This window comes from Hydra viridissima, unplaced genomic scaffold, assembly GCF_058129835.1.
Source record: "Hydra viridissima isolate aposymbiotic clone 2 unplaced genomic scaffold, HvirCarnegie_v1 scaffold_9, whole genome shotgun sequence".
NCBI classification, from domain to species: Eukaryota; Metazoa; Cnidaria; class Hydrozoa; order Anthoathecata; family Hydridae; genus Hydra; species Hydra viridissima.
In genome coordinates this window covers 4,372,980-4,658,608 of record NW_028324308.1, presented here as the reverse complement: position 1 = coordinate 4,658,608, position 285,629 = coordinate 4,372,980, and the positions used below count along the sequence as shown (strand labels likewise).

The 285,629-nt window shown below is 29.8% G+C and overlaps 22 protein-coding genes, 3 long non-coding RNA genes and 4 pseudogenes across 61 annotated transcripts in view; 11 read left to right on the top strand and 18 right to left on the bottom strand.

Annotated features, from left to right (window-relative positions):
* The window catches only part of LOC145185314 (uncharacterized), a 3,388-nt gene extending 1,782 nt beyond the window's left edge, over positions 1-1,606 (bottom strand). Inside the window, exons 1-4 of one of the 4 annotated variants that reach the window (XM_090098793.1) lie at positions 1,439-1,606; positions 803-1,010; positions 473-689; positions 137-363 (exon numbers count right to left, since the gene is read on the bottom strand). In XM_090098793.1, the coding sequence (XP_089954919.1) occupies positions 137-363; positions 473-644 (399 nt within the window). In that variant the 5' untranslated portion in view covers positions 645-689; positions 803-1,010; positions 1,439-1,606. Of the gene's footprint in view, positions 1-136; positions 364-472; positions 772-802; positions 1,011-1,438 lie in introns of those variants that run through there. The other 3 variants (XM_090098791.1, XM_090098792.1, XM_090098790.1) reach the window with 3 other exon arrangements.
* Positions 1,607-18,380: 16,774 nt separating this feature from the next.
* LOC149883664 (uncharacterized) lies at positions 18,381-21,451 on the bottom strand. The gene is made up of 3 exons (XR_016455945.1): positions 20,800-21,451; positions 20,378-20,603; positions 18,381-18,626 (listed from the first exon to the last, which is right to left on the bottom strand). It is a non-coding gene; the product is annotated as an uncharacterized LOC149883664 (long non-coding RNA).
* A 5,503-nt stretch (positions 21,452-26,954) lies between these two features.
* On the bottom strand, positions 26,955-28,982 carry LOC145185848 (protein phosphatase 1 regulatory subunit 3B-like). Its single transcript, XM_080061883.2, has one exon. The coding sequence runs from the start codon at positions 28,980-28,982 to the stop codon at positions 28,044-28,046; it is 939 nt and encodes a 312-aa protein (XP_079918009.2). The 3' UTR covers positions 26,955-28,043.
* A 354-nt stretch (positions 28,983-29,336) lies between these two features.
* On the bottom strand, positions 29,337-57,576 carry LOC145185847 (fumarylacetoacetase-like). Its single transcript, XM_090098788.1, has 15 exons — positions 57,342-57,576; positions 56,869-56,976; positions 56,450-56,536; positions 55,599-55,633; positions 53,502-53,551; positions 50,226-50,316; positions 49,576-49,673; positions 49,298-49,347; positions 45,093-45,146; positions 44,599-44,644; positions 43,584-43,714; positions 41,965-42,040; positions 41,726-41,772; positions 30,207-30,308; positions 29,337-29,878 (listed from the first exon to the last, which is right to left on the bottom strand). The coding sequence occupies exons 1-15, from the start codon at positions 57,420-57,422 to the stop codon at positions 29,684-29,686; spliced, it is 1,251 nt and encodes a 416-aa protein (XP_089954914.1). The 5' UTR covers positions 57,423-57,576; the 3' UTR covers positions 29,337-29,683.
* Positions 57,577-74,741: 17,165 nt separating this feature from the next.
* On the top strand, positions 74,742-76,924 carry LOC149883663 (uncharacterized). 2 transcript variants are annotated; one of them, XM_090098784.1, is made up of 4 exons: positions 74,742-75,438; positions 75,513-75,945; positions 76,022-76,316; positions 76,424-76,924. In XM_090098784.1, the coding sequence occupies exons 1-4, from the start codon at positions 74,806-74,808 to the stop codon at positions 76,857-76,859; spliced, it is 1,797 nt and encodes a 598-aa protein (XP_089954910.1). In that variant the 5' UTR covers positions 74,742-74,805; the 3' UTR covers positions 76,860-76,924. The 2 variants fall into 2 exon arrangements, with proteins under 2 accessions (XP_089954910.1, XP_089954909.1); XM_090098783.1 differs by having other exon boundaries at positions 76,406-76,921.
* A 223-nt stretch (positions 76,925-77,147) lies between these two features.
* Positions 77,148-77,849, bottom strand: LOC149883662 (zinc finger BED domain-containing protein 4-like; annotated as a pseudogene).
* A 1,809-nt stretch (positions 77,850-79,658) lies between these two features.
* LOC145185084 (small ribosomal subunit protein mS22-like) lies at positions 79,659-86,345 on the top strand. Of its 2 annotated transcripts, none has more exons than XM_090098804.1 (7): positions 79,659-80,027; positions 82,552-82,722; positions 82,933-83,079; positions 83,377-83,460; positions 84,537-84,682; positions 84,785-84,869; positions 84,942-86,345. In XM_090098804.1, exons 1-7 carry the CDS (start codon positions 79,719-79,721, stop codon positions 85,023-85,025), a joined length of 1,026 nt encoding a protein of 341 aa, XP_089954930.1. In that variant the 5' UTR covers positions 79,659-79,718; the 3' UTR covers positions 85,026-86,345. The 2 variants fall into 2 exon arrangements, with proteins under 2 accessions (XP_089954930.1, XP_089954931.1); XM_090098805.1 differs by having other exon boundaries at positions 79,936-80,074.
* Positions 86,346-86,399: 54 nt separating this feature from the next.
* Positions 86,400-94,716, top strand: LOC145185076 (uncharacterized). The gene is made up of 14 exons (XM_090098779.1): positions 86,400-86,823; positions 89,575-89,631; positions 89,968-90,138; positions 90,229-90,370; positions 90,513-90,613; positions 90,693-90,892; positions 91,263-91,377; positions 91,521-91,660; positions 91,853-92,014; positions 92,144-92,296; positions 93,194-93,307; positions 93,413-93,469; positions 93,576-93,753; positions 93,933-94,716. The coding sequence occupies exons 1-14, from the start codon at positions 86,697-86,699 to the stop codon at positions 94,067-94,069; spliced, it is 1,854 nt and encodes a 617-aa protein (XP_089954905.1). The 5' UTR covers positions 86,400-86,696; the 3' UTR covers positions 94,070-94,716.
* Positions 94,717-96,679: 1,963 nt separating this feature from the next.
* On the bottom strand, positions 96,680-102,712 carry LOC145185696 (synaptotagmin-like protein 4). 5 transcript variants are annotated; one of them, XM_090098807.1, is made up of 6 exons: positions 102,487-102,712; positions 102,238-102,383; positions 98,625-98,753; positions 97,705-97,956; positions 97,514-97,623; positions 96,680-97,415 (listed from the first exon to the last, which is right to left on the bottom strand). In XM_090098807.1, the coding sequence occupies exons 3-6, from the start codon at positions 98,741-98,743 to the stop codon at positions 97,018-97,020; spliced, it is 879 nt and encodes a 292-aa protein (XP_089954933.1). In that variant the 5' UTR covers positions 98,744-98,753; positions 102,238-102,383; positions 102,487-102,712; the 3' UTR covers positions 96,680-97,017. The 5 variants fall into 5 exon arrangements, with proteins under 5 accessions (XP_089954933.1, XP_089954932.1, XP_079917808.2 ...); XM_090098806.1 differs by having other exon boundaries at positions 102,238-102,712; XM_080061682.2 differs by lacking the exons at positions 102,238-102,383; positions 102,487-102,712 and adding an exon at positions 99,420-99,804.
* A 4,038-nt stretch (positions 102,713-106,750) lies between these two features.
* LOC145185304 (ubiquitin carboxyl-terminal hydrolase 5-like) lies at positions 106,751-123,465 on the top strand. Of its 10 annotated transcripts, none has more exons than XM_090098768.1 (21): positions 106,751-107,618; positions 107,880-107,993; positions 108,399-108,518; positions 109,345-109,402; positions 110,472-110,506; positions 110,754-110,849; positions 111,482-111,624; positions 117,927-118,018; positions 119,807-119,994; positions 120,150-120,289; positions 120,371-120,569; positions 120,754-120,909; positions 121,015-121,120; positions 121,279-121,459; positions 121,589-121,677; positions 121,775-121,879; positions 122,027-122,125; positions 122,364-122,542; positions 122,761-122,884; positions 123,040-123,124; positions 123,203-123,465. In XM_090098768.1, exons 2-21 carry the CDS (start codon positions 107,886-107,888, stop codon positions 123,297-123,299), a joined length of 2,400 nt encoding a protein of 799 aa, XP_089954894.1. In that variant the 5' UTR covers positions 106,751-107,618; positions 107,880-107,885; the 3' UTR covers positions 123,300-123,465. The 10 variants fall into 10 exon arrangements, with proteins under 10 accessions (XP_089954894.1, XP_089954897.1, XP_089954891.1 ...); XM_090098771.1 differs by having other exon boundaries at positions 107,185-107,618; positions 107,818-107,993; positions 110,758-110,849; XM_090098765.1 differs by having other exon boundaries at positions 107,185-107,618; positions 107,818-107,993.
* On the top strand, positions 113,050-115,969 carry LOC149883661 (uncharacterized; annotated as a pseudogene). The gene is made up of 2 exons (XR_016455936.1): positions 113,050-113,724; positions 113,826-115,969. The product of XR_016455936.1 is annotated as an uncharacterized LOC149883661 (transcript).
* Positions 123,466-127,476: 4,011 nt separating the features above from the next.
* Positions 127,477-140,024, top strand: LOC145185127 (uncharacterized). Of its 4 annotated transcripts, XM_090098764.1 has the most exons (10): positions 127,477-127,618; positions 128,438-128,645; positions 129,824-129,882; positions 130,651-130,805; positions 131,104-131,279; positions 133,875-133,940; positions 136,222-136,440; positions 136,830-136,995; positions 137,095-137,481; positions 137,657-140,024. In XM_090098764.1, exons 4-10 carry the CDS (start codon positions 130,658-130,660, stop codon positions 139,930-139,932), a joined length of 3,438 nt encoding a protein of 1,145 aa, XP_089954890.1. In that variant the 5' UTR covers positions 127,477-127,618; positions 128,438-128,645; positions 129,824-129,882; positions 130,651-130,657; the 3' UTR covers positions 139,933-140,024. The 4 variants fall into 4 exon arrangements, with proteins under 4 accessions (XP_089954890.1, XP_089954888.1, XP_089954887.1 ...); XM_090098762.1 differs by lacking the exon at positions 129,824-129,882; XM_090098761.1 differs by lacking the exons at positions 128,438-128,645; positions 129,824-129,882.
* A 3,396-nt stretch (positions 140,025-143,420) lies between these two features.
* LOC149883660 (uncharacterized) lies at positions 143,421-144,593 on the bottom strand. The gene is made up of 3 exons (XR_016455946.1): positions 144,546-144,593; positions 143,946-144,418; positions 143,421-143,751 (listed from the first exon to the last, which is right to left on the bottom strand). It is a non-coding gene; the product is annotated as an uncharacterized LOC149883660 (long non-coding RNA).
* A 3,640-nt stretch (positions 144,594-148,233) lies between these two features.
* On the bottom strand, positions 148,234-159,901 carry LOC145185073 (uncharacterized). Of its 3 annotated transcripts, XM_090098758.1 has the most exons (24): positions 159,704-159,901; positions 159,019-159,418; positions 157,278-157,509; positions 156,740-157,053; positions 156,577-156,623; positions 156,257-156,362; positions 155,865-155,993; positions 155,542-155,718; positions 155,022-155,377; positions 154,841-154,919; positions 154,538-154,716; positions 152,599-152,671; positions 152,201-152,442; positions 151,643-151,871; positions 151,503-151,559; positions 151,269-151,364; positions 151,074-151,144; positions 150,794-150,953; positions 150,530-150,700; positions 150,157-150,335; positions 149,720-150,057; positions 149,351-149,574; positions 148,864-149,164; positions 148,234-148,506 (listed from the first exon to the last, which is right to left on the bottom strand). In XM_090098758.1, exons 2-24 carry the CDS (start codon positions 159,307-159,309, stop codon positions 148,451-148,453), a joined length of 4,107 nt encoding a protein of 1,368 aa, XP_089954884.1. In that variant the 5' UTR covers positions 159,310-159,418; positions 159,704-159,901; the 3' UTR covers positions 148,234-148,450. The 3 variants fall into 3 exon arrangements, with proteins under 3 accessions (XP_089954884.1, XP_089954886.1, XP_089954885.1); XM_090098760.1 differs by lacking the exons at positions 159,019-159,418; positions 159,704-159,901 and adding an exon at positions 157,969-158,082; XM_090098759.1 differs by lacking the exons at positions 159,019-159,418; positions 159,704-159,901 and adding an exon at positions 157,773-157,942.
* Positions 159,902-166,581: 6,680 nt separating this feature from the next.
* LOC149883659 (uncharacterized) lies at positions 166,582-167,842 on the bottom strand. Its single transcript, XM_090098778.1, has one exon. The coding sequence runs from the start codon at positions 167,840-167,842 to the stop codon at positions 166,841-166,843; it is 1,002 nt and encodes a 333-aa protein (XP_089954904.1). The 3' UTR covers positions 166,582-166,840.
* Positions 167,843-167,854: 12 nt separating this feature from the next.
* LOC149883658 (uncharacterized) lies at positions 167,855-170,086 on the bottom strand (annotated as a pseudogene). Its single transcript, XR_016455934.1, has 2 exons — positions 168,972-170,086; positions 167,855-168,854 (listed from the first exon to the last, which is right to left on the bottom strand). The product of XR_016455934.1 is annotated as an uncharacterized LOC149883658 (transcript).
* Positions 170,087-171,402: 1,316 nt separating this feature from the next.
* On the top strand, positions 171,403-183,805 carry LOC145185280 (copine-3-like). 3 transcript variants are annotated; one of them, XM_090097015.1, is made up of 17 exons: positions 171,403-171,654; positions 171,841-172,013; positions 172,158-172,337; positions 172,428-172,496; positions 172,604-172,678; positions 172,757-172,840; positions 173,449-173,538; positions 174,285-174,380; positions 177,631-177,717; positions 178,014-178,073; positions 178,643-178,776; positions 179,592-179,646; positions 180,873-180,924; positions 181,001-181,140; positions 181,559-181,722; positions 183,352-183,424; positions 183,517-183,805. In XM_090097015.1, the coding sequence occupies exons 2-17, from the start codon at positions 171,867-171,869 to the stop codon at positions 183,697-183,699; spliced, it is 1,689 nt and encodes a 562-aa protein (XP_089953141.1). In that variant the 5' UTR covers positions 171,403-171,654; positions 171,841-171,866; the 3' UTR covers positions 183,700-183,805. The 3 variants fall into 3 exon arrangements, 2 of the variants coding, with proteins under 2 accessions (XP_089953141.1, XP_089953140.1); XR_016455368.1 differs by lacking the exon at positions 179,592-179,646 and having other exon boundaries at positions 171,407-171,654; XM_090097014.1 differs by lacking the exon at positions 171,403-171,654 and having other exon boundaries at positions 171,694-172,013.
* LOC145185311 (copine-2-like) lies at positions 183,517-192,939 on the top strand. 3 transcript variants are annotated; one of them, XM_090097017.1, is made up of 17 exons: positions 183,517-183,723; positions 184,574-184,768; positions 184,943-185,122; positions 185,341-185,409; positions 185,594-185,671; positions 186,596-186,679; positions 187,227-187,316; positions 187,573-187,662; positions 187,914-188,000; positions 188,256-188,315; positions 188,996-189,129; positions 189,200-189,254; positions 189,723-189,774; positions 189,990-190,129; positions 190,261-190,424; positions 192,020-192,092; positions 192,461-192,939. In XM_090097017.1, the coding sequence occupies exons 2-17, from the start codon at positions 184,625-184,627 to the stop codon at positions 192,587-192,589; spliced, it is 1,629 nt and encodes a 542-aa protein (XP_089953143.1). In that variant the 5' UTR covers positions 183,517-183,723; positions 184,574-184,624; the 3' UTR covers positions 192,590-192,939. The 3 variants fall into 3 exon arrangements, with proteins under 3 accessions (XP_089953143.1, XP_089953142.1, XP_089953144.1); XM_090097016.1 differs by lacking the exon at positions 183,517-183,723 and having other exon boundaries at positions 184,313-184,768; XM_090097018.1 differs by lacking the exon at positions 183,517-183,723 and having other exon boundaries at positions 184,568-184,768; positions 185,341-185,424.
* A 789-nt stretch (positions 192,940-193,728) lies between these two features.
* On the bottom strand, positions 193,729-199,316 carry LOC149883657 (uncharacterized). Its single transcript, XM_090097020.1, has 5 exons — positions 198,292-199,316; positions 198,035-198,103; positions 197,738-197,792; positions 194,157-194,193; positions 193,729-194,003 (listed from the first exon to the last, which is right to left on the bottom strand). Exons 1-5 carry the CDS (start codon positions 198,511-198,513, stop codon positions 193,916-193,918), a joined length of 471 nt encoding a protein of 156 aa, XP_089953146.1. The 5' UTR covers positions 198,514-199,316; the 3' UTR covers positions 193,729-193,915.
* On the bottom strand, positions 199,306-201,394 carry LOC145185695 (uncharacterized). Of its 2 annotated transcripts, XM_090097019.1 has the most exons (3): positions 201,300-201,394; positions 200,696-200,990; positions 199,306-200,460 (listed from the first exon to the last, which is right to left on the bottom strand). In XM_090097019.1, exons 2-3 carry the CDS (start codon positions 200,959-200,961, stop codon positions 200,034-200,036), a joined length of 693 nt encoding a protein of 230 aa, XP_089953145.1. In that variant the 5' UTR covers positions 200,962-200,990; positions 201,300-201,394; the 3' UTR covers positions 199,306-200,033. The 2 variants fall into 2 exon arrangements, with proteins under 2 accessions (XP_089953145.1, XP_079917807.2); XM_080061681.2 differs by lacking the exon at positions 201,300-201,394 and having other exon boundaries at positions 200,696-201,083.
* A 2,426-nt stretch (positions 201,395-203,820) lies between these two features.
* On the bottom strand, positions 203,821-205,700 carry LOC145186019 (uncharacterized). The gene is made up of 3 exons (XM_080062064.2): positions 205,128-205,700; positions 204,724-204,761; positions 203,821-204,631 (listed from the first exon to the last, which is right to left on the bottom strand). Exons 1-3 carry the CDS (start codon positions 205,406-205,408, stop codon positions 203,994-203,996), a joined length of 957 nt encoding a protein of 318 aa, XP_079918190.2. The 5' UTR covers positions 205,409-205,700; the 3' UTR covers positions 203,821-203,993.
* Positions 205,701-224,412: 18,712 nt separating this feature from the next.
* On the top strand, positions 224,413-232,727 carry LOC145185758 (uncharacterized). 2 transcript variants are annotated; one of them, XM_080061760.2, is made up of 5 exons: positions 224,413-224,678; positions 225,370-225,797; positions 226,456-230,454; positions 230,633-230,844; positions 231,005-232,727. In XM_080061760.2, exons 1-5 carry the CDS (start codon positions 224,674-224,676, stop codon positions 232,256-232,258), a joined length of 5,898 nt encoding a protein of 1,965 aa, XP_079917886.2. In that variant the 5' UTR covers positions 224,413-224,673; the 3' UTR covers positions 232,259-232,727. The 2 variants fall into 2 exon arrangements, with proteins under 2 accessions (XP_079917886.2, XP_079917887.2); XM_080061761.2 differs by having other exon boundaries at positions 224,418-224,678; positions 226,774-230,454.
* Positions 232,728-238,576: 5,849 nt separating this feature from the next.
* LOC145186204 (nucleolar protein 58-like) lies at positions 238,577-242,856 on the bottom strand. The gene is made up of 14 exons (XM_090096887.1): positions 242,400-242,856; positions 242,134-242,210; positions 241,987-242,039; positions 241,743-241,867; positions 241,313-241,400; positions 240,882-241,130; positions 240,426-240,698; positions 240,158-240,230; positions 239,884-239,974; positions 239,663-239,797; positions 239,442-239,500; positions 239,100-239,188; positions 238,968-239,020; positions 238,577-238,832 (listed from the first exon to the last, which is right to left on the bottom strand). Exons 1-14 carry the CDS (start codon positions 242,442-242,444, stop codon positions 238,758-238,760), a joined length of 1,485 nt encoding a protein of 494 aa, XP_089953013.1. The 5' UTR covers positions 242,445-242,856; the 3' UTR covers positions 238,577-238,757.
* A 201-nt stretch (positions 242,857-243,057) lies between these two features.
* LOC145185958 (RNA cytosine-C(5)-methyltransferase NSUN2-like) lies at positions 243,058-246,166 on the bottom strand. The gene is made up of 2 exons (XM_090096886.1): positions 245,940-246,166; positions 243,058-245,210 (listed from the first exon to the last, which is right to left on the bottom strand). Exons 1-2 carry the CDS (start codon positions 246,036-246,038, stop codon positions 243,186-243,188), a joined length of 2,124 nt encoding a protein of 707 aa, XP_089953012.1. The 5' UTR covers positions 246,039-246,166; the 3' UTR covers positions 243,058-243,185.
* A 1,232-nt stretch (positions 246,167-247,398) lies between these two features.
* Positions 247,399-250,747, top strand: LOC145188257 (uncharacterized; annotated as a pseudogene). Its single transcript, XR_016455933.1, has 3 exons — positions 247,399-248,177; positions 248,315-250,198; positions 250,412-250,747. The product of XR_016455933.1 is annotated as an uncharacterized LOC145188257 (transcript).
* A 3,825-nt stretch (positions 250,748-254,572) lies between these two features.
* LOC145197347 (protein DDI1 homolog 2-like) lies at positions 254,573-260,091 on the bottom strand. The gene is made up of 6 exons (XM_080073856.2): positions 259,594-260,091; positions 259,296-259,491; positions 258,831-259,007; positions 258,474-258,577; positions 255,799-255,991; positions 254,573-255,026 (listed from the first exon to the last, which is right to left on the bottom strand). The coding sequence occupies exons 1-6, from the start codon at positions 259,893-259,895 to the stop codon at positions 254,820-254,822; spliced, it is 1,179 nt and encodes a 392-aa protein (XP_079929982.2). The 5' UTR covers positions 259,896-260,091; the 3' UTR covers positions 254,573-254,819.
* Positions 260,092-260,131: 40 nt separating this feature from the next.
* Positions 260,132-261,576, bottom strand: LOC145197346 (uncharacterized). The gene has a single exon (XM_080073855.2). It carries the CDS (start codon positions 261,574-261,576, stop codon positions 260,269-260,271), a length of 1,308 nt encoding a protein of 435 aa, XP_079929981.2. The 3' UTR covers positions 260,132-260,268.
* Positions 261,577-264,922: 3,346 nt separating this feature from the next.
* Positions 264,923-278,926, top strand: LOC145185074 (5'-3' exoribonuclease 1-like). Of its 2 annotated transcripts, none has more exons than XM_090096767.1 (25): positions 264,923-265,055; positions 266,274-266,405; positions 266,625-266,725; positions 266,899-266,996; positions 267,490-267,599; positions 267,687-267,797; positions 268,365-268,532; positions 268,642-268,810; positions 269,420-269,487; positions 269,876-269,956; positions 270,391-270,593; positions 270,789-270,878; positions 271,003-271,159; positions 271,282-271,401; positions 271,781-272,164; positions 272,365-272,551; positions 272,667-272,842; positions 272,979-273,092; positions 273,330-273,593; positions 273,817-273,986; positions 275,296-275,431; positions 275,723-275,903; positions 278,048-278,135; positions 278,448-278,575; positions 278,687-278,926. In XM_090096767.1, exons 1-25 carry the CDS (start codon positions 264,981-264,983, stop codon positions 278,869-278,871), a joined length of 3,696 nt encoding a protein of 1,231 aa, XP_089952893.1. In that variant the 5' UTR covers positions 264,923-264,980; the 3' UTR covers positions 278,872-278,926. The 2 variants fall into 2 exon arrangements, with proteins under 2 accessions (XP_089952893.1, XP_089952894.1); XM_090096768.1 differs by having other exon boundaries at positions 264,927-265,055; positions 269,876-270,022.
* Positions 278,927-282,575: 3,649 nt separating this feature from the next.
* On the bottom strand, positions 282,576-284,889 carry LOC149883656 (uncharacterized). 4 transcript variants are annotated; one of them, XR_016455277.1, is made up of 3 exons: positions 283,179-284,889; positions 283,005-283,073; positions 282,576-282,914 (listed from the first exon to the last, which is right to left on the bottom strand). It is a non-coding gene; the product is annotated as an uncharacterized LOC149883656 (long non-coding RNA). The 4 variants fall into 4 exon arrangements; XR_016455279.1 differs by having other exon boundaries at positions 283,231-284,889; XR_016455278.1 differs by having other exon boundaries at positions 282,579-282,911; positions 283,231-284,879.
* Between the last annotated feature and the right edge of the window lie 740 nt (positions 284,890-285,629).

Genomic DNA, 285,629 nt, shown 5'->3' with positions numbered 1-285,629 from the left:
ATAAAAAAACATGATGTTGAAGTATTTATTTACTCATAAATATTTATCTATTTGAATTAAAGAAAATTCTCCTCGCAAAAGCAAAAAATTAGTTTAAAAGAAAAAAAAATTCCAGACAAAAAAAGATTTTAATTACTTGCAACATAAAGGTTTTTTTCATAGGGATGCAGTCATCATTTATTGCTCCTAACTTTCCCGTAGTTGAACATAATTCTCCAGATTTTAGCATACCATCGTTGTCCATGTCTCTAGGGATACCGAAGTAAGCTACTTCGTTCATTCTGTCAGTAAGTTCTCTGTAAACATACAACCCTTGTATCCAACAAGTTTCGGACACAAAACCTCCGTCAATCGAGTTTACGCCTTAGATGAGAAAGAACAAAAACAAAAAAGATTTTAAACATCGTTTATATTCTGATATGTTACAGACGTGGTATATATATGTAATATTTAATTTTAAATTTTGCGCTACCTGGAACTATGCATTTTATAGAATCTTTATACCAACTAATGCTCATGATGATACAACAAGCAAGCATGATTTTGACCAAAAAAATTCTATTGAACTGGTCAGAATAGCAATCACTCCGTTCTTTTATCTTGACTTTGAAAAGTCCCTTCATATCCGTAGCTATCATCGCCATCTTGAGTTGTTTTTTTTAACAAACCTCTTTTTGTATTTTAAAGTTCTTAACAAAAATAAATAATGGTTAAAACTGATGCAGTATAAAATATTGAGAGAATAAGATGTATTTTAAATCGCTCATGCGACAGCAATAACACCGATAAAGAAAAGAGACACCTAGAATTAATTTAACAGCAAATATTTTGATATTTTCTTCTGACACGTGTTCAATTAAAAACAAAGGATAAGTAGCTTATCGCGCACGTAAAATCTCCCAATTTAATCTTATAATATACGCTTTCCTAGTGACTTAACGACAAATCGTCATAGAGAATCGTAACACTCGTTACCAGGACTAAGGCTTGCGGTCCACGAACTTTTCTTGCTAAACCAAATGGAAGTGCTATTACAAATTCATTCGAAATATATTATAAAATTATTAAGAAAGTTTAAGTTATATAAAAATTTGTTTAATCATCTGATTTACAACTCTCTAAGGAATATTATTTAAAATCAACCTAAAACAAATATTTATATTCCATTGCATAAGTTATGTTATAACAAAAATAATTAGATCAAAAGATTTGTAATATATGATTAAGTAAAGATACATTTTACATTTTATAAAATTGCTTTTCTGTTTTATTGCGACTAAAACTTTTAAATAAAATAAAAATAATATATTGGATGCTTCTGCATCTTAGTTTTGATATAAAACGTAATTATTTGGTGATGCAAGTGATTTCATGTAAAAGATTTAGAGCGAACAAGATGAGTTTTTAGTATTATATCGATATAAAATTAAAAAGTTACCTTTAAAAATTTTTCTTATCTAAAAGTTAACATTTATTGGTATTTATTTTAAGTAAACACCAATAAAAGCAACCGATGAACTCATCGTAGCTTCAACGAGGATAAATATATTTAATCGTTCCCTTTGACTGGATGCGCTCAGACTGAATCCGCTTAAGATTGAAAAAAAAAACAAAACTTTTCAAACAAGTTTAAAACTTGTTTTTCTTTTGATAGCGTGATTTATAACTTGACATATATTTTAAAATGTATTAGTAAGGATACGAAGTATTAGTTTCTCATGACCTTGGTTGCTAAGTGACAGCCAATAGCCAAAAAGATTTTGTTTGCATGTAAAACTTTTTGTTTACTGACATTCATACATTTCTTACTTACGTGCTGGAATAGCGACTTCTCTTTAGAATTCTTACTCGACCGGAAAAATTATAAAATGCTATTTAAAATAGTATTAAAAATATAAAAAATTTAACTTTTTTTTATTGGAGATGCAATTTGATTACGATTTTTAATGGTTGTTTAATTTCCTTTTTTTTTTGGAAAAAATTAAACAAAGTTTTTTTTATTAGAAATTCATTAAAAAAAAAATTAGCACCTATTCGGAATATTTAGGTTGATCAACACTAACTGTTCTTAAATTCTAATAAAAATAATAAACTCGATTTAAATAAACGCGTTACATTTAACGGTTTCCCCCCCCCCCCCTCCCCCCCGACCTAAAATGTTTCGGTCGAATGATTGTCAAATTGTATATTCATGTTTTTATATAAACATGCTAGTTTATAATTACATGTAGTTTTAAAGTATAAAGAAAATTATAATCATGAAGATGCGTAGATGTTTGAAAAAATGGGTTGATTTAGTGAAAAAGAATCCATATATTGTGTTAATAATGTTCGATGGGAAATGTAGCACTCAACTGTAAAAAACTATATATTTTTTATGTAATTTAATGCATTTTCATTACTTTTTTAGTTGCATTACGAGAATGAAAAGAAATCAGAAGTTTGAACTTCTTTCAATACAGTTTCATCCCATTTGAGATAATAAGCATTTTCAAAAATTTCAAAAACATTGTTTTAAAAGAATTTGGTAGGAATTGGCGTTTAGAATTGGGTAGAATAGGTGCTAAATTAGTTTGATTATGCTTTTAAGTGTCAACGAAATACGCTTTGAATTAGTTTGTTAAGCACGAGTCAAATCGCAATAATAATTGCGCTGTTACCATCATCATTCTTACTATTTGTCGGTCGCGGTTTCACGTCTTTCGTTTGTCGGGCTCTAATGAGATTTTGTTTGTCGGTAAGACTGTGAGGTCATTGAAGGTTTTTTCTTGAGTGATCGACAAGACCGTCAGAATATTTAGGTTGATCAACACTAACTAACTGTTCTTAAATTCTAATAAAAGTAATAAACTCGATTCAATCCTTTTTAAACATGTGAGCCATGTGAGTCATTGAGCTAAATTTTTTGAGTTTTTGGACATTTTTAGTTTTTAGAGTTCAGTACAGCATCTGAAATATTTGACGTAACATGAAACCTATAAGTCAGGGTTTTTTAATAATTATTTTTAAGTGGTGCTTTTTGTTTGTAGCCTCAGATGTTTGCTTTGTTCCTCTTTTGAAAAATATTTAGCTAGTCAATAATACACTTTGAAATCAATTTAAAAATTGAGTGTAATTAGAATGTGAATTTTTATTATTGTTTTGGATTCCTTTCATTTGTTTATTTTTTTTTCTTCTTAAATTTATGGTCTTTTATTTATTTTCATTATGATCTTTTATTTTCATTTAGGTGTTGGTGAGTTTGAAAATAAGTTATTGGTTCGCTCTTCGTAGTCTTTTAAATAAATTGAGTAACTTAGAGCTGAATTCTCGCTTCTATTTGTTGTTTTTATTTATTGGTTGGTTTTCAGCTTTTACCCAACGGTGAGCTGGAAGTTAAAATTCCGAATGAATATTCTTCATGCATCTATGTGGTAAACCTCTCAATCTCTGCCTAAACTGCTGCAGAGGGTAGGAGAATTCCCCCTTATTAAAAAGGAAGAGGATTGGATGTGGGTGTCTGGAAAGAAGCAAAAGAAAAAAAAGTTTACAAATGCAATTTTTAGGATGACGTAGTCATAAACCATTTCGTATAATTTTTTTAACTTAAGACATTATTTTGTTCACTTTTTGAGCTTAAGTTAAGAGGCTGCAATATTTTCTTTTTTTTTTTTTTTTTTTTTTTTTTTTTTTTTTTTTGATAGATTTTATTTGGTCTTCAATTTTCTGAAATTAATTCTCCTTATTGAAGCTGTTCTTTTTTAAAAAAAAAAAGATTAATTTTATTTCTAATTTGATTTTTCTTTTTCTATTCTAATGCTTAATTTAAGAATTAAAGTTGTTTGGGTTGGTACTACTCCTGTTAAGAAAGATATTTTTAGAACGTTCTAAAGGTGGGTTTGGGGGTCATTTTTAAAGAGATGGACATAAGATTAAACGTGAAAGAAGTACATATAAAAATATCAAGTGTTTCACCCATTAGTGTTTCTTGATCTAAAGATAAACCAATATTTAATGGGTACATGTTAACTACTTTTTTAAGTTTGTTGTTGGATTTTGATTTTGTACAGTGAATGTATATGTAGATATCTTGAGATTTTTGTTTTTATCACATTATTCTTTAGGTTGTTGTTTATGGAAAATTTTATTTTTCATTTCATCTTAGCTTAACTTAAGCTTTTAAAATTGTCTTTCTTCGTAAATATTTTGTATTCTGCACATGTACCCTCTCTGTTCTGGGTATGTGAAGGAAGAGGGGGGAGAGGGAGGGAAAGGTATTTGATGATTGTTAGGACTATATTTAGGAGAGTAAAGAGAGTATTTTTTCCTATTACACAAGTAGGTGGGTGTCTGAGTAGAAGGAGATATGATAAGAAAATTGGTGGAGAGGGTGGCAATATTTCATTTGTTTAATGTACCAGCACTTAACTTTATTGCCTATTTAGATAATATTCTGCAATTTTTTTCTATTACTATACTTTACTATTTTCTACTTTTGCCTATTTTAAAAAGTGGTAAGGGGTCATTTTCTTAAAATTTTAGACGAGGAGGAAAACATTTTTAGATGAAAGAAGAGTATTTACACGAGAATACATCATGATAAAGTAGTGTGATTTGAACACGAGTTTATTGTATTCATCGTCTATAGTTGCTTGATTAAATAAAGCGTTATCGAATGAGTCGATATTCCACGGGTACCCTTACGAAAAAATCCCCATCCAAAAATTATTCGCTTATCGTGTTCACCTTTCGACACTTAAAAGATTATTCGCTTATCGTGTTCACCTTTCGACACTTAAAAGATTATTCGCTTATCGTGTTCACCTTTTGACACTTAAAAGATTATACCTTATATTTCTCTTGGTCCTTTTTTTTTTTGGTTGTGGAATAATTAAAGTTCCAAAAGAACCGCAATTACCATATAAGTTACAAGAAAGTAAGAATTTATCATGAGTATGTTAGGTTACTTTTGATAACTGCAGCAGGCTGCAAGAGTAGCTTCTCGGCCTAATGACTAAGATCAAGTGCAGCGAGCTGGCTAGGCTGGTGTGTTTGTATTTAACTGATACTTTTCTTTTTATTATTATTATTATTTTTTCGCCCATTCCTCAAAGGGGAGGCAAACTCAGGGTCGACGTGCTACTGGATCTTCCCTGGAGAGGTTTGGGCAGTCTGCAAGGCAGTTGCTGGAGGACTTAAAACACTACAATACCTCAAGAGTATATGAACAGGGCGTAATGTACAAACTTGATTTCATCGCTTCATACCTAATACCAGAGTATTCCAGCTTCATACCAGAGCATACGACATTGTATTTTCTTGACTTTTACAGTGGAAAACGCTTCTGTTCGCTCAACTAAAATTCACTTTGAAAAACGAGGCGTTGAATTGAACGAGAGTGTTGAGATAAATGAGTGTTAAAGTGGCACCTAAACGAAACGGGGGAAAGAATTCAAGGCACTTTAATACTCTGTGTTTTCTTTTGGCTTTAAACAATTCTTAAAACACAGCAATAAATTAGACTATAGTCTATATGTGGGCTCTCCATTTAATTACATGAGTCAAGGGCTTTAAAAACCAATGAGTACCCAATTTAAAAGAATAATTCCCTGGAAAGAGATTTTCGACTTGGAATTGAAAATAATATTAATCCCGCTTTACAAAGAATAAGGATGTGCAAGTAAATAAAGGTTGAATAGCATTATTTCTATTACACAGTTTCTTGCATCCCAATCATTAGCAATGCGAGGTACAATCGAAAGGACTAATGACCAACACCTCTTCAAGTTTTGAAACTGTTGGAATTATTGGCAAAATTTGATCAAACAGCCGCAGACCACTTAAAAAGCTATTTAAGTCACGGTATTTAAAATGAGATATACAAGATTTCAAAAGAAATTAAACTCCATACAGTTTACCAGATAAAAGTAAATATTATTCAATAATGTAGATTGCACATCTGATCAAAACCGTGAAACAAAATCAAACAATGTAGGATATATAGTACAGGGTTCAATTAGGAAAAAGATGCTTATGATGGCATGGGGCTTATAATGGTATATTAATCATATTTCCTAATGTATTAGTTTTGGTGCCCATGTTATTAAACCTACACGTGTATATATACAGGTGAAAATAAATCCCTTTTGCAAAAATAATCTTTTTGAAGTTAAAAGACATAAATTTTAGAATGTCGTGTTGTAGTTTTAATGCCCTTTTATATTTTGGATAACGAATTTATCATATATCATACAGAAAGAAAATTTTCATGCATTTCATCTGCAGATTTCGTACATTTATTAGAATACTTGTTTAATTTTATGCTTAGAATAATGAAGACACAGTTTTTTTAGATAAAAATGGAGACATTGATGACACATTGATGAACTCCCCATGATGACACATTGATGAATTGCCCATATTGGCATAGAGATTCATCATTGGAGCCATCATAGGAGTTAATCATTGCAAAAAATTAAACGGGCGTATGCAGCACTTTTTTTTTTCAAAAAGTCTGGAGAAAAAGTGCTTTTACACACAGCATGTATGTATGTATGTATGTATGTATGTATGTATGTATGTATGTATGTATGTATGTATGTATGTATGTATGTATGTATGTATGTATGTATGTATGTATGTATGTATGTATGTATGTATGTATGTATGTATGTATGTATGTATGTATGTATGTATGTATGTATGTATGTATGTATGTATGTATGTATGTATGTATGTATGTATGTATGTATGTATGTATGTATGTATGTATGTATGTATGTATGTATGTATGTATGTATGTATGTATGTATGTATGTATGTATGTATGTATGTATGTATGTATGTATGCATGTTTTGGTTTTCGTGCACAGTGTATACACTGTGTCCAACCAATTGATGTTGGACTTTTCGGCCTATTCATTCGGTTCATACATTGCTGATATAACATCCAGTTAGAGTTGTTAGATTTTCAAGTAGCTGGTCTTTAAAACAATACATCTAAAAAGTACTAGATCCGCTAATGCTGTGAATGCTTTTACAAAAACTGGAATCCAAATATTTTTGTGAATTAGCAGAAGGAAACGATGAGCAAGCTGAATACAAAAATTTGAAAATTATACATTATACAATACATTCGGAAATAAGCTCTTTCATATCAGAAGCTTCCATCTTGATTGAATCTTCTGTTTCAACGCAAAGGCTAAGTTCTAGTTTACAAAAGTTGTCTATCGTACCTTTAACAATTCCCAAAATAGAATTAAATTGAGAACAAAAACATAGAAAAACTGGACCCCCTGAATGCTTCACCAAACGTCTAAGAACTTAAAAGGTAAATGGAAAAGATAACAAGAAAAAGGAAATTTGTTAGAAAAGCAAAAAGAAAGATGATAGTTGAAGAAAAATACTGTGGAGAGCACTGTAGAGAGCACTGTGGAGAGCAAAACAATTTTAAAGCTGAAACATTTGTGATAAACTTTATTTGCTACCTTGTTTTTAAAAAACATGGATTTAGCGTCAAAAATGAAGATCTAGATATTTTTGTTTATAGAAGATTGAAGATAGAAGGTGAAAAAAAAAGATTTATAGACCATAAACTTATTTTTAACTTTTTAAATGATATGTTGTTAATCATAGTAAAAATTATAATAATGAAAATAATAATAATTCCGAAGATCGCTATTATTATTTTGCATACTAGAGGGAATACAATCATTTCAAAAAAAGTTATTTAAAAAGCTTTCAAGTAATGACTCTTCGAAATGTTTAAGTTAAGTATGCCATCATTGGCACCTTTCCCCTAGTGGTAAATTTGAAATCAGAAAATATTTTATTGGATTTGTTGCAGTCTTAAGCACATCTGGAGATAGGTTACCAAATAAAATTCTTAAATACCAACCATATTCCCATTGAAGATGGATATAATAATGACGTCAATATGAAAGGGAAAAAAAGTCCTATCTCAAAGAAGAATAATGGAAATTATTCCGCGATTTACGTTTATTTTACGTTCTTGTCACTTAAATCAGTTCTTAACGATGTATTCTCTGCCTCGGGGGAAGTGTAAAACCTTTTTATCAATATTCAAAAAATATTACTTTTAATGTCAGAGGTTTTCGCCAGAAGAAATTTTAGCGTAACTGTGAAATTTAGCAAATTTATTTAAATTTAATAGATAGATCCACAAAATACGCCAATAATTTCTGGCAATAAAGTACGTCAATCAACGATTGATTATATATGCATACTGATGGTATTGAAATTTGTGAAGAAATAATAAATTTGGCTAAGACTATCAGCATTTAAATAAAATTATAATAAAAAATTCAATTACGTATATAGTGTGTAAATAATAATGGATTAGGTTATAAAATTTCAAAAACGATTTGGAAACCTATGATTACATTAAAGTGGTATAAAAATAAATTACTTCTTTCGCTGTTTAAAATTTGTAATATTTTACTTACAAAGCTATTTACGAAATTTTGTTTAAATTTACTTAAATGAAAACACGAAATAAAAAAGTTCTATTGTTTTGATAGTTTAAAATTTGTTATCGTGATCAACTAAAACTTCTGTGGTTTACAACTACACAAGAAAAGATAATGGCTTGTGCAATTTCAAAAAACACTAAGTTCTTAATTTAGATGTTCCGATAACAATAACTAATTTAAAATATGAAATTACTTCCTGAATTTCATATTTTATTTGTTTTCATGGGAAAATGGATTTTCCTCAAAGCTTAGATTTCCTAACCACGCATTTCTTGAATAAGTTCTACGTCATTTGGATTCGTTGGGAAAAGTCAAGACTGCAAGTTTTTTACGGTCTTTTAAAAAAATACCGGATTTAAAGACTTTCAATACTCCAAGCTCTTCAATGTGGGAAAATTTTTCAAAATTTCTCTTTCTCTCTAACTCTCTCTCTCTAACTCTCTCTCTCTCTCTCTCTCTCTCTCCCTCTCTCTCTCTCTCTCTCTCTCCCTTTCTAAAAACATCTCAATCACTTTTCCTTGTAATGTAAAGACACCCAAGGCAAACTGATTTTAGATTCAGATTCAGATTTGTCGCTTCCATTATACTTTAGATGTTCTGTCACAAAGGAATTGTCAGTGAATATTGCTAGAGCTTTTTCGGCCATGAGAAGTTCAAAAATTCGATTAGGGTCCAGAATCCAGTCCTTGTTATTTTGATCTATATTGATATTCTTAAAATCTAGTTTCTCAAACTCTATTTACTTAGTGTAATTTAAAAAAAAACGCTTTTACTTGTCGCTAAAGAATTGAAATTATTTAATTGCAAATTTTTTTTACTTACTGAATTGTTTGTTTGTGTTTTTTTTTGGAAAGTCCTAAACATTTTTAGAGATTGGAGAAAAAAGAGGTGTTCCTATTGAAACTCAATTCAGAGTTGTAAGTCTTGAAATTACTCCTTTGATTGGTTGCTTTTAGAAAAAAGTTGAAAGCTTTGGATTTTTTCGTTTTATTGCAGCTCTTGTTGTCAGTTTTTCTTGTTGATATATTTTTTGAATCCATGCTTATTTTTAAGGTCGCACATTCAATATAAGAACTGCAAGTAACTGTTATTCCGTTGTTAAGGTGCAATGTTCAAGCATCTGACATTTTTTGTCCAAAAGCAAACGAACTGTTGCTTTCCTCAATGTGTAAAATTATAAACAAAATCTACACAAAGCCAAACAAATCAGTTTAAAGAGGACGCTTGAAGGTCACTTAAAATATATAAATTTACTTTCAAATACTATTAATACAATCTATAGGGTGTGGTTATTGGTTTTTAAAAATATCAGTTTATCTTTTTATAAGTTTGGAAAAAAATTGGAAAACGTACGGTTCGTCCCACTCCATACGTAGGGTAAAAAAAGTTATACAAAACTTCATAATATTTGATAATAAAAAATTTTCTTAAGAGTATAAACATACATAAATGTATAATTTAACCTAAAAATAGTTTGAGGGAGTAGAAACTTATATTTAATAAACTATATTTTAAACATTTTAAAATTTACGTTTTTTAAAGTTATCAAATTTAAAAACGTAAATTTTTAAAAGACAACCCAAGCTTAAAAATTTTTTTTAGGAACAAAATACATAATTAGACCCTTACCCCAGCACAAAGAAAATATGCTCCCTGTTCACATGATACACAGTCACAGTCCATCAATCGAAGTTGAACTCATCACAACACAGACACTTTTTATTTTTGTTGGTTTTTTACGAAGACTTTTTCTTGGTTTTGCATTTTTATTTTTATCAAATTATAAAAAACGTTTTAATTTTCGGTTTGCTGCACTTATGTTTGCTGCTAATGCTCATTTTTGTACGGTGATTCTGTGAAAATTGATGCTTTTTTATCTCCTACATAAACATGAAACAATTTTACTATTTAAAAAAATAGATAAATACATACCATGTTTTTATAGATTCCTTTCTTTCAACCTGGATACAAACAAATCTCCACCAGCTTTTGGAAGATTTAAATCTCTAAGTAGATCTTATCTGATTATCTGATATTTCCATGTTGACTTGATCTAAAGTTGGTAGAAATGGAATAGCCATATGTTCATCATGCGATACCAGTTCAATTGATGATGGTATGATAAGATAATTTTTTTGCTTAGTGTAATTATTATACCCAGTTTTTTTGCTACTGTAAATATATAATAAATTACTAAAAAGAAAAGAAAATTACCTTTGTTTTAGCTTTAACTAAATTTTCAGTTTCTGACAAATTTTTTACTCTTCTTTCAAGATAATTTGAGGACCAAAAGATCAGCATTTCTGAGGTCATCTTTTGTATTGTAATATGGTAGTATTACAAATTCAAAAAATCTTTAGACCATGAATGATAATTAGTTTTTCTTTTTTTAATGCCTAACCAGTTTAGATGTTACATGCCTCTACTTTACCCAGGTATCCAAGGTAATTCAAGTAAAACTAGAACAAAAATTGCTGACTTTCATACCCTCTTTCAAATTTGGTACAATTTCTAATTACAATAATAAAAGAGAAAATTTTAAACCATATTGGCTTCATAAGGGCGGCAACTTAGAATTATTTAGCTTCATTAAAAATGGAGTATTTTTTCATATTTTAATTTTTATTTATTAAAGTTATGCATTTTAAAGTTGTTATAACAAAATGTTTACTTAACATGTCATATTGTGGAAAATTATATATTTTCCACAATATGACACGTTATACACGAGATAATAATGTAGACAATCATTATTTTTTATGGTAGCATCAATACTGGCAACAAAATTTTCACCTGGAACCCAGAGAATACTAATCAAGTATTAGTCGTTGATAAGAAATGCTTAGGTAAGGGGGCAGATTTAAACCTCCCTGTCAGTCTCTCTGTCTGCCTCGCAAAGCATCTGGTAGTGGTTATCATTTTTGCATAAAATGAAGACTAAAACTCTGATTTTTAATACTTCAGCTTTTTGTTTTCTAATATTATCCGATGAGATGGACCTGCCAGTAAAATCTTTACTTTCTGACGCTTACCCATAATCATTGAAAAGCTGACATAAACTGGTGAAAACTTTTCGTTCGTTCCTGGTTTTATTTTTCAACTGAAAAATGGTTTTTTCAGCACTTTTTTTAGTAGCACATGTTTCATAAGTAAAAACAAAATTTTCGCAGTTTGATTTCTACAAAGGCAAATAAATGAAGGTCACAGGAAAACTCACAACATATTTTAAAAATTTTCAAATTACAGTTGGTCTCGAACTCTCAGGGAACCGGATAAAAAATTCGGGTTATCAAGAGTTCCATATATCGAGAAAGGCATCCGCTAAAAACACTTCATTTTTTATCTGATTAAAACTAATTTCTACCAGGCTACAAACTTCAGAAAAAATATATAACCCTGGGTTGCTTCAAATAATCTATTCTTGGACTGCACAAGGATTTAATTCTCGCAAACGGTCAAGCTCTTTTGTCAAAGATTTGAATGGATTATTATCAGCTTCTAGTTTGATTTGCTGATAACAGATTTTTTAAAACAACCATGACAGTCTCCTTTGACACAGCATTCCAAGAAGAAACAAGATTTTTGATTACTTGAAGGATAGAAACTTTCTTGATACCTTGATACATAGACGCAAAATGTTTCGACAGTAATGAGCTTTAAAACTTCTTATTACGCCTTTTCACATCAGCAGAAAAGCCAGGTGTGGTGTTGGAGAAACAACAAGTTGATGTTGCTTAGCTCTTCAATGAGCGGACCAAACTCAGTATTGATGTCAAAAGATTAGTTTCATTCGGTGGGGCGCTCATACCAATTGTCAGTGAGGCACTTTCGCCAAAGATGGTTTTAAAGCTGGTGCCATTCCTAAAAATAACAACAGAAAAATCGAAACTTGACTTGAATGAAACGTTGGAAAATCAACATTTTAGTGGTCACTAATCTTTTCAAAAAAAGAGTCGTGAAAAAGATAAGTCTGAGTTACGACAGTTGCTTTTTGAAATTGATTAAGTATCCCTAGAGAGCACAGGTGTTCAAATATTATTTGGATGTTTGATAGGACGTATGTTGATCGGACGTCTGTGTTTGTTAACAATATGAAATTTGTCTAAAAACACTAACGCAACACATGATACCAAAAAAAATTGTTCAATTAACAATTTGGAACACTAAAGTATTTGAAGAATTTACCTAATAACTTCACAAAAGATCTTTATAACTTCACAAAAGATCTTTATAACTTCACAAAAGATCTTTATAACTTCACAAAAGATCTTTATAACTTCACAAAAGATCTTTATAACTTCACAAAAGATCTTTATAACTTCACAAAAGATCTTTATAACTTCACAAATGATCTTGGCTTCAAAAAGGTATCATAACAAGTTCAGCGATGTTAAAGTGTTTACAAAAATGAAAAAATGGGATAATAAAAATATATATTTAAAAAATAAAATGGTATCAAGTAGAAATTTCATAAATCATAGTATTTTATTTTAAAATACAAAGTTAATAATGCCTCTCGGTGACAAAGTAACATTCTGCCGAACTTAAGAGGCGGAAGCCGTTAGTAACCGACTCCTAAAGCTTTTTTTTGCCAGAAGATATTTTGGTGGCAAGATGATTTGGACGATGCCTCCTGTGCCTTCTGTCTCCCAGCTAGTGACGGCTGCTAAAATGAAGGCGAAATTTTTCCCTTCCGCTGCCAGAAGAAATGAAGACAAAGCACGAAACTTTCATTTCAAAAAAAATGATTTCAACATTTGTTTTTAAATTGACAGGCAATTTAATGACTAATTAGGTGTAAGTATTGAAAATTTAAGATCGAAACTGCGTTTTGTATAATTTATTGCAAAACTTTGACTGTTTTAAAAAAACTATGATTTTATCAGTGGTTTATTTTTTCTAAACCTATCAAATAAATAAAAGGTTTCATTTTCAAAAAAATAAATATAAAAAATTGGAAACTTTACTTAAGTTCCACAGATGAAAAAATCATTTCGACGAAAATTTTCAATATGTAATTAAACTGTCAGTTTTTGATGGGATCAAAGTTTGAAATTTTTATCCGTCATATAAAAACTTAAACTTTTTGACCATAACATTTAATTCTTAATTTTGATCATTAGCTATTGATAAAAAATGTGGAAAAACGCAACACCTTATTATATAACACTGCACAACAGATTTTTAAAAAAGTCTTGCTTCCTGAAAAACTTTAGGTGATTGTGACAGGTACCTATAGGGTATGCACAAATATAGTTTTTGGTTTTACTGCATCACGTAGGAACTCTAAGAAATAGACATTTATATGTTTACCTATTTAATCACGTTTATGTTTCGCATGAGCCATTACGTTCAACAGAATTAAAAATATTTTGCTCCTGATTCTCTTCTGTATTCAACTTCTGGTGCATCACGTTACAGTGTCCAACAGTAGTCAGCAAGCATTGACGGATTCCAGTTGCCCTGGTATTGTTTCTCCATTGTAGCAATGTCCTGGTGAAACCGCTCACTGTGTTCGGCACTGACAGCACCGAGATTCACGGGGAAGAAGTCCAAGTGCGAGTGAAGGAATGAACCTTGAGTGACATGTTGCACTTCATTTTCTGGATAAGTTTGTCTACGACTTCAACGCAGTTTGGCGCTCTGTAATTGCCCAGGAAATTGTCAACAAAGTCTTTAAAGGCTTTGCAGGCATTTTTTTCCTGGCCAACTAACAGCTCTTCAAACCGCTTGTCACTCATAACATGTCTGATCTGTGGACCAACAAAAATGCATTCTTTGATCTTCACATCACTTATTCTTGGAAACATCTGTCTTAAATAGCGAAAACCTTCACCTTCTTTGTTCAGTGCTTTCACAAAATTCTTCATGAGTCCAAGCTTTATGTGTAGAGGAGGCAAAAATATCTTTGCTGGCTCGACAAGTGGTTCGTGTGCAACATTTTTTTGTCCTGGAAATAACTTTTTGTGGAGTGGCCAGCTCTGTCGACAATAATGTGACTCTTTGGCCCGGCTGTCCCATTCACAGATGAAACAACAGTACTTGGTATAGCCAAGCTGCAGTCCCAGTAGCAGAGCAACGACTTTCAGATCTCCACAGATATTCCAGTTGTAACTGCTATTCTTGACGTGCTTGAGCAACAGTTCCATATTCTCATATGTTTCTTTCATGTGTATCGCGTAGCCAACAGGTACTGACGGATAAACGTTGCCATTGTGTAGCAGAACAGCTTTCAGGCTTAGCATTGACGAATCAATGAAGAGACGCCACTCTTCTGGATTGTGATCACAACCCAAGGCCGAGAACAATCCTTCAATGTTACAACAGAAACAGAGACTGTCGACTTGAGCAAAAAATTTGGTAATATAATGGTGCCGGCTTCTGAACATAAAAATTTTCGTACCTGGTGACAGCAGACACCATCCCTGCAGCCTGGAACCCAGCAACTCGGCTTTTACTTTTGACAGACCCAAATCTCTAACCAAAACGTTAAATTCTGACTGTGTTGTTAGATATGGATCACCTGATGAGCAAGGTTCAAAATCTGGATCAATGTCACTTTCAGTAACCTGCACTGGAGTTTCTTCATCTGGTTCATCTAAAGTCAAATCCTCTGGTGGTTTCGAAATTGGGAGACTGTCGTCATCTGGCACAGGTCTCATTGCTGAAGGCAAATTAGGATATTCAATTGACTCCTTGTTTTTGGAAGAGAAACCAGATATATTTGTCAAACAAAATTAACAGTCCATCAAATGGTCTTTTTGTTCTCCCCAGATCATCGGTACAGCAAACGGTATACTCTTACGAGTGTCTCTGAGCCAGGCTCTTAGATTTACACCGCATGTTGTGCAACAAATGTGAGGCGCCCATTCCTTGTCTTGGTCACCAACTTTGCAGCAAAAACACAGATGATAAGCTTTCTTCACAAGAGCAGTTATAGAACGTCTCTTAGACGCAAGTGTATATTTGCCACAGATATATCAGAATGTATCGCGGCTGTTACAACATTGACAAGACATATCGCCAGACAGCAAAACGGCTATAGCATTAAATTTACTTACTCTTATATTGATACAGACACTGTACTTTACTATAGTGATGCACACACACACTAGCTGCACAAACTGTTGCTGATGAGTAACTAACTGGAGTGAGATGTTTGGATATAAATTTAAGCAAAAACTTAGATAAAATTTAAGATTTCTCTTAAAAGGTACGTGATACGTAAATTTTGATGTGATATTTGTGATCAGCAACCAAAAATCTTTAAGAAACACCTAACAGTGTTCAAGAAGCAAAAAATGTGTTGTGCGGTGAAATCATTAAAAAATTTATGAAAATTAATTTGTTTTAATGTCGGCTCGTGAACTTATGGGACTCTTTCTGGGAGCATATATTCTAAATTTTTGCTTTCACCGACCAGGGGCATGTCATGAGGCTAGATTTCTTGCTGATGAATTTACATTCTAATCTTATAGATGACCCAAGACATCCACAGCATAATAAATAAACAAAAAAAGCATAAAATGAAGGAAGCCAGCACTTTATCTGTTATGTGCCCAGATTCCTAAAAAGCTTTTTTGATGTAAATGCTCCAGCAAATGATCTCTTGGCTATTAAAATTTCCTATGCTATAAGGAAGTACAGAACTGGAAAATGTATTTAATAGAAAAGCCATTTGATTTTCAAATAGTTTGATGTTTGCAAGAAAAGGCATTGAAAGTTGGGTTAGTGATGAAAATCTTTCTACTAACACTCATTTCCAAGATTTCATCAAAATACTGAGAAACTTTACAGTGGTAAACGATGGAGTGGAACGGAACATAAAGTTAATCCAAGTCATTTTTAATGTCACAAGAGATGAAGATCACCCTCAAAAAGTGCTTATTGTATCACGGAAGAACCGAAAAGTTTTTTCAATAACCAAATAAGAGTTAATAAATGTTAAGCTTATATATTGTTATAAGGTTATTATAAGACATGTGCCAGAAAAAAGGATAATTATTCAACTATTTTTTTTCGATATTGAATGTTACATATATTTTGAAAGTACGTATATTAATATTCTTAAATTTCACTTAAGTTTGTGAAGTTGTGTACATAAGAACGCACGCACTTTGCGTTTAAAACTCAACATCAGCTTTTGCACGGTCTTCGGCTGGACTTTCTTGCAAGCTCTAATCCATTTATTTTTGAAGTTTTGATGTTTTAGCTTCTTTTACATTGAACCTCAGTTTTTCTTTGACAATTGCCCAATATCTTTCGATAGGAAGTAATTTGGGATAACTGGGTGGGTTGGAGTGTTTTTCATCGTAATCTACTTTACGTTCTCTAAGTCAGTTTAAAGTTGTCCCAGAGTAGTGACATGATGCTGAATCGGGCCCAAACAACGGATTACCCGTATGAGATCTTAAAAACGCCAAAGAATGCTTCTTGAGGCATTCTTTGATGTATATTTCGGTGTTAATTGCTCCCGTAGCCACAAAATAAGAGCTTCTTTCACCACATTCACAAATTGCTTGCCAAACAAAGAATTTTTTAGCGAACTTTTGCATTCTAAATCATTTATATTTGGAATTAAGTTTTTTGCGATTAGTTGCTGAATAACATTGGTGTCCCGGAAGAGATCGGAAATATGCAGCACAATATGTTTTATCATCAATAATTAAACAAGATTTTTTAGCACATTTTTTTAAAGAGCAGTTTTGAACAACGAATTGGAAGACTTTCTTGCTTTTCTTTACAACGAGGAACTTTTTTTCTTATTATAAGATTTATAGCCACAATTTCCCTTTACTCTTTGTATAGTGGAAGCATTTGTCTTAGATTATTCGCTAAAGTTCGAACAGAAATCTCCAATTCCTGTCATAGGAATCGTTCACTTTTTTAACAAGATCTCGTCGAAGAAAACCTTTTTTTCTTCCACTTCCTGATTTCTTTTTGATTTTACCAGTGTCTTCAAATCATTTCTCAACGCTCTGCACTATTCTCAAAACAATCTGCAGTTCTTTAGAAATTGTTTTGTTTGATACACCAGGATTTTCAACGAGAAAATCCAAAATTTTTTCTCGCTTCTTATCTTGATTTGATGATATTTCAATTAAAATTAAATGTAAAGATAAATTTTAAAATCAAAAAATTCTTCTTAAATTTTTAAAATTTTTTTACAGTTGGCTATGAGTTCACAGACACTAAAGGGGTGAGAGTGCAGAAGGGTAGGGGCAGGGCAGGGTAGAGGGAGGGCAGGGCTGGGCAGGGGTAGCTTAGGGGAAAGGGAAGAGGAGGGAGTGGGGCATCCGTGCTTAATTAAATTTTTTTTTGGGGGGAGGGGGTTGTCCATTGTGGAGACCCAGTGGAGATTTGACGTCCTAAGACGTCCAAAGAGGAACAAATTTGGTCCGGGCTTCTGTGACCTAATTAGATGTTCACGGTGGTCCAAGTCAGTCGAATTTCGTCTTGATTTCTAATTCGGTCGTCTATTGACGTCCAAATAAAATTCTTTGGATATTTCTTTTTAACACGCTTGCGCGAACTATTAACCTACATTGTTTTTTTGTCATTGAGTTAAATGATGATAAATATATATTAATTAGAAATCTAACTCACGCTTCCGCAGTGAAGCAAATTTTTTGCTACCCTAGGTTTGTTTTGGCAGCCTGAAATGACGCAATGATAAATCAAAGCAAAGCAAAAATGACTAATTGTCAGTTTAACTAAAGCAGCTACCAGCTTTGAAAACTTAAAAAACTTGCTTCACTTTCTCTTACAGAATTTTTTTAACTAACTTTTTTATTTTCTCTAGATTAGACGGATTAAAGGTGTTGGTGGTTCAACGCCACGTAGCATAGTTAAAAACGTGTTCGACTACATAATGACATAAAAGGGAAAACGGAAGTTTGTATCCACAACGTTATACAAATGTTTAAAAAGTAAGTTCGTTTATATACCAAATTATGTTGAAAGGTTTCTACAGAGTGTTGCTATGAAGAATAAAAAAGTATAATAAAATTTAAGTATGTATATAATTATATAAATATTTAAATAAAAAATAGTTCTATATTTTGCTTGTTTTAAAAGCAGTTATTTCAGAAAAAAATGATTTTGACGTAGGCAATATCGAGACACTCGTAGACGACTTGATAAATCGAGCAGTGCCTAAATTGAAAAAAGAAGAAATTAAATAGTATAAAAGCTCTTCTTTTTTTTTTTTTTTTTTTTTTGTTATAGCATTTATATTATCTAATCTGTATATAAACTAGTAAATATATTTTTAACTTCAAAAAAGTAATTATTCCTAGATTTTAGTGATATTAATGCCCGAATACAACGACCATAAGTTTAATTTGGACGTCCGCCAGATTTCGTAATTCGTCCTAAAAGTGTCTAAAAAGGACGTCCGTGAACGTTTAATATGGACGGACGAAAAATGTTTCATTCAGACGTCCAAGAGACGTCCTAAATAGACGTCCTTGGGTCCAATATGGACGTTCACTGAACATCATTGGACGTCCAAATGCCTACTAGAGAGGTAGAGGAGAGCATATGACTTTAGCTCTGTTCATTTTCTATGAGAAGTTGTTAAGCTCAATATAAACCTAAAAATGAAAATAAATGTCAAAAGTCAAAAGTTACATCAATCAAAAATTACTTCTATCAAAAGTTACATCTATCAAAAGTTACATCTATCACTTCAAATCATCTCACAAGCCTAAAATTAATAATTTTTAGAACTCTAGGACCTTGAGAATGGGATTAGCTTCTCAGCCTAATTTTATTTTAGTTGATACTCTGAACACCCTATATCGCATGCCGAGTAAAAAATGACGTAATACCTGTCAAATACTAATCCAATGAATGGGTATTCGCGTCACAAAGTCCATCAAGCATAAGAGTAAAAAAGTAATTCAACCAAATAAATAAGTGCTTTCTTTTATTTATTAAATTCATTTATCTACAATCACCCACTTGAGAGATATTTATCAATTCAAAAAGTTTTCGAAAAGTGGGGAGCAAGAAAAAAAAAAGAAATAGATATTATCCTAAATAATTATTATGCGAAGAAAGTTCCAAAGTTCAAATTGAAAAGATTTTTCGAAAAAGTTCATAATATCATTTTTCATTAAGAATGAGCCAGTAATCAAAAAACCTTGTATATAATCAGCTTTGGATGATAAGGAAAACATCATTGGATTAAAAGCTGTTTTGATTAGTAGCTGAAATGGGTTTTCTATAGGAGGGGGAACAACAAAATTCTTAAAGTGCTACGAAAAAAAGACCTTCTCCCTAAAACTTAATCAGTTGAATTTATATATATATATATATATATATATATATATATATATATATATATATATATATATATATGATTAATAAAGGACTTCTTCAGCTAAGAGTGCTCTAGGATAGCCCACTGACAAGAGCAACTACATTGAAAACACAGCGAAGGATAATAACTTTGTTGATACTTAAAGTTTCATACCGGCAATCATCAGCAAAAATACATGTTGAATAAATCTTTACAAAAGAAAACGTTAAAGTTGGAGTATCATAGGAAATGTTAACCTTACTAACCAACCACCAGAAGATGCCCCTGAAATAAAAAAAATGAAATTGCCACCTATGGGGGCGCAAATTTACTAAAAAAACTTTATTGGTACTTAAAGTTTCATAACAGGGTACCACCAATCATCAGCCAAAAAATTTTGTTAAGGTTCATTACTAGTTTCATGACCTAGTATTCCTCTACCAACATGTTTCCAATCATCAAATCCTTTCTCAAAAGTTTATCTTAATCAGTAGCAACAGGATTAACCATTGTCTTTTTACTAGTTCACTATAATTTGAAAAAAATTTCTCTTACGTATCTGGTTAAAAAAAATTTGTCTTACGTATCTCTTTAAACCTACCTTTCTGATACATGACGATTTTCTGATACATGATGCCAGGAGGCATATTTTTAGATAGAGCTTTCTTTGAGAAATCATCAATTAAATCAGGATTTTTTTGCCATTTTGAAGGATCACTATGAAATTACACCTTGACTCTCTGGTGTAATAATGTAAGAGTCGTTGTTTGTAGCAGATAGGTCACATCCACTGTCTTTATCATGTTGCACTTTTATACTTTGACTTCCTAGTGTAACATTGGAAAATAAATTTACTCACAATTAATTTTGAAGTTGAATCTTTATAAAATAAATCTTCCTTAGTTATATTTTGTTTACTAACATTCATTTCTAACTATATCAATATTTATAACTAAATATTTACATCAAATTAAATAACACTTTATAGTTACATAAGTGTTAGTTATAAATTATAGGCTATACCTGCATCAGACGTGGATACTTAAAATTTTCTTTCCCCTTCAAGGATCCTCAGACTTCCTTTACTTATTGAGACTTCTTCTTATCTCAATATAATACCGAGTTCCACAAAAGAACCTCATTTTAAACAAACGGCCGAACCACTCCAAACATAGCAACACATTTGGCTTTGATGGAGATTTTGAAGTATTTTTGAACAACTTTTTTTATAATTTTTCCGTATCAATTTTTTCATCAGAAAAAAAAAACAAATATGTTTGTCAAATTTCTATTTTTTTTATTCAAATTCACATTTTTCTTTTGCCATGAAATCAATATAAATTAGTAGAAAAACAAAGATTATAATTTTATTTTTCCTTTTTTAGATTTTTTTAGTTTCAATATGGGGTAACACCGATTGATCTTAAAATATAACTGGATATATCCATAACAGGATATATACGCTATAGCGTATACCGCATATTTTTTGAAGCCAGTTTTTGCCTCTCAAGATGGCGGCGGAATTAACGAACGGCCATATGAAAATTAAGAAGTTGATAACAATGAAGTTTTATTTCTTATGTTCATATATTGATAAATATATAAGTTTAAACAAAAATCTAATTTTTTGATTGAACATAAAATTTTTTTTTCTCAAAAATAACGGAATATTATGTATTTACATAAATTTCAAATACAAATATGTTTTTTTGTTTAACAAAAAATATTCTTAAAATAACTCGTTGTATACTGACTTTTTTGTTGTTCGTTTTTTGTTATAAATATGATAAAATAAAATACCATTTCTCAGTAAAACTAAGGATAAATTTTAATTTTAGTTTGTTTAAATTTAGTGTGTGTAATTGTAGTGAAGAAAAAGTGCTGATGATTGCTAACCAACTTGACTATGTTGTCAAGTTGGTTAGCAATTGTCATTTTAGTCCAAAGAAACATAGTTATTAGGTCTAAAGTAGTAATTGCTTGTACAGAGATCTCAAATAATTAGCATTTCTTATATAATTTATGTACCTTTTAATTCTCAACTGCCCATAGTTCTGTGTGTTAGAAGGTTAATAACACAACTCCATGGTAGGCAGCTGAGGACTGGCAAACTAGGAGTGATTATGAAATTTAAGAGATATTTATTAGTATTTACAAATACAAACTTAAATGTATCATACACTTTTTGATAACCAACATATTGTATGTTATTAAAAAATCCCCTTAACAATTTTTAAAGTAGTTTTGAACAACAAGTCAAAAACAAAAGACTCAATTATTGAGAGCTATTATTATTACAAAGTTAGTTATATATTAACATTACAAAGAATGAAATATAATATATTAAGTTTTATTGAAAAAAATATATATATTCATTAACTAAATAAATAGTATATCCATTAACTAAAATATAATGCATTATAATTAATGGATATATTATTTAATAAGAATATTAAATATAGAATATAATAAACTTATATTCTATATTTAATATTCTCATTAAATAATATACCCATTAATTACATTCATGTGCTAAATAATCCTAGAAGGAACCTCTGAGTTGTGTGTACTCACAGCACTCAGCTAATAGTTCATGCAGCATCCACATATCTAGTATCTTGCTACAAAAATAGAAAATATAAAATTTATCAAAGTTGTAGTTAGACACCATTGCCGCTTACCATAAAGTTATGTTATCAAACTCACTACATTGGGTAGCTAAAAATTAAAAGGTACATAAATTATACATAAATATTACTTTTAATCGTAAATTGCACTTAAAAATTATATCGAGTATTTTGAACTTTAACATTTAAATATATTATATCATTGTCTGATTTTTTTAAAATCATTTCATTTCTTTCAATTTTTAAAAATTTGTTTCATGGTCCAGTTTTTCCAACATAAATAACTCTAATTATTTTCTTTTGTATTTCTGTAAAACCTTATAAAATGTTCATCGGTCGCCGCTAAGAGCACTGATCGCCGCCATCTTGAGAGGCCAATTTTGGCTTCAATTTTTTTAAAAAAAAAAATAGAGCACTTTATCCAGTTATATTTTAAGATCAGTGGGTAAGATCACTAAAACCACATGTTGTTTCTTTAAGCTCATAAACCTTTGAGAAAGTCGATGATACTTGATGTCATACAACGTAAATGATTGTCGTATAATTTTTTGTTGTTGATGAGTTAGTCAAAAAAAAAAAAAAAAAAGTTTAACCATAGATATTTTAATGACGTTAATCAAGTTTTCTTTACGACGATACCAAAAATAAGTTCAAATTGAAAATATCCACTCAAACAATAGTTCGAAATTAGTTGGAAAATAAACTGACGAGAGTTACCGTTAGTGTAAAAAAGATTCTTCCCTACCGCGTCTAAAAACTCCTTCAATCTTCTCTCCTCCTTCATACTTTTAAAGTGTTTCCGCCGATCCTCGCAAAAAGAGTAACGAATGATTTTTACCCCAAAATACTAAACCTCTTTTTGGAAGCAGTAACACATCATCAAACAAACAAAAAATAAAAAAAATCTCAAGTATTGCAAAACCTGTTGTATCAAGCCATGGTTTTTGAAAAAATATCCATGTGACTTGTGAAATGAGGTTATGCGTTGCTTACTTGATAAAGACTTATGGTTGCATATACACAGTACAAAAAACTAAATACAATCTAGTCTAATACAACTAAGTCCCCATTGAGTAAAAACAGCAACTTTTTTCCACCTTTTCTTGTATAAAACACTCAATCTTTATCAATTCCACTTATTTCAAACTGACACTTTTTATCAAGTGTTTCCAAGATTTTGATGGAGCCATTAAAAAGATAGTGAAACTTTAATACAAATTTCTTTTGCTTCAAAAGACGTAGTAACTTTATAAATATTAAATAAAGGCATATAATTTACATAATTCTTAAAACGATCTTATCCATTTGTTAAAATATTGCCATTTTTTGAAATTTTATAAAAAGAATTTATTTTAGATAATAGTCATTTTTTACGTTTGGGTGAAAAAGTGACGTTTGATGTGGCGTTCATTTTTATATTGTATGTCATATCTATGTATATAAATGCATATATCATATATCATGTCATCATGTATCATGTACCATCATATATCATGTATCATGTATGTATATCATTTATGTATGTCATATCAATCCTGATGTTAAAGCAAGTTAATTCATATTTTTATTACGTCTTTTTTTTTTTTATTATTGCATTCTTCTTAATTTCAAAGCAAATAAAAGCAACGAGACGAAAGTTTAATGTTTCTTTTTTCCCAGGTTGTCCATAAAAAATGATCGATCTTTTTTTTTCTCTAAAAAATAATTGATCTCTTATTCAGCGTCTTTGATAGCGATTTTCAGTAAAATTCCTCTGCTTTAAAATGGAAGTTGTTCAAAAATAGTGAGATTTATACTTTTTGTAAAGAAAGTTTTATGCAAAATCAGATTTTTGAGGTGTCTTTATTCAAAGATTTTCCCTGAAAAAAGATGTAAGCTCAAGATGACGTTGAACAAATCTAAAATGTTTTTACAAACAGAGCGATGCAAATGAAGGATGCAATTAATGATCATTTCACACAAAGTTGTTTTATTATTTAAATATTCAAATGGTTTTTTGGTTTGGTTCAGTAAAATAACTGCTACTTAAGTAAAGTTTGTTAAATAAAATTCATTTAACAAATGCTGTTTGTTCTGCAAATGAAGCAATAATTTTGGAAAGATTTCGGAAAAATATCACATCTTATCTTGAGCATTCACAGTTCATTAAACCGTTCTAGTGTAGTATCTATTTTTTGCATTTATTATCATTAATTTTTGATTAAAGCTTTTTTAAGGCTATCTTAAGGGCCTAAGTCAATCTGTTGGTGGCAAACATTACCAGTTTATCACCAACAGAGTAAAAACGACTTGCAACTACCTGTTTGTGCTATAATTAACCATTGTTAGCTGCACTGAATTATGATGCGCTTTACACTAAGAAAAAAAGTTCCTCTTATTTCACTTTTAATATAATAATAGCCAGTTTTATTATCAACATTAACTATATCAATTCGTAACGTTCATTATTATCCTGATTTCACTAGAATAAATTGAAGCATATTTATATTAATTTATTATAAGTATTTATTATTTATAATTAAAAAAATTGAGCCAAATAGTTTTAGAATCATTCACTTTTTACAGTACTTTTTACTTTGCGGCATTAAATCATGCGTACAAATCATGCGTGCAAAAACTTACGTTTTTAAAGCTAGCGTTTAAATTTCGTGTAATGAATTACTTACCAAAAGCAAGAATTCATTTTAAATCTAATGAAGTTCTGAAGTTAACTTTATGTTGATTACTTCTTCAATCAAATTATTGACATTTACTCTGACAAAATGTCATTAAACTTAAAAAATATTTAACGCTTTTTTAAAAACTTAGACAAGTAATGCAACTTAAAAGTATTCAAAACACGGGTATGGAATCAAACTTAGCGTTCAAGGTTTTAGAGTTGCATGACGGTAGTTTGTACTTTTTTCTCTTCTTGAAACAAAACACGACCACACTGCCGAAAAATACTTCAGTTAGGTTTTAGTAGTTTTTTTTTTTTTTTTTTTTTACCAATTATAGCGTTTTTTTCGCTATCCTTACAAAACGTCTTTACCAAAAGTAAAATCCAACTCAAGGTTTTGGTTTAACGAAAAAATTCGTGAAGCAATAAATACGATCATTTCCCCAAAAACTTCGTGAAATAATAAATACGATCGGTGTTCACGGCTACTGTCGTAACCACGAACTTTCTCGATTTTAGGTATTCATTAAAATTATCGCGTCCCAGGCTTCAGTAACTAGTCTGTCAACTTTGTGAAATGACGTCACTGCAAAAGCATTTTAAAAAAATGTAATTTTTCAAAATGTAAACAAGCGTATACATTCAAGAAAAATTTAAATGATTTATGCCACACCACATTTATTTACTATGCTTAATTAATTATATATTTATATTTATTATTAAAAGTTTTTTACACCCTGGTTTTTAAAAATAATTTTAAAAATGATAACGACGCTGATTGTTTTTTTTGCAAAGCTCGGAATAGAGAAAAAGTGTTTTTTAGTTCGACAAACATGATTATCAACTTAACCAAAGCTAACATTTTTGGGAAGCTGTTAGATTGCTACTACATCCTCCTAAATAGGAAGAATTAGAGTCTTTTGATTTTTGAGGAACTGGAATCTTTTACTGAGTGTCCAAAAACTGCCAAAGGAATTTGAACTACTTGTTTTTTTTTTGTGAGTTAGCCGGCTGTGTATGTTATATGAACTATGTAAGTTATGCAAACTACATAATACAATAAACTTCTACAACACCATTCTCTCTCCGCTCCAACCCCCTCCCCCATTTCCTTTTTATCTCTAGCATTTTTCGAGAAGACGCAAAAACAAAACAAAAAACCGAAGATTTCTGCTGATGCTTTTTTATAATTGTGTTTTACTTATTGACAGTATTGTTGACAACCTGATCAATATAGTCTTTTACTGACTAATTAGACAAAAATCTATTGTTAAAATAAAAAAAACTGTATGGTTTTTGTTTGCGGAATAAGGAAAGAGCTTTAGACATTTTAGCCGTAAAAACCATACTAAACAGAATTATGATAATACACTACCGGTAGTTTAGTAACTTAAAATTTAAATCTTGACAAATTTACAAGGGCTTTTGGCTTAAATCTTCGTAGTTTTCTTCTTGTTATGAATTAGAAGAAAAAAAAAAAAAAACGGAAAATAACTCACGCAAAACATCTTTAATAAAATTTTTCAGTCCCTTTCATTACTATCGCACTCTTTTGCTTAAATAATCTAGCCTTTAGACTAATTAATAGTTGCTATTTTCGTGCATTTCAAAGAAAATTTGTCACGTAACGAGTATCTATTTGTAAATTTAAAACTCTAATCTCAGTTTCTTTAAATTTAAAACTTGCTTTGTTCCTTTTATCAGAAATTTAGAGAGCAGATTTATATTTCCATACGCAGACGATTTTACTAAGAAAGAAAAAGAACGATTAAATGAACTAGTCAGGGAGGTTGGCTTCATATTTGGTTGAACCATGTGTTCGCTGAGTTTATTTCTTGTAAATTATCCCGACGGTGATAATTTTAAACGAGTAAAATTCGTTCATTCAATAATTTGTTTTTATTTGGAATTTTTTCACTTTTTTTCTTTTCTTTGAAGAAATCCTGATCCAGTTCCTGTTTAAGAGCTCTTTTTCTTACATTTACTAATAGTATTAACATTGAATATAACAATAGCAATATTTAAGTATTCTGTACCTTAGAACCAAACCATCTAAATTAAAAAACCAGAACAACGAAAAAAAAAAAACTTTTAATATACTGACTTAATATGGAAAGATACTGTGAAATGAAGATTAACACATTAATTTATGTAAGAGGTTTTGTTATGAGATACGGAATTTCCAGCGTGGCAAGTAACTGCATTTACTTTAAAATTACTACTTAGAAAAATTAGTAAGATATCCACTTCATTCTGTACTTGGCAGGTTAAAATAAACAAATGTTTGTGAGGAGTTTCACATTTCCTATTTACACACTAAACAAGTTATCTAGTAAAACTGTTTTATTGACTCAAAACGTCCGAATTTAAAACATAAACCTTGAGCCTAGTTCATTTCTATTCACCACATTCCAACGTGGATTTTTGTTCATTCAAATCAACAAAAAATCTTTGAGTTTTTGAAAGAAAATAAACCAATTTTTTGTCAACTAGCTTTTTTTATTTAAAGAAATTTGAAAAATTGTTTGTTTTTGTTGTTTTTTTTGATAAATTTTAAAAAGTTTATAACTAATAGTACAAATTAGCATTAAATTAATTACATTCTAATGATAATATATGGCACCGTCACTTGTTTAAAACCATTTATAAACCCTTTATATAAGTTTTTCAAAAGCTTAACCTGAGAGTCTACTCAACAAGAGCAGCAATTTATGAAAAATATCTCTGAAAATAAAAATAAGTAGTCAAATCTTAGAGATTGGTATTTACAACGAGGTAGCAAAAATGTGTAAACAACAAAAAAAACAGTTCTACAAAAAAACATCCAACAATTGAATACCTTGCATAGAATGCGGAAATTTAGATTTTCGTGAAGTTAATAACGAAAATCCAAAAAATAATAAACTTACAAAACCTTTAAGCAAAAGAATTTTTTTTAAAAAAAGTTACATACTATGTCATAGGCAACGATGAAACACATTTTACTCATATTTTATATCCCTAATTCGATAGTTTAATCCATTATTATTGTCCCAGTATTCCCTATTTGCCACTTTATAACTTATTGCAAATATTAAGTCTTGGAAACCTGGGGGTAAACACACTGAGAACATAAATCTGTCAGTTTTTCCGTCACTAGATTTGGGGACGTAAGTTGCTTCAATATCATTGAAACTCTGCCATTTATTTAATGTATATCTAATAAATATTTCTTTATGGTAGTCAATATTCTTTGTAATGATTATGCCAGTAACTGTTCTTTCTCGTACAAAACACTTTTCTAACGCCACGTTATTTTTATTTACGAGCTCAAAAACGTCTTCTTTTTGACAAGGGTCCACGAAGCATGGGGCAATCTCTACCGCCACTTTCTTAAAACATCCGTTATTGTTGAAGCTATCGACTGATGACCGTATTGATGGCAACATTGAAGAAGAGTTTTGAAAAGAAAACCTTTGCGTGCTTTCGTCATCTGACAAGCCGCAATCGTCAAGACGTTCCCAACTTGGAATATAACTCCTCACTTCAAATAAGTTCAAGTTGTTATCGTCAGCAAACGAAACATTTTTATTGCCAGCAATAGGTAGTGTATCTTTTGAGGTTAACTCGGCAGTCACCACCTCACCAGCATTCGTGCAACTGATTGATCTTTTTAATATACCGCGGGAAGGAGTAGCTAAATATTTGTCAGAGTAAGATTGCGAAATGCAAACACCAATACTTGTTGACAAATTTTCAACTGATCGTGCCATGCTTTCGAAACTGGCATACTTCTTATCAATTTGAACTGTAGAATTCACCCAACGGTTTCTTGATAAAAGATTTGATAAATTTGTACCCATATGATTATTAATGCCGTTACAAAATTGATTTGAATGCACTAATAAATCGTCTACTTCAAGATTGCCATTGTACTTCATTATTGAATATATTTATATGGAACTTTTAAGGAGTTAATCCTGATGCAAAACTGTTGGAATCTTACTACCCAAATAAAATTTTGTCCGAAAAGATATCCGAGAAGTCTATTTACAGTGACGCAAATGCAATACAAGCAGATTAATGAAGAACAACCAGAAATAAGAATGATTTTATAAACGCTAACAAAAAAACTACGCACATTCACAAAACGCAAGCTTTTTAAATTGTTTTCGAAAATTTTTTATTTATATTTTATAATCAATTTCCCACCCGGGGGTTTGAAATATTCCCAAATAACAAACTTATGCAGCAATGACGTAATTCCGGATATTTTAAAGAAGGCAGAGAGGGAGTGTAGTTGGTTGTTTTGACCGAAAATTGTTATTTTGAATATAAAAATTGAATTTCCTTACATGGCTAATAAATAATAATAACATTACAAAAAAGAGAGAAAAAAAAAAAAAATACAGTAAAGAATTTATAAATCAAAAAAAATTTCAAAACTAAAAAAAAATACATCACATAAATTCAACTTCTCATCAACATTTAATCAGACAACTTCAAACTAGAAGAACTGTTCGCATGAACGACTTTAAAGCATGCTCTCAAAACAATATTCGCATGAACGACTGCAGAGCATCTTATGGCGATATTTACAAAACAAAGAGAAAATTGAAAAAAGATTTCAAACCAAATTAATTTAAAAAGAATAAGCAGGCGTAATTGTTCCAACGCAGTCACCGAAACCAACTCGGTAGCCATCGCCCTGGGCATAACCAGTCATAATAACACAGTCACCATCTTTTAAAAACTTACGAACATGACCGTTGCCGAGAGGAACATCTCGACTACCTTTCCAAGATAGCTCGAGCAAACTTCCAAATGACGATTGAACCTATTTTAAAAAAATTGAACTAATTTTTAAAAAAAAAAATCAATAAAAAGAAATCCTGCAAACTAAAACGAAACTTGTCACTTTGCTGCAGGTGGGTTAAAACTTTTATGAGTTTTAATTTGACAAATATATTTTTGAGGGAATTCTAAATTTTAACAACACTGGAAAATTATTCTTTTCTTATTAGCGTAAATATGTAAATATTTGGTTGGTTAACCGTAGAAAATGGTTAACAATTATCGAGGGCTGGGTTAGCTGTAAAAAAAAAAAAAATGTTCGATAGATCTCACACGAACTTAGTTATTGTTCAATACCGTAAACCACTTACTGAGCCGCTGATTGTTCCAGACCCCATTAAATCACCGGGTTGAATATTGCAACCAGTAACAGTGTGATGAGCCAATTGCTGCTTCGGTGTCCAATACATATGCTAAATTAGAAAACATAATATATGCATTTTTATGTACCAGTTCAAGACAGGAATCAGAGAGGCAATTATAATTATTGCTGCAAGATACTGCTAATACAATTTTAGCATTTTATTGCTTTTTGTTGATAGAAATTAATTACCTAAATGGTTTTCGGGGGTAAGATATAAGCTAAAAATACTGAAGAAAAAAATTGTTTAAACAATGACCTAATAGATTTTTCATTAGTAGGTATTTTAAAAGCTGTATTATTCCTTTTTTGGACACAAGTAAGGCTGGAATTTACAAACACGAATATTACAAATGTTTATTTTCACAAACATCAGTATTATGCAGAGAATAAAAAAAGCGTAAGTTATTTAATTGAGAAATCGTGCTAAGTAGCACGTTTATTACAAATTATTTTCAGTTTCATTTCGCCAGCCTTACACTTACTTTTTTTTAAGCCTTAAGTATTTACTTTGACAGTGTTGAAATAAACCTCAAGTGAGGCAAGAATAAAGACTATGACAATAACCATCAAACACGCTAACATATGTACAAAGATTACGAAAAATTCCAAAAGAACAAACTAATACACGTGTTCGAAGCGAATAATCGCTGGACTGCAAAAAATAATTCTCATGAATATTAATGTTTTTTTAAAAAACAAACCGCGCAAGTGTTTTACAAATGAAACCTCTTGAGAATCAAATTCGGAGTAAAGAATCGTTAATAATTTATTCGTTAGAATTATTGATCTTAGTAATGATGCCGGGGGTAAAATTACCGCAAGCTGAACTGAATAGACGTTCATAATAACTGAATGAAATAAATTTAAACGCAAAAACAACAACTTTGTTCTTTCTGTTTTAACTTATTTTAGGAAAAGATAGTTTACAAAATGGTATAATGCTTTAGTAACTCTAAGAAAGGTGATACAAATGTGTCTTCACCGTTTTATTACTGTGGGATCAGTTCGAAAGAGATCATGTGTTACCCCCAGGTGTTAACCAGACTACCTAACGGAGATGAATTTACAGCGGCGTTATTATTAACAATAGAATAACGACCTCAACGTAACTAAACCGTTTACCTCAATTTTTTGTAGTTGAAAAGAAAGAAGAGCCTCACTTTTCCACTACTGAAGAAAGACAATGAAACGCTAAAGCAAAAAGTGTGGAAAATCGCAACTATGTCAACAAAGCACTATTTTAATTATAATTGCAATTAAAGAGTAACGCTTGGCAAGCTTTAAGGTGGACGAAAATTAGACGACAGGAACAAGAGATCTGTGGAATTCAATCGCATTTATATCAACAAAACATCTTTGAGAACAATTTATCTTAAAACGTTACCAAAGCGAGGTCTATCACATAATTGGGTTTTTGAGACAACATCAGTCTTGATTTTATCAGTGAAATTTAATGACAATCAAATTGTACTAGTTTTTTATACCGCAAAATTTACCGCAAAATTTTGCTTACGCTTAAAAGTAAATGAAAGTTTAATTATTTTCAATCATAAAGTTACGAATAAATAACATTAAATTTTCGGCGCTTAAAATAATTTTTTTTTTTTTTTTTTTTCATTCTTAGCGCCAGGTCCATTACCCCCAAGGTCCACACACTACCCCCAAGGCCCCAGTTGGGATGTAATTAAAACTTTTAATGCTATTTTTTTTTTTTAAATCTCAGCAACAAGAAAAGAAATTAAAACAATAGTCTATTAAACTATAGTGATTTATTGCCTTCTTCATTAGTTTAGTTTCTCTACTGATTTTAATTAACAATAGCTTTCATTTATTCTTTTATTTTACATTTTCTTTGAAACATCTGGATTAAAATTTATGATTTGTTTTTCTAAGTTATTTTTTTTGTTCCATTATAAGAATTCCTTTATTTACCTCGCCATCCCCAATACTGATAATAATTTTTTGCTAAATTCCAGCTAACTCAGATAACATTAACATCGACTTTAAACAATTCTTTAAACCTCTTTTTTTACGTTTCTACAAACTTAGAAAGTTTTTTAAAAAAGTTAGTTGAAATAAAGTTCTACATAAAAAAAGTATAAGGGCCCCAAAAGAAATTAAAGTTGATAATGATAGTTACTGGCGAACCTTAGTTTATGGAAAACTAAAATTATGTTTGTCATCGAATGGAAAAAATAAGAACATCGCAAAAAAAAAAAAAAAAAAAAAAAAAAAAAACCTTCAAAAAGTATTTACATTGATTTATCATCAATTAATGTTGTTCTTATTTGATTTGGTATTTATTATGGATAGGAAAGGATTTATAGATTTATTGCTAAAATCTAAGTAGTTAACCAATTAGAAAAGGAATTCCTATAGTAATCATAATATTTAAAAAAAAACGTGCGATTTTTCACGTTTCACGGTGCAAATTTTCTGACGTCACTGTTGGTATGGTAAAATAAAATTAAAAAGAGCGAGAAAAAAAAAAAAAAAGAAAAGAAAATAACCTTCAGATTACCGACGCCAGTTATCCAAAGTAATGTCAAATCTGCGTTTGTTAGTTAAATAATAATAACAAATCCGTACGATTTTTGATTAATGTAAAAATAAGTGTGAACCTAGAATGTTCTTCAGGGGCGGAGGAGGAGAAAACCAAAAATGCAGCTTTTGGCATAAATTAGAATGAACCAGACAAGCAACCCTTTCTGTCGGCGTTTCTCCAGCTACTATCATTAAAACGTGTTTTCGAATATACTTTCAAGAGGTTTAGCTAGTAAAACCTTTTTGAAGTACGTTTAGCATCTATTACGTGAAATATGAAATTACTAACACTGGACGCAAGCTACCGAGGGATCTTCGCGTCTGCTCAGAAAACGCGATAAGTTTTACAGGGTTTAGAAGCGTTGTCTGAAAAATACATTACTTTTTAATCAATAAATGTAAATGCAATACTTTCTCTGCAATATAGATGATTTGAAATAAATTCTGGTTGATAGAATCAGTTGTTGATGAAGGCTCACTAGCTCAACTTGCTACTTAACTTTAAAACCAAGTAATGCTATACCTTTCTTTAGTAAATTTCATTTGTATTTCATTCGGCTAGCTAAACAAACACTTCCCTCTTCAATCCTTTTTCAAATCATAATATATATCAAAACTCCTTAAACTAAACTAGAAAATTCTGCAATGAGCAAGCCCTAACTTAAGCTAACAAAGCTGAAAGAATTGCTGAAGAAAATGTACAGAAAGAATGCAAATAACACCTTGAAAGCATACAACACTTATACTTCAAAATTAGTTAACAGAATGGATAACAACCCTTCTGGAAGTATTTATAACTTTATCTACTTTGTAGATGAAACTAACTAAAATCGATTTTTCTAACCGAACAACATGATCTATGGACATTGCGATAAACGTTTTATTCATTTTGACACATGCATCCCCATATCATCTAAAAAACCTCTAGAAAGCATGAATTAGATTGCATTTACATGATTTTAAACTAAATGCAAGTTTTATGTAATATTTGTTGGCAATCGTCAAGATGTTTTACACCAAGTAGTGACACCAAAAGAGAATTTTTAGAGAGCTATTTTTTATGTGTAAAACGTTGGTTGGTTAACTAAATTAATAGTTCCCAACTACGATGTCGAATATGCAGAGCAACCATTGCGTTTCTGAAGCCTCGATGAGTTAAACAGGATTTAAGGATTAAGTCTAAAAAATCGGCCACATTTACGTCAGATCATTTTGAGATCAATATTTGTATATACAATATTTAAGTAGAACATGGAGAGCATGCAAAGCGTCATAATTGTAACCTCGATATCAAATGTTTAGTTCGTAACGTCAAGTTACACCGTCTAATATTGTTTGTTCCGACAAAGACTGTTATTCGCGAGTATGCCATTAACTCGCAATTTAACTTTTAAATGAAATTACGTTTTTTTACATTTGTACAATTAGTAGTGTGAAAATAAATAGTTGAGTGAAAACAACGTGACACCTTTCTTTAAGTATTCAGCTAGCTAAACAAACACTCCCAATAAACACCCTCACTCCTTTTTTCGATCATCATACACACCTAAATTCTTAAATTACAAAACGCGAATAACGTCCATTCACACTTAAAACAACGTTATAAATTCATTGAAAAGAAATCTCTAGGGATTATTCAAAATTTTTTTTATTTTTTACCAGGATGGACAACTATCCTTTGAGATTTGTCGCTTTTATTTCCTTCATTTAAGATTCAAGGCTGATGTTTTTTTTTATATAAGGAAGGGAAAATCTTAGAGCTTTGTGGTGAATCCTTTGTTAAATTTTGCATTTTGCTATCCGAAAAATCCTTGAGCTATTATCTCCATTTCTTAATAAAAGCTACTACTGAATCTTGAAGCATAAATAGGTTCAGTGTGATAGCTTTGTTTAATTCATGTTTTTCTGTAGAATAACAAATTTTTCTATGAAACATGTAAAACATTTTGAGACAAATGAAAAAAACTACGTTTTTAGAAATAATGCAAAAAAAAAAATGCAAGCAAAAAATTATTAAATCAATACCTTAGTAAATTGAAATAAACCTAAAAAAAATGCTAACGTTTATCTTTTTACAAAGTAAAGTAAAAATTATAGTGACATCTATTATGTAATTATATCTATTTAGAACAGAGAATACCTATTTTTTACAACCACACACGAACTCAAACTTAGAAGTCATTAAGATACTATTTTAAAAATATTTAGATGATGAATAGGCTACCCTTTTTTAATAAACTGTTTTCTATGATCCAAAATTGATCAACAATAACCACGGCTAAGCCTTTATTTTTATTAACAGATATTAAACTGCTGTATAATTGGTGATAAGTTTCTAAAAGAATTCGATTAGGAATTCTGATCAACCATCTATCATAGAGAATTCCAGGCCCTTAAGGTTTGTTTTTAAGACTTCCTTGTCACCACTATGGTCTTCAGATCTCTCCACAAAATTTTGAGTGGATTAAAACCCTGACTTTGGCTTGTCTTCTTCAAAAAATATATATAGTTTTCTGAAAACTTTTTGCTTTTTCGAAGGTCCACTGCGTCCCTAGGCAGAAAAATTCTGCAGATTGTCAAATATTTGACGTTATAATAGTTTTTTTTCTTTACAATTACAAGGTAGCTGGATCTATTAGCTGAAAATGCTTCTCGTTCTCATCCACCATGCCTGGGATTAAATACTAGCAAACGAGAATCATAGCACAAACTACTCAAATTTTGCTTTGTCAGACCGAAGGGTTGACCAAAATACCTACTTAGCCCTTTTAAATTTTCAAGCGTAAAGCTTTTTAAGCTTTTTAACAAAGTTTTGCACTGCAAACATTCGTACTTAAGAAGATTTTGAAGTACCTTTGTCGCTTGTTTTGAAGATGCGGATCTTCTTGATTTTAATACATTCATTTTTTATGCCACTTTCTTCCGTTTTATTCAATTGCCATTTCCTGACCGCGCATATACTTATTCTTTTTGTCTCTGAATTGCCTTCTTAATGTTGATTATTTCCTTACATCACTTTTGAAATGTTTATTACATGCGTATAGAGAAGAATGCAATTTTAAAATAAAAATTACATATAGAGAAAAATCTATAATATTTTATGCAATTTTTAATTTTTCCCAGGCTGAACCAATATCAACTTTCACAGCTAACATGGATTTCAAATTAGTCTTTACAGGGTCTTTTTCCACATTTTAAACACTGCTTTTTCTCTACTTAACGCTAAATGAATAATCTAGACATGTGTAAGCAAACAAAAAACGATAACACTAAAGGATTTTTAAAATATGACTAATATTTTAACATTTTAAGGTGAGGGAACCAAAATGAAAACTATTTCATAACAGAAAAATCAGTATTAAATTACATACTTTCTAGATTTTAAATCAATTACTATATTAGGATCTGTTGATTTTTCTACTTTTTGTTTGATTACGTTCAGGGGGTAAATTAACATAAATTTAAAAGATCGTGAGAAAAGGAAAAAATTGTTGTACTAGACATGTCAAAGAGTAATAAATACCCTAAATCCAAATTAAATATAAAATACCAAAAATATTTTGTAATAAATTTTTTTTTTTTCCCCCATAAAAATACTAATTTTTGTAAATATTTATTTCCGATGCTTTACAAAATTTTTTACTAAATTACGAACCAGAATGATCCATAAGGTCCGTAAAAAATTAAGACATTCCAAATTTTCATTTAAAGAACACATGAAAATTCAATTAAAATTTTGTAACTGTTTTGCAGGTAGCTTTCAATGAATCCATAGAAAAATTGTCTCAAAAATCGGCAAGAAATAATTACGTTGATTATCAATATCAGTTTACCCGCGGTTGGCGGTTAAACTGTTTTGACGAAAAGTGTGTACTTCTAAGATTCGAAGGAGCGTGAGTGACAACTTTGTGTTTGGGAGACGGGATGAGAAAGTGAATGCGGTGATTAGATTTAGGACATGGAACACTAGAGGATGTAACAGAGAGGATGTTTTAAAATGGCTGCTAAACAATAGCTTCCGTGATCAGCGGTTTAAGAACCGATTTAGTCTTTCTTTGCGAATAATTTTTAAAATTATCAAACAAATACAAAAACAATATCTGTTATAAAAAACAAAACTTTGCTGATTTCTTCATGTTCATCTAAAAGATCATAGTTTAAATGCTTTAAGTTGTCAAGGGAAAGTTATCAGGGGGTTTTGTATTACTATTTTTCGTTCATCTTTACTGATTAAATATTCAACTTACTTTGCATTTTAAAATTGCATCTTGTATAGAATTTTTCGCTCTGATGCCATGCTTGCCTTTTTATTCAAAAAAAACTTTTTAAGCCTTCTTGATGCATATCAAAAGAGCAGAATTTCGAACGATATTTTATTTTAATTTCAAATTGGGGCAATCCGTAGCCGAGATAGCTGGAAAAATTAACCAGGTGTGAGAACCTAATAGTGTTGGAGAAAGCAGCGTGCAATAGTGATTTAACAAACTTTTTTCAAGAGGTTTCAGGGTTGTAGATGCACCCCGTAGCGGTCGACCTACAGCAATCCAGGACAACGATTTAAAAACCCTGGTGGAAGCTGCTCCACCCTAAATTATTCATGGGCATGCGAAAGAACTAGGCATCTGTCAAATTGCTGTCGCAGATGATTTAAAACGAATTGGAAAAGTGAAAAGGCTTGAAAAGTAAGTGCCTCACAATTTGAACGATCAGCAGAAAATGTCATGTTTAGAGGTTTGTTCTTCTTTGCTTTTGCGAAACCAAAGCGACTCATTTTTGGATAGAGTCGTCACATGTAACAAAAAGGGGATTCTCTATGACAACGAAAAACGTTCGGGACAGTGGTTAGACTTTGACGAGCCTCCCAGAAACTTTCCAAAGACGAAAACCCACCAAAGAAAGACTGGTTGTAATGTGGTGTGATCACTATAAATTTTGGGAAGTAAGCAAAACCATTACAGCAGAGTATTACTGTGAGGAAATCGACAAAATGTAACTAAATTTGCGTCAGCAGCAGCCGGCACTGGTTAACAGACGTGATCCTATCCTACTGCACAACAACGCCCGCCCGCAAGCTTCGTAAATCACAATCCGAATACTGAATGACTTGCAGAACGAAGTCTTGCCTTAACCACCACACTGCCCAGATCCTGCGCCAACCATCACCTTGTCAAGTACTACAATAACTTTCTCGTCGGTAGAATCTTCGCCAATCAGGACCAGGCAAAAGTGGCTTTCATGAACTTTATCGAATTCTGAGCACTAAATTTTTTCACTAACATGTACAGTGGAATCGAGGGGCACAGTGAATAAGAAGCATTTTCAAGATTAAGATGTTGTTTTTCATGATAATTTCATCATTTTATGTACTCAAATATAAGCAACCTTTATTTATAGTCGTTTGCCCATAAACTTTGATTACCAGTTTTTTGAAGTTATTAATTTTTGTTTTTAGTCAGCAAAAGAAAGTTTTCTTACCTTCCTTTTGTTTATATATTGATATTAGGGTTGAAATAATTTAATTAATAACTTAAAAAGTTGAAGTTTACTATTCGGATTATTGATATTTATACTTTCTTTTAGTAGTTTAGCTTTTCCTTTACAAACACTTTTGTCCCAAGAAATAAACTTGAATTTAATTTGTTATGGGTGGGGCAGAGTGAAACGGGATACAGTGAATCAACTGTGCCCCATTAATGATCTTTAGATTAAATCCATGCATTTTAAACAAACTACATGAAAACGAAATTATTGGTGCTAAGATAATGGGTGATGCGGAAGTTATCGGACAAAATAAAAACAAACTACTATTATATTTTTTTTAAATAAATCATTTATCTTTTAATAAAAATATATTATTTTTTATATGAAAAAACACCACCATCTGCAATTGATCTCAATTTTGCTCTGACGCCTTTCATATGCGACTGTAAAAAGTTTAAATCAATTTCTTGTAGTTTTAGTTTAATGCGATCAATCAAAACTTGCTCTGTTGAAGCTTGCCAACCTCCCTCGTAAACCTTCTGTGCCAAATGTCCCCAAAAATTTTCAATTGGTCGTGCTTGAGGCACATTTGGGGGATTGGATTCTTTATCAACGTAATAGACATATTGGTCCATCCAATTTAGAGAATCTTTAGAATAATGAGAACTTGCTAAATCTGGCCAAAATAAATAGTTAAAGTCTCCATGATACTTGTGAATAAATGGAAGAAGTCGTTTTTCTAAACATTCATTAATATAGATTGATGAATTGATCGCTACAGCCTTGGAAGTGCGAAACAATGGCTCGGACATACCACGGTCAGATATGGCTATCCACATTAACAATTTTTTTGGAAATTTCTCTTTTCCTATAAAACGAACACTTTCTGGGGATGTCTTTTTGTTGTTTGTGTAGTATCCAGAATTTCCAGGCATGTTGTCCCCTGCAAAACAAAAGTATTTTTCGTCATCGATGACTAGAAGCGATTTTGTGTTATAGAGTTGGTTAACTAGTTTCCTGCTTCTTTTCTTTGCCTTTATTTGTTGTTCTATAGTGTATTTTGGAGTCTTTTCACGTTTTCTATATTTAATATTCATTTTTTTTAACTGACGACCAATTGTCGATTGATTTACACCGAATTTAATACCTATTTTTCTCTGACTGACCCCTTTTCGATTGTTGACAAGTCTCGTTAATTCGGCTTTCTTTTCTCTAGTCCAGGATGTCGGACGACCAGGGTGCTTTCTATCAGAAAACGATTGAACAGTTTCAAGTCTTTTTAGGTTATCATATATTGTACTTCGAGCAAATCCTTCCTTTTCAAAATGATTTACGGTTTTTTTTTTTTTATATATTAGGTTTATTTACAAAAAACATTTTTAGTCGCTTTTGAAAAGATTCTCGTTCAGCTGCATTTAACCTCATTTTAAATAATTGTGTTTCAAATAATAAAGTTTATATTGTATAGAACGTTCATGCCTACGCATAAAACCACAAAAACTAATTATTATGCTCAAATAATGAAATTAGGATTTGTCCAATAACTTCCGCATCACCCGTTATGAGATGTTTTATTTTTATTATTTGAATAATTTTTAAATATATGAATAAAACAGATAAAAATGTATTTGGAGATCTTTCTTTAACCAGAAGCAACCTATTTGTCACGTACAACAAGTTTTGATAAAACAAATGTTGTAGAATTTTTTAAAAATCTGAATTGTTTTTTTCTGTACTGTACAATAACTTTTCTCATCTGGATGTAGATGAGACAGATTAATGTACAGTACAGAAAGTAAGGAATATAAAAGTCATTGCCGGTAAAAAAGATATGCAAGTAGGAAAAATTGCTTCAGCAGAGAAGAGTATTCTGGTTACAGTGCTTGCTACGGCAAATGCTGTGGGAAATGCAATTCTTCCATTCATGGTGTTTACTATTATGCATTTAAAAGACTAAATGGTACACTGTGCTCCACCTGGAACAGTCGGCACAGCTCATGTGTCAGGTTGGAAGATAGTATTTATTTATGAAACACTGTATTAAATCAACAAAATGTTGAAATGAGCAACCGGTCTCATTAATTTAGGACAACCACGAGACACCTATTGAGACGATTAATCTAGCAAAAGAAAAAGGGGTTGTCATGTTGACACCTCACTACAGCTACAAGATATAATCTTTAGACAGAACTGTCTATGGACCATTTAAATCCTTTTAAAATCATGCTGTAAATCCTTTTATGGTGAACAATCCAAGTAAATTCCATAACAATTAGACATTTCAAGCTTGGTTGGTATTGCGTTCCCTTTAGCATTTACTCCTAAAAATATAGTGTCAGGATTTCGATTTACAGGGATTTTTCCGTTCAATCCAATGATTTTAAGCGTTTAAGGCTTTTTAGCTCTTATGCTACTGATCGACCAATAGAACAATGAAATGCTGATTTCAAAATTCAAAATGTATAGATTCTATCATATCAGGAATATGAACTTTCAAGTTTCAATTTCAAAGAATTCATAATGCCAGGATCTTCAACCTCAGAAATATCTCCTGAAGAAATAACCCCCTTTCCATAAGCACCGCCAAGAAAAAACAGAGGTGGAAGAAAAAAAAGGAAAGACATTAATTTTAAGAGAACGTAGAAAAACATAAATTCACAAAGAAATATAAGACTGAGTAGAATTGCAAAAAACGATTGCAGCTAAAAATCTAATGAGGTAGCTGATGCAACTTTATTAGTTCGTAACTTAACAGCTAGTAAAATAGATGGCACCAATGGTCTCACAAACGAGACCAAGTTTCAAAAGCAAAACAAATTTATTTCCAGTTTTAGTTAAACTTACTACTAAAAAAATCTAGTTTTTTATGTTGGTAAAATTATTAGCCTTAAGCACAGTGAAGATATAGATAAGAATTTTTTTGAGAAAGCTTTCATTTTTCTTTATTCTTCCCACAGTTGATCATATTTCTGAAGTCTCACTTGAAGATATTCTTGGAAAATTACCGAACCACTACTTCGATTTTATACTAATCTAGTTACCAAAATTATGCCAAAAACATAGTATACAGTGTCTTTACTCCCTCAGCCTCAAAATTTTTTTTGCTCCACGCCTATTCACTATTATTAACTCATAGTTGTCATTATTGACTGTATTGCAGGTAGTGATTTACCTTAAACCTTTCTGTGAGTCGTTAGATAAAATAAACATTTTGGTTTAATTGATTTCTTATCATGAAGGACATCTCAATCCTTTCACCTTTAAAAAGATAAAATACATATTTTAACTTTTACTCAATTTTAAAAAATAAAGAAATCCGATCTACTGTGTTCCAACTTCCCCTAAGTTCGGGTGAGTGGGGGAGGGGAGGGGGGAAAGGGGTAAAATTTTTTAACTATTTTTTTAAAAAAAAAACTCAGCTTGATGCTGATATAAGATTACCTTAAAATTTGATTGGCATACTATACCAGGTTCAGATGTCTCCTCACCTTAAAATAAAATTATTTTAAAAAGGTGACCACGAATTTCAAAGAAAAAAATAGTAAAAAAAAAAGCAACAAAAGAACAACATTTAAGAGATAAAAAAAATATATCATCACCTTCCTAATTTAATATTATAAAAAATATATCATCACCTTCCTAATTTAATATTATAAAAAAAAAAAAAAAAAAAAAAAAACCTTTTATATAAACTTCAAGCTCGATATTGAAACGGAACGGATCACTGTGACGCAGATAGGGCATTGGTTCAGGATCCTTAACAAAAATCAAATAATATTAAAAGCTCCTTACAAGTTTAAGTTATATACGAAAATGGTTTTTTAAAAAATATTTGTTTAGTACATGTTTCTGATTTCACGATAATAGTAAGAATATCAAGCAGCTAAAAGTGAAGATGATAGAGAAAAAGAAAATCTCGACATTTTAACAAATAATCTATGGTTAAAATGGAAACCCCGTTTTTTTTTTCAAAACCCATTTTAAAAAAAGGGAAAAGTTTCAATGAAGGTAAAATGTAACAGGTTCTTTTTATTGTAAAACTTAGTAGTCAAGAATCAACAATGATCTTTGTAAGTTTTAAACAAGATTTTTTAAAAGCTGTTTTGAAAAAAAATAGAAAAAATATCAACTATTCATAAAATAACTACCAAAATTAGAAACAAGAGAAATGTTGTAGTGCTTTAAATTACTTAAATGTAAAGCAGCTACATCCCAACTCTTTTAGAAACGTAAAGCAGCAGGGTTGCCACCGTTATTAAAGAACAAAATTCCCTGATTTTCCCTGATTTTTTCGCTAAAATCTTGCTGTTTTCTCCCTGATTTTTCGCTAAAATTTTGCTTATCTCCCACTGATATTTCCAGTATTCAAACACCCAAACTTAACTTCCAAACCAAAATTCTCTATTAACCCCAGAGCATTTTTATTTCTAAAAAAACTATAATCCCCCAATGAGTAATGAACCAATCAATTTGTTTGAAAATTAAAATAAATAATCAAATACTTCAATCAACACATGAAATAGTTCTTTGAAAAAAATATAAAAACTACAGTAGAATCCCATCAGCTTGAACTCTGAAGGGGTGTGTATACATATATGTGTGTATATATATACATATATATACATACATACATACATACATACATACATACATACATACATACATACATACATACATACATACATACATACATACATAAATACATATATATATATATATATATATATATATATATATATATATATATATATATATATATATATATATATATATATATATATATATATATATATATATATATATATGTAAACGCAATGTGATTAATTTTCTTTAAAAATGTTAAACATTAATCCTGGTACGCTGGAAAAGGAAAATTTTTATTTCAAAACATTAAAGAAAAATTAAAAGTTCCCTGATTTTCCCTGATTTTTTCCAAAATCATCTATTTCCCCCTGATTTTCCCTGATTGTATCTAAATTTCCCTGAGTTTCCCTGATATGGTTGCAACCCTAAGCAGGTATATCCCAACTCTTTTAGAAACTTAAAGGAGCTACATCCCAACTCTCTCAGAAAAAAAAACCTTGAAGCTCATTTTCACAAACCTGGTTTTTCAAAATATTGAAGATTTTGAATCCAAATCAATAAATCCAAATATATTAGTTTATATCTTGTTACTATCATTTAATCTTATACTTTTTAACTTTATGTTAAAATGATTTTCTTTGTTTAACATTTTCCTGAAGAAATAGCAATTAATATTTTCCAGAAGAAATACCTGCTTATTTTCAAAAAGAAATACCTGTTTAACATTCTCCAGAAGAAATGGAGTGAGAGCATCAACAGTAACAACCCATGGTGAAATAGTAGTAGCAAAGTTTTTAGCTGTAAATGGACCAAGTGGTATATACTCCCATTTTTGAATATCACGAGCTATAAAAAAGATAAATAAAGTTGAATAAAACATCCCATGAAAAAAACTTTTTTTTTTCAAAAGCGTGTCTTTAGAATGGCATTTGGAGTTAAAACTCCCAAACAAAGATATTCAAATGTGTCATTATCTTAAAACATATTGAAGGGTATATTTAGAATCTTTATTTCACCATGATATTTGCAACGATTACTGTTCCTTGCTTCATAATCCAAAATTTCTTTAACTGTTTAACTACATTTAGCATTATTATAGTTAATAATCAAAAATTAATCTTACAAAAAGTTTTTAAAAGTTTGGGAATTTCAAGTGTTTTGTTAAAATTATTTTTTTTGAAAGTAAAACTGTTTAAATAAGTTTTACTTACATTTAAAATAAAATTCAATTAAGTTAAATATTTTACGGTAAAATTAAAATTTTTTTTAAAGTTAACAATATATCATAAATTATATTATAAATGGGTATTAAGTTTTCCCTTTTTCTAGAGAATATTTACTGACATGATGGTAAGCAAATTTGAGTCAATTTATCAGTAAATCAGTAAAACGATTACAGTCTGTAATCCTACATGTTTTATAGGTAGAATTCTTGTAGAATCCTACTAGAATTAAAAACTACATAATGTAAAAGATTATGATTATGTGATGTAAAAGATCATGCGTATTTATAAAATGACAATTAATTTTATCATGCAATCAAGACAACATAGACATTTTCTGCATTAAAAAAAAGGCTAAGTAATATATTATGCCAAAATGTTAAAGTTGCCAATAGTGGGTTTTAACTTATGAATTCAAAAAATCTTTGTCTTATGAGAATAAGCTAACAAGAGATCAATTAATCTGTAAATAAATTTGATGGTAAGTCAAACAAAATTGAAACTTACCACTCCAATCATTCATAACTACAAACCCAAATATGTGATCGTGAGCCTGTAGAAAATAAAGAAATACTTAACGAGTACCACTCCACTAAAGTCAAAAATTTTATGACATTTTTTTTCTTTTCAGTTTATGTAGAAAATCACAAACAATTATTGAAAAAAATAGTAATAAGTCAGCTCCATAAATATTTACAAACACCTTTAAGACATGATTTCATTTAAAAATTAAAAAATAAAATCCTTATGCAAAGTCTCTAAAGATTTGCTTGATTACTTAAATTCATACCCTAAAGTTAAACTTTGAAACTGTAATCAACTACTGTTTTAGAATATTTTTTTTTTTTTTTTTTATGGTAACTTTATGACTCAAAATTCTTTTTTGGGTCTAAAGTAGAAAAAAAGAGATCTCCTAAAAACAAATTGAGAAGCGCAGAAATACACAAAGACTAACAAAGCACATTTAAAAAAGTCTATATCAGAATGCAATTTAAGTATACATTTTCTGCTGTTATTGGCTCGCCAAGATTGTTCCCAGGTCCACAAAAAAATGCCTAAAGTATAAGAAAACATTTATAGCGAATTAACTACATCAATTATAACAATTATAGCATTTAATTATTAGAAGAGGTAGGAGGCAGTTGATGTCAAGTTGAAAACTGTAATTAAATATTTTTATAAGTAACCAGAGACTAGAATATGAATAAACTCTTGGAAATATAAATATACCACTTGAAATATGAGTGTTAAATGCTGTAGATGAATCCACATTATGATTGGTTAACATCAGCAATAAGTTTGATGTTTGTATATGTAAGAGCACTAACCCCAGCTTTTGGATTAAATATTTGATAACTTAAATTGTTTTAATGTATGATTAAATATGGATACTACATAAAAAGTGGTTTCAATTATTTCCTACATTACCAAACAGATAAAACTGCCAGAAGAATTGCAAGAGTTTTGATAGTCCGACTTGAAATATTATGCTATTGCCTTCTACTGAAGAACATTTTGCAATCTTTGTTAAAGTCTGAAGAAATAGATATATAGGAATAGATAAGAAATAGATAAATGATATAAAATCAATAGCAATCTTTTGAAAACAGAAAGTTCATCAAAGAGAAGGTCAACAACAAGATTAATAAGATCATAAACATCAACTTTGATACTCCTAACGGTTTGAGCTTAGAGATCATTGTTTTCATGAGGCGTTGTTTTCATGATTTTCAAGTAAAATAAGAAAACTCATGATTTAACTGAATCATAAGCAAAATCTACAGAAAAGTTTTACAGATCTTTCATCCCATTCACGAAATATTATACTTGTTTCTGAAGTTTTGAATCATAAAAACAGTTTTATGTTTATGCTATTTTTAATCAATATGATTACTTGGTTTTTTACCATTTATGTATTTGGAAATTAAAATTCTGTTCGTTAGCTATTGTAATGTGGCCTTAGCTTAGAAATCTTTTTTAATTATGTAATTATGTAATTTACATTTCTATCATAAAATAAAGGTAGCTTTTAATGTAACATTGTTTTATTTGGTGAAATATTTCAGTTTTAACTCTTTTGTTTGCAAAAAAAAAAAAAAAAAAGCTTGGCATAAATATTTTTATGAGTGTTACGAAATGAGTCTCTAAAACTTACACTCAAAACAATTCTGCATCAGGTAATATAATGTTATCATGTAATATAAAGTATGAAAAAAAAGCAAATACACTTGACATAACTTTCAATTTTTTGAAATAAAATTAACAGTTAATATTGATTTTTGAAGTATTTATACAAATATTTAGTTACTTTATAAGTAATAAAAAAAAGCAGTATTCATTTTAAACTTTTTAAAAAATGATGTAAATATCTAAATTTTTATGGAAAACTTACCTAAAATAGATGTGCAAAAAAATAAATAAACACACAAAATGAAAACTGTATATATTAACAATAATTATGAATTTATTTTTATAAATTTATTAATAAAAATTTATTAATTTTATGCATGAAATTTCTGTCACAAAACAAACCTGAATTGAATTGATTCAATTACTTGACAACACCTTTCAATAGGAATGGTGTACCAAGCTTGTTGCACTGAAATCCACAGTTTAGTTTTATTGCTCAGTTTTGCATTTCTTATTTTGTCTTCAACTTGTTTCCATAAATTTTCAATCAGATTCATCCTGGAGATTGCGCAGGTCATGAAAAAACACTGATATTATTTGTCTAGAGCCAAACTCATGTGGCTTGGATCAATATCATGCTGAAAAGTCCACAGCAATGACATATTCCACTCTGCGTAAGGCAACATAATATTTTTTAATGTCAATGTAAACATTCTTAGTTATTATCAGAAAAATGGGAACTAAGTCATGCCATACCATGAAAGATAAACCCCAAACAATTTTCTGCCTCCATTTTTTATGGTCTTTTTAGTGCATAATGTGTTGAAAGCTTGAATTTTAAAATGTCTGATAAATCTTTTTCCATCATTATCAAATAACATAAACTTGCTTTCATTACTAAACAAATTATTTTTCCACTTTTTAAACCCTACATCTCCAACTTAACTTAAATGGTCTCTAGCAAACTTTACAAAACCTTACAAATGTTTTTTTCTTAACAATCGTACTTTGCGAGGTGAAAAACTAAATCTTGCTCCACTAATCATTTTTGTATTGTGCATTGTGACACATTTGTTCCAGTTTCCACTAAAATTTGGGATGTTGAGACAAAATAGTTTAACTTAGCTTGACGTAAAATTTGTCTATCCATTTGTTCAGATGTTTTTCTTGGTCAGCCTCTTTTCTCTTCTTTATCTTGATATTTAACAGCATTTTGTACCAGTCCCAATGAACACTGAATTGTATTTGCTACTTCCAAATAATGTTTCCAAATAATGGTTAAAATATGGTCCAAACATACTTATTCTTCAAAAATTATGTAACAAATAAAATGAATTTTAAAATTCATGTTGAATAATTATTTTTTTACTTAAAATTTAAATTTGTGCAAATTTTTTATGCATGATATGTATTTTTTTAATTTCAAATAGATTTTTCATATAATTTAAAATATTTGTATGACTTAGAATTATTTGGAAAAAAATATTGTATTTTTCAATTGCTTATGAAGTAATTAATTACTTGTATAAAAATTTCAAAAATTGATATGAACATAATTTTATTCATATTTTATTTGTTTTTTTGCACTTAACTGTTTATAATAATTCTTTACACCAATATTATATGAGCTATATTAAATGTAGTTATTTAAAGAAAACCAGTCACTCTTAAATGAGTTGGCCAATCATCATAAACTTTGTTTCAAGATGATTTGGTGAATACCATCATTATGCTAAATCCTATATTCTGAAAAAAGCTGTAATTCAACCTACCTTGTGTTAATTGATAATATAATAACAATATATATCAGCTTTTATTTTGTCTAGATAGAACCTCCAGAGATATGACTGTCAATTGGGGTAAAATACTTCACTCACTTTTTAATGTTTATAAAATAGTTCAACTCCCATACCATGACAGCAACCATTGACTTAAATCATAATTTTGTGATAGAAAATTGCCCTATCAATCTGCCTTCAATGAACAGGTCCATTTCTTGAAATCACCTTGTCAACATGTAACAGATATCCATATGATATATAGTTAGCATTGCTCAAATAAGTTGCCCATAATTGGATATTAAGAATATGCATTTTTTTAAATAATTGAACTTGAGGAATGTCAGAGGATAAAGATCTTAACTAATAACTACAAGGTACAATAAAACGTTGGACTGATTCAAATTACTTTGAAGTTTAAAGAGTTTTATGAAAATCAGAAACGTCATGCATACTTAAGTTATATATATATATGAGCTAACTGATGTGATACTTGAGCTTTTTACATGAGCTTACTTATGTGATACTTGAGTATCTTATGTGAGCATCTAGCTAAACAATAAGGATCAACAAAAACTAAGAAAGAAATGGAGAACAAACTTTACAACAAAATGTTTTTAGTGATGATTGCAGTGCTGCTAGCATTTCTGTAAACTTATCTACAGCCAAATTCACACTTAATCAGTCAAACAATAGATCAGGATTATAAAGAAACCTGACATTTTTATTACATAAAAAAATAATCTAATAAAGTTGAATGTTGAAGCTATATCAACAAATTCTATGGTTCTAAATGCTTTGAGAAAAAAGCTTTGAAAACAAAAAAACTGTTCATGAAAAAAAAAAAACATTTCTGTACTTACTTATAGCCTATAACAAGGCCACAAAGAAAAAATGAGTGAGTATGTAACCATTCTTACGCTTCGGTTTTTAAGTTGAACAAAATTACAACTTGATTAATAAACTTTATATCTTGAAGAGTCAATAAAATCTAGCATGTTCTATGAGTATTACTGTCTAAGAGTTAAGTCAATCATAAAAAATTCAGAGGAGGGTGTTCATATGTAAGAGAATCAGAGGAGGTTTTAAATGTAAGAGATTAAGATGAGGGTGTTGTTCACATGTAAAAAATTCAGAGGGGCCATTCACATGTAAAAGATTCAGGGGGTGTGTTGATTTTAAAAACTAAATTTTGTGCTCTACCCCCTACCAATAGCTAAATAGATTAGGAATATGAATTTTAAAATATAAAAATTAAAACATTAAACAAAACAAAAAATGATTTAAAAGAACTTCACCATTTCCAGCTCAAAGTCCAAAATCTTACAAGGTCCAAAAACTGGATTAACTAAAATATAGCAGAATTTATATATCTTACATATACATATACATGACTAGCAGAAGGATGACTTGTTAAAATATTAGTAATTCAAGACATCCTGCAACATTCTATATACATATATGCTTCATACAACAGCACTGTCAGTTTTTGCAGCACTAGATCCAAGATCTTAGGACTTAGCCTACTAAGAAATAATATTTACTATTTCTTTACTGGAATTGTTAATGAACCTACTTTCATCAGGACTTGATTGACCACATGGCCTTCTAATAGGAGTACCAGATATAACAACTGAAGATGCTCTACCATGATAACCAACAGGCAAGTGTAGCCTAAAAAGTAATGCATTTATGTTTCTTAAATAAGCACTATTTATGACCTGATTAATGTTAACTTTAATAACTAATTTAATAGTAAAACATAATTTAATACTATTACACCCAAAATTTGTGCTATTTTTAGACAGTGACATACTTTTCAGTTAGAACAGAAAAGCCAACAAAATTTGTAATTGAAAGATTTAAACCATACTTTCTGGAAACATCTGTCAAAATGTATTTAGAAAATCAGCAACCAAAACTTGTTCTTAAACTGAATGCTTTTCAGTCAAAATAAGTTCTACCTTCATCAATCATTCCTTCATTTTGTCTGAATGCATCAATTTCAACTATTTTTCTAGAATTTGCCCTGAAGCTTTATAAGGCAAGAGAATAGTTTTTTGCATTCGTCAAAAGTAAAACTTAGCAACAATATTTGGTATGCTGAGCTTCTAAATTTTTTAAAAAAAGTTCTGCAAAAGAATTTTTGTTTTAAGTCTTGAAGAAAATTATTATCATAAATAATGTTTCAACTTAAGTTTCTTTTTTAAAAAAAAATCGTTTTACCAGTTTGGCATTAGAGCATTTTCTTTTCCTCTAAACATGGTGCCCACATTTGTTGCATGGTCTCGAGAAGAATAAAAATCTGTGTAGTCACCTGAAATTAACTTAAAAGAGTGATTAAAAAGAAAAAGAAAATGTTTAAATTTTACACTAGCAATGTTTGGCATTAAATTGCTAGTGTTTTATCATGGTTTGTAAATGATGACAATTGTTCATTTTATCATTAAATATTTATCTGCAGTAAGTAATTTTATATTGTAATTTTTATTTATGTAATAAGAGTTACCAACATACTGATAATCTTATTGGAGCTACAAATAAGTTTTTAAGGATTTACAAAAGATAACCTAACTATCATTATCTTGCATCAGACCATCTTTTAACTATATTCACGGTGAAGTATCATCATTTCCAGCTAAAAATCATTATGTGTCATGTCACTGAAGAGTAAACTACATACTTCTTTGTGCTCTTTTTATTTTGTCTAACATTTACTTTTATCGCGTAAATGCAAAATCTTATTCCATTCTCGTGATACGGCTTAAAATTCCGTTTAAAACTTGGATCCCATTCCAATAATCTAAACATTACTATTTGTTTTGCATTTATCTTTTAGTTTACCACAAAAATAAATCTTAATAATAATTCTACATTAAAGTTACAACAATTGGTCTATTTTAACGCATTTTCGTTTGATTGGAAGACTAAACTAGATAGACTTAACAAGTAACAGAGGAAACAAATGTATTTTACATAAAAGACTGGGAATGCATATTAAAAAAAATCCTATTCAATATGTGAACACATCAAGAAGATATGCAATAAGCAATGACTTTAACTCTCAGTCTAAACACGGTACACATCTTCCTGATGTACTTTGGCAGTATTTTGTTCCACTCTCTAGTGATGGAAACGTCCAGGGCCTCAATACTGTTGTGAGGCCTACTGCAGGCCTTACCCTTGACATATGTGCAGATGTTGAAAATAAAAGCAATAAGATTTGGAAATATACTTGGGCCAGAAACCTGGGATGTTGTCTGCCAGCCATTTCTATGTCTTCCATGACATGTGTTGAAATGCTTGTTTTAACATTTCTTGCTTTTCCTCTGCCAGGTTTTTTATCAATGCGGCCTTATTTTTTATAACAATCAATAATTATATGAACTGTTGATCTGGCCATTTCCAATTTAAAGGCAACATCTTTGGACATGAGGCCATTAAAGTAAATCTTAACTGCCTGGTTTTTTTTAAGGAAATATGGTCCAAATATTTTTCCAAGTAATTATTTAAATCTTAGATTTTTAATATTTTTAAGAAGTGGTGCCAAATAAATTTATTAAATTTAAAGCCACATAGAATAATTTGATGAAAAGTACAACTGATGGATATTGATTGCTGTGTGAAGCACATGGGGAGCATGCCCCTTCAATAAAAACGAGTTATGGTTCTGGCACTTTAAAAGTTGCAATTTTGACACTAGTGACAAAAAATGTGATGGGAGGCCAGTAAAATTTGAAAATGCTGAGCTGGAGACATTATAAGACAAAGATTTTTTTTAAACTTAAAAGGAGCTTGCTGAAACCTTGAGAGTGACTCAAAAAGTAATTTTAAACCATCTCAAGGCCATGGGTATGGTGTAAAAACAAAGAAAATAAGTTTCATACAAACTCAACCCAACAAATATTGAATGAATTTTTTTTCCTGTGCTAACAAAAAAAAAATTTTGCTTTAAAGGCAAAGTTGGAAGAGTTTTTTGCATCAAATTGTGACAGAAGACAAAAATTGAATCCATTTAACAAATAAAACACGGAAAACTGTGGGGTAATCAGAACATGCACCAACAATCGCTTAACCAAATATTCATGGAAAAAAGCTAATACTGTGCATCTAGTGGGATTAGCTTAGAGTGATCTACTACGAGCTAGCCTAACAAAACCATTACTGGGGAATATTACTAACAGCAATTGATGAAATTGAGCCCCCCAATATGCCAAAAGACATTACAGAGAATCTTTTGGCACAAAAACACTCAGTTTCAAGTTGAAAAATTCATTGAGGACAGTCATCAAGACACTTCAATGGGATTTATACCCACCTGCCATATTCAATTTTCACTTTTTCTAGTTGGCCTGACCAAGTAGAAGCCAATAATTGGGTCAATTATTTGAGCATATCAAAAGAGGAGAAATATTTTCAACATGGAATCGGCATCCTGCCTGAAAAACGATGAAAAGTTGTAGCTAAAAATAAACAATACTTTAAATAAGTAGCATTGCACCTATTCCTCTGAATAAAGCTTCATAGTTACAAAAAACATCAAAACTTAATTGAACCCCCATTATTTTAGCAATATGTATCATACATTTAACAGTTGTTTAAAGTATATTAGTTAACTGAAATATCAAAATGATGCAAAAATAAATTGAAGTTGCAAAAAGAATTTTTTGAAGCAAGATCTAAGTCTTTATCTCCTCTAAATTTAACTATAGAAAGATAACAAAAACTGCGCATATATCCCAATATATGTGTTTCCTTTACATATATTCATGTATAATTTTTTAAATCTGTAATTACTGAACTTTAGTTTGCTCTTTACTTAATGAAATTAGGTAACTCACTAATAATTTAGATGCTCACTAATAGAAAAAGATACGCTTTAAACATATAAAAGATAAGCTTAATGCTTAAAGAGTAAAATCATTTATTAAATTAACTTTTTTTAATAACTCTCAACAGAAAGTTCAATTATAAAGAACAGTTTAAACAAGTTCACTTTTTAATCTTGATAGGAATGTGATACATTCAAGCATTTTTACCTGGAGATTCCAGACACTCCAATCAAGTATTTGGTAATAACTCCTGAACTGCATCTTTTGATTAGAGTTGTAGCTACTAAGAAAGTCTATATTGATTTTTAGCCAGAATTTAAAAAAAAAAAAAAAGTTCTACTGAAAGTGAAAGAAATTACAATTTGTGTATCTTAATAGAAAGCAATCTTATTTGTAATAGATTATATTTTTACATTTCCACATTACAAGACATTTTCCTAATTTGACCAGTTTGTATACTTTTTACCTTTCTTTGCTCCCTTGATTGGAAAGCGTTAGAAAGAAGGATACAAATATCTTAAACAAACAAGTAGGAGAGTGCAAATGCATGCCCATCATGTATCTTCAAGACTCTAATTTGGAGTTTCATTAGGGCTGTATTTATTTCACAATATGATTATAATAACAAACAGGGAATAAGATAAAAATATCAAATAAATATCGGACTTACCAATTTTAGCTGGAAGATGCATTACAACTTCACTTTGAGGAATTAATGCACTACAATTTAAATAGTTAATGCTGAGTTTACAATTTAACCAAAATTTATTACCTAAGACAATATCTGTATTTTCCTCTTATTTCATAGCTTTTCTTCATTTTAGATGAAAATATTTAAACCAAGTTTAGCAAAACAATTTTTTTTAGAACTTTTATAAAAATATAGTATATTCAAGTACTGTCTTTCCAGAATCATGTTATTAAATTATGAAGATGACATAAGCATTTGCTTATGAAAATAATTTCACTTCATAATTGAAACACAATGAAAATTCACAATGTAAAAAGATGGATATATGAGTACAGAGTGTTCAAAAAGTAACGCAAAATTTTAACATATGCTAACAAAAAGAAAAAATAATCAAATTACAGTAAATTTTATTTCAAAGACAAAACTTCATTGGGAATATTTTTTGAAGTTTATAATAGATGTTCAAAATGGACTCCCAAATTGTTGATGCCTGTAGCTGTTTTTTCTTGTAAAATGTTTGCTACCGCTTGCTCAATGCAAATAACTAATTCTTCTTTGGACCATATAATGCAGTTTTTTGTGATTATTTTGCCATTGATGTAGAAGTGACATTCATCAGTCCACAATAGAGTCCATAAGCTCTTTGTTTTGAAGCAGCCAATTAGCAAAATGGAGTCAAAATGGTAAGTCTGTTGTTTTCAACTCCTATAGCATGGTGAACTTGTAAGAAAACATTTAAAGCTTTTAGCAGAGGATATGATAAATGGATGTTTTGGGGGATTTAATTTTACCTGTAATTTGTTGAATAGAGCAGTAGCATGTTTCCAAAGCAATATGTAGTGAGTCCGTCACAACTGGTGTTTGTTCTTTCTGTTCAATTTCAAACACTGCCAGTTTCTTCAAACTTATTAACTAATCTTTTGATGCTGTGTGTGGTGAATGAGTCTTTTATTAAACCATACGCTTGTTTGAACTTTCGCAGTGCTACTGTTGCACTTTCACCCTCACTTCCATATTAGTATTTAATGATGAAAAATCTGTCTTCCATAGAAATATTGTTCATGACTGTATTCTCAAAAATAACAATCTACAACATAATATTCCTTCCTTATATATGTTTAAAAAAAGAACATTCTAGAAATATTCTTATTGGGTAATTAGTAACAGACAAATAAAACTGTGCGTTAGAGCTGTGCGAGATTAGGTTTTTTAACTTTGATCGAGTTTGATCAAGATTGCAAAAATTTCGATCGAGTTCGAGTTTGAATTCAAGATTATTATCATACTGAGGAACAACGTATTTCATAAGTGTCTGAAAACTATGTTCTTCTACAAAATTGTACAGCAGGTAATCGGGAGTCAACATTCACCCAATAGCTTGAATTATTTCTTTAGATTTTTCATGATCAGATTTCCATGCTGTTTTCTTTGCCCACAGATCTGTGACACCAACTGACAGTTGTTTTCCAGATATTTCCTTCCTTTTTCATTCTTTTTCCTTCTTGTGTCTCTTTATCACTTTTATTATTCCTTCTTATGATAATTTCTTAAGTTAGTAAATAAGCCAGTTGTAGAGTTAGTAGGAAGATATTTTTTGACCGCATTTTCCAATTTTACAAAAACCAAAAATAGTATCGTTAATTTTACTCCTATCAAAATAATTCCAAATAACACTCCTTATTCTCTCATCCTCCATTTTCAACCATTTTAACAATATTTTGCTAGCACTTTACAACAAGTGTTTAAATATCGAATCAAGGTTTGAAATTCGAATCATATTAGATTAACTAAACACTTTCGATTCCAGTTCGATTATTGAATAAACTCGAACTCGAGACTTTGAGTTTTGCACACCTCTACTGTGCGTTACTTATCGAACACCCTGTAAAACAACATCTTTACTTTCCAGTAACAAAAATCATGTTATAAACATTTTCTCTTATAGAATGAGGTAACTTTTATATAATCATCCATTAATATTATGCTCTTCAGCATTACTTTCAATATCAAGGATTTTAATCATTAATCTATTTCTCTAATACTTAAGATAAAAGCAAGAAAAAAAAAAACACTTACACATCTCTTAGCGCATGATCATTTTGAAAAACAGTCTAAGTATAAGTAACCATAATTAAACAAAAAATTCAATACAAGTTTTCAGCAGTAAACTAAAATATTCTTTTTTAATACAAAAGTACCCTAAGTCTAAAATCAAAGTAAAAGCAGCTTAAGGTTTGTGCAATACAGTCTATTTGGGTTTTAACTATTTTTAGAGAGAGCTTGAAACTATTTAGGTTTTAATCACTCATAGTGAGAGCTGAGTTTTCTTTATAAGTTAGTAGCTGCAAGAGACTAATTATTGCCTTTTGAAATACAATAAAAAGAAAAAAACTACTACCTTGCAGTTGCTAACTTTGAAAAAAAAAAAAACAAACTGAATAGTATTTACAACTATTCCATCGCAAACTTTAAAAGAGAAGGAATGTTAATGTATTTTTCAAAAACAATCAAAAACTTGAAATCTCTTTATGAAAGGATTGTTGCACTTTTAAATTGGAACTTTCAATATATTTCATCATGTTGGTTTTTAGAAATCAATCATTATTGGATTAACTTTTGCTTTATTAAGTAGCTGATGAAATTTAGGTGACAAATATACAGCTAAAATCTTTGTGGTTTTGTGAATGAACTTGCTTATTTACATTCTTGCTAAATTATTACATTTTTCATATGCAGAATGATTTTTCATTTATCATGATCTCATATTGATATACCACTTAAACAACTTTTGGAGATATTGTATAGGGAGCCAATGGTTTTTTAAAAATATATTTAATATTTAAAAAGAACATTATGATTAAAAATACAATTGCGGATAAACAAACAAAATTAAAAACAAATAAATTAAAAATGATTGTTAAACTTACTTCATCTTTAGAAAGAATTTTTTGTAATGTAACCCGAGCTTCTTTCCATGCTGCCCTCCCAAGAGACATAAATGCATTTAAAGAAGTCTAAAAGAACATGTAACATATGTTAGGTATGTTCTTATTAATGTATGTAGAAACACAAATCAATCAGTCCTGTTATTACTTCCACACTGGCTATGAAACTATGTGGTAATTTTTGAGAAACTAGCACATTCCTTAGATAAAGAAAACAAATATTCTATATTACAAAATTATTGAGAAGTTAAAACAAAATAAAAGACTTTTAATATATTAACTACTATATTAAAGCATAAAAATGCTTAATGGTTCATTGGAATTTTAAACGAGTGCTATAAAAGTTTTAGAAAATTGTGCATATTTCATCTTATTGACTATACTGATATACATATTTTTACCTGTTCAAATACATCTTGCTTATCTTTGAGCTCTGGACCATCAAAAAAATGTTTTACTTTGTGTAAATCTAAAACCTGATCACCAATTGCTACACCAATTCTCGGATGCTATAGATGAGAAAAAATAATTTTATAAGTATTAATTTGTTGGCAGAGTTACCATTCCTGTAAAAATTTTATTTAATAAAAATGTAAACAAACATGTTAGATATAACATCTTGATTATCAGCTAAAACTCGTTTGGTATATGTGATTTTGCATAAACTCATTTATACTTTAATGAAACTACATACCAAGATATTTATTATGTTATACAATTTATAGCGTCAAATACCCAAGGGGAGATTATTATTCGGTTACTTAATTAGTGATCGAAGATAAGAAAAAAAAAACTAGCAACTAATTTTAACAAATTGGTTTAAACTTAAAATAAAATATGCAATTACGCCGAAGAGGCAAACTATCAAAAATACCGTTCCGTTTGTAGAAAAGACTCCAAATGGAAGATTTTGAATAGGAAAATGGCTATCTTTGTCAACAGGAATAAAGGACATTTTTTAAAATCAAAATGTTTTAAAATATTTTAACTTTTTAAGTTAAGTTTCCTTTACTTTCCACCAAACGGATTTAGAAATCCACGTGAGCTTTTCGGATTAAATTCTAGGGGATTCTCCAAAATTTCTCGGGACTTCCTTTTTCACAACATACCACAAAGCGCCGTTTTTGTAAATACTGTTTTAATGGTTTGATAACATTTTGGGTGGAATGCAAGAACCGAACTTGAGTCAAGTTCGACTTGAAATCTCAAGTTCGACTTTGTCAAGTCAGACTTGAAAAATTGACTTGAGCGAATGCGTAAACGAGACTTGAAAATTTCAAGCTCGTGCTTGAGAAAGTCGAACTTGAAAAATAGTCGAGGCGTTGAATTTAGGCGTTTATCGGAAAATGCACTTCGCAACCAATAGCGGTAATGGATTTTTTTTACGGGAAAAACCTTTTACTGAAACAAATTCCGTGTAATGATATTTGTATAATATACGATTAAATAAAAAGTTAATAACAGTAAAAAAAAAAAAGTTCTTGCTATGTATTTTTCATCAGAAAAATAAATTCATCTTGGCACTTTCAGTTCCAAATCCTAAGTTGTTGGTAAACAACGGTTGGTCATATGTACCACTTAAGTGATCAAGACAATTTCTCTTGATTTCTCCATTTTAACAGATTCCATTTGAATTAAAATACATGCAAATGTTCTAGAAAATGCAGAATCTTATTTTGACGCTTTTTGGGGATGATACTATACTACAATGTATTTTTATTTATCTTTTTACTAATACTTTAATGAAAATAATGGTTTTTTTTAAAAATACTGAGAAAATTACTTTAAACAAAATTAGTTTTCTCAATACTAATACTACATAATACTATGTGTGTGTGTGTATATATATATATACATATATATATATATATATATATATATATATATATATATATATATATATATATATATATATATATATATATATATATATATATATATATATATATACCTACACATATATATACCATTTATATATGTAAGTATACCATTTACATATGTAAGTCAATAGAGATCACATATGGAGACAGGTCTTCTGAAATTATTGGGCCACTTATAGAAACAGAAAAGAAAACTTTTAAAAACCATTGATAGCATCTTGCTCATTAACACATGAAAAAGAACAAAGTTTAACGTTAAACAAAAATCTCTTAATAAAAAAAAATACAAAAAAGCAATATAATGAAATTCATGATCTTGATAAAGAACTAATGCAAAAACAAATAGAAATAGATGATATAAAAAAAAAACTCTCTCCAGAAAAAGCAACAATACAAACAAAACTTTGTGAAAATTTTCACAGTTAAAATTTTCACAAAGTTTTAAAAAAGCAACACAACAGAATTATTCTATGTGAGGATTATTTTTTTCTAACAATATCAGATCCAAATTGCTTTTGGAATGTTTTAATTTATCACTTTATTTTTTAGTGAAATTGTTTTTTTCATATATAATACTATTTTGAAATATAAAATGTAATTCTTTTGAAATAATATGTAGTATAAATATTTGAAAGTAATGTTTTTGTTATTAGACCCTTTATCCATTATCAGACACAAATTTTTTTTAAAAAAAATAAGTCTGAAATTTGACTTTTGCTTTGTTTCTGCAAAAATATCTTTAGTGAATGCTTTAGCACCACATTCTTCATTGCTATTTTGTATTTCATTGCCTCCACAATAATCATTTTGTAGAAGGGCAATGTTGTGAAGCACAAAACAGGATATTATTATAGCTATGGAATTTTGCAGTTTTGTTCCTAAGGGAATGTTAAGACAAGGGTATTGTTTTTTTTTGATATACCAAAACAATATTCAACAACAACATTCAACATGTGTGTACTTCTCAAGTTGTAATTGTATCTGATTTCATTTTCATTTTTGGGTTAGAAAAATGAAAATGAAATCAGATATGTGTCATTAAATATTGTTTATAAGGATAGCCAGAATCACCTGAAACATGAACAACATTCAAAAAAAAATCCCTTTTTGTTTCGGTAAAAAAAGGGATTTTTTGAATTTGGTAAAATCTAAATAATGGTTGATAAATATAAATATTTTCTTCATCTAAGAAAAGTTTGAAGTTTGTATGAAATAGCAAAATCAGATATCCATGAAAACTTATAATCACTTTTGCTGAATTATCAAAGAATCAGCTTCTGTTGGAAACTTTATGTACTGATATCTTTTGTTAGCCATTTGAATTGAAATGTTCTAAACCACTGGACAAACAGTTGAGTTTCAGCTCTTCCAAATCTCCTGTTATTCTATAAGAGAGTTTATTTATTGTTACTTAAGTATATTATCATTTGTTGGTATAAAATGTTGTTATTTAAAAACGTAATGTAAAATCTACAATAAGAAGGTGCCATTTTCTGATACCATTTCTTGAATATCTACTCACTTGGAATGAACCAGTAGCATAAAACCGAAATGCAATAGCCAGTTGTTGTACAGTTGAAAGAGGGCACCCTCGATTGTTAACATTGTTGTTAATAATGTCATTAGCTAATATTAAAAAGGTTTTTATTGGAAAATCTGTAGCACCTTTTAAATTCTATACCGTGGTAAACTTCTAAAGGATTAGCTCTGTCAATAATAAACCTTGGTATGTGACTTGGCTTATTTTTTTTTCTTCTTCTTCTAAAATTCAGCTCATACCGATTCATTTTTGAACATTTAAAAAAAAGTTTTTTTAATACTTCATGTAATTGTAACTACTTCTCATGAACTCTCTTTTACTCCTTTTACACGTATCACCTCTTTGTATAACTGCAACTATTTATTACTAAATGGAATTTAATTTTATACTGTATCACAAAAATGTGCCTTAATCAACAGCCTTTTATAATGCTAGGATGTTCGACATTTCAAAAAGCTAATAAACATTTCTAATGGCATCAAAATATGACATGTTGAATCATTACATACGAGTTACAGGATGTTTTAAAAGACACACGTTTTCGCAACGTTAATATTCAGTTTTCTGTAATGAATTCATTTAGGGTGGAATGCAAGAACCGAACTTGAGTCAAGTTCGACTTGAAATCTCAAGTTCGACTTTGTCAAGTCAGACTTGAAAAATTGACTTGAGCGAATGCGTAAACGAGACTTGAAAATTTCAAGTTCGTGCTTGAGAAAGTCGAACTTGAAAAATAGTCGAGGCGTTGAATTTAGGGCGTTTATCGGAAAATGCACTTCGCAACCAATAGCGGTAATGGATTTTTTTTACGGGAAAAACCTTTTACTGAAACAAATTCCGTGTAATGATATTTGTATAGTATACGATTAAATAAAAAGTTTATAACAGTAAAAAAAAAAAAGTTCTTGCTATGTATTTTTCATCAGAAAAACAAATTCATCTTGGCACTTTCAGTTCCAAATCCTAAGTTGTTGGTAAACAACGGTTGGTCATATGTACCACTTAAGTGATCAAGACAATTTCTCTTGATTTCTCCATTTTAACAGATTCCATTTGAATTAAAATACATGGAAATGTTCTAGAAAATGCAGAATCTTATTTTGACGCTTTTTGGGGATGATACTATACTACAATGTATTTTTATTTATCTTTTTACTAATACTTTAATGAAAATAATGGTTTTTTTTTTAAAAATACTGAGAAAATTACTTTAAACAAAATTAGTTTTCTCAATACTAATACTACATAATACTATGTATGTGTGTGTGTGTGTGTATATATATATATATATATATATATATATATATATATATATATATATATATATACCTACACATATATATACCATTAACATATGTAAGTATACCATTTACATATGTAAGTCAATAGAGATCACATATGGAGACAGGTCTTCTGAAATTATTGGGCCACTTATAGAAACAGAAAAGAAAACTTTTAAAAACCATTGATAGCATCTTGCTCATTAACACATGAAAAAGAACAAAGTTTAGCGTTAAACAAAAATCTCTTAATAAAAAAAAAATACAAAAAAGCAATATAATGAAATTCATGATCTTGATAAAGAACTAATGCAAAAACAAATAGAAATAGATGATATAAAAAAAAACTCTCTCCAGAAAAAGCAACAATACAAACAAAACTTTGTGAAAATTTTCACAGTTAAAATTTTCACAAAGTTTTAAAAAAGCAACACAACAGAATTATTCTATGTGAGGATTATTATTTTCTAACAATATCAGATCCAAATTGTTTTTGGAATGTTTGAATTTATCACTTTATTTTTTATTGAAATTGTTTTTTTCATATATAATACTATTTTGAAATATAAAATGTAATTCTTTTGAAATAATATGTAGTATAAATATTTGAAAGTAATGTTTTTGTTATTAGACCCTTTATCCATTATCAGACACAAATTTTTTTTTAAAAAAATAAGTCTGAAATTTGACTTTTGCTTTGTTTCTGCAAAAATATCTTTAGTGAATGCTTTAGCACCACATTCTTCATTGCTATTTTGTATTTCATTGCCTCCACAATAATCATTTTGTAGAAGGGCAATGTTGTGAAGCACAAAACAGGATATTATTATAGCTATGGAATTTTGCAGTTTTGTTCCTAAGGGAATGTTAAGACAAGGGTATTGTTTTTTTTTGATATACCAAAACAATATTCAACAACAACATTCAACATGGGTGTACTTCTCATGTTGTAATTGTATCTGATTTCATTTTCATTTTTGGGTTAGAAAAAGTTGTCATTAAATATTGTTTATAAGGATAGCCAGAATCACCTGAAACATGAACATGTTGGCGAGCTTCTAAAACTTGTTTAATAGCTGAGTTAGCAAAAACAAATGAATCCTGAACAATTCCAGGCCATTGAACACAAGCAGATAAAATTTCATATGAAGCACCTGCAATGACCTGGCAATTCAAAAAAAAAATCCCTTTTTGTTTCGATAAATTTCTGCGCTTTCTCCACAAGGAATTATTATAGGAATATGTGTTCATTAATTGCTTCTATACATCCTGGGAATCCTTGAATTTGGTAAAATCTAAATAATGGTTGATAAATATAAATATTTTCTTTATCTAAGAAAAGTTTGAAGTTTGTATGAAATAGCAAAATCAGATATCCATGAAAACTTATAAGCACTTTTGCTAAATTATCAAAAAATCAGCTTCTGTTGGAAACTTTATGTACTGATATCTTTTGTTAGCCATTTGAATTGAAATGTTCTAAACCACTGGACAAACAGTTGAGTTTCAGCTCTTCCAAATCTCCTATTATTCTCTAAAAGAGTTTATTTATTGTTATAATCATTTGTTGGTATAAAATGTTGTTATTTAAAAACGTAATGTAAAATCTACAATAAGAAGGTGCCATTTTCTGATACCGTTTCTTGAATATCTACTCACTTGGAATGACCCAGTAGCATAAAACCGAAATGCAATAGCCAGTTGTTGTACAGTTGAAAGAGGGCACCCTCGATTGTTAACATTGTTGTTAATAATGTCATTAGCTAATATTAAAAAGGTTTTTATTGGAAAATCTGTAGCACCTTTTAAATTCTATACCGTGGTAAACTTCTAAAGGATTAGCTCTGTCAATAATAAACCTTGGTATGTGACTTGGCTTATTTTTTCTTCTTCTTCTTCTAAAATTCAGCTCATATCGATTCATTTTTAAACATTTAAAAAAAAGTTCTTTTAATACTTCATGTAATTGTAACTACTTCTCATGAACTCTCTTTTACTCCTTTTACACGTATCACCTCTTTGTATAACTGCAACTATTTATTACTAAATGGAATTTACTTTTATACTGTATCACAAAAATGTGCCTTAATCAACAGCCTTTTATAATGCTAGGATGTTCGACATTTCAAAAAGCTAATAAACATTTCTAATGGCATCAAAATATGACATGTTGAATCATTACATACGAGTTACAGGATGTTTTAAAAGACACACGTTTTCGCAATGTTAATATTCAGTTTTCTGTAATGAATTCATTTAAAAATATACTTTCACAATGTAACCTTCTAAATTAATTAGGTCAATATGCCCAAGTAACTACTTTTGCTTGTTAAAAACTCATTTTCATACTTGCAAAGGTTGTAATAAGTTATATAGTAATAGTAAAGTTTTGTTACGCATCAGCAAAATGATAATGGCGGTCTGTTTTTTTTTTTCAAGTTTGGTTTCAAGATTGGTCTGGAGCAGACTTGAAAAAATGACTTGAAAATTCAAAAATTCTCGTTTTTCAAGTCTGACTTCAGTTCAAGTTCGCTTCTTGCATTCCGTTCAAGTCAGACTTGAGATTTGAAGGGTGGAATGCAAGAACCGAACTTGAGTCAAGTTCGACTTGAAATCTCAAGTTCGACTTTGTCAAGTCAGACTTGAAAAATTGACTTGAGCGAATGCGTAAACGAGACTTGAAAATTTCAAGTTCGTGCTTGAGAAAGTCGAACTTGAAAAATAGTCGAGGCGTTGAATTTAGGGCGTTTATCGGAAAATGCACTTCGCAACCAATAGCGGTAATGGATTTTTTTTACGGGAAAAACCTTTTACTGAAACAAATTCCGTGTAATGATATTTGTATAGTATACGATTAAATAAAAAGTTTATAACAGTAAAAAAAAAAAAGTTCTTGCTATGTATTTTTCATCAGAAAAACAAATTCATCTTGGCACTTTCAGTTCCAAATCCTAAGTTGTTGGTAAACAACGGTTGGTCATATGTACCACTTAAGTGATCAAGACAATTTCTCTTGATTTCTCCATTTTAACAGATTCCATTTGAATTAAAATACATGGAAATGTTCTAGAAAATGCAGAATCTTATTTTGACGCTTTTTGGGGATGATACTATACTACAATGTATTTTTATTTATCTTTTTACTAATACTTTAATGAAAATAATGGTTTTTTTTTTAAAAATACTGAGAAAATTACTTTAAACAAAATTAGTTTTCTCAATACTAATACTACATAATACTATGTATGTGTGTGTGTGTGTGTATATATATATATATATATATATATATATATATATATATATATATATATATATATATATATATATATATATATATATATATATATATACCTACACATATATATACCATTAACATATGTAAGTATACCATTTACATATGTAAGTCAATAGAGATCACATATGGAGACAGGTCTTCTGAAATTATTGGGCCACTTATAGAAACAGAAAAGAAAACTTTTAAAAACCATTGATAGCATCTTGCTCATTAACACATGAAAAAGAACAAAGTTTAGCGTTAAACAAAAATCTCTTAATAAAAAAAAAATACAAAAAAGCAATATAATGAAATTCATGATCTTGATAAAGAACTAATGCAAAAACAAATAGAAATAGATGATATAAAAAAAAACTCTCTCCAGAAAAAGCAACAATACAAACAAAACTTTGTGAAAATTTTCACAGTTAAAATTTTCACAAAGTTTTAAAAAAGCAACACAACAGAATTATTCTATGTGAGGATTATTATTTTCTAACAATATCAGATCCAAATTGTTTTTGGAATGTTTGAATTTATCACTTTATTTTTTATTGAAATTGTTTTTTTCATATATAATACTATTTTGAAATATAAAATGTAATTCTTTTGAAATAATATGTAGTATAAATATTTGAAAGTAATGTTTTTGTTATTAGACCCTTTATCCATTATCAGACACAAATTTTTTTTTAAAAAAATAAGTCTGAAATTTGACTTTTGCTTTGTTTCTGCAAAAATATCTTTAGTGAATGCTTTAGCACCACATTCTTCATTGCTATTTTGTATTTCATTGCCTCCACAATAATCATTTTGTAGAAGGGCAATGTTGTGAAGCACAAAACAGGATATTATTATAGCTATGGAATTTTGCAGTTTTGTTCCTAAGGGAATGTTAAGACAAGGGTATTGTTTTTTTTTGATATACCAAAACAATATTCAACAACAACATTCAACATGGGTGTACTTCTCATGTTGTAATTGTATCTGATTTCATTTTCATTTTTGGGTTAGAAAAAGTTGTCATTAAATATTGTTTATAAGGATAGCCAGAATCACCTGAAACATGAACATGTTGGCGAGCTTCTAAAACTTGTTTAATAGCTGAGTTAGCAAAAACAAATGAATCCTGAACAATTCCAGGCCATTGAACACAAGCAGATAAAATTTCATATGAAGCACCTGCAATGACCTGGCAATTCAAAAAAAAAATCCCTTTTTGTTTCGATAAATTTCTGCGCTTTCTCCACAAGGAATTATTATAGGAATATGTGTTCATTAATTGCTTCTATACATCCTGGGAATCCTTGAATTTGGTAAAATCTAAATAATGGTTGATAAATATAAATATTTTCTTTATCTAAGAAAAGTTTGAAGTTTGTATGAAATAGCAAAATCAGATATCCATGAAAACTTATAAGCACTTTTGCTAAATTATCAAAAAATCAGCTTCTGTTGGAAACTTTATGTACTGATATCTTTTGTTAGCCATTTGAATTGAAATGTTCTAAACCACTGGACAAACAGTTGAGTTTCAGCTCTTCCAAATCTCCTATTATTCTCTAAAAGAGTTTATTTATTGTTATAATCATTTGTTGGTATAAAATGTTGTTATTTAAAAACGTAATGTAAAATCTACAATAAGAAGGTGCCATTTTCTGATACCGTTTCTTGAATATCTACTCACTTGGAATGACCCAGTAGCATAAAACCGAAATGCAATAGCCAGTTGTTGTACAGTTGAAAGAGGGCACCCTCGATTGTTAACATTGTTGTTAATAATGTCATTAGCTAATATTAAAAAGGTTTTTATTGGAAAATCTGTAGCACCTTTTAAATTCTATACCGTGGTAAACTTCTAAAGGATTAGCTCTGTCAATAATAAACCTTGGTATGTGACTTGGCTTATTTTTTCTTCTTCTTCTTCTAAAATTCAGCTCATATCGATTCATTTTTAAACATTTAAAAAAAAGTTCTTTTAATACTTCATGTAATTGTAACTACTTCTCATGAACTCTCTTTTACTCCTTTTACACGTATCACCTCTTTGTATAACTGCAACTATTTATTACTAAATGGAATTTACTTTTATACTGTATCACAAAAATGTGCCTTAATCAACAGCCTTTTATAATGCTAGGATGTTCGACATTTCAAAAAGCTAATAAACATTTCTAATGGCATCAAAATATGACATGTTGAATCATTACATACGAGTTACAGGATGTTTTAAAAGACACACGTTTTCGCAATGTTAATATTCAGTTTTCTGTAATGAATTCATTTAAAAATATACTTTCACAATGTAACCTTCTAAATTAATTAGGTCAATATGCCCAAGTAACTACTTTTGCTTGTTAAAAACTCATTTTCATACTTGCAAAGGTTGTAATAAGTTATATAGTAATAGTAAAGTTTTGTTACGCATCAGCAAAATGATAATGGCGGTCTGTTTTTTTTTTTCAAGTTTGGTTTCAAGATTGGTCTGGAGCAGACTTGAAAAAATGACTTGAAAATTCAAAAATTCTCGTTTTTCAAGTCTGACTTCAGTTCAAGTTCGCTTCTTGCATTCCGTTCAAGTCAGACTTGAGATTTGAAGGGTGGAATGCAAGAACCGAACTTGAGTCAAGTTCGACTTGAAATCTCAAGTTCGACTTTGTCAAGTCAGACTTGAAAAATTGACTTGAGCGAATGCGTAAACGAGACTTGAAAATTTCAAGTTCGTGCTTGAGAAAGTCGAACTTGAAAAATAGTCGAGGCGTTGAATTTAGGGCGTTTATCGGAAAATGCACTTCGCAACCAATAGCGGTAATGGATTTTTTTTACGGGAAAAACCTTTTACTGAAACAAATTCCGTGTAATGATATTTGTATAGTATACGATTAAATAAAAAGTTTATAACAGTAAAAAAAAAAAAGTTCTTGCTATGTATTTTTCATCAGAAAAACAAATTCATCTTGGCACTTTCAGTTCCAAATCCTAAGTTGTTGGTAAACAACGGTTGGTCATATGTACCACTTAAGTGATCAAGACAATTTCTCTTGATTTCTCCATTTTAACAGATTCCATTTGAATTAAAATACATGGAAATGTTCTAGAAAATGCAGAATCTTATTTTGACGCTTTTTGGGGATGATACTATACTACAATGTATTTTTATTTATCTTTTTACTAATACTTTAATGAAAATAATGGTTTTTTTTTTAAAAATACTGAGAAAATTACTTTAAACAAAATTAGTTTTCTCAATACTAATACTACATAATACTATGTATGTGTGTGTGTGTGTGTATATATATATATATATATATATATATATATATATATATATATATATATATATATATATATATATATATATATATATATATACCTACACATATATATACCATTAACATATGTAAGTATACCATTTACATATGTAAGTCAATAGAGATCACATATGGAGACAGGTCTTCTGAAATTATTGGGCCACTTATAGAAACAGAAAAGAAAACTTTTAAAAACCATTGATAGCATCTTGCTCATTAACACATGAAAAAGAACAAAGTTTAGCGTTAAACAAAAATCTCTTAATAAAAAAAAAATACAAAAAAGCAATATAATGAAATTCATGATCTTGATAAAGAACTAATGCAAAAACAAATAGAAATAGATGATATAAAAAAAAACTCTCTCCAGAAAAAGCAACAATACAAACAAAACTTTGTGAAAATTTTCACAGTTAAAATTTTCACAAAGTTTTAAAAAAGCAACACAACAGAATTATTCTATGTGAGGATTATTATTTTCTAACAATATCAGATCCAAATTGTTTTTGGAATGTTTGAATTTATCACTTTATTTTTTATTGAAATTGTTTTTTTCATATATAATACTATTTTGAAATATAAAATGTAATTCTTTTGAAATAATATGTAGTATAAATATTTGAAAGTAATGTTTTTGTTATTAGACCCTTTATCCATTATCAGACACAAATTTTTTTTTAAAAAAATAAGTCTGAAATTTGACTTTTGCTTTGTTTCTGCAAAAATATCTTTAGTGAATGCTTTAGCACCACATTCTTCATTGCTATTTTGTATTTCATTGCCTCCACAATAATCATTTTGTAGAAGGGCAATGTTGTGAAGCACAAAACAGGATATTATTATAGCTATGGAATTTTGCAGTTTTGTTCCTAAGGGAATGTTAAGACAAGGGTATTGTTTTTTTTTGATATACCAAAACAATATTCAACAACAACATTCAACATGGGTGTACTTCTCATGTTGTAATTGTATCTGATTTCATTTTCATTTTTGGGTTAGAAAAAGTTGTCATTAAATATTGTTTATAAGGATAGCCAGAATCACCTGAAACATGAACATGTTGGCGAGCTTCTAAAACTTGTTTAATAGCTGAGTTAGCAAAAACAAATGAATCCTGAACAATTCCAGGCCATTGAACACAAGCAGATAAAATTTCATATGAAGCACCTGCAATGACCTGGCAATTCAAAAAAAAAATCCCTTTTTGTTTCGATAAATTTCTGCGCTTTCTCCACAAGGAATTATTATAGGAATATGTGTTCATTAATTGCTTCTATACATCCTGGGAATCCTTGAATTTGGTAAAATCTAAATAATGGTTGATAAATATAAATATTTTCTTTATCTAAGAAAAGTTTGAAGTTTGTATGAAATAGCAAAATCAGATATCCATGAAAACTTATAAGCACTTTTGCTAAATTATCAAAAAATCAGCTTCTGTTGGAAACTTTATGTACTGATATCTTTTGTTAGCCATTTGAATTGAAATGTTCTAAACCACTGGACAAACAGTTGAGTTTCAGCTCTTCCAAATCTCCTATTATTCTCTAAAAGAGTTTATTTATTGTTATAATCATTTGTTGGTATAAAATGTTGTTATTTAAAAACGTAATGTAAAATCTACAATAAGAAGGTGCCATTTTCTGATACCGTTTCTTGAATATCTACTCACTTGGAATGACCCAGTAGCATAAAACCGAAATGCAATAGCCAGTTGTTGTACAGTTGAAAGAGGGCACCCTCGATTGTTAACATTGTTGTTAATAATGTCATTAGCTAATATTAAAAAGGTTTTTATTGGAAAATCTGTAGCACCTTTTAAATTCTATACCGTGGTAAACTTCTAAAGGATTAGCTCTGTCAATAATAAACCTTGGTATGTGACTTGGCTTATTTTTTCTTCTTCTTCTTCTAAAATTCAGCTCATATCGATTCATTTTTAAACATTTAAAAAAAAGTTCTTTTAATACTTCATGTAATTGTAACTACTTCTCATGAACTCTCTTTTACTCCTTTTACACGTATCACCTCTTTGTATAACTGCAACTATTTATTACTAAATGGAATTTACTTTTATACTGTATCACAAAAATGTGCCTTAATCAACAGCCTTTTATAATGCTAGGATGTTCGACATTTCAAAAAGCTAATAAACATTTCTAATGGCATCAAAATATGACATGTTGAATCATTACATACGAGTTACAGGATGTTTTAAAAGACACACGTTTTCGCAATGTTAATATTCAGTTTTCTGTAATGAATTCATTTAAAAATATACTTTCACAATGTAACCTTCTAAATTAATTAGGTCAATATGCCCAAGTAACTACTTTTGCTTGTTAAAAACTCATTTTCATACTTGCAAAGGTTGTAATAAGTTATATAGTAATAGTAAAGTTTTGTTACGCATCAGCAAAATGATAATGGCGGTCTGTTTTTTTTTTTCAAGTTTGGTTTCAAGATTGGTCTGGAGCAGACTTGAAAAAATGACTTGAAAATTCAAAAATTCTCGTTTTTCAAGTCTGACTTCAGTTCAAGTTCGCTTCTTGCATTCCGTTCAAGTCAGACTTGAGATTTGAAGTCTGACTTGAAATTTCAAGTTGGGTTCTTGCATTCGGAAGGAATTTTTGCTCTCTCAAGTCTGGTTTGAAGTCAGACTTGAAAAAGGTCTATTTTTAGCGGTTTTCAAGTCTGACTTGAGTTGAAGTTCGCTTTGTGCATTCGCTCAAGTCGCACTTTAGGTTTGAAGTTCGACTTCAAATTTGAAGTTCGGTTCTTGCATTCCACCCTTAAAAATATACTTTCACAATGTAACCTTCTAAATTAATTAGGTCAATATGCCCAAGTAACTACTTTTGCTTGTTAAAGACTCATTTTCATACTTGCAAAGGTTGTAATAAGTTATATAGTAATAGTAAAGTTTTGTTACGCATCAGCAAAATGATAATGGCGGTCTGTTTTTTTTTTCAAGTTTGGTTTCAAGATTGGTCTGGAGCAGACTTGAAAAAATGACTTGAAAATTCAAAAATTCTCGTTTTTCAAGTCTGACTTCAGTTCAAGTTCGCTTCTTGCATTCCGTTCAAGTCAGACTTGAGATTTGAAGTCTGACTTGAAATTTCAAGTCGGGTTCTTGCATTCGGAAGGAATTTTTGCTCTCTCAAGTCTGGTTTGAAGTCAGACTTGAAAACGGTCTATTTTTAGCGGTTTTCAAGTCTGACTTGAGTTGAAGTTCGCTTTGTGCATTCGCTCAAGTCGCGCTTAAGGTTTGAAGTTCGACTTCAAATTTGAAGTTCGGTTCTTGCATTCCACCCTTTATTTCGGAACCGTCCTGATTATTTTAAGGAAATAGTTAGTTTAGATAAATAAACAGTAAATACTTAAATAAAAACCTCATATCATTACTTAAGCTTATGATACTAAAAGAAGTAAGCTAACAAATTTTTTCTTTCGTTATCTTAAAAGGTTTTTCGTATTTCGACAACAATTCTAAGCCAATCTTTAAAAAGTTATAAAAACGATCTTTTGTAGTACATTATAGTATATAATGTTCCATATATTATGCTATAGTATATTCCAGCAAAAAAAAAAAGAATTTGTTGCTAACAACATCTAGACTATAATTACGTTTTCCCCTATTATAGTGAGTACAGTATAAAAATATTATTTACAAAATTTTAATAACTTTTCTAGAACCAATGTAAAGCCCCTAAAGACAAGCCCCAGTTTCCTATTTAAAACAATTTCCTATTTAAAACAATTTTTTAGTTAAATCTCACAATTTTAGTCTCATTTATGCTACCATTTCGAAATTAAATCAAAGAAATAGGTCCAAAAGGAAATTATGCTGCATAATATATGCTAAAATATCATGTTAAGCCATGCTAGTTCTGCATTTTTTAGTTGAAAGTTAGATAAACTGAAATTGAAATTAATTAATCATTTTTTGTTTCATTACTCAAGAACCTTTTTTTTTCCCAAAACTAGGATAGTGCTGCTTGTGGTTTTCAACGTCTTGCTTATTGCGTACTTCTCTGCGGTATTATTTACAATCTGATGAATGAATTTTTCAGCTTCTTAGTTTCCTGGTTGCTCGATCCAATGCTGAATTGGTTTCGCAAGTCAACCTTGTAAGAAAAAAACTCGAAATTTCGAGTTCGAGTTTATTCAATTATCAAACTCGAATCGAATGTGTTTAGTTAATCGAATATATTTCGATTTTCGAACCTTAGTTTAATTATTAGAAAATCTGTCTGCAAAGAAAACACCATGGGCATATTTAAAAGATTTGACATTAGGATAAGTATCCTTTGTTAATGATGATACAAGTTTTGAATAATGAATGTGCAATAAGTTTAGTTTACCTAACTCTAAACCCGACATTATCTGAGTGATACTTGTTATTTTGTTCTACACTTACTACAGCACAGTTATGATTTGAATGATTTTTTTTCTTTTTAATGAGCATTTCAAGTAAATTTCTACTTTTACAGGTTTTGTGCGTAGTGAATCATTTGAATGTTCTTGTTTAACTCATTCAACTCTGTTAGTGAAAACTCAGTACTGATCTTTCATTTATGTCATAATAATTAAACGAATTGAATGTAAAATTACACTAGTTAGTCTAAAGATAAATAGATGTGAATACTAAACGCAACTTACAAAGTTGTCAGTTACATAAAACGCCGATGAATAAAATCATTAAATTAATCTCGAACTCGATCTCAATCGAAATTTTTGCCCCTCTCGATCGAGCTCGATTGAAGATAAAAACTCAAAACTCACACAACTCTACATATTATTCTGTATTTATAAATAAATAAGTCTGTTTTTATAATTTTCATTTATATTAAAAATTTTGATATCACTTAAAATAAATTCTTTTGAATCAACTGAACGTGTTTTGTTGTAATAATTAGTTTCTCTTAAACAATGCACGATTGTTCAAGTGTTTTAGTAAAAGTGTTCTAAAATGGATAAAAGGAAGAAGGAGTACACAGAAGCAGAAAGCGCGAGAGTGCTTGTTTATTCTAAGGAAAGATTCTCTAAAGTAATGATTTCCGAAAGAATGAAAATATCACTTGGTTGCTTGCAAAATACATTGAAGCGCTTTTAAAATACCAGGTCACACGCAGTAAAACAAGATCTGAAAGGCCAAAAAATGTATCAATCAGGCAAGATAGGCAAAAACGGATGTCTTTATCTAATTGAAGACTGATAGCAGAGAAAGTTTGATTGGAGTATAACAAGCAAAATGAAATTCCCAACATCCGCATTAAAAAACCGTTTACGACAGTTTGGCTTGCACAGCCGTATAGCTGCCAGAAAACCACTTTTAAGACTAAAAAAATTAAAAACGAATAATTTAGGCAAAAAAGTAAGATTATTTAGCAGTGGAGCAATGTGAAAATGCACTTTGGATTAGTGATGTGCGAAACCAAGATTTTAAGTTCGAAACGATTCGAAACGAAACTAAGCCACTTTCGTTCGAATTCAAATCGAGTCAAATAAAAAAACTATAGAGTCAAAGTGAATGAAATCAAATAAGAATAGTATCATACAATACAATTACAATATGTAATAATTCAAGTTAAAAAAAATCAAGTCAAGTGCTTTCAATGCAGTGCATAGAATAAAGACTAGGACTAGTATTACATTTACAGTTATAGTTTAACAGATAATACAATACAAATAAAAGTATAATTCTATAATGAATGCAAATGTAATACAGTTATGTAAAGTAGTAGTACATGCATAGGCAATGGTTCCAGAGAGCCTGAGACCTTAATCTACAGTGTACTGTACTAGCTGTGGCTGGCAGTCTGGTTTCGGTACGCTACTGCTATCTGCTTTACTACAAATTTTCGTGAATAAAAGTTAGCTCAGCCACATGCTCAGAGAGCAGATTACATCGCCTTCTTAAAACAATGTTACCAGACGTCAAGTACAATTTTTCCGAATTTTACAGAGGTTGCTGGAATAGCCAATAATATTCTTGAGAATTTCGGCAGACAGTGATAATTAACTTGCCACCAATCAAGTACATTGGCTTTCTTTCCAATAGGAGGTTCAATCATATACACTTTGACCTCACTCCATGCTTACAACAGCATCCTATTCGCAGTTGCTATTTGTAATTATAGCGTTACTTGTGAATAATTGTGTGCGTAAAAGATGTCATTATAGCGTTACTTGTGAATAGTTATGTGCGTAAAGGATATGTCATTATAGCGTTACTTGTAAATAATTGTATGTGTGAAAAGATGTGTGAATGCCTTATAGCATTACTTGTAAATAATTGTATTTGTGAAAAGATATGTGTGAATGCCTAGGGAATGCCTACTTGTAAATAATTGTATGTGTGAAAAGATATGTGTGAATACCTAGGGAATTAACTTGTATATAAATTGTGTTGAATTTTACAAAGATACATCGGCGTTTACGCACAACTAAAAAACGATCTTTTTTATGCGAAACTACACTATTGTAAGCATGCAGTTGAAGTCAACCCATAAACCTCTTGGCTTGCAGGCTGCAGGTGATGTCCGACCATGACCTGAACCAGGACCTGAACCAGGACCAGCACTTCCAAAAGCAGGAGCGGTAGCACCAGCACTAGAAGATGTTCCTACAAAGTATTATGTAATAAAAATAGCTGTAAAACTAAAATAGCAAACAGAAATGAAAACCTATGCATTATTGTTTTATTATTCATCTGTAATTAAATTAAAACACAATGCAGTATTAGGGTGATTCTATTTTTTAGTTTGTCATGCAAACCTTTTCTAAAACATGAATAATTGTATTCTAAGAGCAACTAAATAAAAAATAGTTAAAAATTTGAAAATTTTACTAGGTCAAAAAAAAAAGTTACTTTATGGAAATAAGACAAAATACTTAGGCAAAAAAATTGATAATTTGTATGATATTTTTTTAATTAGCTGAAGTTAATAGTGAATATAATATAAAACTAGTTTAACAATTATTGGTGGATTAGAAATAAAATAACTGTATTCCATTTTCTATTTTAGTTATAATTATATTTACCTAAATATGTCCCACATAAGTGCTAAAGGAGCATTAAAGAGAAAAGCAAACAACTTAACACCACCGTGTTCAAAGGAATCTCGGGAACTGCTTGCTTCAGCAGCGCCTTATGGATTACGGACTAAATCCTTAGCCAATTTCAAGACTATTCCAGAAGTCCGCCACATTCTTGGCTACTATCACCATCTAGCTGACACACGCCCCGCACCACCATCAAGAGCTGTTATGCAAATAATAGCAAAAGATTTGGAGCAGCTCTGGAGTGTGAAATTTAGCATGCCCTCAGTATCCAGAGCTGGCATCACAAAAAAATTGAATGAAGTTGTGAATGCTTATAAATTAAGTTTGAAGAGAAAATCGAATATGGATTTTTTTATGCCATTTGATATCCTTAATAAAAATATAAAGCTGAAGAGGGAAGAGCAGATCTTCTATAATCATCAAATGGATGATAGAAAGAGCTGTGTATTAACCAGCCAAACAGTTGTTGAGCATCCTGCTAACAGGCAGTTGATACCAAAAAACATGGATCTTGATTATGTAGAGCAACTGTACACAGAGTCAAGCTCTGAAAATGATAATAACGTTGATGATTTTCAGCCTTTGTTTGAACGACCCAAACGGAAGTTTAAATCAAAGGTGAGTAATAATAATTTTTGGAAATAAAAAAAGTTTTTTTATTAAATTTATATTAATTTTACTTTTGGTTTAAGGCGATGCCAATTGCCATTATGTGCGCAGAAGCTGGTATCTCAACCCACAAAGGAGTTAGTGTAACTCGCTCATTAAGTTATTTCCATAGTGACATTCCAACTCCAAATCAATCGGCTATTTTCAAAGCTGGTAAAAGGTTGCAAGTCACAACTCTACTTAAACTTAAAGAAGCTTTGTCTGTTCAATTATCCTTTATATTACACTTTGATGGAAAAGGTGTGGCACCATATGATTATGGGATTAAAAAAGTGGAACGCATGGTCATTGCCCTTCAGTCTGATGGACCAATATTTTGGTACATTGGCCTCAAAACATTACATACTAGCGGAACTTCTGAAAATCTAGCCGCTATGATAACGGAAACATTGTTAGAGTATAATGTTGTGCATAAAATATCCCTTATAATTTGTGACACCTGCTCTGTCAATACAGGTTAGTAAAATTAAAATTATTTATTTTTAAATAATAAAAAAAATCCAATTAAATAAGTTATTCCATTTTACTTCAGGTGGATCTTATGATGGTTCTGGTGGAGTAGTAGGGATTTTAAGATCTAAGCTATTTAACAGGCCTGTTCCTTATTATGGATGCAATGCTCACATTTTGGACCTTGTTTTGAAAAAAATGGTAATTTTCCACTTGCCAACACCATCAAAATCGCCTACTCTAACTGACTTTAAGTTCATTCAAAAACTAAAAAATAAGTATCCGCAATTGAAAGAATCATACAATATCCTGCATAAAACACCTCATCCTCCTCCTACTGTAAAAACCTGGAGAGATGATTATAAGCTATTGGCTAGGTTTGTTTTATTAAAAATTATTATTTTCAATATCAATGATTTGTATATGTGATGAATGCGTTGATCCATTTTATTGTTTATTTTTCCAGGTTATGTATTGCATTTAGGCACTATTTGGACACCAATATTTTACCCAAACTGCAGCTACCAACGAAATTACCAAGTTCTCACTCAGCAAGGTGGAACAGCAGAGCAATATATGTCTTGTTAGGCTACTTTCTACTTCCTGAAGAACGACCATTATTGAAAGAAATAGCTAAGTTTATTAGCTGTTCTTGGTCACTTGCATGGTTTAAAATGAGAGAGGAACCCAACTGGGAAAACATAAAAGAAACTACATCAAGTTGCATTAAAGCCCAAGAAGCTCTGACAAGACATATTCTTGGTGTTAAAATCTCATTCAAGAATGTGCATCGAACAAATGAGGTAGCTGAGAGAGGACTCCGAGCTATGGACATCCGATGTTCCCGGGCTAAGTCTGATGATGCTCTTGAGAGACTTTTTTTAACAGAAATGTTTATGCAAATGTCGAATAAAAAATAACTTCACTTTATAAACTTTGTCGTATTTCTTTTGCTTATGTATAAAATAAAAAAAGACTAAAAAAAAGAAATAATTTTGTCTTATTTCCATAAAGTAACTTTTTTTTTGACCTAGTAAAATTTTCAAATTTTTAACTATTTTTTATTTAGTTGCTCTTAGAATACAATTATTCATGTTTTAGAAAAGGTTTGCATGACAAACTAAAAAATAGAATCACCCTATGCAGTATATCTGAAAGCTAAATCTGAACTGCAGGCCATTACCATTACCATCAAGTCTTAATCTGTGTTAATCACGTAACATAAAACGTAATAATTTTGGAACTGTACCTTGAATTAAGTTCGTGTCATAGTCGCTCAAGTTAACATGTCCACCTCCACCAACAACAGTACCGCCACGAGATCGGAAATCCTTAGAGTACTGATGAAGACTGTTTACAACAGTAGCTTGCTGTTGTTCAGAGAAGAAGATGGATTTGTAGCGTGGATCAAGAAATGTACACGCTGCATCAGGCAAAGCTGATATGAATTGCAGAAATCGTCGGTCTAGTTTTGACTTTAATTTTCGAGCAAGAAGTACACCATAACCCTTATGTGAAGGATCATTGATGAATCGCTGCATTTACTGATTTAAGCCATGCAAAGCTGGAATTTTCATAGACGACGTTAGGTAGTTCTTGCCACATAATTCTCTACTTGTTTGTTCAAGTGGAGCAAGAATTGTGTGAAAGCCTTCAGCAAGCTTCCATTCTGTATTAGTCAAATTATCAATTTTTTCACTTATTACTAGCTCTGCAGATGTAGCATCCTTTTCTTCGCATAATCTCTTCAGCAAAAAATAATTGGAGTTCCACCTAATAGCAACATTGATTATCAGTTCTCGTTCTGGCTTTCCTAATCGCTTCTGCTCTCTGTGCAAATTCTGTGTAGCCTGGCAGGCATGGTGATAATGTGACACAATACGACGGCGTTTGGAAAGGACAGTCTGCATTCCATCAATTTCACTCACGGCATCATTGATGGTAAAGTGTGATCAAAACAAAAAGATCATAAAATGATTGTGAGAGATTCATGGCGCTCTTCATATTACTGCCACTATCACGCAATGCATAAATTGGAACAGTCTGAGGAAGTTCCCAATTATCAATAGCCTTGTCTAAAGATTCAAGAATGCTTTCACCGGTATGTTCTCCTGGAAACGGCTTGTTTTCTAATACAAATGTCTTAAATTCAGGACTTACATATGACAGACAGAAAGAAATAATTGGATCTTGCGCCCTCGAAGTCCACAGGTCAGTCGTGAATGAATATGAAGGAATATCTTCAAAATCTCGATATATTTTATTTGCGGTTTTCTGTTTTACACTACAATATAACTCAGGTACAACTGATCTTGAAAACGTAGTTCTGCTTGGCATTAGATATTGTGGTTCCATTAATTTCATCAGTTCTTTGAATCTTCTGCCTTCTACAAAGTCGTATGGCAACATGTCTAGAGCAAGCATGAGACTAACCGAATTCGTTATAGCGATGGCATTTGAATGACTAGACGACCAATGTGCTTTTTTATTAAAAAGATCATCAATTTTACTTTGCTTCTTTTTTTCATTTTTTAGTTCTTGTTCTGCAAATTTTCTTTTACGATTCTCTTCATTTCTCGCTACACACTCTTTATGCGCTTTCGGATGAGCAGCACGTAAGTGAGCATAAAGACCTGTTGTTGCTCCAGTTGGACACTGAACAAATAACTTGCGTGTTCCTATTTTGCAAATGCCTATAATTCTATTAGCATTCCTTTTTTGCCTACTAAAAAATTCCCGGACAATACTTCGACAATTACCATCGTTACTATCCACCATAGTGGTACTGTATAACTTGTTTCTTTCATTTTTAAACGATAAAATTCGATTAACCTTGGGTTCGCTTTGAAACAAAGATACTAAACTTCAAAAATTCAAATGGTTCAAAACGAATCTAAAAGTCAGTTTTGAATTCGCAATCGAAGTTTCGAATTTCGCACATCACTACTTTGGATAGATGGGTCCAAATTTTAAATATTTGGTTCAAAGCGCCGAATAATCATAGGTTTCCTGGGGTAAAGTTTTCCTGGGGTAAAGGTTTCCTGGGGTGAAGTTTTCTAAAAATTTTTAGGCCCAACAGTAAAACATGGGGTCAGTGATGGTTTGGAGTTGTTTTGATAACAATAATATGGGGCTGTTGAATAAAATTGAGGCAGTAATGACCAAAGAGATATAAAGACATTCTCAAAACGAGATTATTTTCTTAAAAAATTGTTTTTATACAAGATAACGATCTAAAGCATAAAAGTAAACTGTGTACAGACTATTAAAAAGAATCATAAGATCGCGAAGTCCTGACTCCAATAAATTGACCTCTCCAATCTCCAGAACTCAACCAGATTGAGTTGTTATGGGATGAACTGAATAGGAAGGAAAGAGGATAGTTTAACCTCTAAAAAGATGTCCTGGAATCTCTTGAAAAACTGATCGCCGAAATCTGCGCTGAAGTTATCAAAAACTGTGGAAAATATTTTGGCGAAGCTAAAAATTTTTTATAATAACGGTTATAAATTTTAGAGATTGCGTGCAATAAACTATCTGCTTAGTGACATTTTATATATTATTTTATGGCTTTAGTGCATATAAATTGATAAAAAAAATAATATGAATATTAAGCTGTTACCTGTAACAAATTTTAAACATAAAGCTGAGACTAAATTTTGAAATAAGTCGCTCTACGGTTCTGAACCAGAAATATTGTATAGCCGTAATAAGTAAAGTTCATTAGTAGTCTGTTTTGCCGTTTTCTCTGCTATGGAAAGCGGGCATACATAAATAACATGGCTGGATCATTTTGCTCACGTTGTTCAAACATAGCAAGAAATGCATTTTCTTCAAATGTTTGTGGTATTAAGAGAACAGTTATCAGAAAAAGATTTTACGTTAGTGATTTTGATGTTACACGTGATGTCTTGAAATCAAAAGCTTCAGATCATAGAGGACAAATAAATCATCATTTTGAAAGAAATGATGTTCAAGATATTCTAAAAAGGTTAACTGGCTTTGATCTTAATATCATATTTAAACCTCGAAAAATCCCTCTTGAACTACCAAAATATCAGGTTATGACGGAGCAAGAGATTAAAATGGTTTGTAGTTCATGCTTTTTGTTGGAAATACTGCTCATGTTACATAGGTTTGCTTTTCCTATGTTTTATAAGTGTTACTAACTAAATATAGAGAATGTATATGTATGATACCTAATACTGATATCAAATTTATGTATATATTTATTTAATACTCATAAAAGAGTATGAATATGTATATATGGCCTGCCAAAAATGGGGTAAAATCAATTTTTTTCTAAAAATAGCATTTAAAGAATAAGGAAATAGGCTTCAGAGTAAGTGATATCTTTTTTTAGGAATTTAAAAAGAAAGATGAAATAGTTTTTTGTTTTTTTTGTTAACCTCAAAATAGTTTTTTTATTGAGAGAAAAAAAACTTTAGAGACTAGAATCTGCTGATCTTTCTTCAAATAGTTAATAACTGGCGATTTCACATCCTGAAATCAACTGATACAAAAAAACTGCCATTAATCTGGCTTCATGATAAATCTTTAATTTTTTTTTTTTTTTTCATCTCTTCATACTGAATATTTTGATAGAAAGGTAGTTATCTTACAAGATACTTGTTATTATTTTGAAACAGGTTTTAATCTACTGCTGATTAGATGTTGATAATTTCTTAGAAGTAGTCCATTAGAAGGGAGTTGGTTCTAGTTCAAAAGTATTACTATTAAACATAGGTACTGCAGCATTCTGTTCATTGATTGAAAATTTAGTATTAACCAGTTCTGGTTATTCGTTTGTCAAAATGATGGGTTTGGAATGAAGAAAATAATGTTGAAAAAAAAGGCTAATTTCTCAAATTTCAGATTTCTATTTCCAGCACTAATCTCAATCAAGAAAAAAAGAAAATTTAATGAACCTCTGATATCATAACAGGCTGTAAAAGTTAAGATACAGCATGTATTTTGTTTTTTTGTTAAAGTGTTGTCATCCTGTTGGAGTGTATGTGTTTGTGTGTATGTATATATATATATATATATATATATATATATATATATATATATATATATATATATATATATATATATATATATATATATATACATACATACATACATACATACATACATACATACATACATACATACATATACATATACATTGTTACAGCTTATTCCTCACAGAATGTGCTGTATTTAAGCTCAATCTTTTTGGAATATGTATTGATTCCTTCTAGTGTGGTGTTGTTAATTTTTTTGGATTTTCTTTCACCTATTGTATGTGCTGCACATACTGAGGTCCTTTAATAAAAGCTTCACACATGTCTAATGACTGTGTCAATTGCTACTTGTTAAAAGTGAATTTTTTTTTTTTTCTAACAAGTTTTTTTATACTTGAGAGAAAGTTTCATTGATGAAAGTTTCATTTCAAAGTTTGGGATTTTCTGAAAATTTTTTAATAATTTGTCAAATGCAGCACTCAGGCACTAGTTGTTTCAATTCACATGTCAGTGATATTTTCATTAATGTGAAGTAAAATAAGAAGTAAAAATAATTGATTTCGTTAATGTGAATAAAAACTAATATTAGGAATTATCTGAAGAATGAAAATTGAAATAGAATTGAATGTAAGCATCAAAAAATGAAAATAGGAATAGAATTAAGAATTATTACCGAACGAAAATTATTGAATATTAAAAAAATTTTAATATGATAGTTTGTTTTTTTTTTTTGACAATTAATTTACAAATTTTACATATTTGCTTTAAAATTGGCGCACATGTTAGACCATAACGATTATATTTGGAATGATTACAGAATGTATCATTGGACCACAAAACTGGTCACGTGCTTGCCATTATGTTAACTATAAACTTTTTCAAAAAAATTTGTGTCGTTAAGACTACTAATTGCTGTAAAGTTTGATAGAATTAAAATATAAACTGAATTAGTAACTGAAATAAGAAGTAAAATTATTGAAATCATAAGAACTGAACTGAAATTTATTTCATCAGAACTGCTTCAAAACAAGTAAAATTAAAATTAGAAATTAAATCAATGCTACAAGAACTAAGTAAAAATGGAAATTGAAATTATATTTAGAACTTAAATATCACTGTCACATGCTGTTGTGAAAACGCAGTAAAACCTAAAATGGTGTGAATTTCATCAAGACAGTGTCAACAGCTTATTTGCCATGTTCAAGTATCCTAAATATGATCAAATGTGTTTGTTTTTTTTTTAAAAAAATTTGATTTCACCCCCTGTTGATCAGGCTACTCACATACACATGCACTCTCTTTGTTAAAATAATATTTTTAGTATTATTAATTTTATATCATAAATAGAAATTTTGAAAGAAAGGGTATATATATTTATGTGCATTCTAATAGAGGAGTTCTTAACGCAATTTTTGTATTAATTTTATGAGCATTTTATGTCTAGCAATCTAAATGTGTACTAAACACTGAAATCTTATGTGTCCTATCCTCCCTACTACTCAAAATTAAGTCAAGACAATATTCTTTGATAAAAAGTTACCTTCTTATCATATTTAGTCACATAATGGTGTGCATATGATATGTATGATTTCATTTATTTTAGGAAGAACAAAAAGCTATAGCAGAAGGGGAAAAGCGTTTAAAAATGCCTGATGTCATGAATAAGAGAAAACCTATCAATATTCAACTTAGTGTTAATCCTGAACTGATTGATATGGATGAAGATGGTGCAGATTATATATTCACTGATATTAGTACTTCTAAAGACAAAAATGTATATAATTTGTGTGAACTCTTTTTTTACAGGACTTAAAATATGTATTATTAGATGTTATTTGCGTATATGTACTAATATGCTACAATCTAATAAATGTGATTTTTTCTTTAAGATATCAGTCAGTTGGTAGCTTAGAACTTATGTAAATAATCATTTATTCAGAGTTTTAAATATGCATAAAATTTATTTTGTTTATAAAATTATTAGAATCGTGCAGTGCTTGTTCGTAAAAATGCAACTGGCATTTTACGAGAGGGAAGCTGGGATGAGCGTGATAGAATGGAGTTTATGTATTGGCCAAAAGAAGGGCAACATCATGAAATTTTACCAATGCTTCAAGATCAATACTTACCAGTAAGTTATGGTTTTTTTTTACCAATCAAACTTAAGCTCATACTCTAGCTGATAAACTTATATCATGCATTTTTATAAGAAATTTAAATGTTGATTTTATAAGAAGGAAAAATTTATCTATTTACGTCTATAAAATATTGTCTATTTTTATATTCTCTATAAAACTAAAAGCAAAGTTTAAAAGTACATAATATACTTTATAGATTTAAATTAAATAAACCAAAACTCAAAGTAACACTCAACACTCAAAGTGTTTTTCTCTACATAAATATTTTTTTTTTGGTTTTGATTTTCTAGACTGTTTTTGAACAAAACAGACATTTGGATGTTTTGGATATTATCAATATTCAATGTTCTCCTGATGCTCCAGACTACATAAGAGTAGGTTTTGTTAAATGTTGTACAACTAAAATATTTTAGTGAGCTGTTAAAAACATCAAATTTTTCTCAGTTATTTTGTTTGATAATATAAATTTTCAACAAATAAAATCTCAGTTGTTGGTGCTGAAACTTGATATATAGATTCTTGCTGTTTTTTTTTTTTAATTTTGTTTGTTTGTTTTAATTTTCTTTTATAGAAAAGCATCAAACATTTTCTTTTTTCTCCCTTTGAGTGTTAAAAATATTTGGTGAAAGAACATAGTAGTCTGCAAATATTTTGTAAATTTTATTATAATTTAAGTTTATCAAGCAGAAGAAACATTTGCTTTAGGTTGTTTTTTATGTTTTCTATCTTTGGACAGTTAATCTTATGATAATAGTGGCAAAAAGAAAATCTTAGCAGTTACTTTTTCAACATTTGCTCCAATATCATTTAATAATTTGTTGCTACTATTATTACTATTGTTATTACTATTATTATTATTATTATTATTATTGTTATTATTATTATTATTATTATTATTATTATTATTATTATTATTATTATTATTATTATTATTATTATTATTATTATTATTATTATTATTATTATTATTATTATTGTTGTTGTTATATTTTCATTGTTATTATTATTATTATTATTATTATTATTATTATTATTATTATTATATTTTTATTGTTATTTTTATTATTTTTATTGTTATTTTTATAGTAATAATTTACTATTATTGTTATTATTGCTGTTGTTGCTATTCTTTTTATTACTAATCTTTTTATTGTTGTTGTTATTGTTATTATTGTTATTGTTATTGTTACTTTTATCTATAGATTTTTGTCAGGTTTTTCATTTATTTGTATTGTGTGTGTGTGTGGATTTATATTTATCTTATTAAATATTTTGTTTCATTTTTATTTTAAAATATTTTAATTTTCTTCTGTTTCCCAGCCTCCTCTCCTTTGTCATTGTTGCTCTTTTTTATTTTCATTTTTTAAATACATAGAATTTACAGAGCATGTTATACTAAGTTGTTTTTTAGTTTGTTGTTTTAATTTTTTTGTTTGTTTGTTTGTTTTAGGTACATGAAAGAGTGTATAATGACATTGATAAACGTCAGCTATATGAGCTGTTACATTCAACATGTCATTATGGTGGAATGGTTTTCTTTTTTGTGAAAAACAACAAATTTCATTCATTCTTAAATTTCCTCTTGGAAAAGAAAAGGTACTTTTTTTCTAACTTGCACATGATTAATGATAAACCATGATCATTTACAATTGCTGCATAATCACTTTATTTTTTTAAATCTTTTTCTCTTTTTTGTAGAATTCATGATGCTGTTGATTTAATTAAACTTTATTCAATTGTGCACAGTGTTGCAATAAAATCTGATGGGATAGCGCTACTAAAGGTTTAATTTTATTAAATCACTTTGTTTGTTGCTTTGCTTTCTTGTATTTAGTAACCCTCTCCTTTTTTCTAGGAGTATTTAAGTGAGCACAAGTTAATGGATTCTTTTGATTTGTTATTCAAAGCAACAGAAGGGAAAGAAGCCATTTCTGCTTGAAGAATCTTCAAATTTCTTGTTTAATTTCAGGAAAAATCCGTGTGTGTTTTCTAACTTTTATAATGCTCCAAAAGTTATAAATAGTCCTAAACTTAAAGGATTGTTAACGCAAAACCAATAAATTACTTTTTTAATTTTTAAAAAAGTTTTTTTCTTTGGATCTTGTTAAAAATCACTTTTAGTTTTTTTAAACAAATTAGGAAACAAACAAAAGTTTTAATATTATGTTTTTCCTTTTAAAGAAAAATTTTTTTTTATTTATCTCAGATAGCAGAGAGTTTTGTTACCATTTTCTGTCGTCTTAGCACTGTCTATGCTAATTTCTGATAGGGCTGAACTGATTTTCTGATAGTCTGCTGAACTGACTTAAACAATGTCTAATGGCATTTTATCTATAGGGTAAAATCTACCTATAATTTATAAATTTTTGAAATAATCATGTTTAAATGTTATGTTTTTCAAACAAGCTATTAAAAATTTTCTTTGGCCTTGTTTTATAATTTCTAAAACTGATACAAAACTGCCTGCTGCTTAAAAGGTTTTTAGAATGATGTTTTGTTTTTCTAAGCATGAAAGTTTTGTTTAGCAAAAAACTTATGGAAAATTCAATAGAATACTTTGGCTTCACATTAAATCATGTAATTGAAAAGATACGTACATTGACTTATCAGATAGTTAATTCAAGCATTGATGCTTTTACGAAGGACTTTAAACAATCTATTTCTGATGAAACAAAAGAATGTTCAAAGGTCAAGATGAGTCGTATTATTGATATTCATATTAATCAACTTGAAACCTACTTGGTGAAATCTAAATTGTTTGAAATCAAAGATGATATAATTCTACCCGATGAAGAAAATTCTGCTTTTTATGATGAGCAGGATAGTGAGTTTGATGAGCGGATTAAAATTGTTCAACAGAAAAAATACCTGTGCAATCTTATCCGCCAAAAGATTTCGCAAGTAGATGAAGCAATAAAATGCCTTGATGGGATCAAGCATTTGCTGAGCAAATGAAAGAGAAAAAAAAAGATAAATGTCAGATTTTCTTTTTCTTTTTTTAATCATTTTTCTCTGTTTATTGTAACCTATAAGCTGTTGAGTTTATGATGAAATCTAGATAAATAGTTTATAGAATTTAATAATAGTATTTAATATGTGATTGTGATTTGAATTGGATGTTAGTTAGCATACACAAAAAGTCCTATTTGAATTTATTATTGTATTGTAATAATTGAATATTCTGAATAATTTTAAAATAGTTTATTTTACGGATTATTGTACAAGAGAACTTTTTATTGAACATATATGTTTTTTGAAATTGTCAACATTTTTTGGCTTTAAAATCATTTTCTATATTAAACAGTTTAATATAATTAAATTAATAAATTATCTTCTCTTACATTACCAGAAGCTTGAAAGTTTTGTTAAGTTCAAACTAAAGTTGAAAAATTATTAACATATACAGGAGTAGTTTTTTTTGCTTAGTCTATTTCTTTACACTGATTTGCTTTTAGTGTAATTTATAAAGTTCAACAAGAAACATTTTTGTTATAAAAAGTGTCCTTAAGGAAAATCAGCCCAAATTTTTTGCATTAAATGATATAATACTACAATAATACAATATTATATTTGAGTATATTGTTAAATAAATGTAAATCTTGTTTTTTAGATGAATAACATACATAAAAAACACCTCAAAAAGTTAGAAAAACTTCAAAAGTTCCGGAAACAAAAGAAAAAAAAAGAAAACAAGGAAGTTGAAAACCAAAATATTAGTGAGGGAGTTGAAAACCATGGTAACCATTTCTTGTGGAATGTTCTTTTTAGTTTATCAATTAAAACAAGATAGAATTAGAAGTCATGCAGGATTAGAAATATTTTTTTTAGAAACTGTTGATAATGCTGGCTGGAAGTAAGTTATTACCAGCCATGTTGACTTTTGTATTAGTTGGTCTTATTTGTTCGTTTTATTTCAAAAAATAGTTAAAGCTTCTCATAGCTTTGTCTATCATCTTGCTACCATAACAGTAATAAAGATTTATTAACAAAAAGAGGGTCTCATGAAGTTCTTAAAAGAAGAGAAGTATTAAATATTTTACAAATTAATTAGTTTAAATTAATCATATATTTTTCAGCAAAATTAACAAATTCAAACCCTCTGTAATATATATATATATATATATATATATATATATATATATATATATATATATATATATATATATATATATATATATATATATATATATATATACACAGTGGTGGAAAAAATAATAAATACACTATCTACACATTTAGAAAAATGCTTTTTATTCACAGCAATTGATGTTAACTGATTAATTTTTATGTTTTTATAAACTTTATTGTTAAAAATTATATTTTTAAAAAAATTATGAATTGTTTTTGAATTTTTCTCATGTTACCAACAATTTTGTTTAAAGTAGGCAGAAATTTACTGGAAAAAATGATAAATACAGAAATGGTTAATTTGATCGTAAATTTGAAAAAATCAAGAAAATTCAATGTTTATAAAACAAATTTTTAACAAAAGTAATTAAAAGCAATTAGGAACAAAAACAAACTTTTCTTTTTTTCTGAAAAAGGTTTATCAAAATTGTCTAATATTTTGTTGCATGTCCTTCTTTTTTTTTAACTTTGGTTAGTCTTTTGGGCATGCTGTTGACCAATTTAAGGCATGTTGATAGTGGAATAGCATATGATGATGTTTTCACAGCTTCCCACAGATCCCTTTTGTTCCGAGGCTTTTGTTTTGCAACCTTATCCTTTACAATTTTTCAGAAATTTTTTATTGGATTTAAATCTTGTGATTGTACTGGTCAATCCAATTGTCTTATACCATTATTTTGGAACCATCTCTTTGTGTATGTTTTGGATCGTTATCTTGTTGAAATATCCAGAGCAGCGGCAGGTTATCCTCAGCATAAGGAAGCATTATTTCTTCAAGGATAGTAGTATAAACATCAGCTGTCATAGTGTCTGTTATTAAATAGATAGGACCAATACCAGATGACAATAAACATCCCTATACCATAATGCTTCCACCACCAAATTTAAGTGTTTTTTTAGTGTAATGTGGGTCAAACTCTTTATTTTGTGTTCTGCAGACAAGCTGGTTACCATCTGATCCAAAGATATTAAATTTATATTCATCTGGCTAAAAAAGCTATGCCCCAATTCTTATTTGTCCATGCAGATTATTTATGACATAACACTTTTCTAGCATTTATATGTCGTTTTTTCAATAAAGGCACACTTCTAGGTGATCTTGAAAAACAAATTAGCTTCAACTAATTGTCCTCTAATTGTTTGTGCTGTTACATTTAACTCTAAGTTTTTTTAAATGGTGTTGCTGGAGATAAATGGAGCTTTTTTTATCTTCACGAAAAATTAATTTATCTTCTCCCTAATTTGTTATTGTTACAATAATATAATCTATCATTATTCAGTAGTGTAGGAAGGTCATATCAGTTTGAAGGGAAGTGACTAAAACAGCCAGGTTTGGCAATTTGAAGGGGAAGGGAAAGGGAAGTGACCCTCTTCTTAAATAAATATGGGGGAAGAGGCTATTACCCCCTCTAAATCCTCTTCCTACGAGGTGTTAATAATAACCAGAGTCAAACACATACTTGAAAAGTAATAACAGTTGAAAATTAAAGATAACAAAAAGATTAATCATTACTGTATTTATTATTTTTTCCAGTAAATTTCCACCTACTTTAAACAAAATTGTTAGTAACATGAGAAAAATTGAAAAACAATTCATAATTTTTCTAAAAATATAGTTTTTAACAATAAAGTTTATAAAAACATAAAAATTAATCAGTTAACATCAATTGCTGTTAATAAAAAGCATTTTTCTAAATGTGTAGATAGTGTATTTATTATTTTTTCCACCACTGTATATATATATATATATATATATATATATATACATGTGTGTGTGTGTGTGTGTGTGTGTTTGGATGTATTTACATATATATGTATATAAAACAAAAGAATTTCAATTGTGTATGGTATGGTATTGGAATATTTTGATTGCTGCAACACATGAAACTTTAAGTACCATACACAGTTGAAATTTCTTTGTTATATATATATATATATATATATATATATATATATATATATATATATATATATATATATATATATATATATATATATATACATACATACATATACATATACATTAAGCATTTAAAGCAAAATCTAGATCTCTTATTTCTTGAGGTTGCATCTTAAAAAGGAAAAGGTCTATATTAATTCTTAATGTTTCACATTATGTAGCAGGTTTATAGGACAGGTGTCCTGAAAGTAAGCTACGTAAGTCTTCTGCAGGTTAAAAGTTCAGTTCCTGCAGCCTCACTTATTCTTTGTGATGCAGAATGATTGCAAAACTTTTTTTTAACATTATTCTTCTGCAAGGTTTTAGTATACTTAATAAGAATTATGCAAAAAGTTTTAAAATTTTGACATTACTTGAACTTACTGTTTAATTATTTCACTGTATCTTCTTTTATTTGTAGATGATGTACAAGTTGTAAATGACAAAAAAAGAAAGCTGACCAATGAAGATAACAGTTGTATAAATGTTTTTCATCATTTTTGTTTTCTAAACTTGTTTTTAAATAATGAAAATATGTTCATTTACTGGTCATTATATTGTTTATGTCCTATTCTAATCATTATATTTATTTGCCATTCTGGTCATTGCAATATTTATGTCTTTCTGATAGTTTGTAATGCTTATATGAGATGTGTATATAAGAACTCTTGTTTTTATATCCAGTATCTATATAAAATCAGATATGTTCACACTTTCCTTAATAGTTTTTTTTAGTAAATCTTAAGCAATGGTTATGGTGATTTCTTCAGCTGCTGGTTTAAAATTTTAACATTATTAAAATTTTAAAATTTAGCTGTTAAAAAGATAAAGACTGATGATAAAGTTAATAAAAAAGAGGTTCTCATCGAAGAAAACAAGATTGATGATGAAGTTATTAAAAAAGAGGTTCTCATTGAAGAAAACAAGATTGATGGTGAAGTTAGTATTAATGATGATACTCAAGTAGAAAGTCTTCCCAATCAAGGTATCTTTGTTTTCACTTTTTTTGTGTGTGTAAATGTTGTCTCTTATAATTCATTGTTTTTCTATATTAACTATCTAAATTTTTTTAAAGAATCAAGCCTTCCACCCAGTAGAGAGTTTAAATCACTAGAGGGTTTAGTGTGTGAGAAGACTCTTAAAGGAATTTATGATATGAATTTCACACATATGACTGAGATACAATACAAAACTGTGATGCCACTTCTTCATGGCAGGTTAGATTTAAATGAATCGTTTGTGACTAGATTATTTTTTTTTTCTTCATTTAATTGTGGATATTTATTGATAATTTAAATAGTTAAAATAGTGTCAAATGATTAACAGTTTTATATACTGAATGATTTATGAACTTATTAGAGATGTTTTGGGTGCTGCAAAAACTGGTAGTGGTAAAACACTTGCCTTTTTGATTCCAGCAATTGAGCTACTTTATAAGCTAAACTTTATGCCAAGAAATGGTAAGAATAAAAAAAAATTGCCTAAATAAAATGTTTATCTTATCTTTTTTGTATATAAAGTTTAAATATTTTTGTAAAGGAACTGGTGCCATTGTTATCTCTCCAACAAGAGAGTTATCTTTGCAGACATTTGGGGTACTTAGAGATTTGCTGCAACACCATCAGCAAACATTTGGTATAGTGATGGGTGGTGCAAATCGAAAGCAAGAAGCAGAAAGGTTGCAAAGAGGAGTTAATATACTTATAGCTACTCCTGGTCGTTTATTAGACCATTTGCAGGTTTGATTTTCTAAATTAACTAACTTAGACATTTCAAATATCATACATTTCTTAAAAAAAAATAATTTGAAAAACAAAAAAACAAAGACACATACAGAAGTCTATAAAAAATTGGCAAGGCATACTTCTTGAAAAAGCTGTTTTATGTAAAAACGTTAAAAATTGTTGTTGATCTACAATATTCCTAAATGACAAATTTAAAATGCATTATGGTTTAAGTATATGACATTAATCTCTAAGATTTTTAAGTATTGTAAATGTTTTAAACCTGTTTTGTAGTTTACTTTATTACAAATTTCAAAACAACAAAATCTTATACCATACAATAATCACTTTTTTTCTCTGTAAATTTAAACCCTTTTTGTTTTAGAATACTCCTGGTTTTATATTCAAGAATTTACAATGTCTTATCATAGATGAAGCCGATAGAATTCTGGAGATTGGATTTGAAGAAGAGATGAAACAAATTATAAAGATATTACCAAGTTCGTTTTGAGTTATAAAATGTGAAGATTTTTTTTTGTGAATTTCTAAAATTATTTGTCAAGTGAATTGAAAATTGGTTTCTTAAAAATAAGTGGTGTATTATGTTTTTTTAAGTGGAGTATTATGTTTTTTTCTGTTACAGAAAAACGACAAACACTTCTATTTTCTGCTACTCAGACACGTAAGGTGGAAGATCTTGCTCGAGTTTCGTTAAAAAAAGCTCCACTGTATGTTGGCGTTGATGATGATAAAGAGGTTTCTACTGTAGAAGGGTTGGAGCAGGTTTAAAAAATTTAGTTTTTGAAGGAAATTTATACTGTTAAAAACACTATAATTATGTCTTAAAAAATTATTTTTAAAGTTCTTGAAAATGAAGGTTGTTGAGATTATTACAAAACTGATACAAATTATGTTATGAAAAGTATATTCTATTGTAAATTAAATATTTTTAAAAAATATATTTGTATTATTTAGGGATATATAGTGGTTCCGTCAGAAAAGCGCTTTCTATTGCTCTTCACATTTCTAAAGAAGAATGTTAAAAAAAAAGTGATGGTATTTTTTTCATCTTGTAACTCAGTGAAGTATCATTCTGAACTGCTAAACTATATTGACATCCCTGTTATGGATATACATGTAGGTTATGTCATCGACTTTTTGTGTGAATGGAGTCTCTTTTTTAAAATACAATATTGTCTCTTAGAGAAGTTGTTTTGTGAAATTATTGCTTTATTCAATCTTATTTGGTCTTTTTTTGAATTTTAGGGAAAACAAAAGCAACAGAAAAGAACAAGCACTTTTTTTGAGTTTTGTACTGCAGAAAGTGGCATTTTATTATGTACAGATGTTGCTGCACGTGGTCTTGATATCCCAGAAGTTGATTGGATTGTTCAATATGATCCACCAGATGATCCAAAGGTATTCAAAATCAGTTACTTAAACTACACAGGCTAAGAAAAAAAAAATCCAACTGACGTTTAAATTTTAACAATGTTTCTGATGTTATGAATTCAAAAATTGTATTCATTTTTGTACATCATGTCAAGACTTTTCTCTAAATGATTTAGATTATGATTTTACAGAAGTCTCAATTTCCATAGTAATAATACTGATGTTTATGACTTTCTACAATGAAAAACATTGATTTAGTCTCTTTTCAAAGCTTAACAAAAACACTAACCCTCATGTTTTTATCCCTGTATTATTGGTAATGTTTCTCAATTGTTTTGATGTCCTGGCGAAATCCCTCAATCATCACTTATCACTTAGGCTTTCAGGGAAATGTAACTATCATGTCTGATATTTCCAAGAAATTTAACAGTAACTTCTGTAATACATTTCATGCTATTGCTTCAGTTTCGTTCATAGAAAATATTATGTATTGAACTTTCTTATTTGAGAATTTAGCAACTACTCGTGTCAACTAATTGTTCATTTATGTTCTTTTCACCAACATTACATTGATCTTTAATCAGCCACTACTTTTATCTCAGTGTTTTTATTTCTTTCTACTAATCCAAAAACAAAGAAAGCTTGAATAATTTGTTTTTTATACAAAATATCTATTTTCTTTCATATTTGCATAAAACCTTACCTATGTAAAAAAACTAAGAATTGGTTTTATCTTGTTTCTTGCAAATAAAAGTTCAACAATCCCAGAAGGAAGTTTGATGAAACAGTTTTTCTATAGAATGAAATAAACATAAGTTGTTTGACAAAACCTAATTGTTTTTTTAAAGAAACGGAAGTGAAACAAGATAAGTTAAAAACAATTTATACACTATAATACATATAAACACTATAAATTTTATTTAGGAATACATTCATCGAGTTGGCCGAACAGCTCGTGGTTCTCAAGGGCGGGGCCACGCTTTGTTATTTTTACTTCCAGAGGAACTTGGCTTCTTGCGCTACCTTAAACATGCCAAGGTATACTTTTAATTTAATTGTAAAAAAAAAGTTGAGAGCATAGCTCGTCTAAGCGGTACGCCGCTCCATAAAATCTAAGGTGACATTAAGTTTCTTTATTTTTAGGTTCCTTTGAACGAATACGATTTTTCAAAAGCAAAAATTTCAAATATTCAATCGCAGGTAAAATAATTTAGCGACGCTTTTGATCATTTATCGTTAAAGTTTTTTTTAATTTAGTTTACAAAATTTCAATTTTCTGTTATTGTTATTTTTGTTTTCTCATTAGTTAGAAAAACTTATTTCAAAGAATTACTTTTTAAATAAATCTGCGAAAGACGGATATCGATCCTATTTACAAGCATATGCCTCTCATCAGCACCGTAATATATTTAACGTGAACACCATAGATTTGCAAAAAGTAGCACTATCGTTTGGCTTCACTGTCCCACCGAATGTAAACTTAAGTAAGTTTTTATTTTACTTAATTCTGATTGGAAGATTGATTTTTGCGTTTGAACTCGGAATCACATTTGCTGCTTAGTACTGCAGCAATTTCTTCGCAGCTCGTTTGAAAATTGAATCTGGTAAAATATTTTATTGTAAAAATCATTCACTTAGCTTCTATTTTTTGTCGTGTTTATAGATGTCCATGCAAGTAAGAGTGATAAACTACAAAAACGAAATGGTGCTACTGTATACGGAACTGGCAGTCACGGATTCAAACCATCGAAAAATGTTAAACGTTTTAAACCCTTAAAGAAATCCAGTGATCGGAGGTGATAGACTTATTGACCCGAATGAATGATAAAACTGTTAACAGTAGCAAGTTCACCTACGAAAAAAAATAGCTTTTTAAAAAAGGTGCTAAAGCCTTAAAAGAAGTTTTAGGGTCGAGAAAAAAAAAAAAACAGAAATTTTAGTAGCGGTTTCTTTAAGTATATATGTAAGGAGGTCTTCGTTAAAATGTCCACTCCGTTTGGAAAGCAATTTTTGGAGACTGTTCAAATTAGGTAAGCAGGCTGGCTTCGTTATGTGAGATTTTTTTCTTGGATTCACATATTATTTTCCTTCCCACTCAATTGGGGTGAAAAAATCACGAAATCAGCGGGATATTTATTTCTATTGAAATGCCGGTTTTTCTTTGTAATTTCCGGCCTGTGTTTTTTTACAGAATGAACGTAATCGCTGTCGTGATATTACTTTTATAGAATTTTTACCTGTACCGATGAGAAAAATAATGGACAATTAGTAGGCTATTAGCAAATAGAAAAATTTCTATGCTGAAATTGATAACCTATTTTATCTGCGTTAAAGCCCAGGCCAAGCCCACCTAAGTGTTTCTTATACATTTATTTTTTATGAAATTTTTTTACTTTGTGAAATCTTGATCTATTTCAACTAAAAATATACAAACATACAATCGGCAACTTTCGCCATTTAAAAAGAAAAGAGAAAATATCTACACTCCAATAAAACTAAGTTATTGAAAGCAAATGCTTAAAAAGCATGACCAATAGAACTTGCTTACGTTTTATATTTTCAAAAAAAAATCGGAAAAAAGCATTAAAAAGTAAATCTACTTGAATCAACACCCAAGTACAGCGTGATAGAAGTTTATTCTGTTTTACTGAATGAATTGAATTTTAAATATAGCTAGAACTTTAATGTGTCTGGTTTAAGATCCAATAAAGCAATTAGTAAAAATTGCATGTTATGTGCTATCATCCAGACCGTCATTTATGTGTTTTTAATGTGCATTTATGCAAGAAGATAGTTTAGTCGACATTTTGACCAGGTTTCCTTTAGGTTAAAAGATTTGTTTTTTGCTGCAGTATTCTCTTTTCATGGAAAAAATTCTTTAGACTACATGCCACGCTCTATCTCACAAAGTGTTTAAAAATCTCTACAAAAAAAATTATGAATAAAAATCGAACATTTATCACCCATAAATAAATTTTAATGAGTAGCGGCATTTTAACGGAAATTATTTTTTAAATGTTTAAATGAGTAGCGACATTTTAACGGAAATTTTACATTAAATGTTTTTTTGAAGACCTTTTTACATTTAAGTGATTTAAACTTTGATTATGGAAAATCGTAACAGTTTTGAAGAAAAGAAAATACATGGGGCGCTGTATCTTGAAAATATAAAAATCGTGAAGCTATTTCTCTAAAGGAATCCTTGCAAAAAGTTTTCCGAAGGACCTATGTCAGTTAATGCTATTTCCAAAACGATATATCAGAGTGAATGATTAGTTGGTATTTAAAGAAGCAACAAAACTGAGGTTACTGAATTCGAAGAAAAACGGTTGGTTGAATTGGTTTGTATTTCATCTGATCTGGGCGATCCAAAAACAAAAAATGAAATTTCGAAACATACGGAATTTGCGTAAATCTTCAGATACTCCACGGTTAAAAAATGGGCTTACAACTGAACATTTGAAAAGATGAAAGAGTTTTTCGTACCGCTGAATTTTTAGGAGCAGCAAGCAATGGTTTCATTCAAATTTTAGGAGCAGCAGCAATGGTTTCACTCAGCAGAATAAAGAAATTTTTTGACATTTTTCACAACTTCTTTAGGAAAAAAATTGTTTCATGTAGATGGGATGATTTTAAATTGAATCCAGTATGAAGGGAATTCTCTTAGAAGTGCAAAAACGGTTTACAAAAGTTAGCGATATTTCTAAACGATATGGATTTTATGTTTTTAGGGAAGTTTGAAAATTTTGAGAAACTATATCAGATATTTCTTCATTCTTAAACTAAAATCCAGTAAAGTATAAATCTTAATAAGAACTTAATAACGATCATTTTTAAAAATTCCGCAATAAATACATTAGAAATCTAAGGTGCCACGAAAATGGAATATTGCCAACTGGGGTAACTTAGGCCTTTATTTGTGATATTTCTCCCCTGCAAATTATATCTTTTATTATTAAAAATAGTGATTAGTCACGGCAAGAGATAGTAGTGTTTTATTTTCTACACCGCAAATCTTTTTGCATGGTTTATTTTTAAATGAGTTCAAAAATTATAAAGTGCTTCAATTTTTAAATAATGGAAAATTTTTAAAAAACAAATCTTTTAGCCTATTTCTGACTTAAACGAAAATAAAATTTTTTATGAAGCATAAGGGAAAGGAGCGGTAAGTGTAAGAGCAGGATTAAAACAGATTCTTTAAAATTTAAGAGCATCTCATATGAAAAGAATTTATACATTTTAAAAAATAATAGTAATATCATGAAAGATAAATAACAGATCATTATTTTTTCGCCATATAATAGGATCTCTGATCCTTTTATGCCATTTTCTTTTGAATTGTTAGGAATAAAAAAAACGGTTGTATAACATGATAAAAACTGCCAGAATAAATATACATTTAAGACACTATTAAAACTGGGTGCTTTTTATTTTCATCAGAAAAGAACAACAAAAAAAAAAAAGAAAAAAAACTCGCAAACACCAATTTAAAATATAAAACGCGGAGTAAGGTCCAGATGAACAACTATAAAATGTTCTTTGAGAAATCATCACAAACTAATCTAATAGACGTCTAACAATTGATCTTATAGACTATTACTACTTCATTGACCAACAACAGGTGATCGTATTTTTCACAGTCCAAATTTATAAAAAACTTCATGAAATATATTACTACGATGTGTATAGTAATAATCTTGTGGACTGGTTAACTTTCAACGAAGTTGGCGAAACTTAATTGCAGAACCTTACATATTTGATGTTTCAGAGGAACCGACCGGTGAGTATAGGGTAAAGTGTAAAACAGGCGCAGGATCATCTGTTATTTTTATAACACTCCTGATATTCTTTTTAGCGCTGAAGGGTTCACCCTCATCCAAAGAGTTTTCTATACTGCTTTTTTTTTTACTAATTTTATAATTATTACAAGTTAGCGACTCTGTCAATTGGCAATTACTGGTCTGTTGCATTTTGAGCTGGCGTTCTCTTAGTCTATAGTCAACTTGCTCAGACACGGATGAAGGATAACTACTATCGAGCGAGAAGTTTGACGAGCTTACTTTGCGTCTTATTTCACGAAACGATACACGTTTTGCAGGTTGAAGTTCTCTACACAACGCCAGTAAAGTAATTACTCTTGGCTCAACTAAAAAGATAAATGAACGGGTAAACGATAAGATGACAGAGTGTTAATATTATTTGTGAACGATTTGATGGTATGAAAAAAAAAAAAAATAAACTTACTTGTACTGTTTTCTTTGTATATAGCGCGAAGTACTTTTGAGCTGCCAAATCTTTTAAATCGTTTTTCAGTATTTTCGTAAAACCATGACATAGTCTTTCGCTTTATTTCTCTAAAAAAAAAAAGTTAAAAGATGCATCATTTACATTCAACTTATTAAGTTAATAGATCTGGAGAAGGAGGGAGCCTTTACCTTCTCTTACAGCATAAGTAACAGATGTAAAACTCCTCCATCCCGTACTCTCCATTGTAAACAATTGTTTGCCTACATTTAGTGCAGCAGTAGTTTTCACACGATGCACACTCTTCTCCATTTATAAAGAAGCAGAAAGTGAACATATGTTTACCACATAAACAAAAGTCGTCATACGGAAAACGCTTTTTACGACTTATGTTGGCTAGAAGTATCGAACGTCGAAAGTCTTCTAAGTTTTTGTTTAGCTCACTAAGCAAAAATGAAAACAATTAAAACTATAAATGCTGATGCATGATGGTTATGCTAAGAGGACGATGATAATTATTGAAGAAGATTTAGATTGGTAGAAGATAGTGGTTTAGAATGGTAGCAGAATGGTTAAAAAGCAAAAAGATCGGAAACTTTTTGAAAACAATCCGTAAAAATCAAAGATAACAGTAACTTGGCAAGAGTTCAGATTACAGAAATGTTTGTCATGAGTTCAGATTCGTAATTTGTTTGTTTTGTTATTTTTTTTTAGGCCCTCATTTTTTCCGCTCACTGTTTTGTAAGCTTTAAATTGGAGAGCAAGCATTAAACTTTTTTAAAAAAAATTAAAAATTTTCCTCTGAAATGCGGTTAGTTGGATGAAAAAATGAAAATCGTTTTTAAGTCTCCCGCATAATTCATGTTTGAAAATAGTGTGGGTGTTACAGAAAAATAGTTAACAAAGGGTAACGGTATAAAAAAAAATGTTAAAAGACTATAATCGGGACACTTCAGCAATTAATCGTATACAGAATAAGTGGATTTATTTATACAAATAAAATTTAAGAATAGCAATTCAAAAGCCGTTAAAAGGGCTTACGAGTTGCTTTACATCAAAACGAAATTTTTTGAGTAAAAAAAAAATTGTGTACGAAACCTTTGGTGCTTACCTAACTCGTTCAGCTTCAGTTTTTCTAACTAAAATATCCTTTCCGATAACATTTATTATATGACTACATTCATCTTGTGTCAGTCGAGAAACATCAACATGTCGTGAGCAATCAGGCATTCTTGATTCTCTAAATAACCATTCTTACCAGATTTATTAAATTATTTCGTCTGCTCATGTTTTACTCTATTAAACATTTTTAAAACATTAAAACAAAAAAGAAAAAAAAACCTTTTTCTTCGATTTCCTGATTACTACACACTTTTCATTATGTGTCCATATTAAATAAACAGTAACTTTAACAACAAATAACCAGTAATTCCACGCCAAAATAAAATTTTAAATTTTTAAGTGATAAATTAATGCGTTCATACCTATATTGTGCGTTTGTGTTTATTTATTCTAAAAACTGAGCTTTGCAAAACTTCTCTTCAAACACACCGAGTTTTGTTTTTGTAAAAGAAACGCTTTATAGCGCTAATATCCGACACTTTTGTAGTGCTATTTGTGTTTTAAATGAATGAAATTAATTACCAAAGTTACAGCTTTTATTTTTCTAAATATGACGATAATGGACAAGTATTATTTAGTAAAAGTGCAGAATGATTTTTGTAGGTTTTGCTCAGTAAATCTTTAAATTATTTACACGGAGATGAACTAAAGAGATCATTTTTATCTTGAACACTTTATGCAAAAACTGCAGCATATATACAAAGATGTTTATTTGGTACATATAACTTAAATAGGTAATCTAAATCAACTAACGATAAAACCGAACAAAACTACGAAAACTTACACAGTGTTTTTCCGTAACATTTCTTGTCGGAATTTTAAAAAAAAAATTATTGACAAGTAGATGAAATCTTCATGTAAACACTTTTCAGTTTTGGATTTAACTAATGGTAATTGCGCGATAAAAATGCATAAAACATTTAAATAGAAATTAGATCTTTGTATTATCCGGTTGAACTATTGTTTCAGATGAAATTCTTTTTTTAAAAATATTGTCTGCTCCGATGTAAGACATTAGAGGAAGGAATTGTTTCGTAATGAGAGAGTGATTTAGTCCAACTTAACAAATAATTCATTCCGTTGAATGTAAAAAACGCTGAAAAAAATTGTTCAATTAAGTTCCTACTGCTAGCTAGCTACGTTAAGTGTTTACGTAGCTGAGATGTTTTTGTTGAAATTATATAAGATTACTAGTAATGGCAAATACGAGTCATTCAATACATTTTAATATGCAAACACGTATCCATATGACGGTAAAAGTATATCTGATCTTTTTTTGGTTCTGAAATATTTATTATTCCACTATCACTACTTTCAGAAAGAATATTTTCTGGCAATTAATATTCTGACATTTGAAATAATGAGACCAACATTAAAAAACATTGCGGACTAAAAGAAGAAAACGTCTAAACATTCGTAAACTTTCAATTGCTTTTTTTTTTAAATATTTGCTTAATGATTGGAAAGAAATATTAATGCCTCTTTGGATTTCCAAAAAGACTAAATTTAAAAAAACTTAATAACGATTTGAATGCGTTAGAAAAGGTTGCCAAAGGTTGCCGAAAATGCTTTAAAAAATTTTTTTTTCAAATCATACAAATATTTTCTCAGTGTCACTTCCGGACTTATTCCAAATGGGAATATCGTCCGGAAGTGACACTAAGAAAACTTTTTAATACTACAAAAGAAAAAAAGAAAAATCCAAGTTAGCCTTATTTAATGAAGCTATTGCAACTAGCAGTAATAATGAATTTTTACCACTTATAAAACTTTTTTCTGACACTTAAATTTATTTTCTTGTGCTCACTTGTTTTCAACCTATGCTGGTTTCCCTCTTCCCTCCCCCTCCTTACTGCCCATCCACCTGCCTCTCATTTAAAATAATGTATCTATGAGCACCTTTGAAATTTGGCAAGTTTTAATGGGATAGTTAAATGTATATCGACAAACTGAAAATATGAAAAATTAAAAAAAGTTACATAATGTCATGATTATTCGTAATCAATTGAGTCATTTGAGTATTTGAAGTGTATAGTTTATACATTGTTTTATATTATGACAAAATTATATAAATTGTTGACCAATCAGAAAACAGATTTTTTTTTTTTTTTTTTTTTTTAGATTTTTAACCAGAATCAAATTTTTTTCAAATACAATTTCTTTGTCTTAATCAAACAATTAGGAGACCAATTGCCTACATCATATTACGGCTTTTTAGTAATACACAAAGCTTTTTTTGTAATTATTTGGCAGCATCAAAGTTCAAAAATGTCACAAACCGAAAGAATAGAATACCGATGTTACAATTTCAATTTGAATAGGTTTTAAAATTCAAAACTTAACATCAGCGTCAGCTTTGTTTAAAATGAATCTCATAGTTCAAAGTTTTTATGAAAGTTAGTGCAATGTTTGACAAGTCATTATGAAGAGGTTGAACCGACATTAAAAAAAGTCGGAATGAAGAGGTTGAACTAACATAAAGAGTTGAAATGGGAAGGTTGAACCAACATTAAAAATTAACCTTAATTTGAAGTTGGATTTTTAAAGTTTTAACGGCGATTAATTAAAAGTAGTAACGGTTGCGTTTTTTTTTTTTATTATAAAAAATTTCCCATTCAAAAGAAAACTTTTTATTCTTTTGAGTTTATTGACTGTTGCCGCAATACTGATTCATAAAATAATCACGCCTTTATGTTATTTACTCCGTGTTTAAGGAAATGACCTCGATTATTGCTACCACTTTTCATTAGCATGCAGTCTTGTTAAGAGTGTATGATATCATGTGAGAAATAAAACATTTTTATAGTTTAGAATCAATTAGCCACAATCGGTAAAATTGAAATAGCGGTGTTTAAAAAAGAATAAACAGCAGGTTAGGTGTCAGTTATTTTTTTGATTTATCTTTAAAAAAAACCTAAGCAATATAACGTTTGTAATTCTTTAAGCGACGCCAAAAACCTTCCAGTTAATATTTGGTTAAACTCAGATTTTTTTGCGTGAGTAAGAAAAATGGAAATCATGAAAGGATATTGTAAACGATTTACTATATCTTATATATATATATATATATATATATATATATATATATATATATATATATATATATATATATATATATATATATATATATATATATATATATATATATATATATATATTGTGTATGTGTGTGTGTATAAGTGCACGATGAATGGAGGCACCAAAATGAAATGCTAAATATCATCTCCTAGTTGTTATGTGTAGTCAGCGCAAAATGTTTATTTTGAAAGTAATCAAACACAGATTGAACGCAGTTGGAGGTCTTTTGTCAAAAAAGTTCCAATAAAAAGGCATTAAATCAATCCCTTGTGAATTCAATTTCATTTATAAATTTTTAAAAAAGGTTTTTGGAAAAGCACTCTTGCTATAAAGCTTTGTTATAAAGTCAGGTTGAAAGTTGCTTGAAGTAATAAAACTTAACAGAGAACATCTTAAGAAAAAGAAATGTCCTATGTAAATAGATAAAGATAATTATTACGTTGGTTCCCGTTTGGATAAAAAGCATTAAATTGTGTGAATAGGTATCTTAATACGAAACATATAAGAAAAGTTGACATACTTACATTTGAAAGTAGAGTGGAAAAGTGAGAAGACAATTTTTCTAAAGCTCACACGAAAGTCTTTCAACAAGAAGAAGAATAACCACAACAGTACCAAAACCACTCTTGATAACCCCAGCAACCTCAATAACACCAACTACGTTTATAACCTTGAAAACACCAGTAACAACATCTCATATTAAACAATGAACCGCTTTAAATCAAAGTGAAAATTAGCTAATAAAAAGAGTTTTGCGGTTGGCAAATTCTTACTGTAAAGCCCGAGGTGTTTCTGTGGCTTTTATCGCTTTGTGATTTATTTACTTAGATTTGCAGAGAAATTTTTCCAAAGAAAAGCGCATTATTTTAAGTTTGTTTTCTATTTTATAAAATCAGCTGAAAAAATAAATTATGAACAATGTCTTTGTTCTCCGAAAGTAATTCTGACGTTCTTCATCTAAAACACATTCGGGTTTTCTATTGTACTTTTTCTCCACAGACACCACCAAATGTAAAAACGCTTAAATCCAAATTGGTGAAAAAAAAAATTTAGCTACGAAAGAAACCTACCAGAAACACTTAAATATTAGAGTCTTTTTTATTGCTATATTTTTAATTTACTTAACTTATCAGAGAAATTGTAAAAAACCTTTCATTAAGTTTTACTAACCCAAAGAACAAAAGCTTCTACGCATCTGCCAGTTTTTCTGAGTAATATCAACAAGAACTGACTAAGCGAAATTTGCAGGAGATTATTTTTAAGATATGATGTCACTAATGATGCTGATGATGATTAAAATAAAATGAAAATCAAATTTATCGTTTAACAAAATGCGTAACTCCTTAAATATCTAACCCTCCCCATAGTCACTGTCAGTCCGATACCATTAAACCATCTCAGTCTCATACCTATCAAACGAAATCAACGTAAACAAAAAAGTTGTTCACATCTATTCATTTGATTGTTAAAGAGAGGTTATTATCGGGTTACAGGCGTTCTACTATTCACAAGAACATCCCTTTTTATATTAAAGTTTGATTTGAAAATTATTATTTTTTGTTATTCCACCTGGGTTGTTAATGTGACGAAAATATTTTTGGAGAAACTGGTACAAATGAAAACGCTATTTAGAAACTTGCTTTTTTTTATATCAGCAATATCAATATCATTATACCAGCAATGCGATCGTGGTTGGATAGTTGATTGAATTGATAGAGAAACCCCGCACTTAACAAGCTTTAGACTTTTTTGCAATTGATTTTATTAATCAAACAGTTTGTCTTACATTGAAACTACTCGTTCAACCAAACCTGTTTTATAAACTAAAAAACCATCGTCTACAAAAATATCAGTTGAAAAGGCAGAAAATATTTTAACACGTATTGCAGGTATAAAAAACAAAACAAGATCTCTTCATATTATCACTCAATATTTTTTAAAAACAATACCTTCGCTTTGTAATATTCCTCTGTAGTATCGCTTAACGGTATCTGATTAAATAATTGTTTTATAATTCATCACGTTATAAATTAACCTTTGTTAGTTCTTAAGAAAAAAACAACCATAAATTAGATACACGACAGTTCTTTTTTTTTCCCCTAATTGCTGTTTAATAGCAATTATGGTGTCTCGAAAATCTCATTTAGTAAAAAAATTTTGTGATGTGAAATTCATTTTTTACATACATGCATAACAAAAAAAAATTTTGAAAAAAAGTGCCTTACTCTTTAGTACTGTATCTCCAGATCTTTACTTCAATAAAGTTTACACGGTTGACTTTTAAATGCAAAAATGTTTCAAGACAAATTATTTTCAATTTATTACAAGTTAAGCCACAATTAACCCGGAAAATAACTTGAAGAAATAAAATAAAAACGCAAGATTATTCCGGCAAACTTTTCTCTTCTATTTTTAACCTAAAATGTTTTTTACAACGACATCCCGCTGAATTTTTCTGGTTAACACAAACATAAAATGTTTTTTTTAATTCTCACTGTTAATCTATTATCCACACAGAAGAATTGAAAAAAGTGAATTTCTCTATAAACCTTATTTTTCTCTATTTACACTTTACCAATTCGTTAGGTTGAAAATTGACTGACTGGACAATTACTTACAATGCAAATGTATTAATGCCAGAGAATTGAAGTTGATTTTAATAACTCAAAGAACTCCTTAAGTAAAAAAAAACAACGTGTAAAATATTAGTTCGTGTATAACCAAACCCACACCGAGTACTTGAACAAATCTCACCGAACTTATATTTAAAGAGATCTGAATGTGTGTAATCCTATTCGAATGTTATTTTTCAAAAGTTTATTTCCCTTATCGTTAGAATAAAAAAATTGGATGTGGAAATTTTACTTTGAAAATAATTACGGTTTGTAATTTTTTTGTTGTTTTAATTTTACATAATATTTTTATAAGTAATTTCATGAACCATTAATAAAATGTAATTTCAGTAACCGTTACACACGGAAATACTAATCAATAAACAAAGAAGAAAAAGTTGCTAGGCAACTTAACTTAACCAAAAATGTTCATATTTATCCCACTTCCTCATTGTTGATTGATTTCAAAGCACCATACACATGATAAAATATGCTTGCTACTACATTTCAAAATTCTTCTTTCTGTTTCAGCGTATTTAAATTCATACATTCGGCGTATTTAGTTAAATTTGCACAAGTTTAAAGCCGATATATGTAGATTTTAGCGATCCCTATCTGATATTTTAAACGAAGCGTTCAGCTCCATGTTTTAGCTATAGTCACTGAAATCTTTACAGAAGTATTATGGATACAAAATTTATTACATTGTTCATAAACTAACTAATATCACTTATAGTGTTCATTAAACCAAAAATACAATGGTTTTAATTTCAAAACTTAAAAGCCTTTCAACTTTTTAAGTTATTGTATCGCGTTCTAGTAAAGAAAAGAATGTCTTTTTTCTTCCATAGGAAAATTCTGACAACGTTTCGACATGGTGACCGTAAGCTTAATGAAGACGATGATGTGTATCTCGTGCCAGACATCTCTCTTTTGACGATAAAGAAATGTTTTTACTTAATAGTTTTCTAACCTGGCGAGGAAGCAAAGCCTGATCAACATCGGGCTTGCTCTCCTGTAAACGGTCATCAGGAATTCTACCCGAACGAAAGAGTACTTATCTACTTTCTGAAAGGGAGGTCTGGGACGATGTTACAGAGTAAGCGTGTATGTCAGCAATGCAACAATGCAAGAGGACAATAGATCACAATAGTTTTCTTCCTTTAAACTATCTATTTCAATTGTTCCAATAATGTTCGATCAAATTATCTAATTCAATGGTTCCAATAATGTCCGATCAAATTAGGTATTTTGAATAACCACAATTGGTATTTGTGAAAGTCACTTCAACACAATACTTCGACACAATACTCCGACACAATACTCCGACATTTCGGACAGTTATTATAGTGTGTTTTGGGTCATTATCTTGGTGATAGATTCATCCAAACTGCATTTTATGCTCGATATGTGGAAGCTTTTCCTTAACAATTTCCATTTGCATAATCAATATCCGCCAATACGTTAAAATCAAAGATCATCTCGTGATTGAAGCAATTCCAAACTATTACTTTTGCTCCACCATTCTTAACAATCGGAAGTTGATACTAAATTACTTATCTACAGAACGTCGAACAAATTTTATTCCATCAGATCTAAACAGCATAAACAATACAAAATACATTTGATAATTTATATATGGAGAGGTTATTGAAAAACTCAAAATTAAAAAGTCTTGCAGAATCAAATTAAAAAATAATGCTATCAGTAAATTTAAGGAAATTAGATCCTTAAATGTACTGATAGCATTATTTTTTAAGTGTAATCCTCTGTCTGTAATCCTCTATTGTAATCCTCTCTCTCGATTTCAAATACTTTACAGCTTTGCAAATATTCTATGATCTTAGGGATTAAAAGAACTGATTAAAACAAGTTCTGCAAAATCAGCAATTGGTAATATTCTGATATAACATAACATGACACTAATTGCCCATAATATAATGAAACAAAGTTTTTTATTTAACAAACTCTATGCACCTTGATTTTTTTTTCTTCCAGAAAATGTCAAAAACAGGTATCACCAAATATGGTACAATTTTTATACAAATTATATGTTTACCAATGGGGTATCTAGAATTTGAATAGAGTAGAAAGACGGTTATTAAAAACAATTATGCTAACTTATGCAAAACAATATATAATACATCTGGGTTTTAATAACAATGGTGCTAAAACTTATCAAATAAAATACATAAAAAGTTGCAGCTATATATTGTTTCTGTTTTAATATTTAAGCACAGTCAACATGACACAGCCTTGATAAGTGAGATAATTTAACATAAAATGTGTCTCTAATTCTATTAACTATTTCTATACCAACAACCTTTTTGTAAGTCTCTCCAAAAAGTTGAGACACTTGAAATTGAGTAATACATTTTCAAAATGGCTTCGCATCCGTTTATCACAGACAGTTTTATATTTAAAACAGTGTTATATTTTTTTGGTGAAATACGCCTAGCTAATAATCCCCAAAATTATGTTCACAGATGTTAAGTCAAAAGAGCTATGATTATTCCCTATAAAAGTTTTGATAATAGTTTTTTTCTTTTCAATTTGTATCTAATCAATTTTTTAAACTCTTTTACTTTTTATGAAACAATCTTAAATTTTAAGTTAAAAATTTCTAGCCGAGTTTTATAGTAATGTTATATAGTATACAAATATAAGTTATATTGTGTAAAACAAACATTTCACTATTTCCAAATTTAACTGTAAAAAAAAAAACTGAGACAAAATGTTTTGTAAACTTTAGCTATTCTTCCCCATCCCCACCACCACCCATCCTACCCATCTCACCCTACGTCATTCCCACCCAACGTCACCCCCCCCCCCCCAAAAAAAAAAAGTTTCCAATGTTTGTTTCTATTTTACACCACAAACAAGATTCTAGCTGAAATGAAAAATCTTCTCCTGGTTAGGCATTAGATTTATCTATTTCTGGTACGGCTTTGGTATCATTTTTGGCATTCCTGATGCAGGTACCATCCACTTTGATCTTATTAATTGCACATTTACAACATTTGCAACATCAGTTTTTTCCAATCCCAAAAACTATTGCTACAACTGAGTTTCAGAGATAACGCCATTCAAATTTTTTTTATTAGTCTCACAAGTTTAGCAAATAAGTTAGGTTATGAAAAAAAAGTATATATCCAGCTGGAAGACAAATCAACCAAGGAAAGAATAACACCGTGAACAAAAGATCCTCTTTATTGGATTGTTACTTGAAAATTCTGATTCTTATGGGATTGAGAACGAAAATGGTGATTAAATAACAAAAAGAGAAGATTCTAGTAAGTTTAACTTGATATCATATCTCATGTTTCACTAAAGAAAATCAAAATCAACGCTAAATTTGTTAAGCAATTTATTTTTCCCTAAAAATTAAAGGTGTGGGTAATTATGAATTTTTGATTTTCTTTTTTAATCATGAAGATTTTTCGTATTTTTTTTTAACCACAAAAACGTTTTCGAAGAACGATTATTTTTAAGTTTACAAAGTTCGTTGTTACAAAGACGTAATTTTATAAGATTGACCCCTGAATTCATCTCAGTAAACAATGGCGGATATTGCTGCGACTTCAATCATCACTTCGTATAACTACACCATTCCAAGAGTTGGCGAAAAAATCTTTAAAGAAGAATGTGTATACTGCTTCGATACCGCGGTTAGCTTTGAAGGTTTTATATTATTTAAGAATAATATTCTCAGAAATCAACTAATCTACTAACATGGTTAGCTTAATTACAAAGAGTAGATGCTACAAACCTAATTAAAAACAGTTATTTTTGAGGCAAATATTATTTTACTATTGTTATTTACATATGTATGTATATATGCATACATATGTAAATATATGTGCATGTATTTACCAAAATTATATATATATATATATATATATATATATATATATATATATATATATATATATATATATATATATATATATATATATATATATATAATTTTGGTAAATACAAGATAAAGGTATGGTAAATCAAGATAAAGATGATACAAGTGGAATAAATGCAAGTTAGAGAAAGTATTCTTACTTTTTTTTATTTCACTATAGATATCAGATGGAGGAATATATGTTTGTTTATCAACACTTTGGTCTACTTGTAGAAAACACCTGCACCTCCATGTGAGAAAAAAAGAAAAATTTGTTTTTCTCCATTTAAAGAAAGTTGAGGTAAGTTTTTTATGTTAATATAGTTAAGAAAATTAAAATTTTTGAAATTAAACTAATTGCTAAACATAATATGTATATTTTAGAAAAAATTTAAAAGCAAGATATTATTCATATTAAAAAGATATGTAAAAACATCAATTAAGTTTACTGATTTCCATTATACAGCTGTATTTATATATTATATCTTTATATCTCTATCAGTAAAACTCATTGATTTCTGTAGGTTTTACAAATCTGTGATCCTTTCATTTTCATATAGAAAAGAAAGAATGGTGGAACCTTATTTTAGTGTAGCTAGGATTTCATTATACAAATTCAGAAAAGTTAGACAATATTGGTATTAACAGATACTTGTTTTAGCTTTAATTGAAGATATCTCAAAACATAGTAGAAAACTATTGACACCACAACTATTGAAAGTGGAAAAAAAAGATATTTATTAGCTACAATAATTTTATTGCTAAAGGGTACAGGTCTGAGCATATAAAAGAGTTCTAAAATTTTTCCTGCACAAACAAAAGTGTTATTTCAAGTTTCAAGTGAACCATTTGAAATTGTATCAATTTATTTAAAAATATAATTTAAATTTTCATTATAAATATTGATAGATGTTTGTAAGGTATATGTAAGCTTCTATAGAAAAAAGTAGGTTTTTTTTAAAAAAAATTGCTATTAGCAGTTATTTTGGATTTTAGAAATTTTTGAGAACTTCTTTCATAACACAGTTAGATTAAGCAAAAAATTACTACCAGCAGTTATTTTAGATTTTAGAAATTTTTGAGAAAAATTCCATAACAACCAAAAAGATTTTTTTTTTTTATTTCAGATTGTTAAAGTTAATGAAAGTTGCTCTCCTGAAAAGAAACCAACAAAACTTGCAATAGGTAAAAAATTCAAATGTGGATTAATGTTTGGTTATGAGTTTTCTAATTACATTGGTAAAAAAAGTGACATTTTTTGCCTCCTTATTTAATCACTTGTCTTTATAACATTCAAATGTACTCATAGTTTTGTCACCATGTCAATTTATTGAGTAAACTGCACTATTTTTTATGTATTTTTTTAAAGCAAAAGGATTTATTGCATCTAACATTATTATCTCTATAGTTTCTTAATTGTAGATCTTTGATAAACTTCTTTAAATTATTACTTGTAGTTTTCCTTCTTTTTCTTTTCCTAAATATTTTCTAATAACTTCTTTGACTGCATTCCAAACTCTTTTCTCTTCTTGTGTCAGTTGATTTTAATGTTTGAGTTTTTGTAATTTGGAAACCAGGAGTTTTGCTTTGCTCTTTATAAGATTCAGATCTCTGATGAGATCCTTAAAGTTGTTTGGAATAATAAAATGTGTTCTTTTGTTTAAGGTATTCACACTCTTCATTACCATATGAAAGCCTATCAATTGAATCAATATTTTCATATTCATCTAATTAAAATGTCTTTAAAGAAATATGGTAGACTTCACTATAAAACACTGAATGATGATTAAATAATGAATCTTATGTTGGTTTTTTCAAAAAAAGTTCCTTAATATTGGGTAAATAAAAGTGACAATTAGTATATTATCCATTGGTGTGTGTTAAATAATTGGTTTCCCAAATGGCATTGAAGGTTAAATGTTGTAAAAACCATTTTCAGAAGCTCATAGTGCAAAAATAAAGTTTCCGTGATTATGTTAAGAGCTGTGAATGTCTTTTTCTGACTAAAACATATCTATTCAGCAATGTATAACAACTTATCAAAAATATAGATAAAGTTGTGTTATTTAACTTTTAATACTTTTTTTAGAGAAGAAAATTTATTTTTATTAGGTGTATCAAATATCAACTTTTATTTAAACTTATTGTATAAATATTTTGCAACTTCTAATTTTAGCTCTGTTAAGTCTGTTTTGTTTGAAAAATTTTAGCATAAAAATTATCTTTTTTTTTTTTTTTTTTTTTTGTTAAAAAGGTGTGGAGGGTGGATTCGATGTGAACCAAGACAAGGTTCTATTCTATTTTAATACTTTGAAGTTATACTCTCATTTATATTTATTTAAATTGTTAATTATTAAATAGTTTAACCATTTAATTTATAGTTAAGATATTATTTTGTTAATTTATCAAACTTATTTTTATAGTTGCTTATCTCATCTCATCAAATTTAACTTTCAGATTTGTTTTATTTTATTCTGTTTAAAAAAAGTCACAAAGTTCTTGATTATTTTTTTAAAGATTTTATATTCCATTCAAGATAGAATATGAAGATGTCAATAGTCTTGTTTTAACTGACTCTGTTGGAACTGAAATAAAACGTTGGAAAGTTCCTGATGCAACACTACCATTAAATGTATGTTTGGATATTGTTTCTTAAGATTGAATGTTATATTTCAAGCTGTTTATTCATTTATTTACTTATAATTTTTTTTTAAGTAATCCTGGATTAACTTAAAAAGAGTTAGGTTGGGAAATGATAAAAGATATGAAGCAAAACTAAATATTTCATTGTATTACTGTTTTAGTTGTTGTTTTTCTTGTTAGTTTTGTCGTTATTTTTGTTGTTGTTTTTGTTGTTGCTTTTGTTGTTATTTTTGTTGATGTTTCTGATGTTATTTTTGTTGTTATTTTTTAAAACAATTAGACAACAATTAACAATATAGTATTATAAAAAAAACAAAAGCCATAAACTTTTACAATTTTAAAAATTGTTGTTCTTTTTCTTTTTGTCATGAAATGTATTTTTAATGTTATTTTAGCTATTAAATTAGACTTTTTGCTTATATATACACATAAACATACAATAAAATGTTGCACAGTTACATTTTTAATAAATACATGATCAAACTTACTCATCAATATAAAAAAAGAGAGAGACATTTGTGTTTATTTTAATCAGTTACTTTAAAATGTTATTTGTAATCTGCTTGTAAATAATTCAACTTTCTTTTGTATGAAACTAAATTTGTTTTTGATATATTTTAGGCTCAGCTCTCAGTAGCAGCAGTTCTGTCACAACAAGGAGCTTCTACTCAGGACACTATAAATGCTTGGCAAGAAAAACGAAATGTTTCAAAACATGCCATGGATTTGAAGCAGCTTGAAAATGGTGTGAAGATTCTGCCAAGGTATAAAAAAATAATCCTTAAATTAGGATTTTTACCGTCCAAAAAAACGTTTTTTAAAAAAATTTAGTAGCAAAAACTTTGTGAGAAAGAAAAATTTTGTATCCTCAGTTCAGGTGTGAGAGTATTCAGTGATAAGTATAAAAACTTTAGCAGCATATTGTGAGAACTCAAACCAAGAAATGTGCAGGAGTATTCAGTGATAAGTATAAGGTGTAAACCCAATTTCTTATAATACTTATTAAATATTTTTATTCTGTAAAAAAATACTCAGTGGTTTTTCTTCATCAACATTACCAAGTGCGTTTATTACTTTACTATTGTTGTTGTAAAGCATTTTTATTATCTTTCATCAACTTGCCAGGAATGACTTAGAGTGAAAACAGAGAAAGTCCAAAATTTTCCTTTTGAAAAAGTACTTTTTTAATATAAAGTTTATGTAAAAAGTCTCCTAAATGTTTAAGAAAAGAAATACACTGCATTAGAACCTAGATTGTTTTGGTATTCAAGCTAAAAGTTGGCCATCTTTGGTCAAGAGAAATCTGTAAAGTTTCTTAGAGCTTTTGCAATGTGAAAACATGCCCTACAATTAGTTTTTTACATTTAAAGAAAATATTGTGCTTTTCAACATCAGAACTTTTCAAATGTTTTTTTATAACACTCCTCAACTTAAGGATACTTCTCTGGAGTTTTTGCTTAAGTATTTTTTAACTAGTCGGATTTATTGCAGAGTAAAGATATATTCTAGGTTTTTGCAAAGCGACAAAATAGAGAACATACAAGGTCTCTGGATTAATATGAGCATTAACAAGCATTATTCAACTTTGGGACACTTTAAAATTAGTTTTAAAAAACACTTGTTCTTCTTAAAATTAAATTAAGATTTGGGACTGTTGATGCAAAAGCTTTAGGTTGTCACTCCTTTTTAAAAAATTGTTTGGTAAAAAAAGTGTTTTGAACTGATATTTTTAAAGTTCAAGTTGTTATTGGGTCATTCCATGCCAAGTGGTGCAAATTTTAATGAGGTCCCTCATGGACCATCTCAGATTTTATTGAAATTTTTTGATTTTGTACATATATATGTTAAAAGCATGTTTTGAAAATTTTAGATCAATATCTAATATGGTTCTTGAGAAAACGCTATTTAAGTAGTGGGCTATTTTGCATAAAATTTCACTCTACAAGAAAAAAGGGTTTTTTCATCATTTTTAACAGCCAATAACTTTTGAACAAGTTAGTTTTATACTTCAATTATTATAAGATAGCAAGTGTGCTGTGGATACTTTGAAAAAAGAAAAAAATATTAGTTCTGGCATCTTAACTTTTTCCATAATGGCGGGCTAAAGTTGATTTTTTTGTTTTAAGAATAAGTTTTTTTGTGATTTTTTGTGATTTTTAAGATCTTAATCTTAAAAACTAGTTACAAAGTTAATACAAATCAAATTGCTTGCTGATCTACATGTGGTGGATAAACATTTTTAAAAAAATCAGTTGATTAAAGAGCTGCATTCAAAAGTTATAGGTCTCCAAAATGAGTCAGATCGAGATTTTCGTAAAATTGATCTGTGATGCAAAGCATCTGTTACCTAAGATGGCACTTTTTTTTTTTTTATAAAATTTTTTATACGCATCAATTAAAGACTGTTAATTAATAAAAACCAAAAAAATTAATGGGCGCTTATTTATAACCCCCAAAAGGTAGTCTCTAAAAGTCAGGTAAATTTTCCATAAAAAATTATTACTTTTTAAAAGTTTAGTTATTGTTTCATTTAATTCTATATTACTAGTATGTCAATCTAAAAAGTACTAATAAAACCAAATAAATTGTTGTATTTTAGAACTAATTAATAAAAAGTAATATGCCTGAGCTTTCTACTTGCTGTATTGGTAAAGCATTAAATGAACAGTGCTATCTATCTAATAAAAGTAAACGCTACCAAGAACTGTCTAAACTAAACCAAGAGCTTATTTCTTTGAGAAGCAAAATAAATCCCATAGATTTTATTTGTAGCTATCACGAGAAAGTTTACTTGTCGAGGTATGAGAATGAACATCGCAGGTATTGTTGTAATCCGTTGAACAAGCACGCAAAAAATGTGAAAAGTAAGTTTCAATATTTAATATCTTAATTTAATAAAAATACCTTAATAACACTAAATAAATAAAAAAAAAAATATTTAATAATTATTTCCGTTATTTTTTAGATTCTCTTAGAGTTATCAGTCTTTCATATGCCAAAGATTTTGGTTTAATACCTGGTCAAAAAATTTGCACTAGTTGCAGAAAAGTTCTGAATTGCAAACATAATACAAAAGAAAATGAACTCCAAGAAAAAGAAATTTATGTTGACAACCATACATTAAAAGAAGATCTTAATTCAAGTATTGCAAGTTTTGGATGCTCACCTCTAAAACTTGTTTCAAAAAAAGATAGAGTTGCATATGGAAAGCGTAAAATTGATAGCATAAGAGCTCATACACAAAAGGCTGTTGCCAATGTGCTAGGTATAGAAATAGCTGCACTTTGTGAAATTGAATCACCCTCAAAAAAAGTTTTTTTTTACTTCAAAAAGATCTGTAGTACAAGCCAGAAAATTAAGTAAAAAAAGTGGAATACTATCAAAACCTTCTCCAAAATCGGGTAGAAAACTAAGCGAAGATGTAATTACAGAGGTTGTTCATTTCTACGAATGCGATGAATATTCAAGGGTTTGTCCAGGAAAAAAAGAGTTTGTTTCAGTTAAAGTAGATAGTAAAAAGCAACATATCCAAAAGCGCCTTCTACTAGTCAATATGAAAGAGCTACATATTGAGTTTAAAAAGAAATATAATTATCTTAAAGTTTGTTTTTTTTGTTTGTTTTTCATTAAAAAAATTATTGTATTATAAAGAGGGGAGGGGACAGAGGGGAGGGGACTTTATCTATTGGGATTTAAAAGTTCTTTATCTAAAGGGATTAAAAGGCTTTAAGCATTGATATTTTTTAATTGATATTTCATAATAAATAACATTATATAATTCAATGCATTTATTATGTCAATTTTAGAATTTTATGGAAAATTTACCTGACTTTTAGAGACTACCTTTTGGGGGTTATAAATAAGCGCCCATTAATTTTTTTGGTTTTTATTAATTAACAGTCTTTAATTGATGCGTATAAAAAATTTTATAAAAAAAAAAAAAGTGCCATCTTAGGTAACAGATGCTTTGCATCACAGGTCAATTTTACGAAAATCTCGATCTGACTCATTTTGGAGACCTATAACTTTTGAATGCAGCTCTTTAATCAACTGATTTTTTTAAAAATGTTTATCCACCACATGTAGATCAGCAAGCAATTTGATTTGTATTAACTTTGTAACTAGTTTTTAAGATTAAGATCTTAAAAATCACAAAAAATCACAAAAAAACTTATTCTTAAAACAAAAAAATCAACTTTAGCCCGCCATTATGGAAAAAGTTAAGATGCCAGAACTAATATTTTTTTCTTTTTTCAAAGTATCCACAGCACACTTGCTATCTTATAATAATTGAAGTATAAAACTAACTTGTTCAAAAGTTATTGGCTGTTAAAAATGATGAAAAAACCCTTTTTTCTTGTAGAGTGAAATTTTATGCAAAATAGCCCACTACTTAAATAGCGTTTTCTCAAGAACCATATTAGATATTGATCTAAAATTTTCAAACATGCTTTTAACATATATATGTACAAAATCAAAAAATTTCAATAAAATCTGAGATGGTCCATAAGGGACCTTTGCACCACTTGGCATGGAATGACCCTATTAGAGAGCTTTAATTATTGAAATTCTTCGGATAAGTTTAATTAATCAGCCCATGGTTGGAATGCTATTTCTTTACTTAATTTTATTTCTTGTCTTTTTAAGAGATTTTCTGATGTTAAAACTATAGATAGAGCTTTTTAATTTTAAGGTTGCAGTGTACAGTAAGTCAACAGGTAGACTGTGGACACTTTTATTGAAGCAATAATTTTTTTTTTGAACAAAAGATGATTGTGTTCTTTGGCATTATAACTAACCCAGAAATAAGTTTTTTTTTATTTTTTAAATTTTTCCGAAATCAGAAATGCACAGGCCAATTTAGCTATAATGCCATCAAAATTGAATAAAGTTGTCAAAGCTGTAGAAAATTAAATTAAAAGTCTTAAACAGGTCAATACTTGATTTATATTAATTGTAATTACTTCAGAATTCGCATAATGTAATTAGCACTTGAAACCTGAAAACCTGAAAACACAATTTGACCAAAAAACAAAAAAAATCATAAATTTTACATCTTCCTGTTTTGTGTCATGAAATATAGTACGCAAATAGGCTCTCACGCATAAATGTCTAAATAAAAATCAATTTCTACATCTTTTTTTAATTACAACCTTGTCTTGATCATGATAGAAAACATGGTTTAAAAATTGAAAAAATATGAATAATGCCTTCTACCAGTCAAGATTTATTGTATAGGTACCACTGCAGGTATTTGAAAACTGTCATGTCAAGTTAACTTTTTTTTTCTAAATGATTTTTTATTTTTTCTAAATGATTTTTTATTTACTTTTTTAACTAGATGTTTATAAGCTTCAGATAAATTTTTCAAATTAAGCATTTATTTCATATTCGTTTTCCTTATGGAAAACAAATATGAAAAAAATTTTAAGATTTCTCAGACTTTTGAGATCTCACTTTGAGGATTTTGAGTTCTCATTTTGAGGTTTCAAAAAGTCTGAGGAGTCTTAAACATTTGTAGGTAAGATTTGTATTTGGAGAGCATTGGCTGGTTGAATCTGTTCTGATAAGTTTTCTCCTTTTATTATTGTTAAATGATCAATCCAAATATGTTCATCAGTTTTATGAATTATAAATCTCACACATCAATATCTCCTTTATCATTATTTCATATCACAGCCTCAGTGGTAGTTCAAATCTTAATTTACTCATATTAAAGATGACCTTTTTCTTTAACATCAATGTGGTGTAGGAATTTTTAGAAAAAAATTTCTTGTCTTAACAAAGTTTTAATGTTCTTTTTATCAGCTTTCTCAATGAAACATCGGAGCTCATTTATTATAGTTACATCTTGGTACTCATTTGATCCTAACCCCCTGCTTATTTCTTCAAGTTTAAGTCTCCATTGCAATTTTTCACTCTATGTCAACTGAACTTCCTTTTGTTCAAGTTCATAATGTTCTTAGTGGATCTGGTTACTATCTCTTCTGAGCTTATGTTACTATCTCTTCTGAGCTTATGTTACTATCTCTTCTGAGCTTATGTTACTATCTCTTCTGAGCTTATGTTACTATCTCTTCTGAGCTTATGTTACTATCTCTTCTGAGCTTATGTTACTATCTCTTCTGAGCTTATGTTACTATCTCTTCTGAGCTTATGTTACTATCTTTTCTGAGCTTATGTTATTGGCTTTAAACAGTTTTATTTCCTTTGGCTGCTGATAAGGAAGCTAAATGACCAAACCCAAGCCAAGTACTACTCACAATTTAGATTCTCTATTGGCAGATTTTTTATTTCTTCTGGTTTTTAATTTGAGGAGTTGAGTTACTCTTGGTTTAAAGACTAATTCTACTTTGCACATTGTATTTCAATACTCTTAGCCCTTTTATTATGCATCATTTGTATAAAATATTTGAACCTAAGTGACTGAATGATGTTTGGCTCTCCGTGTTAACATGTTTTCTATAGCATACTCTTAACTCTAAATATGGAGTTTTAACTGAGTTTTAAGAAAAAATAATAATAACATTGTCTGGATTTAAGTTTTTTTTTTTTTTTTAGCTAACTTTACAGTGTGAAACCTAAGAAGGAGCTGTACATTGTATAGATGTATATATCTTATATACATCAATTTTTGTTCAGCATTGTTTTTAAAATTTCAAAAAAATCTTTTCTATAGCCCATTCCTATTGTTATTACAAAGCTAAAAGTTATTAAGTTTTAGTTTTTAGAGCTATGAAATTATTACTAAATTAACCTTAAAGCAATAATGAGAAATAAAAAAGTATATATTAATTTTTTTCAATGTAATAGAAAAAACCTTTGTACTATTACTATTATATAATTATTCACTATCTCCAGTAATTCACCATCTGCAGCTGCTTACAATTTGTACTCCTGTTTCATTCAGCTAAAATGAAAAAATATTAAAAAAACAAAAATTTACCCTGCTGTCCAAACTTTCACTTTTGTAGTGTTTAAGTTAAAGAAATAAGTTCCACTATATTGAAATAAAAAATTCAGAAATTTAAAAAAACTGTAATTCATTGGTTTTTTGTTTTTTTAGAGGATGGAAGTGTGCTCAATGTAATTTGACAACTAATCTGTGGTTAAATCTAACTGATGGAACAATCTTATGTGGAAGAAAATACTTTGATGGTATCTTACATTTGTTAAAAATCAAAGACTACTTTTGAGAAAAATGGAATTTTCTGTTTGAAGATTTCAGTAGTTTTTAATATTAATTATTTTTAAATACCTCAATAGTGCCCTGATAACTGCAGTTTTGAAAAAAGATAGACACTAGTACATGATGAAGAGTGTGCAAATACAAAAATTTATGAAATTAGACATCTATGATTTTTCATGTCTAGTTTTTAATTTGTATCTTCATTATTATATGCTTATTATATTATAAACTAGTATATGATAAAGAGTGTGCAAATACAAAAATTTATGAAATTGGACATCTATGATTTTTCATGTCTAGTTTTTAATTTGTATCTTCATTATTATATGCTTCATTATTATATGCTTTCTTTTTATCTTTACAAATATTTTTTTAAAATCTGATGGAATCTACAAACCAAATACAATAACTGTTTTACAAACACCTTTTAGGTATTTTCTACTTCATTCTTTTAAACTTTTGAAAAATAGACTTATACTTAAAATTTGCTAATATTTCCTTCTTATAAGTTAAATTTAAAGACTCATCTTGTCTTTCAGTTTGCTTTGGTTTTGATTTTATAAATTAGCTTTTCTAATTTTCTATCCTACCTTTCTTAAAAAAGGAGATGTGTTATTCATCAGGTCCTTTTTTCCATTATCTTCTTTCTACCTTATTAACATGTATTTTATTGAAATACTTCATTAGTAAGTTTAGTCTAATTTTGTTCTATATGACTTGTCTTTTTTTAAATTATGTTAATATGTGTCTGCTATGGTAGAATTATGCTCTACAAGAAACAATATGTAACTCATTATTTTTTCAAAATCATAGAAAGAAAAAAAATATCAATACTGAGACATTTGATTAGCTTAAAACCTTTTTTATTGATTTCTATGCAAACATGGTTTTTAACTTTAAGATCTCTAGACAGATAAACCTTTCAGCTCTATCATTTATCATTTATGAGCTTCATAGCAAACATGTTTAAATGTCTGAGTTTTAAAATGGTCACTTTGGTTGTAAGTATTTTTCTGAAGGCATTTTGTTTTTTATTACCAAAACCTGTTGTTTTTTTTCCTTAGCAGCGGGTTGATTTAGTATCTTCTCTAATAAAATGACAATAAGCAGACAGTATTATCAGCTTATATTTCATATTTTAGAATATCTGAGTTCATCAGTTCTAGTAATGTCAGCTTTTTAGCAAATGATAATGTAAAATAACCAATTTCTATATCAGTCTTAGGATAAGATAAATCAAAATTTGCTGAAGTTTGTTGACATAGAGCTCTTATACTTTTAAATCAGCAAAACCTTTGGTGAGATAAGTTTTTAATCATACATAAATTTGTTACTTAAAACTTGTTAAAAAGAGAAGTTTTAAAAATGATTTTAATTGGATAACAATTCTGTCCGATGTTTTCAAAGGTTGAAAAAAAGTAGATTTGAAAAAAAAAAATTTACTCTAAATGACTGACAGAAGTTTGTACTTAATTTGTTAAAAGTTGAAAAACCAAATGCTGAATTACGATGTTATACATCAGATATTACTGATCCAAGATTTGAATTGCACTGACAAACAATTCCACTCAAAGCACATTTAGAGTTTCTTGAAAAATTTTATAAAAAGAATGTAGAATTTTTCAATTGTAAAATTCAAGTTATCTATTAAGACGTTTATTAAAAAATTTTTTTTGGCTTAGATATATATTTGCTAATTTTTGGTGCTAATTTATTTTTTTTGGTAATTGTTATTGTCCATTCAATGTGGTTTTTAGGTTCAGGGGGTAACAACCATGCTGCAGATTATTTTAAGCAAACAGGGTACCCTTTAGCTGTGAAACTTGGAACAATAACTGCTGAAGGTGGAGATGTATATTCATATGATGAGGATGATATGGTGGAAGATCCAAAGCTATCTCAGCATTTACTCCATTTTGGTATAAATGTTAAGCAATTAGAAAAAGTAAGTAAAAATATTTAAAACAATAAATTGCTTTTTTAATTATTTTGGTGAAATAATATAAAGTACACTGATTGTATTTTCTTAACATTGGATTGGTGAGTTTGCTTGTTTCATGCTGTAAAACTCTCATTTTTTCTATACCCAATAATTTTTAGACAGATAAATCCATGACTGAACTTGAAATTGAAGCAAATCTATCATTGAAAGCTGAATGGGATGCAATACAAGAATCTGGAAAAAAACTAATACCACTATATGGACCAGGCTACACTGGACTGATAAATTTAGGAAATAGGTAAGTGTATGCTAAATAATTTTATCTTGCAAAATCATATAAATTTCAGTATTTTAGCATTTAGTTTTCACTGTTTTCTAGTTGCTACATGAATTCGGTTATGCAAGTGTTATTTTCTATAAAGGAGTTCCAAGATACATTTGTTTTTCCATCTGAGCAGATATTCGAATCATCTCAAGCTATACCCCCATTAGACTTGCATGTTCAGCTTGCAAAACTTGGAGCGGGTTTATTTAGTGGTACTTACTCACAGCCTCAATATAACAACCAAGATCAGTTGGTGATCAATTTTTTAATTTTCCACTTTTATTTTTTGTGAAAACATTTATTTGACATTTTACATTTTTTTAACTTTTTATAGCTCCATTTATTTGAAGTTATCTTTTTTCTCTTAGATTACAATATAAGTGTCTTAATTATATTTGATTTAAACTTGTTTAACTTATTAAATTCGTTCTTGTAAGGGTGTGCGACCTCAGATGCTAAAAGCATTGATTGGACAAGGGCATCCAGAGTTTTCTACAAACCATCAACAAGATGCTCATGAGTTTTTGTTGCACTTGTTAGATAAAATTGAGAAAATTCAATTAACGCCATTGCATAAGTTATTTAGCTTTCAAGTAATTTTTTTTAAAATTTTGTTGTTACATATATATTTATTTGTAAATGATTTTTTCTTAATTTTCTTGTTTCTCTTATTTTAAATGGTTATAATGTAATTTTAGTTTGAAGAACGATTGCAATGCATGCAGAGTAATAAGGTTTCCTACTCCAAGAGAACTGATATGGTGCTAAGTCTTCCTATTGCACTTAATGCAGCCACTAATAGAGGTCTTAATTAAAGCTTTTTCACTAATGTCAGAGATTTCATCTTGTTCATGTTGTTTTTGCATTAATTTGGAATTTTAAAAAGGATTCTTAATAACAATTTTAATTCTATTAGAAAATCTTTATGACAATTGTTTTTGTTTATTCTTGGTTTAATATAGATGAGTTTGAAAAATTTGAAGCAAAATACAAAGAAGCAAAAGAGAAAAAAATATATATTAATCCCCAGTCCATTGTTAGACTTAAAGTGCCAATGGCTGCTTGTTTGGATAATTTTATTGCTGATGACATCATTGAAGAATATTACAGTTCTGCAGTGAAGGCTAAGAGTGTTGCCAAGAAGTATATTTCAAATTTTATGCTTCTTGTTTATAAATTAGATTTTTTATTACATTCAATAAAATTTTGTAGTTTCATTGATATTTATCTGTAAAAACTAACTGAATTTGACTACATTAATTTGTCTATTAGAACAATAAGGTTTGCTACCTTCCCTGAATACTTAGTAGTGCAACTTAAGAAGTTTACAGCTGGTGACGATTGGATGCCGCAAAAACTTGGTAAGTAAAAAAAAAACTTAAAGTTTGCTAAAGAATTGTGATACCAAAAATGCTGACCACAATTTTTGTATATTTAAGCATTTACTTTTTTATGCAGATGTATTGGTAGATGTTCTTGAAGAGCTTGACTTAAATCATCTTCGAAGTACTGGCTTACAACCTGGCGAACAACTGCTTCCTTCAGAAGAACTAGCTACTCAAGGTTGTTAATTTTAGTTTTTATGCATTTTGTTTTTTCTTTTTTGCTGTTAGCTTATATCTTAAGACAAGTTTTATTTTAAGTTAAGTTTTTGCAGTAAGGGTAATTTTTGAGCATTAATTACCTAAGTGAATATTTGCTCAATTTTAGAAGAACCATGTGTTAATCAAGAGTATGTTAGCCAACTAATGGATATGGGTTTTTCATTTGAGGTTTGCAAAAAAGCTGTAATTAAAACTAATAATCAAGGTAAGGATATGGGTTTTTCATTTGAGGTTTGCAAAAAAGCTGTAATTAAAACTAATCAAGGTAAGGATGCTCTAATTGTTGTGTTGAAAGTTTCCTCATTGAAAAAAGTAGATAACATCGTTTAAAACTATTTTCTTGAAACTTGGAGTTTTAATTCAATAGAATTTTATCTATTTATTTTTCTTCTCTTTTGGGAAGGGAGGTGGGAGCTTTTATTGCTATTTTTTTTTAAATGAAGGTATTGAGGCTGCTATGAATTGGGTTTTTGAGCATTCGCAAGATCCCGATTTTGAGTTACCTGCTCTTCCCGCAACTGTAAATCCTTCGCATTCATCTTCTTTGGATCCGTCTGCAATTGATTTAATTGTCTCAATGGGGTTTGGAAAAGACCTAGCTATGTTAGCATTGAAAAAAAATGTAAGTTCTTCTTCCCGGTGGATTTATTTTTAACTTTCATCAAAACAAATGGATATATTTTCTATATATTTAATCATGTAATCAAGTAGGTACGAGGGGTGATATAAAGACTATTTTCTAAAGATCTTTGAGTTCCTGAGTATATTTCAAGGCAAAAAGATATTAGTGAATATGCCAGCTATCTTTTATATTTTTGCGATTTGTTTGGTTTTTTTTAGCAAAATAATATTGAAGCTGCCACAGAATGGATATTCTCACAAGGAGATGATATTAACATAATGCAAGATAATGACCAAATTACGCTAGTTGAATGTGACTCTAATGTTGTTGATGGAAATGGAAGTGAGTTAAAGTTCCGGATTTATTAGAATCATTCATAAACGTTTTTTACCTTATAAATATGTTTTTTTAAGATTTAACTCTTTGTCGAAGCCTAAGATAAAATGTTAACTTATTATTAAGAAGCTTGCATTTTTTTTTTTTTTTTTTTACTACAGAGTACAAATTATTCGGGTTTATTAGCCATATGGGGACATCAACTTCTTGCGGTCACTATGTTTGTCATATTTTTAAAGATGGCAGGTACGATTTTTTTTAAATTTTGTTCAAATTTCTATTAAACTCTGATAATGGGTGCTGTAACGATCTTTTGTTTTTTAGATGGGTGGTATATAACGATAGGAAAGTTGCGATTTCTGAAAATCCTCCCAAAGATTTAGCATATTTATATTTTTATAAACGACTAACAAATATATAGTTTAATCATTCAATTTATAATAATTATATTTTTTAAGTAAAACTAGTTAAGAATATTTCTGTTGGAACTCTTTTTTTACGCTTTACTATGGATAAAATGGTTCCTCGTTATGTTATGATAGAAAACTTTTAGCATTTATGATTAATAAAACTTCCATTTCTGGAAATTATTTTTTCTCCGAAGATTTGCATTAACATCTGCATGGTCTTTTGGGCTCAGTGAGTAGTAGTCCCATTTTGCTGCCATCACATTTTAGGTGTGTTCTCAACAACAAAATTTCTTGATATTTGGCGATATCTTTCGACGTTAATCGTGACTGTTTTCCCATTATCATCATTGAACAAGCCGGACTAAGCATCATTTCTGATGGTATTCAGCATCAAACCGTGACATTTAAAAGATGCAGCTCTCATTAATAAATGACTCTGGGATTCTCAGTTCATCAAAATTTGGTATTTTGTCTATCTACAAAGCCATTTAAGTGAAATTAGGCTTCGTCTCCGGTCAGTTTGTTGAAAGTTTGTTAGTAGTTAACGATCCGTCGGCTTTAGTTCCTCTACTGATTGGACCTTGTGCGGATACGTTTGAAGATCTCTTTGTATACATTTTTCAAAGTACTGGGAACGAGGCGTTCTTAACTACGCAATCGAGTGGGTGGGTCCTCTTCAGTTCTCTGCCGTATACGTTCAATATTTTCCTATGAATGAACTGAGCGTGCTCTTCCACTCTGAAGGATTTTGGTCAGAGTTTTTCTACTGAAAACACCAAATAAGGCACTGTTCCTTATTTAGCCATAATAATTATTTCCGAATTGCGTATTTTAAAAATCTGAAAAAGGTATTTATGTCAGTGAAAAAGTCGCTTTAAATGCGAAAGTGATTTCTGACCCAACATCTATTGGATTTTTTTTTTCTCTGTTATCATTTTTTTATATACTCTTATTGTTTAATTCGTTGAAGTAAAAAGCTGAAATTTAAAAAGCGCTTACAACTTTATAGAACGGTCTATTGTAATAAAGGAGCCAGCTTTAACATGCGCGATATCTGAAGGATGAAAAAAAAACGTTTTTGTTTCAGTTTCAATTTGTTTTATAATACGCTCCAATAAACTGGTTTAGTTTCTATATATTTGTGTATTAGGTTTTTGTGTATTTTTAATGCATGTACAGTTCTCCAATTCTGGAGTTTAGTTTTTAGCATTATTAATTTAAAATTTTTTTAAATTAATTTGTAATTGTCAATTTCTAATAATATCGCTAATTTTCCATTGAATCAATTGAACATATATGCGATAGAATCATTACTAATTTAATTGATATGTAAGTAGTTATTTAGCAAGCAAATGTTCACCGCTACAGTTAAAATACTTTTTAAAAATTGTTCGTGTTTTAGAAGTTGTAGCAATTAAATTAGTTTTTATTTTTATCGCTTTATTCACACGCTATCACTTATATTTTAAGTGATAAAACGTATCGCTTATATTGAACGGAAGACCTGGTAAATGCTATTGCAAACTCATAAAGTAGGTTGAGTAGTTTTAATCAATCTCTCGTGCAAAAAAGTGAGGTTGATTAAACTATTCGATCTATTCTTCGCGTTTGCATAATTACAAGTTGTGGTCATAATTATTACAAGTTGTGGTCATAATTACAAATTGATAAAAAAATACCATCTTGGAAAGCGTTCCTGTCCTTATCATAAATAAAACTTTATCATATAAACTCAGTTTGGATAGAAGTTACAGACAATGCTTCTCAAAGTAGACCTTCATATTAAGCTTCTATGATTCATTATGGACTATTTTTACTGCAAACTTCAACACAATCTTATAAGTTATCGTTATACCTACAAGCTCTCGTCAGATCAACTACCTTACCTTTTTTCAATTTATAAAAAAAAATCAAAAATCGTGGTTTAAATGCATTTTAGACTGACATTTTTGGCTTTATAAAATTTAATGCTGGTTTTATAGATAATCAATTAAAAATGTTTTGGACAAAGAAATCATTTCTACTGCCCTACTAAAATCCTTTTACTGATGTTCTCGATAAAGAAAACCAAGAAAATCATTTTCAGAAGTGGACTTATATTCTAAATCAACCTGTCTGATTTTACTAGTAATCTTTTTAGCATTCTAGAATTGCTTCTCCTATTTCATCAAAACATTTCACTCTTATATCAATTGATAAATTTTCAGAATAAATTCCAATAAGTCACTGTAGCTGTGTTAATTTTACTTGAAAACAGTACCAAGCGTGAGAAATCAAATTTGCATTACATATTGTTGTAAATATTATTTAAAACAATTAGTGAAAGAAACTTATAGGTTAAGCAAAAGAATGCTAGTAGCTTGGTATACTATACAGTTATCTGTATGCCTAATTCATTATTCTGTTTTTGATATGAAATACTGATTTGTTCTAGAAAACTAAAATTTTCAATGTCAAATAAATGTGGAGTTGTGAATTGTTATAGCGTTTGTAATGAAAGCAATCATTATCGTGTACTTAAGTTGCCTTAAGATGAAGTTGAAAAGCAAAGTTAGATAAACTCGCCTCCTTCATGTGAGGATATTATTAATGAGCCATCTATTTTTAAGTATGAAAAACATTGGCTGAAAATTAAAAAATAATTAAGCTACCTGGAGGCTAAAGCAGCGATTACGCCTTATCATTTTTAATTTTCCTTCTCACCTACCAACACTCGCCAGCCTAAACCTGAAGTTTAGCAACTTATTATCTCCTAAAAAAAATTACATCTTTTTCTAACTTCTATCCAGATAAAGAATTAAGTAAAAAATGAGGTAACAGTAATATCTCGACAAGAAGATAAGTTTACATGCATTTTTATGACAAAAGATATCAAGGAGTCACATAACAATGATTCTTTATTATAATTATACATTGTGTTCACCACAACCTTTTTCTGCTTTTAAAAATGACAAGTGTTTCATTATGTAAAATATTGAATCCAAAAAATGGTCTGGACATCTACTCATGGTTCTTTGAGGATCTCCATCTGAATGATGGTAATGAAATATTGAGGATGATGTGACAACGTAGCTGAGTATTATGTGACAACATAGCTGAAAAAAAAATATTAAAAATGAATTAATTTGTACTAAGAATAAACCTTTACTGACAAGTGAAGCTTGGATTTTAAGGTGATAGTTGACAATTCCTCAGAAAAAGATCAAGAAAATTACTCATTTTTTTTATCATCAATTAATTAAAAAGGTACAACTGACTAAATGATATATATTTGCCTATTTATAGAGATTTATTATGACATTTTATATGAGGTTTCACTGTGTTATAAAGTTAACAATAGCATTCTTAATGAATGGTAGTCAAAGTTTACTAGTTTAAGGATTTATCTCTTGAGAGCGAACACCTATGATGACGATTGATTAAATGATCAGTTTTATTAGGATTAGAGGAGGTATCGGGAGATTATGAGACATGCACTAACTCGTACGGGATGACGAACAAAATGTAAGAAATGCTGATGTGTGGGATTCTGCATTTTAACAGGTATCAGCAAATTACTTTTTTATATAAAATAAAGAAACTCCATGTCAGATGAAGTTACTCAAGCAAATAAATCACAATCTTTTTTATTAAAGTACTTTACGTATCTCTAACTGTGAGGCTTACATTGAACAAAAATTCATTGAAAAGAAAAAGCTCAAAATATCCGTTCCAAATCTGAAATCTATTTTACTTAGTTTAAGTAAAATATCTTCTTACAAATTAAAATTTCTATTTTTGGAGCAGTTGTTCGTAATTTTTGTGCCAAATCAAAACTTTTCTCAAACACTTATTCACGATAAGTTGTTGATATTTACCTTTGGTTTGTAATTAAAATGTAATAAAGTGTAATTCATGAAACAGGTTCAGATTTGCAAAAACTTGAAAGTGTTTTCAGTACATTTAAAAAGTTTAAAGAAATTATCGATCCATAATAGTTTGTCAATTGTGCTCCTTAGAGAAGAAATATTAAAAAATATATATATGTTCGATATAGTCGAAATAATAGCGGATTGTTCTAAAATTGATAAAAATGGAATTTCCAATAAAAAAAGTTAATATAATTTTGCATCGACGGAGGAACCCACAGTTATAATATATGCAAGTGATAACATAATTTATCATGACGCATAATTATGCAATAATGTTAGTAAATGATGCGTGAAAGAAAGTTTATAGAATTGATGTGACTTCAGTGATTTCAAGAAAAACGCCTCGTGATTTTTTATTTTATGTTCACTCGTGGTTAATAATGATATATATACAGAGATATTAACACTGTTGTTTACTAGTAAGTTTAAATTTTGTTTAAAACTAAGTTTAAATTACTTTTTATCATACTTTTAGTTGATTTATTATTTTTTGAAGATGCCATTTTACAAAATGGGGACAACAAGAAAATGGCGCACTTTTGAACATGGCGCAGTAAACATAAACATTGATTTACTTTTTGACAGATAGTTTATTAGGAATGTGTAAATAGTCTTCCTTTAAGTTATATATAGTAATATATAATCTGTAAACTAAAAATCCGTTTTTTCAGTAACCATGAAATAAATTAGAAACCTCTGTAGTTTAGCAGCAGTTTTGGTGTATTAACAAAGTAGTATTAAAGAAATGTTATAATTGTTTCACTTTATAAATTATCTTTTAAATAAAGATATCTATACCTCAGCAATTAAATTTCATTACCTGATAATGTTATCCTAATTTTAACCAATAGCAAATTTAAAAATGTTTCTCTTTATAAATGAATAAAAAACTATTTTTGTTTTAAGATTTTTTTAATCAACCTTTTGACTCAAGAATGCTCAATAGTTTATATAACTAACCAATTTTGTATATACATACATGCATACATACATACATACATACATACATACATACATACATACATACATACATACATACATACATACATACATACATACTTATATACATAGATATATATGTGCTTTTGTGGAGAGGCTAAGTGGTTTTTTTTGCTCTGGCTTCTTTTTTGCCATTTAGTATCAGATGGTTAAACAATATCAAAGATTGACTTATGTTTTATGTTATATATATGTGAAATGGACTTAAATGATTAATTTTTTTTTTATCTATTGCTTAGAAGCTATTGAATAGGGTGGACAAATCAAGTTTTTTGTTATATTGGTTTTCTTCTCATTCATCAAATATTTGAAGAGTGACAAGTGATTCTGAAAAATATAATGGATGCCAATAAAACACTTTGAATTTGGCTTCTTTCACTCTTCTCTCTGGGTATTAGTGAGGAAGTTCTGGAAGTTTAAAGTCATCTAGTATAGCTTTCAAGCACAGTGAGTTTTACTTGCTCTTTGATAAGATAAATTTTAATTTAGTATATAGTTTTAGTCATCCATCTAGCTATTTACCTGGTACTCTAAATTTAAATTTTTGATTGTTACCTGTGGAAAAAATGCCAAACTGTAAGCAGTTCTATGTAAACCACATATGTCTTTGTGAACCACATGTGTCTCTAGTGTTTCCATGTAGAAGGATTTCAACTCCTCTCTGGAGTTGTGTGTTGATTTCTCTCTTTTTAGCTCTTTTCAGGAATTGAAATCAAACAGCTGTTCAAATCAACTTTAAACATGTCTTCTTTGTATCTGCAATATTCCTGTCACATTAATCAATTATCTTCCAAGCTTTCTACCTCTAGAATTTACTAATTGACTGAAAGCCTAGGTTTTGACCAGGGGGCCTTAATTGTCAATTTAGCACTTTGTGCAATTGTTATCGCCTCTTCTAAATGATGAAATAAGTTTTTTAAAAAAAACTTTTATTAGTTATTAATTCAGATTCCAGCATCATCATTCCAGGCTCACTTATTATCCATTTGGAGTACTTTCTAAATATTCTCCAGTTGATTCATGTTTTTTATGGTAATGTCTAAAGTCTTATGTAACAAGGGCAGCTTTGTGAAGCAGGATTTTTACATACATACATACATACATACATACATACATACATACATACATACATACATACATACATACATACATGGCGGCCAAGAGGGGGGTTGTGGCTGGGGAAGATTCCCGGGGCCCCGTGTGTGTACAAATAATTTTTTTAAATAATTTTTTAAAAAAATTTTAAAAATATTTTAATAGTTTTGACTTTTAAAAGATTTAATTAACTTTCATTTTTAATTTTCAATGACCAGAGCACGTTTCTGTTGGTCCTGGGTATATAATTGATCATAATGAGGGTCTCTTAAGAAAACTTCCCCAGGACCCAAAATTTATCTCGGTGGCTATGCATACATACATACATACATACATACATACATACATACATACATACATACATACATACATACATACATACATACATACAATTAACAATTAACAATTAACAATTATTCATAAAGACAAATGGACCTTTTATGCTTGATTTAGGTGTTTTATTTACTATTAACATTAGTAGAAAATATAGGTAACATGATGTTACTGCCTTTCTTATCTGGAATGTTTAGAAGTGTTTAGTTTTCACCAATGTTCAATTTGGATGTCTGTAATGCAACGAAAAAGAGAGGTAAAAATGAAAAAATAAAAAGAATTTCAGTTACTTTTTTTAAAAAAAAGTGCTTCTCAATAAAGCATAATGTATTTAAAATAGATGCTATTCGAGTTGGCTTTAAAAATAAAAGCTGCTACATATGCTTAAATATCACCACTTGGTTTAGGGGGGTTTTATATGGATATAATCTTATGCATTGTATATCGCTTAGTGGTACCAAACTCCTGGATAAATAATGGCTTTCCAAGGTCTATAATGATATTCATTTATTGTTAAATATTTATGATGATATGCATGACCTCTTAGGAAAACACATTTATTTCTCCTTAGGTGTTCTTTACTCCAACTGGTTCATAAAAGTTTTTTCTTCTACCCATACAATAATTTTCTTGATTGATTGATCCACTAAGAGATAGCTAGTAAATAATTCTTTTAAGTCTAGATAGGGCTGGGTAATTTTTTTTTTGCTAGAGATCTACTTCAAGCAAATACAATTTTATAGTGATTTAAAAAAATTTTTTAAATTTATTTGTAAACATCTTTCTAGTTCCTGCTTACAAATGCATATTTTGAAAGGAAAATGTTTTAAAATAGGTAAAATGGTTGAATTCATTCAAAAGAAGCCTTTTACAATATTTTATGTAAAAACTGTTGGCTTATTGCTCAAACTTTTATTGAAAATTCAGATGCAATGAAAGTACTTTTGAAAAGTTTCATAGGGATTTTTTACACTTTTTTTGTTTATTTGTTTCATGCTTTGATTATTAGATTTGATAATTTTAGCTTTGGAATGCCTACTCCTAAGAAGAAACCTTTACAAGCTAGTAAAAAGCTAGTTGTAATGTATCCGAGTAGAGGTAAAAGTGCAAGAATTCAATCAAAAATAAAAGATGAACCACAAGAAAACCAGGAAGAGCATTTAGGAAAAAAACTCAAAGGTTGGTTATTCTATTTTACAACAGTTTGTTCTTTAAGACTTGATTTTCATATTCTTCAATTATTAGATGGTTTGTTTAAACTTAAAATTAATATTTTTTCCTTTATTTTTTCAAGTTTCTTATGCTCAATAATCGTAACCATTTTACAAAGATGGGTTAAAAATACCTGTATATAATATCTGTAATAGCTATAAAAAAAATTGATATTTAATATTTGCCTCCAAATAAAGCTTTTCAAAATTTATATATTTTTAAAATTAATATTAAAAAGGATTTTTTTAATTAACTTTACCAAAAGGTAAAAAACTGAAGACTCAACCAAAAGAAAAATCAAAGAAATCTCAAAACAGTAAAAAGAATAATAAAAAAATGACTGTTATGATGTTAGCAGCTGCTCGTAAGCGTAAACTAAATGGCGAAGAAGATGATGATGACAAACATATACCAAGTAAAAAAGTTAAGAAGAAAGTTAAGGTAATTTTAAAAAGCTGCTTTTAAATACTTCCTATAAAACCTCACTATTTATTAACTTAATCGTCAATAAAAGGAAAATTTTTGTTGTTTTTTATTTAAAAAAGCCGTAAAAATTTTTGTTTAGTTTTAAATAAAATGAAGTTTTGTGGCTGATAATAATAATAAAATTCTTTTCTTTAAAATACGCCTAACTGTTAGTAAATATACTGTATAATTAGCATATCAAGTACAATTATCATTCAATATTAACTATAAAACAATATTTTGCTGGATTGCTTTTCTCTTCTTAAACTGCCTACAGTTGCTGTGGTACAGTTTTTTGCTGATAAGGTTTTCTCAAATCAAGCAATTTATACTGATGATTTTTTAATAATTTTAATATTGGAATAATTTCTTATCCAACATATGTATTCTTTAAATTTCTATTTTGATTTATATTTAAAGGCATTTTGTTTTAAAATTAAAACTATCTTAAGGTGTACATACAAAAAAATAGAAAATTGTAACATTTGATGAAATAAAAAGTCAACTTTATGTTGACTTTTTATTTTATAAAGTGTTACAGTTTTCCAGTTATTGGTATTTAGAAATCCAGTTATGAAAATCTGATATAGAACAGAGCGCTTTTTATTGATGTCCTTTAATTTATTGCCTTAAGCACAAAGAAAAACTATTTTTAGTTTATCTAAAAATATCAGTTTATCATGAAATTCAGCACCCTTTCATAGTTAATTACTTGAAAACTGCTTAACAGATTGGACATAGTAGACAAACTCAAACTTAAAAAAACTTGATCAAAAATTGTAAAAAAGTAATAAAAAACTGAACTTATTTATTTTCAAATAGCTTATTATGTTCTTAGCAAAGTTTAAAACGTTTTAATTGTAGTAAGAATCACAAAAAAAATTTATATCATATTTTTCTCAAAAAAAAAACAACAACTACATTTTGCTTTGGGCTAAATGAGGTTTTTTAAAAAAACTGACTGAGTGTTAAAAAAGTTTCAAAAATTAACTTATTCTTTTTCAAAAAAACTTAAAAAGTTAGCTTAATGTTTAGTAGAACCTGAATTACTGCCTTACATTCCTCCAGCCATCAGCTCAACGAGTCAACAATTCTCATATTAATATCTTGCCAGACCTCAATTTGTTCAAATAATTCATCACTAGTCTTCACTTTTGCACACTCAATCTTATTTTCAGTTATTTCCCCGAAATTTTTGATGGGATTCAAGTCAAGGCTTTGTGCAGGCCACTCCATTACAGTGATATTCTTGTCCTTGAACCATTGTTTTTATAATTTTTGATAAATGTTTGGGGTCATTGTCCTGTTGAAAAATCCATTTTAGAGACATCTCCCATTCAGCCTATGGTAACATCATTTTCCTTGATATCTTAGTACACAAAGCAGTCCATAATACCATTAATTTTATGAATAGGACCAGTTCCTAGTGCTGAGAAATATTTTCAAAACATAGGAGATGTTCCATGCTTAACACTCTTCTTGGTATATTTAGTGTTGTAGCTAGTGTTCTTTGGACTCGCTTCTCATCATCACTTCCATTGAGGTTATATTTTGATTCATCACTAAAAGTATGTATTTCCATTTGTCTACAGCCCAATATTGGTGTGCTTTGGCCAACATTTTAGCTTTCTATTTTTAAAAGAAGTAAGAGGTTTCTTAGCAAGCATTTGAGAAAACAATTTTTCTTCGTTAGCTCTTCATTGCACTGTGCGATTAGAGATTTGTAGTTCAAGATTTTTCTGCTAATTTTGTGGATGACATAAATGGATATTTTTTTAACTCTTTAACAATTCTTTGTTTTTCTTGGATGTTCACCCCAATGGTTTGTTTCATAGCAGTTATGAGATCCAAATGATTTTACAGTTTTGCTTATAGTCCAACTTAGCTATATTATATTTTTACAATTTTCAAGTTCATGTTTTCTGTTTTTAAAATCTTTAAAATACAGTTACTAATTTGTCATAAGCCATTTTCAATTGTAATTCTTTACTCAATATATCACAAGTTAAATCTGCTTTTAACTTAATTGAAAGAATATAGACCAGACGTTGCAAAATCTATTTTATTATTTTAGAGTACCATTATGATAAAAGTGAAAACAAAAGAATATTGTAAATTGAATAAAGACAAAGAAATTAAGCATCGTTTTAATATGTCCAACTTGTTTTGTCCAAAGAATAATGTAGTTTTTTGAGGAAAATGTTTTATTAAATTTTGTTAAGTATTTGATAAACTATTTAAAATTTAACATGTTCAATTGTTTTACTACTTTTTTTCAGTTTTTGATCAAGTTTTGTTTTAAGTTTGAGTTTATCTACCATGTTTTGTCTTCTACTGTAGTTTTCGCCTGCAAAAAAATATTAGAAAATTCTGTTAAGTAGTTTTTGAGTAATTAATATTAAATTTCATTGTGTTCAACTGATAGACAGAAAGAGTCAGGCGTTAAGTTTTTTGTTGAAATATTTTTGTTTATTAATTACTTAATATATTTAAGATATTATTGTTTTTTAAGATTTTATTGTTTCTGTTTGATTTCTTAATTCTTGAAAAGATTTTTTGTTATTTTTTTAGGGTAAGAAAAGAGCTTCTTTTAAATCTCAAAATGATGACCGTTCTAATAACCAACAAGATGATGAGGTATTACTTTTCATTTTATTTAAAAAATTAACTGTTTATTAACTTTTAACCAGCTCTAGAGATATAAAAGATTTTCTTAAATAAAGCTTGCACAATATATTTTTTTTAACAATCTGATACTATTACTATTCACCATCATGGATTAATTTATCTAACTAAATTAAGTTTGAATTTTTTTTTTAATGATTGTTTTGTTTAAAGAGATTATGCTGAACTGTGTACAACTAGAGAGATAAGTATCCAAACAATAAATTTTATTAAGAAAAATAAACTTTGGCAAGTTATTTCAGAAAAAATAAGTTTTCGATAAAAACTTTTATGATTATTCTGAAAGTAAACTTAATCAAGATTTCAGATAATAAAAAAAAATTGCATTAAGTTTGTTTGCTCAAAACTTAACAAAACCTTCAAACAAGTTTTTAATTTAAAATAAGTATCCAAAAAAAAGTTTTTCAGATCAAAATACTCTCTAAGCAATTTTTTGTGACTTTTTAGCATCAAGTTAAGCCACTATTGGTTATAATGACATCTGCTAGTCAATTTTGCAATAATTCATTTTATCTTTTGTTGTATCTAGATCAATTTGAATCTGAGGTTCTTGGAGTTAGATCTTCAGCTCTTCTTTTTTTTTTGACACATTGTGTGCCAGCTTTTTAATCCAGAAAAACCTACAGGTGTTCAATTGGATTGAGATCTGTACTTTGAGCTGCCCATTCAAGTAACTCAATATGCTTCTGGATGAAAATCTCTTTTTCTCTCTTTGACATATGCTTGAGATGCTGTCTTTTTGAAAGATAAAATGTTTTCCCATTTGCAGTTTTTGAGTTGAGGCCAGAAAATTTTTTATTAAGAAAGTTGATAGCTTTCCTGTTTTGTTCCAAGCCATTGATCTTCACACCATAAAGTTGCCTCTATTAAATTTCACTGTTCCTCAAATGCAACAGAGTTTGATTGCTTTGTCTTCCTTTTTCCATACTTTCTGAGCTCCATTAGACTTCACAAAATTAAATTTTGACATGTCTACAAAATTCTGTTCCAGCAGAATACACTAGTAGAAAGGGGGGGGGGGGGGGGGAATTCTATACATTAAAATAGAAAAACTACAATTAACATTTATTTACATTGAATTTGAAGTTAAGTTTACATGCTTGAACATAACATGAGTTAACAACAAAAGTTCAGAAATGTATATTAAATTGTTTTTTTCTTTTGTAAGTGGAAACATCACTTCAAACTAAACTCTAGATAGTCACCCATCATGACTTCATCTCATCTTCCTTGGTACAGCTTCTCCATCACCTATATGCTCTGGTGAAACCTTTCCCTGTGTTCTTAACTTACAGCTCCTAGATTTGGACATAGGTCAAGATGAGAGTGTAAATAGTGCAGTTTAGGTGACCTTCATCAGCCCAACTTCTGATAACCGTCAAGTAGTTTTTCAACCAGTTCCTTATAGTTTTTACTCTTGTTGTTTCCCGAAAAACAACATGCTTGAATGCAACCCAGGCTCTTTTTCTTTCTCTGCCATTTTCTTTTTTACACCTTCTGATGCAAACATCTGTTTTACCTGTGGTCCAGTAAACACACCAGATAAGACTTTGGCATCTGATAATTTAGGAAATATTGGTCTGATCCCCTTAAATGTTTTGCCACTGTGATCTAGTGCCTTGACAAATTGTTTGATCATGTCCAATTTTATGTGGAGTGGAGGCTGAAGAATTTTGTCCTCAGGTACTTGAGCAACATTTTTCACATTGTAGACTCCTGGGTGCAAATCTTTTCTTTCAGTCCATTCTCTTTGGATATAGTGATTTACAGTGTCTCTGTCCCACAAATCCAAGAAACAAGGATACTTAGAGAGTCCTTCTTGCAGTCCAAGAAAACCAAGCATCTTGAAATTTCCACATACATCCCATTTGTTGTGATCATAGTTGATCTTTTGCAACAAAATCTTAACATTGATTTAGTCTTCTTTTAAGTGTACACTGTGTCCTGCTGGTAAGGAAGGATGTTGATTTCGATTTTGAAGTAGTACAGCTTTTAAACTCTTTGTAGAGCTGTCAATAAATAGCTTTTTTACCACAGGGATTAGATTTAAAAATGGCTTGCAGGATTTTGCTGCATTTAATTTTAATCATAACAAAATATTTCAGTGCTTTTGAATGTCTAAAATATTCTTATTGTGGGTATAATGTTGCATCAAAAGTCAAATAGTTGAATTCTAATCAATTACTATATTAAATAATTAGTTCTAATTTTCATATTAATATTTTTTCTTCAGTTAACTGAAGATGATTATGAAGAACAGCCTATGATTGCGGTAAAAAATGAAGAAGAAACTGATGATGGAAATGATGAAGACACTGAAGAAAATGATGAAGATGATTTTGATGATATGATGGAGCCAGCTCCACCAAGTTCTGAAATGCTGATTAATGAAGAACATCAGTACATACAACACCATCAAGATGTTGATGGCACTGAACATAATGAAATTGAAGTGGGTGATTCTGTATTATTTAAGAAACTGCCATTTTAAAATTAAAATATTCTATTAAAATTTTTTCTAAACAGTTAAAGGATGTTTAGTAGAAAAATGCCTCTTAAAATGGAACCATAAATTTTTATCATTTTTTGTTTCTATTCTAAATTTTGAACTTAGCACAAAGTAATAATATAAATATCAAAAATTATCTTAATCATAAAAATGTCACTCATTATATAATCAAATATTGTTGTAAACTTACTTCAAAATAGCGCATCAAGAGAATATACTTGTTGCTTTGTTGCTTTACTTGTTTGGGGGTTTTTCTAATTGTTAAAATTTTTTTTTTAAATATTTTTCCTAAATAATTTCTGAAGGATTTAGAAAAATGATTTAATGTGTAGGTACCAGCAGAACAGATGCAAGCAGAACTTCAGCAAGAGAATGATGAAGATGATGATAATGATGATGATAACGATAATGATGAAGAGGAAGATATAGATGAAAATCTATTTTTTGGAATACCTGATCAACAATCACCAGACTTAGCTACTTGCACTCATTGCAAAGGTAAGCAATGATTAACATCCAATCTCATTTATGTTTGTAATTTGATTTAACTCACTGTTTTCAGTATATTATGAATTTAAACCAATTGTTTATACATAGGGAAATTTCGTAAAGAAGATGTCCATGAACATATGCTGACTTGTCCTGAAAGGTATGTACAATGTCGAGAATGCGGCAAGATTTTATCAAATTTGCAAACTTTAGAGCGACATCATAAACGCTTTCATTTAAAGATACGCGAAGTTCCATGCACACTTTGTGATAAAATGTTCATAGATGAAGCTGCAGCTCGTAAGCACTTAAAAACAGTACATTTTAAAGTAAAGAACTTCCATTGTCCACATTGTGATAAATCTTTTTCTCAACGTAACAAATTAACATATCATGTGCGAACACATTCTGGTGAGAAACCTTACTCTTGTGCAGAATGTGGAAGAAGTTTTTCTTTGCTTTGGAATTTAAAAACACATCTTCGCACACACACAGGTTTGTATTTTTTGCAGTCTTCTTTTGGAACTATGATTTTGTGTTAATGGTTTTTGTTTTTTTCAAATGCTGCTAATACTAAAATTTCATTGGTAAATGTACAAATTAATTAAGTTTTATTTAAAATGTAGTCAAGCTAAAAAGAAAATTATTAACTGTATTATATTATCTGCAGGAGAGAAGCCATATATTTGTGAAACATGTGGGCGTAGGTTTACACAAAAACAGAATATGACATCTCATCTAACTACTCATCGAAAGCCAAAATCAGAAAAGGGTTTTCGTGCACACTTTCCAGGTGATATTGATGATTATGATACAGATCCAGCTAGTATTATATCTAATGAACTAACATTTAAACAAACTCCAAAAGCAAGTTATAAGGCTTTTGAGCAAGCCAAACAGCTTTCTACACAATCAATAGGAAGTGGTCATTATGTTCTTGGTGACATGCAAAGTATTGAAATCCATACTGCTGATCAAGAAGTAACTGAGACAAATCTTCAACATGGTTTAGGCTTACTTTCCTCAGTTGCCCGAAAAGGAGAATCCACTGATGTTCAAGTTGATGGAATTGTTAACATATCCGAAAATGATGGTAATATGGATCAGGTTGTTGAAGTTCTCATTCGTTCCTCTAGTGAAACAGATAGTGCTGGTAACTCTTATACAACACTACAGCTAGGTGGGGCTAACTCTAACCAATCCAAGATTATTATCGATCCAAGCACGCACAATATTACAGATGGTGATGGTCAAGAAATACAACTAGATTGCAATACAGCTGCAGGATTGTCTAATATACTTCAAAATCCCGATGTTCTTGCTGCAATAAATAATGCAGCATCTACCAACAAATTTATTGTAATTGGTCCTGTTAGTATGTTTGATGGGTGCGAATCTTCCACAGGTGTTATTTCACTATCCTCAGCTGTTACAAATGCAGCTAATAATACTAATCCAACATTTTCACAAGAGCAACTTGCACGTCTATCTGCAATGGTGCAAGATGAAGAGTGTTTAGTTGTAAATCAAGTCTCATCTCAATCAGTTAATGACTCCATTTCAGCAACATCATCCCTTGCAGCTGTAGAGAGCTACTTACACGGTGAGCAGCCATCAACTAGTATAATCAAAGGTGATGAAGTAGTTAATAATATACTTAGTTCTATTCGCCCAGATGGTAGAAGTGGACCAAGTGGTATTATTCAATCAGCTGCTTCAGCAGTTCGAGGTTCTAACCTTACCATATGTATGCCTCCAATGAGTCAGAGTATCTTAACAATTTCCCCATCTAATATTTCAATTAAAGCAGATTCAACTCAACGTTTTAACAGAAAACCTCAAAGGGCAAAAATTTCAGCGTCTGAAGTTAGTAGCTCCATGGGCGATGTAGATGAGAGTAATTTAATTATTCAGCATGTCGATGGAAATGAGCTGATCATTGATGAAGGAGATGAAGGTCACAGTTCGATGGAGGCAGAGAGTACTACTCAAAATGTGGAGTATAATATAACTCAAAATATCAATCAACCAGGGTTCATTGATGAAGGAGCTGCTGATAGTTCAGGTTTGATTGTTGATATTGAAGATGAATCTTCGAGTAGTGGTGAACCCATATTACTGCTTAGTGCTGATGAAAATGGACAACCGCAGATTATTGTCAAAATGCCTGATGGTTCTGAGACCATCATGTCTGATCCTGCCCTAGCAGAAAGTCTTATACAAGTTCCCACTATTACAAATGCTCAGATGGGAGATAATGATGCTGAAGCTCAACCTTCTCAGAGTATTCAAATAAGTATGCAAGAACTTGATCAAAGTATATCTCAATCTGATGAAGTGCCCACTCAAAGCGAACATTTCATTACACAGAGCGATTCTACTTTACAATTAGTGACACAAAGTACTTCACAGCACCAGTTTGTAACCCAAAGTGGTTCACCACAGTCATTTGTGACTCAAAGTGAAGCAACAGATGACTATGTTACTCAGAGTACCCAATATTTATCTGATAAAAGCATTAATTCGGAGCATTTGCCAGATCAAAGTTTGAACTCTGAAAATATGCCATTAGTTAGTTATGTTGATTCTAGTAACAATATAGAGTTTATACCACAAGAAAGCGAAGTTAGTGAATCTTCTAATACTACAAATGAACAAACGCCTGATAGTAGTTCTCAGGCTTATGAAAGACTTGATAATAATATTGACTCTAGAATGAGTGTGTTCATGGAACGTGTATCAGGATCTAACGAGCGTTTGGAGCTGAGAGAACAACTCAGTGTTGAATTTCGTGACGAGTTTTGTGCAGATAGTAGTAGCAGTAATATTATTCGCCGAGTTTCAAGTAATTCTTTGCAAGATGGCGTTTGTCAGAGTACAAACTCAAATGAATCCATATTGTTAACGCATTGTGACTCTGAGAACGTATCCTCTTCCGGCTCCTAAGTTAGCGCGTGTGCGTTTGTATATATAGCTTTCTTAGAAAAAGATTTTTTCATGAGGTTATTTAACAAATAAAAAGAAAACAAGTTTCCAAGTTTTATCAGTTTCTAATCTGTTCACTTTTCATCAAAAATATTTCTTTTTAAAAGTTCCTTTTAACTTGAAATTCTAAGCTCATGATTTCTTTTTAATTGACAACATTCTTGTTCCTTGCAGCCATGTTTATATTGTACAAAGAATAATTATTTAGAAGATTTTGAAGTATTTTATTATAGTGTTGCCAGTTTAGTATGCAAGAATACTTGGTATTATCCTATTTAGCTTAATCGGTAATTTGTTATTAAAGAAATTATTATCTAAGATCGTTTATAGTTTTTCTTTTACTAAAAAAAGAAAAAATTTATTTGGATTTAAGATATTTAGCTTTTTAGAGTAAGCTTTTCTTGTGTGCTAAAAATACAGTAGTAAATAGAACTTAACCTTTATGTCGAGACCTAACGAAAACCTTTAATGGGATTAATAGCCACGAATAGATTGTGTCTTACAAAAAACACAGTTTGAAATTTAACATAGTAAATTTTTAAATGTTCTGTTATAATCAAAAACATTTGACATTTAAATTTTTGAATATCAATTTTTCTATGAATATTTTTACAAAGAAAAGAATTTTTCAGAATAAAAAGCTAAAATGGTTTGTATTTAAAAGTTCAAAACTCAAATTTATCGAAAAGTACGAAAAGTAACAAAAGTGCTCAGAAATTCAATTGGTTTAAAGTATGCATTTCACCACAACATCAAATTTTTTCAACATCAATAAATGGAACATGGAAGAGTGAATAGTTCTGAATATATCTTTTAAAATTATCTATGGTTTTCAGTAGCTTCGTACACATCAGTCAGATGTTCATCGTGAAATTATTGCTGTTTTGTGAAGTATGACATTCATATTCTACTCAAATATTCAGTATTTTAACCCGACACCGCATATTGTATATTTAAAGAAACAAACAGAATTTGACTTAATTTCATAGTGTTTATTTAAATTAATATGCATATGTTTAGTTATACCGTAAAATATACTAATAAACCCGCGGTTTAAAACACATCAATTGTTTTTTTGTTCCTAAGAAATGTCTTTATTATCAATTTCAATTTTTTTTTAAACCATTAAGAAAAAAATGTATTCGGTGTCGGGTTAACTGCATTTATTTTTCACTACATAATGCGAGCAAAAATTAGCAAAACTACAAAAACCTTTGACAAGTCACAACCACTTACATTCATTTTAACGAAGTGTGAAAAACACTAATCTTAACTATTGAAATAAAACAAAATTTCCAAACAAATTAAACTATATTTAGCAACTTTAAAAAATCATCACAGGTAATAGGTAGTTTAAACATGCTACTTCTCGTACCTAAAAGTTTGACGATTGCTTATGCCCCTTTAATGCCATAAGTTTGACGTTTAGCTATAGGACCTTCTTTAGGTTATATAGTATCTTTAAATCATAGATGATCTATGAATCCTGAGTTCTTTTTTTTTTTTTTTTTTTTTTTTTCATCAAAAATGTTGTAGGATGCATCAGTTCTACTAATGAACTTTCACTTCCCAGTTCCTCATTGTTCTTGTTGGGCTAGTATAAAGTTATTCAGCCCCCACCAAAGTCTACATACTCTTACATGAAGAATGAGAGTTTTTAGAAAATAAATGTTAATCCCAACTAATGAAAATAAGCTGCATATAAAAAAACAAGAAATTTTTGCAACACATTTCCGTTTATTGTAGAATTAAAAGTCTCATCACTAATTAAAAATCACCTTTGAGTATATCAATTACCATGACTACCGTGAGCCTATCAACAGAGCTGTTAAAAGTATCTCCACCTCTAAACAGTTCTTATGTTGTTATCGAATCATATAAAGGTCCTATAAACATTGACTGATATTTTTTTAAACTCCCGGACAAATACAATAAATACCTAGACTTAAATTTATATATGTATATATATATATAATTTCTAACTCGTTTAGTGAGTCGTAAAGTATTTCTCAATCGCGAATTCTCATTATCCTAAAGTGTGTTTCTTAGTAAAAGAAAATAAAACCAAATTCAAAAGTAGAATGAGGTAAGTAAAAGCTACATGAGTCACATTTGAAAACATAAAATATTTTTATAGTTATATAGTTCTTAGTTTTTTCTAAGGAAACGAACTATATAAATTAAATAGACATTTTTATTTATATACCGCAAAACATTTTTTCTTCAATATTGATTAAACGTTATGATTCGGATCAATTTACTTGCGTATAAAGTCCCCCCGCCCTTTTTTTTTAATTTCATTTAAAATTTTATTCATTTTTTTAGATTTGATGTTGATTAGGATTCACTTATTAACTATGGTCTAAAATTTTTTATTTCTAAGAAAATAAGCAAAGAGAAGTAAGTGGGAAGGTTTCCCCACTTCACTGGTAGCCACTGAAAAAGTGCTATCATCTGCTGCACTACAAACACTACCGCACAACTACACGACATTTTCAGATTAAGACTACTTCTTATGACTTTTTTCGCAGAAGTAGTCCAAATCTGAAAGATTTACTCAAATTTCGATATAATCCAACATTTTGGAGAAACGGAAAAAAGCAAATCGCACTCTTCTACGTCTATGTTATCATAAATCTGGAATCAACAATAATGAAAAAGCTTCTGAGCACTTCACAATTTAGAAAAATTACTGACCCTGTATGTACCTGTGAGATATGCAGAATTAAAAGTGCACAGTTCTTTCATGACCACAACAAGTCCTGTCTACAGATAACCCGACCTAAGTAGGGAAAATCTGAACTTGAAAAGCGTCTTGTTACCTTGTGCAACAATCTTTCATCTTTGGTCCAGTTTTTATGTAAAAAGAATGGAAGCGGCCCAAACTGCATGAAGAAAATTGACCAGGACGTTTCGGGAGGGGCTCTAAAAATGTTATTCAAGCAGAACAAGATCCCAAAAGTTCTACACAAAATAAACTGAACTAAAATTTATTAGCAAAAATCATATAAATCTGCAATATATTTAACTGACAGATATTTAACAAATATTTAATATGTCATAAAGAATAAAGGTATGAAAAGATTATCGCGAAAACGACAGCTGAAAAATTTAGAACATAGCAGCATTTTCAACCTTCAAATATTTTTAAAATTGTATGTATTCTCTGTCATTTGGTTACCTATGTTGATACCAAAAAACACAGAATCTTACTTTATATTTTGACACTTTTACTAAGTGCAGCATCAAAATGCACTAGTAGAATGTGTTGACAAGATAGTGCAGAATTTCTTGAAGACTAAACTTCTATTAAATAATCTTTATTAATTTTACCACCTTTCTTAAAATTTTCAGCAAAAAATGTCGTGAAAGAGTTTTCAGATGGAGAAGTTGAGAAACGCTATTTCCACGAAACAATTAGTCTAAAATTTCACAACATAAACCTGCGATGGTTATATTGTAAATGAAAACGAAATAATAATTATAACAAATTACCAAATTACCGGATTTGTTTTAAGTTTAACATTATTCAAATGAGAAATTGTTATAAAAACCATCTCCCGTGTAATTTGGGACTTCTAAAACCCAGCTTAACATTCCAATGATCAGTTTCATACTGCAATCTGGTTGGTCAAAAATCTAACTCTGCATACGATTATAAAAAAGGGCTGTCCACAATTTCGTTTTTTTTTTCAAATAAATCTGAAGCTATCTTATAGTCAGCTGCTCGGTGTTCATCCTTGATTGATGAACAACAAGAACAAGTGTGCGATGATAATTCTAAAATATAAATAGTATTTGACAAAATTATTCATCCCCTAATTATAGTTATAGTATAATCCAAAAAAAAAAAAAAAGATTATTGCAGCTATTAATAATTCAAACTATAATATTTGAAAAATTAATTATTGTTTCTAAGAAACATGTAAGTTTTTAAAAACCATGATATTAGGAAGCATCGAAATTATTCATACCTTTCAAAATTTTTCTAATTGTATCATGCTGATATATTTTTTTGTCCCAGGGTTTTCTTTTTCGTTTTCAAAAATACTTTGCTAAGACAAAGCGTTTTGTTTATTTTTTTTTTTGAAATGAAGGGTTTTTTTTGATGACATAAGACCCTGCAGAGCGAAGTCTACGTTGTATTGTTCGTTCAGAAACGCTCATGCTTAGTTTCTCTTTAACAGCTCTGGCAGAAATAACAGGATCTCGCTTTACTTCTCGTAAGTTTTAATCTTCTCTACATGTTATTTTTGGTGGACGACCTGAACGTGCTTTGTTTTTCACACTTTCAGTTTTTTTTATATATCTTTGTATTATTGATTGTACCATTGGCTTGCCTTTACTATATTTCTCAGCAATTTCTCTATACTCAAGCCACTTTCATGATCATCAACAATCATTTGCTATACTTAAACAGTGTTTTAGCGGTCTTGGGGATTTTGGCCTTTAAAATAAAAATAAAAAAGATGATTTCCTTAATATTTTGAATTTTACTTTGCGAACAAAAAATAAATAACTTATCAACAAAAACAATTAAAAAAAAAAAAAAAACAATATACAAGCAAACTTACAGCATTAAATAAATCAACAAGTATGAATATTTATGTCATATGTAAAATGACACTTTTAATGTTTAACTTATTTTTTTCTAGTAATCAAGAATAAACACGTTATTGTATAGACACAAAACTTAGTATGCTTACAATTCACAGTAATTCTGTATTTCCAACCATACGTAGACAAATCAAGAACGCGCAGCGAAGGCAAGAGGCAAACTGACAGCATCAGTTATTGAGAAACTTTCCAATGTATATAAAAGTTCTCGCATTACAGATTGTAGTGGAGGATCCATTTCGAGCAAATTATTTCTCAATAAAATTGATAAACTTGTGATACGTATAAGTTTATTAAAATTATACATCGAATCTCTTAATCAAATAGTAAATTTTGATCAGCATACACGGGCTCCATGTTATGACTGAGATCTTAGCCCGTCTTGCAGAGACACAGGCAGGGACAATATGTATTTCAATTAAAGAAATCCTGCAAAATCCTGTTTACCACAGCTGGAACAGCAAATCAATCAAGAGTATACTCATTTTGCAAAGACTGCGGAACCCCAAGGACAGTAATCTGCACAAGCCAGTTTAGACGGCCTATCGCCAGCACACGCAGAGACAACAGCAGCAGAATCAGCCGTGCGCGAAAAAGTTTGTAGAGATAAAGCCCACATAGACAAATCAAGCGTATTTACTGTGGAGCTAAAAGTACTGCTTTTTGGTTGTCTGGTCACTATTATAGCTAGTTTATAATTTTACAAGACTTTGCTGGTTCACCATCATCAATCCAATGCCCAATCTCAGGCGTGTTCTGTGAACCTAGAGATTGCATTATTGCAGACATAAAAAATAGCGAGGCAGTTCGAGATGATTGGAGCATCTTAGCTCTTCTAATGGTGAGTCTTCAAAATGTCTTAACCATCAACGCAATTGGCTGGTGCTCATTGCATCTCCATGATCGACAGGACATAAGTAGTCATCATATGTATTTTAATTAATTAAACTTGTTCGCTGAGATTTCACCTTTGGTAAGGGTTCACGACACTCTTAGAGCGAAGCTGCGGTCGTGTTAAATATAATATATCTTTTTGAAGACATGGTATTCTGCTTTTGTATTAGCATTAGTATTGAGTAAATAAAGCCACACGATGCTTCACTCGCTGCATGCTAGCACTAGCAAAAAGGCTAATGCAACTTGCTGCTAGTAAGCCTGCGATGTCTCCGGTGAGAATACCCGTTTTATCAAGTACCAATGAAGCAGCCAAAAGTCTTTTTGGTGTTGCCCTTCTGCGTTAATATTTGTTTTTAAATTATTTGCCTCATATTCAATAACATTGATCCAGGAAAGTGTGCTACTTTTATATGCTTTCACAAATATGAACATACCAATTCATTGGCATCTAAGAACCTTAATAGTAAGTTTAATATCACCGATCTTGAGTGGATAATTTGAAAAAGGCTCCTCTGGTTTACACTTGAAAATTTTAATATATTCCAGATTTGGATAAAAATGCTCGTCACCAACCATTGTTTTATCTATGAGTCACCAAAATAGCTTTATCTATAAGTCAAAGTAATGCATTTTTTAGGTTATCAAGAATACCAAATGGTTTTGGTAGACCTGGGGTTGGTGGGACTGATGGCATTGGTGGATTCAGTGGAACCACTGTTGCGGATAAAGTGTGTACTTATCATGTGCTCTACACCGTTCGTCAGGTAAACGGAAAAAAACTTGCTGTTTTTAACCCAACCAAAGTTGATATTATTTTAAATGGTGCTTTTTCAAAAATATATTCACAAGGTATGTTTCCCGGACACTTTATTGAAAAGGCATACCGAGTGCTATCCGGTAGTAACAGAGAATTATCTGCTGAGGCGAATCAAATACTCAGTAAGACTGGTTGTTCTCTAATCTTTGATACTAACCAATACAATGCTTGTAATCGGAAAACCTACTCTTAGACTGTCGAACTGTCTACAATATGCACATCCATGGCAATGGGACGGAGCTCAAAAATTCAGGTGATAGCTTCCAGCTCTGAATCACTTGCACTGCTAGAACTGAGACAATTGATTTAGCAGTATTCATCGTGATGGGTGTTATCGCAAATTTTGACAGTGGTTGACTTGAAGGTTTTTTATGGTAAAGTAAAAAAGCTTTATTTTTACGTCCACAAGTGCTTACTCAACTCTTATTTGGTGGGAAGGGAGGTGTGGCAGGGAGGTGTGTAGGGTGTGTGGGGGACATCAATAATTTTTAGTTGTAAACTATAATCAAAAATTGTTGTAAAACTCACTAGAATCAAAATCCATCTCAGGCTGTAATTAATCAAAGAGTAGTCATAAAAACTAACTGCCACAAAACCGCTACATGCAAAATTTTGTGTAAACAAACTAATTCAGACCCTCGAAAACCGAAAGTAGCCCCAAACTGCTAAAAAACCATTGACGACTCAAAAGTAGTCATAAAAAATTAAGTGGCCGCAAACCGCCATTCCCATACTGCTAACACACACATTTTTTTTTTTTTTTATAAGAAACTTTTTTGTAAGAAACTAGTACCAGAACCCCCAAGATCTTAAGAAGCTACTTAGTTCTAAGTTACTTTTCGATAAGAAACTTTTGTTGAGAATTCGAGGAATTTTTCCTAATTCGTGTTCTGTTCGAGGACAAACCTGAGGATTGTATTACATTGAATGATATTAATGGAATTCAAATAATTTTAGCTGACAGTAAAACATTTTAACTTACTTGTTAACATGTTTTCAAATTGCATTTTATTTACTTTTTCTCCCGTCTGGTATTTTAGAAGCGCTTAAGAAACCTTTAGCCAATGATATATTAAGAATAACTAGATGTCTAACTGCCGTAAATCGGTATAAGAAAAAGTGAAGCAAAAATCGGTCATTATGGGGGGCAAAATCTTCACGCTATTTATCAAAACAAAACAAATACGAAGCTTTTGATTTGTTAAATTTGCCCCCCATAATGGCCGATTTTTGCTTCAAAAAATACGCGGAAGTTAGACATCTAGTTACTTTTAATATATCATTGCCTTTAGCACAAGAATTGTAAAAAAGTACCCTTAAAATAAGAAACTTTCTAGTACTGGCTCATTTGCTTGGTTTATTACAAAAAAAAAAAAAAAACGTCTACTGCTTATTTCGAACATTCGCAATTTCGAACAAATTTTATATTCTTTGAGTTTGCCTTAAGAAATTATTATAAAATATCCCGGTTATTTTGAACGTCTTTTTCGATTCCATTGCAAAAATACCGTCTTTCAATTCAAGCTTTAGAGGGAAAATGAGTAAAAATAACAAAATAAGTTAGAACTTTAATTTAATGTCAACCATTTCTGACATTTTTTTAAAACTTTAGTCTAAAGATATTTGAATGTTTTACAGAATTTTAACAACCACTTTTATTCTTGTTTTTCTACCCTATTTATGATTTTTATAAACCTTTGGTTATATAGAACATTCGCTACTTCAAACAAAATCATTGGTCCCTTGCGAGTTCGAAATCAGGTACTCAAACCCATTTTGAACACAGAAAATAAAAATAAGAAACGTGCATTTATTGTTGATACAAGTTAAAGGCGAAGCCTGAACAGGCAATTATAACTACAAGTTACGGTGTAGTTGCATGAACAAGCAAAGCTTTCTTTGGGGTTTAAAATTTAAAAAAATAAAACAGCTGAAAAAAATTTTTATATTTTTTAGAATGATTTTAAACAAATATAAACTTTTTAGTATTTTTTAGCTCTTGTAAATAGTCATAAAGTGTAATAACCTAACTTCTAAACTTCATATGCACAGCCACAAATGCACAAAAGTGAAGATTTTCTGACACGTCACAAAGGCACTGACTGTAAGGACACACTTATAGAAGAAAGTTTTTAACCTTATGAAAATTTACACTTTTGCTTCAACAACATCATCTTTTTTAAAGGTGTACTTCTGATTGGTTTCTAAAAAAAAAAAAAAAAAAGAAAAAAATGTATAAGTTCAATCTGTAAAGACCTCATGATCATTCTGAAGAAGCCACTTAAAGGACAGGGGCGACACCACAAAATGTAGGTGGTTTAAAATATCAGATAAAAAGTCGTTTGTTCGGCGATAAGCTCTCTTTCTACTTTGTTGAACTTTCTTGTCAAACTTATAAGGAATTTAATTGAGATTGTAAAATCTGAGTCGATGATATTAGCATTAGTAATTTTAGATACTTGCACTTGATGGTGGTCAAAAAAAGAAAACAACTTGAAGTAAATAATTAACTTACAGAGAACTCCTTAAAAAGATTTTTTTAATGAGCAGGATTTATATACCTGTCTTAATCTTTAAACAAATTAGGATAAGAGTAAAAAGAAGAATAGATAAGCCGCCAAATGATGACGTCACAAAAGTGAGAATATTAATTTGTTCGCTTTGGTCTTGATTTTCCCTTTTCAAATTTAACATAAATGAACCTTCTTTATTGTAAGATTCAGGATCTCGAGGGATGCATTGATGGTCTTTAACACCATAGCAGCTTTGCACTGAGAAGAAAACATTATTTGGGCAGTCATTAAAACCTGAATTGAGTCTGATAATTTCACCAAAAGTTCGTGCTTCGACTTCAGCTATCTCCTAAAAATTAGTTCTAACAATGAATGTAAAAATCAAAAAAAAAAAAAAAAAAAAGAAAAAAAAGATGACGATTTAAAAATTTCTTGTAACTAAATCTGAATTTAAATGAGAAGAAAGTAATTGAGATTTTTTTTCCTTAACACATTACAACAAACGAGATAACAAGCAATAAGAGGTGTTGCATACTTGCTTAGTTAGATTTCTTTCATACCAAAATCTATCTCCATCTCTAAATCTGATGAACTGTTCTAAAATGATCTTGTGGAAAGTCTCTCCCACTTCAGATCTTGGAACATGGTCTTCAGCAAGCCCTCCAACCCACAAATCAATATTGTTGATGTTTCCATATAGAAGTTCTAACTTCTTTGCAACATCTTCATCAGCTGTAATCTCATTGAAAGATGTGTAGACTAAAAAAAAATTTAAAGGAGTTAGTGTCATGCCATTATTCTCAAATAAAAGAAAGAAAAACTAGATTGAAAGAAGTAATTAGATCAGACTTGCAAAAATTTCTTATTTTATATATATAAAAATACCATTATTAAAAAATAGTACCTTTCAAACCAAGGTGCTTTCGAACTGTATTAAGATCAGGCAACCCATGGTCTCTACCTCGTTGAATGTTAAATGAAGCAAGATCAAAGCCACTTTGAGTACCAGTGGTTGCAGCTGAAGTTGGAAACAGTGTATTGCGCATCTCATCCACCATTAATACATCAACTTCCTGAGCTCTGAAATACACTGCTCCACGCAACAATGGATCAACACCACCTTCTCGTTCAAGGCGATGAGGTTTGAAATACATTTCACGCAAGATACCATGTCCTTCTTCTATTGGGGTACCATCTGGTTTAAGTCGGAAGATCAGAGAGTTTACTTGACTGTGACCAAATCTGGAAATAAAATAATTTTCATATAAATAATTACCCTTTAAAGAACATAGCAAATAATTAAAAATTAAATTGTATTTATATTATAGAACTAAACCGCACCTAAATGCAGCTGTAGCAAATTCATTAAAAACACCTGGATCAACTTTGTCATTGTACCCAGTATATTGGGGTAAAACATTACCACCCAATATTGCAGGCAAATATTCATTGTATGTTATAGATTGCAGTTCTGCAATAACTATACGACGTGCTTTCTGAAAGATTTCTTCATCTGATGCCTAAAAAAGTGAAAATATATTCAACCAAATAAAATTTTAAAGCAACGCTATAGCAAGCATTAAAAAACAAAATAGTTACTATTTCTACTCAAATCCAGAATTTATGGACATTTAAATTTTTGGCTCTTGTATTTAGAAATTGGAAATTGCAAAATCAAATTTTTGTGCACAAATAATTTTAACAAATTTATTACCATAGGATTCTTATACTGATATTCTTGAGCAATTCGATTGTGTTCACGCAAAAATATAGTGTGCATAGCCATCAAACCTGGCTGGACATTAGCACGAATGTCTCCAGCTACATACAACTGATTATATGGGCGCCCTGTAGGATTTTCATTAGGAAATCCATCTAGGTTTTTCTAAATCGGTGAAAAGTTAACTGTAATATTAAATTAAAAAGTAAATTAAAAGTTATTAAAAATTAAGTTCAAAAAGAATGATACAACTATTACCGGTGGGAAACTATTTTCCAACCTCATTCTTCCACCTTTAAATTCTCTCAAATTTGCACAACGACTTAAACTGACACCATATACCATACTTCCATCAATAAATGCTGTTATGGTGTTTATTTGTTGCCTTTCCTTATTTCCAGGATAAATGCCTGTGCACCTAAGTTATATAAAAACTACTTATTAAGAAATTATTTGATTGATACTCTAAAAAAGCATTGATTTCATTGATGATCTAAAAAAGCCATGATAAATGAAATTTATATGATGAAAGTCATACTTGTTATATTGTGTCCGTAAAAAAGGCATAGTTTCCTTATCAGTACTGTAAGGATCAAAATGAACATCACCCTAAAAAGTTTTAATATTATTTACTTCAAGAACAATAAGCAATAAAGTTAAAAAAATTTTTTATGAGTAAAAGAAAAGCTTAAACTTTTGATAAATTTTTTTAAAAATGTTTATATTACATTACCTTAGGAATTGTAATTGGCATCCAAACTTCATTATCATAGTTTTGAAGTTCAAACCTTGGCAAAGCAGTAGCATGGTCTGTGTCATGGTTTATAAACTAATGTAAATTTAAGATTTTACTTATGTCAAAAATTAATTTCTGAAAAATTATCAAATTACACAAATTAACTATTATTTAATGATTTCTATTTTTCAAGTTTTACATTTAACTGCTAATAAAAATCACTATTAATACCTGGCCATAGTGCACAATTAAGTCGCTTAAATTTCTCTTACTAAACTTATCTTGAAGCTAAAAAGATATAAACTAAAAATTATATAGTTAGAAATAAACTCAGATGAAAAACGTTACTTTATTTTCAACTGTCAAAGTACCTGCTTCATCAAAGTGTTACTGATAAACCGTGGCGAAGGTCGATTAGAACCTAGCCCACTTAACTCATTTGGATATGGACATTTATTATTTGTTTTCTGAACAACTGAGCAAGCACTAGCAGGTTCAGACAAATTGTCGCTATAAGATCGAGGGGCAAGTTGTATAAGTGGCTGAGATACAGAGCCCCAGTCAACATTATTCTTATTATTTGATTTTCCATCAAGACGTCTTAATAAAGAATAAAAACTAGATTTATCTCACAAAAAAATATTTTAAAAAATTAAAGTAAAAAAACATAAAAAATCAAATAGAAATGGTTGTTCCAATAGATTGATTTTATATAAAAACACAGCAAATATGTTTAAGTCAAAAATTTAAAGAAAAATAACTTTTATAATTTGATTATTTTTTAAAAATTAATCCAATCATAAATAAATCACAAGATCAGAAATATTGTCGCTAAAAGATCAAAGAGCAAGTTGTAACATAACCATTATCATTTTTAATTCCAACAGGCAGGTTAAAAAGGAATGATAATCAGATTTTCTCACACAAACCTTTCTTCTGTAGACTTTGTAACAATGTTGTTTACTGGAGAACCACTATTGCAATTTTCATACTCAATTGGTGTTCTAAAATCTAATTCAGCTACAGCAGTATCTTGAAGATCTAAGCTATCTGGCTTTGCTCCAATAGTATACTTGATTTTCTGCATCCCAACATCTAGCATTTGCAAAGGTGATGGATCAAAATTTATAGACTTCATATCTTGATTTATAGACACTTTTCCTTGTGATGGCTAATTAAAATTTTTAGAAAAGTTACCAACTTGAAAAAAAAATCATTTAAAATTTGAAAAAAAAAAAAGGTTAAAAATAAAGGAAAAATTTTTTGTGCAAAGATGTTAAAGGTTTCAGCCATATTGTGTTCACACATTAAAGCTCATAGACAATACCTGTGACACATCTTTAATGAACAAATAAGGGCATTCTTCTACTGCGCTCCATACAATTGTACTACTTTGATCACTAAAAAAGAGACTTTTCAAAATTAATATTCAGACGATTTCAAAAAAATATTCAGACATACTTTTACAGAAATATAATTAACAGAAGTATTAAGAATATTTCTATGTTAACTGTAATAAATTGAGCCTTAAATGAAATGGCACCAATTATCAAATATTGTTACATTAAGTTTTTAAAATTAAAATTACTGATGATTGGATATTTATTTATTTATTTTATCATCAAATATGTTCAATAAAAGTTTTAAAATACTTGCTCACAAGCAAATCATGTCTACTATATAAAAGTTGGTAAAGTTCTTAAAATAATTTATATAAACAATATACGAAATTAACACAAAGCAAAAAATAGGAAAAACTTGATACCTTAAAAAATTAATTATTAGCTCATTGATTTAATAATTAAACTTGAACTTAATTAGCTAACTATTGATATGAAAAAATTTGTGTTTTTTTTAAAATTAGTAACAGATTATGTTACAGTTTTGCTATAATGTTAAGGAACTGTCACAAATTTTTACCTTGTTTATTTGTTTGATTATAATTATCCTTTAGAGGAGTTTTTTTAAAATTATGCTTATATTTTATTTGCTCTTTGTTTCTTTAATATAAATAGTTTTTAAATATTCCTTTAAAAGCTTATAAAAAATACACTAAAAACACTTTTGACTTATCTTTTTAAATAAATTTTTTCGTTTCAGAGTTATAAAGCTTGAAAGTTACATTATCAAAAGTTTTCTTATTTTTTATATATTTACTTTATATCTAGTTTTCTTATTTTTTCTTATATTTTTTAAGAAACTTTAGAAAGTCTGTAGAAACACTGTATATAAAAACCTTTTAAATATTTAAAAATTTTGAATTAGAATTTCAATAATAACTTGCTTTATTTATAAACATTGGCTTTTCTTTGTAAATTCTTACAAACACCTTGTTTTGTTTTTTTGCATTAATTATACTCTTATTACTTTATTAGTTTTTGATTATGAAGAAGATGGAGATGAAGATATATTAGTAGTGCCAAATGTTGGCCCTGTTAATTTCTTTAGGAATGATAAAGGCAACAAAAACTTCTGGCTTCGTGTTGAAGCAATGCATATGTGGGTTCTTTTTTTTTTATTAGAATGTTTTTGTTGTTGTTGGTGTCCAGTGTTGTAACTGGTAAAGTTTATATTAGCTGTAAATCACATCATGAATTTTAGATGTGCCAACAATCCCAAAAAATTGTGTAGCAGTTATGGAGCTAGAGTATATGTTACAGATAAAACAGGGTTAAGTCAGGTATATAATCTCAATTTTTCTATTTTAAGACTTATTTTAATTTTGCAAAATGATTTTATGTTATTATTTTAAACAATTTAAATGTTTATTTTGCAATAAATGATTGATTATTATTTAATTCCAACATACGTACTCCTGAATACATTATTAATAGAATATAAACATAATAAAGCTGATTACTATAATTTAATTATTTATACAAAAATGATTCTCTTTTATCAATAGAGATTGATAAAAGAGAATCATTTTTACAATTTTTAAATTGCTAAATAAAAACCGAAGAAATACCTCTAGTCTTTTTTAAAAACTTATTAACTACCAATAATAAAAATTTATTAATCAAACATGAAGAAGATATATGTTAGATCTTGAACTAGATATATAACGCTATAAGTTCTTGACTTGGTTGATAATTATAAAAGTATACTTTGGTTAAAATAAACTATTTTAAACCACCCCCATAATATACCATAGACAATTGCTGCCAATTCAACATCAAAGCACAAATATTTAATAAAAGACTATAAACTAAATCTATTAAAATCTAGAATAGTATTAATTTGAATATTCCCAAGCAAATAGCAACCTTTGGGGCCTGATGACTTTTATTTTCATATTTACAGGAACATCATTAATGGTTAACTCTTGTTTAGTCTGGGGCCAAAATACACGAACAATGACTGGGCTGTTTAGCGTATCCAAACCAAAATGCACGGTTAACTCACTCTGACTTAAAAGACTAGTCTTTGAACCTACTGACCAAGACTGAAATTAAATAATAATCAATCATTTATTGCAAAATAAACATTTAAATTGTTTAAAATAATAACATAAAATCATTTTGCAAAATTAAAATAAGTCTTAAAATAGAAAAATTGAGATTATATACCTGACTTAACCCTGTTTTATCTGTAACATATACTCTAGCTCCATAACTGCTACACAATTTTTTGGGATTGTTGGCACATCTAAAATTCATGATGTGATTTACAGCTAATATAAACTTTACCAGTTACAACACTGGACACCAACAACAACAAAAACATTCTAATAAAAAAAAAAGAACCCACATATGCATTGCTTCAACACGAAGCCAGAAGTTTTTGTTGCCTTTATCATTCCTAAAGAAATTAACAGGGCCAACATTTGGCACTACTAATATATCTTCATCTCCATCTTCTTCATAATCAAAAACTAATAAACCGCGTCCTTCTCCATTGAACTGCATTCCTTCTTCAAAAGCTTTATCTGCCATGTTTTGATTTCCTATGTTCTGAAAGAGCATCATTTTACCTTTAGTATATTCATCATCCATGGAAGTAGAGAATGTGTCCATCCCGCTAGTTGTGACAATATCCAAGTTGTGATCATTGTCAAAATCAATGAAAGATGCTCCCCATGCCCAATTGCTGTTTTGAACTCCAGCCTGTAAAAACAACTAATAAGATAAAAACATAAAAACAAAACAACAAGTTAAAGCACTTTACACTTAACAGCTGCCAATAGAATCTGTGATTAACAAAATTACAAGTTGAAAGTATTAAAAATTGTAAGTATTATTTTAAAAACAAGAAGAAAGCTAATAATTACAATTTTAGCAATATTTGAAAATGACCCATTTTTGTTGTTTTGAAATAATCCATTACCAGAGGATCCAAACAGACAATTTTGATAAGCACAAGCACCAGGAGTAAAGTAAACTCCAGCTAACATAACATCATTAAAGCCATCTTTATTTAGATCACCAGTTGTTTGACCCATGGCATTCTTCCAAAAGTAATGTTACAGAATTTTATCATTTGTTTACACTTTTTTTTTTACATAATATCAACTAAAAGTTCATTATTAAGAAAAGCATCAAATAATCTTTTGATGGGAGAATTAGTAATTACAAACAGAAAAGTAACACATACAATGGCACCATCAATACCACAACCAACTGTACATTCTGTAAATGTTCCATTTTTGTTATTCCAGAACAGTTTACTGCCTCGAAAATCACCAGAAACAAGAAGTTCTGGCCACCCATCATTGTTAAAATCCTTAATTGGAAAGTCTTAATAAAATAATTAGTTCAATAGTAATAAAATGCTATAACAAATTCTCATGGCAAGTAACAATTGAACAACAACTGTTCAATTAATTTGCTATAGCTAAAAGGCAAGTTCAAAGAACTTTTATTTACATCTTGAATTTACATCCTAAATCTTGAACAGTTTTTCACTTGAGCTTTAATATTTATAACATTTCAAATCCTTGTATAGCTAGTATAGTAAGTAGTGCATAATAAGAAAAAATTACATACAGTGAATGATGAACCAAACACAAAGGTTCCAGAATCATGGCGATTTAAAAATTCCCAATAGCTATCCATATTAAGGCCAGCATTCTCTGTAACATCTTCAAAATATCTAATTAAAAAGAGTTCTGATCAAGAAATTTACTCTTGATCAGAGACTTTAATATCAGATAGTTTTGTAACTATCAATTGCATATGGGAGCCATAGATTTATTAAAAAACTTAACAGTTTTTATTTGATTATGGCAAAACTACATTTTTTATTAACATTAATACATAAAAAATTAAGAAAACTAACAATAAAGAAATTTTGCAATATTATATACCCTGGCTTTTTTGATCCAATATTTCTCAAAAGTCTATTTGCTGAAACCTAAAAGGAAAATATGACTGTTTTTATGTGACAAAAGAGAGCAAAGAACTTGAATATTTTACAAAAATATATCAGAAAACAAAAACATATTGAAATAAATGCCTAAAATATTTAACCTTTCCATAGAAATGATAAATCCATTCTGAAACATATATATCAACATAACCATCTAAATCAAAGTCTCCAAATGTTGGTGTCATACCAGCTAAGTTGCGCCTGTCAGGAAACTGCATTGAAACACCTCTAATTAAAGCTTCTTCTGTAAAATGCCCACCTTGGTTTATATATAAATAATGACGAACATCCCCCATTGTTGTAACAAAAAGATCCAGATCACCATCTGCATCAACATCAAGCCAACCAGCACCATTACCATAGAGATCAGGACCAACATTAGCTGATACTGTAACATCTGTAAATGTACCATTACCTAATAGAATTGGATATTATAAATCATTTAAGGTAATGTTTTTTTAATCAAACTGTGAGCATGACAAAAAACCTTTGCATAAACATTTTTAAACCATGTAAAACTAAATTAATTTATATACTTTTATATGTGTATCATAAAAACAGAATTTCATGTTATTTTGATGTAAGCAAAAACTAAAAAGTATTAAACAATTTTATGAAGGTTTATTATACTCTATATACCATTGTTTCGATAAAGTACACTGCGATCTAGAGCTACTGTAAAAAATATATCTTGAAAGCCATCATTATCATAGTCACCAACTGCTGCTCCACCTGTGAACAACTCCATGAAACAAAGGTCATTTCTAAAACGATTAGTAATGTTTAGCTCAGTTGAAAGAATCACATATTCAAACCTGCAATTTGGACGCAAAGGAGGACTTTTGCGATGAAAATGGTTAAAACCAACTTCCTAAAACAAAATATTAAATAATATATTTGCTATATTATTCATTTTATATGCACTTATAATGGGATTTGTTTGTGTGTGCTTGAATTCAACTTAACTTAAAATTCCACCTAGGCAAATTTTTTTGAGCTGAACCTTACTTTAACAAAAATGCATCTTCTGATTATTAGTAATACCAAAAGGTGACTTTTCTATGTTAAATACAGATACAACTCGGGTATGGGAACATAAAATCGTAGGTTAAAATTTAAAAAAAATCAAATTACCAATTATAGTTTTTTACAGAATAAAAACATAAACTTCTTTGAAATGATCTAGACGAAAGTCAATCGCTTCGGAAAAAGTCTGCCATTTATATTTTTGTTTACAAAATAAAGCATTAAATTTTTTTTTGATTTTATGGCGAAAATAAGTTTTAAAAGTATTAAAATTTTAAGATTTAGTAGAATTGTAAATTGTTACCAAGGTACAGTGGTGGTCAGGGAATTAGCACACTATTCTTATAATCTAATAATTTTCCCAAAGTTTTTAACCAAAATGTCATTTCTATTGCAAATATATGGAAACGTATTTAGCACACATTCTGTAAACATTTATTTAAAAAAAAAAAATGTTTTGCATTTTTTAAAATTGAAATTATCAAAAGTAACTGTGTGTAAACAATACAATATTTTTATTGGATTTGGGCGTTAAACATTTTTGGTAATTAGGTCGTACTTACTTAAAATTATCGTCAATATAAAAAACAGCGAAAAATCAGAAAATTTGCAGAAAGTATTGGAAAGATCTCAGAAATGGGTTTATGATGCAATACAACACATGGAGACATAAAAAGAACAATAATATTTTAAAAAAAAGCTCTACTAAGAGCAGATTATTATCTGATTTTAGTAGAGGTTTTTTAAGGTGCGCTAAACATTCAACTAAAGCCAAGCTTTAGTTGAAAGTTTAGCGCGCCTTTTGAAAGTAGTAAAATAGCAGAAAGGTTACCCAACCAAGTATAAAAGTAAAAAAAAAATAAAATAAAACAAAAAAAAACTGCTAACTTTTACTTATTTCTGCTAATTTCATGGCCGAGGAAAACTATGAATTTGAATTAATAAAATTGAAATTTGACACTCATAACTATTATTTTCTGATGAAAAGGAATCATTGTATGGCATTTAAGTTTATAACAGAATATTCGCACATTTTAGGGAAATAAAAGGTAAAACTTAACTTTCTTAAGCATCTCTGTTTCAATTTTGATAATGTTTATCATTTGTGGCTTTTAAGGTCTTAAAAATTTTTTAATAATTGCTTATATTTTCAAAAGGTTTAATGTTAGTCCTAAAAAATTCGTACGCTGTCTAAAAGTAATTATTTAAAATATCTACTACGCTATCTGAAATCAATTTATGAAAAGATTTATAATATGTAAAGTCTCTATAACCAGCAAAATGCATGCATTAACTTCTTTATATAAATCATTCCCTTGAGTAGAATGGTTGAAATTAGAATTTCAAATTATACCTTTGCAACTTCTTTGAATGTTGTAGAGATGTTTCTTATTAGGTTATTTTGTGTGGTTGTGGTGGAATCGTAGCATGTTTTAAAGCTACCCATATCTAACTTGTCATTTAATAAAACTTCCAGTTTACTTATATCTGCTTTTCTATTCCAGCTGTTACCAAGATTGTCTGTAAATGTTTGAAATATCTGCGAGTAGGAAGAGAGATAAAACTTATCATCTTTTGTAGTTATATCGCATTTCAATTGAAACAGCAGTTGAAAAAATGTAAAACTGGCCAGAAGAACGATCATTTTTTTTTTTTACAGCGACTAAAATTTACGATAAGTAAAAGTTTTTATGAATATATTTTTTTCTAAGCTGTAGTCAAGTTAAACCATTTTGCATATTTCATGATTGCAACTAAAAATCACAATTTAAATAAATATTAATGAATAGAAATGAGGTCAGTTTTATAAAATTGATGCTCTTTACCGATTATTTCTTTAAAACACGAATAAAAAATAATTATACGAATATGATATGATTATGAGATAATTATGAGATGGGTTTGCAATCTGTTATTTTTTTTTGCGCAAAATTTTTCAATATTTTTAAGCCATTTTTTTAAAACTAGATAATACTCATGCTGTATTGGCTAACATACATTAGCATAAATTAACTTTTTTTTAAAAAAAGAAGCTTAACCTTGCTCTCTGGGTATTTTAATGTAAGATCCCGATAATAGTTGCCTTGTTCGGTTGGCGCATAATTCATCTAAAGTTGTAAATTTTCTGATTTCTGTGATATTCATGAGGTCGATGTCGTAAGCCCGTTTTTCTAACGAATAAACAGTATGAGTGCCACCAACAGCGGACCGGCCATGTTGAAGATCTAGAAAATTTCAATAAGCTATAAACGTGAATAACTAATTGTGACAACTAAAAATCCGGACAAACTTTGTAGCTTCAATAAATATGACTAACAATGTTTTATAATTTTATAATCCTACCTTTTTATATTGCAAATATAATCCTCTACAATATACCATAATCTTTATTATTATTATATTTTTTTTTTTTCAGAACTTATTTAAACATGCTTGAATAATCAAGAAGCACTCCGAAAGCGAGTGTACACTTTTTTGGATTTACATCCAAAAGAGGACAAAACGTTTATTGTTAATCGTTTCCGTATGGAAAATATCCCAAAATCGACCATTTACAATGCTGCAACAAAAAGAGTATAATATAGGACCAGAGCGAAAGATCGGAAGTGGCCGGGCTACAAGGAAAATGCCTAATAAATTGATCAAACGCGTAGAAAAAATGATTGGTAAGAAAGATGGTGTTTTGCAGCGTAGTTCAGCCAAGAAGTTCAACGTTTCCCAGCACTATATATCCAAAATTATCAACGAAAAGACAAGCATTCATTATTGTAAAAAAAAACTAAAGCACAAAAAAAAAGTATCGGCTCAGAAAGGGGGGGGGGCTGTGCATCCTAAGAGGCAAAAATGGGTTGCACTTTTTCGGAAAAACATTGTGATCATTGACGAGTCATATTTTTCTTTTAAGCAAAACTGATCTTTCTGGCAAAGCAGGATGTTATACTTTTGATCTCGAAGCAACGCCTAATGAGGTCAAACTCAAAAGAAAAAACAAATGTTAACCAAAGTTATTAGTTTGGATAGCCTTGTCTGTGAAAGGATTCTTAGAGCATTAATCGCTCGTTCGGGCAAGCAGTCGACAAGGATGTGTACATTTCCAAATGTCTGATTAAATAAAAGAAGTTCATTAACGAGATTCACAATAACGACGATATTGTGTTTTGGCCAGCTTGTGTGTTTTGAAATGCTTAGAATTCCTATAAAAACTTTTTAACAACTCTGTTAATAATGCTTTCATTCTCCAAAAAATGTTGATAAGAATATTTTCTTCTGGTAGAATCTGAAACAGTCCTCACTCTTACTTTCCTTTTTATAAATTTAGCACAAAAAGCATTTTTTGCTATTATCATTTAAAATCCAAAAAGTGTTTGAATATGAATTTAATTGGTTGTTTTTGAATGAGTTCATCGCATTTTTATCAAAGACTTACATTTAAACAAAAATCAATAGTTATAACAAAAAATTAATCAATTATGCATTTGCCGTTGCTGTTTACGGCCTCCTCCAACCTCTTGACAAATTTGTTGATGCCATTCCGCCAAAAATCGGCCAGTCTGGTATCGAAGAAGTTCTCAGTTTTAAAGGTCCTCTTCATTGTTTAAGGTAACGCCCCTCATATGTTTTGATTGTTAGCGAAAAAGATGGTAATCCGTAGGTGTAAGGTCCGGAGAATACGGGGATGCTGAAGAACCTCTCATTCAAGCTCTTGGAGTGCAGCTTTGACAATCTGTGCAACATGGTGCCTGGCGTTGTTGTGTTGTAAGACCGCGTGTTGCAAGAAGGCTGGCAAGATGTCGAGAACAATTTGAAGACGATTTTCTTTGTTGTTTTTGTTACGCTCGTGAGGCACCCAGGCTCCCAATTTTTTTCTGCAAATCTTGTTAAATGAAGATGATTTAGAGCCGTTTTATGATAACAGTTCATTTTTTCAGCCAATTCACGACTTGTTTGGTGATCGTCCTCCTTTAAAACTGCTTTAAGATGCTCTTCATCGAATTCAGAAGGTCTTCCGCTGCCAGACGTGTTGTCGACGTCAAAATCGGTGTTTTTGAATTTCTCAAACTATTTCCGTGCTGTAGACTCACCTATGACACCTTTTCCGTATACTGCTCCAGCAGCTTTTTAGCCTCGCTGAAAAGTGAAGAAGAGCAGGCATTGAAAATGTTGCTCCTGGATATTCTATTTTTAACCTAAAAAGTTATAAAAAATTAAACTAATTAAAAAGACGATTAGCATAATTTTGTAGAGCAAAAAGAGCTCTACGAAAATGATAATGATCAATCAAATGAATATTACACTCTTTCTCAAACTGCAAAGAATCGTTGTAAAAAAATGTAAAAACGCTACGAAAGTATTTCCCAGCACAATACATGGAAAAAAAAGACATTTTGTACGGTTTCGTAGTCTGCCATCTTCATATTGTTACCAAATTATAAAGTCAGGTGACTGATTAGTTAGAACCAGCATTTTTTTAGAAGAACAAGTAAGCATTAAATAAATTTCCTTGTTTGGATATAAAAGATTCTCGTTCTTTTCCCACTTTATTTGATAAGCCATTTCGAAGTTGTAACGAATAAGCATAATAAGCAAATTTTAAAAAAGGAGATAGCACAAAGTGAGTTCTAATTTGAAATGTACCAGCATGGGCGTTTAAGAGATAGACGTGCAACTCATTGTTTTACATTAAAGAGGCCGCAGAAATCAGCGAGCCATGCGAGTTTCCGACAAACTCTAAATTTTCACCCGTCAACAAAAAAGTCTAATAAAATGGCTGCCCACAGTTTTAAAACAGAAACTCTGATCACGTGGTATTAGTTTAAACTTACATAGCATTTGTTTAATAAGACTGTTCTGGATAAAATGACTACTTTACGCGTTGACAAATTACTAAACAAAATACACCAAGGTAAAGGAAATTAGTTGTCGGCACGAACAGATTTTCATCATTTTTTCAAGATGAACATTTGTAAATTTTGGAACTTTTTTTCGTGTAAACAAAACCAGTAAATGATAATTTAGACCTGTAAGGATAATTAGCGAAATATAAAAAAGCTTAAATAAATTTTTTGTCAAGATCTGGTTTCATTTAATTCCTTGGTCCTTCATTCACCAGCCTTAACTTTGTGCATTTTTTTAGTATTTTTCCGATGTCGCCCTTTTTTTGCCTCGACTCACGGCCTACTTAATAATAGGCCTGAAAGACGCGCAACTGTTGTGTAACTGGTTGTAGAGGAAACTATGATAAAGAACATAAAGTTAAACTTTTTTAATTACCAAACAAAAACCGTAATCCTCAAGAAAGAGAAAGATGGATTAGATCTATTCCAAGAGAAAACATTCCAAATGGTCCAAATACATTCATTTGTGAAAATAATTGGCCAGTTAATTATGAAACTTGTCACGTTCATGGTAAAATTCGTCCCTTAAATCCACCAACTATTTTCATCTGTGTATTTCAAAGTCAAATTCCTACACCTCCAACAACAAAAAGAACAACAACAAAACCACTACCATCTACGCGTAACATGAAACCTGATGAAATTTCAGCTCACTTGGATTTGTATGAAATTAGTTGTTTTGATGATCTTTGCCTAAAAGTAAGCAAAGAAGTTATTCCATTTCCAGTAACATCTTTTACAGTGGATGATGGTTTAATAGTCCAAAGTAAGGATTATATTGATACCTCTGCTATTCCACAGTTTCTTTTAAAAGTTAAAATTGATATGCGATTTGAAGGTTTTCATTTTAGATCTAGATGCTCTATTATACCACTGTGCAGTAATCGAATACATAAAATTACATCTTACTTACAAATTTTAGAAGCTATTAGATATTTACATTCCGTTGAAATGGATCATAAAAAAAACATCATCCTACAACAAGTTGTTAACATGCATGCATTAACATTTGTTGGTAATAAAAAATATTCTCCAGAAATTCTAAGTAGGGCTTTTGAGTATTTTTCAATTTCATGATCTCTTTACAGTCGTATTAAAGATGACTATGAAATGCCAAGTATTGTAACAGTTGGTAAACTTATATCTAAGGTTAGTAAGCTAGAGGATTTTGATTTCCTCAACAAATATTTTAGGCAACTAGAAGATCCTCGTCAAAAAAATGTAATTAATATAATTGATGAAGTTTATGTAAAACCACAACTAACGTATCAAAGGGTAACTTATTTGAAAAAGCAGTAAATACTCCAGAACATTATGCAACCACTGTTTTGAGTTTTATGATTTGCTCATTATTAGGAGGAAAGAGGTTTCTGTACAAAGTACTGCCAGTGTATTGTTTAAGTGCTGATTTTCAATATGAACAAGTTGTTGATATGTTAAATTTGATTCGTTCATGTAATGGCATTACTGCTGCAATTTTATTTGATAATAATAGAGTAAATCAATCATTCTTTAAAAAATTCAATTTGATTTCTCCATGACGCACAACTGAAAACATTTTTTTTGCTCTATGATTATGTACATCTAATCAAATCTATCAGAAACAATTGGTTAACTGAAAAAATGCAAGAGTTAAAGTATTCTGACTGCGGCCTTGAAAAAACTGAAAAGTGGGTTGACTTGAAGAAGCTGGTTCAGTTAGAAAATAATTCTATTGTGAAACTATCAAAGCTTAATGAAGTTTCTATCTGTCCAAAACCTATAGAACGACAGAATGTTGCTTTATGTCTCAGGATTTTTTGTGTTGAAACGTTAACATAACTAAAAATTCATCCAGAAATGCAGGATTCAGGTGGAGCTGTTGATTTTATAGAAAAAATTGTAGACTTTTTCAAAATCCTAAATGTAAAAAGTCAGTTCGAAGACATTAAAACAAAGACTTAAAAAGGGCTGTCTTTGATAACCCTAACGATCAACAATTAGAATTTTTACTTGATATAGCAAGTATGTTTGAAAAAATGGTTCCTAAAAAACAAGGACAAAGAGTAAAACAACTTACCAAAGATTCTCCTTGACTCAAACACAGATTTTGATGGAATTCAAACAAGTTGTGAACATGCTTGTTTGAAATGTGGATTTTCGCTAAATGATGACAATACCTTCATTGTGTTTCATAATCTTTCAAATATGGAGTTAGCTTTGTCTAAGTCTATAAAAATGGCTTTAGTTTATATTGCAGGATACATCAGTAGAAATGATGTAGATGAATATGATACACAGTTCTATTAAGACGAATTTGGAGAATTTACTAAAGAAATCAACATAGGAGGCTTGAAGATACTTGGAGACAATATGTGTCAATGGGTGATTTATTGCTATGTATTTTTTCATTACATCATGTCATCAGTTTGTAGGACAAGTTTTATAAATATAACAATGATGATAGCAAAATTTTATGGATTTGAAAAGATAGATAAGTTTCATGGAAAAATACTAACATTATTTAACAACTATAACAAGCTTTACTCATCTCGATCGACAAAAGAACCAGCTTTAAAAGTACTTAAATTGTCACAAAAATGATCATAGCGGAGCAGAAATATAAATCTATGTAAAATATGTTTTGTGAAGTTTGTGAAATTTGAAAAGAAATCATTTATATTATTAAAGAAAAGTGTTGTTTTTTTAGTAATCGATTAAAAAATATTATCTTATTTTAAAAGGTTTTTAAAATAAACAGCTCTCAAAATTTGAAAACAAGCAATTTAGCAGCTGGTATAGCGAATTTTAAATTTTAACTCAACTTATTTGTTTACAAAATTGTTTAAATCGACATATTTGTTTACAAAATATCCGCCTAACAGCTCAAGTTTACTAAGGCGGGAAACCAGTTTTTTTCTAAAAAAAAAAAAAAAAAGCCGATAGCTTTAGTTAAATTCGATTGGTTGTTTCGTTAATAACTTATGCATACCGCGGTAAGCTTCGGTACCGAGAACTTTATAATTTAAGATTATGCAAATCGTATTTGGCGTCAATAATTTCTTTTGTATATATAAGCAATTTTTAAAAAATAGTTCTGTTGTGAATGACGCATAAGATAATTTATATAATAAATTTACCGAAAACTACAGCCGAGAATATTGAGGAAGTATAACCGAGTAAAATACAACCGCGACTCATTTTTATTACATTTGGGTAATTCCGTGTCAAAACAACAACAAAATTTCAAAAAAATAACCCACTATCTCTAAATGACTTAATTCTTTCAACAAAGATACTTAACTAGGCTAAAAAGAATTCCACAAAGTTGTTTTAAACAAATCGGAATATTTTAAAAGTTATGCTCGTTTAAAATTCAAAACTTTGTAACATTTTTACTTATCATGCGCCCCTAGCAACGTCCTTAGTAACAAGAAAATGTCAATACATACGTTGTTACCTTAACTATATTATTTCATAATTTGAAATTTTCCACATATTATTAGATGCTAAACCATAAAATTATACTAAGAAATAATAATTTTTTATATTTATTAATAAATCAAAAAGAGTAAACTGGCATTTTTAATAAAATTTAAAAGTAAACAGGCTTACTATAAGAGGAATTACAGAAAAGGTTATGATCTATATATTTCCAAACTTCATATTCTTAAAGTATATATAAATACCTAAAAAAAAAAAAAAAAAAATTGAGTTGTTTTTCGACTCACTAATCTAAAAAATTTAATTTTTATTTTTGATTGAAAGAATATTGAGAATGAGACAGAAAACTGATAGGTATTTATGTTTAGGCACAACCAGAAAGTAAGAGTTCTTACTTATGTGTAAAACTACAATATGCATATGTAATAAACTCAATTAAAAATACTTAAATATTAAAAACAGGCATTTTCACTCAGAGCTAGTCAAAAATAAGAGGTATTTTCACTTAGGTATAAAAATGCAATATTCATGACATACATGTCTATGAATAGTATTCATGTCCGTAAATAAACTCAATTTTAAATATCAAAACACATTAATTCTTTGAATTCCATGTTTTTATGAATTGACAAATTTATATTCAAATCAGTGAACTTCTTCACATATTCCTTTGTTTTTCTTTGGACTGTAAAATAAAACAAAATTAGGTAATATTTGTTAACAAATGAAAAAATATTGTCATATACATATCATAGACATATGCAAACTGTCAATTCTAAGAAATAATTGATAAAAGGAAGCAAGCAAATGTTTTTTAAGATTCAAGGGCCATGTTGGTGCATAAATTTAAATCCCACATCAACTTTGCACATCACTTTGCATCTCACAATTTTTAAACTTGTAAGTCAAAATAGGGATAGTGTCATCACTGCAGTATTTCATCTTAACTTCATTTTGACATACAGGAATAAATTCATGAAAGTCTCTTGTTCCTGGTATTGTTTTTACATTTTTAAATCGTTCAGATTGTAATAATCTTGTTTCTATCAAACTTTCACTTGAAATATAAATAAAGTTTATACCTTTGATGTTGTTAGTGCAATATGTAAACATATCACGTGAGTTTAATATTTGATTTGTAGAAACTCTCTGCAAACTAGCATTAGCTACAAGCCGTTTAACTGTTCCTCCTATACCATCACAAGGTTGCTTTCCATGGCTGGTTGCAAAGAAAACCCATTTTGCATCTATTCCAAAGTCTGATTTATGCTGACATAGATTAAAAATATTTTTGCAGTTTTTATATTGAGATGAACAGCCATCAGAAAAGTAGATCACATTTACAATGCTGGGTATCTTTTGCTTTAGATTATTGATAATTGATTTTTGTATCTCGTAAACCATTGGTACATCATGATTGTTATCATCTGATATAATGCAATATGAAGTGGATTGCAACACTTGATTTTCTTTATAGTACACAACTACTGGATGAAGTGTGCACTGAAGATTATTCCAATGAAAACCTTGTACTTCATCCTGCACAACAAAACTATAGTTTTCTGCAAAATCTCCTAGAACTATTGCACTATTTGATGGCAGTTCTTCTTTAAGATTTTTTAAATATTTAGATTGGCATTTAGAAATATATGAATGTGCTGTTAGCTTGACTAGTTTTTCCATCACCATATTTACAAAATCTGGTATGCTTACAAGCTGTATAACTAAATCTGATCTATCAGTAGTAACCCATTGGTTAAATTCGATAGTATCTTCTTCCTCAAACTGTCCTATTAGTTCGAATAGCTTTTCTTCTAATTTAGATGTATTTTTTGGACATTGTGTACATCGATGTAACATGCATTCTTTGTTTTACATATCACAAACAATAAATTTATATAGTTCATGGTAATCAATTTTAACGGGTAGGAGAATTAACTTCATGTTTTGATGGTAGATACAAATGCACACAGAATGGGTTCCTGATGAGTTTGGCAAAACACACCATTTAGGTCTTAAAACACAAAACTTGGAAAAACCTAACTTTACATGTGGATATCGAACTTTAAATGAAACAAATAACTCTTTTAAGCTTGATAAAAGTAGTCGCTTTTGCATATGGAGTTTCCAACTAACACTTACAAAATCCTTTTGACCAGGCATCTGGCGAGAGTTTTCATTATCTTCATAAAAATTTTTTACTAAAGTATTTATTTGATCAGGGAGCATTTTACCTCGCTTAGTTTGTGGAACTGCAAGAATTCCTTCCTTCTTTGCTAAAGATCTAGATTTTATTATTAGATACTTTGAAACACCAAAATACTCACTAGCTGCTTCAATTGACCATTCTTGTGGGCACAAAGTCAATATTTGAATTTTGTCCCTAAATGAACAGCATTTTTCAAGTTTATCTTTTATCAAAACTAACATATTTTCGAACTGAACAACTTTTTTTTTAAATCAAGAATATATTCATTATCAAAAACTTCAACTTCTGTCAATGGAATTTTTAAAGAACTTGATAACTTTTCTTTGAAAACTGTTGTAATAGTTTTAATTTTTTTTTTCCCAATACTCATACGATTCGCAAATGGCTGTCCATGAAGCTTGACTGGTGACACGCCAATTATACTGAGACAATCCGAAAGTTCTTGTCTATTTTTATTTATATCAGCTTCTTGTTGAACGTGAAATACATTTTCTTTATTTATACTTTCATTTGTGTAATCATCAGAAATATCAATGTTATCAGTATTAATTTCAGTGGAAGCTTTTAATTTGACTAAGCAATTTGTACAAATTTTTTGACCAGGTACAATATTGAACCTGTTGTTTAAAGCTATGGTTCTTAACGTGACTACTCTGAGAGATGCTAAATTAAAAAATATAACTTCATAAAATAAAATATGCCTAGTATTAACAAACATAAAGACCTTAAAATTATGACAAAGTAACATTTATAAAAAACTTTATGACAAGCTTTACTAACCTTTGCACGGTCTTTTGTGAACTAACAGTGGATCACAGCATTTATTCTGAAACACAGGGAACTTCTCAAGATAGAACTTTTGATGATGAAAACATAAGTCAATAATCAAATCAGGAGAAACACCAGACCTCAGCGCAACTAAATTTTGCTCATCTGGAGCTAAATCTTTAAAAAATATTATTCCAATGTGGTTTGTATATGTTAACTTGTGACAATTTGATTTTAAAATCAATCCAAGAGAGCATTGTGATGTTCCAGCCATTATCAAAATATTTAATTTCAATATTTTATTTTTCTAAAACCAACATTAAATAAATAATAATTTCTAACATGAGTATTATAATCAAAACTTTATTTTAAAATAAATAAGTGTAATCATAGCTGTTACACTTATTTATTTTCAAAATAAAAATGAATTTCTGGTTTCTTGTCTAACTAATTAAATGGAGCAAATGGTTCTAACATTTGAGTATTATATATAATAATACTTATGTGAGAAATTATAATTTTTTTGTGAGAATTTGTTTTAGTTATAATCTCTCTATGGAGATTATAACCAAAACGGTAAATAAAAATGCAAAAATAAAATTGCAAAAATAAAACAATAATAAAATAGATATGTGCATTAAAAAACAGTGAAATAATTTTTGACTCTTACAGGTATTTATATATAAACTATTATTGTAAAGATTTAAAATGAATAGATCAATACCTTTTCTGCAATTAATCTTAAACTATACATGTTTACTGAAAAATTATTGATAAAAACCCGGTTTTCATCTTAAAGTTTTTATTCAAATATAAGATCTAATAACTTTAAGTAATGATTTTTGACTTCTTTCTTCAAAAGTTTCTATGCCTATTAAATTTTGTAAACATATAGTTAATGTAACTGTGCATACTTTAACATTTAAGTGTTGCTATAGACGTTGCTAAGAGCGCGGAGAATAAAAAAAATGTAAAAAATCTCAAACTTCAAAGACCCATAACTCTCAAAATAATGAAATTGGCTCCAAATTATTTTTGATTATTCCTAACGACGGTATTAAATACATTTGTGCCAAAAATCAAGTATTTCTGAGATGGTGGGTTATCTCGACTTGTTGTTTTGACATGGAATTACCCAATTGTCTTTGGCGCAACCGAACCATAATTTATTTATAAATTTTTATTACTTTTTAGTGAATACGATTGCAAAATGTTCACGTGGTTATATGTATCAAAGCTCAACCGATTTTCTGAAGTTTAATTTAGGCAAAAATGAGCCCTAGCCTTTGTGCGCGAAAATGTTTTGCAGAAAATATTGGCTTTATTCTAACCCCAACTCTGTCCTGGAGGTTGCTTATAAAATATATATTTTAATTGCATCAAAAAGTGCATTGAAAAATCTTTCCAACGATACCAAATATGTTGCTTTTTTTTTGGCTTTTGAACGAAATATCAACCAAAGCATAAATGCAGTTTTCGCTGAAAAAAACCTGGTTTCCCGCCTTAGTACACTTGAGAGTTTTTTTTTTTTGCGCGCGTCTTTCAGGCCTGTTATTAAGTAGGCCGTGCCTCGATTACTTTATAAACTCCATAATATATATTCCACTATGCATTATTTTTTTAGTGTGGGCTTCTTTTAATGGACTTTTTTATAATTCATTTAATAAAGGCAAACCTTTTAAAAAGTTATTCAAATTTATAATTATCTTGTAAAATGCGGCCAGATATTTCATGTTTTCGCTTTTTATATTTCATATATTATTTAATTGGTCGTAAAAAGCATATAATAACCTATTTGAATTTGTCAAATAAAAATTAGTTTATATATAGCTGGTAAATCATATTATGTTAATATTAAATACTTAGTTATTCTTGTGGTTTGCCACAAATTGGCTTTACTAAATTCTTTAAAACTGTGACAAACTATTTATTTAAATTGTATTTACATTAGTTTTATGCATAAGTTATTAATCCTTAACTGTATATATTTCTGTTGTTAAACATAAATATATAAAATTCTTTAATATTTTTAAACTGGAAGTCTACAGCAACATAGTAGATGGAATAGTTCTCTGGACATGAAACCATTGTGCTCCAAATAGCTACAAAACAAGTTGATATTTTGTATTATTTATTATATCTAAAGTTATGCATGTACTAAAGTAGTCAAACAAATGATTTCAATTTCATTCCATCGTCCGCGTTATTTCTTAAAATACCAAGAATGTCTATCTAGATAAAATTAAGCTTAAAACTTGGTTCTACTACTTTTATCTTTGATAAGTAAAAGTAAGTTGATATGATTGGTTAGGCGAGACCAAAGATTTTCGGCGAATCCGACAGACTTTTATATAATTTAATTTCCATTGTTTAAAACAAAATATTTGTAACAATACGCAGCGATCACGGTTCGCAAAAAAAAAGAATAATAGTAAGAGACGGACGTTGCACGTCCGTCTCTTATACGTCCACGGTACCAGACAAATTAACAACAAACCAGACGCATAAATTAACAATAAAAATATAAAGATTTTTATGTTATAATCACTGCTTTAGAGTTATTTTGATTTTTTACAAAATTGGAGTCAGAACTCAGGTTTTGAAATGTTAAACAAAAAGTAGATATCGAGAATTGGGATAATAATTATAGACGCGAAAAAAACGCAAAAATACGACGTTATGAAATATTTGTTAGGTAATTGTCTTTATGGAAAATAAATCTATTGTTTACGGAAAAATTTTTCACAAGGAGAAATACTATAACAATAATAAAAAGTTATTTTTTTTACAAACACAAAAAATGAAAATCAAAAAACGTACACTTTTTGAAAGAGTACCAAAGTTTAATTAAAATTTTTATTGAATGCTTTTTTTGTATTAGATTTCAGAACATAAGAACTAAGGTAAATGAGTTATCCGACTTTTGGCCAGGGTTTGAGTTCCAGAGTATCTTTATCAATTTCTTGCAATGGCTTACTCAATAAAGATGTCACATCTAAATCAGATCCTATTGTACAAGTTATGATTCAAAGTTCACTTGGAGAATGGAAAGAGGTTGGCATATAGACATAGAATTCTGTATACTTTTACAATTAAATAGTATTTAGAAATTTTAATCACTGGGTTCATATTGTATGTTGGGGTTAATTTAGTTTCTTATTTAGTTTTGGTATTATGCTAGACTCTTCAACTTTATAGCAGGGAAGAACTGAATGCATTAAAAATACAACGTGTCCTGAATTCACTCAAACAATAGAAGTAGATTACAAGTTTGAAGAGGTTCAGAAAATAAGGTTCTCTGTCTATGATGTTGATAATAGTTCAAAGAGTCTACTTGATGATGATTTTCTTGGGAAAATTGAAATAAGTTTAGGAAAGGTATTCATTTTTTGGCAAAGTTTTTCAAAATTAGTTGTATACATGTGACACACCAAGGTTTTAACTATGTAAACTATACTTTTTGTTTAGATAGTTTCTTTAAGAACTGTGACTGAAAAACTAGTTTATCACTCCTCTGAAAATGCTGGTACTATAAAGGTAAGCTTTAAGGTTTTAAATATTTCTTTAGTTTTTTTTAAAATACAAATAATATTTTTTTTGACTATATTACTTGTTATGTAAGAAGCTAAACTTTTATTTGTTAGATCACTGCTGAAGAGATTAACGAGTCCAATAGCATTGTTACACTACAGTTTAAAGGACAAAAGTTGGATAATAAAGTAAGTTTCATTATGTTCTAACTAAATTCACCCAAATACACTAACAATGTTTTCTTACTTTATATTTTTGGGTTTTAGGATTTTCTGTCAAAATCTGATCCATACCTAGAGCTATTGAAAAATAATGGTGATGGAACATTTCTTGCTGTTCACAGAACACCAGTAATCATTTCTTATATTTTATTGTAAAGGTCAGTAGTTTAATGGGCATGGCATGTTAAAGTATGAACAATTTGTACTAGTTCCAACAAGTTCTATATTGTGGCATAACTAAAATTGAATATTTAATTTATTTGCCTTTTGTAAAGGTTCTATAGTAACATGATGTACTAAGGACACTTCATATATACACTCTGTAAAGAAATTGTTGACTAGAAAGTGGAAAAATGAAATTAAATACTTACAATTTTTTTTTTTTTTTTACATGTTTATTGCTTGTTGAAGTGTAAGATGGTGATTAAAAATATTTGAAATATTATGCTTTAAACAATTCAAAATTTTAATATAAATGGGAGAAGAAAAGCAACAGTTTTCTGCAATCTACATAAAGTTAATGATAAATGTTTAAACACAAATATCTTGAATGAGGAATGAGTATTATAGTAATGTAATGGTCAATAAATGATCATTAAATCACTGTACCTTTTTTAATTCTAATGTCAAACAACACCAAAACATTTTATAGTTTTTTTTTTAGTTGTTTAATAAACTGTTTTATAGTTAAGATTTTCTGATATTATTTTCTGATATTGTTGTTTGTACCATTTTAGCACATTGATAACACGTTAAATCCACAATGGCAACCATTCACCATATCTCTTCAAAAACTTTGCAACAACAATTATGATTTACAATTAAAAGTAACTTTATTTAAAGTATTTGCTTTGTCTATTATTTCACAGGGCAACAAAAAAAAAAACACTTTTTTTTGTTGCATGGATTTTAAACCAATTTTTATGCATTTTTCATGCTCGGAATTTATTGACATGATCTAGTTTTGAAATCTTTAATTTTAATTTTAAATCTTTATCTTTTTTTTAATATTAGATCTTTAAAAAATAGCTCTTTTATAATAATAATTACAAAAAGGTAACCATATCATTTTTTGTTTTATACTAAATATATAATTTGATATTAAACAAAAAATGATATGAACTACTTCAAATAAAGTCATAAAAATTTAGTATTTAGTCTAATATATATTTAGTCTTTAAATAAAGATATAAATTCTCTTATCCTTATTCACATACTGTGAAGCACACAAATTAAATTGGTATTGGAAAAAAATCAAACAAAAAATAGCCTATACCAGCATTTCTTCAGCTATTAGACCATTTCCATATTCTGAACTGTTTTTAAATCTGTTTTTCAAAAGTCTGTAGGTTGCCATAAAAATATCAAAGTTATGTAAATACAAATGTCAAAATTAATGCAATAAATTTTTTGTTGGCCTGTGTTAATGCATAAAATTTTAAAGGAATAAGTTTTGGTAAACAAGTTTTTACAAAACTTGTATAACAAAACTTATTGAATTTAGCAAGTATAACACATTAACCTAATAAAGTTTACTGTTATAATATTACTTCTTTACCTCTGTATCTTTTAGATTCGTTGTTTTGATTATGACAATGATGGAAGTCATGATTTGATTGGTGAGTTTTATACAACAATGAAGGAAATTTCTACTGGAGTCACAACTGCCGTAAATCTACTACCTTTGTTTCTTTTTCCAACATCTTAATATGCTCCTTTTTCATTCATGAAGCTGTGTCTGTGTCTGTTTTTCTTTTGTATGTTTTTGTCTGTCTATGTGCTTTTTGTATGTTTTTGTCTGTCTATGTGCTTTTTGTATGTTTTTGTCTGTCTATGTGCTGTATGTCAGCAAAAAGTAAATATGCAAAACTTAGGTTTTGTAATTTAAATTTTTTGTAATATTTATTTTATATTAAATTAGTTGCATGAGTTTTTTTAGTTGTTATTCCTAATGATCATCTCTATCTCAAAATAATGTTAATCAGGATAAAATATTACATCTTTCAAGAAGCATTATGAAGAAAATATCCCACCGATAAAGTGTGCCATATTTCTGATTACACCATGAAACATATGTTTAGTTTATTTATATTCTTTAATGTTTACATACATATTTTTTGCCACTAAATTCAAATATCACATTCCTTTTAATATAACATTAATAGTGTTTAAGTTCTACTGCTTTCAAACTTTTCATTACAGATAGAAATTTTCTATACAACAGTATGGTTATTCAATCTATTTTATTATTGTGAGGATAATTGCACAATATTAAGCACTTTTTCATGTATTAAAAGGAATTTAGGAAGTACAGTTTTAGAACAAAAAAAAAAAAAAAAAAACACAACTCTGCATTGTAAATGCTTTAATAACACTTATCTTAAGATAAAAGAATGGATTGGTTTGACAATCAAGATTTTCTAGACTACATAATTTTATCTTTTCTGACTAGAGATCATACATAATCTCCTATCATAGTAGTATCCAATTGTCTTGAGGTGATGTTAGTAAGGAGCATGGTGAGATTTCATTGTCCTGATGAAATTTCTTACTGTGCTCCTAGTTAACATCACCCAAGTTTTTGGGGAAGAAATCTAGCATTAAAAAAAAAGGTGAGAATGCAAAAAAAATTAACCAAAAGTGAACAAAGAATTCTTCCATTTAAAGATACAATGAGTATGTTATCTGAATATGTTCCATTTTATTTCTTTATAATTACATATTTCAACTTCAACAAAGACATAAATTAAATTAGTATTCAAAACATCTTTAGGAAAAAGAATCCACAATAATTAATATTCAATTTGATTAAAGTAAGGCTTCTGGAAGACTTCTAAGGAATCTGTATGATAAGAAACATATTTTTATTTTGCAGTAGTTTTGATACTGGTAACCTGTAATTATGTGGGACAGTTGCTCTAGATAATTGTATGTGTTAATATTGAAAAACTTGTCTCACCTTCACTTTTCTGTAATTTTTCAGATCAATTATACAAAAGTAACAGTTGTTTTGATGGTCTCTCCATACTTATGAAATGGCAAAAGACATTACCCTTCCTGTACATCTTAACCACCATTTAAGAATAAATTGACAGTTTCTGTATGTTAAATGAGGGTTTGTCCTGGTCACCCATGACCATTACAAATAATTTTTACAGGCTATACAGAATTTGTTACCTTTCACAATGCAATAGCTAATTTCTTCCAATATAGTAGCCACACACATAGAAAAATGGAGAATTTTTACATCATCTAGTTGCCATCATGAAAATACCAGAACTTAGTAACTGACCTAAATGAGAAAGTTAGATATACATTTAGTAACAGAATATATAACAGTTCTGAATATATGATAGTATGTGATAATAGTCAAAACAATATGATAATAAAATAATAAAAATTATATATATGATCTTATTTATCACATTGAAATGGTCAATCATATAGAAGAAATGTTTACTTTTTTGGAATCAGTACACACACAGTATCAAACACTAACAAAAATATAATAAAAAAAAATAAAACACTAACACTAACTATCAAACACTAACAAAAATATAACAAACTTTTGAAAAAAAATTGTTAAGCGGTGTTATTTTAGGATGATGCAGAAATTCTTATTTCAGCTTCTGTTGGATCTTCTTCACCAGCTTGATCAGTTTCTGTTGGTCTGGTAGAGCATAAGGACCTTTCATTGATTTGGCAGTGTTAGTTATAATCTTAGCAGATACTTTTAAGTGTGTTGGAACTGAGCACAATAAATCTTGGCAGTAATTATTTGCCTGCTTCTTGTTGCTTCATGATAAACCACTCTAATTGATGCCCACCAAATACACAAGAAAAGTGGATGAGGGTCAGTTTTGTGCATCTTTTGGGATTGTTCTTCTGGATCCAGCCAGGCATACACTTGTCATTGGTTTTTTCTATTAACTTCTCATTTGAGTTGAGAATACTCCTAAAGAAAGGATCTTTTATATGTAATTAGAGTAGCAATGTAAAAGTATTGGCTAGCTAGATTTTGCTTCTCTCATACAATTTGTGTGGCATCCATCAAAAGTAAGAAAACTGAAGTTTTCTCACTTTTCCCATCCTATACAGGTGTTTGGCAAAGCTCAGAGAGGTTCTAATAAAGATTTGCCTTGAACACAGAATTCAGCATATTATTACTGACTACGAGATGGTTGACCTGAATGTGGCTTATCTTGCAGACTCCGATCTCCAACTATTTTCCCAAACAAGTTATAAGTGCTGGGTTGTTTAAGGAGGCATCAGGGTATATTTTCTTTATCTTTTGAATTTCCTCACTTGTATTCCTTCCTTCATTGAACTAAAGAAGTAAGAAATGGTGAATAAGGTCATCAAGCCTCATTTTTAACTAATGTAAAAAGTTCTCTTGCTTTATATAGCTTTGTGGAGATTCTAGAAATATAATTACAACTAATGAATTCAAAAAAAACTAAGGAATATTCTGGAATTAGCATAGAACTCATTTAGCCTGAACAGGATTTAGCTGAAGGTGGACCAAATTCTGGTCACTAATTTTTTGACTACTTGAGGATTCTGCTTGTTCTTTTGATCTGATTTGAAAGAAACAAATTGGAGAGCAATACAGTTTTATTTTTTTAAACATTTTCAAAATTTTTGACTTTTTTATTCTTTTTTTTGTTAAGAAATTAAACTTTTAAAATAATGTTATTTTTCTTTTCAGCATTAAAATGATTTAAGAATTATTATGTTTACATTTTTTGTTTGTTTATAAAAGTTTACTATAAAAATCTTAAAACTATTAAAAAAATGAATAAGTTTTTTCATTTTTATTGAGCTTAACTATTTCATGATAAGTTATATTTTTAGATATTGTTTTTTATTTTTTTGCTACTTCTTTATAAATTCTATTGGTAGTTAATTGAATTTTATAGTTGCAATGGGAGTGTATAAACCCGAAAAAAAAATTGAAAAAGAAAAACTATAAGAACTCTGGTATTATCATTCTTGATTCAGTTAAGGTAATTGTTTTAACTTTGCTTTATTTCATTTATTATTTGGTAGTTTAGTATACATTAAATTTACAGTTCTTGTTAATGAAAATTAAGTTGTCTCATTTACTGAGAACATTTTTTTTTAGTGTATAAAATTCAAGTGTATAAGAAATTTATTTACAATGACAATGTTTTTAACAGTTATTAAATAAATAAAAAAACATGTTCTATGAAAATTGCAAACTAAGTTCACATCTTTGTGAGATAAAATGAAAAATATAGGCTTCATTTTTCAATGGCTATCAATCTTTTTTTTAAAATAGATTTTGAAGAAACCTTCTTTTCTTGAGTTTATCATGGGTGGATGCCAAATCAATTTTACAGTAGGTGAAGCAGAAGTATTATTTAAAACATTTTAAGTTAAATCTTTAAGGGTGTTGATGATTTAATTTAAAGTGTTTAATGTTTATGTGAATATATGTGGTATCTCATGTAGCTATCAAGAGTCAGAATTTCTATGTTATAAGCAAAAATTGCAGCTGAAAGTATAATACATACATTGGCAATAATAATACCTTATTATGTTAAATAATTGAAGCTAAGTGATTGGATACTTAAAAGTCAGCTTTTGATTGAAATAAATAAAAAATTATGATTAAAACTAAAAAAAAGAGCATAGGGCCAAGTTTTTTTTTTAAAGCACTTCAGTTTTGTACTGTTAAAGTTCTTTCAATAAAATTTCCAAAAAACAAAGTTATATGCAAGTGACTTTACATGCTTTTGATCTTTAGCCTATAATAATTAATGTTTTTGTTGTTGTGATTTGTTTTTCATATTTGTTGAAATTAAGTAGCAAATACTTTAGATGTATTAGTGTGTATGGTTATGTAACCTTCAGTTTTAGTTTAACAGTTTTTGTTATTTTGTTTGGTTTTTGTTTTATGCATTTTAGGTTGGTGTGGACTTTACTGCTTCTAATGGTGATCCTATAAGTCCTTCGTCTTTGCATTTCATCAGTTATACCCAAAAAAATGAGTATGAGAAAGCTCTTATTGCTGTTGGGGAAGTGTGTCAAGAATATGACACGTAAGTGTATTTAAATTGAATAATCAATGTAACATTAGGTTTTTTATATAAAAATCTACGATAAATCTCTCCTCCAATTATAGATCTAGAGGAATATTTCATTATATATAGAGCAAAATGATGTATTTAATGTAAATTTACATGGTTTATACAATAAAATATTAGTAGCAAAAGAAGTTAAATAATTGTAAATTAATACATTAAATAATTGATGTAATTATGATACATTATAATACATTAAATTTGATGAGTACAACATGAGTGATCAATTTATATTACAAGGCTAAAGCTCAAGCTTTAACCCCACTTATGTATACCCTGTCAAACTCCTATCAAATTATGCATAAATCAAGTAACTGTCATAACTTGTGCGCAAACCCTGTCAATAAATATGTATGCAAACAGTATGCTCTTATCGACACCTTTAGCAATTATTAACAATACTTGTTTCTTCAAACATTTGCCTTAGAAATATATGAAGACTAGGTGTGTTATTTTGACCAAAATATTTACCCGAATTTAAAGTAATCAGAATACAGTGTTGATAATAAAAATGAATTATTTTAATGTCAAAAACATTCTTTTAATTTTCCAATGTGTAACTATCTACTACTGCTGGTTTGCCACTGACAGCAACATTTTTCATTATTATTAATTTTATTTTTTATTATTTCATTCAACCAAAATGAGGAGCCCACCCAATATGAATATAATATATATAAGAAATAAAAAAAGTTTATATGTAAAAGAGCCTATGATTTGTAAAAAAAAATTAAGATAAAAGAATATGAAATTTGAATTTCTTTTTTTATTAGGGATAAAATGTTTCCTGCACTAGGGTTTGGTGCTATAATACCCCCAAATGGACAGGTAAAATGTAACAGGCTTGATTTTTTTTATAACAAATGTTCTTTGTAAAAGATCATTTTTTTTATAAAATTCAAAATCAGTTGCTTTATCAATAATTAAAAAAATGATGTTTTCACATGCCACAGTGTAAATTTGGGATCCTTATATCAATGAAACATCCTAAAAATATTGGTATGGAGTTGCTGCAAATTTGTCTAATCCTCTTAAAAGCTTATTCAATTGTTAAAATATTGAAATGTTCACGATTGTTGGATTTAATGAGTCCAAATCACAAGAACGACCTAATTAAAGTTCGTCATAGAGTTCAGGTGACATTTACCTTAAAACTTGAACTACATCAAAAGTTGCATCAGAGTGTTTTTTAAAAGTGTTTGAATAGTCCTATTAGGTGGCTAAATTTAAATATGGTATCTCTAATGCAGCAAGAAACATGGCTCCTTTAAAGAATGCATCTTTTTAGGGAATTACTTTGATTCATCTTACTCAGCTTCAACTGAATTAACTTCAACCATCCATTTTGATCCTTTATCTCTAGTTTCTAAAGTGCAGTGATAAGGAAGATCATGACCAAAAATTGATAGGAAAAAGTTATACTATTTTTCAGCAATCTTGAACTGTGGCGGCTTTTCAATTCCTTTACTTTGGCATTATTTCTTCAGGTTGCACAAATGCACATGAACGTGCTTTTTTTTGCTGCTTTTTTAATTAAAAATTGTTTAAATTGCAATTCTAAGGTAAAATGCTGGTATAAAAAAAAATCATCATCTTATTGCTTCTCAAAACACTCAAGAAGTCAGCTTTGTATTTCTTAAGCCTATTTTTTTTTTTTTTTTTTTTCTAAAAAAAGAATTTTATTTCATCATTTAAAAATATTTTAAAGTAATTTTCATTCAGTAAAAAAGTTTTGACTTCTCAGAAAGCTAAAGACCCACCAGTGCACTGGTGTGGTTTCACTACTTTCACCACTGCAGTGGTGAAAGTAGTGAAAATCCAATTGATGCTAGGAGTATTCTTAAGGGTATCTGTTATGAACTTTAATTTGGTTTTGCCCCTCAAATGAATATTCAGAGAGTGGTTTATTCACAATAGGGTTCCAAATTTACAAATTAAGATGTACTACAAATTTCCCATCACAAAGCCATAACACCTATTATAATCTATATTTATTTTTGTTGCAAAGTAAATTGAGTGTATAGTTCTAGCTTTCAAATAAAATCTCTTTTTAGGTATCATTTGAGTTTCCGCTAAACTTCAATCCATCGAATCCCTATTGCTATGGTAATCTTAGTAATAATTAAATTGTTGACATAAAATATTTTGTTACCCTTTCTTCTACATTACTTGATTTTTTTAGGAATTGCAGGGGTTTTAGCAGCATATCAATATTGTTTACGACATGTGAAGTTGTATGGGCCAACCAATGTTGCACCAATAATCAACCATATTACAAATTTTTGCCAAAATATTATACAAAACCAGCCTACATGTGCTTCAGTGAGTTTTTTTTATCCAAGCCTTTTGTAAAAAAACTTTTTTTTTTTAAAACCAGTGAGTTTTTTTTTTCACCTCACTGTATTATTGTTTTTTGGAATTTTGAGTTTAAAGTATTTTGGTTTTTCTCAGATCACTTTACTCATCAAAAATATATTCCATTTACCAAGTAAAACTTTAATAGCTTTTAAATGCGCAAACTCTGCTCTTTCACTGAGATACGAATGATTATTCAAGATTTATACAAACTGGTTAACACATTGACACTATTTACAACTTTAAACAAAAATTTTATTTCATAAATATCTCTTTTAAAGTGATAATAAAACTCTACAACATTTTGTTTTTCTCTTAAAATTTATTTTTTTCAAAGTGGTAGAAATTATATTGCAAATGCATTTACTTCTTGTTTTTTTCTCAGAATTACTTTGTTTTACTGTTGCTGACTGATGGTGTTATTTCTGATATGGATGCAACAGTTGCTGCAATTGTGGATGCATCATACTTTCCTATATCATTAATTATTGTTGGAGTGGGGAATGCTGATTTTTCACAGATGAATTTTTTGGATTGTGATCAAGGAAAGTAGGGAATTTATTTTTAAGACAACACTTGAGCTAAAGATTTTCATGTGACTTAAAGTGAGGCTTAGCATAAGGAATTCAAAATTTACAAAATAAATTCTTATTCTATTTCTATTTCTAAAAATCTTTGGTAATATAATAATACTTTCAAAAATTTTGAGAAACAGTTTGTTTTTTTTACTATTTTTAGTATATTTTGTGAACTATCAGCATATTTTTTAAACTATCAGTATATTTTGATAGTTCCCTAATATTTTGAAAATCTGCTTATCAAAAGTTTTAAAGTATCAACAGCATTTTGAAAATTTTTGGATGCAAGCTGCATCTTTGGTCTGTTAGAAAATTTTTAGCTCCAATAAAAACCCTTTTAAAGGCACAGGTAGACTAAGGGTACACAGAAATCACCTAAAGTTGAAAGCTCTTGTCTATGGTCTTTCCATCACTGTATTACATCAACCTGAAAAGAAAATGAAACATTTAGATTTGTCTTTGGGTAATAGCATTTCTAAAAAAACTCAGCAATTTTTTTTCAGTTAGAGAGTTCAGAATGTTCAAACTTGATTGACTTGTGCTCATACTCATCATCAACCCCTCATTAGATCACTCATATAATAAGCTCAATCTTTCTCTTTCTAAAAACTCAAATTGTTAATAAGCAGTAATTGGGTTGATTACTGATTGCTGTGTAAGTTTGATAAAAGTTGTTGGACTTTTTTCATAGCAACACCTTTATAATATTGATGGAGTAGATCTTTGTAGACTTGATTTTCAGTTTCATATTTGGAACTCTCAAGTGCATTCTTAGTTGCCGTAATAAGTGATAATCTTTAAATAAGAAGCCATTAAGAAAAGAATAAAAGACACTTGGTAAATTTTTAAAAACTTGCAAAAAATATAAACTGCTATAAGAAAATAAATGTATGCAATGCTTTTAGCTTCATTCTTAGTGTGTACATTTTTAAGTTTAACATGGAAATCAAACAAAGAAAAATTTGAAACAAAAGATGTAAGCGCAAACATAAGCTTTAACTTGTGTAGACTGTGTAATTTTTATGCTTATACATTTGTTTAAATATGCTTTTGCATGTCTAAACATGCTTATTGAGCTGAAATTATTAAACGTTGCATGGCTTTTGAAAAATACTTAACAACAATTAGATAACATTTGCTACCTTTTAATAATAGCAAATCTCATGTGCAAAAGTGCAGCATGTATTATTGCTCTGTTCTGAAAATTCTGATCCTTTAGTATATCAAAAACAAGTTTTTTGAGACTTACATAAATGATAAAGAAGTTTCTGATAGATGGCATTTTTAAAATTTTTCACACTCAAGAGGAAAAAAGTTTTTTTTTTTTATCTGTAGTTAATATTTCGTCTAATTTTAAACTTTATTGTTAATGTACTTTATCTTAAAGAACAACTACTTTTGCATAATTTTTTTTTTCCTAAGTGATATTATTACTTGAAAAAAAAACTTGATTGCAAAAAATGCAAAAGTTCAATATTTTTTTTCGATGAGCAAGTAACACTCCTATCAACTTTCTTATTCTGTGTTGATATTGCTAATTCCACATTATTCTGGCTAGTTTGGTGTTGATCTGTTCTGCATTAATTTGATTTTTGTTTAGATTAAGATCAAGTTGGGGAAAAGAAGCACTACGTGACATTGTCCAATTTGTGCCATTTAGAGATTATCGTCAGGTGATTTCTTTCTTCAAGAAAAAATATAAATATAAAATGATAAAAATTTCTAATTTTTATTTCTAATTTTTTTGTTATTATTTTGATTCAAGGTACCTGCCGCTGATCTAGCAAGAGCTGTTTTAGCAGAAATACCAAATCAAGTAACTGAATACTTTTCTATGAAAGGTATTCAACCAAATCCACCTTTCCAACAAGTTCAACCACCTGCAATGACAAGTACACCATTAGACCAGCAGTTTAACAGTCAATTTCAACAACAAATCCCACAATAACTCTAGAATCATTATCCTTAAATAGTTAATAGCTGCTTTTTTTACATCTTTAAGTTTTTTATTACAATATAGATTTTTTTTTAGTAAAACTTGATAACAGCACAAATATATTTTTCATGAAATACTTCATTCTCTGAGTTTTGTCCTATAGTATTGACTTTGATTGTTATAACAATTTCTTACAAAAAAAAAATTTTACAAAATAAGTTGTTGTTTAACTTATATTTTGGTAAACTTATCATTTTACTATTTCAATTATAATGGAGTTACTGTTTCTTAGTTTTTTTTATAAAGTTTACTTTTAATAATGTCAAAGACTCATTTTCTTTAATTTTAAGTTAATCTTTTTATGTATAAGTAGAAATTTGCATTACTATTATTTGTTAATGTTATTATTAGTTATTATCATTATTATCTATTTATTACTATTATTATAATTATTATTAGTATTATTGTTATCATCATCATCATCATCATCATCATCATCATCATCATCATCATCATCATCATCATCATCATCATCATCATCATCATCATCATCATCATCATCATCATCATCATCATCATCATCATTATTTTTTACTATTAATAATGTAAATGATTGTAATAGTGCAGAGCAACCTATAAGATGCACATAAGTAGAACTAAAAAATTTTTTGTGTTGAATTGGTTTTTCAGATTTTTCAGTTCCACACAAGTTGTGGCGACAAATTTAACACTGCAGATGTAACATATCAATTAGTTATGCTCTTAAAAAAATAAACTAAAAAAATAAAAAGATGCTGAAAAAAGCTTTAAAAATTCAGCAGTGTTGTTTTCATTAGATAATAAAAAAAAAAAAACATTTTTAAAACATTTAACATTTTTAATTTAGTTAAAATATTCTTCATAAAGTGAAAACAAATTAACCAACAGTTGATTGAAGATGAGTTTTCCAGGAAGCCTGGTAACACGAGTTTCATTAACAATTTCATGCACAGGTTTGCTAAAAAAAGATATTACATCACAGTCTGATCCAATAGTTCAAGTTTTGTTGCAAGAAAACTTTGGAACACAAGCTTGGAAAGAGGTCAGTTTGTCAAATGACTGTATATCAGGGTTATAATTTAGTTTCAAAAGCTGTTGTATCCTTCCTTTATTTAAAGAAAACATTTTTCTGTTGGTCTCTTTTTCCTAATTTGATTATTGTTTTTATATTTCCAATGAGGAGTTTAAATTGTTCTACAAGCATAATAATATTTAGCAAGGAAGAACAGAGCGTATAAAAAATACATCGTGCCCTGAATTTACTCAGTCAATCGAAGTTGACTACAAGTTTGAAGAAGTACAAAAAATCAAATTTATTGTTTATGACATTGATAATCTAACAAGCACCTTAAACGATGATGATTTCCTTGGAGAATTAGAATGTAATTTGGGCCAGGTATTTTTAATATGTCAAAATTATTTATGCAAATATATCAAATGTAATAAAAAATATATATTTTTAATGCAACTCTATTTAAAAATTTTATATAGAGTATACATGTTAAAGAAATTTTAGTAAAAATTTTTTTTTCTAAATACTCTTTTAAATTATCATTGTAAAAGAATTTCAGTAACTTTTTATTCTATTTCCATTACTTGATAATTTTTTTCTAGATTGTTTCATCAAGAGTGTTTTCAAAAGAGCTGAGATCTAATAGCAGCTGTAAAGCAGGAACAATCAAAGTTTGACCTTCAATAGTTATATAAAAATAATTTTTTAAAATAATTTGATGAAAAGCATTTTTAATTAAATAAGTCATTGTCAGTTTGTTTTAAGTTTGATTTGTTTTTAATGTTTATTTAATAATTAAAACATATTTGCAGAAAATATTTTGAAACATTTAAAGTTTGGATTTCCTTCTTGTAGATTGTTGCTGAAGAGTTAAGAGGAATGGCAGATCATGATGTTATAATGCAATTCCATGCAAAGAAGTTGGATAAGAAGGTTGAATACTTTAGGTTTTGTATTTTTCAGCAATTTTTTCTGTATAGCAGCAGTAAATATATCTGTTTTAATTTTAAAAATAAACTTTGAAATTTTTTAACTCCAAGATGTTTTGGAGATATTAATAACTCCAAAATTATTCCACAGTACCCAATAACCTTTGTTTAAATACCCCAAAATAGGTACTCAAAAAAGTTGCTCAAAGTAGCTGTTCAAAATAGTTACTCAAAGTAGTTGCTTAAAAATAGTTACTTAAATGTTATCAGGTGCATAAATTGTATTTTAACATTTTTTTATAAAAAAAAATATCAATTTTGATCTTTTTTTTTTTAACAACAGTAAAATACCATGGTATAAAAGTTGTCCCCCTGCTAGATGTGTTTTTTTTATATTCAAAAATATATGTGCTTTTTATTAAAAACAAGAAATAGCTTTAAATTTTACAACTGACCAAACAGGTTTTTTACTGGCTATATATATGCAATATTATGATGCTAAACTTTATTTTTATTCAAAGCAATTATTAAGTTCCTGAAAAAAATATTATCTATTGTAAATTTATTGGAAAGTTATTATTTCGCTAAAGGAGATTTTTTACTGGACATAATGTAATAAAGTTTGGGGGGGGGGGGGGATGGAAAAAAAACAACATTTTTTTAGTGGACATATAGATTGTAGTAAAAGTTGTAAGGATAAGAATAGACTCATCATTAGTTGGATACAAAAAAACTCCAATTTATTTTGGCATCTAGTAGCTGAGGTAGACTTCACTTTTATGCAGCAATTGAAAGCATTATACTTAATTACCATGTTCTATATGTCTGTAATATTTTTTTTATGCTAAAGATATTCATACACCTCATGATGTGCACAAGGAAGCCATTTCACAAAAAATTATATTATATATAAATATTTTGTCTGTAGGACTTTTTATCAAAATCAGATCCTTACTTGGAAATCTCAAAGGATAATGGTGATGGAACCTTTCTAACTGTTCATAGGACACCGGTAAAGTTTGTTTTTATTTTTTAAAGAGCAAAGTAATTGTTTCAATTATTAAATTAGCAATAAAATACAAAAAGTGTAAAATTAAAGTTGCATGAAGTTAATCAACAGACAAAAACATAGTTAAATAACAGTATTTACTTTATGGATTGAAGTTTTATCCTTTGTTGTTAACTCTTTCAGATAATTCTAACTTTTCAGTTTTTCTTCGCTGTGCGAAATTTGGATCAAATTAAATATTTTCTTAGACCTTTTCATATGCAATGTCTGATTTCAGACATTATTAATGTTTATATTCTTATCAAGTTCAAATTAAATCTGATTTTCTCAATTTCAGTCTATGAATCTACGTTTTGTAACCAGGTGGCAGTAAATACTCTGCTATTTGAATATCTAGTTTAAATTCGACAATCTCTGTTACTTAAATGCTCTCCAAGGAGATTTCAAACAGAATTTTTTACACAAAAACTACTAATTTAAATGTTTTGTCTAAATTCTAGAATGTTAATAATACAATAGAATTGAATCAAAACATTTGTTAAAATTTTAGCATGTTAATAATACTTTGGATCCGAATTGGAAACCTTTTTCTTTAACTCTTCAAAAGCTTTGCAACAATAATTACGAATTGAAATTAAAGGTACACTTATTCTTTAATGTTTTAACTGTTTAAGTTCATTTACCTATTTCATACAGTTATCTATTCCGTGTTAGCACAGAACAATAAAATTTAGCATGTTATCGTAATGTTTGTGCTAAAGAATGTTATACAAATGCATTAGTTGTCATAATTGACTTCTGAAAATTAGGGTTATAACTTTTAATAAATTTAATGAAAATTTATATCAGTTGTAAAATGTTGTCTTGAGGATTGTTTGAAGCTTTTGTATTTTTAGATTTGTTGTTTTGACTATGATGATGATGGAAGTCATGATTTAATTGGTGAATTTTACACTACTATGGCAGAAATGTGCAGTCAGCCTTCAGTAGGAGCATGTTGTTTTTTAGCTCTATGATTAATTGTCATTTTACATGTACGGACTTGTTTTTCAGCTGTGACATGTTTTTCACTATCAGTATTTATAATTGGTATAGTGTTTACATTTAAGTGTTTATATAGTATGTAAATAATATACTTTATGTGTTATATAGGAATATGTTTTCAAATGCAGATCTATTTTTTTCTTTCTACTTTTTGGTATTGTTATTCTTTATTCATTTCTTTTACATTTTTTAGCATCAGTGGGATTGCATAAATCCAAAAAAGAAAAAAAAATCAAAGTCCTACCAAAATTCAGGAGTGATTTATTTAGATTCGATCAAGGTAATTTCATGTGAGCTTTATTTAACCAGCTTAGTTTGTATCACTAATGTATTTACGAGTTTATTTACAAATAAACTCATTCATTTTTAACTCAATTCACTGTTTTAATTCGTTACTAAAACAATGTTTTTGAATTAAATTATTAAATGAAATTTTTGCCCTTTTTTATGCTTTCATAAGCTTTAATAATTTTGGGTTTAAACAATTTTTTTTCATTGAAATTTAAAACAGTTTTTTTGTTTGCTTATTTTTTAGGTTTTCAAGAGGCCATCTTTTGTTGAATATATTATGGGAGGATGTCAGATCAATTTCACTGTAAGAACCTGTTGAGCAATAGCTCATTTTTTAATGATTAAATTATTGTTACTAAATTGATATTTGTAAAAATAAAAAAAAGCCACTTCCTAATGTCCAATGAAGAACAAATCTGCTTAAAAGTAAGATTTTGTAAAAAGATTATTTCAAAAACTTTTACATCAACCCTGATCTTTTACATTTTAATGCACGTTCTTTGCAACTTTTAACAATTTCAAGAGAAAAGTTTTGAGTGTTTTAAAGTTACATGGTTTAAGTACTTTGTAATTTTTATTTTTTTCTTGCATTCACTACAAGTTAAGCAAGTTATTATATCATCATAATATATATTTTTAATATATATAATATAATGGAAATAATATATATATATATATATATATATATTTTTAATATATTGAAAGTATGGAATTGTTCAGTATATTTAATTTTTTTGAAGCTGTAGATTCTGGAAGAATGTTTGTGATTTTTTTTTTTTTTGAAATGATTGTTTTTTGAAATGAGTATTTGTATATTTTAAAATTTTGTTGTAACCCTGTTTGTGCATATGTTTAATTATGTAATGTTGTATTTTTGTTATCTTAAACAAGTGTTATTTGAAAAGTTCTTTTATTCAAGCTTAGGAAATCCGCTATGTTTCATAGCCATACTTTTTACAGAGTTTTAAGTATTACATATTTCAGGTTGGTGTGGATTTCACTGCTTCTAATGGTGAACCATCAAATCCACAATCTCTCCATTACATTAATCCCAATCAACGAAATGAGTATGAAAAGGCGCTTATTGCTGTGGGGGAAGTATGTCAAGATTATGATACGTAAGTTTTTTTGATTTCTTAAAGTTTTTATGTTAAAAAGCAAAAACATTTTACTTTTTCTGTCTTTTAGTGACAAACTTTTTCCTGCATTGGGATTTGGAGCTGAAATACCCCCGGCTTTTCACGTAAGACTTTTAACAGTTTAAAAAAAAAAAAATAAAAGAAGCTAGATTTTAATTTTAAAAGTTGTTGATTTTCAACTATAAAACCTTTTTTTCTACCTCTTTTAACATATTTGCTGAAAATCTTTAGTATTTAATTATCGAGTATAGGTTTACTGTGAAGATTATTTATTGCAAAAACTAAACTTTTTTTTATAACAGTCATTTAATTATTAAATTGATTGCAGACTTTTTGTTAGAAATGTGATGCCGTTACGAAGATTAAAGACTTTTTAAAATAGTTACAACATCATTACGATGATTTTACGATTATTTTCTCTTCGCTAGTTTTATAATCATTATGAAGATTTTAACTATTTTTAATAATTAAATAATTAAATCATTATGAGGCTTTTTAGAGTAATTGTAAAAACATGAGAAGTATAGGAGAAAAATTAGATATTAAAATTCATATGCATGGATTTATTTCAGGTATCTTTTGAGTTTCCATTAAATTTCAATCCAAGCAATCCATATTGTGCAGGTAAATAGTTTTTTTTTGCAGGTAAATTTTTGTGCAGGTAAATGTTTTTTAAAAATTTTATTAACTTGTTATTACATATTTTTATCCATTAACTGTGTCCAACTTTTTAAAACTTCTTCAACTTTTTCTTGATCTGATTTCTTACTAAATAAATAAACAATTTCAATTTATCTTGAGTCTAAAATGGCGCTAAACGTTTTTCTAAACTTTTTAAGGAATCCAAGGAATTCTTTTGGCATACCAGAATTGTGTTCGATCCATTAAATTTTATGGTCCAACCAATGTTGCACCTATAATAAACCATATTGCAAGATTTGCTTCTAACATCTTAAAAGGACAAGAAAATCTTGCTTTGGTAACAAATGTTGACAAAATTTCTGTATTCAGTTAGATGAACAGTTTCTCTTCCTTACTTCGCCATGTTTTTACTTTGTGTTAAGTATTCGTTTTAAGTTTTTTTGTTTAATGGAACATTTAAACTTTTAGAACTACTTTGTGCTGCTGTTACTGACTGATGGTGTGATTTCTGATATGGATGCAACAGTCTCTGCAATAGTAGAAGCATCATTCCTCCCTATTTCACTAATTATTGTTGGGGTGGGAAATGCTGATTTTTCACAGATGAATTTTTTGGATTGCGATCAGGGAAAGTGTGTAAAGTTTACTAAAATTTACTTCTATCATATGCGACCGCAAAATTCATAATAAGTTTAGTGATTCCAAAGTAAATGTTACGTTGTTATTTTTAAGCACTGTAGTTTGTTAATGTTGATGCGCAGATCTTTGGAATTAAAATGAAAAAAGCAGCAAAAAAAGAAAAGATGAGCAGTAAAAATAAGCCCATTATTGACCTTTCTATAAATGGCTCAACGCTCAAAGAAATTGCCAAGATGCTAAACAAGCTTCTGAGTACTGTTTACACTGTGATTAAACGTTTTTAAATGTTGTGTTGAGAGGAAGCCTGGCAGTGGTTTGAAGAGGTCAGCTCGGACTCCTCAGGATCTGAAGCCAAAGTCAAGAGCCATAGTTAAGAAACACCTGTCATCAACCAGTCCAGGAAGTCCCAGAACATTTAAAGTATAGATTTAAGACCAAACATCCGACTTCAGTTATGATGTTTGGCCTCATTTCTTCTGATGTCCTCAAAATGCTTCATCAAATCTGGTCAGAAAGTTGACACCAATGAGTACATTAGAATCATGGAAAACCATGTCAAAATCTAGATTAATACTCACTACTCTCCAGATGACAATGTTGTGTTCCAGCAGGATTGAGCACCTCCACATACATCCCAGAAGACCCAGAGGTGGCACCAGAAGAACCTGGCAAAAAACTGGTCAAAAGAGTTATGGCCTCCAGGATCTCCAGATTTGTTACCTCTTGATTATTCAATATGGGCGTATGTGGAGTCAAGGGCTTGTCAACGTCCCACAACAGTGTCAACTCCTTGAAGGCTGCTATCAAGAAGGAGTGGGGCAAGATGCCCAAGGACTATATCCAGACCACCTGTTTCAGTTTCAGGAGTCGATTTGAAGCTGCGATTAATGCTGAGGGAGGAAATATCGAATAAAAATGTAGTATATGTAATTCTTAACACTTCTTATTAAATAGGTTTTTTGTTTGGCTTCAAGTTTTTATTTTACATTGATTTTTGTCAAGAAAGAATTTTTACGAATTTTGCGGTCGCATACGGTATTATCAATAATAACAATAATAGTAATTTCTTATTGTTGTTGTTGTTGTTCATCATCATCATCATCATCATCATCATCATCATCATCATCATCATCATCATCATCATCATCATCATCATCATCATCATCACCATCATCATCATCATCATCATCATCATCATCACCATAATCATTATTATTATTATTATTATTATTAGTACTATTATAATAATAATAATAATAATAATAATAATAATAATAATAATAATAATAATAATAATAATAATTATTATTATTATTATTATTATTATTATTATTATTATTATTATTATTATTATTATTATTACTATTATTATTATTATTATTAATTACTATTAATATTATCATACCATCAATATTAAGTAATACTTGAATTACATAAAAGTTATGGTGAAAAAGGTTTTTAAATTTGTTGTTTTTAAATTTGTTGTTGTTTTTCAAACCTTGGCATAGTCGCAATCATTTTTTGTTTCCATGCTCCATGAAAATGTTGCACTTAATTTGTTGGTAAAATAAATGAAAACAACTTATAGGTTAACTACATCGTATGGAAAACAGGCTTTACGCGATATTGTTCAATTTGTTCCATTTAGAGATTTCAAGAATGTAAGGGATTATTTTTCTCATTTGCTTTACATATTTTAGTGAAATAAATTTTAACGTTTCTGATTATTTTAGTATTTTTACTTTTGTTTTAGTACCATTCTTAAATTTGTTGGTGAAATAAAACACACCCTTTAAGTATTTTTTAAGTACAGCATCACACATCGCGTTTCACTGGTAGTTTTTTTATATAACTTAAAATTGAAATAATGGGCTTGTACAAAAACACTTTTATGGGTGCTTACTAAACCTATGTAATGCGTTCCTCTCAGATGATGTTAGTTGTAAATATTTAGGGTGTGTGTCAATGTTAAAAAAGTGTGAATATTCATAGCTAAAATCATCTGAAAGGGTCTAAATTTTTAAAATAGGCTTCACCCGCAGACCTTGCCAGAGCAGTTTTGGCTGAAATTCCGAAGCAAGTATCAGAATTTTTCTCTTTAAAAGGTATCCAACCACAACCTCCGAGACAAGCGCAATCTTTTTATCCGCCACTTTAAGGTCTCGTTTTAAAAACATTTCTGCTTAGTTATGCATTTTGTTGTTAGTTTTTTGTAAATAATTTTTATCTTTTTTATTATTATTATTTTAAACGTTATTAACAAGATAAATCAGATTTGAATTAGTTGAATGTAAAAATGTTTTGTCATTCTCTGTAACTTCACCGTAATAAAACGTCTTACTTAGAAGTGCCTTAAGAAGGGTTGTTTGTTTTCTATCCAAGTAACTCATGTGTTTTCTGTTGTAACCGGTTTGTAGATGTTTTTATTATGGCTGCGTATTGTGTAATTAATGATTGTCACGAGATATTAATTTAATGTGTTGCGTGGGATTGTCCAACTTATGCAAATGTGTTTTTTTAATGAGTTGAAGTTTTTCCCAATTTAGCACGAAATAGTCATGTAGGAATATTTTTTTGCAGAATTCCCAGTGCCATGTCCCACCAAAGCATTTCAAAAATTCTTATACCCCAATTAGGTCTGATAAGAAGATGAATAAATCCCGGGCCAACTTGTAAAAAAAGCTTGAAAAAGGTTTTTTTCATCACTCAAATTGGTTTACCTAAACCCAGCGTGAAGAGCTCAAACTAGCCTTTCGAATCATCTCTTTAACAATCAAATTGTCCCACGTTAAGAAATACCGCTCTATATAGAGGTCACATCTAAAATTCTGTTAATTTTCCGTAAATTAGCGTATTAAGTGTGCAATATTGTAATAGTTAAGAAAACAGGTATCGTCAAATACAAATTTAAATTTGTTTGTTCGAGCTTTCTCTAGCCTATTTAAGTTTTGAGCTTTTAAAGCGTTTACAATTTGCAGTTTTAGAAATATAAAAACAAAATCTAAAATATTGAATTAATCCCTTTAAGATCAAGTTAACTTTAATCATTTTAAATTTTGGTTCTCGTATAATAACATTTAATTCGTTTTTGTTTCTTCGAAAAAGATTTTTCCAAAACGAGATAAGAATTGCATGCAGGTGACTTAAAAGCTTATCTAGACTAATTTTTGTCCCAAAATCAAAATATTCTTTTTAAAAGGAGGGTTAACTCTGAGTAAGTTATCAAAAGAGAATCGTTTCATAATTACAAATAGTAAAATTTTATAATATTTGAAAGCTAATATAAAATCTATAAAATCCTAATACAACAAATCCACGTGCTAAACAAGTGATAGAAATCTCATATAAAAATAAAAATCTAAATATTTTGTCTTATTAGCCTAACTTTAAAAAATGAAATTAGGAACTATTAATAATAACTAAGAAATGTTCACATGAGAAAAAAACTTTTAATTGACTTTGGATGCCCTTATAAAAGAATGCATTAAAGATATTCTTTTATAAAGTCCTTTGCTTTTTTTAAATCCTCATCCATCTCTTTTCTTGTCTTTTCACTGAATGATGGTAAGACACTAAAAAGAAAAAAATTAAAACCCAAAAATAAGAAATATTAACATTGAAATAAAATTGGGTAAACAAGTTTGTGAATAAAGTATTTTAGTGAAAGGATTGATTGATTTGAATTAAAAAAAAATTATCCTACAAAGGGAATTTTAAAGACTTACTCATAAACAGCTGAAGTAATTGTATCAATAAAACTTCCTGCACATAAAAAAAGAGGCAAGTCAGTTGTAAAGTGATATATGGAAAGAGATATTTTCACTTATTGTATTCAACTCAAATATTTTCTCCAAATAGTAAACCTTGAATCACCCTCACTTGATGATCTCAAGATCATTAAGTGAGAGTGATTCCCAAGTCATAAATTGTTGCTGAAAAGAATATGAGCAAATGCTAATGAAAACATTTTTTGGCTGAGAAATGTTGCCAAATGTTAACTAAAATATTGGCTGAGTGTTAGTTATAAGATACCAGATCTTCTTTTAAAGAAGATTTACTAGCATATCACAACACTCAAATGCCCAGTTTGAACATTGTCAAATACCAAGTTCTACGAATTTCATCCTGATTATGATGAATTAGTATCAAGGATATTTTTTTACCCAAACTTATACAACAAGTAGCAAACAACATTGTATTTATGAAAGCCACTGTTGCTTTAATCATGTTTTGATTCTTTACATGTAATTAATTAAAAACTAATAAGCAAATTAACCAAAAAAATTTAGCTTTACAGATTTTCCTTCATAATAAATGTTGACTAAAATATTGACTGAGAGTTATTATTCTCTGAAAATGTTCATAAAATATAAGGTACAGATTGTAAGCAATTTTTTAATCTTTAAAAAAAGGGGCACTAGGGTGGGTCATTTTTCAAAAAAATTTGAATTAAAGTTTGGCTAGCTGTTTTTCTTATTTTTGACCATAACTGATCCTCATTTTTTTTTAGTCAGATAATTTCGAGCTTCAAAATATTAATTTTACCTAAAAAATATATTGTTTTAAAAACAGTTTTGAATCTTTTGCTAGTCTGGTCATCTTAAAACCAATCTAAGTCAATTCTCTGTTCCTAAATATACCCCTGACATGTCAAAATTGGATAATAAATGACCACAACCAATGGTTATTAAACCATAACCAAAAGCTATATTTTAATTTTTGAATTTTTAATAATATATGGATTTGTTGTTCCATAGTTTTTTTGTTTATATTAATCAAAGTTGGACGATAAGTTATAATTTTGTTTACTTTAGTATTGTTGTAATAAGTAATTATAAATGTGCACATTCTAGAAAAAAAAGTATATAATCATAAAGCATGGCTTACAAAACTCATGATAAAGTAAGATAAACTAATGAAGCTAATTGGCACAGTAAGGAAATTCTTAATCAGAACTATTAACTTTAAGAAATGTTTCAAAATTCTCTTAGAAGTCTCTAAGTCTCTTAGAAGAATTGAAGAATGACAATAATTTGAGGCAAACTTCTGAGAAAGTGTAGGTCTCAATGAAAGATTTATGGCAGAAAATTATTCAACTCAACATTTATCTCTGATAAAAGTAGTAAAAGAATTCTAAATTATTGGAAGAAAACATATAATTTGTCATTAGGTAGGAAAACTTCTAAATAAGTCTCTAATCATAGAGTGATTTAAAAACATACCATAACATATCATGGTCTAAATGTCTAATCATAACCTGTGAAAAATCATTTTGTGATGACTGCAACCAGAATCTTCATATTTCTTGCAAATGTTCAAAGGAAAATAAAATTCCTCATACTAAACTTTAACTTATGAAATCTCAGATGGATAGAATTGGTTTTAAAAGTGAATTGCAAATGGGATCAGTTGATAAAAGAAAAAACTGAAATAAAAACAGTAATGATATCAAGAAAGAAAGCAGAATAAATCAAAGAGAGTTAGAATTGAGTGTACAGGTCTCTGGTTGTATTACCTCATGAAATATAGTTGGAGTCAGATAATACTGATAATGGTAAAAACAATAATTATTCACCAAACAAACAAAAAAAATTATAAACTAAAGACCCTAAATGTACATCATATTAGTTTTTCAGCATAAAGATTTGGTGTAAGAGAGCAGCTGCATCAATAAATGCTGCAACATTAAAAGCAGTCGTAAATGTAGGTTTTATCAAGGATAATGTTCCTGATACAAACCTAGTTCTGGATTCTAAAAAGTAAGAGATCAAAGCAAAGATTTTTTTTATGTAAAACCTATAAAATTAAGAGATCAAAGCAAAGATTTTTTTATGTATTTTTTTTATAAAGAAAAGTTTAATAAGGAAACCAAGGATGAGGAGTTTGATGATAGAAAAAAATCTTATGAAAAAAATCAAAAACTTACTTTGTACATCGTAAAGATAGTAAGCCACACCAAAGGAAGGTCTTAGAAGATCATTATTGTATTTATTCAGAGCCTGGTGGAAAATATCTCACTTTGTAAATAATTCAGAGGAGAGGAGATTCAACCCCTACTGAACATATTGCTCAACAACTATTTCAATGAATAACAGAACATGAGCTTAAGAATTAGTTGCAATGTGTAGAGATTCAACCAAACCTTAATATAGGTTGCATTATTCATTCCTTTAAATTCCTGCACTTTTATTTTGTATACAGAGTCAGATTTACTAAGAATACAAATCTTTATTAGATTGGAGTCATGGAGTTATTCAATATTTAGAAAAGAAACTATGAGTCAAACTAACCTGGATTATTTATGCTTTACATAACGAGGAGTTGCCACTTAAGCATTTAATAATAACTGACAGAAAAATGATGGCTAATGGATAATGATGGCAAAACAGTATCTGATAATGGGAACTCACACAGTGAAAGCATTCTTCAGACAATACTTTGTAGTTTGGATAAATGAGAAAGTGAGAAAAAATAAGGATATTGGAGATAAAAAAACACAGAAAAAGAAGAATACCAAGAATAAGTCCTGACACTAGAAGTCTGTCAGATCTGATCAATCAGAAAACTGAGCAGCCTGATGAACCAGTTTTTACTTTTTGCAAGAAGCAAAACATAATAAAGTTTCTTAACAATCCAATTATTGTACTAAACTTCCATGTCCATGGTCTATTTAATGCATTGTAAAAGAAATCACAAGGACTTTGATGGTGGTGTATAGGACTGAGAAAAGAGAAAAGTTCATTTGGGCTAGAATGGTTCATATAGAACTAATGCCTGTGTGAAAAAATGATTTGCTAAAAATGTTATAATAAAATTTTTAACATATTATTACATGCCAATAAAATATCTAACAAAATTAACTAAAATGCATAAAACCATTATCTATAGTCCACTTTTAAATTGTCAGGGATCTAACTAGGGGTATAACTAGGGGTATTTGGGGGCAATAAATCAAAACAGACTGGTTTTAATATGTTTTGAACACTTATAAAACTTCATATAAAACAATATACTTTAGATACAAACTAATATTCTGAGGCTCAAAAAATTACCATAAATATTCAATGTTAAAATAAAGAGAATTAATAAAGAAATCAAAATTACTTGACTAAATATAAAAATAAAGAAAATCAGTTATCAGTATCATATGCTCAAAAACATAAGAAAAATGACCCACCATGGGTATACATAGAATAAAATATAAGTATCTTTACAAAAAACTCCATTAACAAGAAAAGCTTTGCCTAGTTGTCTTAATTCTCTCTTCTTTTTTTTCTTTTTTTTTTTTTAAAAAAAAAAAATTTACCTGGTGTACAGACAGTCTCACAGACAGTTCCACAAAGTCTACAATACTTGCAATACTAATGAATAAACAAAACAATCTAACATTCAATTTAAAAACGGCACTCAATGATCATAAAAAGGTATTTCACCAATTCTGCATTTCTTTACCAATAAGATGTTAAAGATTTAGAGTTTAAGAAAAATTTTGCAAAAGTAAAGAAAAGGTTTCTTTAACATGTTTTGGAGTAATTTTAAATTAAACCAAGTTCCACAATAAAACTAAAATTTTTAGTATAACATAAGTTTTAGCTTTACTTACTTTACACATATTGCAGGTTTCATTTTCTTCTTTACATGATGGACAACTTGTATCACACAGATTGCATAACTATAAGGCATTAAATTTGCATATACTTTTATACATTCTTATAAATTTTTAAATGTATACAAATATAAATATACATTTAAGTATAAATAACCACTTAAACTAATTGCACTAGGATGTTAAAACTTTAAACTAGGATGTATACTGCTTTATTTTATTTATCAAAACTTGAAAAGTTCTTAAATTTTTACCTTACAATATTTACAATAAACACAAATTGAGCCTTTTTTATATCCTTCTAGATCATCTTGTTGATTTTCTTCAGTTTTACTGCTTTCTTGATCATTGGAATTCAAAGAGTCAACAACGTTTGTAGTGTCTTTTTTATCAAATACAGAGTTATCATCTTGAGCCAAAATAAATCCTCCAAAAAATAGCACCAACAAACAAACAAAATAATTTTTAGAAAGCATTCTAAAAAAAAAAACGATAGCAACAAAAACCGGCTTTTAAAGTGGCACCTTAAAAGTCACTAAAACAGTTTTAATATGAAGAATAATAATTTTTCTTAAATTAGATTGGAAAGATATACAGCTTGCTCTAACGTAAGACATTTGATTTGCGAATTGCATATTGTTATCCCATGTTGCGAGTCTTATTTGATTAATCTGACATAGGTTGAAGTTCAACATACGAGCTTAGCAAAATTGTACAATTGCGTTCGGCAAAATATCTACTAACATACTCAACTAAAAATCGATTTGAGTTAAAACAGAGACTTAATTTTAAAATTAATATATAATATTTTTCCACTTTTACCAGTTATCAACTGTTTTCTCACCAGTTAGATTATAAGGGATATTACTTTGAAAATTGGTTTTAATAGAAGTTTATGTACAAACATAGATTTTAGAAAACTTTATACATCGCTTGTATCTTTAAAGGAAAACCATTAATTTCAAAAAGAACATTTTTTTAAAAAAAACTTTCTTACAGTTTTTATATTAACGAAACCTTAAGTAAACGAATCAGTTACAGAAAAATTTACTAGATTTTATCTTGGTGTTTTTTGTAAATTCATAAAGAGTTTGAACGAGATATAACAAGTCTATACTAGTCTTTTAAAAGGATAAGTATAGACTTGTTATATTTTATCTCTTAAAGTTCATGTTTGCATAAGAGAAAAAGATTAAAAGTTTAGGTTAACATAAGCACAGCAAATCAAATATTTAGCATTTAAGTTAGAACAGTGCATGAACAATAAATTATTCCCATTTGTATTTTTTATGTTATTTTACTACAATATGAACCTTTTGGGGTCGTAAATTATTATAAATTTGTAAGTGTAGCATTAAATTAAATGTAAACATTCAAACGATGCATTTTTTTTCTTCCTTTGTTGTCTTTTTCATCTCTCGTTAGGTTTGTCAGTTTTACAAGATCTCCAAGGTACACCTATCTGCACCTAAATACGCTTGTCTGAACTATAAATGTCAAAAATGCAATTTTTCGTACAAACTTGGTTTCAAGTTGTAATGATTGATGATTACAAGTTATTTTGTTACCAGGAGAATTTCTAAAATGCTTATACCACTAAAGATCAACATTCAGTTTTGATAAATCCAAACCAAATATTCATTTTGCTGTATGCTAAATGAGATCGTAGTTAAATCTCCCCTAACGCAGTAAATTTGTTTCTATAATGCTGCCTACATAAAGAAGCTAGCTCATGATTAACAAAAAGTATAATTGTATTATTTGCGTGACACTTGAGAAAAATTGTATTGTTTGTGTGAAACGTGAGACAAATTGTGTTGTTTGCGTTATTTTATCACCAAAACTCTTCCGTTAATAAATAAATTTGCATTGAAAATTCAAAAACAAAACGCAATCAGTTTAGTAGGTAAGATTCTTATAAATGCGATGTAACGTATAAGCGTCTTATAAAGGTGGTAATCTATATATAATATAAACTCTAATTTTGATACGAAAATCAATCAAAGAATTGGTTCCCCGATATTAAGTTTCCAGAAATGTTTGTTGTTTCGATGCCTCTTTTTTTAAACACGTTTGTTTGAGAATCTATCGACGATTCAAAAGATTTCATTTTAAGAAGAGTGTTATCAATAAGAAGCATCATGTTTACGTTTTTTAATCTACGAAGGTCAATTTCTTGCTTCTTGTATTTCTCAATGTAAATCTCGAGATCGCGTTTTGTTTTTTCGAACGCACTTATTAAATCATAAGTGTTGGATTTGCTGCAAGAAATTTCGTTAGAAATTTGTGATGCGAAGTTGCTTGATAACTTTACATGGTTTGTTTCCATGTGATTTAATGATGAGCCAACTGATTCAGAAGTATCGGATTTCGCCTCTTTTTCGAGTTGTCTGTTTGTTTCAATGTCTAAGATCTTCTTTTTCCTAAATCAGAAGGAAAAAATTTTTTGAAAAAGAACTTGGTTGAATAGTTATATTCTGTGCTTAAATATAAAAAAATACTTTGGAAAGAAATTTTGTTGATAAAAGCCCTAATGCAAAATAGCGGAACAGCAGTTCTAGAAATGAAATCGAGGTGTAGCAAAAACTTGTGAAAACCGGTCTTTAAAGTAACCTTTTAAACCGGCCTTTAAAGTTTATGAAATTTAAAAAATTATACCCAGAAATTTTGGTTCGCAAAAGCTCGGTGATCTCTTTTACTATCTGTGAAGTTCCTATAAAAGAAACATCTTTCTTCTGCGTGACAAAAGGTTGCTTCGAACGACACGTCGGACATGTTAAATGCCACCTTCCGCTCTTGTTTTTAACACATGCTAATTCCAAGCATATCTCACAAAATGTGTGTTGGCATACGAGAGTTTTAGGGTTTTTAAGTACCTCGAGACAAATTGCGCACTGACATACTTTCTCCAAAATATCTTCCATTTTACTTTTTTAAATAGCGGCTGCATAAGCTAAAATATTATAACACAGCTCATAAAACCAACTATAAAGAAAAAAAACAGTTTGTTATTTGTTTTTAAATTCGCATATTTAAGCAGTTGACTGAAGGTTTGAAATTATTGCACCTTGTAAATTATTATGAGATTATTTATAAAAGAAAAGTTTTGTAAATTGACATTTGAGCAAAAGATTTCTTTGAAAACTACAAATCAAACACGGTTTTTGCATTTAGTCAAATCGAACCGGTGAAAAAACGATATGAATTTTTTACATTAGCAACGACACCAAAAACACAAAGTTTTATAAACGTTACAGAGAACCTGCTGTCATTTATGATGCTTTACGTGAACGCGTTGGAGTGAAATTTTTAAAAATAAGATTAACGCACTTGAAGTAAAGCGTCCATGTCTGCATTCATGAATTGTTCATTGATCACTTTGATCACTTTAATCACTGATGTTTGCATTTAATTGGTTCGGTACATAAGGTTAAAGAAAAACTTAATTATTTAAAATTTTATTCATAAATTATTTCTTTTTTGAAAAACTTTGGCTTCAACTTTTCTTGGATTAAATGTTTATTAACAAGTTTGGGTTGAACATGGATCAAGACGATCTACGATCTACGATCATATTAAAGCTCGAGATTATTTCTGTTTAATTTTTCTTGATAAAAATGCAAAAAGCATCACGTTTCAAAAAACTTCAAAGTTAAAACTTGCAAGTGGTTAACAGTTTCTTTTGAGGTTTCTTCAAAAATCACACGATTTTACATTTATAAATCAAACATAAAGAAATAGGAAGAAATTATTCACATATATTTATCATTAATATTTTTCTGGGCTACCCTTAGCGACAATTACTGCCAACATTTGATTATTCATCAAACTTACTAAACTGTGAGAATCCCCTTGTGATCTTTATTTTTTGAAGGGTTTTTTGGATGATTTAGTCGATAAAATCCCAATGTTTAATGAGATTCAAATCGAGAGATTGAGGTAGTCTGTCAAGTCTGTTTATCTTATATTAAGTTTTAATGATCCTTGCAGTACGTTTTGGGTCAATATTCTCTTAGAATGTGTATCTTCGTCCTAATCACAATTTTCTTGCTGAGTCTTTGAGGTTTTTATTTGCAAGATCTCAAGATAAACGTCATTTGTCATGATTCCATTGATAAACTCGAAGTTACCGACTCCTGACCTTATCATTGTAACCCAGGTCATAACTTCTCCAAAACGATATTTTACGTTAGTTTTAAACTTTTTAATTTCAGAACTTCTACCTTCTTCTCCATACGCGCTGACGGCCATCTGATCCGAAAATATTAAAATTTGACTCATCTGAGTATAGGACACTTTTCCAAAAAGATTCTGGAAGTGCATCACAGACATTCTGATTTAAAACAGTAGAAGAAACTCTGCTTGTCCAAATATTTTTCCAGTTTATACTTATTAAGACTAAATAAATGTAGGGAGCGAAAACCCGACCCGAATACCCGTAGATGGGTAACTTTAACAACTTTAGTCACCCGATCTTTAAGTCTTCGGGTCGGGTATTATCCGGTTTAAACTACCCGGATATTAACCGTAGAAGTACTCAAAAATCGGGTAATAAAATTACCCGATAATTCGGGTAATAATTTTACCCAAAAAATCGGGAAATAATATTACCCGAAATCGAGTAATAAAATTACCCGATCCTCGAACCGAAATTTTCGCGCGATCGGGTATTTTCGTTCATTTTTTTTTTTTTTTTTTTTTTGTTATTTGTAACGTAATGTAATAAATGAATTGAGTTGAACTGTTTTGGCTATTTTTACTTCCTCGGGTATTTCTATGGGTATTCTACGGTATCAAGTATCGGGTACTTTCTACGGATATTCTACGGGTATCAAGTATCGGGTATTACCCGATTTAAAAAGAAACGGGTATTTTATAACTTCTGGGTAATTACCCGAATATTTAAATTCGGGTAATATCTGAAACAGCAACCCTAATCCGAGTTCGGGTCTCGGGTCCCCAAATAGTGTTTCATCTTTTCTTCTATATGTCAAAAGTATCTAGTGGTTATTCTTAGTAGCAGACAAAAAAATAAAGTCTTTAAGAACAGCAAAGTTTTTATTTACACAACTGGTATAAACTAGTAATTGGGATAGCAGTTTAAGAAACCTTTGACACATCAGACAAATGTTTGGTGTCATTTGCTTTCATCAAATATTATTAACATATACTTATAAACTTTAACTTGTCATGTTTATTGTTTGACTTTTTTTAACCTCATCTCATTTTAATTCAAAGAAACGCAGTATTTTCAGATGTCTTGAACAAGAATTTGCATTAAGAATTCCAAACTGTAATATTTTTTTTTTTGCAATAGGATTTACTAATTGCACAATTCCCTTAATCGTCATTCAATGTTTCTTGATAACAATACCGTCATCAATTTTCGAAAAGCCTTTTGTGAATCTTTACATGGAATTTTTAACTTTTCTACTTCGTTACGAATTTAAATTTTAAAACATGCGTTAGGTATGATCATAGTAAATGGATTTAAACAAAAATTACAGACATTGATTGTAAATGTCAATGGCATAGCTAGTTTTGATTTTCTCAGTATATATATTTTTTCTTCATGTACCCTGTAATACGTTTTTTACTGTGAAGTTAGTTAACTATAAGTTGTTGTTTTTTTTTACTTAAAAAAAAATATTAGGACAAAGAAATTAAAAAAAGCTTAGCAGTAAAATCTTTGCAAGCAATAAAAAAAAACTTGTTGGCAGTTCGTTGGCCAGCCCTGACTTATCACTGCATTCACCTTTCCGAACTAGTAAATTATTCAAATAAACATTAAAAAATATATATATTTATTTTCTTTATTAACACAAACATTATAAACAGTATTTAGTCACAATAGACAAAAATTTACAAAAGATATCAAAAATAAGAAAACATACATAAAATTATTTTTATAAATAAGCTTAAAATAATACAAAATTTAGTTCATTATATAAAAAACTTATAAAAGAAACCCTATTCTGTCTCCACGCCCTCCTCCACGCATCATCCCATACATAGATCCTTTATTTTCTTCGTTATCTTCAACAGACCTTGATTCAGTAAAAGAGCTATGTGATACATTCTCCTTAAAGTTTGCCTTTGCAGCAGCTTGATGTGAATGCATTCTAGAATAAGCAGCAAAAACAGCACCTCCAAGAACATTTGAACTTGTAAATGAATCAGCAACACTCGAAGAGTGGTTTTGGTTTTGAGATTCTGCTTTTACTTCATCTATTGTAAATTTGATCTTTTCAGGATACTTATCTTTTAAATTAGAAAGGAAATCTTCTTTTGTTAAGAGTGCATTAAAATCATTTTCTATGTTGTTGGTGAGAAACATCTTTGTTAACTTGCTGAACACTTTTTGCTTGCGTGTCTTTTTCAACTTCTGATGTGGGACAGCTGAATGATTCAATTCCTCATCAGAACTCTGATCACAATCCATTTTTAAATCATAACCACTGCACTCACTTTGGAATATAGAAGTTTCATCTTTACTAATCTCAGGTAGTTCTTTTGACGTACCAACACAATCTTTTACGGAAAAATTGCTTTCTAAGGCCTCTTTTAAATTGTTTGATACATCTTCAATTTTATCTGAATAAAATGTTAGTATACACTTAATATTTGTTTTCACTTTTTTTCTCTAAACTTTTGAATTTTAAAACTAACAAAAAAGGGAGTTCTACCATATTCATGTTCCTTCTTTGAAGATTCTTCAAGAAGACTATAAATTAAATATACAAATTTTAATGTATGCAAGTGTGTGTGTATATATATATATATATATTATATATATTATATATATTATGTATATTATATATTATATATATACTATATACTATATATTACATACATAAATACATACACACATACATACATATATACATACATACATACATACATACATACATACATACATACATACATACATACATACATACATACATACATACATACATACATACATACATACATACATACATACATACATACATACATACATTAGTTACATATACACATATGGTTATAACTTTACTATGCATGGCTTCAAAATCACAGATATTGAACTAATTTATATTTTTTAAAAAACCTGTTCCGAGAGTCTTCCAGAAATAAATCCAAAGATTGTCGAAGATGCAAACTGCATGTCATGTTGTGTATATCATTTTTTGAAGTAACATGGAGTTGAATGCAACGACAAGTTGGACAGCAAAAGACACTATTATCTTTTGGAAAAGCTGAATAAATGCAATCCTTGCAGAAGGAATGCTCACAAGAAAGAGTTCTTGGATCATCATAGCATTCAAGGCAAATTCCACATTTGAGAAGTTCTCTTAGTTTTAAATGTAAAGATTTTTCAGAGTTCTCCATTGAAAAATATTTGTATTTAATGTTTTAAGAAGTAAACTTCTGAATAAATTGTATTATTAAAAAAATGTGTCCGTATAAATGTCTAAATAAATTGAACCCATTTTCTAATTATTTATAGAAAAGACAAAAGTAACCAAATAGTATTTGGCAAATACTGACTTCTCCGGCAAAGACGTTACAGAATATTTTACAATTGTTTTGTTTAAAAGTCATAATGGAGGATAACCAACGGAATGTTGTTAATAAGTTCTATAAAAAACATTCTGTTTATTTCTTTTTCAATAAAAAAAAGTTCTACTAAATGAATTAACAAAAGTTAATATGTAATGCCTTTAGTTTCTTTCCAAATTGTTTTTCAACAAAGGTTCTTTGAAAAAAAAAACATTGAGGAAAAAGGATTAATGCAGTACTGATTAGTAATTGTAGTATAGATTAATGTAGTTGATTAAAATCTTATACTTTACGCATTAATTTTGATTTTTTTTTTTTCTTTTATTAATCTAAGATCATGACTGTTTAATTTATATTGCAAATACCTGACTAAAGTAAAATCAAACTCAACCTCTAGTAACCAATACTCTTTTTCCTCAGGGGATGTTTTTGAACCTCTTAAGTTAACAGCATACTCAATTTAAAATACTGCTCCAATGAACTTCCAGATTTTCTGGTATATCACTAATTTCTCACCTAAAACATATAAGCAGAAAACTCTCAAGTGTGAACTGGAAACATGAATAATATTCAACTGCCCTGCAATGAATATGAACATGTTTCTGAACTACTGATCTTCGGTTAGTGGACTCGGAGCGAACACAAAGTAATTATGTTGATATTTTATATAGGTAATTATCAACATTATGAGAAAAGTCATTTTTAAGAAGATGGATTGGTGTTGCATAAAACACTAATTTTATCAAAGAAAGTTTTCTCTTTTTGTATGTCAACACTACTAGAAAAGGCGGGTTCTGGCTCATTTTCATTTTTGGTGCCCGTTTTGATTTTTTTGGTGATTGAGGTGTGTGAAAATGTTTTGGTGCCCGTTTTGATTTTTTTGGTGATTGAGGGGTGTGAAAATGTTTTTTCATGAGAAAAGGATCCATGAAAAAAATTAATGGGTGTAAAGGTGTTGAAATCGTTCGCGAAAGATTAAGCGTAATAAAAGACTTGACCGAGAAGAAGGTAAAAGCTTCCAGATTGTCCGACTTGCGCGTCGCCGGAGTTGAGAGTGACGACAAGCCTTCTTCCGGATGAAACGCTGGGAATGGAATCGGCTTCTCCGAAATTTCTGTAAAAGGAGATGGTGGTGGTCGAGCCGATGGATGCAGTGGATTGATACAACAGCCCCGTCGATTTGTTGTTGAAGGAAGTCACATTTGAGCCGTTCCACGACGACAAATAAAAATCTTCCAATCCGGAGGAGGAAAAGAAGCATGTGCTGTCACCATCGTATCCTGAAAAAGACGTGTAATTGTTGGTGTTGTATGGAGTCCAAGGAGTGAGAACGGTTCCGTTTCCGGGAGGCAAATTTCCGTCGTACATTCGGACTCGTGATTCCCACCAGTTTCCAGAAGAGCCGATGATGTGTACTCTGATGTATTTCAATGACACGCCATTTCCTTTTCCGTTGGTGTTCATCAAAACGTATTCGCTGCCATACGTTGTGTTCAAATATCGAAACGATTTGCAGTAGAGCTTGAAAAGAGGAATGGAGGCAGGAATGGATGCAAGAGTGGAGATGAACGGTTGAATCCAATACGTGATGGCTGTGGCATTTTTGTTCACCAGTTGAATGGAGACGTCGTTTCTGAAAGGCATGTCCAACGTGAAATATCCTCCCAAGGAAGTGGTGTTGAACATGTTGCATCCTTGCAAAGAATTGGCGTAAAAAGCTCCTCCCAATGGAGAAAAAAGCAAATCGGTGGCGAGACCAGTGGTGTCCACTCCTATTCCTTCCGTGGTTTCTGCATAATTCCCCACATTGATTTCTCCGTCAGTAAAGATTCGAATAAAAACTTGACCGGGAATATTTGTTCCAGAGGTGCTGTATAAAGCCAGCCACAATCTTCTCAGCACACCAGATTTTCCAGAAAACGCAAACACAGGAGAAGTGGTTAATGCCGCAACGGTCTGTGACTTGAATCCCAAACTGGTGAAGCTCGAGCTTGGAACAACGCTGGTCAAACTCGATTTTTGCAACAACAAGTCGACGTAGCTTTTTGTCGCTCCATCTTGCGCGTTTGACGGGTCGAGCACGTTGATCAGTTTATGGGAATTCAAATCCAAGTCCGCAGTGCCCACTGATGTTCCACCTGACTAATGCGTGTCCACATAATTTTTTTTGGCTGAATCTGAAGCAGAAACGGGTTCTGACAGATTGGTAAATTTGTGTGATGTCATGTTGATGTCGACGTATGAAATATTGTTGTATGCCACTTTTGTGTCCACGTAGCTTTTTGTCGCTGCGTCTTTTAAATTGGTTGGATCGGAAACGTTGATCAATTTGTGAGAGTTCATGTCGATGATTCCAGTGATCGTGCTTGTCCCGTCTGTTTTAACGCACAGACTTGAGCTGACGTCGACGTAATTTTTTGTCGCGGCGTCATGAAGAGCTGTCGGCTCGTTCAAATTGATCGCCTTGTGAAAATTCAAATCCAAGTCTGCTGTTCCGATCACAGTTCCTCCTCCTCCTCCTGTCGAATGCGTGTCGACGTAATTTTTTGTGGCGGCGTCGTGCGAGTTGGTTGGTTCTGCCAGGTTGATGATTTTGTTTGAATTGAAATCCATATCTGCAGTGATGGTGCTGGATCCGTCCGTTTTGATATAAACGTTGCTTGCAGAGTCTGTTGCAAGATTGTCGAGATAAACGCTGAACTCGTTTCTGTTGAATTTGTCAATCATTTTTTTAAAAGGGTGAAAAAATTTTTTTTAGATCCTTCGGATCCGTGATCACCAAAGGGTGTTGACAATGTCTTGATAGCTGTTGACAACGTCTTGAAAGCTGTTTCCTTCATCCAATTTTTTCAAGACGTAAAGACACAAGTGGCCACAATAAGACGTGTTTCCAAATTGAACCCTTTCGCTGTTGTAAAAGACAGGGCTTTTCAGATATTGAACCAGTTCGACAAGAGGAGGTTGACCGTAAGAATCAAAACTGCATTTCTTATCACCGTCTTTGAACCAACACACCCAATGAAACCCTCCGGTGCTCGAATCCCCCGTGTTGATGACCCCGCATTCTTTTTTTCTCGGTTTTTTCGGCAATATGTCTCTGACAAAAACTCCCCGGAAGCTTTTTATTTTCAGTTTTTTTGCTGCTTCCATCAATTGAAAGTCGCTCAAAGCCTTGTTCGGCAAAATGACTCCTTCCACATTGATCATTTTGTTCATTTTTTTATTTTGTTATTTTTTTTTTGTCTTTTTTCCCGCATTTTTTTGTCTTTTTTCCCGCATTTTTTTTGTCACTTACCTTTTTTCCCGCATTTTTTTTTTGTCACTTACCTTTTTTCCCGCATTTTTTTGTCACTTACCTTTTTGACTTACCTGAAATTTCTTTGTTTTCCTCGATCAACCGTTCTTCCTCGGGTCTTTTTTTGTAATGTCCATAAGCCAACGTGTGGATGCCATCTTCCAAAATGATCCTTTTGTCGTCGGCTGCGCTGAGAGAGGTTTTGTTGATCTCTTCAGTGTAAATGTCATGCAAACGAGATCGGATGACGTTCATTTTGTTCATCTGTTCTTTTTTGGTTTCGAGACATTTTTTGTAATCGTCGTGGGTGATGTATTTTTCAACGACATATGTTTTGACCCCCTTGCATTTTTTGCATTTTTTCTCTTGTTTTTCTTGGTGTATTTTGTAAGAGTAAAGTTTTGACCTGAGACCGACAAACTCTTCAATCTGTTTTCCTCCGGTTTCGTCTTTGAACATCCCAACGACCTTTTTGTTTTCGCCTACTTTGAAGCCAACGTTTTGAATGGCTGGATGGTTTTTGCTGAAATCGCTCGTGTCGAATTTTTCAAGTACATCGTCGGCAATGTCCTTGTAAAAATCGTCCGTTTTTATTTCATAAACCAGCGAGTCCGTGTCCGTCATCAACAGCTTTGCGTCACCACCTGGATATTTTTTTCTGATGTAATCGTAATGGAACTCGAACATCAAGGTTTTGCTCAAATTGAGGATGCTCATCCCCAAGTAAACAGGTTTGTTGTAAAAAATTTTTGTCCTTTTCATGTGAACGGCAATCAAGTTTTCGTCGAAAATCGTGTGCCGGTCGTAATTTGGTTTGGCTGACAACTTGATTGCCTTTTCCTTTTCTGTCACCAGTCTCACGTCCACTCGCTTTTCAATGTTCTCCATGGTTTTTCCAAACACCGAATTGTTCATCAGCTTGAAAAATTCCTTTTCAGATTCGCTGGTTGCTTTTGTTCTCAATTCTGTGTTGAGGTCAATATATGGTTTCATCCAATCCCGTTGCTCAAATTTTATTCCTCGGTGCACATTTGAAATTTTCATTCCCAATCGTTCATACAATGTCAGGTTTTCACAGTGAAGGACATATTTTTTTTTGTCGTTTAAATTGGGAACGAGCTTATCCACTTTTCCGATTTTCATTCTCTCGGGGGCCAACGGATAATCGTTGTGTTCATCGTGAAGGCTTTCTGGATAATCCAAATCAACCTCCAAAACGCACGGAACCGTTCTCCAATCGGACAGTTCGTCTTCTGTCATCCATTCGAATCCTCCAACGGGAAGAGGTTTGCACATGGCCCATCCGTACAGGTTGTTGGCGTCCAAGTATTGAATGAATTTTGATGGTTGGCTTGGATCGAACGAGTCGCCCATGTATTTGTTGTTCGATTTTCCATGTCAATTGGAGATCATGCTGATCCCTCCGCGGGTTCCTTTTTGGATCATTCGAAGCATGTCGGGGTCGCTCAACAACTCCAATTTTATTTTTGTCAGTTTCAAACAAGCGTCCCATGCCAACCCGGGAGATGTGAAATACCAAGCGGGATCGAGCCTGTAATGTTTCATGCAAATGTCCCTGAAATTTTCAAAGACGTCCGCCAGAATCAAAACGTCTGACACGTTGTACAAATCGTGATAATCTCTGAACGTTTTGCATTGAAACACGTTCCAAACCGTTTGCGCATGCGCGAAATCTTCATCACTTATTTCATTGTGGTTGAGTTCTGAGAAAAACGCTTCTTTTGGAGGCAATTGCGTTTCTTGAAATTTTTCGAATCCATCCACCCAACCGTAAGGGTAAACGCCTTTTTTTCGAAGCGAATCGAATTTTTCTCCTTCAAAATATTTTGCGAGGCTTTTGAACTCTTCCGGCTTTAAATTTTTCGACAAAGTGTCCAAACTGTAGGCCATGAATTTAAAACTGTCGATGAATCTCAATTCGATTTTTTTTTCTTTGGGTTTTCCGTCTTTCCCAGTGTAATCTCCCACTTTGATTTTTTTCGAGAAGCTGATGTATTTTTCCTCGTTGCATGGGATGCAGGTTATTTCTCCACCCATTTTTTTGATGAACAAATGGCTGTCGTAACCCGACAGATTGTGAAAAACGACCGGAATGAATTTTGGGATTTTGTATTTCAGATTGCATTCGTTGTGGGCCGCTCCTCGATATTTTCCAGTGAAATGACAGTGGTCGCGCACTTTTTCTGTATCGAGAATTTTTTCTTCGCAAATGTGACAAACGGTGGCTTCTTTGAAATTATTTTCGTCGTCTTTTGTGAAAACCATATTTTTTTTCCCGATTTTTTCAAAGACTTCTTTTATTTCTTTTTCCAACTCGCAGACGAAATATTCGCCAATGTCCTTATCCTCGTTTTCCGACACTGATGTTGTCGGACCACTTTTGTAAACGGTTTCGTCAAAACATTTGATGTGAAAGGCAAAGGAACTCGGGACGTGTCTTTGAAACATTTTGGTGTACGACTGGTTTGGGTCTTGCTCTCTAGAGTCCATCGGTTTGACAAAGCTTTCAAAATCCGCGTAAACCACAAATGGAACCCTCATTGACCTTTCCATGTGCTCAAATTTCATGAACGAATTTTTTGGAGGAAGATCCATTCGAACCGCGCTGTGCTCTCTGCAATAGGTCGAATGTTTTGAAAGATCCTCCTCGCTTTTCATCCCCTGCAAGCAGTTTCTGCAAAAATATTTTTTCACTTTTTTTTTGGATGCTTGGGAGGAGATGAGTCGACTCAGATTTTTGACCAGGCAATAATGATTTGTTTTTTCGTCTGAAATGAGCATCAAATTGATTTCATTTTTTCTGTTCAAGCATTTCGATATTCGCAAAGGGTGAATGGATTTTTTTTCATAACCGAAAACGTTGACGCTGATGTCTGGATTGTTTTTTTCGAATTTTTTGATTTGATCGAGTTTGACGGGAAATTCAATCCCTTCCCAATTCAACATTTTTGATTGTTCAATCAAGTCTTTGTCAATCCTTTCTCCGTTTTTTTCTTTCATGTTCAACGCCCTGGTGACGCTCCACTTGAAGCATTCATTGTCTTCGTTCACCATGTTGATGATTGCTTTTTTGCTCGACAGAAAATCGTCTAGAGGGATGTACGACCGACCACCGATGGGTCTGTAGTCAATTAAATTGATGTCCATTTTCAAGATGGCGGACACTGTGCAATTCGATCCCATTTTGTTGTATTTTTCCATGTTTTTCAGGATCTCCTCTTTTGCTTTTTCATAAAACTCTCCCAAATCCGTCGACTCCAAAATGATTCCCGCTTTTGACAAAAAAGGAACGATTCGATGCACCTCCTCTCCTGTAGTGAGGCTGACGCTCTCCATATCAATTGTCAAAACAAGGCTCGCTCCGTCTTTCGCCATATTTAAAAAGGCAGAAGCATCCTTTTGGTTTCCTTTGACTTGATGCGAAAATTGTTTGGCAACATGTCTCAGCGCGTGATCGGTCAATTGAAAATGAATGAGGGGTTTGTAAACTGCATTGCGCACAATTGATTTGAGGACTGTTGTTTTGAGAGAGTCGACTTTTTTTTTCACTTCGTTCCCCACATTGCTCAATGTTCTTTTCACCGCCTCTGGAATGTAAGGATCAACAAACTCAAGCAAGCTGTTGAAACTGTCGACAACTGCATTTGTCACAGACGTCGCAAACCTTGAAAAAACTCCAGGAACCATCACAGGAGACGAATCTGGAACAGGAGCGTCAAGCATATATTGTGATGACGGCTTTGGAGGAAGAGCTGGTTTCGGAGCGATGACAGGCTTTTGAAGAAGAGCTGGTCTTGGTGGAATTGTTGATGGTTTCGGAGCGATGGCAGGCTTTTGAACAGTTTGACTCGAAGCAATCGCAGGACGCGGAGCAGGACGCGGAGCAGGACGCGGAGCAGGAACCGGGCTTTGAGCAGTTGACCTCGCATCTATCGTCCGTCTACGAGCAACAGGATGAGGGCCATTGACAGGTCTTGTTGTTTTTATTGCCTCAACGAGCTGTTCCCTGGTCATTTTTGTGTAACCTTTTATCGATCGTTCCTTGGCTTCACTTCGCAATTTTGTCAGAGATTTCTCTTTGACTTTTTTCTCTTTGACAGTTTTGCTTTCCATTTTTTTATTGCCAAGAAAACTGTTTAGCTCAAATTCAATTTTTTTCGGTTTTTCCGATTTTTTTGGGATTTCCGATTTTTTCGGACTCGCCGATTTTTCGCATTTTGCTTTCCATTTTTATTATGCCAAGAAAATTTTTTTCAAAATCAATTTTTTCAAAATCAATTTTTTCAATTCTTTTTTCTGAGAATTGAAAAATTTTTTTTTCATTTTTTTGGACTTGGAGTTTTTTTTCATTTTTTTGGACTTGGATTTTTTTTTCTGTTTTCGATTTTTTCCGAATTTAAAATCTCTATATTGATCCCATCCTCCACTTTTCCATCTCTTCTCTCCAAATATCTCCAGCCATGACCTGTCATTTTCATCGCTTTGTAAAGTGACCCATATTCAATCACCTCCCCGGTTTCGACGTTGGTTGTTTTCACAGACACAGGTTTTTTTCGAATCGAACCAAGCCTCTCGTATTTTGGATCGATCGGTTTTTTCGCATTTTCCGTTTTCACATTTTCTTTTTTCGGTCGACCCACATGTCTGCATTCTTTCGCACCTTCCAAAAGCGACTCTTTGCTTACGAGATTGTTCTCAACCGCAATCATCATCAAAGTCAACAAATTGTTTGAGGTTTTTGAGACACCATTTTCTCTCAGCAAATTTTTCAGATAATTTTTTGTGATCCTCATGTTTTTTTTGAAAAGAAAAAAATTTTTTTTAAATCAATTTTTTGTCAAGAATCCTCAATAAACAGCATTCATGTTGTTTCCGTCTGAAGAAAATTGGATCAATTTGTCGGAAATGATCACTGCGAAAATAACGGTGTTGTCTGGCACAGCCGTTCTGAATTTCAGGTTGACAACCAATTCAGCCGTTTCAGAAACAACTCTTTCCTTTTGCTTGCTGATGTCGACAAAAAACAACGGAAACAAATTTTTGTATTCAAGCAGAGTCAAACCTGATTGACAAACAAGCTCGTTTGTGCCATAATATTTTTCGTCAAAAGTGAACGCATCGGAATGAGCCATGACCATTTTCTTTTCTCCAAAATTCAAGTCGTAATTGTAGTTCGGATATTTGATCCCATTGACGGTCACGAAAAAATTGTTGATGTCACAATGATCGAACACGGCTGGATTTGCGGTTTGACTGGAACCTCTGTTTGTCTGAAGACCAAACACGATAAATCTCGGAACGCTTTTGTCTGTGATCCTTCCAAGGGTCCAAGTGAATTCTGTCAGACCCGCTGGAATGGCTTGCCTTTCGACTTTGTTTGCTTTGTAAGCCACTGGAACGGTGATTTTATTTGACATCAGGTTCAAAAATTCGGATTTTTTCAAAACATCAAGCTCAATCCTTGGCATGAAAAGTCGGAATTTTTTGATGTCGATCATTCCTGCAGCAACAGTTCCGGCTCTGTAAATGGCGTCATCGTATTCTTTTTTTGTAAAGGTGATCGTGTGTCTGAATCCGTAAACGACTTTGTCGTAAGTTTCGCAAAAACCAAAAATGTGCTTTAAAGGGATCCTGAACGAAAATGCGCCAATGGATGTGGTGTCTGCAAACAAGTGGTCTCTCCTGACGTTGAACCCAGTGGTTCCAGTTGCGTTTGATGTGTCTTTGTACCACATTTGCTTCAAACCATCGGCAAGCTGAAAACCGAAAGGATATTTCAACAATCCAAGCATGGTTGTTCCCTGACCTGGATACATTACTCTTTCCACTTGCTGTCCTGATAAGTCGTAAGTGACGTCACTGAACAAATACATGATGGCGTTGTTCACCAGAGCAATGTTGTCTTCTGCTGCGTAAGCTGTCCCGTCTGCTTTTTTCAGAACCCCTTCGACGAGGATGTAAGCCTCAGACGGAAGTGTCTGCGCAGACTGGCAATCAAGCTCAAAAACGATTGATCCTGAAGAATTCAAATCGAGATTCGTTGGAAGGTACTCAAAAAAATCGACTTTTTCAATGCCTGTATCGTAGACAGGCTTTTCGTCAATTATTAATCTGTCGGTGTTGATCATTTTTTTTAAAATGAGAAAAAAAAAAAAAAATCACGCAATCAAAAGACCGCTCCCCATTTTAACAAGATCTTGGATTCTTACTGCGTTCTTTTTTGTCATTTTCTTTTTAATGGACGAACCAAACATTTTTTTGTGCAGCTCTTCCATCGGATTAACAGACTCATATTGCTTTGCCGCCTCGTTCAAAATCGTGTTGACTAATGGATTTGGCGTTCCTGTCTTGGCGTAAACTTTTTCAATCGCTTTTTTTCCTTTGTCGATGGCAACGTCTCTGGCGGTGGATATGGCCGAAGAGGCTAATTCTTTTCCGGCAGATCTGGCGGCTGTGATCGCTTCTCTTCCAATTTCGCTTGCTGCTGCTTTCCTCAATAAATGAAGAGACGACTTTGATGCATTTGAAGCGATCATTCTCCTCAAAAAATTTTTAAACGTGTCAACGATCCCTCCTCCGATGACGTTCTTTTTCAAATATCTTCTGTTGTTCACAATGAGCATTTTTTTTTTAAAGAAATTTTTTTTTTCGTGTTTCACGACGAAATGTATTTTTGGATCGATCGATATTCCTCTTTGTTGATTTCCCCCTGCCTCAAAAGCTCATCACAAATGGCAACAGCTTCGTTTCTCGATGCGATATTTCCAGCATGACCAGCGGCGATGCTCAAACTGAGTCGTTGCACAAGAGCATTTGGATCGCTCGGAAGAATGATCACTCCATAACCTTTTTTTCCCCTCGTTTTTGTGTAATTTTTTTCCCAAATTTTTGAAACAATCTTTTCCCACTTTTCGCTTCTCGAAGCTTTTGGAACGGTGGGTCTCCCTTCTCTCTCCATTGCATGCGTTTCGACCAGTATTTTTTCATAATTTTCCAAGTCCTCGTCTGTCACCTTTGACATATCAGGTTTTGATCTTGTGATCAACTCCCAAAAACCTAAAGTCCCCTCAAACTTTTCACCATCAATAACGACGTCGTTTTCATCGATGGTGATTTCTTTGTTCCCAATAAACATTTTTCCTCGTTCTTTTGCGTGAATTCCAAAAACTCTGTCTGCAGAAAATTTTTTGGCGGCGTATTTTGACAAATATTCCAATGCTGTGTTTCCAACATTCATTTTTCCAAACGTTTTTTCAGCACTATTCGAACTTTCAAAAGACCTCTCGCTTTCTGGAAAAGTCAAAGCCAGTGGACTTCTGTCAAACTCTTTGTATGCGATGCTTTTCATCTCGTTTTTCACTTTTTCGTTGCTCTCGATCAACGGCTGAAAAAACTTGGACAGATCAGTCTGATAATTCGCATCTGAAACGTTCCGGTTGAGGCTCTCATTGTAAAGCTTCTCCCGGTTGGCCATGTATTCTTTCACAATCTCATCTCTCTTTTTCGGGTCTTGTATTTTAAAGAACTCCATTTTTAAAATACTGAGAAAAAAAACACAAAACGAGTTTGCGTTTGCGTTTTGCGTTCATTTTCCCTTTTTGAAAATGTTGTTAAACGCTTGAATGGCTTCTTCTCTTCCTTTTTGGATCAACGTCTCTTTGGTCAATTTGTCAATGCTGCTTTTTGCTTTTGTTCGGATTTCTTCGGCCATGACCTTAAATTTTTTAAGCTCGCTGAGAACCAATTCGTATTCGGAATCGCTCACAAAACCGTCCATGAGCGATTTTGAAATGTGGTCGCCAATCGTGTTCAATTTTGACTCTGAAAGAACCTTTAATTTTTCGTGCTTTTCGGCCTTCAACAACATTTTTTTGTTTTGATGGTTTCCGAAAATGGACAAAGCACCCATCCCAATTGCAATCCCCTCGCACGCAATCGAAACTGGGGTGGCAACGACGGTTGACAAAAGGGCAACCCCTGTAATCCCCAAAGCAATGCACACCGTTTGCAACCCATCGTCTGCGAAACGAATGATTTTCGAAACTCGATGGTACTTTTTGCTCAAAGCCATTCTCTTCACTTTTTCATCCTCCATTTCTTTTTGGATCTCGCTTATTTTTTGAAGCCTGTAAATGTGACCTCCATCCGTCGGAGCTGTTGGAAGAGTCGGATAAATTTTTTCTGTGTTTTTCATTATCTCCATCTTTTTAACAAAGACAGATTTTTTTTTAATTCGAATCGATGTGATTAATTTTGCAAAGCTTTTCGCCTTTTTTGACAATGACGTCATTGCCGCTGTTGTTGGTTATGTCCAAAATGACGTCATCCACAGACTCAGAAAAAATGACATCGTTTTTGTTGAAGTTTAATTTGTCGCTTATTTTGTTCATCAAAGTGACGACTGTGATTCCTCTTTCAAAACTCAATCCAACGGACAACGATATTGACGTGTGAGCAAGAGCAGCAAATTTAATGTCTTTCTGAGCAAAAATCTCATGATGACCGTTTATGTTGAAACAGTTTGGATGATCCAAATTTTTTTTTGCCACGACAATATTTTGCGATGTCTTTTTTTGCAGGTTTTTGATTGTCTCCACCAGGTTTTCAAGCTCTTTGATCCTGTCCACCAAATTTTCCAAATTTTTGGTCCGGTCCGACTCTTTGAATTTTTTCAACTCTTTGATCCTAACATCCATGTGCTCCAAATACATTTTCGAGATGTACAGGTTCGAGTCAACGTGCTTCTCTGCTGAGGCGGCATTCTTGTACATCTTGTGAGGGGCATGCATTTTTAATATGAAAAGAAAATGTTTTAACTCGTTTTTTTTTCATTTTTTTTCGTGTTTTCACATCTCTTCGTCAGATTCCATTTTTTCGTGTTTTCACATCTCTTCGTCAGACTCCATTTCACCCAAATCCAAATCTTCACCCATGATGCTTTGAACTGAAGACACCTTTTTCGCAATGATCACTTCTGGAACTCTAACCTGAATGGACTCGATCTGAGCTCCGACAAAAACACCTTCAATTTTCAAAGAGGCGACGACGTTGCACTTTTGCCGAACATATTCCAAAGGACACACCTTCACCAGCTCTTTCGCTTTCTTTTTAAAAAACAAAGAAGTCACTTCAATTCCTTTCTCGCTTTTCTTTGTGAACAACTTTCCGAAAAAAATGGGTGCTGCGTTTGGATTATCTTCTTTGTTTTTCAAAATGGACAAGTCCTCTGTCATTATTTTCTTTATTCTCCCTCCCTTTTTCAAAGTGGGAGTCATTTCCTTGACTTTTTCGCGAAGAAATTGCGATACCTTTTCAATCACCTCGATGAACTTTTCTTCTTTTTCGCTCATCCCTTTTTTCTCGTCGAAACCGAGAAAGGACATGGAATATCCAGTCAGCTCTTTCGTTTCCACACTGCGATTTTCAAACACACCCAAAGAAAACAAAACGGGCGTTCTCAAAATGAAAGGTCTTTTCCCATAGGGATACTCATAAAAGAGCGGAATCTTTTGGTAATGAATGGGTTTGGTTTCGGAATAAACCTCTCCAACCGACAATTTGCTCTCATCAAAATTTCCGACCGTCACGAAATTCATCTTTTTTATATGAACAGAAAATTTTTTTAACTCGTTTTTTTCAGACGGATCAATTCAACATTGCTCACCCATGAGTTGAACGAGTCTGGATATCCTTTCCATTTGACCAGTGATTTGCTTTTTGTTCGGCGAACGATTTTTTCAATCCTGAATATGCTCTGATCAGTCTTTTGCATCTCCTGCTCGTAAAAAGTTCCTTGAATGTCTTCACCGCTGGCGTCAGTGATTTTGTACGTGGGTGGATCCGTTCGCTGAACTTTGGACACTGTGAAAACCTCCTCGGTCCATCTCGGAGTGTACCCTTTTTCAAAATGAGGCTTCTTTTTTGTGATCCTCACTTGATCACCTATTGAAAATTTTGGCTCTGGTCTTTCTTTTGGCATCTTTCCATTCAGGTTAGCCCATACAATATTTTTGTTCTTTTCCTCGCTGGCTTCAATTGGCGTCATTTTGATGGACGAGTGCTTTGTGCTGTTGTAATTTTTCACCATTTCGTCCAAAACGTCAATGTATCGGTTGGTGCTGTTGGCTGAAAAATATTTGAACATTTTTTCTTTCATCGTTCTGTTCCATCGCTCGACGACACAGCTTTTTTCCTTGTTTTCAGTGGAATATAATTGAACACCCAGCGATCTCACGTGCTTGTTGTGAAATTCTTTTCCTTTGTCCACCCACATTTTGACACATTTTCTCTCACCAGATCCTTTGGATCCATGGAAATTCTTTGAATTTTTAAAAATCTTTTTCAACGCTTCAGCCACTTCAAGTCCGGTTTTGCTTTTCAACGGAACGATCCATCCATACTTTGAAAACACGTCGATCACCATGAGCAAATATTTGGCACCATTGTTGAACTTTGAAAACGATTGCATGTCAACCAAATCAGCAGCCCATATTTCGTCGATGTCGTTCACAAACACTTTTCTTTTTTTAAAATGACGAATGACCGGTTTGTGAAGCTCCTCTGCAAGCTGATCCGTCCATTTCAGTGGAATTTTTTTTTTTTTGCATATCCTTCAGATCCGTGGAAATTCTTCGAATTTTTAGAGACACCCAATCCGAATTTGGCTTTGGCTTTGATGATGGGCGCGATAAGCTTTCTTTCGTTTATTTCTTTTTGAGTTGGGTTTGGAATGGAGTTCATTTCTTCAAGCATCATTTGATCCGCCAAATTTCTGCTTTGAACGTCGGTCAAATATTTATATGCCAAATCGTGATGATATGCCGCATTGTCCACTCTGTCCACCGGTTTGCTCCACTCCTGATACATGTCGGTGGATGTGAGCCTTTTGTCCAGGTTTGTGCCAGGCCCTACAAAATTCATTCCTGGAACATTCATCTCTCCTGGAAATTTTGCCCACGGAAGCTTTATTTTTTTTGAAAAATTGTTGATCGATTCGACCAAGTCACCCCCTTTTGCCGACGAAGAAACAAACTGGCATTTGGTAGTTCCACAAGAATCACATGTTCCTTTGATCATGTTTCTGTTGTTTTTTGAGACCTCGTTTCTCAAATGGATCGTTTCTGTTTTCCTTTTGCATTTGACACAATACATTTTTTTTTTCAAACAAAAAAAAAATGGAAGTGACCGATTTGTCATGGAATATTGGGAAAAGCAAAAGAGACAACAACCCGCTTTTGCCGAGAAGCATTCGAGGAATCATCGTTGGAAAGTCCGGTTGCGGAAAAACAACGCTGCTTCTCAATTTGCTGCTCAAGCCTGGATGGCTGGATTTTAACCACTTGCAGGTCTTTGGAAAATCTCTTTTCCAGCCCGAGTACAAAATACTCAAAAGCTCGTTTGAAAAAAATTTGCCAAAAAAGATCATCCTCGATTTGTTCAAGGTGCAAAACGAAATGGAAAAATTGAATTTAAACCCAGAATGCGTCATCAACGACCTTTCAAAAAATTTTTCCGAAACCGAGGACATGAATTGCCAATTTTTCGAAACGGCTGACGATGTTCCTGAACCTGAAGATCTTGATTCGTCCAAAAACAATTTGATGATCTTTGACGACCTTCAATTGACCAAACAAAACAAGTGCGAAAAATATTACATCCGAGGAAGACACTCCAACGTCGACTGCTTCTACCTCGCTCAAAATTATTTCATGCTCCCACGACAAACGATCAGAGAAAACACCAACTTTATTTGCCTCTTTCCTCAAGACTCAAAAAACGTTGATCACATTTATCGAAACCACGTTTCGAGCGACATGAAAAAAAATGAGTTTAAAAAGTTTTGCAGACATTGCTGGTCTGAACCTCACGGATTTGCGGTGATTGATTTGTCGTCAAAAAAGCACAATGGAAAATATCGAAGCGGATTCAACGATTTTTATTTTCCGAAAGAAGCCATATGAAAAATTTTTTCGCCCATTAAAAAAAAATGTCAGGCATCATCATCGATGTGGATGGAACATCCAACATAATTCAAACAGAATTTTTGGACAAAATCGTCTTTGAAAAAGAAAAAAAATATGAGATGGCTTTTCTCGGTCTTGAGACGTACAACAGCTTTCCAAACATCACCAGCAAAAACAATTCTTTCAGGTACAGCATGACCAACGGTGTCCATTGGGAAAACGTCGTCATTCCAGAAGGAAGCTACGACATCATCGACATCAACAATTATTTGCAAAAAACCGTCTCAAACACAATCAAAAATTATGCGTCTCAGAGCTCAAGTTACGTCACCACAAACAAAATCAGTTACTCCCCCGAAAACATCAAAATTGGATCCAATTCAAACACTTTGAAATCAACCGTCAAACTCGGAGTAAATTATTTGATGGACCTGAACGTCGAAAACAGCATCGCCTCTCTTTTGGGCTTCACAAAAAGACAATTGGACTCCAATTCCGAATACGAGTCCGACGACATTGTCAGAATCACAAACGTCAACACGATCAGAATCGTCAACAACGTCATCGGGTCAGCATACATCAATGGCTCACAACTCAATTGCATTTACTCCTTTTACCCCTCTGTGGGTCCTGGATTCAAAATCATCGAAAGACCCACCCATTTGGTCTACCTCCCTGTCAAAGTACCAGAAATTTCCACGATGATCACACGCATTGTCAATCAAGACGGAAATCTAATCGACTTTCGCGGAGAGGACATCACGATCCGTTATCACATTCGAGAAGTGAAATAATTTTTTCCGATATTAAAAAATGAGCAATTACATTCGTGTCAAATTAAATGTGTCTCAGGGACAGATCGACAAAATAAAAAAATCAGTCATTGAAGGAAAACCCGCGAGCATCCGCATTTCACATGAAAATCTTCACGGAAACGACATTTTGCTTTTAACAGAAAGACAACACCAAAAAATTTTTGACGCTCTCAATCGAGGAGTTGGAGTCACCATAAAAATGAGAAAAACTCAATTGGAACACAACGCAAAAGTTGAAGGAGGATTTCTTGGCGCTCTTTTGCCTTTATTGGGAAGGGTTGCAGCCAAAGCTGTCCCAGTTTTTGGGCGGTGTCGCCTCTTCTCTCGGTTCCAATATGATCGACAAAATTATGGGAAGTGGAATAAAATCAGAAGGAGGGTTTCTTCCTTTTCTTTTACCTTTATTGGGAGCTCTTGCACCCACTTTGATCGAAAAAATTGTCGGAAATGGTATTGGTTACATCAAAAGCAATGGAAGAGGAATGAAAATTGCCACATACAAAGGAGACGGACTGTTTTTAACACCCTGGGTCACAGGAAGCTCAATCAAAGATGGATTATACTTCAAAAGAGACAGAAAATATGTACCCATCTTGTCTTAATTTCTTCTCAGACCCATTCTCAAAAATCATTCAAAAAAAATTTTTTTTTCTTGACATAATAAAATGAACGGAAAAACAAGGATCTTGAGACATGACGACGGAAAAATCAGAAGCATAAAAACACTTAACCCCATTGAACACTTAAGGAGCAAAGGAGTTGGATGGCGCGAAATTGGAATTTACAGATCAATTCTCGAACAAAAACAAGAACAAGAGCTTGAACAAAGAAAAAAAGAAATTTTTCGCGAACGATTTCAACACCTTTACACCCATTAATTTTTTTCATGGATCCTTTTCTCATGAAAAAACATTTTCACACCCCTCAATCACCAAAAAAATCAAAACGGGCACCAAAACATTTTCACACACCTCAATCACCAAAAAAATCAAAACGGGCACCAAAAATGAAAATGAGCCAGAACCCGCCTTTTCTAGTAGTGTCAACCTTTGACAAAGACTTGCTTGCAGTATATACAGCGCTGTGCTGTTACTTTTGGAAGCCTGTTCAGACACTAAAAAAAGATTCTTTTTTTTAATTTTATTGCCTTTAGTTTTAATGTAAAAATAATACAATGAAACTATAGAGCAAATTTTTCTAGCGTTCTAAGCGAACTTTTCATCTCTGTTTTTTGTTAACCTGCATTTGTTAAATGTTGCTGTTATGTTTACTCACTTCGCTGCTGAAAAGTGGACAGCAGCAACAGAACAGAAAATTCAACAAGTTAATAATAAATGTATGTCAAAAAAACAACAATAAATAAGTAATAATAATAAAAAAAATCATATTGAAAATATATAAAATAGATCTCAAAAAAAAGGTAAACAAAAAAATGCAATTTTGACTGCAAAAAAGCACTCTTTCAAGTTCAGACTATGGTTTTTAAAGAGGTCATTTGCGTAGCACAATAATTTATCAGTCAATTGTTCTCATGCTTTCATCCTCATAATGAAAATTTTTTTTTACCAGAACATATGGTAAATTCAGGAAAATTTTTCAAAGGAATACTTCAGGAATCTGACTTGCTACAGTGAAACTAATTACAGATTTATAATCAGCAAAAAAAGTTGATCTTAAAGAAATTTTCTGCATGATGAGAAAAAATTTCTTTTTTTTTGGCCGCTGAAAATTATTCATCTCTCTAAAGTAAGAATAAATGATTCCATGGATTCTCTAAACTTTTGAGGAATGAAATATTATGTGGAAACAAGTTCAGTAAATGAAATATCATGTGGAAACAAGTTCAGCAATTATTTCTCATCGCTTAAATTAATTTTTTAAGTTTTTTAAAATTTTTAAAGGTTAAGAAATGTGTACATGAAATTAAATTTGGGGGGTTTTTTAATTTTTATCAACAATCAAAAAAGTTAAAACAGATGTCTCACTTTACCAAAGTGCTGATTTTATTTTTATCTTACGCTTTGCTTATTATCATTGTTATCTTTAACTTATTTGTCAAAGTTCAATAAACTTTATTCTTCGTTTTTTATTAGCATCAAAATTTTGCTGCTCTGGTTTGTTTGTACTGGTTGATTGAGCAGCGTTTCTGTAGTTTTTTTTATCAATCGTATTTGATACTCTCGCCAGTACATATTCTTATAAAATATTTTAATCATCGAGTTAAATCAAATTTAACATAAATAAATAAAACAACAGTTCTAAAGATTATAGAATAAAAATACATATTCCATATATAATATATATGGAATATATTTTTTTAAAACGCTTTTTATTATGAACGACAAAGCTGCGTGACATTTTGGTCAACAGTTATGAATTCAACCACAATCAAATCGAAATTAAACGTTTAACTTATTTGAGAACCAAGGAATCTCTGAAATTTATATGGTAAAAATAAGAGTACTTTCAAAAAACTGAAATTACACTCTTTTTTTTTGATGACGTAACTGAGATGCAACGTGAATGAAAAACCTGTGTTTACCATAAGAATGGTATCATATATTTCATAAGCATAAGTATTATGTATAAGTGTCAGGTGACAACCACGGAATCAGTTTTTAGCCACGAAAACATAAAAAGTTTAAACATTTTTCTATTTATTTTGTTGCACGGTTGAGTGTCTTTAGTATTAGTTCCATTCTCCTTCGGAACTTAATACGCTTGCACGCTCACTGATTTGCTTTGCCTTCTATTCTCAAAAATATGTAATCGACACAGTTGAAGAAAAAAGGGCCGAAATAATCAATTTTGATTTTAAATCATGATAATTATCATATATAAAAATTAAACTGTGAAATAAAAATCAGCAAATTAATTTGTTTAGCTTTCAAAAAAATAAAAATAATAATCAACGCAAGAAATTCTTCCTTAATGGATGATCGTTTTGTTTTCTAATAAGTAACTCTGTGTTTGGTTTTGTTATTGATTACATGTGAGTCAATGCAGTAAGTAACATTTGTTTTTATTTTGAAAATTCTTTTAAAAGCATTTCCTTGACCATGATATGATGCTTTAAATATATGCTAATTATTTTTCTGACAAAGGATTTGTGTATAAATCTAAAGATGTTGTTGAGAAAATGTTCTTCCTTAAGCGAGTGTTAATAACAATTGACTTCCCGATTCAAACTGAATTGAAATATAAAATTTAACCCGTTTTTGTTTCTTGCTTTGAAAATTTGCTGCTCAGCCTTTTTATTTAATTGAAAGTTAAATTTTAAAAATTAATTAGAGTTTGAAGACAAAGCACGTGCATAATGTGGCCATGATGCGAAATTTTTTTTTTCAAAAACATTTATAAAGACTGTGTTCCTGAAACATCAACCGGCCAGTTTAAAATTATCAAAATTTTTAAACTTTAAACTTTAAATTTTTCATGTCATGATTGATAGAAAAAATCCATTGCATCACTATAAAAGTGATAAACAATTACACTACAGCAAGGCATCGACTCAGCACGAAAACCTATCGCAATATGGCAAAGAAAAGCCGACAAAGTTTTTCATATCTTTATATTCATAAAAAAGCTGGTCAATTAAACCCAACGAAATTTAAAAAATCTTTATTCTTCAACTTTCGTTTACAAATGAATTTTTGCTTTTATAATAAAAACACACTACTTCTTCAATTTTCTTAGGCTATCATCATACTTCAGCATGAGATACATACCAAGGTATATCGTAGTGCTGCTTGGGTATTTGTTGTTAGTCTACAGTAAAGATCAAAGCTTCGAATATATAGATGAAATGGCACCAACATTTATAGACAGCTTTGAAAGTAAAAACATTTTAAGAAGTTTAGTTGCCGGTGACGACGATAATGATGATGATGGTGATGATGAGAACCGTAATGATTATGAAAACTACAGGTACGATAACTTTAAAAGAGACTTAATTCGTGGTCCAAGTTTTATACCAACAATTGATAATGACAGTGCAGCGTCAGAAATACTGAAGGAGGATAATGATATTGGAACTGAAAATGAAGGCGAAGCCAAAAGAATAGTTGACAGAAAAAATCGAGAAAATGTAATGGATAGCACAACGGAGATGGGCGGAGAGACAGGTAATAATAAATATTTAAGTAAATTTTTTTTTCATCGCTTTGAATATTGAAAAAAGCAACCATTATATTTGCCGCTTAACATTAATATTTAATAATCTTTAACATTAATACTTAATAAAATTTTGGGAATTACACGAGTTAAGAAAAAAAAAGCTCAGAAGAAGCTCTTTCCCTGGGAATGAAAAAAACAAAGTTAAATTTTTATTTTAAATCATTTCAAATTACTATTCGTCTAATTGTTCTAAAATAATTGTTACCTAATTCAAAAAAATAGGACTCTTTGAACTTGTTTTAACTTATTTGTTTCTCTATTTTTCTCTCTGTTTTAACTTCTTTGCCTTCTATTTTTGGAAAAAACCACTAATACTGTTCTAATACAAATCTTTTATACTCGATATTTTGTTACTTTTCTTTTTAGCTGGGATTTCCCGCTAAAAAATTACACCAAGTTTAGATGAAAAACTCCATTCTTTTAAAATAAATTTGCCAGGAGTAGTTAGAGTTTTCTTTACAGAACATGCTTACGGTTAACGTTTCGAATAAGTATAAGTACAAGTAGTTTAATGCGTTAAGCTTTGAAATGGAAGGCTCGGATTTCTTACATTTGTTTATACATTATTATAATTTATAAAACTGTATTTACTTTACCACACTTTAGGCAAACATTCTTCTGAAACTTTAATGATCCCCGAACCGTTTGCTTCGGTATTTAAAAAAGATGATTTAGATGAAAATAATGCAGTCCCTCACAACGCAACCAAAAAGCATAAACTTCTTACACAAGCAGAAAAAGCACTCGTGTCTGAAAGTCTAATTAATTTACTCTATGATTGGAAAAAGCACAACACACCTAAAACAACTAACAATGCACGTACTTATTCAGAAAAAACATCAGCAAATCTTATAGACAATCCATATACACCAGAAAAAAATGAACCCAAATCAATTAACGCAAAAAATGCTTCTCCTTTTGTAGATCTACAAAAAAAATTAGATGATGAGACAAATACAGGATCAACGGAAAGTGCATCGGCGGTACCTTCAGGAGCTGTAGATACTTCCGCTTCTACAGCGAATGAAATATCTACTGAGTTAAACGGAGAGATATCCCCATCTTCTCAAGAGAACACTGCAAATGCAGTTAGTCAAGAAAAAGAAAGATTCAATGTTCTTGTAAATGTGAATATAAATGAAAGAGCAGCTCGAAGGTCGGACGTAGACAAGCATCGTGAATTCAGCACTTCAGCTTCGCGTAGATCTAAAGTCGATCATGTTAACAAATCATTTCCTCTCGAATATTCCATTAATACGAATGACCCATTATCTATTAGAACTGTGAGTTCTCAAGATAAAACTCATTCAACAAAAACTTCGCATAATGTTTTCGGTGCCCTTAAAAGGCTCCAGGAAGATGCAAAGTCAGAGGATGAAGAGGAAGAAAGCGGTGATAGCTTAGATAATTCAGGTTCTTCAGGTAGTGCAAATAAGACATCAAATTCTGCAGGAGTTAAGGCTATTAAATCAAATGTAAGAAAACTTAACACAGAAAACGAAGTAAATGAAGCTGAAGCAGATAGTGATTTAACAGAAGTTGATTCTGGTTCTGGAGAGAACGAAATAGAAGAGGGAACGCTCATAAAACCATCTGATCTCAAAAAGACAAAGGTGACTGGAGGAAATGCTATCCCTCAAAAAAATAAAACCTTTCAGAAAGTCGATGGAGTTTTAAAACATCCCATTGAATCTTTATCTAAAAAAAAGTATAACCCTAAGCATGCACAAGAAGAAGAAAAAGAAGCCTTAAAAGGTGAAACACCAGCTGACACTATAATTGCTAATAAAGTTGCAGCAGATCGTGAATCGAAAGATAATAATTTAGAGCAAAATGACATCCCTCTAATAAAGGCAGATAAAAAGAAGATTAAAGAAGATTCTAATGATGTTAATTCCTACAAGGCAAACACTGTACCTTTAGGAGAACTTAAAGAAGTTGTGGATGATGTTAAATTTGCTAAGTCGAATAGCTCTGAGGCAGAAGACGTGCGAATCGAACAGGTCAAATCTCCTGCAACTCCAAAAGCTATTCCTTTAGAAGCCGCTGTAGGATCAAATCAACCGGTAGCAAAAATGCCTTCTGAAACCAAGGAAGAATCCGAAAATGAAGAAATTGTGTTTACAAAGAAAGAAAGAGAAGAAGAACTAAAAAAAATAGGTAAAAAAAATGACAAGGTAGCAAAAAATACCGAAAAAAAAAAATCGGAATCAGAAAATGCCGACATGAAAAAATCAGAATCTGACGATAAATATGAGACGCTGGCCGAAGTTAGAGAAAAATTTAAAAAGTGGGAAAATAAAATAGAAGGTAAAAATATTGAAATTCCCGAAAATAGTGAAGAAAATGAGAAAGACAGGTCTGAAAAGTTCTCTGCGAAAGCGGAAAATTCCGAAGTAATTACGCAAGATAAAGATTCAGATACAGAAAGCATCAAGGCTGTGGAAAGTGAAGCAAAGAAAAACGAAGACACACCAAAAGTTGAAATGAAAGAAAAAAACGAATTGAGTGCAAAAGATGTTAAACCTATTGCAGTAAAAGATGCAACCAAAGAAATTCCGAAACTAATCACGCCGATTGCAAATAAAACTGTTTTCCAAGAGAAAAACGAGATTATCGAAAACAAGGACATTGAAAAACACGTCGAAGGAAAAGCAACGAAGGGTGAGATCATAATGAAAGTTCTTCCAGACCAACTAGTCACCAAATCTAACGCTGCATCGCCAACTGGTTCCTGGAAAGATGAGAAAAAAGTCATTCTTAAGAAACTAAGAAATCCATTTTCGGAAGAAAATAATACAGTACATAAAGTAGATGAAGACGACGATAATGTTGAAGATGATGACGAAAAGGAACAGTTAATGAAAAGTAAAGATGAAGCAAACCAAGTACCTAAAATAAGTAAAAAAGAAAAAGCAAGGTTTTTAGCTGGCATAAATAGGCTCAAAGCAAAAGAACTGCTTGAAAAACAAAATCTGAAGAATGAAGAATCGAACAATAAAAAAGATTCGGACAATGTCATCGGTACGAACCTAGTTGATAAAGAATCAAATCATACCGCACGAGAAGCTGGTCCCATTGAAAAAGTTGGTACAATACAAGACAAAGATAGCCTAAAAGAGCTAATTGCAAGCCAAGTTGCTGATGACCTAAAAAATAGCTCGGTATCCGCAATCAGTATTAAAGCCAACTCTCAAAGTTTAAAACAACTTCAACATTTTAAAAACCAAATTCTCTCAGAAGTTGAAAAAATTAACCGATTAGAAGCAGAGTATGGAGTGGAAGATCATAGCACAAGAGACTTAGATGAAGCAAAAGAAGTGTTGAAAAAAGATTTGAAGGTAGTCAAAGAGCTAGAAAAAACTCTGTTGAAAAAATCAAAAGCCAAAGATGTTCCGAAGGAACAAGCTATTCCAAAGAAATCTGCTAACCATCGACATATTTATTATCAACCAACATCTGTCATGGAAGCACAGCAGCTTCAGGCTGCAGCCATAAGAGAACAAGAAAAAGCTGAAGCTTATAACAAACAAATCGCTTCTACGTTGAAACAAAAAGTTGAAACAGACGCTAGTGCACTGAAACAGTCGACTAAAGAAGAATTAGAAGAAGAAGACACAGAGGTTATTCCTGAAGCCAAGTTAGGCTTTGAAACGTCTGATGAAGATGATGAAGATGACGAAGATAAGGAAATCGAAGAAAAAAAAGCAAACAAAAAGAAACTTCGCAATCGCAAAAAGATTGATCAGCAATTTAAGTTAAAAAAAATGCCAAATAAAACTACGAAGAATCACCACCACCATCCCCTTGCCGAACTTCATAGTTTACTAAAGGCTGAAATCCGTCGATTGCGACTTCCGAATCGAGGACGAAATGATCCGCAACTATCAAACATACGTCAACTTGTGCAACAAAGATTAAAGTCCATGCTAGAGAACGGCGATCTTGATAAAGCAGCAGTGCACAACCTGACACCGGACATAAAGGAATTAGGAATGTTACTGAAGAAAAGAATACAAAGCGAGAAAAAGAGGAAGTTACACAAAATCAAGAAAGGAAAAAAGAAGCAAAAAAAACCTTTGAAACATTTTAACAAAATGAATAAACCAAACTCTCAGGTCAATACTCTCAACGATGAAATAAGTTCACTTCAAAAAAATATTGCAAATATAAATAAGCCAGCTAATGTTCATGAAACACCTTATTTACAAAATCCTACATCGTCGGCACCATCGTTGACTGTTCATCTTTCGCCTAATACAACTTTATCAAGTCAAAGCAATCAAATGAAAAATTTGTTGACAACATTAAATAGGAAACTTGGTGAAATTTATGCCAAAGCCAGTGGAGTTCATCATCCTAATGCCCCTCACTCACTTCAAGCGTACCCAATGGCTCCACCACATGCTCAGCCTATTTCACCTCCAGCAAATTTACTAAATCAATTTTCATCAGGTCACAACTATACAATAACAAGCTTTAAAAAACCTTCAGAAAAGGCGCCAGTACCAAAACCCATTCTTATACCAAGCACATTTGTTCAAACACCGATGGAAAATCCTGTGCAAAGTGTTACTCCGCATTCACAATATAATCATCCAGCAAGTAAGTGCTTAAAGTTATTTAAATTGCGTTGAATTATTTTTTATCAATTTAAAATATATCTTACGGCATAAATATATTCAAAAATATAAATATACACTATAATATGGTTTTTACAATTTTTAAGTTAGGATATGTCTGTGAAAGACGGAAAAATGTTTAAAAACTAGTCCTTTTATAGTTAAAGGTCACATTTATCCACAACAAACTGAACTCCCCCCAGCTTTACCTCAAGAGCCAGATTTTGATGAAACTGAAGCTTCACAAAAACCTTTGGCTGATAACGAGCCAGTAGATACTTTAGTTGAAAACCTCGAGAGAGATATCACTGAAGTATGGTCCTATAGAAACATGTTTCCTGATGCTGAATCTCTTGGACTGGACAATGATAAGGTGGCTTTTCTATTTATTAGCAACTTAAATTCGTGTTCGACATTTCACTCTTTACATCATTAATATTTTCTTTCATAATTAAAAAGTCTTATTTTATTCTCTTCATTTTCAACAAAAATGAAATATATCAGTATTAAAATTACTTCTTTTTTTTTTTAAGGTCCACAATACTTATGCAAACCTTGGCTCTTTATCTGGTTTAAACTTAAGACGAGCGTTGAATCGCGCACTCCGCGGCGAAGATGTTGGTCTAGCTGTAGTTGGTGGGTCAATATCAAAAGGAGGTCCTTTCAGCGAAAAAGGTCTTGATTTTGTTTTAAGATCGTATTTTTACGCAATAGAAGACTATTGGAACAAAATTATTCGACCGGTAACCGGTTCTTCAATGATAATACGCGATGTTTCGATTGGAGGAATAGCTACGGACTACTATTCCTATTGTTTACAGAATCACCTTCCAGATGATAAACTAACTAATATTGTTTTGTGGGAACTTTCAGCAAATGATATGCGCAGATATGATGATAGTCAGCGACCTAAACCACAACCTTTAGAGCAATTTACAAGAAATGTCTTGTCATACAGAGCAAAACCTGCTCTAGTATTTTTGAACTTCTTTGCATTATTTGATTGGGATCCGGATCTCTCAGCACATTGTCGAAACTTTGAAGATGAAGGTGAGGACGATATTGCTAAGTACTACAAAATAACGTCATTGAGTTGGAGAAACATGGTCTGTCCATTGCTTGCAAGCGGAAGCCAACCGCTATTTACGAAGAGTAAACTTTTTGCTGAGGACAACTTTCATCCAAGTATTCTAGCGCATGCGCAAATGTCTTATATTGTTATTGACTATATTCGAACAGAGTTCTTGAAGAATCTAGTCAAAATGAGAAATACAAATATTGCAGACGCTGTAACGAGACTTCAAATACCGCGAACAATTTATATTCCACGACCAATATTTCCTCAAACGTATACATGGAAACCTCTTTGCCATACATACATGTTAGTTGACAATAAGTCGCCTAACAACACTTTGCCGCTTGACGAAGAAAACGATGGAAACTTCCGGTATTCAGTTGTTCGTGAATTCAAAATACGTTCTGATAAAATTGTCGGTATGGATACTCAACAAAAAGACCAGTATATTAGATATAAAATTCATATTCCTCGTCATGCCGATGGCTCAATGATACCATATAAACGCTTGGGAATAATGTCATTCACTGACGATCGGTCTGCGTTTGCTCAATTCGATGGGGAGCCGCCGAAGGAGTTAGATACAAAGAAAAAGTTTTTAGAAGGAACTGTAATTAAGTACCTTGCCGAAAATATTGTGCCAGGTGAACATTTTATGACAATACGCTCTGGAAATTATGGATTCCTTATCTGCGCAATTGTCCTAGGTTAGGACACTATAAATAATCTTTAAATATATTCATTAAAAAAAAGCACCAATAAAAAGGGAATTTTTTATGAATCAAAAAATAACCACTATGAAGAACCTCTACTCCTGTTATCTGTTTGACAAAGGAGTCTAAGTTGTCTTCATTAGTCAGTGCATCGGCAAACTCCAAACCAAATTCATCAATGTTAAACTTTTAGAAAAATATTTTTATATATTTTTAGCAGGTTGTAATCATTTTCAACTCTTATTAACTTTATAAGTGTGCTCTCAACTCATCGTGATTAAATAGATACACATTAATTTTTTTGTTAGGTACGTACGTGTATTCAATTTTATGTTTAGATGTTATTTATGGTGTTTAACTATATTAGGCTTTTACTGTTTTTTAAGGCCTTATTTATTTAGCTATCGAAGTGAAACAGTCCGTTTATGTTAAATGTCATACGTTAAAGCTTACTTTTTTCTCAGCTTTCGCAAGTTTTTTTTTGTTTTCGTTAATTTACATTTGAAACTCTGAGATATTTCCTTTAGAATGTGGCAGTTATTACATATAAATTTACGCTTAAGAAGTTAGCCAGAAGAAGAATTTCTTATATTATAGATAAAACGTTAAAAAGGTTGCTTTGCAACCACCAGATTTTATCAGAGATCTACCAAATTATTCCGAAAGTTATAAAACCGGAAATCCAAGTTTAATGAATTCTAGAGTAGTTTTTAGAAACTAAAAAATTACACAAAAAGTTTTATATCTGTTAACTAATACTGATAGAATTATTTATTTAAAAGATTTTAATTATTTTCAATTTAGATATATTAAGTTTTATACGAAGTTATTCATAGTCAGTCGCGCATGCGGTTAGTAATTATATCAACACAATTTATACACGTGTTATGTCTATACCATTTAAACATAATCTTTCCCCCACATATAATTTTTGTTATATTGTATTTAATTTATATCTAAAAATAAATATTCAAAATACGACAAATTTGTTTTAATGAAACATTCTTTAATTAAGCATTTTAATTGAGGATAGGCAACCAATGCTCAGAGTCAAAAGAAAATCTTAAACTCAACATTTTGATACTTAAAAAATGAATTTGATTTTCTTTCTTTTTTTTTGAATAAAGTTGCAAAAGGACTTTCTTTTTTGTATTTCTAATGCTTCTCTACCTGAAAACTCAATTAATATTCGACTCTTTCCTTTTGCTCTGCTACTGGTTCAAAAAATTTCTCCGTGATCTTTTGCCGAATAGTCTAGTTATTGTAGATATAACAATAGAAGCTAGTGTAACAACCAATACTATTTCATTGGAGCACGATAATTTAGAATTTTGAGATATTGTTTGGAATTAAACGTTTGTTATAGTTGCTGAAATAAAATTTTAACTTAGAAATATATCTTAAATCAATAGTCTTACATTTGAAGAGCACACTGGAAAAACGATCAAGCTATATTTTTATTGTTTTGAGTAAATTAGATTTTAAATTTCAAAACACCATAGCTCACACCATAGCTCACTTATTCGTTAAACTAAGTATCTGTGTAATTTGATCGGTTTTCTAGTTATACAGTCAATTATTATATAGTTAAACTGCAGCCGAATATAACAGGGGCAAAAACCCAAAAAAAGCAAAAATGTAGCTTGATCGTTTTTCCAGTGTGGTCTTCATTTTTTTTCTTTAAAGGCACATGCAATTTTACTTGTTGTAAATCTTTTAAGAAAAGCATTGATTAGAAATTCATAACATAAAGTAACAGAATGTTCTGTCTTTGTTAGATCTCTCATCATATCATAAGCCTGATTGATGAAACTTTTGAAAGCCCCATATACATTCTTATCTAATGATTAAAGCTCATGAGAACACTGAGATACAAATGATAACAATGTAATGCAATTTTCTTTTGAAAATAACATCATTTCTGGACGTGGATTGACATGTTTTTTGTAGTGCCTAATAAGCCTAGTAAAGTGTTCATTAATTATTCACCCAATTGTTTCCGGATGACTAGAAAGTACCGCCAGTAGCAACAGATGGATATTAAAGATATACCATTAAAGGGATAGGTAATTAGGTTAGGATGATTATTGAAAGAAAATCAATTCCTATAGGTATAAAGATTATCTAGGTAAAGAATCAAGGTAATTTAATGGCTTGTATTATATCTAAACAGATTTTCTATTTGATAGAGAGGAAGAACTAAGGTTACTAGATCCATCGTGTATTCTCACGGTAAGGAGATAGTTGACAGGGTAAATAATGAAAGAGAGTACTTAGGAAACGTAAGCATAGACTTGTCGAGAAGAGTGGGGTTGGAAGGTGGGAGTAAGGTTTACTTGGGATTTCCCCCTTGGGTTCTCGCTAAGTGAGGCCCACCAGTTGGAGTGATGAAAAAAATCTTTTTTTTTTGAAAAAGTTTTTTATCACGTGTTGTTTGTAAATAGATAAAAGGTTTTGCCGGAAGGTGGCGACTGGAAAGTACTCTCATCATCTAGTAGCTGTCTCTGGATTCTAGAGTTTCGGCCAGAGTAAATTGCCTCGGGCCTCGTCCACCCTCTTGATGGGCCTGCCCGAACATTGTTATACTTCTAAATGGGGTTGGTAGCTTTTCAAGATACGTGCCACAATTATTCTTGAAGATGGTGCTCAAGATAAATATGATGAGGAGACCTTGGTTGATACCATGGAAAACATGGAGTCTCCAGTTAAAAAGTAACGCTAATTATACACTGAGGGAGTTTAAGAAGTAACGCTTGTTATACACTGAGGGATGGGCAGTTTAAAACGAGAAACTATCAAGAGAGAAGATAATTATTTCCTAAATATTTGTTCTAAAGATCAAAGAAATCGCAAAAATCGCAAATAATATTTGACTAAAAGGTTCTTAAAAATTCAGTCATTGAATCTCTTCTGAGAACATATAGTCTTCCAGAGCTACACTATATCCTAGATTTTGTAAACATTTTGATTTTTGACAGGTTGCACAAACTTCTAATTAAGTAGTGAGCTGAAAATCTGATTTTCATGAAATCTGTGGCGTTTTTTTCCAGATAATCAGATTTGATTCCCTGAAATTCCATCAGATTGTTGTCTTCTCTAAATATCTAAAGAATGCCGAAGCGAGGTGTCCGTCTATAGGTTCTTTGATTTGATCAGTAAAGAGCTATATGTGATAACTATGTAGCTATTATGCTGTGATGTGCTCAAAAAGATAAATTACTTTTAAAATTTTTAATGAAAAGCTTCAGGTATTTACAGGCTTCTCCACATTTAAATGCACATTCGGATGAGTTCTCCAGAGGGACTTGAGTTAATGACCAGTTTATTAATGTCAAGTATTTTAGTTCACTCAATTAAACCTTATATTGAAAAATGATCTAATTTTGCGAAGCATATCTTTATACTCATTCGAACTTGTAGTGTTTTTGCTTCGTAGCTATTTTCGTTCGTCTTCAATAGCATGTGGCTGATTTACAGGATTGCCATTTTTAACTGGTGGTGGGTTTAAATAAAACCTATGCAAATACCAGAGAAATTTTTTAAATTTCTTCCTCGAATTCCATTTAATTTTTTTTGTTTTTTGTTTATTATATGATAAAATACATTATATTGTCTATAAAATACAAGGTGCTGGATTAATACTGACAAACCTTGTTTCTCATAGGAAAATGAAAAATAAATGACAAGCACTCTTCAAAATGCAGTATATGGGAATGAGATCATAGTATTATGCAGATTATTTCATTGCAAAAGTAAGAAATGATAATATTAAATACTAATTAATCTTTTTTTTTTTTACTAATAATTGATCACTTTAAATAATTGTGCTAAATCTCACAATAAGGTTTTGCTAAACTTCATACTTTCATCCAGTTTCTCCATTGTTAATTTTTAGAAAATACTTCGCAAAACTTTTGGAAGTTGACGAAGGCTGATATATGCAAGGTTATGTGAAGCACATGGTGGATCAGACTGATGGCAGGGCCAGTAAACCTAATTTTAATGCAGCTTAAAAGACAATCTTTAACTGTATTTTGTTTTAGAAAGAAAATATTTTACTACCTTATGTTTTACCTATGTTTATCTATAGCTTTTTATTTCCTAAGTTCAAGTAAGTTATTATCTCCTGATTTGTTAGAGTCAAAGGTTAAGATGTAGCCTGAAATTTTAGGAGGCCTAAAAGAAATCCATTATTCTCAAAAAAAGAAAAGGTATGAAGATTTTTAGTGCCAGTTTCTCCATATTCGTATCGAAGAAAGATACTTTTACAGAAAATCTAGTAAATTGTTCAATTTTTTCCATAAGAAGAGTTAGGTTGGTGAAGCAATAAAGGATTTTCTGAGCAGTATTCTCAAAAAGCATGTAATATTTTGGAACCTCAAGTTCAATAAGAACATACACTTTAAATAGGTAAATATAAACATTTATATTTAATAAAAAAAAACTACTCTTTTTCGCTAAATATAAATGTTTATATTTACCTGTATATTTTTATCTATTATCGGCATTTTCAATAAAAACAAAGTCGGCCTTTGAAAACGGAATACATAACGTCAAATTCTTAATGCAATCAATCCTGCGACGTGAATACACGTCACACGCATTTAAACAAAACAAAAACATAACAAAAAAAAACAAAAAAAAACGAAGATTTCTCAGACTGGGCTTAAATCAGCCGAGTTATCCTAACGAAAATGAAAATTGGAGTAAATACCCATGAAGCTTTAAATGAACGCAACTTTCAAATTTCACTTCATTTCATGCAACTTACAATGCGAACTCTAAAATTTAGAGATCTGGTTAGCGAGTGATAGCGTTTTTGACAGTTTTTTTAAAACTTTTATCTTTAAAAGCTTCCCTTTTCAACTGTCCCATCGGTGCTTATAAAATTTAGTAGAATAAAAAACCCAATTTTCGTCTGAAATTTAGGAAATCATCGCTCAGTTAACTTTACCTAAAGGTGAGGCGTGATATTTACGGAAGTTTGTACACCTACCATTTAACTTTAACTGAAGTAGCTTCTTTTATTTAAGGAAGTTTGTACACCTACCATTTAACTTTAACTGAAGTAGCTTCTTTTATTTAAGGAAGTTTGTACACCTACCATTTAACTTTAACTGAAGTAGCTTCTTTTATTTACGGAAGTTTGTACACCTACCATTTAACTTTAACTGAAGTAACTTCTTTTAACCCTTTGCACTCCGTTGTCGCTGATTTGCGACATTAAAAAGCAAAGCGGTAAATCAGCTGTCGCTGCTACCGCGACATGGTTGTTTTGCTGCCTCGGCGCATTTAACAGTTAGGTAGGCAAAATAGTCTGTGTTTATCTTATAGTGTTTATGATACGTTTATTACGCTTACATTATAATAAGAGTAATAAGTACTCTATTGTTCTTTTCGTTACATTCATAACGTTTTAACCCTTCGTGTAGTGAAGATGTAAAGCGAAAATTTTGACGATAGTTGTGAAACAAGTGATGTGGAAGATGATCTCGATTTAAGTGAAATAGAATTAGAAGATCATTCAGAGACAGATAGTGACGTAATAGTAGTTAGAAAAAAAAAAGAATTGCAATTATTGAACCTGATTCAGAGGACGAAGGTACACCATCTGTAGACGGCGATGTATGGAGTAATAATGAGGGAAGCGACATTTTAATATTTTATTCCTTCCAAAGAAATGTTGTTTCTCTCTTTGCAAATATAACAAAGAAAATAATAAAAATACCATAACAAAGATAATAAAAATGCCAAGACTTAAGTTTATATTGTGTTGTTATTATGCTGAAATTTGTACATGTTTAAAAGTGAAACCAACAAACATTCTATTGTTTTTCAAAAAAATGTTTGTCGAAAAGAACTGTGTAAAATGGTAATTTTTCTGAAACCATTTTAATGCTGGGTGCTACATTTTAACAATAAAGCAAATTAAGTTAATGCAATACTCAGGAAATGCATTGTCTTGTAAACGTACTGCATGTTGGACTTAGAGTAGAAAAGACCATGGGCTTTAAACTTCTAATGAAAATTTTTACAAAACAACACCCTAATTCTAATGCTGCAGTTGCATTTATATTTCGTATTTTTAGTTCTTCCTACCATTTTATTTTACATTCATTTACATAATACTGTCATAGAATGTCGTAGATTAGAAAGAGGATGGATTAGTTTTTGCCTGAATCAAGACAGCGAAAATTGACCGACTTTGAATTAAAGTATTGATCTTCAACAAAATGAAGAAAAAACTGAAAAAATTTTGCTGAATCATTAGTTGAGGATCCTATTCGAAGACAAGGCGACACAAAAAGACTTAAAAATACATAATTGAATCTTTTGCATGAGTATTTAAGTAAAAACTGTTGGCAATGTAAAAATTATGAAACAGCGTAACAAAAAAAAAAAATAAAATAAACCCATCGACTGTTGAAATAAATCTGCATTTTTTCAGTCAAACCGTATTATACTTTGAAATGAGTTTGTCAAGGTTTCTTGAAGTAGTTACTCTGATTCCTCGTTTACCTTCTTCTTCTTCTTCTTTTTTTTCTTTTCAACTTGCACTTCTTCGACGATTTCCTAGATCATTCGAAAAAAATTAAGTTTAATCGTTAGTATATATTAAATATAAAATTAATATAGAGATTTTTATAACTAAAGTGATTCTTTTTTAAATTTATTTAAATAAAGGTGGCTAATTTTTTTTAAAGAAACCTCTTCTTCTGTTTTAACTTTATCCTTTTTTTTCTTTTTCTTTTTTGGAGTTTCTAAATAAACCAAAAAAAAGCATTAAGTAAAGTAAAAAAAAATGAAGTTTTTAAGCAGATGAAAAACAACTGTATGTACCTTCTTCGATCTCTTCTATTTTAACTTCAGCCTTAATTTTACGTTTAAGAGTTGAATCGTTGTTATTGTCGTACACGGGAATCGGTTCGCTAAAAAAATTAAAAAAAAAAAAATTAAAATTCTCTACTTAACATAATAACAGCCATTATGGCTTTGGAAAAGATAATTTCTCAAAAGTAACAACTGTTATTGAGCTTTTAAATATAGTCCAACGAGATAAAAATACATACGTTTTTTGAGAAACAATGATTTTGAGTATAGGAACCAGCTAGCATCTCAGATTACAAGCAAGCTAATTGCTTGAGAGAAGAAAACATCAATGATGCTAGCTAATCAAGATACCTTTTAACTTCAACTTTCGTATGCTTTATTCCTTTTGCACTGCCACTTATACGGGTCATCTATTAAATAATAATAATAATAATAATAATAACAACAACAACAACAACAACAACAACAACAACAACAACAGCAACAACAACAACAACAATGATAACAATAATAAAAATAATGAGCAAAAAATATTCTCTAAAATAAAATCCGATTTATAGATAAAAACTTACTCCACCATCTTCTAAAAATTTTAATCTTGATTCAAGCTTAGCTCTGTTTTCAATAGCCATTTCAGAGTTTATGTCTTCTCCAAGAGCATCATATCTTATGGCCAAAGCAGTTTTTGATGCTAACATACGAGATACCTACAAATATTAATATGCTTGCATGTATCTACTAACTAATACACACTAACATAATAAACTCATTTAAATAGCTACATGAAAATTACCTTGCCCTTCAATTTGGCATTGGACTGACCAACTAATGTTGCATGATATATAAGGCCATATTTTGGGGTGTCATGCTTAGTTTTCAATGCCCTGAAAACAATATATATATATATATATATATATATATATATATATATATATATATATATATATATATATATATATATATATATATATATATATATATATATATATATATATATATATATATATATATATATATATATATATCAATTAGGAGCCAAAAAAACAACTAAAAAAAAACAAAATTACCTGAATAGTGCTTTCTCTGCCCCTAATATTTGGACTGTTGATGCTGGTTGTTTTGCCAAGTTTAGGAGAGACCCTAAAAAATTAAATAGACTACTACTAAAACTCTTCAGACAAAAATTTCACCCATAATTTGTAATCCTAAGAAGTTTTGAGAGAGAAAGAAAGAAAAAACATACAAAAGTAAACTTTTTTTGTCAATTAAAATAATATAAAGTCATGATACAAGAAAGCTTGCAGATTGAAATCTTAATAAAATACTTAAACTAACCTGCATGAGCTATAAGTCTTGCACCAACCAGCTCACCTACCATTATAGTGAGGTTAGGTGCAATGGCTTGCATGCGATTTTTTAAATAATCATATAATGACATTCGATACTCAGCAATCTGTATGATTTGGTCGCACAAAAACTTTATATTGTCAATATCTTCATCTGATATATCAGTACCCATTGATATCTCAGCAGCAGCTTTAACTTCATCTTCTACATCTTCTGGAAGGATACTTGATAAGTCTGTACTTGCTGTCTTTACTTTAAATCCTACAAATACCATTTTTATACAAATTCTTCTTCTGCTTAGTATTTTTTTTATTAAATATTTCCTTAAGAAACTTAAAATACAATTTCTTAAATGTAAAACAAGGAATAAAAAGACAAAATTTAGTTAGGAAAAGTATTCTTTAAAAAAAAAAGTAAAACACCCTAATTAGCTAGGGTAAATACCTATAGCTTTAACAGTTTTGGCATAAGCTAAATTATCGGTAACAATCTTTCCAAGTTCTGGAAAATGCCACCCATACCATTCTCGACATCTCATGATGTAGTTGTTAAGTTCTTTATCCAAATCATCAAGTAGAGATATAGCTTGAACAATCATAGTATCAACTTTATCAGGACTGAATTTTAATTTATATCGAGATAAACTGTGAGCCAAACCAAGGGACATGGCTGTTAGTTCTTTTTCAGTTATTCCTAATTAACAATTATGAGAGTTAACAAAAAAAGTTTAAAACAAGATTTATGGTTTTATAAAAGAATGAAGTAAGTTTTTGTAATGTTGGACCAGTAAAAATTTGAAATTAGGCTCCTACACCAACAATGAAAAATAAAAACAAAACAAAAAACCACTTAAAGTGAAGAAAATAAATTCTCACCTGTGATTAATCCGTTCATTTGGGTCCTAATGCCTCTCATCAACTCATTAACAGCAGTTGAACAAACACAGTTTATGTCAAACTTATCCTAAAACAAAAAAAAATTTATTAAAATTTAAACAAAAGCTTAACTTATTAAAAGCAAGCTGTATTATTGAATTAACAAATTAACTACTACAGAAAAAGAAACAGTTTTGTACCTAATTTTGAAAAAAGAAACTATTATAACTCTCCTGCATAAAAGAAAATTATGCAATTAGCCTTTATTTAGTTTCTTCTTAAATGAAAAATAGGTCTTATAGTGACCATGCTCAGGTTTTAAGTAAGATTAAAAATGCTGTCTTTTTATGCAAGGTTTAAAGCATACATTTATACCCTGTCATACTTTCTAATAGAAATCATAGGATACTAAAATGCTATTAATTATGACCTTAATTAAATTTCCTATCTTTGCATCAGCAACAGCTAGCTCTTCATGCACTTCCTTAGATGCAATTTTCTTCATTATCTTCTTTAGTGATTTTGACATTTTGCCTTCAATTGATGCAGTTGCAGCTATAAAAATTGACCAAAGACATTAAAAAGGTCAAAAAAAGGTGAAGGTTCAAGAGACAATTATTTCAGTTGTAAAGAAAAAAAAAACCATTAAATTTTTCTTATCGAAAACTAATTACCTGCCAATGCTTCGGTTGTATCTTCAAATTTTTTAAAGTGCTTTAATTTGACACTAAAAAGAAAACATTCAAAAAAATTTGAAAAAAAAAAGACCTCTATAAAAAGCAAAAAAAAAGTATGCTTTTAAACAAAGTTAAACAAAATACATTTTGCTTGCTTGTTCAGGAGTTTCAAAGTCTTTGAAGAGATTTTCAACTTGAGATAACTTCTTCTCATCTAGCAACTTAAGACAAAATTGAAACTAATTATTTTCCTTCTTTAATCATTATATTGTATAGTTATTAAAATGATCACTCATCAAATTTGATTCTACTATTTTTCTACTCTATTCAAGGTAGTAAAACTTTATAGATACCATATAAATTTATATTGAAAAGATTGCATAATATGGTAAAAAATCTATTTATTATACCTTGAAAACTGCATAGCCTGCAGGTGTCTCAAATAGGACCAACATCTTTTACTTTGATCAAACACCTATATTAATTTCCTATCTTTAAAGTGAAAAATTGAAACATTTAAATCAATAATCTTTTTCATAAAACTTTGTGGTAGTTTTCCTATGTAAGTAAAAAAATTGAAAATTTAGGCAAAAATGTTATATACTTTTAAAAGACATTTATGGCATAGAACGTAGTGTAAAAGTTATGCTAGATTTGTTTTTGAAGTAAGAAGTAAAACTACTCTTTTCTTGTCAAACACCTGTTTTACCTTGAATAAAACTTTGCTGTTTAGCATTTAACTAGCTTGATTGAAATGTTTTAAAAGTAAAAAAAAAAGTAAAAAAAAAATCGAAACAAAATAATTTCTCCTTTTTATGTTGTTAAACTTCTTAGAATAAGGAAAAAAAGCTCATAGTCTTCCTTTACATTTTATGATTTTATTGGTGATTAAATTAAGAACCCTTAGCAACTTATCCTACTCATGTTACTGCTCCGAAAACTGGCTGTTGCCAAGGGTTACTAGCTGAAATGTTTTGTTTTGCTGCTTTTTTTGCTGTATTATTAAGCAATCTTTTATATGAAAGATAAGTATAAGCTTAAAGTGCTCAACATTTAAAAAAAAAACTATTTAGAGACAGAATTACATTTCAAAAAATCTTTCCAACTGTTTACTGATCTTTAATTTTAAAATAAATAAAAAATATTGCCATACAAAATTTTCATCCTAATTTAAATAAACTTTCTTATCTGCAAATCTATGCATCTTCCTTACTTTGTGTAATAATTCTTTTAAATTTTAAATGTAAATCTTCAGGTATAGGTGCTGCAAGTAATCGTAGGAAATGTTTTCTTTCTTCTTTTGTTAACATACACTGGACAACTTTTTTACCTTGATGACCACAAAACCACATATCAGCTGATATTGTGTTACTTTCTTCTGCTTTAAAATACCATACTATACAGCCCATTTCAATACTACTGAGAGCAACTCTCGTGTTTTCACTAAGCAGTTCAAATGGTACATCGAAATTACTCAATAAAATTAGTATATCATTACAACTAATTGTTATGATTCTATTTGATATAAATTTAATAATAAGATTAATTCCTTCTTGAACCAAACGATACTCAACACCATGATCATCTGTACCAGCTCTTAATGCTGACCGTGTCACAATCCTAACTCCAGTATTAATTATTCTTAAGTTTTTATTTAGAGTCATTATATTATGAACACTTTTCGAAACTAAATATATATGTCTCTTTTTTCCTGTACCTACACTTCTTACAAGAAGTTGCTTTGATGGGAAGTCAGCTGAAATATTGTAGAAAACTTTTATCGCTTTAATTTCTTCATCATCTTGATTCAAAAATATATATGGGTCTTCTCTAATGGCCCCTCTTTTTAATTTTTTTTTGTTAGGTTCTCCTGAGATATTATAGTCTTTTTTATCTTTCAAATCTAAATCAGAATTATCTTTATCTAGATCTTCAGTAGCTGACTCAAAAGAAATTACTGAATCTGAAGGAATACTGCATTCAGTACCTTCAGATTCTTCAGGTAAAACTATATTATTTTCATTTAAAACTTTACTTTTTGTCCAAGGAAGGTCAGCATGCTTTTCTAAAACAGCTATAAAAAATCCACCAGTGTTTTGTAAATGTGGATAGATTCTCATGCAAAACTGTAAGTTTATACTATTTGCTTCTTCAAGTGATGGTGGAAACATACTTTTTTTAATAAGTGATGCATTTCCAGTTTCATCAAAACTTTTTATTTCAATACCCTGCTTATCAAACACTTTCCATGTTAACAGGCCTGGTTTTCGTTTGAGATTAGGAATTTCCTTTGAACAATCTACTAACTGAACTGTACTTCCTAATCTTAACAAAACAGCGGATAAAACAGCCTCATTCTCAATTGGGTTGAAAGAACATGTTGAATAGACTAAGCGACCACCAACATTGAGTAATTCAAGGCCTCTAGTAAGTATTCGTATTTGAAGTTGATGTAATGCAATACCCAAATGTGGGGTCCATTTATTCCAAATAAGAGGATTCTTTCTTAATGTACCATCACCACTGCATGGGACATCACACAGAACTCTGTCAAAGCTTAAAGTCTCTAAGTCTCCAAAATCATTCCTTAAAACAAGCTTTGGAAAAATTGATGCATCATGATTTGTAATAATAACACAAGGTGTATTTAATCGCTTAGCTTGATGTGTAAGCATATAACACCGCTTGTGATCAGCATCATTGGCAAAGACAGCTCCTGTAGGTAGAGATTCATTCTGGTTCTCATGCATCAATTCAATAATTTGTGCAGTTTTGGAACCTGGAGCAGCACACATGTCTAGAACTAAGTGATGAGGCTTAACATCTAAAAGCATTGGTGGAATCATGCTGACAGCTTCTTGCCTAGTTATTGCTCCACATTCACTATCTTCAACTAAAAAGCAATGCAACTTACGCAGAATATCAGACCGCCTTATAAAACGACGTGACAAATTACTGTTCCAAGCTAAGTCATCTGGGTACCATGTAATTGGCTCCAGAAATAAGTCTTGCTCATTTTCAGGATCTTCTTCTGTTTTTTCAGAAGGAATGGCATCTTTAATATCACTTGATGTTATCTTATTAATATATCCATCTTTTAGACTTTTCAGTAGATCCTTAGCATGTCCTCTAATCTTTGTTATACGAAATGTTGAAGGCAAGTCTTTACGACATACATCAATAAAATGATTCCATTCACTGTCATCAAGAATGTTCTGTGCCTAAAAAAAATTTTTAATTGGTGAATTATAAAGAGAATTTTAAGTAGAAAAATTAAAATAGTACTAGACTTGAATTATGTCTTAGGTAATCTTGACAAGCTTATTTGAGATACTTGATATTTATCTTGACACCTTATATTAGTTGAAAGTATCTTGAATACATTATAAGCATATTATATAGTTACTGTTAAGACAAGATCTAGACTTGTACAATTTGTGATCTTTTAATGATTATAAAAAAATTCATTAGAACAAGCTCTGATTAAAAAAACGTGATAAGTTTAACACATAATACTTTTAGTTTTAACACCTTTTATCATCACTTTTTTTTATTATTTATTACTACTTTTTTAAATATCAATAAGAATCTAAAAGACCTTTTACTGCATGCAATTTGTATTTAAAATCATTTATTTCACATATTTCTTTTCTTAAATTTCTTACAAACAAAAAAACTGATTCAAAGATCATATATATGCACACATATATACGTTCCCTGAGGTCGTTTTATATGTTTATATGAGTGTGTAGTGTTAGGATTTGATCTCCGAAGTTAGAAACCCGAACTCTGTTAGATGCATTTTTGTATTTAGAAGTAAACCAAAAGAGGTCTACCAAATATATTTTCATCTTACTAGACAAAAACAATTAAAAACTTTAAGGATTTTATAGAAAGCTTTTTAAGAAGAGAAATATTTTGAAATCAAACAAAATAAAAGGGCCTTATACTTTGTAATAGCTTTCCATTAATATATTTTCTTTTATAATATCTTTCCATGATAGATTCTCTCGCTTTTTATCAAGCTCCTTCTTTTTTCTTTTTCCCATTTTTAACGTTAATTAAACGCTTCTACAAGCTTTGAACGTCTATAGGACTTTTCAGGTTTTAAGCACTTTTAAAGACTCTACGAATATACATCACATGGCTGTAACTGCAGCATGGCAGTTATATACGCATTAAAATTACAGACAGCAGAAAGGTTATTAACAATCTTATTTTTGTAATATAAAAATATTTTTTTAAAAATTTATGTAATGTAAAAATATATTATATCTAAAAAATATCAAACTAACATTTATAAAAATAATTTTAAAATTTTTAAGTGATTTTTAACTTCAGACTGTAAAATTATTATCCAAAAGCAACCTAACGAATTATTTACTAAGGGTCTGCGTATCATTTCATTTCTGTATCGTTATCATTCCGATATGATAGCGGAAAAAAATGTCATCGGATTGACGAGAATTCCGGTATATACCGAAATTTAAACGTTAAGTACTTTTTTTTTCCGCTATCATATCGGCATGATTAAAATAAGGAAATGAAACGATACGCAGACCCTTATCATTTACCCTAATGATGAAAAACGTTCATCATGCCATTACCACAAATAGATTACACCTTTTCAGTTAACTTTTAATCAATACTTGTTTTATGACATGGACGCAGTTAAGATTTGTGTTATGAGTAAAAGTTTTTCAAAAAACAAAGGGTTGCACCCTACATCACCAAATTCGCTGAAATTTGGCACAAATGTTTAGACACATAACTTAGGAGAAACTGTGAATTTTTTTCAAAAATTTTTTATTCCTTGAAGAATTACAGCAACTTAAAGTTTGTTAGATTTTGACTGAAAAATGAGGGGGGAAAAGTGCCGGAAATGTGTCCTTTTACTATTACCCTTATAAGGTGCTTGTAGTAATTTTGCAAAGCTAAAATTTGGTACCAAAGGAGTTTGAATCCTGTTTAATCTGAAAATTATAGATTTGTATCTCTCAAAACAACAAAATATAGTTTATTTCAAGATCTACAAAACGCACCATCTAATTATAATAAAAAAGAGCATTGACAACTATAACTCTAGAAAAAATCTGACTGATAGAAAAAACTTTTGGTTTTAATTTTCTTAAAGATTAGACATATATCTACTTTACGAACCAATTTTGTTTTGGCCTTATGTTTTGCTGAGGAGTTATTGATGTTTTGGTTTTTCAATTTTTCTGAAGAAATTAAAAAAAAAATAAGTAAGCAAATTCATTTTGGCTTTGAACTAAATACAATTATATTTGTTTTTAATCAAATTTTGAGTCAGTTAATTAAAAAAACAACAGAATGTGTTATGTGATTTAAATTTTTACAAAGTTGTTACAAAATATTGTTAAATATTTTGTAAACATATAAATTTGTTATTTTCATTACATAACAGTTATGTTATTTGAATTGTTATTTTCATTACATAATTCTTATGTCATTTGCATTGTTATTTTCATTACATAGTAGTTATGTAATTAAATTAAATAATATTATGCAATGTTTTTTTTCTTATTGATTGTTTTATTGTAATAAAATAGTGATTATCTCATCAATAAACTAAGTAATAAAATGACAAGTGTACATAATAATATCCAATAAATATTACCTTGTTAAATTATATAACTAAATATAATTATATTTAGTTATAATCTACTTTCACCCTAATTTTTGGTAGATAATTAGTAGAGAATTGACAATAATTAGTAGATAATTAGGCATTTAAAGTATGTCTATTAAAACTAATAGCTATTTGTTCAAGCAAATGTTCTTTATAAATAAAACTTTATTTTTATTTTAATCATGTTGTTTGTGTTCAAGTGTACTTTGCTCATTAGGAATATTGTATTGAAGATTTCTTCTATTTAAGTGTTTAGATTATAATTCCTCATTATAGTTTTATATGGATAACAAAATCAATTGTTCATTTGTAAATGATTATGGAGCTTGTTATAAACAATCATATACCTAAGTAAGAAATCTGATTGAAGATATTGACAGGAATGATCTTAAATTACTTGTAAAACGAACAAACTTGAAAGAAGAACAAATTACTAATATATGCACACATCATCGTGATATGTTAATAGTGAGATATAAGAGTAATCAGAAAAGTTGCTGTAATCCATTTCTGACTCACAAAAAAGCGTGTAGAGGTAAAAGTTTATCCATTTACATTTTAATGGGTAATACCATTCTTAATAAGTTGTTTATTAGGATTTGTTCATTGTTTTATAATAATAGTATAATTAATGTTATAGTATTTGAGTAATATAGTACATTTTCTTTTCAGCATCTCTACGTGTGATTACAATGCATACTGTATTAGAAGCAGAAACCATAGGTTTAAATCTTATACCTGGAAAAAAGTTGTGTCCAAGCTATCGAAGTAAAGTTATGAAACATTTATCAAAAAATATGAGTGAAAATGATGAAGATTTTGATATTGTTATTGAAACATCTATTCAAAATAAAAAAGAGGGTGTAAATACACACTTTACAGTTGCTGGAATATCTCCTATTAAGGTCAAAGGATTGCATAAGTCAGGTAAAATTAGAGAAAGCAAACGAAAATTGACAGCATTAACAACCTCCATTAAAAAAAAAAGTAGCCACTTCCCTTAATATACCAGAAGAAATTTTTGAAGAACAGTCAGGTTTCGGTAATGAGTATATGGAAAAGGCAAACTTGTTTGATAACATGATAGTATTGTAAGCTAATAAAATTGCAGAGTCTACAGCAACATCTAAAAAAATACAACTGACAACACTTGCTCCAACTGACTGGTCAATAAAAATAGTTTCTGAAATATTTCATGTAACAAACTATGTAGCTCGAACTGCACGTAAATTAGCATTAGAAAAAGGTATTTTAGCCATGCCTAATACTAAATTAGGGAAAGTTCTTCCAAATGTAACAGTTCAACTGGTCAAGTCTTTTTATGAAGATGATGAATATAGTTGTATAATGCCTGGTAAAAAGGATTACGTAAGCATAAAGAAAAATGTTCACATGCAAAAACGTTTGCTATTATGTAATTTAAAGGAATTGTTTGTTGCTTTCAAAACCATGAACCCAGAAATCAAAATAGGGTTTTCAAGGTTTTGCACATTGCGACAAAAATGGTGTATTACTGCTGGTGCTTCAGGAACACATTCAGTATGTCTGTGCTATTCATCAGAATTTAAAACTGCTTTTACATCCTCTTGGTGTGACATATAAAGAACTGTTACCTTATATTGTATGTGACATGACTAATAAAGACTGTATGATGCGTAAATGTGAAAGATGCCCAGCAACTATGAATGCATTGGTTGAAAAACTTTATAATTTAATTGGAGAGTTTGAAGATGACGATGAAGTAGAATTTGATTAGTTGACAACAACAGATAGGTCAAACTTAACACATAATAAAGAGCCAGTGTCTGAATACATTGACTTAGTATGTAAAAAACTGACTAAACTTGCACCGCAGTCATATTTACCTAAGAATCAAGCATCATACCTGAGATCAAGAAAGGAAGATATGAATGAGTTAACATCATTATTTCTGGTTGATTTTTCAGAAAACTATAAATTAGTTCAGGATGAAGTACAAAGCTTTCATTGGACAAATTTACAATGTACACTACATCCTGTGATTATCTATTTCAAAAAAGAAGGTTTTCTCAATCACAAATCTTTTTGTATTATTTCAGATGATATGATGCATGGTGTGAACATGGTTTACAAAATTATTGATGTTGTCAGCAATGATATTAAAACAAATCTACCTCAAATAAAAAGTATTGAATACTTTTCGGATGGGTGTGCAGGTCAATACAAGGATTGTAAAAATATTTTGAATCTTTGTTTCCATCTTGAAGATTTTGGTCTTTCTGCTAAATGGAACGTTTTTGCAACTAGTCACGGTAAGCAACCTTGTGATGGGATAGATGGTACAGTCAAACGTTTAGCAACACTAGCAAGCTTGCAAAGAGATATGGGTAATCATATTTATCTCCACAAGCAATGCTCAAATATTGCAATGAAAACGTTGAAGGTGTACATTTCATTTATATATCATCAGAAGATTTAACTTTGGTGAGAAACACTCTTAAGGAATGATTGGATACTGCAAATACCATACCTGGAACACGTAGTTTCCGTCAGTTTGTACCACTTGGCCATCAAAAGGTTAAAATATATATATTTAATATACCTTTTATCATCTTTAAAAAATATGCATAATTTTTTATTGATAAACTCAAATAGATTTTTTATTTGTGTGGAATCATCCTCAAAAATATTTTTGTTTTATTTTGGACTTACAATTTTTTTTTAATGCCTTTAAAAAAACATGTTTGACAAAATAAGTAAAACGGAATAAATGTTGCTTTTTTTTTCTAGATAGGTGCAAAGCTATGCAGTGTTGATGAAGATTTTGCTTTCATTCATGATTTTGGAAACATCCCTGTAACAACTGTATACTTAGTACCAGGTGATTATGCCTGTGTTTCCTATGAGTAAAAGTGGTGGATTTAGCCAAAGATGATGTAAAAGTGGTGGATTTAGCCAAAGATGACTTGAAAAAAATTGTTCTCCTTAGGAAATAGAGATTTTTTATATTTAAACTAATTTCAAGTTTGTTGAGTCTGATATGTCCTATCCATACTTTTTTTTAATCTTTTATTTTTTGTACAATTTAAATAATGTGAATGAAAAGCATATATAAAATCATTTAAATTGAGTATTCATTTTTCAAAAGGTTTTTTTATACCTTATTATTTTGTTCTAAAAAATTAATAAAAATAATTAAGTCACTAAACTATTAATTTCTAATTTGATTAATTTGTAAAAAATTGGGATAGATTGCCTGATTTTTAAAATATCAAAAAATTTTGTGTCCATATCAAACCTTAACAACTCCTCAAGTAAACGTAAGGCCAAAACAAAATTGGTTCGTAAAGTAGATATATGTCTAATCTTTAAGAAAATTAAAACCAAAAGTTTTTTCTATCAGTCAGATTTTTTCTAGAGTTATAGTTGTCAATGCTCTTTTTTATTATAATTAGATGGTGCGTTTTGTAGATCTTGAAATAAACTATATTTTGTTGTTTTGAGAGATACAAATCTATAATTTTCAGATTAAACAGGATTCAAACTCCTTTGGTACCAAATTTTAGCTTTGCAAAATTACTACAAGCACCTTATAAGGGTAATAGTAAAAGGACACATTTCCGGCACTTTTCCCCCCTCATTTTTCAGTCAAAATCTAACAAACTTTAAGTTGCTGTAATTCTTCAAGGAATAAAAAATTTTTGAAAAAAATTCACAGTTTCTCCTAAGTTATGTGTCTAAACATTTGTGCCAAATTTCAGAAAGTTTGGTGATGTAGGGTGCAGGTTTGTGTTTTTTTGTGTTTTTTGAAAAATTTTTACCCTTATGAGAATAGTTAGGAGCAAATTGTTGAATTTAATGTAACCAAATAAAGACTACATTTTATATACATATTAGATAAACACAAGAGCAGCAAAAAAGTTGCTTGGAACATACATCATTTCAATAATAATAACTAATGCAATTTAACTACTCCGAATATATCAAATACTTATTTTTTGTGAAATTCATGGAGACAATTTTTGTTCTGAGTCTGTTAAAGAGCTATTTTTGCATTTCATACAAATCCAGTCTTGCAGAATCTACATCTGTTTTTTAAATATCTGTTTTCTGGCCAATGATCTATGTTGTCATAGCAAATAGGGGAGAGCGGGGAGAAGTGGGACACGTTTTTTTTTTCAGGATAATTGCAATATCTTTTTTATTTGATGTATGAACTGAATCAAACTAGTCTTAACAAATAAAGCAATATTTGGGGCACCAAATGCATCCCCTAAGATTGACAGAATGTTTTAACAAAGTATATATTTTTTTAGTTTAAGAGGAACCCTGCTATTGGGGTAAAGTGGGACAAGTGTGCGGCAGAAGCGGGACATTTGAGGAAATAACTTTATTTACATATGCTTTCAAATTATTGATGTAAAAAGAACTCTCAATTTGCTCCAAATAATAATGATGAATCAAATCAAACTTAACTTTAATAAAGATCTCTCTTTCTAAATTTTGCTTTAAATCAACTGTATAAGAATTAAAACTAAAATTAAATATTTCAACTAAACGTCTCAATATTTTTATTTTGAAAACTATAAAAAACAGTAGCTAAAATGTTCTAGAAATTTCCGCAACAAAATAACGCAAAACCGTTAAGGAGAAGTGGAACAGCGACTTTTTTCTTTGTCCCGCTTCACCCCTATGTAGGGAAGACAAAATAAAACTAAAATTACATCCACGCAGTTAAAGCTAAAATATAAATTTAATTACTAAATGTTAGATAAGTGCATTTCCCTATAAAATAAAAAGAAGTGCAATAACTGTCTAAAATAAATACATACACGAGTTACAAGGCTGTCAGCAAAAGTACTTTTTTGGGGTACTTTCAAAAAAAGGGGTTTTCACCACGCGCAGGGACGAGAAACGATGTCTAATAAAAAGAGCACATGAAATCTATACGTTTACATTAAATAATAGTAATTTGGCGCTGCTGCGAAATAAAATTATAGGGGCGTCCAACTTCTCCCGGGTCCCACTTCTCCCCACTCTCCCCTATCGATACAAGGGTTTGGTACTGAAGGTTTGCAACCACGCTTACTTGAACCTTCACCAACATTAAACACAATAATTGAACCGTCATCAACATTAAGCGATCTCATAAATGGTATACCAACTGATTTTAAAGGTAATCTTTTCCCAGCAGATATAAGAGCCTCAACACGGCAAAATTTTTACAGTGAATGCTGAGTTTTCTGTGGAAATTTTAATTGGTCAGTATAACGACAATAAAGGAGCCGGCCATTGACTTTACTGATATCTACACAGTGAAATATCACCTTCAAATACCACCTCTTTTTTTTTTATAGAGGTGCGGTAAAGGGAAATCAACATATCAGTCAAATCAACACCTTCCATTGGCTTGTTATTACTTCTTTACAATTTCAGGAAAGGTAACATTGACGTGTGATTTATTTTTGTGATCCCATCTTTTAACATCAGAAAATGAAATAGGGGAGGAGGATGCTGGAACAAGCTGAAAATATTTGTTGTCAAACCATCTCACCAAAACCCTGATTTGACATCTGTAAAATAGTAACTGCTGCCACGTCCATTTTTCTTCAATTTTTTTTCGGTTGAAAGTAGACATCATTTAATTGTTTGACCGAATTATTGCTGTGGTTAAAATTCCATCTATTTTCAGCAAAAAACACAGATCCAAAGATGTAAACCAGTTGTTAAAAAACAGTTTATGATTCATATTTTTTGGCTTCTAAAAAGCTTTTTAAGCTGAAATTTATAAGAAGACTTATAAAACTTCAATTGAATTACCTTTTGGAATTTTATCATTATATGTATATATATAACCATAAAGGGTTATACATAAATGAATTGGTGAGTATACCGCTGCAGCTCTAGTGGCTGTTTTTAGAATATGGCTTCTGACTCGAGCAACAAAAGTTGTTTTATAGAAAATTATTCAGCTGTTTTGTATAAACGTATAAGATTTTGTATAAATTTTAGAAGTACAAAACAAAATTTTAAGGGCTTTTAAATAAAGTTATTGAAGGCATGCAATATTGGTATCGTAAAGGTTTTAAAATGCAATTTAATAACTGATGTCTGAAAATAAAAAAAAAATTATGTTAAAAAAATAATAGAATTTTTATTGTTGAAATTTTAATAGATTCTCTCTTAAACTTTTATAACAAAGACTTTATATACAATTCGTCCTATTGCGTTCAATTATGCAGTCATACAAGCCCTTTATGGTTCTTTGTTGTTAATATTTATACAGAACGCTTGAAAATTCTCTCTTCTAAAAGTACACTTCTTTCCACACGACTTTACAGGCTAATAATGATGTGCACATATTTTGACCTTGTAAAATATAAAAGAACAACATTTCTCATACGAGAAGATAGTGAAAAAATTCAAATGGAAAAAAATCTCACAGAATTTAATCGAGGATTTCAAAAGTATTTGCTATGAACTTCAATTCGCATGTGGATCAAAAGTTATCCTCAAAAGTTATTCCTTAGGATATTTTTTTTAAAACTGTGACTCAAAATTGCAAAAAATCTTTTTTAGCTAAAAAGTGTTTTCCTCTTCACTATTGAGATGGTTTCCCACTGTTGATCTATCTGTTGAGATGGTTTCCCTCTGTTGGTATCTGAAACAAGATAAACACAGTAGATTTGATATTACCGCGTATGCAATTTTATTGCGTAAAAGCTTATTAATAAGGAATGTTTAATGAATGTTAAGCTTAAAAATATTATAAAATTCTTTTAGAATGATTATTATAACTTAGGAGGGAGGGGGATCCATGAGATTGGTATCGCACCAAGCCGTATTATATTATTGTTTTACACACATAACCTCTGTTTGAAATTTGAAACTACTTGTTAAAATAAAAAAATGTGGGCATTAAAAAAAAAAAAAAAAAAAAAAAAAATTAGATTTCACGAAGGCCCTCTTGACACTTTAAAACCCGTTAATAATGCTAGGCCTTTGGATAAATAGAATTTCATTATATCAAACTAGTAACTTGGATTTTTAAAACTTTTCAAAATAGCTTTAAGCAAACTAAAAACTATACGACTATTAAACAATTTACACTGGATTCATTAACTCTAAACAACTTATATTGATTAGAATAATTCTAAATAACAAATTCAAAAATATTATTATATGATAGATATATCATTTAGCTCATTGCATCGTTTTGAGATTTAGTTAATGCTTCTGCAAGTAGCCTATCTTCTTCTTCTTGGGAATCGTCTGTAGAAACTGATTCATGAACTCTCTTGCGATTTAATCGAGCGCAATCTGGTAATTCTGATTCGTTTAAAAACCGGGTTTCAGTATTAGTTGTTCCAATAATTAACGCATTCTTCTTCAAATCGATGCAGCACTTTAAAATACAAAAGATTAAAGAATGTGCTTTATTACTTTTACAATAAACTACTGAAACAAGGTAATTAACAAATACCAGCCGCAAAATTTTTAAAAGTTTATTTGCATTTTAATACATAAAAAACGAGCAAGTTATTTTGCAACAATATCAAAAGTTTGTCATTCGAGTTGTCATAGAAACTTCTGTTATTACAATATAATTTAATTTCAACTGTAATTAACAGAAAATTTTAAACATTACAGAAACAAACAAAAAATCGCAATAACGGAATATCGATTGTACTAAAAACCATGCATGATGAAGATCATATAACTACTTTGACTAAGATTTATTATTTTTGAATTATAGAAAGTCATCTTTAAGAGAAAAGTAAAAAATCAATAATAACCATTCAAATTATTTTAAAACGACTACACTTATAAAAGTGAGAAAAACTTCTACCTGCTTACCAATATTTTAACTCAAACCATTACCATCTACAGTCTTTAATGAAACATAAAAATTATAATAATTTTAGTTTCTATAAATTTAATAAAATTTTCATGAAGCAAGGGCTGTATAATGTATGAAGCAGCTTTTTAGGAAAGAATAGCTGCATAAATGATTGACAATATTTTAATTTGTATGCATTTTAGGTAAACAGAAAAATTGAGACATTTTATAGAATCATACAACTTTCAAATAAAATCATAAACCAGGTGACATTTACTGTTAATAAAATCTTAAACACACCTTGTAACGTTAACTGTAAATAAAATTTTAAACACACCTGGTGACGTTTAAGCATATCTAAACCAAGAAGTATATCCATTGGTTGATTTTCTAAAATGGTGAAAGATGTGGAGAGAAAATTGTTTTCAATTTGAATTTGTCCCATGTGAATTCTTCCAATAATTTTTTGTTGTCCAACACCTATAGCCATTCCTTGCCAACGATGATCAACTAATCGCATAATATTGCACCTAAAGATTATATAATGCAAATGAAATGTAATGCTATAATATACACACACACACATGCATACATACATACATACATACATACATACATACATACATACATACATACATACATACATACATACATACATACATACATACATACATACATACATACATACATACATACATACATACATACATACATACATATTATGTATATGAATATTAGTGTTGTTACGACTTTGAAAATCATTAGACTGTGAACTAAAATTGATTAATGTACTTTTCAAAGTCAACCAAAATCAACTAATATATTTTTAAATCAACTAAAAGTCAATTTAGGCAAAATATTTGAGTAAAAAATTTTATCATAATCATACTTTAATGTTGCTTGACAATTTATTTTTTAGAGACTATGAAACAAATCGAACTTTAAAAGATTAAACAAAAAAAACTAAGTGGTGTGTAATATTGTTTTAATAACATGTGCTGTTGTTACATCAAGAGCATTTTCTTTGTTCATTTTTAATTCATCTAATCTCTTAGATGAATTAAAATTAATTAAACAAACAAAATTACAATTACAAAGTAAAGAAAAAAACAAAAAACAAAAAAAAAACACAGATGGGGATTGTATATCATTTTTACAACAAAGCAAAAAATTAACAAAAAATTAAATTCATAAAAAATAGTGGCATAGATAGGTGGGAGCAGATGGGGTGGCTAAAGTTTTTTGGGTTGGCAGATTTATAAAACTTTTTTGCATCCTTAACTGAGTACCATAACACATTACTTAACAGTTTGTTTTTAAAAAGCATCAACTGGTTACTATAATGAGAAAAAGGAAATATCAATAAAGCGGTGGTAGGGTAAGGTTGCTAATATTGTACCGATGCCTGTATTGTACTTTTAACATAACTCGTTATTTTTACAACCCACAAGAAATTTTTTAATTTATTTTTTATCTTTGCTGAATGAAATTAAGTAGTCAACTGTTTTTTTTTTTGTCATCCAACTGTATTAAGGCCAGAGTAAGCTCTTGTTGGTTTGTTATTGGAGATTTCTTATTTTAGGTTTTTATGGCTAAGCGTATTTCACTAAAGAAAGTAGAAGATATGATTTGTTCAGTATTTATGTTAAAGCATAACTTATCTAAATTCAAAATAAATACCTAGAATTTAAAATATCTTATTTTTAGTTGTCAAATTTTTTAACTAACTGAATGTCAGATTAGTTGCGTAAATTGTACCTCAAGGCATATCCTTAATTGTACCGACGCAACCATTCTGACCGCTAAAAATGCGTGTAAAGTTTAACAAATTCCTTTTGAGATTCCAATTAGGGAAATATCCATACTTACAAAACGAACTACTTAAACAAAAAAAGAAAAATTTCAGTATTACTCTTGTATTGACAAGCAGTCCTTAAAAAGATGCACTCTCTAGTTCAGTTTTACCAATATGTCAAGGCTGGTGTCATGTTGACTGTGCAGGTGTTAATCAAAAACAGACACAATATATCTGAAACTTTTGCCAAAAATAATGTTTTTATGTATTTTATTTTACAATGTTTGGTGTGGTTGTTTTTAAAACAGATATAGTATATATTGTTTTACATTATTTAGTATAACTATCTTTAATATCTACCTTCCTTCACTATTTTAATCTTAGCTTACCCATTGGTAAAATATTTCCAATTGCTAATTTTATAAAAACCATTCCTTTTAATCAGTTCTTTAAATCCCTTAAATCTAAAATCATAAAATATTTGCAAAGCTGTAAAGTAATTGAAATCAAGAAAGTGGTACAATATCGGATTACAATGGTACAATTAAGGATCTAGTTTCCTTAATTATACTCTTAGCGCTATTTTTTTAGTTTGATTCTTCGAGACTTAACGCTTTTTAAATTTTGAGCTTTTTAAACATGTTTACAACAAACAGTCCCTAAATTATGAAATCCAATTGAAAATCCAGGTTTCTACTCAGTAGATTGCCTACATTTTTTAATTTTGTCTTAGGGGGTACAATATTGGCAACCTTACCCTACATACAGTAAGCTAAGAGTTAAGTTTATGTGATACAGCAAATTAGGTTCAATCTTCAGATATTTTGGTTGAATTAAAAAAACCGCTATGAATGACATCCTTACACATGGCTCAATTTTTATAAGTAATTCATCTTTACCAGATAAACTATTTAAGAAAGATATCTGTTTACTAATTGGTCAGCATCATAAAAATATTGAAGATTGATTAAGTTAAATCAAGTGAAAAATAGAAATAAAGATGTTAGAATGATTACCCAATTAAATCGACTTTTAGTATATTAGTAGGAAATCCATAATTAAATTAACTACTCAATTTTTCAAAGTCGACTAATATCGATTAGTCGACTTTTAGTCGATTTTGTCATAGTTGATAACAACACTAATAAATATATGCAAAACTATTACAAACAAAAACTATTAGTAATTCAATTTGATTATTTCAACAGAAAAATCACCTCTCAGCACAAGATTTGCTCATTATTGTCATTTGTGCACCTGAGTCCACAAAAGCCTTAACAGGATGCCCATTTATTAATACATTGATATAAAGCATGTACACCTGAATATAGGGGGAAAAAAAAGCAAATAAAGGTAAAAAATAAAGGTAAATTTAACTTATTAGCACACAGTAAGATTCAAGAAAAAATTATTTGGAATAAAGAATCCTCATCACCATTGAATTGTACAAGCCTATAGGGAAAATTTTTTAAGAATTTAAAAGTAATAGCCAGATTGGATTGAGTTAAGAGTAATATGTATGCTTATGTTACTAGTTTAACAAACATGTGGCTCATATATGTATTAGAGCTTACCTCTGCAAACATTTCTGGAGCATGCTCCATGGCAGTTTGCATATTTTGATTCACTGTTTCCATGCGAATTTCTTCTGCAATTTTAGCTTGAGCTTCAGGATCAAAAGGATCAGCAGCTAATAAACGAATACGATCTCGTTCTTGTTGTAAACGCTCTTGACGCTGTTCTTCAAGTATCTTATTGATAAAGTTTAACAAATTTAATAGTTTTTATGAATAAGGAAAATAGAAGCATTTTTAAGAACAAATTTTAAAACATATCAGAAAGTGTTGTTTAAATGGTAATTTTTTTGCTCTTATTGCAACTTCAAAAATTTCACACAGATAAATATCAGGACTGGAAGTAATCAAACTTTTAATATTTTTTAAAAACAGGGTGTTATTACCCAATTTTCAGTAGATGTTTAATTGAACTCAAATCTTTATTTCCAGCCCTGAGAAAATTATTATTGAGTTCTCAAAAACCTTTTTAAAATCTGAAGGATTATTTATGACTTCTGCAAGTCGTGGATTTCTCTCTTTTAACAATGACATTTGATGTGGATCACTTAGAAACATTACACGAATAGTTTCAGGATTATCTTGATCAGTCCTTTGTCGAAATTGTTGCTGTAGTCTTGTGGCTGAGGTGGAAGGAACTTGAACTGATCCCCAGTCAATACTTTAAAAATAATACAACATAGAAGCAAAAGATAAACAGTTGACTTAACTAAAATATATTAAAAGCTAATATGTAAAATAGTATTTAAATTAACTAAAATACCCGACACCAGTTTGGACACTAGATAGTGGCCTCCCTGTTCTAGGAGGACTAGATGCATTGGCTATAGACCCATGAGGAAGAGGTCCAAACAACAAAACATCATTATTTTGCACACCCAATTCACTTAAACTTTTTTTGTCCCCAATCAGCAATTTACCATTGTGAAAGAAAACCAAATCTGTCATATCAATTGCACCACTTTCAACTTGGACAAGCACCTTAAAGTTTTCAAGTTCAATTTCTGGTGAAACTTCCAGAGAATAAACATTATCTGTAGAAGTGCATGTGACAGTGATGAGCATTTTTTTAAGTTACTTAATTTGTAATAAATAATTTTTTTTTATTTAATCTTAGCTATTTTTTTAGTATGCCTATGTTAGGAAAATTTTATCAAAGTATATCTTAAGTTTATCAAAGAATATATTAAATTATTTAATTTTCATTTAGAGGATAGTTTTATTAAGACTTAGCCTAATAAAATATAACTCCCTCTAGGATTTATTGTTGGATAAAGTTTTTTTTATAAAAAACACATTAATGTTGACTTACTACAAATAAACAAATAGTGTTAAAATAAAAGCTACATTGATAAGAAATTTCAGAGTTTTTAATAAAAATGTTTTTTTTCTTCTAAATTTTATCTATTACTTATTTTATAATTAACATTTGTAGGCATCAAGGTCGTATGTCTTCCAAATTAACAGTACTTCCCTCAACATTACGATGAGAATAAACATGATCAGGTACACATAATGATACATTAAAGTTGTCAATAATTAAACTTCCTGAGCTCAGCTCCATTGGCATTTCAACCAGATTTCCAACATCAATACCGTCATCTTTTTGCTCCCAAATATCAAAAAAAACACTTTCATGCTCATCTAATAAAAAAGATTGTTTTTCAGATTCTTTTGGCTTGTAATCTTGATAATGTAATGACCTGCAAGATCCACTTTGATCAACAACTTTCTTTTGTTTTCTTGAAACTGAACTTGAGGGTACTTCCATTTGTGATTCCTCAGAGCTGCTAGATTGTGAATCAACATACTGATTGCAAATAAATTCACCAAAAGCTGCTGATAAAAACTCCTCATTTAATAAAATATTTTGAGAACGCAAATTATTAACATTATCTTCAGATAGAAAATTTTTTAACTGAACTAATGTTGAAGAACACTCAGAAGACTTTTTATCTTGTGAAACAAATTTATGGGTCTTTTGGTGTGCTTTTAAATTTGATAAAGTAAGGTATGACTTATTACAATTTTGAAATTCACATTGGTATGGTCGCTCACCAGCATGTTTTTGCATGTGCACTTTTAATGTCCATGCGCAGACAAAGCTTTTAAGACAATCTAATACAGGACATTGAAACTGTTTGCTGCATTCATGTGTGCGCTTGTGAACATTTAAATATTGAGCATAATTGAACTTCATACCACAACCTTCAAAATCACACTGAAACTCTCTCTTATCTTGATGAATCTGCTGGTGACGCTTTAAACGAGTCTTGTTTGCAAATGCCTTACTGCATCCATCAAAATCACACTTCAGCTTTGAATCACCTGAGTGTGTTACAAAATGTTGCTTAAGTAAATATGGTTTTTGAAATATTTTACCACACTCAGTGCAAATAATTTCAGATACATGGTTTGCAAGATGAAAAACAAGCTCTTCTTTGGTATCAAACACACCTGTGCATCTCTTCTTTAAACATCGGAAACCTTTAGCTGCATGTTCCTTCTGTATATGCCCTAATAAAGCATTATTTGATTTAAATACTTTCTGGCAGGAAAGTTCTGAACATATATATTTGCAATGAGTTTTTTGGTGAACAGTTAAGTTATAGCTATTTGGAAATCCTTTATTACAAACAATACATATATGAGGCTTTACGCCAGTATGACTTTTGATGTGACGATTGAGTTTGTATAGTGTAGAAAAGGACCATTCACAATCTGAACATTGGTATTGTTTCTCCATACTGTTAAAATACTTTGAAGAATAATTGTTTGAAATCTAGAAAGATTTTTTTAAATATGTACAATTCATATGTTAAAAAAAAAAAAACAAACATAAAAATGACACAACCTGATGCCTATGATTCTAAATATATGCATGTGTACATAACTACATGATTTTAAATTGCAAAAAGGTGAGCTATACTATTTGTAATTTGCTGCTGATGGGTTTTAGTATGGACAAGTTTGATGTTCAGCTTAATTTTCTTAACAAAAGTTTAAGGGAGAGCTTAAAATTAGTAAGTGCTGAAACTATACTTTGCTTATTTGTAACCTGCAATCTAATCATTAAAAATGTTTTGCCAAACAAAGTTAAAATTAGCAGTTCTTTGAATTCCTATTAGAAACCACATCTGATGCTATGTGGTTAAACGTAACTCGAAAATCCAATAATTCTAATTGTTAAAAAAAAAATTGGTCTTATTTAAAAGCTAACGAAGAGAGGTTCAACCTTTAGATCAATTAGACATTCTATTAACTTAATACGTAACAAACAGTGGAGTGTTTTATAAAATACTTAGCCGAACCATTTACTATCACATTTGAAACGAATGTGGTCATACTTTGCCGAAACCTTAACTACCTAATGATCAGGGGGCGGCAGATTGTTTATAACTTAACATTAATGTATAATCTGCTGCAACTTATGCTTCCCCTTCCCCTTCCCCTTCCTCTTCTGTTGAAGAAAAATAACACATTCTTTTCCTCATCCACTTTTACCTTCACTTGTTAGACGATTTTTCAGATTTAACGGTTGAGAACAAAGTTGGACGTTGAGAAAAAGCTTTTAGATGATTTTTTTTTTAAAACATCTATTCACTACAATTGATTGTAATGAATGCAGTCTTGGCTCCTCAAGGGAAAACCTGTTTGTTTTTTTTGTAATGCTTAAATACAGTAAAGGATATTATACCTTTGACTTAACTTTTCAGTTAATTATCTTTTTGATTTCGTTTTAAACCAATCATATTAGTTTAGTTTAAGCTCAGTTTGTGATTTTGATTTAGATTAGATTTTGGTTTCGTTCTTTACAAAAGATATTAGTGTATTCTTAACCAACAATTATTTTTGATTGGCTTTTACACTAAAGCCAACAAAAAATATTCGCCATAATTGATTAAAAAGTTATATTTAAAATTAAAAACGTCTTTAATTAAAGCACTGCAACGTTTGATTATTCGAAATGTGTGAAGACGTAAACGTCAGAAAGAAAATCCCCTAAAGGTACTTCAAATAATTTATAGGCCACTCGAGTGTGTTGTAACCACTGATATCTTGATTTATTTATGAAGATCCCCATGTTTATAAGTTATTTTTAAAAAAAAGACAAGTAGATGCATTGCCGAAAAACTTATGCTACTTTATTTTTTTTTTACATCATATAATCGTAATGTTGTATAGTATAGATATTGCATTCTGGAAGGCAGCTTTGGAATCTACTGAGCATGCGATGATGCATCGTAATGTGATTTACAAAACCATAATTTTCTTTATAAATAAATAAAAATTTCTGATGACGCAATAAAGAAGATGAAATGAATATGACTTAAGGATGAAGATGACGAGATGACAAAGCGTGGACTTACGTTACTCTTTTAGTGCCTTTAGAAAGTTATGGTGTAATTTTTTTGAACGGTCAAAAAACCAGGAATCACTTCCTCGTTCAACACATTTAGCAGCTTGTTTGATTTTGTCTGTTGCGTAAATTCAACACTCGAAATAAGTAACTCTGATTCTTCTTGCCGAATGTTAAATTTATGTGTCTGTAGCCTATTTATTATACGTTAGACAAACTAAGCATAATCGATATTATCAGATTTTCGAACGATTTCAAACTTTTTTTCCAATCTGTTTTATCAACTTTTGCGAATCATCAAACAGGTTTAATTAGATTGCAAAATTGATATATATATATATATTTTGTGGATGAATATTTTTGACCTTTACCAAAACAGCAATTTTCTTTTGCTTGATAACTGTTGCTGCGCTCAAATCAGACTCCTCTCAAATATATCGTCAAGAACAACTTTTCAACCGTTTTCTAATGAATTTCGTTTTCTAATGAGTTTAAAAAATATAACTAATGTATGACGTGGTGGTAATCAAGTGGGATCAATGTTTTTTAAGCAATTTCGAATTATGTTTGATTAAATCCTAACAATTAAATTTAGTCCAAAGATATGTAAACGCTCTCGATAGTTAAAAACATCGTCCAGGACTTCATATTACAAGCAATAATAGATTTCAAAAAGGTTGCTGTTCATCTCATTATGACCACGAAATGTTCACTCATTTGATGCGAATATACACGATTGACAAATAAAAATTTCTAATTGGAGTAAGTAACTAATCCAAATGTTTTTCGGAATTGCTACTCATTGAAATTTTTAGTCGTCAATCGTGAAAAAAAAACAAATTTTAAAACAATCAAAAAAAAAAAAAGACAAATTTTATAACAATGTGTAGACTTTTTTCGACAATTCAAATTTATTTATGATTATTCACAATTATTCTATTAGTTCCTCATAATTGATTATTCTATAGAATTCGAAAAGTCTCATACCTGACATTTTATTAGAATTCGAATTATATTGTCTTTTTTTTTTTTACAGTTAACATCTATTTTTGAAGGACCTGGAATATGCTTCATTTTTCTCTTATCAAGTCACGCTTCTGATTTCAAGTTTAGAATAGGGTCAGCTTTACAGATATCTTTACTAAAAAATCTATCCGGTAGTTAAAAGATTATTGAATAAATGAGAAAACGCTAAAACATCAAGGCTGAGAAATACGAACCACGCTTTTTTCCACATGTATAAAATTTTTTTTTATATGTAAACTTAACTTCAAATTAACTAGTAATATTTTATGTATGTATGTATATATATAAAAGCTATAAACTTTTTTTTATAAGAAACCAAGCAAATGGGATAGTACTAGAAAGTTTCTTAATTTAAGGGTACTTTTTTACAACTCTAGTATAAAAAGTTTCTTTAAGTATCAAGAGAGAAAAAGTAAATAAAATGCAGTTTGAAAACATGTTGACAAGTTAAAATGTTTTATAGTTATTCAAGTTAAGATATTTAAATTCCATCAATATCATTTAATGTAATATAATCCTCACATTTATCCCTGAAAAGAGCACAAATTAGGAAATATTCTTCGAACTCTTAATAAAATAAGTTTCTTATTGAAAAGTAACTTTGTACTACAAGTTTCTAAAGATTTTGGAGCTTCTAGTACTAGTTTCTTATAAATACGTTTCTTATATAAAAAAAAATGAAATAAAAATATGTACAATATTTTTATCTTAGCTATACAGTATACACAGACACATATATACATAACAAAATAATTAAATTTATAATGGGTGTTCCTAAATTTTATCGTTGGTTGTCAGAAAGATATCCTTGCCTAAGCCAAACTATTAGAGAACACAAAGTAAGTCTTTTCTTTAATGTTGATTTGTTTATATATTTATACATGCGTTTACAAAATATACACAAAAACACACACAAAATGCAAGTTCCTAATTTCTGGATTTAAACTATTCTAAAGTACATTTAGAGTTTTTTTAATTTAATAGTTTCTGGAACTATTTTAAAACTAAATGGTGACATCAGTCAGTGGAGTAGCAAGCAAATTGGTGGCCCTAGGTCCAGTATATAGCCAGAGGTCCCTTAGAGATTGTTATTCATAATTTTATTTATAAAAATGTGTTAGATTCTTTAAAAGCATGAATTTAAAAAAAAACAAACAAACATTTTAAAAAACAATCTTCTAATTGATATTGTCTGCTGCATCATCAATAGATATTTTTCTTGTTTGTGTTGTTTTCAATAAAAACAATAGGCTCTCTTCACTCAGATGTTCCTCTGGCACTTTATTTTGCTAGTCATTTTTTAGAATTTTTAGCATGGATTATGAACTCTTTGTGGTTGCAACTGTGTTAAACAACATCAAATCTAAAAGGAAAGCAGTACATATGTCTGGATAAGTTGTTGTAAGAGGAGAATGTTCTTTTAACAAAACTGCTGTCTGTTATCATTTTGGATTAAATTAACATCATGTCCTTTTATTTTTACATGATATTAACCTAAAAATAAAAATGTAAATAGTTACAAACTGAGTCCTCAATTAAAAAAATAGTTGTTTTTTTTTTTCAAGTTGATGATTTAAAATTGAAGAGGGCCTGTATTTGAACTTGGCTTGAGGACCTGGCGGCTCTGGCTTTGCTATGCTACTGCATATCATTATTGATACTAACTTTAACATATTCATCATTTAAAAAGCAATGGAAGTACTTTCCTGAGTAAATAATGTTTTAAGTAATTTAAATCTGTTCAGTTACAGTTTGCTGTAAATGAAATTTACATTATGTGATTTTAAATTTTCATATTTGTAAATGCCATAAATTATAAAAAAAATAGATAATAAAAATTTAATTCTTACAAAGCTCTGCATGAATAAGGTTGTTTGAAAAAGATTGTTTGAAATAATAATTGAATTAATTGCGTTTTTACTAAAAGTATTGCTTTTTTACTTTAAAGTTGTGTTCAAAATTATTATAATAAACAATCTTTGCAGTATATTTTAAAAAAAATTTATCAGTAACATGTTTATATCTTCTATTGTACTTTGATTTTAAAAAAATTATAGATTCCTGAGTTTGATAACTTATACATAGACATGAATGGTATAATTCATCCGTGCTCTCATCCAAATGATGAAGATCCACATTTTCAAATTACAGAAGAGGAAATCATCAGAAATATATTTGATTATATTGAGGTAAGTGTTCTATAAAAATAAAAGTAATAAAGAAAATATCTATAGTTTTAGAAAGATTAAATCTAATAGTACTTTAATCAGTTTATTTTGTAAAATATTAGTAGAACTTTTAATTTTTACAAATTTTAAGTATGCAATATTTTTACATGTTTTTTGAATGATATAGTTTTAAATGCTTATAAATTTATAAGGGTTGTTTATTTTTTCTTTCCCTTTTAGATTTTATTTCGTATTATAAAACCCAAACAAAATTTTTTTATGGCAGTAGATGGATGTGCACCTCGTGCTAAAATGAATCAACAAAGGAGTAGGCGTTTCAGGTTAAATACATGTACCTTTAGTAACTTTTGTTTAAAAGTTAACAGGTGTTTTAGTTGATTAGCTTTTTAGGGTTTTTACTTTATTTTTGTAAAGTTTTAACTTCTATAACTTTTTAAACCACTTTTTTGTTAAGAACATTTTTTACTAATATGTTTTTCTAAACTGTATTTAGAACTGCTAAAGAAGTTAACGATTCTATTGAGAATGCAATTCAAAGAGGAGAAACATTGCCTAAAGGAGAATCTTTTGACTCTAATTGCATTACTCCAGGTATTTATATAATTTATGTTTATGATAATAAAATCATTTTTATGTACACAACATATGTTTATAAAATATTCTAAGTATCAATATGTTAAGTATCTAAAATCATGTTAAATTTAGATTTGTGATTATAAAGAAAATCATGGTAACAATTTTTTTATTAATGAAGTAAAAAATGTTTCTTCAAATCAAATCCAACAATTTTTTTTAATTAAAAAGCTGTGTTGAAAGTAATTCCAAAAGTAATAGTAATAATGGTAATAACATAAATTTAGATTTTAATATAAATTCTTATAAAGAATGAAAACCTATTAATTTCAAAGATATTTTTTACGGAATAGTTTAATATTCAAATATGTAAAGAAAAGGTTACTTACTGCCGTACAATGTTGACAAAATTTTAGAAGTAAGCTGTTATCACTAAAACACAGCTAATTATATTTTACAAAAAATTAAAATTTAAGTTAGAAATATTAGACATTCAATCTTTTTTAAAAAGGGACGGAGTTTATGGACAGGCTGCATCAACAACTAAAATACTTTATCAACTATAAAATTTCAACAGATCCACTTTGGAAAAATTGTGCTGTGCATTTGTCTGGACATAACGTAAGTAGTTTTTCTGTCATGATTAGAAAAAAATCTTTTCTCTGGAAAATGACATGTTATAAGAACATTGAGTTACATTTGTTATAGGTTCCTGGTGAAGGAGAACATAAAATTATGGATTACATTCGATATTGTAAATCTAAACCTGATTATGATCCAAATACTAGACATTGTCTTTATGGTCTAGATGCTGATTTGGTAATTCAAGATGACATTTTTTTAAAATTCTAGCCTTTTAGAATGTATCAAAAATATTCTACAAAAAAGAGTGTTTTTAATCCATTCTAAAAGGCTCAAACTCTACACTTATACACCAGTATATAAATTATGTATAGTGTACATTTCACTTTTATTTTTGTTTTCTACTGTTACAAATCTAAATTCTTGAAGTTGCTCTCACATCATTGATTACAAGTTGCTCTCTTAAATGACAGATTAAAAAATCTTTTATACTTTGTTGTACAAAAAAGCTTAACTGATTTGTTGATATAAATATAGGTTGAAATTTTTTTTTTCAAACAACCAACAAACAGCAATCTTGTACAAAGAGTTGTAAATGTTTACACCATTATATTATCCTAACATTAAAATGCCAGAAAATTTTCTCAAATATGAGTGATATAGACTATTAATAAAGTTTTTATTTGATTATTGCTTAGTGATTAATAAAAATTTTCTGTGCATTATTTCTTTATGAACATTGAATAAATTTTCCCTGAAACAAAACAAATCAGAATTGAAAGAGTTAAATATTTATGTGTTTAGATCATGCTTGGTCTTAGTGTTCATGAACCTCACTTTTGTTTACTGCGAGAAGAAGTTAGGTTTGGTGCCAAATCAAATTTTTTGTTATCTCCTGGAGATCAAGTTTTTCATCTCTTGCACTTATCACTACTTCGGGAATATCTTGATCTAGAATTTTCTTCTATAAAGGTTAGCAATAACTTTCCTAAGCAAATAAATTTTTAAAAAATGTTTGTTGGTGCATTTAGGTAAAAGTTGTTTGATTAAGTTTTTATTTTTTCCATAATTTTTATTTCAGGATGCTCTTGAATTTGAATATGATTTGGAAAAAGTTATAGATGATTGGATTTTCCTAGGTTTCCTTGTTGGAAATGATTTTGTACCGCATCTCCCTCATATGCATATTAACCATGATGCTTTACCTTATTTCTATAGTGTTTACAAAGATTTCTTGACTACAACTGATGGTAATTTTTTTTTTGTTTGAAATTTTTAAATGTTAAATATATTAAAAAAAGATATTAAGAAAAAAATTATTGACTACTGAGACAAAAGAAGTAATAAGGTGTATAATAGTTTATAATAGTTTATAATATAATATAATAGTTTAAATGAAGTTTGAATATAGCAGTGTTCACATAGCTTCATGTTTTACATTTCTTTTTTTTTTTTTTTTTTTTTTCGTTTTTTAAAGTAATTTAAAGTTTTAAGTTAAATGAGATAAATTAAGTTTATTGTTAGAAGGTTTCTACAACAAAACATTACTCTGTCACCTTTTCTCTTTTACCATCATAATTATTCCATTTTTAATTGTCATGATTAGAAGTTACAATTTATCTATGTTTTTTGCCTTTGCATTACAAAGCAGTAAAACTTAAAATGTTAAATATATTTCCATGCATTTATTTCCATCCACGTATTAGTAACTGTGTTTTGTATACTTTGGTGCTGCATTATTTGTTAAGCACTAATAGAGCTCATTTTGATTTTTGCCAGATCCTTTTTTTTTATTAAAGAGACTTTCTTATTCTATTTTATAGTTTCAGTGTTTTTACATATTTTTTAATCACAAACAGGGTATATAAATGAAGGAGGCATTGTGAATGTGAAAAGACTAAAGCAGTTTTTTGGTTGTGTCAGTGAAGTAAGTAAATTTCTTCTTAATTTTTTTTTCAAAGGACTATTTGTATTTTTCAGTAATTTAATGATATCTCTTCAATATATATTTTTTTCCAAACTCAAGTCAAAACAAAAACTACTATTTATGTAACTTTTATATAAAACTTATGTTTTTATATTGTTTTAGAAATATATTTTTTAAAATTATATATGTATATATATATATATATATATATATATATATATATATATTGTTTTAGAAATATATTTTTTAAAATTATATATGTATATATATATATATATATATATATATATATATATATATATATATATATATATATATATATATATATATATATATATATATATATATATATATAAATTTGTGTAAATATTTTTTCTCTCTACTGTAGTTTGACTATGAGTTGTTTGCTGAATGGAAAAAAAGTAATGCAAATGGTTTAAAAATGAAAAATGAAGAAAATGACAAAAAAGTATGTTTTGTTAAACATTAACCCAGTGGTCTTCAGATCCCTTTAGTCTTTATTGATCCAATTGAGGTGATACTTTAAGAACTTTTCTTGAATAATTTTCCGTATTATGAGAATATGTTTTTGCAATTAAGTAGACTAATTTAATACTATTTTAGTTTCCAAATGAAACTCTCAAAAGCAGTGCAATAAAGTTTTTTAGTCTTGAGAACAGATTGATGCTGATGCAGTAGTTAATCTCTACAGAATGTTTCAAAACAACTAGCTGATTTTTTTTTGAGTATTGTTTAGCAAAATTGAATAAAAATTTGTAAAAATAACTGCTGTGTTATTTCTACTAAGGTTTACTGATAAATATTTAATCTTTGTTCCAAAATCAGTTTCAAACTTTTTGCTAATCCTTTAATTTTTGTAATTTTAAATGTTTTTTTTCAAAGATTTTTTCATTGGAAAATCCACACGGAACAGAGGGTCTCGCAAGTGCATTTGCAAACTTTTCATTTAATGGAAGTCTTCAGAAAAAAAATAAAAGGCTCTTAAAATTTAGAGGTTCTGATAAAGATCAAACTTTACTAGATGAATTTACAGAACACAAGCACAAGTATTACTCTGAAAAATTTGGCATGAATGTGAAAAATAAGTAAACCATTTTATTATTACCAAAAAATTAAATAATTGTTTATAATTTATTATTTCATATATAAATATTTCATTCATAATCATGTGTATTATTATTTGACTCAATGAGTCGTATCTAAATAATTCCTGTAAAATTCTCCTCTTGATTGCTTTAGTATTGACTTGATTATTTAGCATTGTTTCTTGTCTATTTTAGTGGTGAGATGCAGTTGATTTGCTCCAATTATGTTACAGCATTACAATGGATATCACATTATTACTTCAATGGCTTACAATCTTGGAGTTGGTATGCCTAAGTTTAAGAGTTTAAGTTATTTGAAAAATTTATTATTGTACTAACTTTTCAAATTAAAAAGGTTTGCAATGTAAAATTGAAAAATGCAACTTTAAATTTAAATACATATCTTTAGGTATTATCCTTATCACTATTCCCCCTATATGTCTGACCTTGCCAATTCTGAATTGGAAAAGCAAAATATGGATTTTGGTACACCTTTCCGACCGTTTGAACAACTTTTAGCTGTTTTACCTGCAGCTAGTGGTAAACTTCTACCAAAGGCTTTTCAGGTAAAATAAGAACTATTTTAAAATTTTCCTTGTAAATAAGTTTTCCTTGTAAATAAATTAAAGCAAAGTTAAATTTTAATCAATGCTTATATGCAATAAAACATGAAAATAAAACCATTTAGAACTTAATGGTGGAAGAAACTTCAACAATCATTGATTATTATCCATCAGACTTTCAAACAGACTTAAATGGGAAAAAGCAGCAGTATGAAGCTGTTGTCCTCATCCCTTTTATAGATGAGGTTTGTACATTCTCGAATAACTTTCTACCCCAAGTTTAATGATTGTGATAATAAACTAAAACAAATAATTTATTAGGAAATAAAAAAATGTTTTACAAATATTTAAATGATTTAATTCACAAGGTGATTTACCACAAATAAAAAATGATTTACAGGATTACCATTTTGGAATAAACCTAACAGTTTTCACTGTTTTTTTGCTCTGAAAAGTTTTTTTTAATGCTAAGTTATTAATGAAAGTTATAAGTTTGTATGATCTTTTTACAATAAAATATATGCTGATAATGTTTATATGAAAGTTATAAATCTGTATAATCTTTTTACAATAAAATGAATTTTTTTTTTAGTCTTTTTTTTTTAAGAAAAAATGATTTTTCAGAAGCGCTTACTTGATGCAATGGCGCACAACTATGATCAGCTGACAGAGGAAGAGAAATGTCGTAATACATTTGGGAAAGCATATGAATTTTTGTATGATGAAAATACAAACTCTATCTATCCTTCATCACATCCTGACTTAAAAGATATTACTCCATGTAAAGCTAAACAGGTAGAGATTGATCAGGACCTTTACAGATTACAGATAAATGATATAAAGAAAGGATTATCAAAAGGTGCACAGTTGGACATATATTCACCAGGGTTTCCCACATTAAAACACTTGAAGCATAAATGTTTCTTTACTCAAGCTGGTATTAAAGTCTTCAAGCATAAAAGTAAAATTGAGAATGCAATTATAAAAATCATGGAACAAAAAAGTATGGTAAGAATTTATAAAATGATACATTTTAAATCTAACCATCAAATAGGAGTATACAACCGTGACCATGAGTAAACATTGTGTTAAAACTAAAAGTATTTTGTGTTAAATTTGATTGTTTTTTAATTTTATTAAAACAATACATTTAATTACTCTCAATTACTATTAAAATTCTGGTCTGGCTTTTTGTCTTAAAATTATAGGATATTGAAGAAACTGCAAATTCACTGGTAGGGAAGTCTGTTTTTGTTGAATGGCCGTATATGGTTGAAGCTTTGGTGACCTCAGTGATGAATGAAGATCTTTGTTATTATTTAAATAATGAGAATGAACTTTCAATTAAAATGGTTGATGGGGAGGATTATTCTAATTTTAAAAAGGAGAGTGCTGGTACATGTTATGCTATTTATTTAAAATTAGTATTTTAAATTGACACTGATAAATTTTTAAGTCAAAAATGTTTCTAAAAATTGGTTACATATAATCTTTTTTTAAAATTTTTTAGTCATTTCTTCATATCATTTATTTGAAAGAGGTATAAACCTTGGAGATGTAAACACAATTGTGGCAGCAAAGTTGCTTTTAGGAGAAAAGTATAAATATAGTGCAGATAATAAAGCTAGTTTAGTAAAAGAGTGGTCCCAAAATGTTTCTTTTTACCCTTTGCAAACTATAGTACAGGTATTTTTTAACAAATAACCTTTTTTAAATCAGAATTTATTGCTATTTATTTCTACTTTTTAAACTTGATAAATTTGATCAGATTTCTTTAAAAAAATATCAAACAAGCTATTTGTAAATTTGAACATATTTTTAGAATGTCTCTCTTTGTAAAAGAGAAAAACATGTTGCTAAGTGTACTTCTGAGTTGTTTCCTAAGAGTTCTCCATGTGTTATGTTGTCACAAATGCATTATGGATTTAATGGAAAGGTATTTTTGCCCCTCAGCAGTTTTTTGCTTTATCATGTTGAATTAGCAAATAGAAGTAAAAAACATCGCCAATTTAAATTTTTACTAATTTTTTCTTGATGTGATCTATCTGTCAAATGGTTGTTGGCTTGCTGTCAAAAGTTGTGTTGTTTTTGTATGATTTACTTATCTTTTATGTTAAATTTAAGTTTAGTCATGGAACTGTTTCTACTTTGAATTTACTTTTTCCATTTGTAGGTTCTCCAATATAATAAGAAGAATGACCATGTAGATGTTTTATTAAACTTTATGAAAGAACCCAATTTTTCAGAAATAATGTTTGAGTCCCTCTCTACTGAGTATGTCTCCTCTCACCTAATTGCAAAGCAAATGGAAATTCCTGTTGATGTACTATCCAGAATTACGGGTGATGTATTTGTGACCAAGAATGATGATCAAACTGGGATTATACTTTCTTACAATCTTGGTTTAAAGATTAAGTATACAAAAAAAAATTTAGAGGTAAATGGTAAAAAAAAAAAAAAAAAAATATTTACAATAACTTTAATATTTAATTTTTTTTTACTCTTGTCTATTTTGTTACCTTTGTTTTGATATTTGGGTGAACTTAAAGGAAGGTAATTATTACAGATTAAGTAGAATTGTTTCAGTTAATTGTCTTATCATTTAATTTTCAAATAATCTAAAAGTTTCATCAGCTGAAATTAGTATTTTATTTCTCTAGATGTTAGGTTATGCACGCCGATCTGCCTTTGGCTGGTTTTATTCAGCATCTGCTATTAGCATATTACTTGATTACAAATTAAAGTTTCCTGAAGTTTTTTTGGGTTTGGAGAGAATGACACCGTCTGATGTTGATTGTTTTAGCTTTCATGAGTTGTTCCCAGAACAAAGGTAAAGGCGTTATAAAAACAGGTTTTTCTAGCAGTTGAATTTTTTTTTTTTCTCTTCATTTAAAAATCACAAAAAATTTGGTATGAAATTTAAGTTATTATATACTAATAGTTTATGTCAATTTAATAAATTATATAGGCTTTTGAGCATGGTTGATCTGGATATTAGCAGATGAAATAGAGTTATTTATTCTGAGTCTCATAACTTTACTTAGTTTGACTAAGTACCTCTAGTCAAATTACAGGCTATGTTTGATTATTTTATTTTTAGCTCACTTGCTTTCATTCAACAACTTCTAAGCAAATTAAAAAGATTTTTTTTTTTAAATATAAAAATGAATAATTCTTTCGAAAAAAATAAAAAGAAAAGAAATTTCAAATGATCATGAACCATTTTCAAGGAATTTTTTCTGATACAAATTTTTTAAAAAATTTTTTCTGATAAAAATTCAATTTTGCAAATAACATTTCTAAATATGATTAAAGAAAAATATTATACAAATTTTCTGAGACCTTTTAGATCAATTTTTCATTCACATCAATTGAATTTTCTTATCAATAGTGTTACATTTTCCAAAAAGATTTGCAGTTGTTTCATATTTTTTAAGCTTTTCCACTATTTATCTCTTTGTATACAAAATTGATAAGATTTCACTAAATCTTCTGTATGTTTTACTTTATTTTATTAGGTCTGTGATCAATTATGTTGTGCTTGATTTAACTGCTTCCTGTAAACTCTTTTTGGTCTCCATTTCATAATGGAGTATCAATCTATGAACTCTTTGAAAAAGTTTGAAACACTTTATGAACTGCACCAACATTTCTTTGAGCCATAAGTTTGATGTTGCTTTTTATGTAGCAAGGCAAATAAACTTTTTGAGAAAAGTGATCAAGTAATTTAGTGAAAGAAAAATTATTTTTCCTGTTTAAAACAAATTGTTTTAAAATCATTTGTATTTTGTAATATATACAGATTTTGAATGTAACACTTTTATTTTTACTTTTATACTTAGGACATTTTGTGGGTACTTATGGAAATAGATCAAGCAATCTAGAATTTCATATTCTCCATTTTGCATCTTATTTTGAACAATTTAAAATACATTTTAGATGTTTTAAACTTCAAGTCAAAAATGAATTTCTAATATAAATATAATCTGTGAAATGCCAGCCCCATTATTTAATGAATACTTTCCTTACTTTGGTTTAGGCTCAAATAAAGACAGCATTTGTTATAAATATAAAAGCAACCAATACTGTTTTTTTTTTTTACTTGATCAAGTTAATAAAATAATTTGTTTTATTTTTAGTGATGAGTATTTAGATGTTGTCAATGTTTTTCTGAAAAAACAGCCATGTTATGATGGACAGCTTATAAGGTGTCAAAGTAATGTTCTAGAAGAACCTGTTGTGCATCAAATCGAGCAGACTGTCAAAGAAAATAAAGTCAGTTGAAGTTTTTTTTTTTTTTTTGCCTAAAAGTAAACTTTAATTTAAGTCAGATTTTCAGGTTTTTATGCTAAAGAGTTTTTAGTTGCATCCCAAATAAATATAAAAATAAATCATATTAAATAAAGTATGAATGTGTTTTCATAATGAAAAACAAGCTTAATAAAAATAGTATTTCCAATCATTGTGTTATTGATGATTGTGTTACGAGTGATTGTATTATCAATAATTGTATTATCAATGATTGTGATAGTGTTATCAATGATTGGATTGATTTATCTATTGCAGCAACAACGAATTAAAAATTTAAAGTTGGAAGTGAAGCCTGAATATTTGTTTCTCCCGACAGATCACCTTTACAATGTTCCACTAGACAGAGAGCTATTTCTATTTGATCGTGTTGTCAACATTCAAAATGGTATCAATGTTCCTTTTGGTACGAGAGGAACTGTGATAGGAATACATAAAGGTGACTTTTTTTTTTTTTTTTTCTCCTGATACCTGTAAGAATCTTTTTACCCCCCCCCCAGTATTAGAAAAGTTAAATTATTTTAACTATATTTTTATGATTTTAACCTTAAGAAAAAATATTTATAAATAATAATATATGTTACAATTATTTAATTCACACCTATCAGTTAATTGGTAAGGGTCTAAAATGTCGCAAATCTCAAAAGAAAGAAAAAAGTAACAATTACACCTAAAAGTGTATCCTAAAATTTAACATTACAACATTGATATTTAAATCCTAAATTAATAAAAGAAAGAGTATAAAAAGGAGGAAATATTAAAATAAAATCTATAAGTTTATTTAAATAGATTAAATAGTTACTTTTCTTACAACTTTTTAGATTCATAATTTATGATCTTCTAATAAAATTTCCTTCATTCTTCAAAAAAAATTTTACCACTAAAACACTAAAATAGCTACAACACATAAAAATTGAAAGACAGTTTAGATTTATGGTATCATAACGGTATCATATGGTATCATTAATTTTAAATCATTTTGCCAAATTTGTTTTTGCCAATTCATCGCCACCATTGAAACTTAGTTATATATGAGTGAGTTGCTCAGTTGCTGATGACGCAACTTCTTTTTCGTTCACATTCATGTGTCCTTGATAAGCTGAGTGTACACTGTTAGATCACTGTGTAAAATCAAAGCACCACACGTACAAAATCAAGATGAGCGTTTTCAGAGGAAGATGCTTTCTTTCAAAAAATAAATGTCAGCGCACAGATTCACTAAAACAGGTATATTACAACGCCATTTCAATCTATCTTAGTTTTGATCATTTTGCGGCGTTTTTTTATGATTTTAATTTACTTAATGCTTGTGTTTGAAGGAGAGGGCAAGGGTAGATTTTCCTTGGTTAGGAAAGGGTGAGGTTTGGGGATAGTTTGGTTAGGTAAGGGCAAGGTTTAATTGTTAAAGGGCTAAGGTTCTATATGCCGTCAGTATATTCTGTTATATAATAAAACTCAACAAATGTTCTATTAGTGTGTAATGTTTAGCACTCATATATTCATTACATTTATAAAACACAAATAGTATTCTCTTACGCTTCTTGTAGTGTTCAATACTGTTTATATCAATTACTCCTCTTTTTATATCTTCTTACTATTACAAATATTTCTTCTTTATTTGAAACTTCTGGTTATTCTCCTTTAATCAATATTTTGTGGGCTATCAAAAATTTCTTCTTTTTTTCTCATTTATTCACTTGTAAAACTACTTGTTCATCAAAGTATTTTTCAATCACAAAAGTTCTCTCTCTTTAAAATTCATCTTAAAAACTCTCTTGTAAACTCTAATTTACTTCTCTTTAAAATTACGTCTTCCTTCTCCTTTTAAAGCTCTTCTTCTAACCGTCAGACTCTTTTTTTTTTTGAGCTTTTATAGTTTTGGCTTGTTTTCCAGTTGCGATACCTTTTCATTTATTTAAATAGCAGGTTGATGAGTCTTCGTGTTTACGTCTTTTCTCAGTTTTAACTTTTCTTCTTTCTGTTTTATCGTTTACTTACGTGATAGATTGATGAATCATCGTGTGTAAGTCTTTTCCCGGTCGTTGTTTTTTAACTTTTCTTCTTTCCGCTTTATCGTTTATTGATATGACAGGTTAAGTCTCCGTGTGTGCGTCTTTTCTCAGTTGTTGTTTTTAGCTTAATTCTTTTTGCTTTATCATTTATTTATATGAAGAGTGGACGAGTCATCTTGTGTGCGTCTTTTCCGATCGTTGTTTTTAATTTAATTCTCCCTCCTCACAATATCTATTCACCACATCTAGGTAGCAATGTTGTAGATTTTACAATTTTCGTTATTTGCCATTAATTGGTTCCAAGCAACATACTGCAAAAGAAAAGTTCATCGTTGAGCTGCAAATTAGGGAAATATTTTACTTAAATGTAACATTTTTTTGCTACATTTTTTTTCCAGATATTAACACCATTGTTATGATTGCAATTTGTGTAATTATTCCTTTTTTTATTCTTCCTTGATTTACGATGCTAAAATAAACCCTTACCCACTTATTCTATCTAAATATAAAAATTATTGAATAAATCTTTTGCTCGCTGACTCAATAAAACTAAAATGCTTTTAACTAATAGTTTTAATCGATGAAAACAGTATACGCGCTAAAAGTGAGCTACGTTATGAAGTACTATTCGATGATGTTTTGCTTGGTGCTTCTATAAGGTTTGGATGCATTTAGATTTTTTTTTAACTCTGAATTATTAGTTAAATCCCATTTTACAAAAGAATTTTTTTGTGAGATTTTAATCCCTCTTGCTAATAAATGATGGGTGCCGAGGTGATCGTTTTTCCTTAACAATGATGGCTTCAAAATAAAACGGCTAATGTGGTGATGTTTAAAGCATAAAGCTAATCTGGTAGAGTGAAAGATGATATTCTTTTTAGAACAAAAGCTAATCTGGTAGAGTGAAAGATGACATTCTTTTTTAGGACAAAAGCTAATCTGGTAGAGTGTAGGATGATATTCTTTTTTAGGACAAACGATGGTCGTGGGTATATAATGAGAGCTAACTCTTTACTTGTATTAACGCCTGAAAAAACTAGAAACGATCGTCGCAGTTTGCATAATGCATCGCTAAACTTCCAATGGAAAAAAGTACCAGGTAATTTCAAGAAACTATAGAAACCAATCAAATCATAGAGCGTTAAATAATGAGAATGTGTTACTGCTTGTGACATTGCTTTGTTATTTTAGTTTTTTTATTGGCATTTAGGAATTGGCTGGCGAAGTTACAGCACTTCCCAACATCCACGAACTGTCTGTTTGCTGAAACCTCCAATTGTAAATTTAATACATCATCGAAAGTTTTATTCTCTACCCAAATCGTCTCGATCACCTATGATGTGCATGGCTATGATTGGGATGCTTACATCTTCGGCGTATTTATTTCACGTTTGACTTTTTACTCAAAGTATGTAAATAATTTTTTGAAAAATCGACAATTTTTAGTTAATCACTATTTTTAATGGCAGTATTTTATATCAGTTTTCATTAATCTCCGTGATTTGACCATGTTGATCATATAAGGATTCTTTTATCTAAAAAAATAGAGCTAAGATCTTTCAGGCATTTAGTTTACAAAAACTGAAAAAAGTTTTTAAAAGAATATCAGTGCTAAACCTCAGATTAAGTTTTTTTAAGTTAAAAAATTTAGAAGCGATAATTAAATACTATCTTTTTCTATTGTAACTTCTACGTTGAAGCGAAAAAAGGTGAACTTGTTTAATGGCCATGACCTACCTAATAAGATTCTAATAGTCATATCTCTTGGTGAATTAAGATACTCAACAGCATCTTAAAAGAATCAAGATTATTACTAGCTGTAGTTCTTTCACCAGCAAAAGTTTTGTCTTATCATTATTCAATCATCTGTTGTTTGTTTTCTTTTTTACCGGTAATTATTTCTTACGAGAAAAAGATATTGACTGTTCATTTGAACTTAAGCGGTTCTCTGTAAACACTGACTGTTTTTTTATTTTCGTCGTTTCGAAATCAAAGTTGAAAGAAAGTAATTCTTTATAAAGAAAATAATTTCCTTACAAAAAAAGATGCGTTGTGGTTAAGCTATTCATACAGGGTTGCCACCAAATCAGGGAAATCAGGGAAATTTAGGGAAATTTAGATACAATCAGGGGAAATCAGGGAGAAATAGTTGATTATGGAAAAAATCAGGGAAAATCAGGGAACTTTTAATTTTTCTTTAATGTTTTGAAATGTTTTCTAATAAAAATTTTCCTTTTCCAGCGTGCCAGGGTTAATGTTTAATATTTTTAAAGAAAATTAATCACATTGCGTCTACACTTGCTTATATATATATACACCCCTTCAGAGTTCAAGTTGATGGGATTCTACTGTAGCTTTTTACATTTTTTTCAAAGAACAATTTCATGTGTTTATTGAAGTGTTTGGTTATTTATTTTAATTTTCATACAAATTGATTGGTTCATTACTCATTTGGGATTATAGTATCTGTTTTTTTAGAGATAAAAACGCTCTGGGGTTAATGAAGAAGTTTGGTTTGGAAGTTAAGTTTGGGTGTTTGAATGCTGGAAATATCAGGGGGAGATAAGCAAAATTTTAATAAAAAATCAGGGGAAATCAGGGAGAAAAAAGTGAAATCTTAGCAAAAAAATCAGGGAAAATCAGGGAATTTTGTTCTTTAATAACAGTGGCAACCCTGTCATACAAATTTCAAACCTACAAATTCAGAGACAAACTCATAGTAAGTTTGCTCTTAAAAAGTAGATTAAAACTACGGTAACTTCTTGATATGAAAGTGGATTTGTAATTTGGGAGTTTTGAGGAAAACGAGGTTAAAGTTTTTAATGAGGCTGAAATATCATTTGTTTGAATGAATTGAAACATGTTTTCTTTGATCGAGCACACACTGCTACATGTTAGAACAATTTTTTAATCTTTTTTTTTTTTTAAAAAAAATGTTAATTTATACACACTTAGCAGGGGCGTGTACAGGATTTTTTTTGGGTAAGTCGCAGTTTTAACCCCTCCCCAAAAATGTTAAATTTTAGCATCCCCCCCCCCCCCTTCCTCATTGACTAACGCATATATGAGGTAAGACGGCTTAGCAATCGCCCGATATTTTATCGCACATGATGCTACCCATTATCGAGCATCATCGCTTCGTACGCTATCTATTTTTAGAAGAAAATGATGATAACCATAGTCAGCACCAACGCTTAACAATTACACACGACCTATTCTTATATGAAGCAAAAAAAATTGTCTAAAAAACCGTCTAAATTTTATGTTTAAGAAATGTTTAATAAATACATACCAAACAGGATGTGTGTACTAGGGGAAGTCCGAATTTAGTTTTTAGTGTTTAAAACCCTTTTTTTCTTTTTATATTGTTCAAAATGCAAGTAATTAAAAAGATACACAGCTTTGTATAAAATAATTGGGGATGTCCATTGATATATTTTAATATATGCTTGTTGTTAATTATATTCTTCTCCTCCTGATGATAAATATCAATAGAATTTGACTAAAACTTTACTCAGGGTGTAATTGAAAAGGGAAGTCCGGAATTAGTTCTCTAAAAAATAATAACTTTTATTTTTTTTAAATTAACAAAAGAAAGTATTTAAAAAATGAAGTACTTAATAACTTAATAAAAAAAGGTATGTCCATTTAAGTTTCTTATTAATTTGTTTAAGTCAAAAGTTAAAACAACCTCCGTTGAAATATATAAATCGTTTTTTTTAAATAAACTTTAGACCGTTCTCGATTTGACAAGCGCTATAATAAAATACCAAACCGTAAATCTAACTGTTATCCCGGATTAATAACTTCTTACCATCCGTTCGAACAATTAACCTTGTAGAGTTTGCTTAATTATTGCTTTAGTTCGCTAAAATTATTCGCTCTATTTGCTTTTATCTACCGACGCATCAAATTTATTCAACTAAATATTGAAGTTGTGAAAAAAATTATTTATATGTATACATATTTTGGGTATGTCCAGCGACGTAGCAGACATCCCCTAGACACGCCCCTTCTTAGTATTTATAACTAAACCAGCTGTTATTATGTTGTTTTAAACCCTAAATAGATGAAATTTTTGTTGAAAGTTTAAGTTCAACCAACTTAATCTGTTTGCATCTACCTATCACTATAGGCTACATTACATGCAATAAACTACAGATACTCGCCATATTTGCCTTTTGAGTTAGTGTTGTACTTATTAAAAAATCTTTTTAGAAAAAGACCGGCATTAAATACCTTTGACACTAAACACATTTTTCTGAAAAGATTATGTTTATGTCAAAATGTTTATTTCTTTTAAAACAAAAATACAGTATAACCATAAACTTTATAACAAAAAAAAAAAAAAAGAGAAATTAATAAAATTACCATATACAGGGTTAACAAAAGTAGGAATGAAACTACTTTGATGTCATAAATTATTTTGCATAAATTATTTTGCGATGTCATAAATTATTTTGCAGTTTTGGTGCTGATTACAAACAATTTAATTTTCTCAATTGTTGTTAATAAAAAAATTTTAATTTATTGTCCTATAAAAACATTTAAAAAATGAAATTAAAACTCATTTAAAATAGGCATTACCCAGCTAGCACACATACGTTGGGCCAACGTCGGGCCGACGTCGAAAAATTGGTTGGCCGATGGTCGGTAACCGACGTTGGCTTAACGTCGATTTGGTAGTCGGCGCGACGTCTAAACCAACCGTTGGGCCAACGTTGGCCCAACGTCGGATTTCGACGTTGGGCGAGCGTCGCATTCTGACGTTGGCCCAACGTAATATTTTAATAATTATCATTATTAAAATATTACGTTAAATATTACTATTAATAGTTTTAATTTGTTTGCAAAATCATTGCTTTTGATTCAAAAGATCTGCATCCCTTCTGAATCAATAGTAAAGTTTTTGCAAACAAATTAAAACTAATTCTTTAATTAGTAAACTATTTCTTTAACTAAGGTGGAACTATTTTTTTAGAGAAAACGCAGCTATTTCTTTAATATAGTGCAGCTATTAATTTAAATAAAGCGCAACTATTAATTTAAATAAAGCGCAACTATTTCTTTGAAATGTTTATTAAAATGTCCAAATAAGTTAAAATAAAACTTGGCGCTAAGAAACAAAAGTAAACATTGATGCTGATTAATGAACCACCTTTAATTTAATAATTACGCAGAGAAAATCAAAATTTGTTATAATAATCATTATAATTAAGTTAAAATAATCGTATAAATTATACACATATCTAAACATAATAATGTTCTTTCTAATTACTTGGCATCCTAACGAATCTTGCATCTTTACTTCGCTTGAGAGCAACTACAACGTTCGAATGCTCCTCGTTATACAATTTGATAGCCTTTGATAATCTTTAATTTGATAATCTTTGATTTTGTATCTTTCATTTGATGAGCTTTAGGCATTGCCATAACTACTGTTAAAATTATAAGTATTATGTTATATATATTTGTGTGAGTGTAAAATGCACATAAATAAAAACATAACAATTTTTTTTATGTATTACCTGCACAAAAATGGTGAAAAAACAATAGGTTCATTTGTTGATATTGCATTCATTTTTTCAAGTCATGGTCTATACAGAAAATTTTCAAATAATAGTATCAGTATTTCACTGCAATAATTAGAGACAACAAGCTTCAAAACTCTACTATAAAATTACTAAAAGAATTCCAATTACCATTAAAATGCCACAAATATATATAATTAATACACTCCCAAATAATTGTCACCTTCTCCCTCTTTAACAGCTGCCAAATGAATTAAATAATACATGCCCCTTTGAACATAACTGAAAAAAAGAACAATTTAAACAAAAGCTTCATTCAGTAAATAATTATAAATGTCAAAAAATAATAATGAAACAATAATAAAAACATACAATACAAAAACTATACAGAAACAAGAAGTTATATAATATATTATAACTTTAGGACATTTTAACAACATACAATTATAATGCAGATAAGAATTATAATACGTGAATGAGGTACACGTATATTTATCACTAATATCTTATCTTCGTAAAACACATGCATTTACTAACATCTTTGTAAAACAAAACCATCTACTAAAAATATGTTATCTTTGTTAAACACATGGATTTACTAATAAATAAATATTTAACATTAATGCTGATCAAAGAAGCATCTTTAACTTTGTAACACAGAGAAAAATCAAAATTTGCTGTAACAATAACTATAATTATTTTAAAATATTTGTACAAATTATACACATATTCAAACATAATAATGTTCTTTCTAACTGCTTAGCATTCTTGCAAATCTTGCATATTGATTTCGCTTGAGAGCAACTTTAACATTTGAATGCTCCTCATTACACAACTTTATATAAACATTTGAACTTGCATTTTTCATTTGATGAGCTTTAGACATAACTACTGTTAAAACTATATGTAATAGGTTATATATTTTTGTGTTTGTAGATAACAGTAATATAATTTACATATTTTTATATTCAATAAGTAATCTATATCAAAATAAAAATCTATATTTGAAGTAAAAAAATAGTTAATGACAAACACATGCAAAAAACATTTAGTTTATACAAATAAAATGCATATAAAACATAATAAAATTATTTTTTCAATCTACCTGGATAAACATGGCAAAAAACGTGATTTAAAAAATACTAATCAGTACATTTGTTGGCATTGCATTCATTTTGTAGAATACCAATCCATATAATAAATGCATATAATAAATTGCAACACTTAATTGGTAATACTTATTAAGTAGTACCAAGTAATGAATTACTAAAAACTTAAGTGGTTAATAACTATTTAGACTGCATAGTTATTAACTACTTAAGTCTTTAGTAGTTAATAACTCTTTAATTGTATGTATCATACTATATGATACTGACTGTATTATATTTTATGATACAGACTGTATGAGTGTATGAGTTGTCTAAATAGTATAGGCAGTATTATGCTTTGTATGTACTACATTTATTATGTTTATGTACTTAATACACTATTATTTATAATGTGTGTACTACATGCATTAGTACTGTATGTGGTACATACATTATTAACTAGATATTGTTTAACTAGATAAATTAACTAGATAAAACTGAGGGATGATACAATTAACTACATTGCAGTTGATTGTATCATACATCAGTTTTAAAAATCCTACAGTTTGTATAAATAACATTATGACATAATGTTATTGATACAAACTACATGATTTTTAAAACTAATGCATGATAAGATTAATTTGTGTGTATGTACAGTACATACATTATGAATGTATGTTGTACATACAGGAGTAAAACAAGAGTTTATTTAACTTTAGTTTATGATGTCATTATAAACTAAATACATTATAAACATTATAAACATTATAAACATTATAATTATACATTATGACATTATAAACATTATAATTTAATTAAATAAACTCTTGTTTTAAAGAAAAATTAAAAACTGCATCTTAATAGATATAAAAATTAGCATGTTTGTATTTATTTTTTTTAATGATTTGATATTAAATTCGAAATTACTCAATATTCAATTACTACGAAATTATTATAAAATCATGAAATTGAAAGCAATAAAATACTCTAATAAAAAGTTGCGCCACAACAGTTTTAAAAATGGACGAAAACTTTTTTAACGCTAAACCCGGTTCATACTGTACGCATTTAAAAATGGTCGTATTTTGACGTTGGCCCGACGTTGGTTCAACGTCAGCGCTAAGTTAATAAATTTGGCCAACCCTTCCGACGTTGGCCCGACGTCGGCCCAACGTATGTGTGCTAGCTGGGTAGGCCTCTTCAATAAAGTTTTAAAAATGCCTAGAACAATTATATGATTAAATAATATAATAGTAAGTATATTGTTCTATACAAGCTAAATAATAAAGTCATCAAAGCTAAAGAAGAAATGGCATGATGAACAAAAAAACTGACGAAAACATGGCATGTTAAAAGATAAAAAAATATTGATTTTTAAACATAAGTTGATATAAATAGCTAAACTTAATTGTATTATCCTTATTACACATTAAACAACATACCTGAAGCTTTGGCATGCTTTATTACAGCATTTGACCATTCAATTGGTGTAGATATTCTCTTATTTTCCATTTTTTGTTTTCGCTTTTCT

Excerpts from the sequence above, each read along its gene's own strand:
- LOC145185758 (XM_080061760.2), top strand. Across the intron at positions 230,455-230,632 it reads ACAATATAATCATCCAGCAA|TTAAAGGTCACATTTATCCA; the intron begins GTAAGTGCTTAA and ends GTCCTTTTATAG. Across the intron at positions 230,845-231,004 it reads TTGGACTGGACAATGATAAG|GTCCACAATACTTATGCAAA; the intron begins GTGGCTTTTCTA and ends TTTTTTTTTAAG.
- LOC145185073 (XM_090098758.1), bottom strand. The coding sequence starts at position 159,309 with ATGATCGTTCTTCTGGCCAGTTTTACATTTTTTCAACTGCTGTTTCAA. Across the intron at positions 151,365-151,502 it reads TAATTGTGCACTATGGCCAG|TTTATAAACCATGACACAGA; the intron begins GTATTAATAGTG and ends AATTTACATTAG. Across the intron at positions 151,145-151,268 it reads TGCCAATTACAATTCCTAAG|GGTGATGTTCATTTTGATCC; the intron begins GTAATGTAATAT and ends AAAACTTTTTAG.
- LOC145197347 (XM_080073856.2), bottom strand. The coding sequence starts at position 259,895 with ATGCTCATCACTGTCACATGCACTTCTACAGATAATGTTTATTCTCTG. Across the intron at positions 255,992-258,473 it reads AGCAAATCTTGTGCTGAGAG|GTGCAATATTATGCGATTAG; the intron begins GTGATTTTTCTG and ends TATAATCTTTAG. Across the intron at positions 255,027-255,798 it reads ATATGCTTAAACGTCACCAG|TGCTGCATCGATTTGAAGAA; the intron begins GTGTGTTTAAAA and ends TGTATTTTAAAG.
- LOC145185280 (XM_090097015.1), top strand. The coding sequence starts at position 171,867 with ATGAGTTATCCGACTTTTGGCCAGGGTTTGAGTTCCAGAGTATCTTTA. Across the intron at positions 172,338-172,427 it reads TTGAAATAAGTTTAGGAAAG|ATAGTTTCTTTAAGAACTGT; the intron begins GTATTCATTTTT and ends CTTTTTGTTTAG. Across the intron at positions 173,539-174,284 it reads ATTATGATTTACAATTAAAA|ATTCGTTGTTTTGATTATGA; the intron begins GTAACTTTATTT and ends TGTATCTTTTAG.
- LOC149883659 (XM_090098778.1), bottom strand. The coding sequence starts at position 167,842 with ATGTTACATCGATGTACACAATGTCCAAAAAATACATCTAAATTAGAA.
- LOC149883657 (XM_090097020.1), bottom strand. The coding sequence starts at position 198,513 with ATGCTTTCTAAAAATTATTTTGTTTGTTTGTTGGTGCTATTTTTTGGA. Across the intron at positions 198,104-198,291 it reads TTTATTGTAAATATTGTAAG|TTATGCAATCTGTGTGATAC; the intron begins GTAAAAATTTAA and ends AATGCCTTATAG. Across the intron at positions 194,194-197,737 it reads TGAGACTGTCTGTACACCAG|GAAGTTTTATTGATACAATT; the intron begins GTAAATTTTTTT and ends TTTTATGTGCAG.
- LOC145185848 (XM_080061883.2), bottom strand. The coding sequence starts at position 28,982 with ATGAAGTACAATGGCAATCTTGAAGTAGACGATTTATTAGTGCATTCA.
- LOC145186019 (XM_080062064.2), bottom strand. The coding sequence starts at position 205,408 with ATGGAGAACTCTGAAAAATCTTTACATTTAAAACTAAGAGAACTTCTC. Across the intron at positions 204,762-205,127 it reads CTGGAAGACTCTCGGAACAG|TCTTCTTGAAGAATCTTCAA; the intron begins GTTTTTTAAAAA and ends TTTAATTTATAG. Across the intron at positions 204,632-204,723 it reads AAAGAAGGAACATGAATATG|ATAAAATTGAAGATGTATCA; the intron begins GTAGAACTCCCT and ends CATTTTATTCAG.
- LOC145185304 (XM_090098768.1), top strand. The coding sequence starts at position 107,886 with ATGGCGGATATTGCTGCGACTTCAATCATCACTTCGTATAACTACACC. Across the intron at positions 121,880-122,026 it reads AGAAGAACTAGCTACTCAAG|AAGAACCATGTGTTAATCAA; the intron begins GTTGTTAATTTT and ends GCTCAATTTTAG. Across the intron at positions 123,125-123,202 it reads CATATTTTTAAAGATGGCAG|ATGGGTGGTATATAACGATA; the intron begins GTACGATTTTTT and ends TTTGTTTTTTAG.
- LOC145185696 (XM_080061682.2), bottom strand. The coding sequence starts at position 99,439 with ATGTTACGGAAAAACACTGT. Across the intron at positions 98,754-99,419 it reads ATGTTACGGAAAAACACTGT|AGAATCAAGAATGCCTGATT; the intron begins GTAAGTTTTCGT and ends ATGGTTATTTAG. Across the intron at positions 97,957-98,624 it reads ACTGAAGCTGAACGAGTTAG|TGAGCTAAACAAAAACTTAG; the intron begins GTAAGCACCAAA and ends ATTTTTGCTTAG.
- LOC145185074 (XM_090096767.1), top strand. The coding sequence starts at position 264,981 with ATGGGTGTTCCTAAATTTTATCGTTGGTTGTCAGAAAGATATCCTTGC. Across the intron at positions 268,811-269,419 it reads TTTCTTGACTACAACTGATG|GGTATATAAATGAAGGAGGC; the intron begins GTAATTTTTTTT and ends AATCACAAACAG. Across the intron at positions 278,136-278,447 it reads TTGCTTGGTGCTTCTATAAG|GACAAACGATGGTCGTGGGT; the intron begins GTTTGGATGCAT and ends ATTCTTTTTTAG.
- LOC145186204 (XM_090096887.1), bottom strand. The coding sequence starts at position 242,444 with ATGTTGGTCCTATTTGAGACACCTGCAGGCTATGCAGTTTTCAAG. Across the intron at positions 240,699-240,881 it reads CAAAACTGTTAAAGCTATAG|GATTTAAAGTAAAGACAGCA; the intron begins GTATTTACCCTA and ends TGGTATTTGTAG. Across the intron at positions 240,231-240,425 it reads AAGACTTATAGCTCATGCAG|GGTCTCTCCTAAACTTGGCA; the intron begins GTTAGTTTAAGT and ends TTAATTTTTTAG.
- LOC145185076 (XM_090098779.1), top strand. The coding sequence starts at position 86,697 with ATGAATAACATACATAAAAAACACCTCAAAAAGTTAGAAAAACTTCAA. Across the intron at positions 92,015-92,143 it reads TCCCTGTTATGGATATACAT|GGAAAACAAAAGCAACAGAA; the intron begins GTAGGTTATGTC and ends TTTGAATTTTAG. Across the intron at positions 93,754-93,932 it reads CCCACCGAATGTAAACTTAA|ATGTCCATGCAAGTAAGAGT; the intron begins GTAAGTTTTTAT and ends TCGTGTTTATAG.
- LOC145197346 (XM_080073855.2), bottom strand. The coding sequence starts at position 261,576 with ATGGAGAAACAATACCAATGTTCAGATTGTGAATGGTCCTTTTCTACA.
- LOC145185311 (XM_090097017.1), top strand. The coding sequence starts at position 184,625 with ATGAGTTTTCCAGGAAGCCTGGTAACACGAGTTTCATTAACAATTTCA. Across the intron at positions 187,663-187,913 it reads AAATGTGCAGTCAGCCTTCA|CATCAGTGGGATTGCATAAA; the intron begins GTAGGAGCATGT and ends TACATTTTTTAG. Across the intron at positions 189,775-189,989 it reads AAGCAATCCATATTGTGCAG|GAATCCAAGGAATTCTTTTG; the intron begins GTAAATAGTTTT and ends AAACTTTTTAAG.
- LOC145185847 (XM_090098788.1), bottom strand. The coding sequence starts at position 57,422 with ATGTCCTTTATTCCTGTTGACAAAGATAGCCATTTTCCTATTCAAAAT. Across the intron at positions 49,674-50,225 it reads AATGCTCTAATGCCAAACTG|GCTACACTTGCCTGTTGGTT; the intron begins GTAAAACGATTT and ends ATTACTTTTTAG. Across the intron at positions 45,147-49,297 it reads TGGACTTTGAGCTGGAAATG|GCATTTTTTTGTGGACCTGG; the intron begins GTGAAGTTCTTT and ends CTTATACTTTAG.
- LOC145185695 (XM_090097019.1), bottom strand. The coding sequence starts at position 200,961 with ATGGAAGATATTTTGGAGAAAGTATGTCAGTGCGCAATTTGTCTCGAG. Across the intron at positions 200,461-200,695 it reads TTGCGAACCAAAATTTCTGG|GAAAAAGAAGATCTTAGACA; the intron begins GTATAATTTTTT and ends CTTCTGATTTAG.
- LOC145185958 (XM_090096886.1), bottom strand. The coding sequence starts at position 246,038 with ATGGGAAAAAGAAAAAAGAAGGAGCTTGATAAAAAGCGAGAGAATCTA. Across the intron at positions 245,211-245,939 it reads TAATGGAAAGCTATTACAAA|GCACAGAACATTCTTGATGA; the intron begins GTATAAGGCCCT and ends AATTTTTTTTAG.
- LOC149883663 (XM_090098783.1), top strand. The coding sequence starts at position 74,806 with ATGTCCCACATAAGTGCTAAAGGAGCATTAAAGAGAAAAGCAAACAAC. Across the intron at positions 75,946-76,021 it reads CACCTGCTCTGTCAATACAG|GTGGATCTTATGATGGTTCT; the intron begins GTTAGTAAAATT and ends ATTTTACTTCAG. Across the intron at positions 76,317-76,405 it reads GATTATAAGCTATTGGCTAG|GTTATGTATTGCATTTAGGC; the intron begins GTTTGTTTTATT and ends TTATTTTTCCAG.
- LOC145185084 (XM_090098804.1), top strand. The coding sequence starts at position 79,719 with ATGGCTGGATCATTTTGCTCACGTTGTTCAAACATAGCAAGAAATGCA. Across the intron at positions 84,683-84,784 it reads TTCCTCTTGGAAAAGAAAAG|AATTCATGATGCTGTTGATT; the intron begins GTACTTTTTTTC and ends TCTTTTTTGTAG. Across the intron at positions 84,870-84,941 it reads ATGGGATAGCGCTACTAAAG|GAGTATTTAAGTGAGCACAA; the intron begins GTTTAATTTTAT and ends CCTTTTTTCTAG.
- LOC145185127 (XM_090098761.1), top strand. The coding sequence starts at position 130,658 with ATGCCTACTCCTAAGAAGAAACCTTTACAAGCTAGTAAAAAGCTAGTT. Across the intron at positions 130,806-131,103 it reads TTTAGGAAAAAAACTCAAAG|GTAAAAAACTGAAGACTCAA; the intron begins GTTGGTTATTCT and ends CTTTACCAAAAG. Across the intron at positions 133,941-136,221 it reads ATAACCAACAAGATGATGAG|TTAACTGAAGATGATTATGA; the intron begins GTATTACTTTTC and ends TTTTTTCTTCAG.